General features: G+C 37.3%; 1 protein-coding gene and 1 pseudogene across 8 annotated transcripts; both read left to right on the plus strand.

The window, feature by feature from the left end:
* The first annotated feature begins 28618 nt into the window (after positions 1–28618).
* On the plus strand, positions 28619–202090 carry VPS13A (vacuolar protein sorting 13 homolog A). 7 transcript variants are annotated; one of them, XR_014782857.1, is made up of 72 exons: positions 28619–28858; positions 41982–42025; positions 46582–46624; positions 48706–48801; positions 49063–49164; positions 54960–55069; positions 57068–57127; positions 58999–59058; positions 59334–59414; positions 59724–59781; positions 61553–61680; positions 61848–61954; positions 62972–63143; positions 64230–64292; positions 64868–64997; positions 66165–66259; positions 66574–66716; positions 70334–70520; positions 70607–70721; positions 88412–88548; positions 90548–90680; positions 91891–92008; positions 94492–94630; positions 95772–95856; positions 98278–98432; positions 98799–98955; positions 102272–102351; positions 103400–103459; positions 103681–103834; positions 104583–104699; positions 104778–104881; positions 110789–110956; positions 116457–116761; positions 122273–122420; positions 127376–127526; positions 129769–129896; positions 131629–131798; positions 132453–132667; positions 133562–133794; positions 138800–138892; positions 139436–139792; positions 141622–141723; positions 143325–143483; positions 143610–143865; positions 144887–145047; positions 147195–147298; positions 149810–150092; positions 151882–152277; positions 152730–152834; positions 152949–153095; positions 155769–155897; positions 156298–156431; positions 160257–160386; positions 163064–163296; positions 163949–164102; positions 166721–166867; positions 167294–167375; positions 168460–168529; positions 169874–169979; positions 170997–171110; positions 172422–172567; positions 173763–173844; positions 175136–175249; positions 175946–176021; positions 176103–176266; positions 176537–176582; positions 176674–176797; positions 182066–182177; positions 189719–189864; positions 192397–192515; positions 197199–197284; positions 199112–199163. XR_014782857.1 is itself a non-coding variant. In XM_084800462.1 (72 exons), exons 1-72 carry the CDS (start codon positions 28759–28761, stop codon positions 200945–200947), a joined length of 9513 nt encoding a protein of 3170 aa, XP_084656588.1. In that variant the 5' UTR covers positions 28619–28758; the 3' UTR covers positions 200948–202090. The 7 variants fall into 7 exon arrangements, 5 of the variants coding, with proteins under 5 accessions (XP_084656588.1, XP_084656589.1, XP_084656590.1 ...); XR_014782858.1 differs by having other exon boundaries at positions 192472–192515; XM_084800462.1 differs by lacking the exons at positions 189719–189864; positions 192397–192515 and adding exons at positions 199449–199523; positions 200897–202090 and having other exon boundaries at positions 199112–199235.
* LOC311590513 (WW domain-binding protein 1-like) lies at positions 35152–41933 on the plus strand (annotated as a pseudogene). The gene is made up of 2 exons: positions 35152–35256; positions 40069–41933. The product of its transcript is annotated as a WW domain-binding protein 1-like (transcript).
* Positions 202091–202817: the final 727 nt, after the last annotated feature.

The following is a 202817-nucleotide window of genomic DNA, read 5'->3' on the forward strand; positions in this document are numbered from 1 at the left end:
AGTGAGGAGGGTGGGTGGGGAGTGAGGAGGGTGGGTGGGAGTGAGGAGGGTGGGTGTGAGGGAAGAGGGTGGGTGGGAGTGAGGAGGGTGGGTGGGAGGGAAGAGGGTGGGTGGGAGGGAAGCGGGGTGGGTGGGAGGGAAGAGGGTGGGTGGGAGTGAAGAGGGTGGGTGGGAGGGAAGAGGGTGGGTGGGAGGAAGAGGGTGGGTGGGAGTGAAGAGGGTGGGTGGGAGTGAAGAGGGTGGGTGGGAGTGAAGAGGGTGGGTGGGAGTGAAGAGGGTGGGTGGGAGTGAAGAGGGTGGGTGGGAGTGAAGAGGGTGGGTGGGAGGGAGGAGGGTGGGTGGGAGGGAGGAGGGTGGGTGAGAGGGAGGAGGGTGGGTGGGAGTGAGGAGGGTGGGTGGGAGTGAGGAGGGTGGGTGGGAGGGAAGAGGGTGGGGTGGGAGGGAGGAGGGTGGGTGGGAGGGAAGAGGGTGGGTGGGAGGGAAGAGGGTGGGTGGGAGGGAGGAGGGTGGGTGGGAGGGAGGAGGGTGGGTGGGAGGGAGGAGGGTGGGTGAGAGGGGAGGAGGGTGGGTGGGAGGGAGGAGGGTGGGTGGGAGGGAGGAGGGTGGGTGGGAGGGAGGAGGGTGGGTGGGAGGGAGGAGGGTGGGTGGGAGGGAAGAGGGTGGGTGGGAGGGAAGAGGGTGGGTGGGAGGGAAGAGGGTGGGGAGGGAAGAGGGTGGGTGGGAGGGAAGAGGGTGGGTGGGAGGGAAGAGGGTGGGTGGGAGGGACGAGGGTGGGTGGGAGTGAGGAGGGTGGGTGGGAGTGAAGAGGGTGGGTGGGAGGGAAGAGGGTGGGTGGGAGGGGAAGAGGGTGGGTGGGAGGGGAAGAGGGTGGGTGGGAGGGAGGAGGGAGGGTGGGAGGGAGGAGGGTGGGTGGGAGGGAGGAGGGTGGGTGGGAGGGAAGAGGGTGGGTGGGGAGGGAAGAGGGTGGGTGGGAGTGAAGAGGGTGGTGGGAGGGAGGAGGGTGGGTGGGAGGGAGGAGGTGGGTGGGAGGGAAGAGGGTGGGTGGGGGAGGAAGAGGGTGGGTGGGAGTGAGGAGGGTGGGTGGGAGGGAGGAGGGTGGGTGGGAGGGAGGAGGGTGGGTGGGAGGGGAAGAGGGTGGGTGAGAGTGAAGAGGGTGGGTGGGAGGGAAGAGGGTGGGTGGGAGGGAAGAGGGTGGGTGGGAGTGAAGAGGGTGGGTGGGAGAAGAGGGTGGGGGAGGGAGAGGGTGGGTGGGAGGGAAGAGGGTTGGTGGGAGTGAAGAGGGTGGGTGGGAGTGAAGAGGTGGGTGGGAGTGAAGAGGGTGGGTGGGAGTGAGGAGGGTGGGTGGGAGGGAAGAGGGTGGGTGGGAGGGAGGAGGGTGGGTGGGAGGGAGGAGGGTGGGTTGAGAGGGAGGAGGGTGGGTGGGAGGGAGGAGGGTGGGTGGGAGTGAGGAGGGTGGGTGGGAGTGAAGAGGGTGGGTGGGAGGGAAGAGGGTGGGTGGGAGTGAGGAGGGTGGGTGGGAGGGAGGAGGGTGGGTGGGAGGGAGGAGGGTGGGTGGGAGGGAGGAGGGTGGGTGGGAGGGAGGAGGGTGGGTGGGAGGGAGGAGGGTGGGTGGGAGTGAGGAGGGTGGGTGGGAGTGAGGAGGGTGGGTGGGAGGGAAGAGGGTGGGTGGGAGTGAGGAGGGTGGGTGGGAGGGAAGAGGGTGGGTGGGAGGGAGGAGGGTGGGTGGGAGGGAGGAGGGTGGGTGGGAGGGAAGAGGGTGGGGTGGGAGGGAAGAGGGTGGGTGGGGAGTGAAGAGGGTGGGTGGGAGGGAAGAGGGTGGGTGGGAGGGAAGAGGGTGGGTGAGAGTGAGGAGGGTGGGTGGGAGTGAGGAGGGTGGGTGGGAGTGAAGAGGGTGGGTGGGAGTGAAGAGGGTGGGTGGGAGGGAAGAGGGTGGGTGGGAGGGAAGAGGGTGGGTGAGAGTGAGGAGGGTGGGTGGGAGTGAGGGGGTGGGTGGGGAGTGAGAGGGTGGGTGGGAGTGAAGAGGGTGGGTGGGAGGGAAGAGGGTGGGTGGGAGTGAAGAGGGTGGGTGGGAGTGAAGAGGGTGGGTGGGAGGGAAGAGGGTGGGTGGGAGGGAAGAGGGTGGGTGAGAGTGAGGAGGGTGGGTGGGAGTGAGGAGGGTGGGTGGGAGGGAAGAGGGGTGGGTGGGAGGGAAGAGGGTGGGTGGGAGGGAGGAGGGTGGGTGGGAGTGAGGAGGGTGGGTGGGAGGGAAGAGGGTGGGTGGGAGTGAGGAGGGTGGGTGGGAGGGAGGAGGGTGGGTGGGAGGGAAGAGGGTGGGTGGGAGGGAAGAGGGTGGGTGGGAGGGAAGAGGGTGGGTGGGAGGGAGGAGGGTGGGTGGGAGTGAGGAGGGTGGGTGGGAGTGGGCAGCAGCTGTGAATGCAGCTGAGAAGTATAAAACATTTGTTCAGCAAGTGCAAGGCAGCTTTGGGTAAATTCCTGGTTACAAAGGAGGGAGAGGAGGAAGAAGAGGAAGAGGAGGGAGTGGAGAGAGAGGAAGGAGTGGAGGGAGAGGAGGAAGAGGAGGAAGAAGAGGGAGAGGAGGGAGTGGAGGGAGAGGAGGGAGAGGAGGAAGAGGAGAAAGAGGAGGGAGAGGAGGGAGTGGAGGGAGAGGAGGGAGAGGAGAAGCACCAGCACCAACACATCTTAAGGAGGTGGTTTAAATGAGTATGGGAGTTATCCACAATATAAAGATTTCGTGTCCATTTCTTCATCTCTCAATGTTGCTGTATCTTTACCCAAAGAGGCAACACACATCTGAAGTTTTATTAAGGAATAGCCTTCAGAGTTAGGAATAAAGTAAATAACCCTTGTTTGGCACACTGTATTATCATGCAATGAATTTAAAAATTCGCATTTTTTTCATATGGTCAGTCCCCCATGCTGATCCTTTCTGAAGGATAAGCCAGTGCAAGAAGTAATTGGGGAAGCCAGTGTAAATCTCTTTCAATTCTTAAGTCTTTTTTTCCCTTAGGAATATCTTACTGAGCTATATTTATACATATTTGTAGGGGCAGTGTGATAACAGATACATGTACGTAAAGGTCAAATATGGTAATTATCATTTGAGTTCCTTAAATATGTATCATTTTGTCAGGCTGAGATGTCTCCTCGCTCCTAGAATTTTAAATAAAACATACAGTAATGGCATTTGAGAAGCTGAGGCAGAAGAATCATAAGTTTGAGCTATCTGAGTTTTTTTTAAAAAATGAGACCTTAGGTGGGCACAGTGGTGCATGCCTGTAACCCCAGCACTCTGGAGGCAGAGGCAGACAGATCTCTGTGAGTTCAAGGCCAGCCTGGTCTACAAAGTGAGTCCAGGACAGCCAATGCTACACATAGAAACCCTGTCTCAAAAAACACAAAAATCAAAAACAAAAAACAAAAATGAGACCTTGCCTTTAAAAAAAAAAAAAGCACACCTTTAAAATTCCAGCACTTGGGAGGCAGAGGTGGGCAGATTGCTGTGAGTTTGAGGGTAGCCTGGTCTACAATATAAGAAAAGTAATTATTACTGCTCTGCAAAATATAAGAAAAGTAATTATTTCTATGCAGCTGCTGTTTGGCACTTGTTGCCTAAGCACCCTCAGAACACCTTTGTTCTCTTCCCTCCTTCAATTTTGTTGTTGTTGTTGTTGTTGTTGTTGTTGTTGTTGTTGTTGTTGTTTAAGCAAGCAGGTCAAAGAAAAATCATAACTCTGAAGGTGTAAATTGGCTAGCTCTTCTGGTCAATACTTGCTGCCACCTGCTGGCCAAATTAGAAAACTGCAAGAAATGGATAAATGGTCCAGAACGGAATGGTGAATTCTGTGACTACATTTATATGTAGCAGAGAGGAGTTGATTAAACAGAGTTGTGGCTTTAAAAAATAATATCTATCCTACATTAACAGAAAGGCTCTCCTGGCTATCACAGAGAAGAACAGAATAGATAGCTGATTGGCATCTGAGGATAACACTTTCCCTGCTCACATCCTCCTTTATTTCAAGTTCCTCCTCTCACCTACAAAATGTCAAAGTCATAGAGACCATTTCTTAATTATGATAATGTTTTCTAAGATGTTGTCTTAAGTAAAACAGGTGGCTCTTGATGGGAGATCGAAAATTGGAGGATTGGTGGGGATTACAGGTCCCAGATGTAGCATTTATTAAAATGCAAATGTTATTTTAAACTAAGGAGTTCACATAAAAATCCAGATTGTCATATTCTGACAGAAAACGGGAGCACAGGACCCTCATGGACTCTGTTTCCACATGGCAATGACGGGACATGGCTGAGCTGCTCAGAGGACATATGACTCTCCCTGGCTATCTCAGCTCCTACCGTGTACTGTTTCTTCCATACCAGAACCCCTGGTCAGCAGTTGCCATTCCTTCTTCTTTTCCTTTATGTTAATTTTTATAGGAGACTTTTCTTTTAGCCTGTGCAAAGCCTATTTGCTGCCGTCTCATGCATCCTTCTACTTTTTTTTCAGGAATTGCCATCAAATGCCATCAGAGATTATACAGATTTTATTTCTCCTTTTTTTTTTTTTCATACATTAGTAACCAAGGAAATACATGTGTAAATTTGCTGACAAACTTCTGAAATGGTCTTTAAAGATGACTGACTCAAGTCTGAGGAAATCACTCACACAAGCCCCAGACAAACAGATCCCCTTCCGTTCCATTTTTGCCCTTTGTCTTCCTGCTCAAAGAACAAACATGAATGATGACAGGGGTTCAGGAAGCTCTCGTGGATCCTGAGCTTAGTGAGGATGAAGGTCCAGGGCTCGATTTGATGAAGAAAGATGTAAAAAAAAAATCACTGAGAACCATGACTCTAACACACTCATTATAATTGACATAAATATAGAACTATCTCATCTGAGCCAGTTACTCATATTTTCTCTTAAAACACTAAATTCAGTCTTAATGGACATATGATAGTTTAACAACACTGGACTAATAAGGATCTCAGGTTATATGCAACAAAAAATATGGGACTAGAGCCAGCAGGATGGCTCAACAAGTAAAATCTCTTGCTCCCGAGCCTGACAATCTGAGTTTAATTACTAAGACCCACAAAGTAGAAAGAAACAACTGACTTCATAAAATAGTTCAATTCATTACTTTTTAATTCTGTTTCATGAAAATTCCCAGGACGTGTGTAATGGAAGCTTTGATTTCTTTGAAAACTCAGTTATGTTATGTAAACATGTTTTTGTTTTAATCCCAAGTGTGGGATTTTAGTTTGGGCTTTAGTTTGTTCATAGCTGATAATTGCCTCCTTGTAGGGTATGGTCTTTGCCATCTGGTAAACAGCCTCTCTTGTGCAGCACAGAGAAGGGCATGGTTTAGGACTCTGAGTGAGACAAATGGGGGAGCCCGGAGAGAGAAATGTGGCATGCGGTGGGACATGTGACATGTAGCAGTTTAGAGAGACCAGAGATGGATTGTGTGGTGGATGGAGAGAAATGTTTCAATGCGGCATCTCAGAGGAGACTGCTCTCTGCATTTGCTGTTGATGGAGATTGGCATTGCCCCCTAAAAAGCCAATTGACCCTAAACAAGCAAGAGAAGCAAAGGAGTCTGTGCCCCTCTCTCCACAAACCTTCTTTCTCTCTTACCCAGGCTTAAGGGGTTGATGGAAGGGAGATGGAGGATTCACTACCCCCAAATAAAACAGAGTTTAAGAACTAGTGTCAACAGACATGAGCAGAAATAATAAAGCCAAATTCTTTGTTAAAATATTACAAGAAGGTGGACAAATGGATGGGACTAGAGATTATCACAATCAGCGAATTAACCCAGAAGCAGAAAGACTCAGATGGTATATACTCACTTATAATTGGACACTAGCCCAAGAGACATGTCACATGAAAGTCTTCTCTTACTAGGAGATTGGGATAGATGTGAGGACATCCTACTGAGACTCTAGGTAAGAGAAATATAGGAGATGGGGAAATAGAAGGACCCAGAGGGTCCTAGAAACCTACAAGAAGAACATCATGATCGGTGGGTTGGGGCCCAGGGGAGTCTGCTCAAACTATTGCACTAACCAAGGACAATACAAGTAGTAAACTCGAACCCGTACTCGGATCTACCCAATGGACAGGACATTCTCCACAGTTATGGAGAGGGGGAACTGACTTTGACATGAACTCTGGTGCTCCATTTGACTACCTCCCCTTGCTGGGGAGGCCTGGTGGCACTCAAAGAAAGAATAAGCAGGCTACCAAGATGAGACTTGATAGCCTATGACTATATAGTAGGGGAGGAGGTCCCCCTCAGTCATAGACCTAGGGGAGGGGAATAGGGTGATATCGGGAGGGAGGGGAATGGGAGGATACAAGTGATGGGATAACAATTTAGTTGTAATCTGAATAAATTAATAAAAATTTTAAAAATATTACAAGAAGGTCTCCTGGCCCAGTTTCTGATGGAGTCCTTGTTATCCTCTGAAATCTCACAAGCCAAGCCTCTACTGTCTGCATTTCTTTCAGGAGTCATATCTTTCAGGATCACAGTAGACTACCTCATTAATCTCTGCCTCCAACATTCAATGGTTTCTCCATCCAAAATTTCAAACTCTCCCACAAAATGCATAAAAGCCTTATGGTCATGCGTATCACATCAACACCCTACTCCTGGTACCAATTTTTGTATTAGATGGTTTTCTGTTGTTATAATAAAATATCTCTGGGGCAACTAATGGATAAAGGATTTATTTTGACTTCTGGTTCCAGATATGTGGAGTCTACCAGAAGAGGAAGGCATAGCAGCAGTGAGGGAAAGCATACAAGCAAGAGTAGAGAGCTGACTGATCACATTTTCATCCACACACAGGAGGCAGAAAGACAGAAGAAAAAAAAAAGGAATTGAGGTGAAGTTATATGTAGTGAGAATTCTAGAATCTTGTTTTAAATAAAAGGCACAGAAATAGTATAAGAATATATATACTTTGTTTGTTTGTTTGTTTGTTTGTTTTTCAAGACAGTATTTCTCTATGCAGCCTTAACTGTCCTGGTCTTGCTTTGTAATCCAGGCTGGCCTTGAACTCACAGTGATCTGCCTACCTCTGCCTCCTGAGTGCTGGGATTAAAGGTGTGTACCACAGCGCCTAGCTATAAGAATATATTTTTGCTTTAACCTCAGGTGTAGTTTTGTCAGCTGCAGATAATTTCTGTGATTGTATGGTTTGGAATTCTGGGAATTTTCAGAGGGTGTATAAATGCTAGAGCCCCAGTAGGTAGTGGAGAGGGGCCTGTTGGTTGTGTAAGGAGGTTGTTTGTGGTTTGTTAGTAGTTGTGCTCAAAGAAACAAAAGGAATGGGCTGAATATAATCAGATACTGCATCACATGTGGATGTAAATCTTATAATAAAACCTGTGTATATTTAATGCATACTGATTTTTAAAAATTGAGATAAAGTCTTATCGTGTAACCCAGGCTGGCCTCAACCACATGAACTTCCTACCTCAGTTTCTCAAGTGCCAGAGTTACAGGCATGTGCTAGCACACTGAAAACAGAAGACCTAATTAATTAATTAAGGAAAAAAGAGAAGAAAATAAATGAAAAGCAAGCAATCTAAGACAAGATAGACCAGGCTGTGGGGGAGGGGGGGGATAAGATAGTTAGGAGATAACACAACACACAGGAAAAGTTTCTATTTGTATTATCCTAATGGTCTTCTTCTCTGGTAAATGAATAAGAAAAGGGTCTACAAAGTATCAAGGATTTACTTGGAAGAAAATTTAAGAGGTTATTTTTGTGCTGATAGATAGCTAACAACAAATGTTTATTTACCCCAGATGAAGCACTGATAACACACCAAAGAAACAAATTCACCCAAGTATAACTTAGTGAATTTATTGAAGTTAATTTCAGAAATGTGGGTGGGTGGGAGGCTATTTATAGGATCTTGAATGAATCAGCAATGGCATCACCAAAAAGCCCACACCAGTATGAAAAACAATTTACAAAAAGTGGGTTCCTGTAGCTCCTTACACAAGTTACAGGCAAGTGGGCCAACAGGATATTCTTCTTCCTTAGACTCTATTACTGCTTATATATATAACCTTGTGGAGGGCCTTTGTGGATCTCAGACATTTTAGGAACTTTCTGAGTCTCATAAGTTTCATTTACTTCCTGAGTCTTACAAACTTCCTCTTTCCCTAGAGAAAAGAATGTTTCAAGGAAGAGAAATTGCTACATAACATCCTACCCTAGCCTATGGCTCTTATAGTCATTCTATGCCTTTTTTTTTATTAGACATAAGACTCCCGTGTTCTTGAGAGTGGAAATTTCAAATGTCTGCTTATTTTCCTTCATTTATAACTAAGAATTGGACACGGTGCCTAAAGAGTCACTTATTCTCATGAGCTTGGCTAGTTATAAGCCTCTGCAGTAATTATTGCCTATTGAAAAACACAAAAGCCAAAACAACAAGTTTCCCTCCATGGCCAAGATTAGCAGCAACAGTAATCCAGAAGTTTAAACACAAATATTTTAGAAATCAGTTTGACAGGCATATCGCATCAAAATAATAGCAGTTGCCACCTTACTAGGATCTATGACCCACTTCTTTATAGAATTTTGCTGTTTACAGTTCCAGTTATGAGCTACCTTCTGTGATGTGGACCTTGAGTCCAGTCAGCAAACAGTTGGTTACAAGATTGATGCCATGATTGCCGCAGTGGGCCCATGTTAGGCTGGCACCATAGCATGCAAGATCCATAGCAGGATTTGTAGTGATAATTCTCCTCAGGGAGTCTGCATGGCAGCTCTTAGCATTATGAAAGCCAATCAGAAAGAATAGAGGTTCCACAGTCACAGCTTGATTTCTTCATGTTCTGTAACCAAAATATGGTAAGTCTTTGACAAAAGAGACCTGCCATGTAGTTCTGGCAACAAACAATGTTAGCAGTATCCTCAGGGGCCTCACCGACCAACAACTCATAGGGAGGTAGCACACCGTGTCACTGATATTTTCATTCAAAACCATATGTCTCTTAGGAGTGCATTTTTAATGCTTGTACAGTACAATCATTCATACTTTAGCTTCTGTTTTACTGCTGTTTTAAATATTTTCTAAATCTGTAAGACACTCAATGGGCTAGTATTATATTATATAACAAACCCTTTTTTTTAAAACAAAGGTTGGACAACATCTCTGAAGACCTAGCATCGGCGGCTCCAAGCAAGTCAGTTGATTTTTAGAAGGCTAAGGATATATAAACAAAAAAAAAAAAAACCAAACAAACAAATAAGAAAGGAAAGAAAATGAAATGTCAAAAAGATGAATACAACATGAAAAAAAAAGCCCACCACATGTATCAACTGTTTGATCATTTATCACTTCTGTGAATTGTTATTCAGACTTTAAAGCTTTCCAGAAGCTAACACAGCATTTGTATGTTTGTTAATTTTTCCCCAAGAAACTTCAACTCAACACAAATCTTGTCACAGTTGTCTTTGAGTGACACAGACAGACCCGTTTGTATGTATTACCTTCATCTCACCCAGCTCTTGACTGCCTCAACATTTCACAAACCTCACTTAACACTCCAATCTAATTTGTTCAGATCCACCAAAGTCGCTTCCACCTCATAAAAATCATCTTCTACCATGGAACTCAGCAAAGCCAACAAATCCCCCATTCTAGTCCTTAGGTTTCTACTGCGCCAACCTCTTCCTTAAGCCTCCTATCTGGCCCAGTGAACTAGGCATCACACACAGCCTCTCCCACGTCCAGTTTCACTGTAACTCCTGGCTTTCCTCTATTGTCTTCCAGTCTTTGCCATTCATAGAGGTATCAAGTGTGGCTCTAAAGTGTCTCACATAAACCAGTTCATCAGAGACTGATTTCCTGCATAGCATCTCAGGGTATGCAGTCCAATGAGGAACGCATAGTTTTTGCTCAGTTTTCCCCACATCTTTGGCACTTCATTGATCCCATCTACTTCCATTACTTATAGCTTCACAAGACAGGATAACCCTTTCACTGCTTAAAGTCTTTCCCAATGCAAGCAATGCAAAGGCAGAGCATTCCCTGGGTACCGCTGCTGTTACCGAGGCTCCGTTTGCACGCTGCATCATGAGTTTCCCCTTTTCTCTATGAAAGGTTGGGAATGAGGAGTTGTCTTCTATCACTTCTACTGGGTTTCCTTCTCCCTCACTATCTCTTCCCAGAGGTTCCGAGGTTTTTGGATGCCAGGTAATTATATAATTTGTACTCTCTGTCTTTGGATCTGGCCAAGGTAAGAAAAGGCAAACCAATACCCCCATCTCCTCCTCCCTTTTTCCTACTTTCACTGTGAAATCAGCTGCTAATGCAGTAGACGGCATCTTTGTGCCTTTTTTCCTACTGTAATTCCTCCCTTATGTGGGTAAGTTCTTTCAGGGATGATGGCTGAGCCTCAGTTGCAGTCTTATCAGCCACAATAAAGGCCACACATAAGTGATACCACCGGTTGGTAGCAATCCTATTTCATATTTTCAGGGACTTCCATACAGTCTCTAGCCCATTAAAGTTTTGGCTGTAGTCCATACTTGATGATAAGTCTCATTCATTAAAGAGGCATGCTAAGAGAAAGATGGCTGTCCTGTGATTCATTCCAAGGATACTCCACTCTCAAATGGCTTGGCCTTGGACACATATCTTATCACCCCTCACAAGGAGCATGCAGTCAAGAAAGCACACCAAACCACAGGGGGAAACATAGCCATATTGACATGCCCCCTTGGAACTTCTACCCTCACATGAATGAACCTCCATTGCATAATTCAGCATCCACTGCAGGACCCTTGGTTTTCTCAGTCCCTGCTCAGGTTCCAACTGCTTGACTTTTCCTTGGGTGCATGTTTGGGGTGGGAGTGAATGAATATCACCTCATATTGGACACCAAGAAGAGAACAAAAACGATTCTACCCAAGTCTACCTTAGTGAACCAGTGAGTTTTATTGGGACTACTCACAGAATCTTGAGAGAGATTAGCAACATGGACATGTACCATTCAAAGGCATACCACTGTTTTAGTTACTTTTCTATTGCTGTGCTAAGACATCATGACCAAGGCAACTCATAGAAGAAAAAGTTAATTGGGCTTATAATTTCAAAGTCCGTGAGTCCATGACCGTGGCAGGAATCATGGGAGCAGGCATGCAGGAATGACATTAGAGCAGTAGGTAGCTGACAGCTTACATGCTGAGGCAATAACCTTGAGGCAGAGACAGGGGGAAGAGGAGAGAGAGGGTGTGTGTGTGAGGGAAGCCTAGTTCAGAGTGGTATGGGATTTTGAAATCTCAAGGTCTACCCTCAGTGACACACCTCCTCCAAGAAGCCTACACCTCCTAATCCTTCCCAAACAGTTCCACCAACTGGGGACCAAGTTTCAAATATATGAGTCTCTGGGGGTCGTTCTCATTTAAACCATCATACAGAACCAAAAAGCCCACGCCAACAAGAGTGACAACTTACCTACATGGCATTTCCTTGCAGCCCACACTCTCATGGCCTGAGACTGAAAGAATCACAAAGAACAGACCGTTGATTCTTTTTTTAAAATTTTTGTAGCTGAACAAAACTGACATGCAGATGTCTCACGCATAGAAGCAGCAAGTGTAGCCAGCAAAGATCATAATGGCACCTGGGAACAAATGGAAACTTCCTTGCAAAGTTCCCCATCTCTGCACAGAGACCTGTAGATCTGATCCTGAGTTTGTGGCAACTTTTGGCAGGCTCACAATTTTTCTGCCCTCCACCCCAAACTACCACCCTACCCACTCACCCTGACAGCTTTTCTCCCATTGATCCTATTTCTTCTTCACCTTATTTATTACACTCCCTCAATCAGTACCCAACTGGCTGGCACCTTATAAATTGGGACACTTTGTGGTTTTAGAGGCAAAAGCATCAAGAACTTGAAGGAAGAAGACAAGGAAGCTTTGGGAGGCCAGATCCTGGGGGGCCTTGACCCCAGACGATTCTTCTCTTTTCACAGGAGGAAGCCAGAAGATTAAAGATTGCCTCAAGCATTCCTGAAGACAGACTCCTCAAAGGTTTTCCCATTTTTGATGCTTCTGCCCTGGGCAGGGAGTTCCCATGGGCTAGCCGCTGGGTCATCACCTATGGTTGCAGGAGAGGGAAATCCCCTCGGCTACATCCAGCCCTTCAGAACTGCAGCTTCAGGCTTGAGACTTAATGCTCTAAAGATGTACATGATCTCAAACACTTCCCAAGGCCGAAACACTTCCCAGCGCTGTACCACCTCTCAGAACTGTAACTGCTATCTGCCAGCATCCATCTGCTACCAAAAGTTCAAATCTATTTCATTTAAATCCTGCCTGACAATGTATTGATTTATTAGGTTTGTTTGTCTGAACTGACAATAGTCCACCCCACCATGTAGCCTTCACTATCCACTTCATTCATGGAGGAGGGTGGGATGAAAACCTAACTGGAGACAAGAGATGGTCTCTATTGATCACTTCAATAGGACATACTCCACTCCAGGAGGGAACGTGCCAATTTACTAGAAATAGTCACACAACAGGGAGCAAGATTTTACAATTTCCTGACACCTACCATAGATGCTGTTAGTTCATGTCTTAGTTATTTTTCGATTTCTATGATAAGATACTGTCTTAGTTGGTGTTTTATTTCTGTGAGGAGACACCATGACCACAGCAATTCTTATAAAGGAAGACATTTAATTGGGGCTGGCTTACAGTTTCAGGGGTTCAGTCCATTATCATTGTGGTAGGAGACATGGCATCATGCAGGCAGACATAATGCTGGAGAAGATGCTGAGCTCTCTACATCTTGATCTGCAGCAGCAGCAGGGCGAGAGGGAGATACACTGGCCAGACGTAAACTTATAAGTCCTCAAAGCTCGCCTCCACAGTGATGAAAGTCCTCCAACAAGGCCACACCTCCAAATAGGCCACTGTGTATGGGCCAAACATTCAAACACAAGAGCCTATGGGGGCCATTCCTATTTCAAACTACCACAGATATCACGATCAAGGAAATTTATAGAAAAAAAAGTGTTTATTGGGGCTTACAGTTTCAGAGGGAAAGTCCATGACCATCATGATGGGGAGCATGGCAGCAGGCAGGCAAACATGGCATGGGAGCAGTAGCTGACAGCTCACATCTGGTCCACAATCACAAGACAGAGAGAGCTAACTGAGAATGACATGGACTTTTAAAACTTCAAATCTACCCCCAATGACACACCTCCTTCAACAAGGCCACACCTCCTAATCCTTCCCAAACAGTTCCACCCACTGGGGACCAAGCATTCAAATATATGAGACTATGGGGTCCGTTCTCACTCAAACTACTACATTTCAGTATTTTAAATTAATCTACTAGATTATTACATGGCTAAGGCACAGAACTTCTAGAATTTCTAGTGTAGGGACATACAAGCCTTTGAAATGTACACAATATGAATCACTCATATGGCCTAAGGCCACACAACCCTGAACATGCTTGATCACAACTCAACCACTCGCATGATGGAAGCCCAAGATAGCTGAAAATTTTGTGAAATTGTCCAGGAGAGTGGTTTCTCCACTGAGCTCCAAGTAGATTCCAGATTAATTTCCATTGGGTGATATCAAATTCATTTTTAGAAAACACTTTGTTTTGAATTATATGTCTATGGCAGTGTGTCTGTGCATAGGTATTATATGAGCGCTGGTGCCCCCAGAGGCCAAAGGCATTGGATCCCATGCACCAGGAGTTACAGTTGTTAATTGCCCAGTGTGGGTATTGGGAATTGAACTTGAGAGCACAGGCAGAACAATATGTATTCTTCGTTTCTGAGCCATCTCTGCAGCCCAGTGATGACATCACATTTTTGAGAGAGTACTCCTGGGTATTACAAGTATTTAGACACCATGACTCCGTGAATCAAAAAATTTTAATGCTTTGTGTCTTCCTTTTTGTTCATCAGCAGGATTTAGCGCACATTTAACAAAAAGGATATAATTGTTGCTCAAATTCTCAAGGATTGTGTTTTTCTCTTTTTGTCCACATGCTGTCACCAGTTCCACTGGAAAAGAGTGTGAGGTGCAGCTTTGCACGCAGGAAGTTTATAGGGCATTATCTTGCTTATTAACTTGCTTAACAGCTCTTATAAGGAAGCTAGGGAAGGTCACAGGGCAGAGGAAAAAAGTGAATCGCTGAGGGCTGCAACCTAAATGTTTGCTGAGTCAATTAAAGCGTTGAAGCTGGGGCAGCCTTTCAGGAGATACTCTCCATCAAAATGTGCATGCTAAATCTTTGTGCCCTGTGTTTGTCAGTCAGCAGCTGTAGGCTCTTCCTGGAAATGGAAGCCATAGGCCTGGGAGAGGAAGCTTTCTTCTACCCAGGGTAATGTGCAAAGGGCAGTTCCTTTATAAAGTATTGGCAGCTCCCAGAAGCCGGGACTGTCTTCATCCTGAAGAGAAGATGGACAGCTCCCTACAGCATCCTTTTCCTATTATCTTTCTCCTTTCTTCCTTTCTATTTTCTACCTTTTTGCTTGTGATAGTTATTTCCATTTCCTTCATGAGTCACATCTAACTATTCTTAGCCCTTTGTTTCACATTCTTGCATCAAATACAGAGCCAAATTTAATTACTGGGATTAGCTACTGTGAGCAAGCCAAATTAAGCACTAAATTCAATATGTTCAATAATGGTTATGAGTGAATAAACAAGGATTAGTCTAAATATTGTATTTGGGGGGCCAGGTGTTCAAGGCAGACAGATATCAGTAATATGAGGCAACCAGGGACAAAAGAGCAGTCTTTTCTCAGGGAAAGTGCCTCCCGTGGTTCCCACAAGGCTTTCCTAATCCCTGACACATCCCTCACCTCCCATCATGATGACTGACATGCAGCCTCTGGCTCTGCTTAAAATGCTCTCACCTGCTCTTCCGCCTTGCCTTCCCCATGATTCTCATATCAAAGAGAAACATGATTGACTTTCATTTATTTTGAGTCCAGAGCTAACAGAAGTAGCTTGTATTTCTAGCCAAGGTGAGCTTTCCCACCATATGGATGTTAATTACAGGCTCATGTTAGTTGATTGATTTAAAGAGAGGGCAATTGAATATAGCCATAGTTTTCTGCCGGTCCTGTGCAGTGCCTTTTAATTACCTGCATAAATGTGTTTAATGGCCTCTTTAATGCTGAAAATAAGGCTTTAAAGTAGGTCATTTGGGAAATTAGAGATTTAAAGATTGAGGTGGAAATTATGATTTAGTTCAGCAGTGATTAAACACCTAGTTTCTTGAATAGTATTCAAACAGAACATTTGAAATAATCAGAATATTAAATTATATACCTATTGTGTGTATCATTTAATTAGAGGTCCAGTGAAACAGAAAGACGAATTCAACTAAACAGCATTTACTTATCACAGTGTTCAAATATTTTTACAGATTCTCAGGATGAAATCTTTGAATGAAATTCCCCAGGGAGAAAATATTGAGATAGGCAAGGGTGTACTAAAATAACTATAACAGCATATTCTCTGTATTGTTTCCTTTAAGAGTCACTAAGCACACCTAGAAATGTATGTACATTTAAAAAAAAAAAAAGAAGAAAAAGGAAAAGAAAAGACGGAGTCAGTGGCCCAGTGGGGAAAGGCACTTGATGGGCAAGGCTGAGTTTGATCCCAGAACCCATGTAAAGATGGAGAGAACTACCTCCCCAAAGTGGTCCTCTGACTTCCACACACACACAGTGACATGTCAGCTATACACGTAAGTCATGCACCCACACAGTAATTTAAAAACAAGAAGCATGTACTCATTAAGCGTTCAGGCATTGCCGACTTTATACATTAGTCATCTCTGACTGACATCAGGAGGGCAAAAGCGTCCACGGAGAGCGGGACTTTTATTGGTATCCCAGAACAACTTCTGGCGTATAGCGGCAGGTGGCAAAGAGTGTGCGTCGAATGGATAAATAGAAGGATGGAGAAATCAAACCACATAAGCACCAAAAGCCTTTGGAGTGTAACCAGCCTGCAGCCTGTAGATCACATGAGGCCAAAACCAGTCGTGCAAGTGGTCCAACACAAAGTCATCAACAGTGTTTTGGGGGAGGCTTTTGTTTGTTTGTGTAACTCAATTGTGCAATTCTCAAGCGTAAATTTCATAGATGACAATGTCATAACAAAATGGCAAACAGTTGGACATGCTTGGATCATGGGAATAGCTGCGAAAGCTTGACACGAAGATGGCTAACAGAACAACTAAATAATAAAGGCCAAAATACAAGGACTGAGATGAGCATTTGGCAGGTGTTCACTTGTGGTAGCCTTGCTATGTGGCTCGAGCTGAGCTGGAACCCACTCTGCTCCTACACTAGTATCGCAAGCACTGGGATGCTGGACGGTACCATCCAGCCCTGCTGGAGGTTGTCAGCATGGCCTTCCTCCTCCTAGTCCTCTTCTTCTGACTTTTTTTTTTCTTTAAGATTTATTTACCTTTTCTGGTGGTGGTGGTGGTGGTGGACACCATTAATTCCAGCACTCTGGAAGCAGAGGCAAGCAGGTCTCTGAGTTCAAGGCCAGCCTCATCTACAGAGGGATTTCCAGATAGCCAGGGCTTCACAGAGAAACCGTTTTGGAAAACAAAACCCTGAAAACAAACAAACAAGATGTGTGTGTGTGTGTGTGTGTGTGTGAGAGAGAGAGAGAGAGAGAGAGAGAGAGAGAGAGAGAGAGAGAGAGAGAGAGAGAGCGAGAGAGAGAGCCCGAGCGCACTCCCACATGTGCGGGCCTGCTTGTCTGTGTGTACGTGCTGAGGCTAGAGGCATTGGATCCCTCGATAGCTGCAGTTCCAGGCGCTAGGAATTGAACTTGGATCCTTTGAAAGAGCAGTATGTTCTCAAGAAGGAACTGAGTGATCTTTTCATCTCTACAATTTTCTTCTAAGGCTAAATCTAGAGATGCGTGAATTAACTCAGTTTAACCCACCTTTAATCTAGAACTTTATTTTACTTTTTAGGGCCACAATACTTAGAGCTAATGTGACTACTTTACACTGAAGGCAGGTTCCTACCTAGTCTACCAGATACCTCTTTACTGTGATTTCTAAGATGAGATCTCAGGCATGTGTACATGTGTACCGTGCACTTTGAAAGGGATCCAGCCCCTTCCTGACATCCTGCCCACTTCCACTTCAACATCATCAGCTGGGTGACCCCTGCAGTATTGTAGAATGCAGATTGTGGCCACATATCTTCTTCTTCTTCTTCTTCTTCTTCTTCTTCTTCTTCTTCTTCTTCTTCTTCTTCTTCTTCTTCTCCTCCTCCTCCTCCTCCTCCTCCTCTTCCTTCTCTTTTTGTAAACTAATTTGAATTTGATCAGTTTTATGAACTCTTCCCATTTCCCTCAAATAGCATTACGTGCTTGCTAACTTCCATTCACACTGAACATGTATCCATTTTGGCAGTGAAAATATTATATCATAATTGATTTTATGTCTTTTCCCCCTACAGATTCAATGTCCCTTGAAGGAAGAGTATGTCTCCATATCTATATACAACAAAATTCAATAGACGTTTGACAAATATTCCTTAAAGTACAGATTGATCTGGATTTATGAATTTTAATATATCTGTCAATATTTTGAGGAGAGGTTAGGTTTGACCATTTATCCTTAAGGGGATATATGTTACCAACACCTGAAGTAAGAAAAATCTTTTTCTATTGAAGCACTGCAGCTGTTCTCTTCCAGATCACCTTCCTCACTCTGCCATTAGAGTCTGTATTTTCCCATTAGATTGAGCCATATGAAACTGATGAGAAAAATATTTCTAACCTAGAGATAGTACTGAGTACTATCCTTTGACCCAATTTAATAGTGTCAAAGCATATCCTGCAGACAGTGTCAGGCAGAATAGAGGGCAGGAGACAAAGACTCAATGCCAAAGACTTAGGTTTTATTCTGGAAAAAAATATAATCCATCAGAAACGCTGATAGAGATTATGAGCCTTGTGAGGGTTATGTTCATCAAATAGGAGAGAGCTTTGGGGAAAGACTACGGTAAATGACCACTGTACCTGCGGTATGGTGGAACTTTTGGACCTGCCATCAGTATAAATAATGACACAGAGGCTTTGTAATATTTTAAAAGCTTAGGCCTTTAAGCTGTCTAGCTTGACCCGACTAAAGCTAACACTATGTGCCGCCATGTGGCTAGCTCTACCTCTCTACCTGTTCACATGCATCAGTTCACCTCTGCGTCAGCTAGCGAATCTGCCACCTTTGCTCTCTCTCTCCCAGATTCTCTCTCTCTCTCTCCTGGAAGTTCTGCCCTCCACTTCCTGCCCAGATATTGACTGTCAGTTCTTTATTACAACCAGTAGGAAAGTGAGGAGGGTAAAAAAAAAATAAAAATAAAAATAAAAAAATATATGTGTGTGTGTGTGTGTGTGTGTGTGTGTGTGTGTGTGTGTGTGTGTATGACTGGCAATGGGCCACAGAAATAGCAATACCAAGGTCCTGCTAGTACTTAGCTCTTCTGGTTTAGCAGTCAACAACTGAATATACAGAGGCACACCTGCACACATTGTATCCCAACACTGTGGTCTGTAGCCATGAACCAGAAAGGAAGAAAACGAGTAGCCCTGTGTTGCATGTAAATGGAAACTATACCTGTAGTATACATCCATGCCCTAGAAACAAGGAAGAGGTCTGAGTTGCATATGTAAATGCATTCGGGAACCAGACATGCCCCTCTTACTATTATTGCCTCTTTCTTTTCAAGTATTTTGCAATGTAAAGCATTTTGAAAACTAAATCATGACTATGAAGGTTTTACTATATAATCTATTTTATGGTTCATCCTCGAATTGTGGGACACTATTTGAAGAGAGTTTTAGGAAGGCAAGCATAGCACACTCTCCAGGCTTGTATGTGTATCAAAGCAGCATGCACAGCTCCACTTATGTGTTTCTGAATATGCAGTTTGCAAGACTCTCTCTCTGCTCCCACCTTTTTTCTTTCTATCATTTCTTCTTTTTAAAGTCTTTTCTCTGTTGGCAAAAAACTCAATGATCAAGGGATATGAAAAAGACTATGCCAAATTCCCTTAATCATGTCACCTGGAGACAGATTTCTACTTTCTAGCCTAATTTCCCTCTAATTTTCTATTCAGATACATCAAGATGACAAGTGCCTGAACCCCATGCATATTAAAAAAAAAGTCAGATATTGGCACCATTTTCCCACCAATCTTCTTAACTCAAATATACCTTATTTTACAATTGATATGATTATTTGAATGGGTATGCTTATGTAACAATTTCTTTATTAAGGATAATTAGTGCTGTTTATATTCCCTTATTATAAACTTATACACATGCTAATTTTTCTAAAAGTACAAAATATTTGCATATAAACTCCTATTCCAGTTGTTTCTGTATTCTTGTTTCAATTTCATTTTCATCAGTTTCTTTAATTACAATTCAATGATCACATCTGCCCAAAATTGTCATATTAAAACTTTCTGTGCTGGGCATAGTGGTGCATGCCTTTAATCCTAGCACTTGGGAGGCAGAGGCAGGTAAATCGCTGTGAGTTCAAGGCTAGCCTGGTCTACGAAGTGAGTCCAGGACAGCCAAGGCTACACAGAGAAACCCTGTCTCAAAAAACGAAAATAATAACAACAAAAAACTTTCTGTATCTGAATTGCCCACTATAATACCTGGCTCAGAGTATAATTTAATATGTGGCATATTCAAAATAATTTGATAAAGTAGACTCTTAGTTGGAGGTGAAATACAAATTGTTCATTTCATTGGAAAAACTGATTTATTTCTTAAAGTTTTCATAGGAGTATGTATCGTATCTTGAGCATACTGCTTCAGTATCCTCCACTCTTCCTCCTTACCCTCTCTCACTTTTGTTGTCCTCTTTCCTCGCTACACAGTCTCACTCTGTTTTATGTCATTTGTATATCTGTGATTAGGATTGTATTTAATCTACATAAAACATAGGAATGACAGTGAAGGAACACGTAAGATGTTTGCCTGAGCCTGGTTTAATTTGCTGAAAATGAGCATCTCCAAGTGTATTCATTTTCCTGAAAACAACTTTGTTCTTTCTGACTAAAAAAAGACTCCAGTGTGCATAGAAGGCATATTTGCTTTAATTAGTTCTTCTGTTGCCGAATCCCCAGGTTGTTCCAAAACTTAGCTACTCTGAGTAGCGCTGCAGTACACACTGAGATGGGCTACTCTCAGTGATGGGCTGACTGGAAGTCTTATGTGCAAGTACTCTGGAGTGCAAGACTTAGTTTTAGGTTTTGGGGAAACCTCCACTCTGACGTCCACAGTGGCTGAGCTTGTTCACACTCCTGCCACTGGGAATGTGGAGTTACTTCTGTCCATGTCCTAGCCAGCCTTTGTTATTTTTCTTTTTAATTTGTACTTAATGTGTATGTGCTTGTCTGCATGTTAGTGTGTCTTGTCTCTGTGGGTGCCCACAAAGGCAGAAGAAGAGGGCATGGGATCCCCTGGAGCTGGAACTGTGGGCAGTTGTGAGCTACCTGAGGCTGGGAATCAGACTCTTAACTGCTGAGTCATGGTTCTAGCTCCTGCTGTTTGTTTTCGTGACTATTGCCACTCTAACTGGGTAAAAGGGAACCTCAGTGTAGACAGTTTGTTTTGAGACAATGTCTCATGTACATCATGCTGGCCTTGATTTTCTAAGTGTAGCCAAAGATGACCTTGGAGTTCAGATCCCACCTCTCCAGTGCTGGGATTACACAGCAATTCATTGGAATTATACCCAATTAATAAGGTGCTAAGTGTTGGATCCTGGGTCTTGTGCATGCCAGGCAAGCATTGTATCAAATGAGCTGCATATCTCACCCTCTGTCTTAGGTTTTGTTTTTTTTGTTTTTGTTTTTTTCCGTGTGTTTATTGGCCATTTGTATTTCATCTTTTCAGATTCACTTGAGGTTTTCATTTCATTGGCTTATTTATTGTGTTCTTAGATTTCCTTTTTGGGTGTTTGAATTCTCTGTATATTTTAGATATCAGGTTTTTTTTTTTGTCAGATGTCATGGTTTAATTGGCAATGTGACACATTCTACAATCACATGACAAGAGTCTCAGTCAGGGATTCTCTACATCACTTGGCTTATATCCCTGCCTGTGAGGGATTGTCTTTATGCTAATTGATGTGACAATACTCAACTAAAGGGGATCTAATGGTGGATGGCACCATTCCCTGGATTTGAGTCTTGTCAATTAGAGGAGATAGTGAAGTGAGGAAAGGACACACCCACCCATTTCTCTTCGATATGTATTGTATTGTATGTATTGTATTGTAACCTGGGATTGACTTAGCACAAAACCTTTCTCCTGTAAGTCGCTTTTTTGCTGGGGTATTTTATCACAGCAACAGAAAAGAAATTGAGACAGATTTATAGCAGCCAAAATTGTCTTCCATTTTGTAGGCTGTTTCTCCAATTATTGTTTCCTTTATTATACAAAGATCTTTTTTATTTTTTAATTTATTCTTCTCTGATACATCCTGAGCCTCTTAAATTTCCCATGAGATTCCATTTTTCAATTGTTGTCCTAATTTTCAGAGTTTCTATTTTGTTTGTTTGTTTGGGTTTTGTTTTGTTTTGTTTTTTATTGTTTATTGTACTTATTCCTCTAGCAGTTCAGAGTCAAAGGTCACATTAAGGTCTTTGACCCATTTGAAGTAAATTTATGTGTAGAGTAAGAGACAGGTACTTTTCTTCCCCACATGCAGACATTCAGATTTCTAAGCATCTTTTGTTGAAGAGGACATATTTAGTTCAATGTGTATTTTTTGACATCTTTGTCAAAAATCAAATGGTTATTGCTATGTGGGTTTATATCTAGATCTTCTCTCCTATTATATCAATCCATACATCTGCTGCTGTGCTAGTGTAATTCTGGTTTATTACACTGCAATATAACCACAATGTAACTTCAAGCTAGGAATCATTCTTTTTTTCCTCAGGGCTCCTTTGGCTTCCTGGGCTCTTTTTAGCTTCCACATGAATTCTAAGATTGCTTTTCTAATCATATGAAAAATGGCATTGGGATTCTGATGAGAATTGCATTCTATCAGTGCGTTGCTTTTAGTAAGACGTCATTTTCACAATATCAGTTTTTCCAAATCCTGAGCATAGAAATGCCATCTTTTAGTATCTTCTCAATTTCTTTCTTCACTGTTTTCAATATAGGGGTCTTTTACTTCCTCGGTTAGTTTTATTGGAGAGAGAGAGAAAGAGAGAGAGAGAGAGAGAGAGAGAGAGAGAGAGAGAGAGAGAGAGAGAGAGAAACAGAGTAACATGTGAGTACAGGTGGGGTGCTTGAGTGTGCACGCACATGTGGAAGTCTCTATCACATTCCAACTTATTTTTTTGAGATGGAATCTTTCACTGAACATGGAGATTTTGGTAGACTGTTAGGCCAGTTAGCCTCAAGAATACACTAGTGGCTGCTGCAACACTGGGGTTTTTACCTGGGTGCCTGGGATCTGATCTTGAGTCCTCACTTGACTCACTGAACCATTTTCCATTTCCCCCTATTCATTTTTTTTTTTTTTTGACATTTTGGCATAGTGTCACATTGTTGCTTATCAGTTCTAAAAGTCTTTCTTTTTGTTTGTTTTTATTTTATTTTATTTTTTTAGACAGAATTTCTGTGTGTAGCCCTGGCTGTCCTGGACTCCTTTTGTCGTCCAGGCTAGCCTCAAACTCAGAGAGATCGGGCTGCCTCTGCGTCCCAGTTCTGGGATTATAGGTGTGTGCCACCACACCAGGCTTGGTTCTAAGAGTTTGTTTGTTTTTTTAAGATTTATTTATTTATTGTATATGAGTGCTCTATCTGTATGTTCACCTGCATGTCAGAAGAGGACATCAAATCACATTAGAGATGGTTGTGAGAAGCCAGGTGGTTGTTGGGAATTGAACTCAGGACTTCTGGAAGAGCAGACAATGCTCTTAACTTCTGAGCCATTTTCTTCCTCTTCTTTGTAACCCCTTTTACTGACTTCCTTTGTTTTGCTGCTGTAACTAAGACTTTAAGGACTCAGTTTGCCTTAGTCATTATTCTATTGCCCTGAAAAGACATCCTGACCAAGGCCCCTCTTACAAAAGAAAATATTTAACTGGGGGCTGGCTTACAGTTTCAGAGGAGTTAGCCCATGGTTATTATGGTGGGGACCTGTCCACAGGCAGGAAAGCATGGGGCGCTGGAGAAGTAGCTGAGAGCTTTGCATCCTAATGAACAGGCAGCAGGCAGAAAAAACAGAGGGGGGGGGTGTTGGGGGAGAGGGGAGGGAGAAGTTAGGGAAGAGGGAGAGAGAGGAGAGGGGGCCTGAAACCTTAAAGCCCACCCCTAGCTATTTATCTCCACACTTCCTAATTCTTCCAAAAGCTGATCAACTAGGGACTAAGTATGCAAATATACGACTCTATGGGAGCGCGGGGGGGGGGGGGGGGGGGGCATTCTCATTCAAACCTGTTGAATGCCCAGGGGTGGAGTAGACATATGTCTCTTACTCCTGGTTTTTTTTTTTGGAAATGATTTGAGGAAGATTTTGTTTCTACTCCATTTAGTTAAGCCTGGCTATGAAATGACCATATAATTTCTATTGAACCTCAAAGAAGAGGAGTGCAAATGTCTAACATAACCAATGAAGAATGAAAAATTCATTTGGAAATTAATCCACTAGCAATATGATACTGAAACAAAACATGAAGCCAAATTTTTGTTTATTATCACAAAGTTGCAATCAACTAAGACTTTTCTTAATTCTCCATGGGATATAATTTATATAAGAAACACAATGGTTCAAATGACCAAAAAAAAAAAAAAAGTAGTAAAAAATAGTTAAAATGTCATAAATTAGTACTATTAATGTGAGACTTCTAATATGAAAGTTAGTTTAAAAGATATTTCAATTTTATTTTATAAAAATAAAGATTTATTTATACCACTATTTTTATGATTAATAAAGAGGCAGTAAGATAATAAGATAAGGTAATAAAGGTACCAGATGCCAGATACTATGTTGTAAAGGAGTTTATTAAATGAGGATGGGGAGAGAAAAAAAGGGGGCAGGGGATACCCTAGAGAGAGGCAGAGACAGGAAGAGTGAGGTGGGGGAGGGGCGAGGTAGGAACTGTCCTTTTATATAGCCCTGGGCAGGGCTACGCCCCACGGCAGGGAGGCAATGACATCTCAGGTAGGCCAGCTGAAACAGAATGCTAACATTCCTACCTTTTCCTATAATTAAAAATATGAGGAACATTGGATTTTTAAAAAATAAGGTAAGTTAAAGTACATAAATGTAGATTCATTGGAAGCAGCTTTTGGCTGCCATGTAAAGGGAAAAGAGAGAGAGAAAATCAACAGCAACAAAATGTCCAGAATATGTAGTGAAAGGAAGCCAGGAATGGTGGTGGTACCAGCCAAGGGTACATCATTGGACCCTATTAAAACTTTTATTATTATTATTATTATTATTATTATTATTATTATTATTATTATTATTATTATTATTATTGATAAGGTGATTGCTTTAGTTGAAGGGTGGAAATTTAAAACATTCCACTAGGTGGTGCTCTTTTAATTTCCTGGAGGAAAGATCTGCAGCCGTTTGGATCAGTAGCTGATGTCTACTTTAACATTTAATGAAACTAAATTAGTGGATCTGACTCAGAATCTCCTTAGCTATAAAAAGGAGAACAGACAATGTGAAAATGTAAAGATATGGTAGTCAATTGAGATGGTTCTTCTGAGCAGCGACATGTTGCTCCCAGGCAGATTCCAGGAGCATGTATGTATTTCTTAGGAAATGCCTTTATAATTTATAACAGTGGGGATTTCTAGACATTAGTAGACTTAACTTAATAACTGGGTGTTGAACTAAGCCATTCCATCAACACACACACTAGGTTCAAATATATCAACAGCCTTTTTATAATTACGAACTTGTCTTTTATGTCTGACATTGCACATACAAAGGACAGAAGGTACCTCTACATGAGATAGACTTTTTTCCTTAAATTATCACAAAGGAAGGAACAAGAACAGAGAAAGGACATTGAGACTGCTGTCAGTATTCAAAAGTGCAAATGATCAGAGTTCATTTCTGGACGATCTCGCATCTGGATATTGCCACAAACATGGAGGCTGGTTGGGCCGAATGAGCAAGGCAGGCAGCATGATCACAGATTCAGTTCACAGTGGGCTACTGAATGCCCTGCTCTCTGCCCCTTTTTTCATTTGACAAAACAATGGAATATACCATTTAGATTGTGATCTAGAGAAAGAATGGCTTATATCGACATTCCAAATTTGACACTTCAAAAAAAATGATTTTGGTAGTCTATGAGCTTATTTTTCAAGGTCCAACAGACATCTGATTTAATGACACACCCTTTTCATATGACATTCACATATGTCTTTGCTTATAAGCTTCCCCAGATGGATTAAGCAAATAGTGTCTACATGCAAATGGTAAGTTCTAGTGACTAGGAACTATGTGTTCATCACTTGCTGCCTAACCTAGACAAAGGGTTCAGTTTCAATATGCATCATATTCCTTCCTGTCTTTGGTCAGTAGATTTTTCAATGCGATTAAGCAATTTAAGTACTCTTATATTTCATCATCATCATCACCATTGCAGCATCATCATCATCATCACCATCATCATTAAAGCAGTATCCTCTTCCTCCAGTTTCACAAACTTTTCCTTGATTGGAGAAAATGAATTTTAAGTTTTTCAAGATACTAAAGATGTTTTTTTTTTTTTTTGAGTTCTGGAAATTTTTGTAACTTTCAATTTATGGTGTTAGGAATCACAGTGGAATTTTTTAACCTACCATATACCTGTGTGTTAAAGGTACAATAACAAAATGTGTTATAATCTGGGGCTTTTATTCTCTTCCTGGCATTTTAGTCTGACAGAGTTTCTCTGTAGCAGTTCATACTCTGCAGTACTTTTCCAGCACTTGCTCGAGAAATAGGTGTGGTGAATCAGGAAGTGCCAGTTTGGTTGTGACTTTGGAACATTTCCTATTACCTCAGTGTCAAGACCATGAAGTTGACTTAGAAACTCCACAAAGGCCCTTCAAATAGAAAACTATGTGAAAATAACTAAGAGAATGTCAAATAAGGCAGGTGTGGTGACAAATTGCATTTATCCTCAGCGTTGGTGAGGCAGAGGCAGGCACACCTCCATGAGTGAGGTTGGACAGGAATGTACAGTGAGACTCTGCCTCAGAGCGAGCAAACAACATGCCCCAAATATCCTTGGAGCTTGTTGTGACTGTCCTAGCCAAGCAAACTCCATCTTGTGCAAGTTCAGCTGTGGCTCCTTGCAAAAAGGGTGTGGATCCAGCTGTCACCACCACCTGTTCTGGACGACAGAGACTGAATTGCGCATGGCCTTAGGGAGGGACTAGAGCAGCGGGTCTCAACATTCCTAAAGCCGTGACTCTTTAAGATAGTTCCTCATGTAGCGGTGACTCCCAACCATGAAGTTAGCTTCGTTGATATTTCATAACTGTAATCTTGCTACTGTTATGAATTGTAATGTGAATATTTGTCTCTTCTGATGGTTTTAGGTGACCCCTGTAAAAGAGTCAATTGGATCCGGTATAAGTCACGACCCATAGGTTAAGAACCGATGGACTAGCGCTACCAATCCAGAAGACTAGAGGACTGGAGCTCCACCTATGAAGCTACAATGGAGAAGCCTTCGTCCCTGTTGGATAAACACTTTTCAGGTGTGGCCTTTTGGGCAGAGGAGCACCCACATCCCTTTAAGTGACCCTTTGTCTATGCTCTTTAAGAAAGCCCAACAAGGGGCTGGAGAGATGGCTCAGAGGTTAAGAGCACTGTCTGGTTTTCCAAACGTCCTGAGTTAAATTCCCAGCAACCACATGGTGGCTCACACCCATCTACAATGAGATCTGGTGCTCTCTTCTGGGGGGCAGGATTACATGCAGGCAAAATACTGTATATGAAATAAATAAATCTTAAAAAAAAAAAAGCCCAACAAACTCATTGGTTCTCCAAAGTGAACTTTGGTGGAATCCTCCCTCCGTTGTTTCTGAGGACTCTAAGAGAAGCAGCTCCCTGGCCTATATCTCCCCTGGGATGAAATGTCAGCAACAGGCTCAAGGGACGACTCAGCGGTCACTACCAACTGCTATTCCTCAGAGGACTCCATAGCCAGCGCCCACGTGGAGGCTCACAAGCAGCTGTGACGTCACTACCAGGGAGTTATTCGTGAGGACATCAGGCACAGATGTAGTGCTCAGGGAGACATACATAAGGTAAAACACCTATTACACATAAATAAAACTTAAAATTGTATGAAATAAAAATCTGTACTTTTAGAATCTCGATAGGAAATTCATGAAAACAGAAGGGGCTTATTCAGGAAGAGGAAAGGAATCAGTAGAAGGGACAAGCGAGGGTAATAGGTGATGGATATAAACGAAATACATCATACACTTGTACCAAGACGTTATAGTGACCCCATTATTTTGTACAAAGTATACTATGTTCTTTAAAAGCTAAATTTTTTTTTTTTTTTTTTTTACAAAGGCCAATCTTAAGCCTTTGAAAAGCCTGGTACTACGTGGTAAGGCAGGCTTTGTCACGTGAAGAGAAAAAAGTTTAAAGTTTACTGTTGCCTCTGAAATCCCCAGAGGATTAATGTCAGCTCTCTGTCTTATGACCTTCAGGCCTTTGGGAGTAATTTCCAATGAGCCCAAGAGTGAAGCCGAGAACGCCCTACTTATTTTAGGTCTGCCACTCAGGAAAGGCTCAGGATTGCCTAGTCTCTGCTGTCTTGGCACTGGCTCTCAAACGTGCTACTCTTTGAAATGATCCGCAGCTTCCACAGACATGACTTGATCGGAAAAGGCGCCAAGTGCAGTTGCACGTTAGGGTCTTGGAAATTCTCTCCGAACTTGACTCTCCCTCACCCTCCACTTGGCACAGATTCGCAGCTGGGGAAGTAAGTGAAGGCTCTTGAGGGGCCAGCTAGCATCATTGCCAGGACCCCGGACAACCCCAGGAGCGGTCTGAGGCACCCTAGCACCAAGGCTGGCAGAACCTCACAACCGGTAATTAATAATCGGGGAAAGCACCCTTGGAAACTGCCTCAGGAAACTTCCTGCATCCACGCACCGAGCCGCACACAGCCTTCAGCGGGTGGATTCCGCGACCGTAGTTTTCTCCTGCGGAAGGGGCGTTCCTCTCGGCTAGCACCACGCCCCGCCACCCGGCCGAGGGCTAGCGGCCTCTACTCCGGAGGGTCATTCCGGGGCGGGGTCTCCAATATCTCTCAGCTCTTGGACAGGTGTCCTGTTGCTAAGCGACGGACAGGAGGAGGGGCCGGCGGGAGAGGAGCGGTGTTTGCCCCTTCACCTCCCCGGCTCAGGGCTCGCGCGGACTCGCGGTTGCGCAGGCGCTGTCCCTCCCTCCCTCCCTTCCTCTCCCGGCCGCGCCTCCAGTTCCGCGTCGGCCACGCCCCCACGCGCAGTCCGAGCTGCGCACGCGCAGTGCGAGCGGACACCTTCCCTCTGCCCCGCTCGCGGTGTGGCGGAGCGACCCGGCGGCACCGGCGTCGTGGCTGGAGCCGGCCCAGAGCCGGTAAGGCGGGCCGTCTCGAGTAGGGAGCAGCGCGGATACTGCCGCGGTGTTGTCCGCGGCCGAGGAAAATGGTATTCGAGTCGGTGGTCGTAGACGTGTTGAACCGGTTCCTGGGAGACTATGTGGTGAACCTGGACAAGTCGCAGCTCTCTCTGGGCATTTGGAAAGGTAACGGGGTCGCCGTCCCAGTGTCGCGGGAGACGGCGGCTCGGCTTCTCGTGACTTCGGTCCTTGGCCAGCCCGGCGCCGCCACCTGCAGCTGCCCGCCTCGCCCTTCTAGTTACGTAAAGCGGGGCGGCGGTTCCCTGGCGGGCGGCGCGAGCCGTGAGGTTGGGGAAGGCCGGGCCGAAGCCTCCAGTCCCGGTGGGGCCAGGCGCTGGTGATCTCTGGCCTCTCCTGGGCGAGCGAGCCATCTCCTATCAGTTTCCCCCAGAGCTGTAACGAAGGCTCCGGCGAGCCCACGGCGTGTGGCACCGCCGCCTCGCACGTGAAGGCCAGGCGCTGTCCGCGAAGATGCCCTTCGTCCCTTCCCTACCTTATAACACGGTGCTTTCTAGGCGGGTTCCCGGGCACTGAATCTGGACTTAGGGGTTGCTTAGCTGGGGTAGGCTAATAACGGGGGGTGGGGCGGTGGGGGGGGGCGGGAGGAGGCGGGGGAGGGATATAAAAGGGAAGGAAAGCCTCTTTTAGAGTAAGTAACTCAGTTGCTTCTGTTTTCAGGTCACAGCCAGACCAGGTGGTGATGTGGGTGTTTGTGGGCCTGAGTAAAAGACTGAGTTTTAAAAAAGAACAACAAGAAAATGTAGGGGGAAAGACGGTTAAAATCTAACAGGGCTTTCAGTGTCTCCGCCAACCTGAAGAAGGCATGGTGAACATAGCTTAGAAGAAAAGGGCTTCCTGCGCCTACCCCTTTACTGCAATGCTTTACCTTATTAGGTGTCTCATTTTTAGTGCTTCCATCTGTTTTGTATTATGCTCTTGTTTATTTAAGTAGCTATTAGCAATTAGAGACCTTTTTGAAATGGACGTTCCAGACCAAAGTTAGGTGTGTGTATTCCCTGATATGCACTTACTAACAGCTATCTAAAAATACTCGTTTATTTTGAGCCTTCTCATTTTTGAAATAACGAAAGCAAGTAATTTAGTTTTACTTAACAAACAAACCCTCATGTAGCTAGTTACCTTCTCCCATGATAAAGTGTGCAAACATTGATCGGTAAGTGCTAGCGCAGTCTCTTTGAGAGCAGATGCTTGCAGCTTACTTAATCTGTGCTGGTGCTCTGTTGAAAAGTGAGAGTTACAAAACTGGCCTCTCTCTACCTCTGAAAGAAGCCTTAAAAAATACCGGAGCTGGGTCATGGAGAGATGGCTCAGTGGTTAAGAGCACTGGCTGCTTTTCCAGATGACTTGGATTCAAGTCCTAGTGTCCACAGGACAGCTCACTGCCATCTGTAGCTCCAGTCCCACGGCGTCCTCTTCTGGCTCTGGGGGGACACTGCATACAAGCATGTGGTACACAGACATGCACACAGGTAAAAATACCATACACATAAAATAAAAATTTTTAAAGGAAAAAATTTAAATAAACAAGCAAAACTACTTGGACAGTGGTTGGATTTGTAGTGAAATATTGCTTCTACATTCAAGGTACATACATGTGTAGAATACAATTTATTGAATTTATATATTTGAAGTTTACCTAGAGTAAAATTCGCTCTTGTGTATAGTTCTGTTTTAATAAGTGTTAAGCATGCATCCACCATCCCGATAATGATACAAAAAACTTGTACAAGCCTACAAAATTCCCTCTTCTATTTCTTTGTAATTGAATTGGCAACTACTGTTCTGTTTCCATCTCTGCTATTTTGCTTTTTCTAGAGTGTCATAAATGGAGTCCTTTGGCTATGTAGCATTTTCTTTTTGAGATACAGCTTCACTATGTAGCCCTGCCTGGCCTGGAACTTAAAGAGAATCCTCTAGCTTTGTCTTCCTGAGTCCTTGGTTTAAGGGCCTGTGCCGTCACACTTGGCTTCTGAGCAAGGCTTCTTAACAGAATGCAGAGAAGCCATCCATATATCACCCATGTACTGCATATGTCACCTTGCCCTGCAATTCCTGTCCTTGTCCGTGGTGTTTCACTTTATGGCTGTGTTATAAACAGAGCTTTGCTGGCTCCCCCCACCCCCACCCCCCCCCCCCCCATCCCTCAGTATTTCCTTTTTGGCAGTTAAAAGGAAAGCTGCATTAGATTTAGTGTGAACATAAATTATTTCTTTGAGGTAAATACCTAATGTGGGGTTGTGAGTGGTTAAGTAAACATGTACCATTATGAGGAGTGGCATGATATGGTCTAGTTATGGTCTCACTGTGTTTCCTAGAAGTTCTGTGTTGGAAGCTTAGCCCTTAGCCTGGTGGTGATAGGAGGTGCTGGGTCTATTAGAAGTAGGGCAACGGGGAAGGTGTTATAGCGGCTGTCAGTTTCTTTTTGTGAGCGTAATCTCCACAGTATAGTGTGTGTGTTTCATTTTCACTAAAATTGCTATTATGCTGTTTGAATTTTCAGCTTCCCAAACTGAGTCAGATATATTGCTTTCTCTATAAGAACTAGTCTCAAGTATTTTATTATGGAAGCCTCCCCTCCAAGAACCTACCCTTTCTAATGAAGCTAATATGCCCTCACACTGGTTTCTGAAATGGTTATATTATTTCGCACTTTCACCCAATACCATTAGCAAGGGAACTGCAAATTAAAACCTTAGCTAAAGTGCTTAATCCTTCGTACCTACTAGAATATCTTTTAAAAATACTACTTTAGAGATGAAAAGATGATTTAGCAATTGAAGTGCTTGCTAAACAAACTTGAGAACCAGAGTTAAAAACCCTAGAACCTACATAAATGCTGGGTAGGCATGTAGGCTCATCTGGAATTCCAGCCTTCACAGGCATTATAAGTGTTCCTCAGAGCAAACTTATAAAAATAAATAAATACAATAAAAGCATTTCATTTGGCTTACAGTTTCAGAGTGTTAGAGTCTATGATGAGAGAGCAAAGTAACAGCTGAAAGCTTACATCTTGATCTACCTACCAGCGGTCTTCAAACCTCAAAGCCAGCCGCCACTGACACTCTTCCTCCAACAAGGACATACCTCCTTCCTTCCCAATCCTTCCCAAACAGTTCTCCCAACTGGGGACCAAGTATTCACACATGCAAACACCAATATATACACACATATCACATACACATACAAAAAAAAAAAAAGAGAAAGAAAGAAAAGAAACTTTTTAAAAATGAGAATATCAAATGCTCATGAGGATAGTGTGTAGATAAATCCTGATACAAAACTGGTGAAAGAGTTATTTGCAAGGAGGGAATGTCGACTAAGAAAATGTTTCCATAAAACCCAGCTGGAGGGCATTTTTAAAATTAGTTATCGATTGATGAGGGCCTAGCCAATTGTGGGTAGTGCTATCCCTGGGATATTGGTTCTAGGCTCTATTTAAAAAGGTTGAGCAAGCCATGGGAAGCATGGCAGTAAGCCGCACGCCTCCATGGCCTTCACATCAGCCCCTGCCTCCAGGTTCCTGCCTTCTTAAGTTCTTTTCCTGACTTCCTTTCCCTGATGTTTTACCACAACAAAAGAAACTCTAGGACAGATGGGGTTAATATTTTATGCTCTCATGTCAGAAGGGCCCATTAATGGTTATACATATAGTTTTTGATAGGTTTCTGTGTTATCCAGCTAATTTCACTATTAGCCTTATGCTATTAATTAGTCCTGAGGCAGCACCAAGCATTGTTCTGGTATTTGTTTCTGAAATAGTTCCTAGTTAGGAATTGTTTTATTTCCTAGACTTGTCTTGGAGTTTTTGGAAACCTAACATTTTACTTACATCTGTCAAGATCTAGGCTGTGTTAGAATCAGCCTATACATTTGATAGAGTACACAGTTTTGAATCCTCCCTCAGCAATTATAATTGATTTGGACTTGGGACAGATTTCCTTCCTTCCTTCTTAAAACAAGTGCCTAGCGTCTATGATAAGAGGTACATGCATTTTAACTTTGATTTAATTTATATTTTCTGTAGATTTACTAATTTATGTGTATGAGGTTTTGCCTGCATGTATGTATGTATGTATGTATGTATGTATGTATGTATGTATGTGTACCATGTGCATACCTGGTGCCCAGGGAAGTCAGAAGATGACAGATCCCCTGTGAGCCACTGTGTCGTTCTGGGAACTGGGCCTGGTTCCTCTGCAAGAGCAGCAAGTGGTTCTAACCTCTGAGCTAGGTCTCCATGCCCAACTACCTACATTTTTAAAGGACACTGTCCAGTAACGGTAGCTTTTGTTATGAAATTATCATTTGCAATACAGAGGTGCTTGTGTACCTGTAATATTGTTAGTCTTTCCTTTCTCATTTCTCAGTTGTTTTCCTCTAAATTATACATACCACTTAGACAAATGTAATTGTTGTTGTTGTTGCCTAACATCTTTATATGTAACACTGAAAGCTCAGAAGTTTTGCGATTTAACTAAGTCTCATTCTAAATTGTTAATCGTAATCGTTTGATATGTAACCAGACCTTTTGGCTATTTACCTCCCTACACCATCCCTATCTTTTCCAACCCCACAATACTCAGTAGGAGAGAAAGAAGGTTGGGAGGGGGTGTCTATATCATTCCACTACTTCTGCTGATTAGGAGCCTCCAGTTCCTTGGGGACAATTTGGATTTTTGTCTTCAGGATATCTCTAATCAGCAATACAGCAAACAGCAGGAGCATCAGCCCCCAGCAGCACCTCTCAGGGCTCAAGCATTTGTTATACACTTGTGGAAACTGTCTGCAGCTGGCAAAACCACGCCCCTCCCAGAGCACAAGACAAATCATAGCTGCTGTGATCAATCTGAAGCAGCATCACATCCCACACCTGGGATTAAAACAAAAACATATTCACATTTTTAAAGAAACCAAAATTCTTACTACACTGATAGAGATTTATACCCTGTGGCACTTACTGCATACCTACTATTCTGCCAGAGATTGTATAGGAAGATACGCAGTCAGGACACAGTTCCTGATTTTACGAACTCATTCCTAGAATCCTTAAATACATAAGGAACCAGCAAATAATTCTTAAGATCTTGGGGAAACTTCCAGTTCTCATTGCCTAAATTTTATCATTACATATATGTTCTAAGATGTTTCCCTAGAACCTTAAAGTATAACTTAATACATATTAATTATATAAAAGAATAGGTTTCACTGTGACATTTCTATACTCATTAACGCCTCCTGCAACCCCCAACAGCCCATAACCACTTTTCTGATGTCTCTTCCCTTCTCCTTTGCTAATAGTCCCCTTACTATTTTCAGGTCTTGTTTTCTGTTTTTCAGTTTCTGCCCATGAGAGAATATATGTCATACTTGGCTTTCTGAGTCTTATTCTGCCCTGTGATGCCCTCCAGTTCCATCCATTTTCCTGCAAGTATAATTGTTCAGTTTCATTCTTTATATCTGTCTCATGTTTTCCTTTCCACCTCATCTGCTGGTGAATATGTAGGCTGATTCTCTACTTGGACTTTTGTGAGGAGTGTTGCAGTAAACATTTAGATGCCTCTTGTGCTCTGACTCCTCTACTTTGAACATACTTGTATGGCTGGATCATATGATAATTCTGTTTGGTGTTTTTGAGAAGCTAGCATACTGCTTTCCCTAGAGTCTGTTCTAATATACATCCTCATCAGTAATGTGTAAGGGATTTTTGTTTTTTGTTCTTCTTAGCTGTAACTATGCCATCACCAGCATTTGCTTTTGTTTGTTTTGAGACAGTTTCATATCTAGCCAGGACAGTAGTTTTTATTTTTTGTTTGCATGTTTGCCATCTGGTTGGAATGAGGCAGCATCTCCATGTAATTTTTTGGTTTGCTTTCCGTGATAGCTGATCCTTGCATGTGAGTTTGATCCTAGCACAATATAAACTCAACATAATGCTGAACGTCTGTACATCACTTGGGAGGCGGAGGCAGGAGGATTAGGAATTCAGAGTCATCTTTGCCACATGAGATCTTGTCTCAGAAAAAGTTCTGCCAAAATGTTCAGTTATGCTGTCAAGACCTGATGGTCATAACTTACCCCAATCAGCAGTTTCATCATTGTCTTGGGGCGTGTGCCTCCCTTAGAAACTGAATGCCGAGGGCTCTGTCTTTCACTGTGGTGGCCCTCAAAGCCCCTGGTGGCAGTTGTGGCTGTAGCTGCCTGAAATACCCATGAGCTTCCCTGCACACCAGAATGACTTAGGGAGGAATATAGAACCGCCTGGGCCAGTTGACTGGTTGTTTGGGTTGCATATTCCAGAGCTGAGCCTATGCTGAGGTTGCATTGTGTCAACAAGTCAGTGCAGGCACATGCACGGCTCAGGTCCTCCCAATACCCCAAATACCCCAAAGGTAGACGTGATGCCTGCGGCAGGGTCAGTGACTCCATTTCTGTGCACATCCAGAGCAAGGAGCTATGGAGTCTTTGGTGCCTGTGTTAGGAGGCCTCCAGGCTGCTCAGTTCCCGTTAGTCTAGTATGCAGAACCTTAGCTGCTCTAAGAAAGCGCACTTGACTTTAGTTCCCCGAGAGCCATTTTTTTTTGTGACAAGTTTTTGTGACTTGCTGGGGAAGCATCTTCTTTGTTCCATTATGCATAGCCATCCATTTTTTTCTACCACAGAATTCTCTGTGAGTTTGTGTCAGAGGCTTGTTCCTAGATGCAATTGATTCTCAGAGAAGTTGCCCACCGAGTCACTGTATTGTGTGATGTGGACCTGGAGATGAGAAAATGCAGGTGGCTTTAGTTCCCATAGCTGTAAGCTCAGACAGGATTGATTTAGAGCATCTTACACAAGATGGCTCCCTGGTGAAGTGCTGTGAGAATATTCTGGGAAAGGCAGAGAATTTCTCCAGACAGTCCTTGCTGTGCAGATCTAAATTATTTTTTTCTGTTAGGTTATTTCTGTGGAGGGTCAGATCCTGTGTCAGTGGCTCATGCTGGGATCCTCCTGCCTCCCCCTTCCCCACATTCTGCCTCTTTCCCTTTCTCTCTTGAGGTTTTCCTTTCTCTTTTTGTTTACTGCTGAACTTCAGCATTCTCCCACATCTACCCACTATGATTAACCACTGTTTTCCAGTTGCTTTGATTGTATCTTGTGAAGTGATTATGGAGAAAGGAATAAGTGCTGGCTAGCTACCTCTAATCTTTAATCTCTATATTGATTCCACTTTAACTCAAACCTAATCAATAAATAGAATGTGATTGTTGTCAGAAAAACTTCTTTCCTGACTCTTTCCCCCAATTTCTACCCACTCCCTGAAGCAGTTACTATTTAGATTAAAAAAAAAAAAAAACAAGTCATGCATACTTCTATCTTATTTTATTGAGACAGGGTTTTACTATGCCGTGTAGGCCAGTCTCAAACTCACTCTATAGGTTGGTTGACCTTGAGTTCAGAACCATCCTCCTGAGGATAGGATTATAGGTGTGCACCGTCACATCTGGTCATCTGGACTTACATTGTAAGAGTGTTTTTGTCTCTTTCAGGAACGTGTGTTGGAAGCTGGGCGTGGTGGCTCATGCCTTTAATCCTAGCACTGGGAGACAAAGGCAGGTGGATCTCTGTGAGTTCAAAGCCAGCCTGGTGTGCAAAACTAGTACAAGATAGCCAGGGCTATTATGCAGAGAAACCCCGTCTCAAAAAAACAAAACAAAATAACAACAACAAAAAAGATTGTGTGTTGGAATTTTGTCAGATTGTTTTCTGCTTGTTGACATTATAGATTATATGGATTATTTCACACATATTGAATTAGGCTTGTATTTGTGGTATAAGTTTTGCTTCATTATGACATTTTATATTCAGTTTACTTATATTTTAATGAGGATCTTTGCATCTGTTCATGAGACAGAAGTATTAGCCTCCTGTTTCTCTTGTAATGTCCTTATCTGGTATTGGTCTTAGAGTACTGCTTAACTCAAAGAGTAAATTTGGATGCATTCCCTCTGTTTCTGTTCACTGGAACTTGCTAGACCAAGGTGGCCCCAAGCTCACAGATGTGCCTACCTCTGCCTCTCCAGTGATGGGATTAAAGGCATATAGCATCATGCATGGGCTGAAGTGAAACTAAGATTATTAAGTTTAGATTTTTCTTTTCTAATGTATGCATTTAGTGCTACTTTTTTTTCCTCTAAGGTTTGCTGTTACTGTACTTACTTTCTTTTTTGATAAGTTGTATTTTCCTATGATTGAAAATATTCAGCAATCCCCTTTATGACTTCGGTGACTTGTCAATATTCAGATCTAGAACTCGGAAATGTTTTGTGATTTTTATTTTTCTCCAGTTTTCTTCCTGTTAGACTGTTTATTAGTTCAGGCTTATTGTGATCTGAGTATAACACCTTTTCACACTTTGTTTAGACACAGACCTGTTTTATAGACTCGAGTAAATCTTATCTTGTGAGTGTTGCATATGTGCTCCAGGAGAATGTGTGCACTGCTCCTGGATGATTGTTCTGTAAATGTCAGTTACAGCCAGCGTTTGAATGGTGTTTACTTCAATTGTATCTGTGATTTTTCCTACTAAATATGTGTATAACTGATACTGGTTATCCAGGTCTCTGACAGTAATAGTGGATTTGCCATTTTCCAACTATATTTCTATCAGTTTTGACTTCTTTATTTTGACAGTGGTCAGACACATACACACTAAGGAATATGACTCTCCTAGGGAGTTGTTAAAAAATGCTTATTCACTTCAAATGTATCATCAGTGACACACTAAAGCAAGGAGTCCATCCAAATCTAATGTTCATGCAGACACAGCTCTTACTTCAAAGGGAAATCTGAGAATTTATTCTGAGCCAAATATGAGTGGACATAGCCTGAGAACATAGATTCTGGTTGCCTCAAATAATGTGTTCAATGTGGAATACTTTCTTCTCAGAAATATAGCCTTCCCTGGCTGGAGAGATTTGTGTTTGGGTCAGATTTATATGCCAGTGAAGGAGTTTTCTCTTACAGTGTGTATGGTTATTCTACACATATATGGAATGTACTTGGCTGAATATGGAAGGTTTCATCTAACCTGTGAGTGGTCTGTTGTCTTGGACTTTTATGAGGCAATTGTGCATTCTATGAAGTCCATCCCTGCCACTGTGCCCCCACCCCTGTTTCCCCCCTCCCTTGTCTCCTTTAATAATGGCCAGACCAAGAGTAGGCTCATAACTTTAAAATGTCTCTTGGTGCTGAAGCTCAGGAGTATATTATTTTTAGAGACAAAAATAACCACTATGGGCGGGAGACATGACTCAGAGGTTAAGAGCCCTGGCTGCTCTTCCAATGGTCCTGAGTTCAATTCCCAGTAACCACATGGTGGCTCACAACTGTCTGTAGTGAGATCTGGTGCCCTCTTCTGGCATGTAGGCAGAGCACTTTACATAAAAATAAAGAAAAATTTAAAAACCACAAATTATATACGGATCCCAGGCACGGGGGCTTTGATCAGTGAGGGGCTGGGGTAGCCTGTTAACATCTGTTTGAGGGGCTAGGGTAGCCTGGTAACATCTGTTTTCTTGCAGAGCTTAGTAGTATTTTCCAGATACTACACTACAATTATTTTTGATTTTATAATTCATCTTAGTTATTTTAGCTTACACAAACATTAGTTATTTTGTTTAAAACTTCTGTACCGTAGTCAGAATCATGGACATTCCCCAAAGTGTTGCCAGGGTGGATGTCTGTCACAGGGTAGAAGGCTGAGGGACATCTAGGAAGACACAAAATGGAGTTATGACAAGATGATGTTACCTGAGTTATTTTACCACCCTCTTCTTGGGCTGGGGGAAACAACGCCTTTTATGTTACTGTGTTCATAGAATTCAAATGTAAATGGCAAGACTGCAATAGCACACAGGAAGAAATCACAGACTTACATTTTGGAGGGAAGGCAGAGAATAAAGGTCTAATGGAAACAGTCAGATGCTGAGGATGGGGAGGTAAACAGATCTTCACCTAAATGCTCTGAAACAAAGAGGATATCCAAACACGGGCAGTAAAGCAGTAGACCACCAGCTAACCAGAGGGAGCCTTGGGTCTCTGAAAGAACTCACTAGCATACACTCTAGCAAGCAGGGTGAATGAATATTTGTCACCAAGCCAGGTGACTTGTCTGGTGAAGGTGGATCATCCTCCTTTGGACACTTATTTTCAGGCATCTAAATTAGGATGTAAAATGCAGTAACAGTTTATTCTTAGCCAAGTATGAATGTCCGTGTCCTAGGAACACAGATTTGAGTTGTCCTAAATAATATATTCCAACAGAGACATTGTTACATGGACTTTTACAAGGCATACAACAAAAGTCATAGATAGGACATTTTCCAAATAGGTTAGTGGGAACATCTGGTAGACAGATTATAGCAAATGACCTTTAAAAGAAATGCTGGAAATGTTAACTGTCAATTTTTATTCATCTTGGAGTTTTAAAAAATCTTTCAGTGTTCTACCCCATTTGAAAATGTATGTGTGTGTGTGTGTGTGTTTGTGTGTCTGTGCGCAAACATGCACATGCATGTACTTTGTTTTGTTTTGGAGGCAGGGTCCCACTATGTTTCTCCTGGTTGCCCTGAAACTTACTGGCTGCTCTGGAACTTATTGTGTAGGGCTGGCTTGAAGCTATACAGATCCCATGGCTCTGCCTCCCAAGTACTGGGATAAAAGGTGTATACCACCATGCTAGTCTCAGTGTTTATGTTCTTAACTGTCTTATGCATGTACACCTCCGTGTCACTAAATTCACAATATGTTACAGCATTCAAAACCATTTACTTGTATCCATTAAGCAGTAATTACTAATATTCTACTATCTCCAGACCTTGACAATGATTGTATTTACCCTGTTTTTACTGGCTTCTTTCATTAAACAGTGTGTCCTTACAAGTTTATCTATGTTGTAGCATGAACTCAAATCATTAAAAAAATAAAGAATGTCTTCTCCGTCTCCCTCTCCCCCCCATCTCTCTCTCTCTCTCTCTCTCTCTCTCTCTCTCTCTCTCTCTCTCTCTGTGTGTGTGTGTGTGTGTGTGTGTGTGTGTGTGTATGTATGAAAGAGGGGCAGATAGGGATGAGTTGCTTCTGTCTTTTGGAATAATGCTGCTATGAATGGGAATATTTCTCTTTTCATCCATGCTTTCAGATACTTTTAGTACATACCTAGAAGTAGAATTGCTGAATCATATCCCCCCTTTGTGGTATGGTTATCTACTTGGAATTTCTTTTCTCAGGGTTTTTGTTTTTAGCTTAATGTGTACCCTTCAGAGATAGAATGATGGGAGCTCTGGCTGTGGGGTGATGGTGGCAGTGGCAGAGATGGGCCAGGTAGGGACCATGGCAGTGGTGGCAGAGGTGGCAGTGGCAAGGCAGCTGGCAGTGGAGGAGGCTGTGGTCTTCAGGGATCTGTAGGTGGAGGAGTGGCTCCTGCCAGCAGCAGAAATAGCAGCAAAGCGGCCTGGAGGGCACTTCGGGTGCTGCAACAGCAGAGGGCTGCACCTGGGAGTGAACACCCTGCTCGGCCTCTGTGAGAGTGGTCGCTGCTGTGGGAAGACTGGCTGCTGCACCTACTGCTGTGAACTCTGGTGGTTCTGGCTACTCTGGTGGTCCTCATCCTCTTTAGCTATTGTGCCTTCTGCCACACAAGAGCTAAACTCGGGCTGCGATAGCAACAGTAGCAGCGTAAGATCTATGTGTTGGCTTACCATGGAGCATGCCATGGGGCTGGCCCTGTTCCTACTGGTTTTCTGCTTGACCTTTGCCTCCTCAATGCCTTCAAACTCCCACCCTGTGAGAATGTGGTTCACCACCCAGGCACACCACCACCTCCTTAACACCATGGCCCTGGGTTACCCCGTGACTGCTTCCAATGAATGCACCTGCTGCTCTTCTAAATCCAGCTGCTCTGCCCACTTGGAGGGGACAAATGTAGAAGGTGTTTTCTCTCATCGGAGTGCTCTCCCTCTTCAGGAGGGTGAACCTAGGGCAGGGCTGAGCCCAGTCCACATACCCCCTTCCTGCCACTATTGTCCCTTGACTGGTGACTCAGGTATTGAGCTCTGCCCTTGTCCTGACTCCAGTGAAGGTGAGCCAGTCAAGGAGATGAGGGCCAGTGCTACCCAACCAGATCTGAGGACCATTCCCCTTGTGCACTGCCCCTAGACTCTGCCCTAGGTCCCTCACTCGGGGGTAGCTTAAAGTTACAGGGACATCCCATAAGTAGTTTCAAGAATGAAATTGGGTGTTACTTAGCTACCAGGAACAGCCCAATTTTCAACTGTAGTCCTCCTCCATGTGTGCCACTCCCCACCCTTCTAGAATATGCCCGAAGGGTCTGGAGCCCTAAAGAGGGGAAGTACTAAAGACTGTGCTGTCTTTACTCACTCCCAAAGCATGCACAGGAGCCTTTAATCTCTTTAAAGAGACATGAACCATAAAAATTAAAAAAAGAAAAAAAAAAGAGGTAGAATGAGTCATTTACACAGCTTATTGTTGGATGCTGTTTGTTTACTTCAGTCCATTCTGCCAATTTGTGTCTGCTGTGGATGATTGAACCCAGGAAGTTATACATGTTGAGTGAGTGTTCTGCCACTAAGCTCTGTCGCAGCCTATGTAGCACACACTGGTCTTGTACTTGCTATGTGTTGGTCCTTCTGCCTCTGGCTTCCAAAGTGTAAGATTTACAGATAATTTGCTGCCTGCTAAACTGTTTGCGTTTAATTAAAGTGATGGGGGTAGTAACATTATGTTCTCATTTGGCTATTATGTTCTTCATGACACTTTGTGTTTAAGCTGTGCAGTGAACATGCCTCTCTCTCTGGGAGTAGTTGTGCGTGCGTGTGTGTGTGTGTGGTGTGTGTCTGTGTGTGTGTGTCTGTGTGTGTGTGTCTGTGTGTCTGTCTGAGCTCAGTGGACAGAGGAGGGTGTCAAGCATCTTTCTCTATTGCTTTCTGTCTTTTTCCCTTGAGACAGTTTTATGGAATCTGGAGTGCTTTATGTCTAGGCCGGCACTGGGCAAGATATTCTCCTGTGAGACCTTCTTAGACTGTGCAGAAGAGTGACCATGAGCTAGTAAAAACAAATACTGTTTTCTGTTTGTACATTATTATTTTCTGGTGTCATATTTAAAATGAAGCATACTTAACTTCAAAATGAAATACAACTGAGTATATCATTTTCTTTTTGTTTCTTTTTAAAGGAGCTGTGGTCCTCAAGAATCTTCAAATTAAAGAAAATGCATTGGTAGGTCTTACCTATGAAACTGTATGATATTAGTGCATTTACTTAATACACTTGTTTAGAATTTAACATGCCACTTTAAACTTCTTAACTATGAGAAACATTTTGAAAGTTGTTTTTATAAAATGTGAACTTTGCAAAGTAGAATCCTTAAGGAAGAAAACTGAGTATATTTTTCTCATTAAATTTTTTTGTATTTTATTTATTTCCATATGGTGTTTCTGTGAAGCATTTAGCTTGTCTTCTAGCTTATTTAACATTATTTTAGTATATTAATTTTGTGATGTGAATTATGTTCACAATCTTTTTCAACTCTCCCAGCATCTATTTTCACAACTCTTTCACATTGCCAAGCGAAACTCTCACCATATTGAACAATAACTTTCATTTTTGTTTTCCCCTGGCCTTGGGAACTTTTCTTCACTGCCCACTGACCTGTACTCACTAAATGATTTTCTAAACTTTGCTTTCCATCCCCATCAACTTAATTCATCCTAATTATACCATGTTATATTTGCACATTACTTTTAGATTGTGTGACTTGGTGTAGTGTTCTCTTGGGTCATCCACTCATAGCATGTACCACGTTGTCATTTCTTTTTATAACTGAATATCCTCTCTATCTGTCACAATTTTTGGTTTTTCATTTAGCTTCGCCGCGCTTTCCACCCCCCTCCGCCCCCTCAAGCTTTTGAGGAACATTTAGGTTATTTCTGCCCCTGGGCCCTTTCAAATAGAGCTGCAGCAGATATTTATGTTTCCATGTCTATTTAAGGGCCTGCTTTCACGTTTTTTTGAGTATATGTCTATGAGTGGATTTCTGGCTTTTCTAATACAATGTAGCCTTTTCCAGAATGAAGTAAGGTTTTTTTCCTGCAGCTGTGAAACCACTTTACATTTCTTCCCCAATAAGTTCTAATTTCCTGACTTTCTGTTTTACGTGTTAACCACTATCTTAGTAGATATGAAGTGAGTGGTATCTCAAGATCTTCCTCGATCAGCAGTTCCCAAATAACTATTTCTTGAATAGGTAGTGATGTTGAGCCTCTTCTCATGAACTTGCTACTGTATAATATGTTCTTTTAATGTCTGGTCAATGAAGAATGCCTATGCAAATCCTTTGCCTGTGTGCTTGTGTGAGAGAGACGGTGGGCGGGGGGGGGGGTGTTGGGGGAGGAAAGTCTTACTATTTGGTCTTTGCTGGCTTGGCAATTAGTATGTAGACCAGGCTTGCTTTGAACTTAGAGATTTTCCTGCCTGTCCCTTCTAAGTGCTGGCATGAGCCAACATACCCAGCTTGCCTTTGTTTTTCAAAATAGAAGTATAAAATTTATTTAAAACCACCCACAAAATTCTGCGTAATCAACAATGATAGAATTTTTAAGAACTTAAATTCATGACAAAGATTTAAAATGTATTTTCAGTTTCAATACTGATTTAGCCTTACTCATAACAGTTTTTAAAAAGAAATTTATTCTGTAACCAAATAAGACCACATAAAATATAGACAATGTCTACAACTACTTTTATATTTTTGTTTCAATTCTTACACATTTCAGTGCACTCTGCTTATTAACTGTCGGATCATTTACAACTGCTATCCACCAGAATGTAACTTAATTGGGTTTTTCAAATAACATGCAGTTGCAGCTCACAAGTATTCAAGTACTACTAGTGAGTTTTCTGCTGTTTTCAGAGGACTCTGTCAATCAGGTATTAAAAATAAACACACAAAGTATCATGATTATAAGATTATGTCTTCCCAGAACTTGAGGAGGCAGAGGCAGGCAGATCTCTGTGAGTTTGAGGCTAGCCTTTTCTACAGAGTGAATCCAGAACAGCCAAGGCTCTACAGAGAAACCTTTTCTCAAAAAATCAAAGGTTGTTTCTTTGCTTCTTATGTGATGAAGTGATTTCCTTAGATGTTTCTCTCATCTTTGAGTGTCTAGTTAGGGTTACTATTGCTGTGTTGAAACATCATGACCCAAAGCAACTTGGGGAGGAAATGAATTTGGCCTACGCTTCCATATCATTGAAAGAAGTCATGGTAAGAACTTAAGCAGGGCAGGAACTTGGAGGCAGGAGCTGCTGCAGAGGCCATGGAGGGGCATTGCTTACTGGATTGCTCCCATAGTTTCCTCAGCCTGCTTTCTTAAAGGACCCAGGACCACCAGCCCAGAGATGGTACCACCAATGGGCCCTCCCCCATCAATCACTAATTTAAAGAAAAAGCCCTACAAGTTTGCCTATATAGCCCAATCTCGTGGAGGCGTTTTCTCAGTTGGATTCCCTTCCCTCAGGTGACTCTAGCTTGTGTCAGGTTGACATAAAACTAGCCAGTATAACTGACCTCTTGTCATTTGATATACAAACACATCACTGTTAAGCCACAGCCTTTCTTGTTCATACCCACGATTACCCATTAGTACTGACATCACAAGATAAAATACTTTCAAACTTAAAAGTTGTATGTGGATTTACACGGCAAACAACCAAATGAGTGAAAATGAGCCATAGAAATTCATGCTTATCACTAATGGACTCATATAACTTTCTCCTTAGGGAACACTTTATGATGTCCTTGTAATTCAAATATACAATCTACCCACACATCACAATGCAAAATTGGCCAGTTTTTTGGGTTTTGGTTTTGTTTTGTTTTGCTATAAAACTATTTCTGGATAAATATTTCTCATAAAAGACTTATCACAATGTTAACTCTATAAAGGCTTAAAAATAACTATACAGCACAATAAAATATTTACTTTTTTATACTCTATTTTCAAAGTCAGATATAGTCAGTTATTTCATCATAACACAAATAGGTGTTGGTGAGGGCACCAACATCAAGAGGTCGTCTTACCTTAATATTCAGCATTATTAGGCTGGTTACCACTTTGTCTTGTGATACAGGATGTATTCATCAATAGTCAGAACACACTCTTTATGTAGAGACTTTGATAAAATAATATAAACAGCGAGAAGTTACTAGAAACTTTACAAATAGATCTCAGTATTCTTAACTCTCCAGGCAAAGATATGTTTGTTCCAGATACTATTATGTGGCTACAAACAAAACAAAAGAAAAAAAGACAGATCGAATAATCTAGAGATGGAACAACTTGTTAGAAGTAACAATAATTTTGTATATTTCTCATGGTGGGCTACAAACTAAAATGTTCTCCTAGCATCCATTTTTTTCAAGAAACCGTTTTTTTTTTAAAAGGTTTATTATTATGCATACAATGTTGTATTCTCATGTACACCTGTACACCAGAAGATGGCACCATGTGGTTGCTGGGAATTGAACTCAGGACCTTGGGAAGAACAGCCAATGCTCTTAACCTCTGAACCATCTCTCCAACCCCAAGAAACCTTTTAATATATTTAAATAAATAGATTATACTTTGATCGTGAGGGGCTGACTCCAGTCTTTTTCTCAGTCCTACCTTTAAATAGTTATTTGGAGGAAAGTTTATTTTGTCTTTCTACTTTAATAATGAAGAAGAGATACGCTTCTGCCACCACCACCCCTCCCTCTTTTCCTCCCCTTTCCCTCCCCCTCTTTCCTTCTTCCCCCTCCCCCTCTTCACTATCCCCTCCCCCCTCTTTCCCCTCCTTCCCACTACCCCCAACCACTCCCAACCCATCCACTCCCACATCTGTTTTTCACTGAGCAGAGTGGTTCCCACCTGAAATTTCAGCATTCTGGGGACTGAAGGTAGTCTGGATTACTGAGAATTTTCCAGGCCAGCTAGAGCTATATTGTGAGCTTGTCTTAAAAAAAAGGGGCGGGGGAGGATTAGGCTTGGTGGCTTATGCTTTCAGTCACTCACAGCAATCAAGAGGCAGGGGCCAAGGATCTTAGGAGTTCCAGGCCACAGCCTGGCATGTTAAAAATCATCAGGTTTTGTTGGTGTGATTGAAGTTTTTGAGATCTTTATTTATTCTGTATGCTGATCCCTGACTAGCTACGTGATTTACGGTATTTCCCTGATATTTGGCTAAACTGTTGATAGTGTCCTTTGATGTATAAATGTTTTTAACTTGATGAAGACCAATTCATCCAATTTTACAGTGCCTGTGTTTTTTATGTCATTTCTATGAAGATTTTTTCCTTGTGTTTTCCTTTGAACTATAAAGTTTTTATGCTTAGTTTTGATCCATGTTGAGTTTTATGTATGGTATAGTATAAAGACCCAACTTCCTGATTTTACTATTGGCTCTCCATGTTCTCCAGCACCATTTATTTTAAGAGCTATTCTTTCTCCCAATGAGAGAGAGAAACAGTTTTGAAATCATTATTTTGTAAAATGTCAGTTTTGTGCAGTAAAGTCTTAATCTCTGTAAAAGCTCTTCTGTTCAGTATTAAGTATATACTTAATCATTTACTTTGTAAAGAGAAGCTTTCTGTAATTAAACCATTACATTTAAATGAATATTGAAGATGAAAAGAGTATGCAAGGTAACTAAAATACCGTCATGTAATTTTAAGAAAATAATTATATTTTTGCACTTTATGTGGATGAATTTTTTAACAGACTTATTCTTCTTTTTAGCACGAACTGGATGTACCATTTAAAGTTAAAGTTGGTCATATAGGTAAGTGATATTTATTACTGGAATGTTCTTGCTGTTCGTGCAACCTAAATAATTCAATTGTTATTGCTGTTATATCATTTTTCCTAATGTTTATGAGCATTAATTGAAACTATAATATTTGTGTGTTTTGTTTACATAGAACTTGGAGTGTCACTTAAAAGTATTATGAGGTTAATGTACTATTTGAGCAATAATTTCTCTTAGTAGGTCTTCATGTTGACTTGAGAGTCAAAGCAGCCTTTAACAGACATTAAGGAACTGTGTCTGTTTCTATGTTTCTGACTAGTTATATTTGCTGGTATGTGATAGTTCAAGATGCATAAAAGTTAAGAGGGTTTGGATCACCCAGACATTGTATCTAGGGACCAAAATGAAAACTTGATTGTGCTGTAGAAGATGTTTCAAGTTTTTTATTCTAGAAAATAAAGTGGTTTTGTTTTTGTTTTTGTTTTTTTTTTTTGGATTATCTTACCCATGTTTGTAATTCATTAAAGAATGAACTTAAAGTAGGTCATGTATATATGTATTGGTAGAACAGAAATAAACTAAATTTAGAACTTAACATGTTTAATAAAATTGTCTGTTAGGATTCTTAGCTTATGCTGTTGTGCATTTATTTAAATGTCTTACAGGTTGATTGAGATCATAGTGTCTTAAGTGTGAACTTTCAATTTTTATTTTTATTTTTTAGTTCCTATAGTAGGATTTATATAGTGTTACTGAAGCTATGATAATATCTGAGGAGATTACATAAAAATACTGTGATGGCAGTCTTCACAACTTTGTATATTATGCTTATAGTTGATATTGAACCATACACCACAGAAAAATTTTAATTTGACATGGTTAGAGTTTAAATTCTGTCTTGTTCCTCTAAGGACAATTTAGCATTAAGAAAGAAGTGAAAAATAGCATTTTTTTCCTTCTGACATGTTAATTATTGCTTGTTTCTGATAGTTTGGATTGGTAATTTTTTAAAAGACTTGTAACCACAGTATAAGGATTTTTCACTTCTTTTACGTCTTTATTTTAACAGTAATCTGAGGGTGGAATAATCTTATTCTTATATTGTAAAACAGTCTTGTGCTTTTTTTGTGTGTTGCTTTTAGATGTTACCAGAAGTCACTTAAATTTATACTGGTGATTTTTGAATTTTAGAATATGTCAGTGTAACCCCAACTCAAGAAAAAATAAAAAATACACCAAGAGAGTGTAAACTATATAAATATACCAAGGCTGAGGATTTACTAGTCACTTTTCTCATTGCTGTGACAAGGTGTCTGCACAATCAGCTGAAGGAAGGAAGGGCTGATTTGCGCGCAGTTTACCATGACTGGGAAGGCATGGTAGCCTGAAAATGAGGTGACTTGTCACATTTATTTGTGGTCAGGAAGGAGAAAGGAATGCTCGTACCCTGCTCTCTTCTCCTTGTGATTCAGTGTAGGGCTCCGGTCTTTAGAATTGGTCCTTCTGCCTCTGTTTAAACCTCTCTGGAGATAAACTTTAGAGCTTGTTGCACAGGCAATTCTAAATCCTGTCTAGTTGAAAGTTCGTATTAATTGCCACAGGTTTGACTCCAGCCATCATATAAAACCATATATAAAAGCAAGTATATATTTATACATACACACACACACACACACACACACACACACACACGTACAGGAGGTAGACCCATTTTATTTAGATCTTACTTTTTGTTTTCCCTTGTAAAAAAAAAATGACATCGTTCATTTTCAGATACTAGAAAATTCAGTAGAAAAACAGAATTAATTAAGGTGTTGTTTTTATACTTTTCACATAGTACCTGCCATCCTTTACTATTATATTGTATTTGTGTATGTTACTTTTATTGTGTTCTTAGCACTTTATTTATTCATTTATTGTTTTATATACCACAGTATGTTTCCCGATGTATTTGTTGAATGAAAAACTTGTAATTTTATAGTACTGTATGGTTCCTCTGATACTGTTGTCTGTTCTACTGATCTTTCAAAGACTGATTTTAATGCTTTATAGAAAGTAGGTTGGTAGATGTATGTTGAATGAACAATATTCTTATCTTTATTATTTTAATATAGGTTGTCTTAAACTTAAAATTCCATGGAAAAACCTTTATACTCAACCAGTTGAAGCTGTTTTGGAAGAAATTTATTTACTCATAGTGCCTTCTTCTAGTAAGTTATTTAAATTTTATAATTTAAATTATTCTTATTTTTAGATAGAAAAATCTTTATATTTTATATTTTTGTTCCAAGTAATCTTGGTGAAGATAATTTAGGATTTTAATTTAGGATTTGTTGGTTCAAATTGAATTACTCTTTTTGGTTTTAAATCTCAGTAGTTTTGTTAGAGTTATTGATTATTTTCAAGGATAATTTTTGGAATGAATATATTTACATTTAAGGTAATTGAATTTTTTAACATGATTTCTATAGGAATAAAATATGATCCTATCAAAGAAGAAAAGCAACTCATGGAAGCAAAGCAACAGGAACTAAAAAGAATAGAAGAAACAAAACAGAAAGTAGTTGACCAAGGTAAGTTGATCAGTATAACAGACAACAGTACCAGAGGAACCATACAGTCCTATAAAATATCAAAAAACTGGTAGTAAAGGATGTAAATATTTACTGTAGTAGTATATTGCTTTCCACTAGATGTGATGAAATTATGTTACAAGTAGGAACTCATCTTATTACCTGGAAAGTTACGTGGTTTTTGTGTTTTGTTATATGTGCAGAAATTTTACCTTGAAGAAATTTTAAGGCAAATAATAGTTTGTTGTGAGGCTAAAGTCAGTTTTTTGGTTTTTTTTCTTTCAAGACGGGCTTTTGGACTTACTTTGTAAACCAGGCTGGCCTCAAACTTACAGCAGTTCACCTACCTCTGCCTCCCTGAATGCTGGAGTTAGAATTAGTTTTTAACATTAGCAAGTTTATCAAGTTCATCTTACCTTTCTAGCCTTTGCCTTTATATCGATTATTTACTCTTGAATATAGTTAATCCTTTATTGTGTTTATGTTTGCCTTAATCTATCCTTCCCCATCCCCCAGCCTCAGTTCATTGTAGGTCACATGACTCATCATTACAACTCATTGATCATTATCAATGGAAGAGCTATCCCATAGAAACCTAATTTTTCCAGGTCTCCTCTTGTTACTATCACTAGGGATTTTCTATATATTTAGTCTCACGTCTTCTCTTTGTGGGCCTTTCCTCTTAGCTTACAAATATACTCTGTCCAATTCTTATTTTAAACTTCAAAGTTTTTTTCCTACTCACCTAGTTTTGTTCTATTTTGTTCTTCATTGAGTAGCTAAATATTTTAAAATCTTACAAATGAAAATTTCATATCTCTACCATATACTGATTTTTATTATTTTTTTCTGAAAGGAGAGAAGGGTTGCCTTTAAAAATATTATTATTACTATTTATTTATTTATTTATTTTTAATGAGAAAAAGATCTTGCTCTATGGTTCAGCCTGCCTGGAATCTACCAAGTAGCCTAGGTTGGTCTTCTTGCCTTTGTCTCCTTAGTGCTGGGGTTGTTCGTGCTTGTCATCCTTTGCGATTTTTTCCTTGTAAAAAATAAGCTCCCAATAATACACATTTTATCTCTTGGAAAACATTAATGGAAACTTAATAGTCTGTGGGAATATCACATATAATTCTACTTTCTTTGGCATAGTTCTTTCATTCTGTGTAGTCATCCCTTTCCCTAATAAAGCCTGTACTTATTCCTTTAGCCATTCCCTAAAGAAATACAACATTGCTGAATAAGATGCTCATCAACAGTTACATTAGATTGTTTTAAGCTTATCTTACATGTGCATACTTCCTTTGATGTTGGACCTTGACAATTGACCAAGTCCAAGTGATGTAAATATTACTATTGAGGCAGATATTCAAATCTAGAAAACTTTATCTACCTACCTACCTACCTACTTACTCTATCTAAGGTAGATCTTCTCTCTCTCTCTCTCTCTCTCTCTCTCTCTCTCTCTCTCTCTTCCTCCCTCCATACCTACCTATCTACCTTTTGTAAGGGGATTTCTTCTATCTATCTATCTATCTATCTATCTATCTATCTATCTACCTACCTACCTACCTACCTACCTACCTATTGTAAGGCGGAGATTTGCATGCTCTGCCTCTTGAATGCTGGGGTTAAAGGCATTGCCACCTTGCCTGGCAAATAAATATTTAAAGACCATAACTGTTATTTACTTAGTATTAGTGAGTAAATGCAGACGTGATGTCATTGTGAAGATTTCTACGTTGTCTGTTTTTGGGTAGGCGCCTCTGTTCCTCACGCTTTGTTTGATTTTGGAGCTAGTTAGGTCTGTTTTGCCCGTGATGAGCTCTCATATGTTCAGTTGGCTGAACAATAGGATCATTTCCTAGCTACTGTGCTGGGCAAGAGGGAGTCCTAGACATTTGATTGCTTATTATACAATTCTTTAAAACATTTTTAATTTTAATTTTAGTTTACATGTTGGTGCTTTGTCTATATGTACGTCTATGCACCATTTGCATGCATGGTGCCTGAATATGTTAGCAGAGGGCATTAGATTTCCTACAACTGCAGTTACAGACAGTTGTGAGCCATATGGGTCTGGGAATTGAAGCTTGGGGCCTCTGGAAAAGCAGCCAGTATGTTTAAAGTTCACTGGTGATGCCTTATTCCCAGGGTAAAGCCTTAAGTGCTTTAGCAACATGTATTGAAAGCTCCCATTGGAGTGCTGTCTACCTCCCTCCTCATAACTGGCTCTGAACCCTCCAGCAGCCTTTCCCCTGGCCATGCTGACTGCACGGTACTTTGCTAATTGTCATATTCTGCCCACTCTGCATTCTTCTACTTCTTCCTTCATTCAGCATTGTTTTGAAAGTGTCAACATTAGGGTAACTGTTAAATATTTTAGGATGTGAATGAGGTTCTCTGCAGCAACAGATAGAACAAGAAGAAAAATAATTCTAGGATTGAGTTTTGAGGAAACCTGCCTATATAGAGGAAGAAGATACACAAAAGACTTATCAAAGGATGGACAGATAATAGAAGGAAAATTGATGTTTATCATTTCATGGGAAAGGAGCTATATTAAGAAGCAAATACTATACCACATCCTGTTGCGATATCAGCTTAGATAAGGATTATCATTTTATTTTTGACATGTTTTATTTGTTACCTTAAAATAGTTGGGATTAAGTGATGATAAGAGAGGACTTATCTCCCTATAGCTTTACTTCCAAATTTGAAGGTAAGGTCTGGCAAAAGTAGAGTTGTAGGAGTGTTTTTGAGGCTTTGAGAGAATGGATGGAAATGATATAACTACAACTTTCATGTATGATATTCTCAAATAAGTGCGTAAAACAAAGACTTTTAATAACATTATTTCTACTCCTTTCTCACCCTTCTTCAGCAAATCCTATATCATTTCTACTCTCAAATGTATCACTTTAAATTATTATTTATTATTATTATTATTATTATTACTATTACTAATGTTGTAGTTGTATGTGTGTATGTACATGTGTATTTATAAATGCAACCTGCTGAACCCATTTAGTGTTACTCGGATGTACATGTGTTCAGGACTGACCTCTTGGGATTGGATAACCTTTCATGAGGCTCGTACCTGGAAAGGCTGAGTCTCTCTTTCTTAGCAATCAATAGTTGTCTGTAGGTCTTGATCTGGGGGTGGGGGCTTTGAGTTTTCTCCTGTCCATGTTGTCAGCATGCCAACTGGTGCTGTCATTGTTAGGTTTTGTCTAGGCAATCATATTGTTGCGATTTTATGGTCGTAGTTTCTTGACATTTATAAAAGACACTGTCTTGTCAGAGACATGAGGCTTTGCTTGACAAAGTTTCAAAGATCTCCTACTGATCGCCATTGCCCCTAAATATTATGTATGGTCCAGGTGTAAGTTTGTCTAGAAATCTGCCTTTCTTCTCCCCAAACTATCTTTGTCTCTTTGTTTCTCAGCCCTAAAGAAATTCATACAGGGAAAACTTTTTCCCACAGAGAATGTTGAAAGAGGGCATCTGGCCAAAGGCTTGAGACAATGATAGAGTTTTTTGCTCTGTCTGTCAGTACCCAAGCAGAAACTGCATGAAAGAAAATTAAGACCTGAATATAACAGTACCTGACTAGATTCTGTTACCTGTAGAAATGTTTCTTTCAAATCTGCTTTGAGATCAATAGAAGGTGGGCTTGGAAAGCCTAGGCTTGGATAGCACACCTGTTGGTTTGGGACTAGGACTAAGTCAAGTTTTTTTTTTTTTTTTTTTTTTTTTTTTTTTAGTTCAAGCTATGTTGCTATGACAATCTTATAAACGTAATGGCTTTGGCCTGGGGAAATTTATGATTAAACTTTCCCTGAGTATTGTTTAAGAAGTAGTAATCAGGGAAAAAAAAAAGAAGAATAAGAATAATTAGTAATCAGGTTATGCTGACCATTGCTTGGAAATTGATTGATTTTTGCTGAGTGCTTTATTGTGAGTTATACATAACTGTTTGTATTTCCTTGTTAGACTGTTTTCTTGCTTTGTTGATTTTTGAATGCCCTGTTGATTGTAAAAAAAAAAAAGATGAGAAAAATCATGATGTAATCTGTAATGAGAAAATTGAACTTCATTTTAATAAAATACTGGGCTTGGCTCAAGGAGAATGGCAAACAAGTAACATACATGAGAGAGTGAGCTAGAGTGAGGCATAATGGCAAGAGAGCTAGAGAGATGGGGACAGTAAGAAGAGAGCTAGAGAGATGGGGACAGTAAGAAGAGAGCTAGAGATGGGGACAGTAAGAAGAGAGCTAGAGATGGGGACAGTAAGAAGAGAGCTAGAGAGATGGGGACAGTAAGAAGAGAGCTAGAGATGGGGACAGTAAGAAGAGAGCTAGAGATGGGGACAGTAAGAAGAGACCTAGAGATGGGGACAGTAAGAAGAGAGCTAGAGATGGGGACAGTAAGAAGAGAGCTAGAGATGGGGACAGTAAGAAGAGAGCTAGAGATGGGGACAGTAAGAAGAGAGCTAGAGATGGGGACAGTAAGAAGAGAGCTAGAGATGGGGACAGTAAGAAGAGAGCTAGAGATGGGGACAGTAAGAAGAGAGCTAGAGATGGGGACAGTAAGAAGAGAGCTAGAGATGGGGACAGTAAGAAGAGAGCTAGAGATGGGGACAGTAAGAAGAGAGCTAGAGATGGGGACAGTAAGAAGAGAGCTAGAGATGGGGACAGTAAGAAGAGAGCTAGAGATGGGGACAGTAAGAAGAGAGCTAGAGAGATGGGGACAGTAAGAAGAGAGCTAGAGATGGGGACAGTAAGAAGAGAGCTAGAGATGGGGACAGTAAGAAGAGAGCTAGAGATGGGGACAGTAAGAAGAGAGCTAGAGATGGGGACAGTAAGAAGAGAGCTAGAGATGGGGACAGTAAGAAGAGAGCTAGAGATGGGGACAGTAAGAAGAGAGCTAGAGATGGGGACAGTAAGAAGAGAGCTAGAGATGGGGACAGTAAGAAGAGAGCTAGAGATGGGGACAGTAAGAAGAGAGCTAGAGATGGGGACAGTAAGAAGAGAGCTAGAGATGGGGACAGTAAGAAGAGAGCTAGAGATGGGGACAGTAAGAAGAGAGCTAGAGATGGGGACAGTAAGAAGAGAGCTAGAGATGGGGACAGTAAGAAGAGAGCTAGAGATGGGGACAGTAAGAAGAGAGCTAGAGATGGGGACAGTAAGAAGAGAGCTAGAGAGATGGGGAACAATGAGCAAGGTGTCAGTCAGACAGCAAGACAGAGATGGAGACAGATAGAGAGCCAGAAAATGAAGTTCTCCTGGGCTTTAAGACCTTCAGATTGCACCACATATGCTTGAGTCTCCAGGTATTTCTTTTTCCTCAGTTCCTCAACCTCTCCTCAGCAACTAGTCCTCTAGCTAGTTGTGTAACCAAAGGTTGGTTTCCCTTAACCAGCTGTTCACCACCTGCTCAATTCTCCTTATCTCAGATCCAGCTCTCTCCTCTTCACTGTTCCCAGAGCGTGTCTGTGGGAGCAGCACTGTCATGGCAGATGTCCTTGTCCTCTGGCCCTTACATTCAGGCTATAAAATTTAATGCCAATGAACTTAATATAATTGGCTGTAGTCTAATTAGATAAGAAGCTAGCTTTTAAACATTGTCCATTTAGTTGCTTTTAAAAGGTCTTTAGTATGAAAGATTTTGTAAATCTCAATTCATCTATTTAAAATGTTATACATTTTCTTTAACAAGGCAAAATGTTACTTTAATATATGGATATTTATAGGGTATTTTATTCAATTTAAAAAGGAATATTTGCATTTTAGAAAATCCTCCTGAAGAGAAACAGGACACTTTTACAGAAAAATTAATTACTCAAATAATAAAAAACCTTCAAGTGAAAATTTCCAATATCCATGTTCGTTATGAAGATGATGTAAGTATTTTATCCCTATCTATGTATTTATTGTTTCTGGCTTTTGCACTGTAGTAAATACTATGAGGTGGAAGGGCCATAAAATCTTTTCATTTTATCATTATATTTTAAATGAATTCTTGATTGTACTTTGCTTAAGCTGTTCAAACTTTAGATGTGAAGGCAGTGTCTTGGGGGTTAATGAATTAAAAAAAATTTTTTTAACCTCCAGGAAAGATTACTGTTTTAGGAATAAGAAGAGCTAACTTAACTTCTGCTCTTCAATACTTTATTTTACTTTATTTTTTAATATGTATTTAGATGGGGTTCTAGTTTGTGGGTTTCCTGTTGCTATGATAAAATAATTCAACACAAGCATCTTTAAGAGAGAAATGGTTTACTGGCTACAGTTCAGGTCACAGTTCATCATTGCAGAAAGTCAGGACGGGAACATTAAACAGAGAGTTGCATTCACATTGGTAAAGCAGAGATAGAATGAATGTGCATGCCTGTACTCAGCTTGCTTTTGCCATTCTAACATAGCACAGGGCCCAGACTCAGGGAGTGGTGTCACCAGCGGAGGGCTGGGCCTCTGTGTGTCAGTTAGCATCGACACCCCCAGCCTCCCACCTCCACACCTTGTCTTGCCAGACATGCCCACAAATGAACCTGGTTGACAATTCTTCACTGAGGCCCTCTGCTCAGGTGGTTTCAGGTTGTATCAAGTTCACCATTAGAGATAACCATCCTATTTGCTTTAATATGGCTTTTTAAAAAAAGCATACTTCTGACAAATTTATTTAATCTTGTATGGTAGAAAAGGCACAACACCAGTACATGTGCCCTAGAAAATTACATCATTAACTTGGCTTTCTCTTGGTTCTTAGAAGAAACAACTCCTTTAAAGAGCTTTCTTGGCTTCAGATAATAAATATATATTATTTTTTTTTAACAATTAAAACTTAACAAAAGTTGGATTTTTTACAATGGACACATAAATCCTTGAGTGTATATGTCCCCTCTCTCATTTAAAATAAAGTTATGCCCATAACACAAGTATTACGAAATAATACCGCCATTCCTAAGAGAGGCACTCAACATCTGTGCATGTGAGGAAGCTTCCAGATGCTGCTGAAAAGATGACACAAGAGCCTGACATTCAAAACCCAGTATAAACATGAAAAGACGAAGTCTATAAACAAAATGCTCAAAGTAGGTCTTTGAGTCTAAAATATTTACTGCTATTTTACATTCTAAAGTGTGTAGAGATTGATATTTTTTCAATGCATTGCTGGAGAATTTATGTAAAAATAGTGTATGTATATACGTGTCCCCCATCAAGTGAAGGTACCATATATTAGGTATCATAGCTTTTTAATATAAAATTTAACAACAATATGGCTATGTGAAACAATTTTTTTTTCTTTGTGGCAAAGGTTGGGGCAGAAAGCAGGGCTATCTCAGTTAAGTTTCAGTTTATCTCAGGAAGGGTCAGGTGCTTTGGAACTGTGCCTGTGTAGGTGATGATGGTGTTGACAGGTTTGCTTAGCTGCAAGCTGTTGCTGAGACACGGCATTACATTTTCTCCAATTTGTCCTTAAGCAGAAAAGTAGTTATTGAAAGAGCCACATATTGGAAGAGTCAGATGTCTCCCTGGAGGAAAGAATTACCCAAAGGTTCAGATGATAAAGCAAAGCAGGAGCTGTCTTTGTCTTTGCCACCAGACTTTCTCTACTCAGAGACATGCTATTCAGTTCCGTTCCCAGTTTAAACAGATGATTGTATCAAAGTTCAATGGTTTTATAAATTGAAAAAACATTTTACAAATATAGTATTCTCCACAACATGAATTCATTAATATTTAGGATTTTTTTTAGAAAAAATAGAGCAAAATTGTTTTGAAAAATAATGTTTCTGAATATTTGAAATAAGATACTTCTCAGATATTTGACTGTGTCTGTGAAGTGAGTTTTATCCAACTGACAAGCCATCTAATTCATTTACGTTGTTTTTCTTTAGGTCACAAATCAAGACAAACCACTCTCAATTGGTATTTCCCTTCAAAATCTCAGCATGCAGGTACTTTGTTCAAAAAGAAAATGTGACTTTTTAGATTGTGTAGTATAATTAGATACCGTTATGTCAGCATCAGAAGTACACTGTGTTTGTGTTTGGTTGGCTGTGTAGAACTGGTCTAGGAAGTTCAAAGGCTGGATTAGAATGGATGGGTAAGTCTGTGTTTATCTCCAAGCTGTCCATTTTGCTTTTTGATAAGTTGATACAGATATTTTATATGGTTCTTCTGTAAGTTGCCTTTTTTATTTTACTGTGTTTTTCATCTTTATCTTTGTAGCTTCATATAACATAATGCAGCTTTACTCTAGGTCCATTCAGTATTACGTCTTCTATTTGATTTTGTGTATAGTGAGATTCTTTTTAAAACATGGCTCTCCATGTGAAAAAGAAAAGGGGGGCGGGTGGTACAGACCCAGAGATTACTCAGTAAAAGGGGATGGTGTCTGTTGTTAGTGCTGATGACAGATTGAAAAATACAGAAAATTATTATTTATATTTGGTAATGTGAAAATTAGCACTACAATAACAGTGGCTTTATTTATTGGAAATATTTTATGTGTATTTGTGTGCCTGGGTGTATTTATGTGCACCATGTGCACATGACAGGAGTCTACCAAAGTCAGAGGGAGTGTAGGAACCCCTGCAACTGGAGTAACAGGTGATTGTGAGTTGCCATGAGGGTACTGGGAACTGAACCCTAGTCCTGAAAGAGTCATACTCATTTCTAACCACTGAATCATCTCTGTGACTGCACTAACAGTGGCTTTAGTTACTACCTTTGGAAGTTCCTGGAAACTGGCCTGCCATACGAAACTCATATAGTTACATACTCTTGGGTTGGCATACTGGTGTATGTGTTTTTGTATTTTTATTACTAGTAGTTTTTGCAATGCTAGGGCTTGGTGTTTTAGGTAAGTGTCTACCACTGAGCCCCATCTCTAGTATGCTTTAAAAGTCACTCCTGGTTATCATTATTCATGCTAAAGTTTGGGAGCCATTCTTCTAGTCCCTTCTTCACATAGCAGGGAGAACCACCTTTCTCAAATCAAGGATCTGGCAAGGTGTGATGGTGCAGAGCTATTATCCCAACATTCTGGAAGCTGAGATAGTAGTATCATGAGCTCAAGGCTGTTTGGGCTATATAAAACCAGACCTTGTTTTGAAAGAAAAATTCATATGCAAATAATGATTTGATTGTTGTATTTCTATTTTTTATTTTTAAAAATTCTAAGTTTTGGTTTGAACCTGGGGCCTTCTGCAGCATTCCTTGATAAATATTCTTCAGTATACCCCTGGTCTTATCCTCAGTGACTTTGAGGACTTGTCTTTATACCGTACATAAAACTTTTGAAATATGACCCTAAATAACATATTTGGTTTTTCAGTTTTTCTTCCTGTGTTTTATTCTCTGACCACATATTGGGCCTTAAAACAAATAAACAGGAACAATAAATCAGAACAAAACAAACAAGCAAACCAACCCAACAATATCTTCCTGTGTGGAGTCATAAGTTTACAATAAGTAGTATCTATTCCTGGTGTCTGGACTGTAATGATCATAAGGCTGTTCTGTCAGGAGCCTTTTCGCAAGTGTACTGCTTTAGGTTAGTCATCAGATCTGACACACCTCTGAGTTTGATTTTTTTTGTCATGTCTGTCTGCTGTATATTAGGCCTCTAAAATTGCTTACTTTTGCTTGTTTATTTTACCAGTGAGTTTCCTAAAAGTAAAGGGTTAGGGTAAGTGGCCTGATAATGTTATTTTTGACTAAATAATGTTTCAAAGGCATTTTCACAGGGAATTGATTTTAAGGTATGATAGATAATGACCTGCTTGTTATATATAATGGTCCTTCTTTATTTCCCTCTCTTCAGACAACTGATCAAAACTGGGTTCCTTGTTTACATGATGAAACTGAGAAACTAGTTCGGAAGGTAAAATAAATTCTAATCCATGGACCTGAAAGAGAATTTTAAGAAGAGAAATGATGATTTGTGGTGTGTGTGTGTGTGTGCGTGTGTGTGTGTGTGTGTGTAAACATTTATGTGAATTATGTCTTTTTGTATCTCTTTTTAACATTTATGTGAATTATGTCTAATTGCTTTACTTAGGATTAGGCTCAATTACTTGAGACTTCTGAGCATAACAAAAGTTAGAAATCCTTTAAAAAAAAAGTAACAGACGTGTAATAAACTTGCTTTATTTTCAGCTAATTCAATTAGATAATCTCTTTGCTTACTGGAATGTGAAGTCTCGGATGTACTATTTGAATGATTATGATGCATCGTTGGTAAGTACATATTTAATATTTGTTGTATTATGTTTAGTATAATGTTTGACTCACAGTCCATCATCCAGCCTGAGAGTCAGTGTTGCTTCTTAACAAGACTCTTAATAGAGTCCTGTAGGGTTTTTAAAAATAAGGTAACTGGAAGATTCTTTCACAGTAATTAGTGCTGCATTGCTCAGCTATTTGAAAATTTTATCCTGGTGAAGTTTGAATTATTTTTTGATTGCTTTTAAATATTCTTATAGATAATATAAATTTGTAAGATAAAGGTATATTTATATAAATTAAAAACAATTTGTCTTTTAACAGGAAGCCTTGAAAAATGGTATTGTCAATAAAAATATTGTTCCAGAAGATTATGACTTTGGTAAGTTATTAGATTAAAATTAAAATAAAATTAGCATAATTAGTCAGACTATTAAGAAATGTTAAGGTTATATTTATCACTGATTCCATTTTAGGATCATTTTTCTGTAAATTTCTATTCTTCCTTTCATTTTGCACAAAGTAGTTATCTGACCTCATATTTCCTCTGAGTAAGAATAAAACCAACTTCAAAATAATGAAGATCAATGTTTGCACAAGGGACTAGGCATGTGACAGAATGACATCCTGGGATCAATCTTCAGCACTGAAAACAACAGAAACAAAGACAACCATAATGAAACTGCAAATGCTGGCAGAAGTGAGCTGAGGAAATTACAAAAAGGTTATCACAAACAGCAATAAATAAATTTACATTGATGTCAAGGAAACTCCGAAGGATATGTTTATATGTTTTATAATGTCAGGAAGCCAAATTCAAGAACTAAGTTAAGCATCAAAATTTGACATTTTTTGAGTATTCGCAAGGCTGAAAATTAAATATTTTATATATAATATGTAATACATATAATAAAATGTATTTATATAATAAATATATATAAATATTATATATAAATTATATGTGTATATACTCATTCCTTTCCTCTGTATTTTGGTAATTACCTTGTAACTATAAAGGTAATACACAGGCTGGACACAGAGGTGCACATCTTTAATCCCAGCAGTTGGGAGGCAGAGGCAGGAGTATCTATCATCTCTGTGCATTTGACATCAGTCTGAACTACACAGTGAGTTCCATGACAGCTAAAACAGTAAAACAGCTGAACAGTAAAAAAGAAATATTTTAAGTATGTTTTGGCGGTTCCCACCTTTAATCTCAGCATTTTGGTAAGGCAGGAAGACTGCCATAAGTTTGAGGCAAGCCTGGGCTATTGAATAAGACTTTGTCTTAAAATAAATTATATGGGTATTTTATAAACATAAAGATCATAATGCCACTACAACTATGTCAGCTAGCTGTTAACTGTACTTGTGATACTTGAAATATTTTAATAAACATCACTATAATTGATACTGAATAATCCTTAAGATTTAGTACAATTCATTAACACTCTTTTTTGTTAGAGACTTTCTTCTACAACTTTGAAATGTAACCAAAAAGTCCAATAAGATATGTTGAAAAGATAAGTATATTTTGATTTAAATTAAAAAGTTAAATGTGTGTGTATACACATACGTAAATACATACATATACATTATATATATTTAACTAGGAGAAAATTTAATATGCAATAAATAATCCAGTATATCAGCAATGTTAATGTAAGTTTGCTACATAAAAGATATGATAGAGGTGGGTAAAACAAGTGCTTTATGTTATCTTTATATACAACTTAGATTAATAGTTAGCAGTCGACCTTTGTTTAGACTGTACTGTCACTGTTCTCCCTCTGAACATTTACTACGTTTGGTGCTGTCATTTGTTCCAAGCAGATAATCCAGGATGAATTGTTATTCTCCCACCTCTTTGTGCAAACTGAAAGGAAGAATAGGAATTTACAGAGAAATGATCCTAAAATAGAATCAGTGATAAACATAACCTTAACATTTCTAATATTCTCTAAAATTAAGTTAAATCTAGAATTAAAGCTGATTCTTCTCCACTAATTTATGAAGTCTGTCTAACCACACTGAGCAGCATGGATGTTTGGGGCTGTGAGAGAGGTGCAAAGCTGATTTCTAGTTCTGCTCTTTAGTGCTTGGACATGTGTGAAGTAGAACTCTAATTTTTCTCAATTTGTATTATTTTTCAGTGTTTCGACCTATATCTGCTAATGCCAAGCTTCAGATGAATCAGCGATCAGATTGTGACTTTTCTGACCCCAAAATAAACCTGGATGTTGAGTTACATACCATAGCAATCGAGTTTAATAAGCCACAGGTGATTTTCTTTAGCGACATTTAGATTGAATTACTGTTTGATAAAAGCTAAGTTAAGATTCAAATGGTTCCTAAAATTGAGTTATATAATGTTTCATTAAGAACTCAGTAGTTTGTCTTCTACCTTCAGTAGTTGAACATTTAGGTGCTTTAACTTTGTCCCCCCAGTATTTCAGTCTCATGGAGCTTCTCCAGTCAGTTGAGATGATGACACAAAACCTGCCATACAGAAAATTCAAGCCCAGTGTGCCTCTTCACCACCATGCCAAAGAATGGTAATTAATCTCATTATCTTTAATATTAAAGAATATATCAGAAGATAATTTTACTATTTTTAAAGCTATCTTAAGATTTGGTGCAAACTGATTTGGGCCTAGCAGTATATGTGGCTCATTTTACGTGTTAATGAATTGTCTCAAGAAATTCTTCAAAGTGAAATTTACTAATAGAATCTTAAAATACAGTATTTTTTCATGTACTGAAGAAGGATCAGTATTTTGAAATAATTAAAATTTACCTTAGTTTGTTTTGTAGCAGTGTCACACCTCCCATGATTCCCTCTGCCCCTGCCCCCAGACTCCGCTGTTTCACTCATTAGACCTGTATTAACTCAGCTTGAAATTTAGTACTTGAGACAATTCTAGGAGTCTTATCTATGTTACCTCACTTTTAAATTTAAAATTTTTGTTATTTTTTTAAAGTTCAGCTTCTAAAATTTGTAGCCTCTCTCATAGCCCCTCCACAGCCCCAAGCATCCATGCTGCTCAGTGTGGTTAGACAGACTTCATAAATTAGTAGAGAAGAATCAGCTTTAATTCTAGATTTAACTTAATTTTAGAGAATATTAGAAATGTTAAGGTTATATTTATCACTGATTCTATTTTAGGATCATTTCTCTGTAAATTCCTATTCTTCCTTTCAGTTTGCACAAAGAGGTGGGAGAATAACAATTTGTTCAGGGTTATCCTGGAGAATATCAATTTGTTCAGGGTTATCCTGGACAATATTTCTATAATATTGACTAGTTTTCTAATTATGCCTTAAGTTGTGCAGAGCTAATTTTAACAATGTTGAATGTTTTGTTGATTTTTATGTTGCAAGATATAGTAATAATTAATGGACTGTTACTATAAATAGATTGTTTAGATAGCATACTGTTATCATAGTCTCCTTATTGTAGTTATTCATGTTAGAGAAAATAAATTCAGTTGTTTTGGTATTGTTGATTTGGGTGTAAGTATGGAGTTTTTTTTTTTGTTGTTGTTGTTGTTTGTTTTTTATTTTTAAACTAGGTGGGCTTATGCTATACAAGGTGTTCTTGAAGTAAATGTTTGTCCCAGTTTACGGATGTGGTCATGGAAACACATTAGAGAACACAGACTCAAAATGAAAAAATACAGAGAATTTTATAAGAAAAAGTTAACAAGTAAGAAGCCATCTCCTGAAATTCTCATGTCTCTGGAGGTTAGCATTTTAAAACAATCATTGAATATTTTTCTGTACATAATCCTTAGTGTTGTTTGTTTTAAAAACATTCGCTTGTGTTTGTGTGTGCATGCTCACCGTGGTGGTGCATGAACGGAGGTCAGAGGACAACTTGGAGTCTGTTTTCCCTTCCAACATGTGAGCTAAAGGGTTCAAACTCAGACAGACAGGCTTGGTGGCAAGTAGCCGTCTCTGCTGAGTCACCTCCATGGCCCTCTCCCCAGAGTCTAGATGACTTCTTAGTGGAAAATTATGCAGATTGAAGTTTTACATTTTTCTTTGTGTTTCAAGGTAGATGACTTCCTGAAGACAAGGAGCAATGAGGAATTCTTGGGTTGAGAGGTCTTTTGAGTGGTTTTATATTTCCTTAATTATGGTCTTAGCCAGAATCCTCTTAATATTCTACATAGCACAATTCCGAGTTATGCTTTGGGTAGAGTAATAGTAAGTTATAGCTGCTTCTTTTAGAGGAGAAAGCTTGAACCTGAAACTTGAAAGTTACCATGGGGAGGCACAGTTGTTACAGGAGCGTAGCTGGTCTCGGTTTGTGTCCATAGCTGTAACTACTTGGAAAAGCAGAAAAGTTACAGTAGATTTTAACAGATTTCAAGTATGTGTAAGCCTACTTGAAATATTTTAATAATGATAGACTATGCATATAAAATGAAGGGTTTATTATATTATTAGTTAAAATGATTCTGATGTTTATTTGAAATTAAAACCTTGATGAAAGACATATATACGTGCAGTGCGTGTATGTCTCCTTTTGAATGTATTTCTTACTATATTTGTAAACATTATAAGTGTATTCTTGTTGAGGATGACATCAATACAACAATCTCTGTTGACAAGTTACTCTGTTCTAGTGTGTGTGTGTGTGTGTGTGTGTGTGTGTGTGTGTGTGTGTGTGTAAGTAAACCTTGCATCCCAGAATGTAAGAGAAAACATATTGATGGTGTTCTATTTTCTGTTTCCCACTGCTTTTCATTAGTATAGTAGCTTATATTCTAAAGTTGAATATGTAAAATTACTATAGTTAACACATTTTTTTCCTTACATTTTCAGGAGTTGGAGAAAACCTTGGATATTTTTAATATAACCGTAGCTAGACAACAGGCAGAAGTTGAGGTAATTTCAGATTATCATTAAATTGATTAGAATAAATCAATGTATTATATGACAGGTAATGTAATATTATCAGTAGTGTGTAAAATACTGTTTTCTGAAGAGTTCAAATGTGCTTTTTATGTCTTAAGAAAATTTGAAAGCCTGATGTGCTGGTGCATGCCTTTAATCCCAGCACTTAGGAGTCAGAGACAGATGGATGGCTGTGAATTCGAGGCCAGCCTAGTCTGAGAGAGAGAAAGAAAATTTAATACAAGTTTTTCTAACACTTGTTCAAATAAAACAACATTAATTTTAAGTAACTGGGCTAATGAAAATTGTAGAATTCCTATATAGATGGAAAGCTAGTTCCCCTGCCTTGAATTTCTCCATCTTGTTAGACCACAGAGAGAACCATGTGTTATTCCCAAGTCTTGTTTGATAAATATTACAATTACTGTATTCTGTTGTTAGTATGTGCATTTATTTACACTTACCCAACTCAAAATAGAATCATTTTGGAAATATCCTGCTTCCATTTCTTTTGATTGTTAAAAAAAGGACGATATGCTATTTATTGGAAAACTTATTTATTTTAGGTGAAGAAAGCTGGGTTCAAGATTTACAAAGAAGGAGTAAAAGATTCAGAGGATAATGCAGGATGGTTTGGCTGGCTGTGGACCTGGTCAGAATCAAATGCTAGTCAACAACTAGATGTTAAACCTGGAAGTATGTTCATTTTTATTTTATATTAGTATAGTTAATCAAGTGTAGCAGTAAAGTTTTTCAAAACATTTTCTAATTAAAACATAGAATGTAAGTATGTATTTATGATAAATTGTTTATTATCAAAATTGTGAAATTACTGTTATTTTAAAATATATATTTAATAAGACAGTTCAAATAGTCCTTCTGATGCTGCAGAAGAGCTTTGTGTTGCACACTCAGTGCAGTGCATGTGTTGTCCTAATAGATATGTATAAATTTGCACAACGCTTTAAACCACTGCAAAGTTTTTTTTAAAGTTGCTTCTTAGGAAGGTTTTTTTCCCCTTTGCCTCTTTTTGGAACGTATATGTGTGTATGTGTGGTGGAGTAAACCCAGGGCCTTGCTTATATTTAGGCATGCACTGTGTCACTGAGTTACTGCCTCAGCTCCTTTACCATTTTAAGTAAAAAGGTCTTAGTTTTTTGCTGTGAGGTCTCTGTGTTGCCAATGCTGAGCTTAGACCCTACATAGCTGAGATGACAGACAATCTGATTTTTACCCATAGTTAGGGAATTAGATATATGATACATCTTGGATTTATTATTTGTCTGTGTGATTAAGTTTGGTGTGTTAAATCTGTTTTTCCATCTGTAAATGGAGAAACAATTAAAATAGTATATCTACTACTTTGTATTGATTAACAAGATGCTGGTAAGTTCTTGCTTAAAGCAGACATTGAAAGGATTATATTGCCAAATCTTTAGTTATTAACTTATTTTATATAAGAACAATTTCTAAATCGCTAACAGAAATCTGTAGTTATTACTCGTAAAAGATATTACAATAAAAATAAAATTTGTGGGCCGGCAAGCTGTTTGAGTAGTTATGATGTTTGTTTCTAAATTTGGTGATCTGAATTTGATCCGTAGGTCCGACATAATAGGAAAGTATCTACTTCTCAAAATTGTCCTCTGACCTTCATAGACACTCTGTTAAGTGCGTGTGCGTGCATGCGCACGTGCACACACGCATACACACAGACACACACACACACACCAACCAAAAAAACAAAAACAAAACAAAAATCTCCCAAATTCTATTTTTTTGTTTTACTTTAAAGCCAGGTAAATTGTGTTTGCTTTATATTGTTAGAAGTAAGACCATAAAGCACTTATTTATGATTTATAGTTCTTGAAGAAATGCTGACACCCGAAGAAAAAGCTGTACTTTATGAAGCAATTGGTTATAGTGAAACAGCAGTTGATCCAACCTTGCCAAAAACAGTAAGATATTTTCTTAATTTATATCTTTTAATGTTTGATGTGCTTGTTGTGATTCTTCCAGAAATTATATGTTTGTAACTTTTTCTGTGATTTTTTTGTGTGTGTGTTATAAATAGAGCATTTATCTTAATCCCAAAAATAGGAATAAAAGTGTTATTTTAGTGAGTCTTTGGTAGATGAAGGATTGTCTTCAAAGTATCTCTGGCTTTGGGAATAATGGAATTACACAAATAAATGTTTTAAAAAATATATCTCTTCTCCCCCATCGTAACCTCCCCCATCCTAACCTCTATTTTATTCTATATATTCTCTAGTTTGAAGCCTTGAAGTTTTTTGTTCACTTGAAAAGTATGTCTGTTGTTCTAAGAGAAAATCGCCACAATCCAGAGCTGGTAGAAGTTATAGTAGAAGGACTTAGTACTTTGATTGTGCAAAGACCAGGAGCACAAGCCATAAAGTAAGTATAAATTTATTTTCTTTACAGATTAAGTAGCACTAATCTGAATCTGAAATACAGAGTTTCAAATGCTTTGACTGTTGGCAGGAAAATTCAACATCTGACTTGGTGTGATGAATTGCAGTAAAAACAGCCACATTGAAAATATTGTATAAAATTACCTTTAGACTATATATGTGAGGAATGTAAAAAGTATAAATTCCATGCTTAGACCTGGGTCCAGTGTCTAAGAAATTATATTATCTATATGCAAAATTAAAATATCCCCTCAAAATCTGGAATCTGGTTCTAAGCATTTTCACATCCTCAGCTTATATCTTTTTATTTCCCCCAGCCTACATCATGGGGCCAGGGAAGGAGGCCGATTTTGTGAAACTCAGAACAGATTTTCTAGCTTGGGCAACAAGTGGTAACTTTGGATGACATACTTAGGTCCTGTGCTAGATGAAGACTCTCAGATGACAGTTATGCTAGGTTCCTGCCTGCAAGGATAGCAGAGTATCATTAATAGTGTCCGGTCTTGGCTCTCTCCCATGGGATGGTTCTCTAGTTGGGCTAGTCATTGGTTGGCCAGGCCCTCAATCTCTGTTCCATCTTTATCCTTGCATATCTTGTAGGCAGGACAAATTTTGGGTCAAAGGTTTTGTGGGTGAGTTGGTGTCCTCCTCCCTTCACTAGAAGTCCTGCCTGGCTTCAGAGTGTGGCTACTTCAGTCTCAGTATCTCCTTCTGCTAGGAGTCTCAGGGTCACCCCCATATCTTCCTAGGAGCCTCTCCCATCCTAGGTCTCCAGCTTGTCCCAGAGATGCCCCAACTTCCCATCTTTCTGCCAGCCTTCCCACCCCATCATTGCCCTTCCCACACCTGATTCTCCTTCTCTCCCTCCAGTGTCTACAATGTCTATTTTATTTCCCCTTCTTCGTGGGATTCAAGTATCTTCCCTTGAACTCTCCCTAGTTTCTTTGGATCTGTGGCATGATTATCCTGTACTATATGGCTAATATCCACTTATGAGTATATACCATGTGTGTTTTTCTGAGTTTCTGTTAGCTCACTCAGGATGATCTTCTCTAGTTCCATTCATTGGCTTGCAAAATTTCATGACGTCCTTGATTTTAATAGCTGAAGTAGTAGAGAATACACTTTCAACATCAGACCATGGAGCAGATTGCTACCCTTCTAAGCCTTAACTCTCCCCAACCCCCAGGGCGGGGGCCAGTGGGCTTTGCCATTTTTCTATGCAGCTGAGACTGTAGTCCTTGACATGGCTGGGTCATGGCAACAACACACATTCACTCAGGATTCGCATGCTCAAGGCTTTTGCTCTCCACAAAAAAAGTGGTTTTCAGTGTAGGTCTGTATCTGTCTCTGTCTCTCTCTGCCTCTCTCTCTCTGTCACTCTCCTTTCTTTTCTAACATACCCCTCATCTTGCCACTCTTGCTCCTCCTGTTGTCTTCCTTCCCTCTCTTGTTTTTGAGAAAGAGCATCTCTGTATATACCCCTAGGCTGGGCAGGGATTCACTGTGAGTCCCTGGGCGGCTTTGAATTTGGTATACTCCTGCCTCAAATCTCTCAGTTTGTAGATTACAAGTGTGTGTTGCCATGCTTGTTATACTTTAACCTTTGTTTTAAGAATCAGTTCACATATCTATAATTTATCTATTTAGTATATAATTTATTGCTTTTTACAACTATATTACATTTGCATTTTTACATTGATACAATATACAAGATTATATAGCCACCACCTTTATATAATTCCAGACATTACAACATAGCATGAAGAAACTGTACTTTAGTAGCAGTTCCTTCTCAGTGCTCTCTTTCCTTGCCTTTGTTAACAACTAACTTGTTTTGTATTTTTCTTGAGACTTTGTTTATTCTTGAGTTGGAGAGATAGCTCAGTGGGTATGTGGTTTTAAGGAACTAAGCTCCATTCCCCAGCACCTACAAAAAAAAAAAAAGTACAACAGAAAAACCGAAAAATAAACAAGTATGAATGCATGCCTTGTAACTCTAGTGGAGACAGGTGATCCTAGGAGCTCAGTGACCAGCCAGACTATCCTGAATGGTGAGCTTCTGTTTAGTAAATGACTCTTTCTCAAAGGAATATGGCAGAATGATGGAGGAAGATGTCTGATGTTCTCCTTTGGTGTTTGCATGCAGATACACTTGCCTGCACACCCATGCATGCAGCACTGACAAACAGATAGATATGGGTGGGGGAAGAGAGAGAAACGGGGGGTGGGGGGTGGGGAGAATGAATTAGTATTATTTTTTGACATTGTTCATGAACTCATCCTTATGTGGCCTTTACTGTTTTACCCCCTCCTTTTTACTTAACATGCTATCTTTAAGGTTCATTCACGTAGAATGAATTTGTAGTAACTTTGTATTGTCTCTATTCTACTTTATAGCTGCACCATATTTTGTGTGTGTATTCTTTAACTGATGGATAATTGAGTTGCTTCTATCATTTGACTACAATGAATACTGATATGAACATGGACAAAGTTTTGTCTGTATATAGGTTTTAAATTTGGGGGTGTATATCTAGAAATAGACTTACTGCCTTTATATTGTAATGGTTAATGTTCAACTTTGGGAGGAACTACCAGACAGTTTCCCAAAGCAGGCACATTTTGCATTCCTACTACCAGAATGAAATTTCCAATTTCTCCATATTCCCACCGGCACTTTTTATTATCTGTTCTTCTGATTATGCTGTCTTAGTAAAAACTAGTATCTCAGTGCGGGTTTAATTTTTATTTTATTGATGGTTAATGATTTTCAACATTTTTTTCTGTATTTGTTGACCATTTTATGTTTATGTCCATACCTTGTTTAGAGAAATGACTTGAAGACTTCTTCTGTGTCTTCTTTAGATTTCTTAACAATTTTTTATACATTCTTGATATATATCCTTTTCATATTCTCTCTCTGGTGGGGATCAAATTAAGGCTATGTTTATTCTAGGCAAATGCTTTACAACTAAATTACAGCCCCCACACCCAAGATTAAGTGTGTGTTAAATATTAAACCCTAGGGAAGTGCTGTAACTACCCAGCTATACACTTCCTTTACAGGTAAAATAACCTTTCTATTCAGTACATTTCCTTCCTTCCTTTCTTTCTCTCTCTCTCTCTCTTTCTTTCTTTCTTCCCTCTCTTTCTACCTTTTTTCTTTTTTTATCATTTCCGTTGTAGCAAAAATATTAAAAATTTTGACCTAATTTGATTTACTTAGACTTAGTTTATTGTACATGCATTTTGGCTTAAGCAAGAAGTTTTGGCTAACCAAGGACACAATGATTATTGCATATATCCCTATATGTATTTTATAATGTTACTTCTTTAAATTTAGGTTACGTGTGTCCCCCCCCAGTCAAGTGACAATACCGTATATTAGGTATCATAGCTTTTTAATATAAAATTTAACAAGAATATGGCTAAGTGAAATAATTATTAAAATTCATAGAATTTGCATATTTTCTCTTATATGAACTGAGTATAGGAAATGCAAAGAAAAATGTATTTACTATGTCTTATAATTTTGCAGTTGAACAAATTGTTTAAAATGATATTGACTCCTAATTAATGTTCCTTTCTTTTATACAGATTTGAAACCAAAATTGATTCATTTCATATTACTGGCTTACCAGATAATTCAAAAAAACCTCACCTACTGTCTTCATTGAATGATGCATCACTCTTTCAGATTACATTCGAGATAAATCCTTTAGATGAAACTGTTTCTCAGAGGTGTATCATAGAGGCTGAACCTTTAGAGATAATATATGATGCAGTAAGCATTTTCTGTATTACTAAGTTTCAATGTGTTTTCATTTGCTTTGAGTTAGTGCTTGATGTTAGCGCTGCTTATTTTAACAGCGGACAGTCAATAGTATAGTGGAGTTCTTCAGACCTCCAAAGGATGTCCAACTAGCCCAACTCACTTCAGCAACGTTGATAAAACTTGAAGAATTTCGAGATAAAACAGCTACAGGTGAAGTAATTTCTGAATTAAATAAAATATTAAAATTTTACTTTGAATTTCTAACTGGATATAGTTCAGTGAAACTAGTCTGATGCTTTTGCCATGTAGATATAATAAAGATTATTCTTTTATACTCAGCTTATATTTAATAATCACATTTAAGTTAATTGAATATTTAGGTATTTAGACCTCTATTTGTGATAGTAGGAGGTTTCTTGTTTTCATTCTTTTTATAATGAATTCCAGAATTTGGTGGATTAGGCTGAGAAATAAAAGTGTTATCTTCTTGTGTTATCAAGGAGAATAAAAGGTGCTCTTATAGACTTTCATAGTATCCTTAGGTTTGAATTTGTAAATATATTTTCATATTGTTTATTATTTATTTGTGCTTATTCTTCTACTCTTTGCTACAGATTCCTTTTGTAGTTCAAATTCTTAAGTTCCTTCCAGCTCAGGTGCATGTTTGCAGTGGAAACCAAAGCAGAAGTATTCACTAAAGCTGCTTTTTCAGTCATTTCTTACCACATAGACATAGATTTGTACAAGTAAATGTAAATTTGTTGTATTTAAATCTAGTAGCCAGTCAGATTTAAATTTTTTCTCCAAGACGTTTTTTCTAAGTTTTTATTTTACTATTCTAGATAGTACTAAAAAGTGTATGTCTACTATACAAACCCAAATGTTATATATGTGAGTATAAAAATAATATTTTTGTATTTTTTTTAAGAAAACTAAAATTAACTTACTTTGGAATAGACTGATAGGTATCTGTTTTGATTATTTTCTTTTTTCCCTTTCATTTTCTTCTTTATTAGTTTTGTTTCATTAGCCTTTAATTATTTCTTTGTTTTCATTTTTTGTTTTCTCTTGTGTCAGTGTCTTTATCCTTTGTAAATATTTCAGGTTAATTGGAGCATACCCATATTTATCCTTTAAAATAAATAAGGCTTTTTGCCTGCTTCTTTGAAGTGGAAGATTCTCTGGTAGTTTGTTACTTTTGGTAGTCATCTGCTGGGATAGAGAGGTGCCTAGGATGCAGAGCATCAGCCTTTGAGTATGTATGGGAGGGTGTTTCCAGAGAGGACTAACTGTGGGTGAAGACCTACTCTGAATGTGTCCAGGGTCATCCCACTGTTCTATGGTGGGGGTCATGGAATAAAGGGGAAAGAAAGAAAGCCAGTTAGCGCAGATTACCTCTGTTTCCTGGCTGCCGTGATGTGGACTTTTGTGATCCACAGGTCTCTGAAACCATGATCCTAACTAAGTAGATCTTCTCTTTCAGTTGTTTAGCTAAGGTGTTTTCTCACTCTGACAAGATGTCTACCACTGATAGAATCGCAGTAATAGAGATTTCTTGGTTACTCAATTATCTATCAAGCGTTGAGTGAAGTAGCTGATGCTGTGCTTGATTTTGGGACACTCTGCAGCAATCAAAGTAAATGTAATTCCTTTTTTCTTATTCTTAAAATTGAAAGTAGAGTTATTTTCTTTTTTTAAAATATATTTTATTAATTTATTCCTATTACATCTCAATTGTTATCCCATCCCTTGTATCCTCCCATTCCTTCCTCCCTCCCATTTTCCCTTTACTCCCCTCTCCTATGACTGTGACTGAGGGGGTCCTCATAGGGTATCAAGTCTTTTCTTGGTAGCCTGCTATCCTTCCTCTGAGTGCCACCAGGCCTCCCAGTCCAAGGGACATGGTCAGATATGGGGCACCAGAGTTTGTGTGAAAGTCAGACATCATAATGTTATTCTTTCTAGGTTTCTAGGACCCACTGGATCCTTCTATTTTCCCATTCTCCCTTGCTTCTCTTACCTAGAGTCCCAATAGGATGTCCTCCTCTCTGTCCCACTTTCCTGGTAAGTGAAGACTTTCATGGGACATGCCCCTTGGGCTAGTGTCCTGATACTATTTGACTCTTTCTGCTTCTGGGTTAACTCACTCATTATGATCATTTCTCGTTCCATCCATTTGTCCACAAAGTTTGGGAATTTCTTGTTTTTAATAGCTGAGTAGTATTCCATAGTGTAAAGGTACCACAGTTTCTTTATCCATTCTTCTATTGAGGGACACTTAGGCTGTTTCCATGTTCTGGCTATTATGAGTAAGGCTGCTATGAACATGGTTAAGCAAATTTTCTTGTTGTGTGCTGGAGCATCTTCTGGGTATATTCCAAGGAGTGGAATAGCTAGGTCTTGAGGAATCCCTATTCCCATTTTTCTGAGATAGCACCAGATAGATTTCCAAAGTGGTTTTACAAGTTTGCATTCCCACCAGCAATGAAGGAGTGTTCCTTTCTCCCCACATCCTCGCCAGCATGTGGATTCGCTTGAATTTTTTATCTTAGCCATTCTGATGGGTGTAAGATGGAATCTCAAGAGTTGTTTTGATTTGCATTTCCCTGATGACTAAGGAGGTTAAGCATTTCTTTAAGTGTTTCTCAGCCATTTGATATTCCTCTGTTGAGAATTCTCTGTTTAGTTCTGAGCCTCATTTCTCAATTGGGTTATTTGGTTTGGTGGTGTTTAATTTCTTGAGTTCTTTATATATTTTGGATATTAGGCCTTTGTCAGATGTAGGGTTGGTGAAGATCTTTTCCCAGTCTGTATATTTTGGATATTAGACCTTTGTCAGATGTAGGGTTGGTGAAGATCTTTTCCCAGTCTATAGGCTGTCGCTTTGTTCTCTTGACAGTGTCTCCTGCCTTACAGAAGCTTCTCAGCCTCATAAAGTCCCATTTATTAATTGTTGACCTTAAGGCCTGGGCTGTTGGTTTTCTGTTCAGGAAGTTGTCTCCTGTGCCAATGTGTTCCAGGCTCTTCCCCACTTTTTCTTCTAACTGATTTAGTGTCTGATCCACATAGACTTGAGATTTGTGCAAGGTGACAAATATGGGTCCAATTGCATTTTTTTACACGTAGACATCCAGTTAGACTAGCACCATTTGTAGAAGATGCTATCCTTTTTCCATTGAATAGATTTGGCTTCTTTGTCAGAAATCAAGTGACCATATGTGTGTGGGGGTTCATTTCGGGGTCTTCGATTCGATTCCACTGATCAACCAGCCTATGCTATGCCAGTACCATGCTGTTTTAATTACTATTGCTTTATAGTACAGCTTGAGATCAGGTATGAAGATTCCTTCGGAAGATCTCTTATTGTACAAGATTGTTTTAGCTCTTCTGGATTTTTTTTTTCTCATATGAAGTTGAGAATTGAGCTTTCAGTTTCTTTAAAAAATTGTTTAGGTATTTTGATAGGGGTTGCATTGAATCTGCAAATTGCTTTTGTTAAGATGGCCATTTTTACTATGTTAATTCTCCTGACCCATGAGCAAGGAAGATCATTCCATCTTCTCATGTCATCTTCAATCCCTTTCTTCAGAGTTTTGAAATTTTTTTCAAACAAGTCCATCACTTGCTTGGTTAGAGTAACTCCTAAATATTTTATATTGCTTGTGGCTAACGTGAAGGGTGTAGTTTTCCTAATTTCTTCCTCTGCATGATTGTCATTTGTGTATAGGAAGGCTACAGCCTTTTTCGAGTTAATTTTATATCCAGCCAATTTGCTGAAGGTGTTTATCAGCTGTAGCAGTTCTCTGGTGGAATTTTGGGGGTCACTTACGTACACTATCCTATCATCTGCAAATAGGCATAGTTTGACTTCCTCCTTTCCCATTTGGATCCCCTTGAGCTCCTTTTGTTGTCTTATTGCTCTGGCTAGAACTTCGAGTACTATATTGAAGAGATATGGAGAGAGTGGGCAGCCTTGTCTTGTTCCCGATTTTAGAGGAATTTCCTTAAGTATCTCACCATTTAATTTGATTTTGGCTATTGGCTTGCTGTATATAGCTTTTATTATGTTGAGGAAAGTGCCTTGTATCCCTGATCTCTCTAAAACTTTAAACATGAATGGGTGTTGGATTTTATTAAATGCTTTCTTTGCATCTAAGGAGATGATCATGTGGTTTTTGATTTTCAGCTTGTTTATATGGTGGATTGCATTGATGGATTTCCATATATTTGAAGCCTACCTGGTCATGGTGAATGATATCTTTGATATGTTCTTGTATTCGTTTTGCAAGTATTTTATTGAGTATTTTTGCATCAATGTTCATAAGAGAAATTGTCTGATATTCTCTTTCTTTGTTGGGTCTTTGTGAGGTTTAGGTATCAATGTGACTATGGCCTCATAGAATGAATTTGGTAATGTTCCATCTATTTCTATCTTTTGGAGTAGCTTGAAGAGTGTCGGTATTAGCACATCCTTGAAGGTCTAGTAGAATTCTGCACTGAAACCATCTGGCCCTGGGCTTTTTTTGTTTGGGAGACTTTCAATGATTGCTTCTATTTCTATAGGGGAAATGGGACTATTTAGCTTGTTTATCTGTTCCTCACTCAATTTTGGCAAACAAAATTGATCAAGAAAGTTATTCATTTCCCTTAGATTTTCAAATTTTGTAGCGTATATGCCTTCAAAGTAGGATCTTATGATTCTTTGTATTTCTTCAGTGTCTGTTGCTATTTCTCCCTTTTCATTTCTGATTTTGTTTATTTGGATATTGTCTGTCTGCCTTTTAGTTAGTTTGGCTAATTTTCTCAAAGAACCAGCTCTTGGTTTTGTTGATTCTTTGGACTGTTTTCTTTGTTTCTAATTTATTAATTTCAGCCCTGAGTTTGATTATTTCCAGATGTCTACTCCTCTTGAGTGTTTTTGCTTCTTTTTTTTCTAGGGCTTCCAGCTGTGTCTTTAAGTTGCTTATGTGGGATGTTTCCAATTTCTTTTTAAAGGCACTTAATGCTATGAATTTTCCTCTTAGCACTGCTTTCAATGTATCCCACAAGTCTGGGTATGTTGTTCCGTCATTTTCATTGAATTTCAGGAAGTCCTTAATTTCTTTCTTTATTTCTTCCCTGACCCAGGAGTCATTAAGTAGAGAGTTGTTTAGTTTCCATGTATGTGTAGGCTTTTTGTTATTTCTGTTGTTGTTGAACTGCAGCCTAAGACCATGGTGATCTGATAGTATACAAGATATTATTTCAATCCTCTTGTATCTGTTGAGGCTTGCTTTGTGACCTACTATGTGATCAATTTTGGAGAAGGTTCCATGGGGTGCAGAGAAGAACGTATATTCCTTTTTGTTTGGGTAATATAGATATCTGTTAGATCCATTTGATTCATGGCATTAATTAATGATGTTATTTCTCAGCTTAGTTTCTGTTTCAATGACCTTCAGTGAGAGTGGGGTGTTGAAGTCTCTCACTATCATTGTGTGAGGATCGATGTGTGGTTTAACCTTTGTTAATAGATCTTTTACAAATGTGAGTGCCTTTGTATTGGGAGCATAGATTTTCAGAATTGTGATGTCATCTTGGCTGACTTTACCTTTGATGAGTGTGAAGTGTCCTTCCTCATCCCTTTTGATTAATTTTTGTTGAAAGTCTATTTTGTTAGATATTAAAATGGCTGCGCCTGCTTGCTTCTTTTGACTATTTGCTTGGAATATTTTTTTCCAGCCTTTTACCCTGAGGTAATGCCTATCATTATAGGTGAGATGCGTTTCTTCAATGCAGAAGAATATTGGATCATGTTTATGCACCCATTCAGTTAGTCTGTATCTTTTTATTGGAGAATTGAGACCATTGATGTTGAGAGATATTAGTGACCAGTGACTGTTAAGAGTCTTAATTTTGATGTTGATTCCAGTAGAGCATTTGTGTGGTTGTAATTTTGCCATGGTGTAGTTATCTATTTCCTGTGTAGTTTTGGTTGTAACTTGTCCCTTTGGGGTGGAGTTTTCCTTCTAGTACCTTCTGTAAAGCTAGATTTGTGGATAGGTACTGTTTGAATTTGTTTTTGTCATGGAATATTTTGTTTTCTCTGTCAATGGTTATTGATAGTTTTGCTGGGTAAAGTAGTCTCACCTGGCATCTGTGGTCTCTTAGGGTTTGCAAGATCTCTGTTCTGGCCTTTCTGGCTTTTATGGTCTCTGCTGAGAAGTCAGGTGTAATTCTGAAAGGTTTGCATTAAATGTTGTTTGCCCTTTTCCCTTGCAGCTTTTAATATTTTTTCTTTGTTCTGCATATTTTGTGTTTTGATTATTATATGACTAGAAGTTTTTCTTTTCTGGTGTATTCTATTTGGTGTTCTGTAGGCCTCTTGTATGTTTATAGGCATCTCTTTCTTTAGATTGGGGAAATTTTCTTCTATGATTTTGTCGAGAGTATTTTCTAGGCCTTGGAGTCTGGCATCTTCTCTTTCCTCAATGCCTATTATCCTCAGATATCTTCTTTTCATGGTGTCCTTGATTTCTTGGATGTTTTGTGTCCAGATTTGACATTTTCTGTAATGGTTGCTTCAAGATCTACGACTCTATCTTTTAGACCTGAGTCTCGTCCCTCCATCTCTTGGATTCTGTTAGAAAAGCTCCCTTCTTGTGTCGCTCGCCTTCCTCTCTGAGCTCTCACATTCCCGTTTTTCTTCTGTCTGTTTATCATTGAATCCATTTTCATCTTCAGATCTTGAACTGTTTTATTGATTTCTTTCATCTGATTGTTTGCATATTCCTGAGTTTCTTCCATTGCCTCTTTATAGGCCTTCAGAGCTTGAAGAGTTTTATTGATTTCCTTCCTTTGGTTGTATTTTCCTGAATTTTTTCCAGTGCCTCTCTATAGGCTTCTTTTGTGTCTTCCACCTGTTTGGCTGCGTCTTTCTGCATTTAATTATGAATTTTATTTGTTTCTTCCATTATCATCCTCATTACTAAAGATTTGAGGTCTTTTTCTTGTATTTCCATTGCATTTGAGTTCTCTAGTTTGTTTTCTTTGGGATAACTGGGATCTGGAGATACCATATTGTTTTGGGGTTCTTTGTATGATTTTACACTGTCCTTTAGTCATGTTGCCGTCTCTTTTTTTGGCAGGTAGCTTCCGGAGTTGGGTGGAGGGAGTCTCAGGATAGATTCACCCGTTTTTCTCACGATTTCCCTAGGCTGGAAGCTCTCATGCTTCACTGGTCTGGATGGCAGGAGGCCAGCCCTGTCGTTTCCGTGTCTCATAGTCAGTGATCCCCAGCTCCCCTGTACTGTGTGTCCTGTAATCATCCTGGGTCTCTGAATGAGCTCCATGGACTGAAGCAGGTCAGGCAGAGGGAGGTCTGATGGTCACTCTACTCCCTGTCTCCCCGAGATTTCCTTAGTCCCAGAGCTTTGATGCTTTGCTGGTCTGTGGTTCCCAGTAGCGTCGGGACCCAGACTGCTCACAGAGTCTAGGTTAATGTCATAGGTCCCAAACAACACACACTGAGTCCAGTTCGCGTCTCAGGACCCAAACGGGTCCTGGGGCCTAATCATGCACTTAGTCCAATTAGCGCTGAGTCCAACCAGCGTCTCAGGGCTGGGACTGTGTGCCAAGCTCAGCTAAAATCTCTGGGCCCAAACTACCTGACACGTCCAGCTAGGGACTCTGGGCCTGAACCACGCGCTAAGCTCAGCTAGGGTCTCAGGGCCTGAATTGCCGGTTGAGCTCAGCTAGGGACTCTGGGCCCAAACTGTGTGCCAAGCTCAGCTAGATTCTCAGGGGCCAAACAGAGCACCAAGTCCAGTTTGGGTCTCAGGGCATGAGCTGTGCACCAAGTTGAACTTGGGTTATGGGGCCCAAACCGTGCACCGAGTTCAGCTAGGGTCATGGGGCCCAAAGTTTGCACTGAGCCCCTTCTCCCGCAGCAATTCCCACAGGTTACCACGCCAATCGCCTCGGCCAGAGGGTTCCCAGTTGCAAACCTCAGCTGCCGTCGCTGTCGCTCTAGTCCAAGAACATTTGTGCTCCTCCCGTGCGCAGAGGTATGCAGGTTTTCTGTATTTTGGTCCTTTCAAACTGTGGAGTACTTCTGCTGTAGTGGGGTGGGGAGCTTCGTATTCCTGGTTCAGAATCGTTTCCTAGAGCCTCTAAACACGGTCCACATTGCTCGCCACCATCTTGGATCTCCCCCTAAGTTATTATCATACAGTATATCCCTGTCTCTCATATCCCAGATCCTTTCCCCGCTTCCAAATTCACACCTTCTTTCTCTTTCTTAAAAACAAACAAACAAACCCCAAAACAGGCAAATAAGATAAGAATAAAATAAAATGAACAAACCAATAAGTAAAAAAAGGAACTCAGAACATGAAATGTATATACCTCCAGAGATATAAATTCATTCTCTCCCTCCCCCCCCCTCTCTCTCGCACACAGATACACAAACACAAAATCCATAAAAATACAAAATTGGAAATCCTAATATACGTCAAAAGGCCAGTAAGGTTAAAAAAAAATCCCCAATGAATCAATATGAGACCAGAAAATCTTCAAAAATATGTTTGAGTTTCTTTTGTCTTCAGCATGTACTTGCTGGTATGGGACCTACCTTTAAGTGTGGTTTGTTTACCCAGTGAGACTCCCTTAGAGAAACAAATTTTTCATTTGTTAGCATTTGTTAATTGGAAATAGCTTTTTAGAGATCGGAGTGTGTCCACTTCGCATTGCAGTGCTGGGACACTGTCTTTATTGTGTCTGTGCAGGCCCTGTACTTAGGTATTTTCTCACTGTGACAAGAAGTCTAACTAGCAGGATTGCAGTAATAGAGATTTTTTTGTTACTCACTCGTCTATTAAGAATTCAGTGGTGTAGCTGACATTGTGCTCCATTTTGGGAGATAGTCTCACAGCTGCCACAGTCTCAGTGAGTTCATATGTGTGTCAGTCTTGTTGTATCTGGAAGATACTGTTTCCTTAGTGTCATTTACCCCTCCTTCCTCTTAACAGTCTCTTCTTCAGCTTAGTTCCCTGAGCCCTGGGTGTGTGTGTGGGGGGGGGGGAGGATTTGATGATATCTTTTTAAATTTTGAGTGTTCCATGGTCTCTGGTTATCTGCTTATTGCCCGGTTGTGTTTCTCCATTAGTTGCCATCTACTGCAGTAGAAAGCTTCTCTGACGATGGCTGAGTAAGGTGTTGATCTATGGGCATAATAGAAGGTTGTTAATTATTTTACTGCTATATTACTTTTGCAGAACAGTAGTATTTGGTTTTCCTTTAGGTCCATGGCCTACCTAGTTTCAGATTCTTAGCCACCAGAGCAGTATCAGGCATGGGTTCTATCTTGTGGATCAGGCCCTAGATCTAATCAGATAATTGCTGATTATTCCCACAGTGTTTGTGCCATTAATGCACCAGTATATCTAACGTCGTGTCACCACTATACAGGATTGTTATGTTCACCTTTCTCCTCCGGTAGCAGGCATGGTACCTTCTGGTACCATGAATACTAGTCAGTGGGGGGGGGGGGGAAGGCTCTAACTGGGCACCAGCTCAACTACTCTGTCTTCAGTGAGATATGGAAGTAAGTGTAGTTTTCAACAATGGGTCCTTATCATTAGTTGTAGAGAGAAATAGCTTTGGCAATAGTTTGAGTTGTTGAGAGGTTTTTTTCGGCTGGGGGCCAACAATTCAACTAGATGTAATCCATTCTTAGCACTGGAGGATCACTTGATTGTAAGAGATATCTAATTGGGACTATTTAGTTTTCTTTCATATATGTATATGTTTAAAGAGCTTATATTATAATAGATTTTATATAATCCATAGTTAGCTGTTCATCCACCATATTCCATTTCTTTCCCGTGCTTTCTCCCCTACTCATTTAATCTTCCCATTCTAGTCCACACAGTTTCCCTCTCAACTATGCAAACTATTTCTCTTTCCTAGAGAGAGCCTTCCCTCTCCCTGGCTCCTTGTTCTTTATGTAACTGTAGTTATTCAGACAGTAGCATACCTTTTGGATGCTTAAAAGCTAGCATTCACATAAAAGAGAATACATGCCATATTTGTCTTTGGGGTTCTGACTTACTTCACTAGGGATGATTTCTTTTCTAGCTCCATTTACCTGCAAATTTTATGATTTGAGGTATTTGTTGTTTTGCTTTTGTAAAAGCTGAATTTTTTTTTCATCCATTGATAGACATACAGACTGTTTCCAATTTCTTGCTGTTATGAATAGAACAGCTATGACATGTTTGAGCAAGTGTCTCTGTAGTAGGATATAAAGTCCTTTGGGTAAAAGCTCCTAGTTATAGAGGTGGATCATGAGGTAGATCTATTCTGAGCTTCCTGAGGAGGTGACACACTGATTTCTGTAGTGGCTGTACAAGATTGCACTTCCACCAGCAATGGATGAGTGTTATCTTTCCTTACATCCCTGCCAGCTTGACCTCAGTTGTTATGTTGATCTTGGCCATTTTGACTGACATAAGATGAAATCTTAAAATAGTTTTGATTTGTATTTTTTAAAAAATGTCTAAGGATGTTGAACATTTAAGTATTCTCAGCCATCTGTACTGCATTTTGGAGAATTCTGTTCAGTTTATCAAGGCTTTTCTGTATGTAATGAGATGATCATATAGTCTTTGTTATTAATTCTATTTATGTGGTAGATTACATTTATTGATTTACATATGTTAACCCATTCCTGTGTATCTAGGATAAAGCCTTCTTGATCATGGTAGATTTTTTTTTTAATGTGTGTGTGTGTATTTGGTTGGCAAGTATTTTAGAGAGATTTTTTTGCACCTATGTTCATAAGTGAAATTTGTCTGTAATTTTCTTTCTTTGTTGGATTTTTAAGTTTTCCGATTTGGTGGAATACAGGCTCTTAAAGTATGTCCTGATGGTTCTTGAGTTTTCTTTGTTTAGATGCCCCCCTTTTCATTTCCAATTTTGTTAATCTGTATATTCTTTTCCAGCCTTTTAGTTAATTTGGCTAAGGGTTTATCAATAGTAATGTTCTATAAAAAATACCCAACTGTTCCATTTATTCTTCTATCTATTTTTGTTTCTGTTTTATTGCTTACAGCCCTGAGTTTGACTATTCCTTGCTATTTATTCATTTTGGTTGTTAGTTCTTTTTGTTCTAGAGCTTTCAAGTGTGCTGTTAATTTACTCGTATGAGGTCTCTCTAAAATTTTTATCTAGACACTTAGTGCTGTGAACTTGCTTCTTAGAGCTTGCTTCATCATGTTCCATAGTTTTAGGTATGTTGTTTTTTCATTTTTATTCAACTTAAAAATTTTTAAAATTTCTTTATTAAATTTTATATTGGCCCATTCTATTCTGTAATGAATTATTCAACTTCCATGGATTTATAAGTTTTCTGTTGTTGTTAATATCCAGCTTTAATCTGTGGCAGTCAGATAGGATGATGTTATTTCATTTTTCTTGTATCTGTTGAGGTTTGCTTCTTGTCCAAGTATCTGGTCAATTTTGAGAAAAGTCCATAATCCACCGAGAAAATAGGTGTATTCTTTTTGACTGTGTGTGTGAAATGCTCTGTAGGTGACTGCTGAATCCACTTGGCTTGTGTTGTTTAACTCCAGCATTTCTCTGCTTAGATGTTGTCTGGATGATTTGTCTTTGAAGTCATTATCAGTGTGTTAGGGTTACTTTTTGATTTTAGCTATAGTAGTGTTTCTTTTATGAACTTGAATGCCTTTGTGTTTGCTACATGGATGTTTAGAATTTCAATGTTCTCTTGGTGAATTCTTTCTTTGGTCCTTTTCTATCTCTATTGATAAATGTGAGCTTGAAGTCTATTTTTTCAAGTATTAAAATGGCTACATCTTTTTTCTTCTTTGGTCCCTTTGCTTGGACTATCCTCTTCATCCTGGTTATCCTGAGGTTACCTCTCTCCTTGATGTTAAAGTGTGTTTCTTGGATGTGGTAGAAAGATGGATTATATTTTCTCATCCAGTTTGTTAGTCTGTACCTTTTTATTGGGAAACTGAAACCATTGACGTTGAGTTATCAATGAGCCACTGCACTACTTGGTTTTAGTGGTGTAGATTTTCCCCCTTGCTTTTCATTTGCTAGTCTGAGATTATTAGTTTTTTGTTTGGGAGCGGTTTGGTAATGTTACCCTCTTTGGGTTGAAGTTTGCATTCTAGTGCTTTCTCTAGAGCTGGGTTGGAATAAAGGTACTGCTTATTTGTTTTTGTTGTTGTCTTTTTATCATGGAATTTTTTTTCTTGATCTATTGTGACTGAAATTTTTGCTGGATATACTAATTTGGACATATATCTGTGGTCTCTTTACAGTTGTGTTATTCCAATGGGACTGCCATTATATGTTACTTAGTCTTTCCCTGAAGTTTTTAATAGTGTTTTGTTGTTGTTGTACTTTAAGTGTTTTTATTGTTATGTATCCTGAGGAATTCTTTTGGTCCTGTCTATTTTGTGTTCTATATGCTTCTTGTACTTTGATTAGCATTCTCTCTATCTCTCTCTCCCTCCCTTCCTCTTTCTCTCTCCCCCCCCCTCCCTCCATGACAGGGTTTCTCTAGGTTTTTGTTTGACTTCTTAAATTTTTTATCTCAGTCTGAGTTTTCTTTAGTGATTCTAGTCATATGATCAGATCTTGTACTGTTTTCATTATTTCATTCTCTCTGTATTTTTACAGACTTTTGTTAAGGAATTTATCTGTGTCCTCATTAAGGGCTTTGAACATATTCATAATTGTTACTTTTAATTCCTTGTCTTATTTTTCAGCTATACTACAATTCTTACGGTCTAATGTAGTAGCGTTACTGGGTTCTGATGGAGACATGTCTTGCCTGTTACTGTGTGTTGTGCTAGTGTCTAGGTATCTGGAATTGTGATGACAGAGGTGATTGTAGGTGTTGATACCTGGTTTTGTTTTGATTGGGTAGATTTTGTTGTTGTTGATTTCTGTCGCCCTCTCTGGCTCTTAGCAAAGTGTGATCACTATGTGTTTCCTGGTAGAAAGTACTTCCTCAGGTTGGTGGGTGGCAGACAGGATTAGAGATCAGCTCGTAGAAAAGGCTGAGGGGTGTCAGGAAGGAGCTGAGGGGGACTTGTTCATACCTTGAGGTAGAGTTTCCTGAGAACTGGAGATGTGGGAAGAGGGGATTCTGTAAGTAGGTTGCATTAAGACAGGGATTGTCTGGGGAGACAGAGATGAAATCTGAACCTAGAGGTGGAGTCTCCAGTGAATGGAGTTCCAGGTGAGAGGAGGGGGTACCTGTAGAAGGTTGTTATTTGCTTGAGGGTGAGAATGAATGTGATGGAGAAGAGGAAGAATAGTGTGAGTCTCTTATGTGTGTCCCTGCCAGATGTGGCCACTGTGGATGTCCAGCACAGTGTTTCTGGGTATAGGTGGTTGATATAAAGGAGTAAAAAAGGGAAGGAGGAAAGCTGGGTGCATGGCAATGATTGGAGGAGTCCTCAGCGAGTGTAGGGAGGAAGGGGAGGTCTGTCAAAACAGTCTGCCACAGGGCTGAGGAGGAGACTGGAGAGATTGTAGTGGAGCAGAGGAAGGAGAGTGAAAATCACCTACTAGAGTCCATGTCAGCTGTGGCTGATGAAATTCTTAGTTTTGATCAATGTTAAAATTATAGTTAGAGTAGAAATAAAACTGAAATACATATACTCCATTCTAAAGACAGAAACTAAACAGTAATTGGAACAGATGCTGTTTGTATAATGAATTATTAGCTATAATGAGAAGATTGGCTTATTCATCTAAAAAGTAACTTAGAAGGTTGCAAGAAGAGCGCTTACAAAGAATATTACAACTGAGATATTGTTCACTAGGAAAGTCCATCCTCCCAAAGACTGAAGTCCAGTCCTTATTGGAGAAGGCAGCAGCTGTGACTTACTAAATGGTATTGTGGTTTCATGTTGGCAGAACTTTCTGGAAATCTATCCTCAGGTATGGGAAAGGTGTTCTTGGGACTATGTCTTATTATATATATTTTGTCCAGAAACTACCTGAGGAGGTGATGAAGAAATGTACTGGCTCTACACTCCTGTCCTACCTGGCTTAGTATTGGAAAAAGCCTCACTGTTGCTGAGAGAATACAGAGACCCAGCAACCCTTTCTTCCTATGGTGTGAAGTCTTTGTTCTCTCTTCAGTGCCATGCAAAAACATTTACAGTCCTCAGCTCTACTGTCAAGTGGGTGAATTTGCAGCAAGTTAGGAAACAAGTCATTAACAGACCTAAGTGCTGTCTGAGCATTGAGATTGCTGGTTAGCCTGAGTTAGCTCTAGAAGCAGGACTAGATAATGTCTCCCTCAAGTAACATGACAAACAGATAGATTTATGTTCATGGTTCACCTAGCTAAAGAGTTTTTGAGGCAGGGGTCAACCTGGGAATATTCTAACAGGAGATGATTTGAGGAAATGCAAATAATAATGAGTCAGTTCCTCTAGTATGTCCCAAGTTTCCTGGATGATTGTCAGAATTCTTTGATTTATCTTTCTGCATTTGTCCCTGGCCGTCAATTCAAGTTCTATCGCTATTTTATGAACTTGTTGCCTGAATCTGCTTTATATGCATCACTGGAAATGCTGAGACCCTTCTTCCGCTCTCTATTAAGCAGTCTTGCATCACTTGCCTTGGAAAGACCTTTGGAATTTCTTTAAAATGACAGTCTATACTTCTTTGTCTTTGTTATATTTTCCAGAAAGGCTATCCCAATACAGTGTATACATATATAAGCACATATTTTAAAGTGCTTGTCGTCGTCATCATTATATTGAGACAAAACATACTATGAAGCACAGGCTAGCCAAAAGTATCCTTTGTTCTCAGTCAGTCTCTCAAGTGCTGGGATTATAGGGGTATACCACCCCATCTAGAAAATTATTAACTTAATTCTCTCTCTCTTTTTTCCCCCAAGCATATTAAGCTAATCATTGTTGTATTTGATACATCTTTTTTTAAGCTTTATTTTCTCTGTCATTTTATAACATATTTATTTATTAAAAGTACTGACTTTAATTCAAACATATATTCTTAATAAATCCTTAGTGTTAAAAAATAAATATGATGATGTTCCTCTATATTTATGCATTTTCTACTTTAAACCTTCATAATGATAAATTAATATGCTGTTACAAACATTAAATGATTTCTTTGGAAGATTTGATTTTAAAGAAGAAAATGGGATAGAGGAGTTCCAAATAGAAGTGTAAGCTGGTCAAGTATTGAACTTTCTGAACCAGCTTTTTATAAAAATCATAAGACATCTCTGAAAAATGCTCTGTGATTTAATGGCTCCTCTCACACCATGGTAATACTTCCTATCCTAAGTATTCTCTGAAAAAGGAAATTACATACTCTTGAGTAGCAGGGCTTCCACACTAAATGAACTGTATCACATTATTCTTTTCAGTATAGTATATTTCATTATAATTGAGGTGAAAACTGTGGTTGTGCTGCCTAGTTCTATGTTAACTTGACACATGCTAGAGACATACTTAGGGAGAGAGAATCTTGATTGGGAAAGTGCCTCCATAAGTTTGGCCCATAGGCAAGTTAGTCAGTGGAGTATTTTCTTGATTGATGATTCATGTGGGAGGGCTGAGTTCATTATGAACGGTGCCAGCCCTGGGCAGGTGATCCTGGGTGTTATAAGAAAGAAAACTGATCTAGCCATGAGGAACAAGCCGGTAAGCAGCTTTCCTCCATAGCTTCTGCTTTGGTTCCTACCCTGACTTGCCTTCATGATGGACTTTGATATGAAATAAATTCTCTTCTCATTAAGTTGCCTTTGGTCATTGTGTTCTATTACAGCAACAGAAATCTTTTATTTATTTTATTTTATTTTTTTATTAATTCATTCATATTACATCTCAATTGTTATCCAATTCCGTGTATCCTCCCATTCCTCCCTCCTTCCTGCTTTCACCCCATTCCTCTTCCCTATGACTGTGACCGAGGGGGACCTTCTTCCCCTGAATATGATCCTAGGGTATCAAGTCTCTTCATGGTAGTCTGCTATCCTCCTTCTGAGTGCCACTGGGCCCATCAAGGGGACATGGTCAAATATGGAGCACCAGAGTTTGTGTGAAAGTCAGTCCCCACTCTTCACTCAACTGTGGAAAATGTCCTTTCCCTTGGCTAGATCTGGGTAGGGGTTTGATGCTCACTGCACGTATTGTCCTTGGTTGGGGCCATAGTTTGAGCAGAACCCATGGGCCCAGATTGCCCGTCATAGTGTTCTTCTTGTAGGTTTCTAGGACCCTCTGGATCCTTTTATTTCCCCATTCTCCCTTGCTTCTCTCACCTAGAGTCCTCATAGGAAATCTTCCCCTCTGTCCTACTTTCCTGGTAAGTGAAGACTTTCATGGGACATGCCCCTTGGGTTAGTGTCCAGTTATAATTGAGTATATACTGTTTGACTCTTTCTGCTTCTGGGTTAACTCACTCATTATGGTCATTTCTCATTTCATCCATTTGTCCACAAATTTTGGGAATTCCTTGTTTTTAATAGCTGAGTAGTATTCCATAGTGTAAATGCACCACAGTTTCTTTATCCATTCTTCTATTGAGGGACACTTAGGCTGTTTCCGTGTTCTGGCTATTGTGGCTATACTTAATGTGGAAAAATAAATTAGATTAATTTAGTGTGCTAATGACATGCATAGGAATGAACTAAACTTATAAGAAGATGATGACCTAGGTGAATGAAATATTTAATAAGAGAATTGGTTTTGTTGCCTTTTCTGGTTTACTTGTGATTTTGTTGAAGATGAATTAATGACTTAGGAATTTTCAGTGTCATGAAATCATTAAGCTATTATTGTTCAGTATAATAGTTGTAGATGTATTAGATTTGTGAATTGGGAAGAATCTGTACAAATTCTAATAGATACAAGGAAATGCTTTCTACCACTTAATATATATTTTTAAAGAGTCTACATTTTACTCTCTATTTCACCTAAATTAACTGTCTGGTATGAAAATATTTTCATGTTTTATTATTTGTGGCTGTATATGTGGGTCAATTGGTAAAACACTTGGCTTCACAAGCATGAGGACCTGTGTTTAGATCCCCAGATAGAAAGATATCTAGCTCACAAAGACATAGTTCAGTGTAAAAAGCCAGATGTGACGGTGCACCCCTGTAATCAGCCATGCTGAGAATGGATGTACTACAAAGATGAAACCCTGGAATTAGCCGCGCCTACTTGCTTATGTTTCAGGGCAGTGAGAGCCCCTGTCTCAAAAGCGAAAGTTGTCTTCTAATCTTTTCAACACACATTCTGTGCATGCCCCCATCCCAATGGCTCAGAGGTTAAGAGTACTTGATGCTCTTCTAGAGGACTCAAGTTCAGTTCCCAGCCTCGCTTGTAATTCTAGCTACAGTAAATCCAACAGCCTCTTCTTGCCTCCATGGGGACCTGGAGGCCTATATCCACACAAACATATAAACATGAGATTTGAAAAACTCTCCCCAAGGCCCCGATTTATTATTGGGGGGGGGGCTTCAGTTCTCTTCTTCAATTAGTTGTGTGTAAATTTATTTATAGATTTTTTTTGCTTTAGGGTATTTTTTTGTTTGTATTCTTTTGTTTTTTGAATAGTAAAAACCTTAGGTATAACGTTCTAATCTATAAATACATTTCTCACTATGTGGCCCTGAACAGGTGGGAATTTATTGTAGAGCAGGCTGGCCGTGAGCTCGCAGAGATCAGTAGATATGCACCACCACACCTGGCTTTTCTCTAGGGCATTTCAAAATCAGCACCGACTTTACATATTTTTAAATTACATTATCAGTTCATGATTGTTGAGTCTCTGCTGTATTTTTAAAGTAAGTTGTGAAAAGTACTCATTGCAAAGATTTCATCCTTTTACAGGTTTGTTGTACATTATTGAAACACAGAAAGTTCTTGATCTCAGAATTAATGTGAAGGCTTCATATGTTATTGTCCCACAATATGGAACTTTTAGCCCTACATCAAATCTACTTCTCTTGGATCTTGGTCACTTAAAGGTATACAATAATAAATGTTTGATTGATGATATGCCATTTGTAATACTCTTTTGTTTAAAATATACATTGATTTTATTTATTAAGATTATTTTTATGTGAGTGTTTTTCTGAATGTATGTAGGTATATTACATGTGTGCACTGCCCAAGGACGCCATAAGTGAGTCCCAGATTTCCTAGAGCTAGACTACAGACTGTTGTGAGCTGTCACGTGGGTTTTGGGAACTGAACCCAGGCCCTCTGCAAGAACATGAAGTGCTCTTAATTCCTGAGCCATCGCTATAGCCTCAGGTTATACACTGGCTTTAGATAGTTTGATTAAGGTTATTGATGTTTAAATATATAGCAGTAATAGGATTTAAGACATAATCTTTGTGATTGATGAATGAAGTTTTACTTCATTAGGTAGCTTTTGTCGTCCCTGTATTTCCAAAATCAAAAATTTTCATTTGAGCACTGCAAGCCAGTTAAAAATGTATTTATAGATTTGAAAGTCATGCCTAAGTTTTTTTCCCTTAATTTGAACTCTTACTTAATTAAGTATAAGAGTCAGACAGGTAATCATCTTTCTGAAAGTTTTACATTTTAATTTCATGTGTAACTAAAATATTAAAAATTTAATAACTATTAAATAATTATAAATTGACTGATTTTTAATTGTGTCATTTTCTATTTTGTCTATATAAACATATTCTTCCAAAAAGTTAAATAGAAACATTTCTTTATATTTCTACATCTGAATTTTTCAACATAGTACTCACTAGCATCATGTAATTATTAAAGTTAAAGAATAATTAATTAATTAAAAATAAGCACTTCAGCCTCTGTTAAGTGCTTACTAGTCCCAGCTGGTTATTGGCTGCTGTGATGGACAGTTCAGATGCCAAATATTTCCATTATCATTACTGCTCTGCTGGTCACAGCCACAACAATCTACAGAGAGCTTAGCTTAGTGTGGCTTCTGGCTGCCTAAGAAATTTGTTCTTTCCCTGTTCCTATAATATATATATATATATATATATATATGTATATCTTATATATATCATATATATACATATATATATAATATATAATAGTTTATTATTTACCTTTGATTTTGATTACAAAATAATTTCAAAGACAGTTTAGTAAGAATATAAGGTTTTGAGTATTTAATTTTGTGATATTAGTTAATTTGTCTTACCTGTTACCTAAAATTTATTATCTTTCAGAGATATTTAAAAAATTTTTAGATTTATTTTTATATTTTTATGTCTATGGGTATTTTGCCTACATTGTATATCTGTGCACTATTTAACTGCTTGGTGCCTGCTGAGGCCAGAAGAGGGTATTGGAACGGGTAGTGAGCTTCCAAATAGGTGCTGATAATCAAACCCATGGTCTCTAGAAGAGCAGCTAGTGCTGTTAACCACTTTGTCATCTGTCCAGCCCCAATCCTTTTATTTTTATTTGAAATATAAAATTTATTTATTTTTTTGAGTCAGGGTATCATTATGTAGCCTTGGTTTCCTGAAACTCACTGTGTAGACCAAGCTGTCCTTGAATCTGCTTGCTTCTGATCTCCTGAGTGCTGAGATTAAAGGCATATGCCACTATGCCTGGTGAGATAATAATTTTTGACAGTTTACTTCCCATGAGCTGTATGAAACTGAGTAAAAAATATAGGTGTTTATAATATACCTATTATTACAAATGATATTTTTAATTGCTGTGTATTTATCTTTAATATTAATTTATGTTATAGATCTAAACAGTAATGTGTTTGTTTTGTTTGGTTTTTTGTTTGTTTGTTTGTTTGTTTTTCAAGACAGAGTTTCTCTGTGTAGCCTTGACTGTCATGGACTCATTTTGTAGACTAGGCTGCCCTCAAACTCACAATAATTTGCCTATGTCTGCCTCCCTGAATGCTGGGATTGCAGGCATCCACCAATGTGCTTGACTCTAAACTAGTTTTATTTTGAAGTACTTTACATAATCTGAACTATTAAAATTAACTTTAAGGTGACAAGTAAAAGTCCGTCGGAATTATTGCATGTGAAACAGAGTGAGACCAGCCTTGAAGAGATAATGCATAGAGCTTATGATTCTTTTGACATTCATCTTACAAGCATACAGTTGCTTTACAGTAGAGCGGGTAAGTAGGAGAGACACTAATGATTGATTCTTATCAGTGATTAATTAGGCTTTGAGACACTATCAAGATATGCTTGATGACTTTCCCTGTGCTTGGAACTTTGCTGTATTTGAGTTAAAATTGACAGTTAATATTGCCTAATGAATGAAACTGTAGTTAATAGTGAAAGTGTAAAACCCTGAAGCACAGATTGTCTGCTTCAGAATAGCTATTTGATAAGACATGTATGACAGGGTACGTGTTTGATTGGCTGTGTTACTCTAGCTGAGTGCATTTTATTTGTAAGCCCATTACAATGGTTTTATTTAAATAATAATTTTAAAAAACCCATTGACTGCCAACTAAATAAAAAATGACTGCTAACATTTTCTTAGTTTGATACCAAGAAATTTTGTCATTTGGTACATTTAGATGATGTGTGTGTGTGTGTGTGTGTGTGTGTGAGAGAGAGAGAGAGGGGGGGGGGGGAGGGGGAGAGAGAGAGAGGGAGTGGGGAGAGAGAACTCAGGTGCTCATCCTTGCTAACAAGCACTTTACAAAGTGAGCTATCTTCCTAGTCTGGCTACGTTTACATCTAAGGATGTAGATGAACTAACGATTCTCTTACTCACCTGTGACTATTAATACTGCAGGGAATGTTTCAGGTCATATGTTTTTTGGTCTAGATATGAGTTTTAACTTTAGCCTTAGCATTTTGGCTATCAGTGGTGCATGCCTGTAGTCCCAGCACTTGGAGAGGCAGAGGTATCTCTGTGAGTTTGAGGCCAACCTCGTCTACAGAGTGAGTTCGAGGACAGCCAAGGCTACACATGAGAAGCCCTCGCTCAAAAACCATAAATAAGTAAATAAATAAATCCTTATGATAATTAAACTATAAACATTGCCCAGGAAAGTGGTAATTAACAGTGGTAGAATTTGTTAGTAATTATTAAATACAGTTATATTTTTCTGCCTTTTTGGTGGCATTAATTTGGTGGTAGAATATCTGGTTGGCATAGTGATTGTTAATGGATGTACAGTGGGATGTACATTATGCTGCCACTTAAAAAACAGGCCTTTTTCTTTTGTAACAGAACATAGTCTTGTGAAGAAGTATAGGAAAAATAATGGAAATGAAGAAACTTGCTGATTGTATGTCCTTTAGAATATTTTCAGTTTCCTATGTTCTAAAAGTGTGCTAATAACAAACATGAACTTTTTTTGTGATTAGGTGATAATTGGAAAGAAGCACGGAAGCTCAATGTATCTACACAGCATATTTTGATACCTATGCATGTCAGTGTAGAACTCTCTAAAGCCATGGTTTTCATGGATATCAAGATGCCCAAGTATGTATTATATATTAGCTGTTTGATGTACTTGTAGATTTCCTTAGCAAATTTGTAATGAAATATAATGACTTCACTAGATAGTATGTATATTATATTATTTGCCACTGATGCTACTTTTTTTTTTTTTTTTGAGACAGGGTTTCTCTGTGTAGCCTTAGCTATCCTAGACTTGCTTTGTAGACCAGGCTGGCCTTGAACTCACAGCAATCCACCTGCTTCTGCTTCCCAAGTGCTGGGATTAAAGGCGTGTGCCACCATACCTGGCAGATGCTACTTTTAATATGTGGTTTAGTGGCATCTTAGTATATTCACATTATTGTGCAGCTATCACCACCCTCCATATCTAGAACTTTATTAATAATCTTCTAAGATGAATGTTTGTACTCATAGACATTTGTTTTCTATATATTTTATAGCTTGTTTTCCTTTATTTTCTCAGATAGACTTTCTTTGTATTTGGTTAATATTTGTTGTAACATATTTTAATTACTTTCTCATCTCTGTTTTTGTATACTTTGTGAATGCTTTATTTGGTTACCATGGAGATTATATGTAATATCCTAAACCTTTTAAAGTCTGCTTAAAATGGTACCATGTTAGCTTGATTTACATACAAAACTACTTTTTCTGCATTGATTAACATAGACTTATTTTTGTGTCTTTCAATTTCTGTAGAAAATAAAAAGTTAGTTAAATTCCCAAGTCATAGCATATTGTAAATCTGTGTATGTAGTTACCTGTATGACAGATTTAAGACCAGAGAAAGGTAAAAAAGGAAAAACTAGGTAATATTTTGAGGTGTAGCCTCTTCACATTGCGCATCTTAACATATTTTGTGAAAGGAAACGGTTTTGATGCATTAAGCAGATGGATCTACAATTGTGTATTTAAGTTAAACCAAGTGTATGGGATTAATTACAAATATTTAGATGATTAGAAATGTTTATGATTTCTTGAGGAATTTCAGGAACATTTTTGGAGACCAATGCTTAACAACAAAAATGTATAATTTGATAGAAAAAACACTTTTAGGGTAGTAGTGTGAGTTAAAACATTCTGTGTGAGGGCCATACTTTTTAAAGAAATACAAGTTTGTACACGTGTGCATGCACGTTTTTGTGGAAATTAGAGGCTGACACAGTGTCTCCTCTTCACTTTTACCTTGTTTACGACACTGACCCCAAAGCACGTAGACTGCTAGAGAGTCTGGGAGTTGTAGAGGTGCGCCTGTCTCACTTTCCTCTCCCTACAGTGTTGGGGTTACTGGTATGTACCACTATGTCCATTTTTTAGTTGGTGCGTTGTATTTCATATCAGGTACCTTGTCCTTGGTGGCAGGCACTTTTCTAACAGCCTGTTTATAGTTTTATTTTATTTTATTTTTAGGCTTTTTGAGGCAATGTTTTTTTGTGTAGCCTTGGCTGTCTTAGACTCACTTTGTAGACAAGGCTAGCCTTGAACTCATAGAGGTCTGCCTGCCGCTGCCAGTGGGATGCTGAGATTAAAGTCGGCCTTTATTTTTAATTTTTAAAACATTAATGTATTTATTACGTCTCTGGAGTTGTGGGAGGGCTAGCAAATGCAGGTACACAGTGGGCATGTGAAAGTCAAAGGAGCGCTTGATGGAGTCAGTTCTCGTTCTCCACCGCGTGTGCTGGGGAATCAAACTCAGGCCACTGGGCAAGTGCCCCTTAAGGATAAGGGCCTTCATCTGCCTCTCCCCACCAGCCAGCGCTAGGGCCCTAGCCCCTCTTTAGTTCAGTAAGTTACCTGCAAGCCACGGAGATTGGCAAAGCCATTAAAAGAAAAACAGCTCAGGGTTAGTATGGCTGTGAATGTAAAACCTCTTGGTAAGTTTAAGAGTTAAGTAGGAGCCATGCACGTATGAGAACTTACATGTCGAAGGTGTTAGAGACAGGCTGTGGCTGGGCAATGCTGCCTCAGGCCTGCAATCCCAGGACTCGGGAGGCAGAGGCAGGCGGTCATGAGTTCCAGGACAGCCAAGGCCACATGGAGAAACCTTGCCTCAAAAAACAAACCAAACAACAAAATAAGAAATAGGCTGTGATCCTCATAGGTATAAATATACAATGGTGACATGTGAATACTGTAATGTAAGTCACATAAATAATTGGTAATTAATACTGTCATCTGTATTCGGCAAATAATAGAGAGACAATAAAAGAAATCATACTGGAAAATAAGCCTCTGACAAGTATGGAGATAGGTCCATCTAGGGCTTATAAGGTAAGATGTAAATTGTGGTGATCTGTATTTTTCAATATTTGTTGAATTTAAGGGTTTCTCTTTTTATTTTGTTTAAGAGATGGGGTAGGCGCTACGCATTGCACTCAGGACCTCCTGCTTGCGCAGCAAGCCTTTGGTCACCAAGTCACCTCTCTAATTTCATTCTTTTTAAATTTGTGTACTTAAACGAGAATGAAAATTACTCCATAATGATTCTTGTCTCTGAAAAATAGATTCAAGATTTCTGGGAAGTTACCTCTTGTTTCATTACGAATCTCGGATAAAAAACTGCAAGGGATTATGGAATTGTTTGAAAGCATTCCAAAACCTGAACCTGTAGTTGATGTGCCTGCCCCTGCCAGATCATTCCCGGTAATGTCTTATTCAAAATTAATGAATGATTACATTGAAAAATAGATATCATAGTAGTAGTTGAAGTAGCCACAGGTGGAAAATTTTATAGTCATTTTAATTTTCAGCATTATTGTATCTTTTACCTAACATCTCCTTGATAGCCTTTTATCATATGAGTATTTAAATTATGAAAAAACTACTACTTAGAACTTACTTGTTTATCTATTTTAGTATACATCTCTCCATTACTTAGGGAGATGGCAGCAGGCAGATCTCTGTGAGCTCAAGGCCAGCCTGATCTACAGAGTGAGTCCAGGAAGCCAAAGCTACACAGAGAAACCTTGTCTCGAAAAAAACAAACAAACAAAAAATTAAAGTAACAGTCCTTGTTTCTCAGTGTCCTGGAGCTAGTTTCTGGGCTTAGCAAATTGCCAAGTTAAAATAGATTTTAGGATCCTTATAGATTCCTAAGGAAGTTACTGTAGAAGCTCCAAATTATATTTACCATCAAACTTCTAAAAGTATTTGCTTTAAAAATAATTATAGGAGCCAGGCATGGTGGTCCATGCCTGTTATCTTAACACTTGTGGAGGCAGAGGCAGGCAGATCTCTGTGAGTTCACCCCCTAATTAATAATAATAATAATAATAATAATAATAATAATAATAATAATAATAATAACAACAGAGTTGTATACAGCCATTTTCATACAAGTATATAATATACTTTGAGCATATTATCTCTGTAAAAGCACTTCTTCCATTTTTTTAGACTGTGTCTCAGGTAGCCCATGCAGACCTATAATTCTGTATAGCCAAAGATGACATAGATTTGTTATTTTTCTGTCTTGTCTCCAAGTGTTAAGATGAATGGTATGATGTGCAGTGCCTAGCTTTGTGTAGTGTTGGGGTGGGGGGTGTGGTGGTGGTAGGGGTCAAACCCAGGACTTTTCAGCAGGCACTCTCTACCAACTGAACTACAACAGCAATCACTTAAAATCACTAAACTTTCATACGCTATATTTTATTTTCTTGCTTTAGACGGTTTTCTTGAGTGAGTAGCCTTTTGTAGCTTGAATTGAGTAGCTTTTTATGAAAAGTATCATATAAATTTGAATAAAAGTCTCAATCCAATTGACAGTAAGTTACTTTTGTTTCAGACTCGAGCATCTATTTCTTTGCCAGTATCACATATTTCTCAGAAGATAATTCCTCTATTGGAAGAATCTTCTGTTACTGAAGATGGTAAGTTGAAACTGCTTAATAGAATCTTCCTTATTACACATGCATAATTGAAGTACTTTATATTTTGAGGGATGTTTTTTTCTTCAAATGATTATGTGTAGCCGAATAAACAACTTTTTCTTTTAACCTTTATTTTTTTCTAAAGAATGATTAATAAGAGAAAAATCAACAGTTATTAAATTTAAATGTACACATGGGGAACAATCAGAAATGAGTCACTCAAAGAAGTGATTGCCCAGACTCCTTAAAATGATATAATTTAAGTATTTTTTTTTAAAGCTACATTTGTAGTGTAGTCATTTTGGCAAGAATAAATTGTAATTTTAAACCCTTGGATCATTAACAGAAGTCATTATTAAGCTTGAGTTCTTTGCTTAAAAATGAATGTTTGCAGATGCCTAATTTATAATATAGTATTTCAAGAAATTTAAGATAGTAAACTTTTTTTAAAGAATCTAATTTTTTTTGTTAAACAGGAAAGTCAAGTTTTGATATCTGAATTTACATATAACACTTATTTTTAAATATACCACTATCAAGTGCCTTTTTTTTTTATTGGCCATATTGGAAATATATACTTTTGTACATTTTTAAGATTTTAGAGAAAACTAAATATCTGAGAAATGGTGTCTTTCTCCTGTGTTCTGAGAGATGTGTCTGTTGTGAGTAGAAAGATGTGCGTGTGAGGTCATCTGATCTAACCAGTTTTAGTTAGGGATGTACTGCACTTTAGTGCATTTTGACCTTCCTTTAACTAGTTTCACTTTAGATAATAGATTTTTCTTCTTTGAACGTTTCATACATTTATATAGTGTTTTAATCTTATCTATCCACCACTACAACTTCAACTCCCCCTAGCGCTCAGCACTCTGTCTCTCTCTGACCTATATCCTTTCTCATTGTTACTAATGCCTCCAGAGTACAAGTAGTGAGTGCAACATGAGTGTATGGCTATCCTCTGAGGCATGGGCAGCCTGTCAGAGGGCTCATCCTTAAAGAATGACTTTCCCTTCTCAATAGCCATTTCTCCAGTAGTGTAACTACCTGATTTAATATTTTTATAGTTTTGGGTCATAAATTTTTAATATACGTTCTGTGGGAATATGTCATTCTGCTGATAACTTTTAAGTTAAAAGTCGGTATAGGACACGATGGAAAAGGCTTTAAGATACCACCTAACTTGCCAAAGAAAACAAATTATCAGCAGCTAACAGTAGTCTTCCTAAATTCTCATTAACCCATGGCTGCAGGGAAAGTTTAAGAATGCTCCCAGACCTGCACCAAATTTTCACACAGGCAGTTTGTTGTTAGTCAATTTAATACATTTAGTTCTCATATAAATTTCCTAGCCATGTTCTAAGATTTGAACCCATTCATTTACCTAAGTAATTTACTCTTTCTCTAAAATTGTTACATTCCTCATCTTTACCTCGTAAAAAAAGCTGTGAACATATGGACCTCATTGGATTACAGTTTTCTGGTTAATTCTCCCCAGTTCATACTAATTTATTTGTTTGTTTGTTTGTTTGTTTGTTTTGGTTTTGTTTTAATCTTCTCTGCTGTCTATGATCAGTTCATTCTAGCAAACCTGTGAGCTTACTTTGAATATCAAAGGGAGTTTCTTCTCTTTACCCTACAATAAATCTACTGATCAAGGGATAAGTCTTGTTTGAGGCAGGTAGTGTGAGAACTCGTCACACTACTCAATTGAAAACTGTTTTGATTGTCCAAAGTAGTCAATAAGTATAACTTTCCATGGTTGATCACAGATAACTAAAATTACATTAAGTGAAATTGTGATTAAAGGGGTACTTTATTAACATTCCTGGCCCTGCCCTCTGCTGCCAGTATTGTATTTCTATTACTTACGCTATCCAGCAACAGTGAGCGTGCTAGCACATTGCTTTCCTTGTTCAGAGTGGACACAATCACTGGTATTGTTTTCTTTTCCAACTTTGACATACTCTAGTGATGTTTTTTTTTAAAGCTGGTTTATTTGAATCAGGAGAGATAGCTCAGTGGTTCATTCAGTGCTTGCAGAGGATTTGTAGTTCAGTTCCCAGCACCCACACCGGGCAGCTCACTACTGCCTCTTACTGAAGCTCAAGGGAATCTGTTGCCCTTCTTCGACTCCATGGGCACCTGCATTTCATGTACCTGCACACAGATACATAATTAAAAATAAAAATGAATCTTAAAAATTGATTTTAAGCTAAAGATTATTTTATAGTTTTCATACTTTTGTCCTTTGCAATGTTATTTATTTAAAAGTAATTTGTTTTCTTTTTTCTAGCTTTTGTGCTCAATTTTAATATAGACTCATAGCATTTTAATACTCACATTTATTTCAGGAAATTATAAAAATGTTAAACATAGATTATTTCTGTTGTTGACTTAAACAAAGTATTTTATAAAATTTAGATTCAGAGGAAGAATTTTTTGATGCACCATGTAGTCCCTTGGAAGAGAATCCTCAAATTCTATGTAGAGTTAAAAGTACTCGACAGAAAAAATTACAAAAGAAAGATTGGTCAATGAATTTAATTCAACTTAGGATGCGATTTGAAGTAGCAGAGGTATGTACTATAGTTGTATAAATATTGGTTATGTAAATTGTCATTTATACTTTTTACCGTTTACTTATTGAGTCTCATTGCTAATAGATACTGGTCAAGGTATATGGAGACTTGGTGTGTGGTTCCCGTCATCTTTTTATTTTTTTTAAGATTATCTTTCTTAAGAATTAGTGTGTAAGTGGTATATTATGGGCAATTTTCCAGTATTTTTTTTTTGGTAATAATTATACAATGTAAGTATGTAATATATTGTGGGAGAATATAAAATCAATATTACATTTAAGTTCTTAACATTCCATGTATATCTTGTGTATTTATATATTGTTGTCTCATACTTGACCTATGTGCTTTGCCTTTCTTCTACAGGCTTTGATTCAGTTTTATCACCTTCTGGGAAACTGTGAACTACCCGTGCTGGAAGTGGGTATTTTAGGATTGGGAACAGAAGTTGAAATTAGAACATTTGATTTGAAAGCAAATGCCTTTTTGAAAGAATTCTGGTTAAAATGTCCAGAATACTTAGGTAAGACTAATATGTGTTACTTTCATAATTTGATTACCTGCTGTAGAATTTTCTGTTGCTCAGACTTTGAATCCATATACTTATTTATATTGTGAAACAATATAAAAAAGAAAAAACACACAAAAAAACCCTAAGACTATTGCATTTAAATTTATGTTAGTCTACTTTATTTCTTTAATTTTTGTTTTGTTTTGTTTTTTAAGACAGGTTTTTTTCTGTATAACAGCCCTGGCTGTCCTAGACTCACTTTGTAGACCAAGCTGGCTGGGAACTCACAAAGATTCACCTGCCTCTGCCTCCTGAGTGCTGGATTAATGCTGTGTGCCACCTCGCACCTGTCTTTCTTTAATACATTTTAAATTAAAATTTAATTACATCAGTTATACTTTTTCTTTCTCCTTCAGCCCCTCCCATGTCCTGTCCTGTCAACTCCACCCCCTCCACTCTGAAATACACACATACATAGATAAAATCTGCTAGGTCTGTTTTCATTGCATGTATATGGCTTGAGGGCTGACACTTTGTGTTGGATAAAACCAGTATGGGGGATTATTGCTGGGAGAGGCTAATTCTACCTCTTTCGTCTGTTATTAGTTGTCTGTGGGGTGGAACCTTGTGAATTTTTTCCTAGTGTACATTAGCATGCCTATTGATATGCAGCCATTTCTAGAGATGCACAGCCAACTTCTTGGCTCTTACAGTCTGGTGGCTCCCTCGTCCTTGTTGTTATCTGAGCCATAGATGCAGGAGCTGTCATGTCGATGTAGCCATTGATCTCTGTACTGTGATTTTCTATGATGCTCTTCATTTGCTATAAAGAGAAGCTTCTTTAATGAGGGATTGTATCTGCACCTAAATCTAGATATTTGGGGCTCGGAACCACAGATGCGAGAACATCGTTCTTCTTTCTGGGTCTGAATTACCCCATTGAATAGAGTATTTCTAGGTCTATCCATTTACCTTAAATTCCATGATTTACTTATTGGCTTCCACAACAGTGTGATATGTTTGTTAAAGTCAGTGAACTTATTCACATTATTATCACCTGAAATTCATTATTTACATTAGATTTAAACATTCGTGTTAACTTTTTATGTGTTTGGACAAATACAGAAAGGCGAGGTTCTCCAGTGATATCATCATACACGTGGTTTGATTGTGCTGAATGTCTCAGTCCTCCACTCCTTCTGCTGGCTGAAGGTCGGCTCCTGCCTGCCGTGCTTTACCTTTTGCTGCATATATATAACTAGAATAATACAGTGTACATTCTTTTAATGTCAGTTTCTTTTAGTAATCTGTATTTAAGTGTTTTCCTTATCCTTTCATGGCTCGACAGCTAGTTATTGTTAATCAGTAAATCATATCCCTTGTTTAGGAACATTATTGGCTACCTGTCCACTCACTTCATAAAGGACATCTTCATTTCTTCCAGGTTTTGGCAATTACAAATAAAGATGCTTTAAATATCTATATGCAAATTTTGATGTATCCCTAAGATGCCCCTTTCTTTGGGTTAAAGCTAAGGAGCATAATTGGTGAATTATATGTTAAAAATACAACTTTTGGAATGGACCTCCAAACTCTTCAGTAGTTATGTCATTTTTCATTTCTGCTCATTGTAAATAAGAGTGCTTATTGTTCTGTCCCTGTCAGCATTTTGTTAGTGTCTGGACTTGAGTCCTTCTAATAGGTACATAATGGCAGTTTGAATTTCTCTGAGGCATATGATATGGAGAGTCCCTTCATGTGCCAGTTGTCATAGCTTCTTTGGAGAGTGACATCTGCTAAATTAATTGCTTCTTTTAAAAGTCATATTTTAAATAAGAAGTTTAACCTGAAAGTAGGTCAGAGGACATGCATTTGTATGGTTCACATTCTGACTTGTCTTCCAGCCAATGGGAACTTGAGTGTGGTGGGCAGCGTCACAGTTATCTTGTGGTCTCCTAAACTTGAGTGTAGGTCACTGTGTAACAATTATCTCTTGGTCTCACAAACGTCAATGTGGTGTATTGTGTCACCGTTATCTCTTGGTCTCCCAAAGTTGAGTGTAGTGCGCTGTGTCAGTTACCCCTTGGCTGCACTAACTTGAGTGTGTGGACTGTGTCATGGCTATCTCTCAGTATCCAAAACTTGAGTGTGGTGGATTGTTATAGTTATCTCTTGACCACACAAATCTGAATGTGCTGTATTATATTACAGTTATCTCTTAGCCATACAAACTTGAGTATGGTGGACTACGCTAACAGTTATCACTTGATCATACAAAAATCATACATTAAATATGTTGAATTTTATTCTGTTATGTCAAAATTATATTCTGTTCTCTTGCCCCTGCTCCCAATTGTTTTTGATTATTGGAAAAAGAAGTAAACCATCTGGAGAGTAACCCCAAAGTATCATAGCCATTGTTAATTTTAATGTATATGCGTATGTTTATCTTCTAAAAGGCACAACATAAGTAAAGACTTGTAAACAAAATGCAGTATACCATTATTTATTCTATATATTTCTAAAACAGTTTGCTCTTATTTTCTGAGAAGGAGTGGGTAGCAGAGTTGTTTTGTGAAGAGGAAATGAACTGATAAACAACTGTTCATGAAGCTGGTAAACATGTAAATAAAGTGTGGATCTTGTTAAGGGTTGAAAACTGTAGTTAATAATGCCTGAAACAGGAAGCTGATTCATGTACTCAGAAGCTTTAAGGTTTAAAGGGCTGTATGCCCATTGTTCTGTTTTTCTTTTCAAGAGCAGGGTTATTAGTTTTTAGTCCTTTATTCCAGTCTCTAGATACTGATTTTTAGTAGCCATAAGTAATTTGATAATGATAATTTTAAAGGCACTGCAAATACCTCTTCCCTAGCAGTTCTCATAGAATGTCTTGTTCTGAACAGAATCAGTAATATAACTCGTAATTGCTCTGTACTTCTAAGACTGAGTTTTACATAGGCAATAGAAAAATTAACTTTCTTGATTCATCTCAACAACTGGTGTTTTCACAAATAATCACTCTTTTCTTCCAAGGGATTTTTTGTGACTCAATATTAGAATTCTCCAGGCTCTGTCATTGCTCCTAAAAATTACTTGGATTCCTCCTTTAGCAGCTTGCTTGTTGTTATCCCTTGTCTAGACTAGGAAGGTTTGAGACTTTAGTGTTGAAGTACAAACAAAGAGTACATTGTATGGAAAAATGATATTTTTAATTTTTTTTAGTTAAAAAAAAAAGTCCCTAGTGAGCAGAGTGCAGGGAAATCATTTTCAATCATAATTATCTTCAGTTATTCTTCCTATTAAGAAATAAGTTTTAAATTATTTTTAGATGAAAACAAGAAACCAGTTTATTTGATTACAACCCTGGATAACACAATGGAAGATTTATTAACGTTGGAATTCATGAGGGTAAGCAGTTCTCACTTCACCTGATGGGCAGATAGATGTGCTATTGAAAATCAAAGTTTAGTGTGTTTAATCTTCACTCTAGCACAACCTGGTCACTTTCCTAAGGGTGTTTTTTGTCATTATTGTCATGTATTCTTATTTGCAAATACTTCATACAGCAAAGTAAGTACTTCTAGGTTGACTATTCCCACCAGAGTACCAAGAAATAAATGATGAAATTTCTTATTGTACGTGTTGCAAGAGGATGAATTCCCTTCATTTCTATCATTGTCTAGTTTATTGCTTTTTAAGTATTAATGACTCCATTTCATTTATATTGATTTATAATATCTGCTTCAAATCTGTATGTGTTGTGCTCTACTTATGAATTAATCTTTTAAATTGGCACAATGTATGCTTTAATAATCACTTTGTAATAAGAATTAAGCCAAGAGAATTACTGTACTTAAGACCATTTTTGCTTCCATGATTGGTGGAGATTTTTAAAAAGTTTTTTGTTCTTGGGCAGGAGAGATGGCTCAGAGGTTAAGAGCACTAACTGCTCTTCCAGAGGTCCTGGGTTCAATTCCCAGCAACCACATGATGGCTCACAACCATCTATAATGTGATCTGATGCCCTCTTCTTGCGTGCAGGTGTACATGCATGCAGAGCACTGTATACATAACAATAAATAAATCTTAAAAAAAAATTTTTTTTGTTGTTAAATTTGTATCAGGTTTTAGGACATACAAAATCTAAAGAAAACTAGTAACACAATTGTGTTATTCATATTAAATGGATTACTGTTCAAAAAGGATAAATCATGTCGTTATCATTTACAACATTATCAGTCTACAAACCCTAATATACATCTATATATATATATACGCATGTACTTATATGTATATGCATATGTTTGTATATCACTAAGTATATAGCATTGTATGCATCTCATAGTTAATTTATTTATAGTATGCAAATCTTGAGAACTTTGCACCTGCCATGGTACTGTAGACATAATATATCTTCATAACATGTTCTAATACATACATTTTTCTCTTTGGATAGGCTGAAAAAAATGCACCAAATTTGAAGAGTACTTATAACAATGTTTTACAGCTTATTAAGGTATGAGCATGTAATTATTTAATTTAAAATTAGATACTGTATTTCTTTGTCCAGATGTCTTACCAATAACTATTTTATAATTTGAATTATCAGGTCTCTGAGTCTGAGAATAAAGCTGAGTATTTTAAATTATGTGCTTTATACCACAAAACAAGTATTTTTAAAACCATCAAGTCTTTTTTTTTAATTGACCTAGTACTAAAATATATTTTGTTCCATAGGTGAATTTTTCCTCTTTGGATATTCATTTACACACCGAAGCACTTCTCAATACAATGAGTTATCTTAATAACACTCTTCCGCAATTAGGGCAACAATATGCCTCAGTGTCTGTTGCAGAGACTGAAGACAAAGGAGATATCATTAAAAAACTTGGTATACTTCTTTAAATATTAAGTGTTCGTTTGTTTTTTGTCACTAACTGTAACAGTAATTTCATGCTCTAGTGTTGCTTTTAATTAGCAAAATATCTAAAACAATTCCTTATAGACTAGGTTAATTTTAGAAAACACAGGAAGAGAAACTTGATTATTGCTAAAGAAACAATATTTATTGTGTAACAAATATTGAGTTTCAAGTTAGGCAAGAGATATTTGATTTAGATTAACATTAGTATGTGACATTATTTTAGATTAGAAAAAATGTAACTGTGACAACATTTGAGTATTATGTTCTGTTTTTAATCAGAGTGGAGGTTAAGATTCTAGGATGTTCTAAAATCCAAAACTTCTTGAATATAATAGAATTGATGAAAAGCCTTCAGTTTTGGAGCATCTTGAAACTTTGAATTAGAGATGCTCTATCTGTTACCATTTAGAACAGTGAGTACTTTTGCTTTCCAAAATGATAGTTCTCTCAAAGATTCACAGTTACGGGTATGATTTCTTAGTTTCAGAGGATTAGTCACCTCTAAGACCAGTCTTTGGCCTGATTGCTTTTGTATTAATTAGATAACTCTTTTTTAGAGTTCTTAATTCAGTAGGAAATCTTTATCTTGCTTCTAATTGAATTGTAAGTCTGATGTTAGAATTATTTGTGGCGATATTTTAGCTGCCTTCTAAGTATAGTGTGGCAATTACTAAACCTTTCCTTGTGTTGTTACCATGTGATTTTTGTTTTGTAGCTTTAAAGCTACCCACGAATGAAGATATTATTACCTTGCAGCTTTTGGCAGAATTATCTTGTTTACGGATTTTTATTCAGGATCAGAAACACAACATTTCTGAAATTAAGATTGAAGGTAATAACATCCCATAAAATATTTATAATTATCGAATTAAAGAAGAAAGTGCAATTAATCATTGTTTTATTCTCTTAGGGCTTGATTCTGAGATGATTATGAAGCCTTTAGTCACTGAAATAAATGCAAAGCTAAGGAATATAATTGTGTTAGATTCTGATAAAATGGCTGTATACAAAAAGGTGAGATTTTGTTTTTATTAATTACTAGTATATCATTAAATATGTAATGTTCATATCAACATGATAGGGATTGTGTATTATCAATGTGTCTTATACATAATGGTATTATGTATAATGGCGCAATTTATTTATTAGCAGTGGTACTTAATTTTTTTGTTATAAAATAAAGATTATGATTTTTCCTAGGTAATTAATGTTCCTGGAACAAAGAGGCTTTTTGCATGGTTGGGGGAGGAGAGTTACTAATAATTCTCACTTAAAATTAAGTGCTCTGTTCTTTAAATATCCTGAACTGCCTATTTCAGATAATGATTTTAGAAGATGGGAAATATTTCACATGTATTTTCACTAATGCTCACCATTATACATAGCTGTTAAATTAAGAGGATCCTTTGAAATTGATGTAGATGGCTAGAAACTTTGTTAGTAGTTCTTGAATAATAAGGATTTTAAGTAGAATGGTGTATTGAAGGAAGTGATGACAAAATATAAAATGTAAGATCAGGAAGTAAGCATTTACAATTTGACAAGAAGAAAGAAATTTTTGTCCGTGAATGGACCTAGTCTGTTATTACATTTAATTTTTTCATGTATTTATTTTTTATATTATGTGTATGAGTATTTTTCTTGCATACATGCATTTCTAATGCATACACATATTAACAGTGGGTCCTAATATGCATAATAGTGTTTGTACTGCATGCATATCTTGTGACTGCAGAACCAAAAGAGGATGAATCCCTGGAAATGAAGTTACTGATAGTTACAAGCTGCCTGCCATGTGGGTGATGGGAACTGAACCCAGTTCCTCTGGAAGAGCAGTGAGAGTGCTCTTATTGCTGAATCAACTCTTTAGTTATGTGGTCATTATTGATACAGTCATTAGTTGATCTTTATATAAGAAAAATTTATGTGTTTATATATGTGTATACATGTCTACATATATATTAGTAAAGAGTGATTTACCACAAGATTCTCAGATCATGTAGGATTTGTAGAAATAAGAAACACGTGAATTTTAGGGTTACTATTTACTCCTCTGTCACCTTTAAGACATATGAAATATATAGGACAATGAAGAGTAGATCCTACATTTTTATTTTTCTGGAAAGTGATGCTCACAGAAATTTAATTATCTATTGAGTCGTACAGATAGTTACAGAAGTGAATTACAGCTCCAAACATTGAATTTTCATTTTGCATTTTATTCTTAAAATATGTTTAAGATTAAAATATAGTTTTAAAAGATATAGATTGAAAATTCATGTCCTCCTGTCTTCTTGCTCCAGTCTTATTTATTTATTTGTTTATTTTTTGTTAATTGCCGGAATTGTAGTGTAGGTGGTTGTAAATGAACTACTCCATTGAGTAACCAGAGAAGCATAAGGTTTTTTGCCCTGTATTAAAACTTTTGTGGTCATTATGCTGTGATACATATATGCTATTGTCCTCTGACTGGGTTTGGGTTTTATTGATAAGTTAAAACTTATTATTGTTACATATTTTATCTGTCAGACCAAGTCACTGTGTACTGGAGCAGTATTCTCCATTTACAAGTGTATTATTATATAATACCATAGTTATTGGTGAAGACAAAAATAGCTTCTAGCTTACTTGATATTTTACTGAAATAAAACAGCATGATGCTAGTTCCTCGTTTCCTTTTATATAAAGACATTTGAGAAATTAAAAGCTTTTTAAAAATCTAGATTTGAGTGTTAATTCTGGGTAGCAAATATAAATGAATTTTTAATTTTCTGCATTTCTAGATTTGTTATCAAGTTAATTGTGGCTTCATAAAATTAGTTGAAAAATGTTTTCTATTAGGTTACAGGCTTCCCTGGCCCACAATAGAACACTCCCCTGATAGTCTCTCCCTTAGTCTAGACAATTATGAAAGACTTGTGACTATAAGAAAATTTCAGCTTCAACTTTTTGATGTCTATACAGAAGGCAACTTTGAATTACAACTTTATCTGTGTCTAATTTCTTCCTAACTTCTGGTACTTTAACTAGGTCACAAAATGCCTCTCCTTATCCACACCTCAAGCCTCACTAAAAGTCGTTATTTTATTTATTTTTTTTTATTTTCATTTTTTTAATACTTGTTTTTTTTATTAATTTGTTCATATTACATCTTGATTGTTAGCCCTTCCCCTGTTTCCTCCCACTCTTCCCTCCCTCCCAATTCCCCCCTTCTCCCCTCCCCTATGTCTGTGATTGAGGGAGACCTCCTCCCCCTATATATGCTCTAAGAATATCGAGTCTCTTCTTGGTAACTTGCTATCCTTCCTCTGAGTGCCACCAGGCCTCCTCATCCAGGGGACGTAGACAGAAAAGGGGCACCAGAGTTCGTGTGAGAGTCAGATCTCACTCTCCACTCAATGGTGGAGAATATCATGTTCGTCGGCTAGGTCTTGGTAGGGGTTCGAAGTTTACTGCCTATTTCTCTTTGGCTGGTGCCTTAGTTTGAGGAGGACCCCAGGACCCAGATCTGCCTGTCATAAAGTTCTTCTTGTAGGTTTCCAGGACCCTGTGGGTCCTACTGTTTTTCTCATTCTTCCATGCTACTCTTGCCTAAAGTCTCAATAGGATGTCTTCTCCTCTGACCCACTTTCTTGGTAAGTCAAGTTTTTTATGGGACATATCCCTTGGACTAGTGTTTTGATATAAGTGACTATATACTATTTGTCTCTTTGCTTCTGGGTGAACTCACTCATTATGATAATTTCTAGGTCAATCCATTTGTCCACAAATTTCTGGAATTCCTTGTTTTTAATAGCTGAGTAGTACTCCATAGTGTAAATGTAAAACCAGAGACATTAATTCAGTTAGAGGAAAAAGTTGGGAAGAGCCTGGCACACATAGGCACAGACAGGAAACAACTTCCTGAACAGTACACCAACAGCCCAGGCCTTAATGTCAACAATTAATAAATGGGACCTCATGAGGCTGAGAAGCTTCTGTAAGGCAGGAGACACTGTCAAGAGAACAAAGTGACAGCCTACAGACTGGGAAAAGATCTTCACCAACCCTTCATCTGACGAAGGTTTAATATCCAAAATATATAAAGAACTCAAGAAATTAAACACTACAAAACCAAACAACCCAATTGCGAAATGGGGCTTGGAACTAAACAGAGAATTCTCAACAGAGGAATATCAAATGGCCAAGAAACACTTAAAGAAATGCTCATCCTCGTTAGTCATCAGAGAAATGCAAATCAAAACGACACTGAGATTCCACCTTACGCCCATCAGAATGGCTAAGATCAAAAACTCAAATGACACCACATGTTGGCGAGGATGTAGAGAGAGAAGAACACTCCTTCATTGCTGGTGGGAATGCAAACTAGTACAACCATTTTGGAAAGCTATCTGACATTTTCTCAGAAAAATGGGAATAGGGCTTCCTCAAGACCCAGCTATCCCACTCCTTGGAATATACCCAGAAAATGCCCTAACACACAACAGGGACATATGCTCAACCATGTTCATAGCTGCTTTATACACAATAGCCAGAACATGGAAACAGCCTAAGTGTTCCTCAGTAGAAGAATGGACAAAGTCGTTATTTTAATTTGTTCTTGGGAACTGATCCTTTTTTTCCCTTTAGGATCCTGCCATGCCATTCACAATAGCTATCTGTGTGATTGATTTCCTGTTTGGGCCTCACCAGCCTTGGCTACGTAGACGGCTTTCTCATTTTTACCTTTTAATTCAGTCCAGGACTCTAGCTTATAGGTGTGTTCGTTCCCCATTTGGTTAATTTTCAACCCCTGCAGACACACTCAAAATTAGGTTCACTAATGTTCAAGGAATCTCTTTCTCTCCCTTTTTCCCTTTCTTCCAATCGCTCTTCAGTTGTGGTAGTGACATACCATGATACCCATGCAGAAAGTCTAGGACAACTTGCAGGATTCCTTTCACTTCACAGTGTGGGTTCTGAGACTCAAACTCAGTTTTTCAGATTTAGTGACAAGTACCCTTTAACTGTTGAACCATCTTCCTGGTCTTGTCCTAGGCATTTTTCTAACCAATGAAATTGACACCTAAAAATAACTATCTTATCAGATTTGGAGGACAGTTGTTCTGTCCTATTGTCATTCACAGCCAGGCATTTTCTAGGTCTTAAAAATGGGCTTTTTGGAGGATCTGTTTTCCCTCACGGCTTCCTAATTGCTATGTTTGGTGGCTCCTAATATAAGACTGAACGAATGTCTTAGAAAATACAAGCTAAAGCTAAAGCGGACTTCTTATGGTGTGCTCCAAGGAAGGCTTGTCTTTTTCTTCGGTAGATTTTCTATTTGTCATTACTCTAAGATTTTGTATGTTTATGTAGGCCTTGGGTCAGCAAGGTTTATTATCTCTCTTTTTGGTCAGACAATAATTCTGTGATGCTTTGGGCCTTTAAAAATAATTCATTTATTTTTATGTGTATAGATACTTTGTCACTATTTGTGTGCAGTGTCCATGCCTGGTGCCAAGAGAGGCCAGAAAAGGTTGTTGGATCCTGTGGAACTGGAGCTAGAAGTGGTTTTGAGATAGCTGTCATGTGAGCACTATGAGTTGAATCCCAGTCATTTAGAAGAGTGGTCAGTACTGGTAACCACTGAGCCATCTCACCATCCACTGTTTTGGGGCCTTGAATGGGATGGAAGTGTTTTTACTTTTCCAGGACTTATACTAAGTAAAATCCTAATTTCACTTAGTTTTTTTCTTAAGAGAGGCCAACAACGTACCTGCAACTGAGGAGGTACTGTGTTTGTAATTCCCAGAGACTTTGTTTCTCACTTTGGTGTTCAATCAACTTCCTCCTCCTCCTCCTCTTCCTCTTCCTCCCTCCTCCTCCTTCTTCTATTTCTTTTTAGCTGAATTGTTCTTACTTACTTGGCATCCATGCCTCTTGTAATCTTCTTTTCTGATTTTTCTTAGATGATACAGTACTTTGTTATCTTGTTATTTCATATTCTAATAATATTAAGAATTATAACATTGATTGGCTGTTTTTCATTCTTAGGGTTTGAAATAGTCTTCCCTCTAGTCTTGTGCATCACATCCTGAAGCCTACCCTACTTTCTTCCATTTTGTACTTCAACCTTCAAAATTTCTCTTACTTTTGCTTTCTTGGGAACTGTTGTTTTCTGTGGTTGATTTTCTTGGCTTTTCAAACACCCCTGCTCTTGCTTTCAGAATTTAAGAGTCAATAAAGCCATAAAGTTTAAGTTAATACTCTGTTACAAATTTATATATATATATATATATATATATATATATATATATGTGTGTGTGTGTGTGTATATATATGTATATATATACACATACATATATACATGTATATATGTACATACATATATATTCTTTTCTCTTTCACTTTTAACTGGTAGATGGAGATAGAAATTTTAAGCTACCTCAGGCAATTCTTTGTAATTAAAATGATTCTTCACAAACTAAGCAAGAATGAGAATTTTAATTTGAGATATTCTATTGAAGACTATGAAAAAATTATTCAAAATTCTCAGACCTAGAGAAATGAGACACTGAGTAGAGGTAATGTGCAGGTGGTGTGTCTCACCTTCGAAAGTTACTAGAGGCATTTCTCTGATGACAGTGCAAGGTAGAATATCCAAGTGAAATGTATATCTGTTTTCCCCCTTAAAAACATAAAACCTGGGCCAGGTAGACCTACTTGCTTTCATGACCCTCAAGACAACAGCAAAAAACATGTTAGGCTAACAGGTCCTAAATAAAACACTTGGAATTATTGTCTCATTTATACAATTTAAATACCTTGAAGATTTTATGAATGGTAGAATATTTTATTATTACTTTGCTTCATTTTATTTTTGTCTCGGGGTACATTATTTCTAAAATTGGTTGTAACATTTGGGGCTCTACTCTCATTAAGGCTGTTTATATCACTGGAAAAGAGGTTTTCAGCTTCAAAATGATTTCTTACATGGATGCAACTGCTGGCTCTGCATACACGGATATGAGTGTGGTTGATGTTCGAGTTAATTTAACTGTTGGCTGCATTGAAGTCGTGTTTGTCACAAAATTCCTATATTCTATATTGGTAAGTAGTTGAATAAGTTGTTTTTATTCTAGATGCAAATTGCTATGTGTTAAGCATAGATAAAGACCTTATCTCGAAAAATTGCGCATGTATGAAGATTTTTACATTGTATACATACACACATGTATATGTATGTATGTTGGGTTTTGTTTGCTTGTTTGTTTTTTAAAGATAAGGTCTGACAACATGGCCCTAGCTTGCCTGGAAACCATTACCTAGACTAGGTTGACCTGTAACTTAGAGAGACCCAACTGCCTCTGCCTCCCAAGTGTTGAGATTAAATGCATGCCATCATGTCTAGCTTAATAAAAATATTTTACAAATTAACACTGAAGTAAACAAAGGATGCATATTCATCTTTGCTTTTTTGTTGTACAAAAGTACTTCATAGAAAAACTGCATAATATCTTTAGGTTAAAACTTCACATTGAATTAAAAGAAGTTCAAAATAGGATAAAGACCAAGCAGGAAGTTTTGTGTACACACACACACATACACACACACACACACACACACACACGTAAAATAATTTGTTGAGTACCACAACAACAGCAATGTTCAGTACTTCATTTATATAACATTTTAATAAATATTTGGTTAATTGAAAAGTATTCATTACATATTAACATGCCAAAATATAGTGTACTACATAAAATATTTGTATATATATACTATATATATTATATGGTGTACATTGATTGAACTTATTAACTCATAAATGTAAAAATTTGCGTTTTCCACCTTCCAACTCAAAAACTATTCCAACGTCACCATTAAGAAAATTATCCTTTCCAATGCAACATAATTCTATAATTTTCACAAACTTTAAGAAATGAGATTGAATCTTGAAATGACTTTGCCATAGAATGTCTGAGTTCTTCTTTTCATATATTTTTCCTTTCCTATTTTATTCTTCCTGTTGGCTATGTAATTTTCCTCATGTCACACCAATTTTAGTCTCTTTTTAGTTGTGTGTGTGTGTGTGTGTGCGCGCGCGCGCGCGTGTATATGTCTTAGTTGCTCTCTACCCTTATCTATTGGGGCAGAGTGTCGTTCAGTTTGCTGATTTGGCTAGCTCAGCCTGCTCCAGATATCCCTAGCCACTCCTCCTGACTGTTGAGATGACAGGGCACTTTGCCTTCCTGGCTTTCTGTGTGGGTACTGAGGATCCAACCTCCATCCTTACAGTTGTGCTACCTGTGCTATTTAACCTCTGAAGCATCCTCTAGCCGTTATCTCCATTTTCTGGCACCACTGATCTTTCACAGCACCGTCTCTAGTGATTGGTGTAGTAACTAGATGGTTAAGTTTAAGGCAGTAGTAGAATAAATAGGCCAAGCATGGCAGTTTGAAAAGAAGGAATTCATGTATTTATTTCGAGATGAAGAGGCATCTTCTGTTACTTAACAATTCTGGACTTAGTCTAACTTGATGTGACTTTTAAACTGGTTTCCATGAATTTCCCCCCAAAGTCTTTGTACAGCAAAAGCAAAGATGAACACTTAAATTTTTTTTTTTAGAATTTCATAATTGAGTGCCTATTTATATAATTTCTAGCCCTATTTTACCCTCCTTCAGCTCCTCACATGTTTCCCCCTCCACACTTCTCAATTTCATGGCTTCTTCTTTATTACTGTTACTTAAATGTATATATACATATACTTATATGGGGGGGTTGAGTGTGCATGTGTACACCCACGTTTGTGTGTTTCTGTATATATTTAAACCTGGAGAAAGCAGTCTTTCTCTCCCAGCAGCCATTGACTGTTTGTAGCTTCATCTAAATGTAGGGCCTCATTAGATTTCCCCATCCACATTGGCGTGTCTAACTGGAACTTTTCATTATGACTGTCTTGTTTAGGTAATCGTAGAGATTTCATGAATTAAGCTTCTGTCATGTCTAGAATACAACATCTACCAGCAGGTATCCTAGTCTTTTGCCTCTTAGAATATTTCCACCCCCTTCTCCACAGTGTCCCTGAGCCCTGGGTGTAGGTGTTGTTGCATTGTAGATGTACCAGTTGGGCTTGGGGCTTATACCATGACTTATTCTCTGCACTTTGACCAGTTGTCAATCTCTGTTATAGTCCCTATGAATTGCAAAAAGAAATCCCTTTGATCAGAAGTAAGAGATACACTGACTGCATATAAGATCAGGTACTTATACCATTTTCTGGCATATAAGATGACTTTTAAACCCCCGCCCCTGAAAAAGCCATGCCAAAGTCAGGCGGTCGTTTTATATGCCAGATACTTACCTGTACCTTGCTTTCCCTTGCTTCATATGTATGGCTCATAAGGGGGTGTTGCAGCTGATTCCCCACTCAGCTGTGAGTATGAAGCAGGAGGAGCAAGATGCACACATCTTCCTGTACCTGGAGGAGGAGAACGTGGGCATGGATTGGCTCTCTACCAGAACCTGCCCATTTGACTCTGAGGGCTGCATGAGTGTTAAGTGCGCCTTAAAGGGGCATATAGGCTGGCACTGGCTGTCTGCTTGCTGGCTTGTTTAATAAAGTGTCTGGCAGTCTGTGCCCTGCCTGCAAATAGACACATGCCCGAGTATGCTGTACAGGGTGTGGGTTGGAAGAGGAGTAGTCTTATATGGCAAATATATTCCAAACTCGATATTTTAATTGGAAAATTTGGCTTATATGCTGGAAAATGTGGGAGTTTGAAATTATATTGCTTGAGAAAATGAGGGGCTGAAATCATTACTCAGCAATCAACATAGACTGCTCCTCTTGTGGGACCAAGGGTCTATTCACAGCATCCACATGGTGGTTAACATCTCTAACCAATCCCAGCGGATCAAATGATCTCTTCTGGCCTTCACAGGCACTACTTGTTTGTGCATGCACATACATGTAGGCAGAACAGTCATACATATAACTTTTTAAAAAAGAAAATGGCAGCATTAATTTCTCTTTGTGGGTACATCTTTGGCCACTGGTAGTTGGCTAGACATACAATATTAGGCACAGATTGTCTATCAAGTGGACTTTAATCTTTGGTGCAACCAACAGCTGCCTAGTTGAATTAAGGGTCACTCAATAAGAGGCAATCTATGCCTAATATTATATTTTTGGTTTGTAGACTTTACCATTGGTTAAAATTATTGATGTTTTTCTCTTCTGTGATCTTGTATAGTACTTTCTAATACTATGAGAGCTAGTCCTCAGAGTGTGGAGCCTTCCAGATCAGTTCCAGTTTGATTTCTTCAAGTCTTATGTCTGAAGTGTGTGCTTTTTTTTTTCATCAAGTTCTGAGAGACAACCAAAGGCAATAGCAATAGCATATATTGTTCTGGGAATTTCTTAAACTCCTTCTGACCAACAACTCTAAGGGAAGTTTCTTGTGACTGGCACTGAGCTTTTTTTGTTGTTGTTGTTAAATAGGCTATAGTTCTTGGGGAGACATTATCACTTCATGTGGTATGATTCATTTAAAATACACAGACATGCATGCACACACTTAAATAAGCTTATCAAATAGTGTTTCCCTATAACGTTGAAAAGTATCATTAGTGTTACTTATCTCTTCTTCCTCTCTCACCTTCTGTATTGTCCTCCCATCCTTCCCTCCTCCATTGAGTTAAACACCCAACAACACTACTTTTTCTTCTCTCTCCCTTCATAGCTTCTGTATCCTCCACCCACTAGAGTTTCTCCCTCTTGGTCCAGTCTTGTTCTACTTTCCTGGCTTCTGCAGTTACTTCTTTTATATAGTGAAGTCTAAAGATTCAGTGATAGGATTTACAAAGAGGGAACATGGAATGTCCTTTCGGGTCTTGGTTATTTCAGTCAATATATTTTCTAGTGCCAACCATTTGGATTTAAATTTCACTTTTTGTTGTTTTTGTATTTTTATAATTGAATAGGATTCGTGTGTGTGTGTGTGTGTGTGTGTGTGTGTGTGTGTGTGTGTATGTTTGTGTGTGTGTGTGTGTGTACACGTGTGTCACATTTTCATTATCCATTCATCAAAGAAGGAGATCTAGGTTGTTTCCTTTTTCTTGTCCTGGTGAACAGGGTGACAGTGGACATGGCTGATGAAGCATATCTGTAGTAGGATGTGAGAACCCGTATTTTCCCTTTCCCCTTTAGATCACATGTGCTCTATTGCTCCCACTCTACCCATGTGGTGGAAATATTTTACTTTACTTATTTCTGCATTTACTCCAGTATGTGTACTTACACCTCAGGATTTGGAGCTAGAAGTCACAGAGGAGAGAGAATATGCAACACTTGTCTTTCAGAGTCTGGGTCACTTAATATGATCTTTTCTGGTTCTCATCAATTTACCGATGAATTTCATGATTACATTTTCTTTACAGCTGAATATTATTCCATAGTGTATATGTGCCATACTTTCATTATTCATTCTGCAATTTAAGACCATTTAGGTTGCTTCTATTTCCTAGCTATTGTGAATGAGCATGACAAGTAGTTGAGAAGTACGATTTCAAGTACTTTGGGCACGCATGCCCACACACACACACACACATATACTTTGGGCATGCATACACACACACACACACACACACACACACACACATATACTTTGGGCATGCATGCAAACAACCTACACATTATATGTATACACACATATATATGTATTCACACACATATACATACACCATATATAATATATTGTTATCTGGTAGATCTATTTTTGTCTTTTTGAGAATTTCCACACTGATTTCCAAAGTTGCTCCACCAGTGTGCAATCCCACCCACAGTGAGTAAGGATTCCCTTTCCTTCTCATTGTCACCAGCATTTGTTTTCATGATCATAGCCTTTCTAACTGGGTAAAGTAGATGTGATTTGCATTTCCTTGGGTGACAAGACCATTGTACACTTTCTAAGATATTTTTATGTCTTATTTTGAGAACTCTTTATTTAGAGCTATATCCCATGGGTCTTTTGAATTGTTGACTGTTGGTTGAGTTTTTGTTTTTACTCTGTATAATAATCCTCTATTGGATGTATATCTAGCTAAGATTGTCTCACACTCTGTGGACTTAATCTTCACTCAGTTGCTTATTTCCTTTGCTGTACAATTTTTAGTTTTGTGAGGTCCCAGTTGTCCGTTTTTAGCCTCCCTTCATAAGCTCTTCTTACCCAGGAGCAACCTGGAGACTGAACTTGGGCTTTCAGTTTGGTAGCAACACTTCTAGACAGTGAATCATTTCATCAATCCTGAGAATTCTTAAATACTTTATAGACTTTTAAGTCCATACTACAAACATGAGTGAACTGTAAGAAATGATTAGGTCTTAGAGGAAGCACACCATAAGGGAATAGTGCCATTGAAACATTCAAGTAACCCTATTTGGCTTTGTTCTTGTGACTAGATTTTTATTTTATAGCTATGTATTTGTTGCTCAACTTTTTTTTAACTTTATGGAGATAGAATTACAATTAATTAGTCTAATTTATAATTATTTAATGTTTTCTTAAGTATAATACTATGAATGTTATTCTATCATCTTTATAGGCTTTCATAGATAATTTTCAAGCAGTTAAAAATGCCTTGGCTGAAGCAACTGTCCAAGCAGCAGGATTGGCTGCTGATGGTGTAAAGGAACTGGCTAGAAGGAGTTCTAGGTTCGCATTGGATGTTAATATCAAAGCTCCGGTTGTGATCATTCCTCAGTCTGCAGTGTCTCAGAATGTTTTTGTTGCTGATTTTGGATTAATTACAATGAAAAATACATTTGTTACAGTAACAGAGACCCAGAGTAATCTCCCACCTGTAATTGATATGATAACAATAAAGTTGAGTGAAATGAGACTATACAGGTAAGCTTTTCACAATGTATTTGTGCAAACATTTTTTTTATTACACTTAGACTAAAGGACTTGATAACTTTAGAATTCTCATTACAGTGGGATTTTACTTTACTATAATTGTACTTTGTGATTTTTTGAAGGTGTCTTCTAGCTAGGTCAATTGTAAAGCAACCTAGAAATAGTTGAAAACTGTTCCTTAGATAATGAAGAAAACTGTAAACTTATCTGAAGTTGTATATTTTCACATTTTTATGATTCTTTATAAGGATGAAGTAGAAATGTAGAAAATTGACATGAAACTCATTCACTTTGCAGCACATAGTTTTGACCAGTCTATTCTGTCAGCCTTGAATATTTTTGAAGTACCTTTATTAAGAAATAGTAGACTTAACAAAAATTTTGTATTTAATGGCATAAAGTTGTTTGAGAATTCCCTTTTTAGTTATTAATGTTTAGTTATTAGTGTTTGTTATGTTATCTCATTTATTCTATTTTTGTTACATTCTTTTGCTGATCAAAATCAATACAAGCACATTAATTTATCACCTCAAGACTTGTTTTCTGTTGTATTATTTTTTTCTTTCATTATATTATCTTTACTGTTTCTCTTCATCTATGTTTCTTTAGATGATGGCTAAGTTTATTGAATTTGTTTTCAATGTAAGCCAACTTCCACAAATTCACTGCTTCCTCAGCTTCCTAGGTCCTCCTGGATTCTCATGGCATTCCTTGGCCTTGTCTTGGCTTAACTCCCTTTTTACTGTTTGTCTTTATGTCATCTGAAAACAATAGTAAACTGTTGAAACTCTTAGGGTTACTACCTCACTCCCACCCAACAATGATTTTTCTAGCCTTTTTGGAGAAAGGCCTTTCAGGAAGGAATGTGAGTCTGGCTCATCTCACTCATCTTGATAAGGGGAATACTCCCATCGATTGAATATTTAAGCATTAGTTAATTTTTTTTCTTTCTTTTTATTTTTTTTATTTTTGCTTTTTACTTTTTTGAAAACAGCTGTCCTGGACTCGCTTTATAGACCAGGCTGGCCTTGAACTCACGAAGATCCAAGTGCTGGGATTATAGGCCACAATTCTTAATATACCATGGAATAGGATGAAATACGGTGAAAGATATATTTATAAAGGATCACATTAAGTAGTGCCTACTTTACTGGATTGTTACAGTACATACTATTTTGTGTGCTGGAAGGATCATGGAAAAATTAGTCAAAAAGGAGACAAAACTAAAAGATAGGAAAAGAGTTTGACAACTATAACTAACACATAAGAATTACAGTTGACACACTCTATGTAGATAAATTCAGTCAGAGCTAACCAGTTTAGAAAAATTTAAAGGAGACTCAATAGTGAGTGACTCAGGGTTAAGTGTATGTGGGAGTTAGAGGAGGTATGACAATTTTCTTTAGATGTCAGTGCTTAAAATTTCTACTTGTTGAGAATACAGTTCACTAAGAGAAAACAAAACAAAAACAGTAGACTAGCAATGCTGATTTCTGTAAAGAACAGAATAACTTAGAAATAAATATGTGGAATGATCTCAAAATACCTAGATAATTCATTCCGGATATTAAAATGAAAGCCTTTTTAAAAAACTTTAGATATGAAAGTTTAGTAATACATGACTAATCCTTGAAGTTGTTGGAATGAGTATTAGTAAATAAAAAGATTTAAGACTGAAACATGTGGGCAAAAAAATGAGGAATACAGATACTTAAGAAATTTGCATAAGAAGAACCCTCAGAAGTGAGCCAGGACAAGGCAGTGAAGATGGCTTAGCAAGTAAAGACTCTTACTTCCAAGCCTAAGACTTGAGTTCAATACCGGGACCTGCATGGTAGAAGGAGAAAATCAATTCTACACCATCATCTGACCTTGATGAGGACCATGACAAACAAATAAATAAGAAAATCAAATTTCCCCCCTTGTCTCCCCCTCCCACTCCTCCCCGCCATCCCACCTGGCTTCTGCGCACTCTTCTTGTCTCTGTCTCTGTCTCTCTCTAGGGTACCTCGCCCCTCTTTCCTTCTCTCCCCATGCCCATTTAATAAATTCCTCTAAAAGAAAGAAAATGAAATTTAATTTTAAAAAACCAATTAGCCTATATTAGAAGAGAGAGGAGGGAATCTGGGAGAATGTATTGAGGTCTTGTTGTTAAACATGAATTCATAATTTTTGAGGTTGTTTTTCATCCAGTGCTTATTTTGTATTGGTAATTGAGCAGCTATGATTGAAGCAAAACTGATTTTTTAATAAGTGCGTACTACTGAAATTATAGAGACTCAATTTTTTTTTTTAACTATTGAAAGTCTTGTTGGGCTGGAGAGATGGCTTAGTGGCTAAGAATTCTGTTTACTCTTCCAGAGAGGTTATGAGTTCAATTTCCAGTAACCACATGGTTGCTCACAACCATCTATAATGGGATCGGATGCCCTCTTCTGACATGTCGGGGTACATGCAGATAGCGCACTCATATACAAAATAAATAAATTTTTAAAAATTAAAAAAAAAAACAATGTCATGTTGATGGGTAATGAGCTGGAAGAAATAAAACACAAAGGCTTAGTAATATTATAAAAGAAAATAGAAATATTTGTAAATTAAAGATTCAAATTCCATTAAAAGATGAGTGTAGACAAAACTTTGATGGATTGTATCATAAAGAAAAGGTAGTGAACTTGGATATTGTTATTTTTAAAGTTATAATAGAATGGAGAACTACCAATCATAATGTTTTGTTTTGTTTTTTGTTTTTACTCTATGATAGGTAGACAGATCTTTGGTTGGCGAACAGGAACAAACTTCTTTATACAGCCCATAAAAGCATGCTTCCTTTGAGGTGTGAAATGCATGATACATTTAGTGAAGAATTTAGGGTAGTTTATTCACCTAAGTCTAGAAACTTCACAAATTGCAGGGAAATCTAAGGTGAGAGATTTTTGCTCAGTGTTATCTGAGATAGCATCATATGATGTGATAGCCCATGCCAATCTTCCTGCCTTAGCCTCCCTTGAGTTAAGATTGCAAGTAGACACTATCATGTCCAGCAAAACTCCCACATTAATAGTAGGTCTAAGTACACAGCAATAAGTCTAAACTAAAGGTATTTCAATAACCTGAAGAGTCTAAACTGCACTAAGTCTGAGTTTTTTGTGTCTTCTTTGGTTTCAAGAAATAGCAGGTGTATAGTAGGTGATCTGCATTTAAAATAGCTCGATTGCTTGTATATCAGTATTTTTAGGTAATTAAATTATAGTCGTAGTTTGTTGTGTCTCCAAAATAATTAAATTTTATTATGGTATAAAAATTGTTAAGTCTTTTAACTGTCCAGAGTTAACAGTTAACTTACTGTTTTATTTGCATATATATTTAACATACTGTAATTATATTTTAAGGTTTGCATTATAAATTCCCTTTTCCTCAGTAATATGTCTCAGTGCTTTTTAAAATTTATACTTAAACTTTTTCTTTTGTTATATGGAAACTTTAATTTATTCAGTCATTTTAACAGGTTCAAATTAGTTATCTGAATATTTAGCTTACTGGACTCAGAATTATACTAATGGCATAGGGGACAGGAGTGCTGGGCTGTTGCATACCTGAGCTGAGTTGGGAATATTTTTCTATAGTGTTTTCAGTATATAATACTATTTTGTTGTTGTTGTTTTGTATTGCTTTGATAGTGTTGTTTCTCGAGATAGGGTTTCTCTGTATATACTTGGCTATCCTGGACTCCCTTTGTAGTCCAGGCTAGCCTCGAACTCACCAGCAGCGATCCACCTGCCTCTGAGTCTGGAGTGTGTGCCTACAGGCGTGTGCCATCATGCCCAGCTGAAAGGTATCTTGTGTTTTAGAAATCTGTTTGTCTTTGTTAAGATTTGTAAGATGATTCAATTTCTTTTTGCTATTATAAGTAATACTGATATCATGAGTGATATCTTTGTCTCTCATTGCTTATGTGATGGTTTCCCCAGCAATAGAGGATAAGTTATTTCTGTAGAATAAATTCTTAGAAATAGAATCATTCAGTTATAGAACAGAACCAATTTTTCCTGAAATAAAGTAACTCATATATGAAAGTTCAGTTTAGTTTCTGTTTTATCAAACAATAAAACAAATAGCTTCATATTTGTGAGTGCCTATTTAATTTCTTAAATCTGATTTAAATATTTGTTGATTATATAGCATATGCTAGCCATGTGAGCTAAGTATTATTAAATTAACTAAGAATAAGCTACACTTGGACCCTTCCTTTATAAAACTTTCTGAAACTAAAGAAAACTGTGTAATATACACATGCACATAGCATGCATATAATCATGTTTGCTTATAAACACATATAAATAGATTTTAAATTGTTAACTGTATGATATTAATATATATCAAACCTAACTATAGAAAAATTGCAGGCATTTGTGTGGGTTTATAGAAGTTATTGAGTAGTAACTAGAAAAAAATTTCTTCCTAAGGAAGTAACCTTTTAATACAGCAATTATATTTCTTCTACAGAGAAGAAATTTATCCAGAGATATTTATTTTTGTGAAAAACAAAAACATTTTAATATAAAGCTAAGTAACTTGTTGTATAGCCATGTATAATACATAACCATTAAGGTTTCATACCTGTTTGTATTATAGCATTTCCCTGTGGGGTTTTAGACGTCTTTACTTACTACCATTAAATGGAGATTTCAAGCATGCATACTTATTTACATGTAACTTTGCTCTATAGTCTGTTTATGAAATGGTTTCATATCAGGTATTCTGAGCTATCTCTAATTACACCCATGTTTTCCTATTGCTGAACTGATAGTAAAAATTGAAGTCATGTCTTCTTAACCTAGTTTAAAGATTTGAAGCTAATTAAATAATAAATAATTCATTAAAGTATAAGGAATATTATTGGGTACAATCATTATTATGACTTAAAAATTCAAAGGAAGCTACTGTGGTCAGTTGACAATGAACAAAGAACATTAAATGAATTCTAGTAAAATTCATTCAAAAAAATTCAGTGACTGATCCTTTTTGGTTTTGCTGTAACAACCATCTGGAATAGCAGATGTAGTGCATCTTTGTATGAAGCTGTGCGTATTCAGCTGTTTAGATCCACAGAGAGATTTTATGTGGTCCAAATTTGTTTCTTATAAAGCGATGTGGCCTTCTGCTACATGTGCGTCACTGTGAAGTGTTTTATAATGAGGTCGTTTGTGTTTACTGATTTTATAGAGGCAGTTCTACACCACTTAGTGGCTTTGATCTCTTACTGTTTGTGAAATCCTGTTTTTAAGTCTTAGTTCTCTGATAAACAACAGTTTACTTGAGGAAAATCACCTAGGTTTCTAGTGAGATAGAACATCTTATTTTGAAATGTAAATGTATTTTTCTCTTCACACAAAAAAAGTGGCCAATGTCTCTTATTAGTAAAGAATGATACATTAAAATTAGTCATACTCTGTTTTCCTGCCTGAATGTAACTTCAAAACAATATATATTTACCAATAGGTCTCAGTTTATGAATGATACATACCAGGAAGTTCTGGACCTGCTGTTGCCCTTGAACCTAGAAGTGATTGTTGAACGAAATTTATCCTGGGAGTGGTACAGAAAAGTTCCTTGTTTTAATATAAAAGCTCAGCTAAAACCCATGGAGGTAATGTTTTCGCTGCTTTTGATTTTGTCAAGTTTGAGTAGTATTTTCTTGGGAGCGTAAATATCTTTGGTAGAATTTAAGAATATCAGGTTAGTTAAAATTAAAATAGTACCTTATGTACTAGAATTCATTTAATGTTCTTTGTTCATTGTCAAGTCAGATGTTTGAGTGCATGCTGTATGCTGACCTTTATGCTATATGTAAAAGATACTGTGTCTCTGTCATCATGAGACTTACCACCATGAACCAGGTTGCTGGTGAAGGTGGTCTAAAATGTGGAATTTATAGCAAGGAAATAAAGAAGAAAGTAAAGAAGGTCTGGGGAAACAACTCCGCCAGGGAGGCACTTGTGGTGTAACTGTGAGAACTGAAGTTCTGTTGCCTAGATCTAGTTTAAAAAGAAGCTGAGCAGGTACTGTGGCCACCTGTAGTTTCAGTACTAAGTAGGTAGAGACTGGACTCTCAGGGCAATCTGTCTATCTGGTTGGCAAGTTCTGGGTTCAGTTGAGAGACCCTAAACTCATTAAATAAAGAGAAGAGCAATAGAGACAACACCTCACATCAGCTTTGTACCTCAATATATTCATGTGCGCATGTACTTACATACACATAAGTACTACATACATATAAAAATAGTCATTTAATTAAAATACACTGTAGTTGGAAATATATTCTAGTTGATAGGTATATTAATCAAGACTTTATGGAAAGGTCTAGGCTAGCATAAATAAATTGAGGAGTCATTAGTGATATTTAACACTGTTGTAATATATGAAATGACTTAGCAGAGCATATATATGTATGTGTGTATACATATACACATATATGGTGTATACATGTGTGTGTGTATATATATATGTATGTATATATGAGATTGAAGGTAGGTTACCTCCTGCATCACTTTACTTAGTAATTGTTTGACATTGCTTCACTTTAATAAGATAACCATAAATTCATATTTTCCCTATTTGATTTCCAACTGGAAATCAAAACTATTGTGTGTGAAGTGAAAGCAACATATACTCTGTATTGTTTCTTTTAAAAAGCTACTTAAGTTTACTCTGCTCCTTCAACCTACTTTACTTTCTGATTATCTGTATAAAAGTTTTTATTTAGAAAAACATTTTAGAAATTCTAGGCTTTTAAGTCAGAATTATATTCAGAATTTAAAACATGCCAACTAAGAGTCTTTATGATCTTTATGAGTGCTTTAACTTAAGTGGTTGAAGAGGGAACATTTCTTTTTAAGGTAAATCTTAAAGTCTCAAAATCTTAAGGTCTTAAAGTCTAAAAAGATGTTCCATCTCACTAGAAACCTAGGTGAGTTTTCTCAAGTAAACTGTTGCTTATCAGAGAACTAAGACTTTCAAAAGTCTCTATGTTGGTAGATAAAAGCTTATAAGTAAAATCTGTCGCCCTCCGCGGAGGAGAAGTCCTATGCTCTTGGATCAGTTGTAACTAGTGGAGCAGTACAATACTGATTTCCTTTACTGGTTCCCAGGAGGAATCATTGTAGAGTGTTTAGATGGTGCTCCAAATGGAGCTCCTCTCCTCTCCTCTCCTCCTCTCTTTCCCTTCCCTCCACTCCCCTCCCCTCCTCATCTCTCTTCTCTCCTACTCAGTCTTCTTTCTTCTTGTGCTATCTATCTTCTCTAACCATACTTTTCTCTGACCCTACTCCAATCTTAATCCAATCCATCTTGGTCTCTCTCAGCTCTGCTGGCATTTTTATATCCTCTCCTGTTGCAAGAAGTCCTAGAGCAAACTGACACTGAAAGGCGTAGGGGCAACTGGGGATCATTTAAATGACCAGGCACGCAAATTATATCGCACTACATCTTCCCTCTAGCCCTACTTTGCCAGATCAGTTAGCCACTGTTGTCATACACTCCAGAACAGACATATTTAGCTCACTACCCCCTTGGATCTTGAGTGCCAGACAGAGAATAGAATTGAGTCTTTTAATCTAATGCATGTATATCAGTTACTTCAGTTTGTGAGTTTTTAGCTTGTATTTTTTAGGGTTATACTCAGAGCTTACTCTCACATGTAGGAGCCACAGGTCAGCAGTCATAGGATCTTACAGTCTTTCAAACATCCCTACCTGGCTGTTCCACAGGAATATAGAATGATGGTTGAACTTAGTATTTCTTGGAGATTTAATAGTTTGTATGAATTAAGAATTATAGATTGTGATTATACTAGATGTAGTTCTTGTCTCATAGTAATCACAAATTAAGTGTTATAGTTGAGAAAGGAGTGCAAGCTTTAGACATAGGCAGTATGAATAGGTCCATGTGGATATCTTTAAAAAGTAGATTGTATCTTTGAAGTATAAAGATTGAGTGCAAATAACAGTTAAATTTTATTGGTAAAATTACTCCAACTAAAAAGTAAAAATTATATATTTAACAACTTAAGATGTGAGCAAAAGTAGTTAAGAAAGCTATCTTCATTTTTTTTAAATTTTTTAATTTTTTATTAATTTATTCAGATTACATCTCAATTGTTATCCCTTCACTTGTATCCTTCCGTTCGTCCCTCCTTCCCTCTTTCACCCTATTCCCCTGCCCTAGGTCTGTGACAGAAGGGAACATCCTCCCCCACCATATGGTCATAGGCTATCAAGTCTCATCTTGGTAGCCTGCTTATTCTTTCTCAGAGTGCCAACAGGCCTCCCCACCAAGGGGAAAGTGGTCAATATGAGGCACCAGAGTTCATGTCAGAGTCAGTCCCCACTCACCACTCAACTGTGGAGAATGTCCTGTCCATTGGCTAGATCTGAGTAGGGGTTCAATGTTTACTGTGTGTATTGTCCTTAGTTGATGTAGTAGTTAAGTAGACACCCTGAGTCCAGATCCGCCCGTCATGATTTTCTTCTTATAGGTTTCTAAGACCCTTGGTCTTTCGATTTCCCCATTCTCCCATACTTCTCTCACCTAGAGCCCCAATAGGATGTTCTTGCATCTATCCCAATCTCCTGGTAAGTGAAGACTTTCATTGGATATCCTTTATGGGCTAGTACCCAATTATAAGTGAATATATACCATTGAGTCTTTCCAGGTCTGGGTTAACTCACTCAGGATGATCATTTCTAGTTCCATCCGTTTCTCTGCAAATTTCAGGATTTCCTTGTTTTTAATAGAAAGCTATCTTAGTTAAACTCATCAAATTAAATAAGTACCATATTTTAAAAAAATGTTTGTAAACTTAGCTCTGAGAGAGGAGATAGGTAGATCCTGATGGACTCTGAGTTCAATGAGAGACCTTGTTTCAAAAACCAAACAACTAAAAAGGTATATTTATGCACATTTATCCCCTTCACACACAAACTTGCAAATTATTTTTACATTATGCTTTCATATTAATTGCAGGTCTCCGGAGAAACAGAAACACTATGAAAGTATGTGAGTCAGGAGATAAGTGTTTTAGTTAAGGTATTAATGCATAAGATAGGAAGTTCAAAATTTTCAAGATAACCATGTAAGATATTTAAACAAGGAAAGCAGATGTTTCAGCAGTCATTAGGCAGTATGTTAGCAGAATCCTTGTTTGGGGGAGGTCAGACTTTTTTTTTCTTTTTTCTTTTTTCTAAGTAAATGCCTTTACATGGTGGTTTGTACACGAATGGACCCTCTAGGCTCATATATTTGAATGCTTAGTCACCAGGGACTAGAACTCTGTGATGGGAGTAGGACCTGTGGACTTGCTGGCAGAGGTGTGTCCCTGGGGTAGGCCTCTTGTGGACCTGTTGGCACAGGTGTGTCCCTGGGGTAGGCCTCTTGTTCCATGCCAGATGCAGTGTCTGCTGGCCTTCTGATGAGCATGTGGTTCTCAGCTGCTGCTCCAGCACCATGCTTGCCTCCATTGTTCTTGTCATGAAGATAATAGACTACACTTGTGAAATTGTAAGCAAGACACCAATCTTTTTTTTTTTAGAGTTGCCTTGGTCATGGTGTCTCTTCACAGTAGTAGAACAGTGACCAAGACACTTGAGTTGATTCAGTGAGGCCCACTTACATTGTGGGACATAACTGAGTTTACTCATTGGTTTTTGAGCTAAACATTAACCTAACCTTTAACAAATAACTTTTATAGTAACATTTTGAGTAATGTTTGACAAAATACCTATTTATTTTGACAATTACCTGTCATACCACTTAAGATACTTCTTCACTGTTGGTTTGATGCTAGGTTCAAAACAAAAACTTTGAAGTTAACTTGTTAAATTAGTTCTTAATTGTTTGTAAAGGTAACTGTCTTACCAATTCAGCTGCAGCTTCGTATAAAATCAGAATGTCATTCTTTATATGTAGAACTTTCATCACAAACAAAATAATTCTATAAATCATTGTAAACTATTTTTTATTACACAAACATTTTTCTGTATTTTTATAGTGATGTGCCTCTTAATCAAAATGAAATTCTAAAATAGTTAGATGGCTACATGAAGATAAAAGCTCACTTTAAAATGACTGAATTATATAGTATATTCATAATAAATAGTCTTATTAGAATTGACAAAAATCTGTGTTTTATAAACTACTAATTATCACTTGGTCTGCAGAAGACTGAATGTTCAGTCAGTAAAACTCTTTAAAGCCTTGAAAGTTGGTTTGTGTAAAACCAATGTTCATTTTTCTTCCATGAATTCAGGAAATAGGACTGTTTAAAAAAAGCAAATCTTGCCAGGAAAGATGTCTCAGTTGTTAAGAGCACTGGCTGCTCTTCCAGAAGACCTAGAAACTCTCAACACCCACCTGGCAGGCTGTAAGTTATTGTAACGGCAGTTCCAGGAGACCCAGTGTCCTCTTCCGCTCTCTGCCAGGACCAGGCATGGATGTGTTGCACAGACAGAACACGCATACACATAAAACAATTTTTTAAAGCAAATCGTCTTTTTTGCTTTTATGTGTGTATTTTCTTTTTGTAAAGTCTTACTTTGTTTTTAACAGTTCATTCTTAGTCAAGAAGATTTAACAACCATCTTCCAAACATTGCATGGCAATATATGGTATGGACGAGATGTTTGTGCCCCAAGTTCAGTAAGTAAAGACCAGGAGATGGTGACTGGTGGAGCCGCCGGTGTTTCCTACCATTCAGCAGGTGTGTGCTTAGCCTGGCTTTCTCTCGGGCTTCTTTCTCTTCTCTTTTCTCTTCCCTCTCTGTTCTCCAACCTTTGTTTCTTTAGTTCTGGGTAAAAGAGGACTTAATAATTCTCTAATTAGCTAGTCTCACTTAGGCAATTTTAAATGATATGTTTTTAGTTAATCTGCTGATGTTATGTGTATGTATGTATGAAACAAAGTTCTTAGTCCTGTTGTGACAAAATTCCTAGAATTCCTGTTTTTCTTCCCAATAAGTCTTTCTTTTTGGTTTTGCAGCGTGTATGACTTCCTATATGTTGATATTTCAAGACTGTCAAAACTCTACAAGTGTGAGAATAGGATAATCACCGTAGATGGTGGACTTAACGAAAGTTGGCATCTTAGTTTGGGTTTTATGTCTGTGAAGACACAGCATGACCATGGCCACTCCTATAAAAACTTTATTTTTCTTTTTTTAAATACTATATTTCTTTTAAAAACATATACATTTATATTATTTCACACAAATAAAATAAACTACACACAACAGGCTAAAGATGATGCTGTAACTTTATAAAGAGTTTTGGGTGACTGTTCAGGCAGTAATTGTCAGCTTTCCATTTTGGAAGCTGCTAACCTGTGCTTCTGGTTCACTCGGGGAATTAAGTTTTATTCCTTCTCAAGTCTCTGATGGGGTGAGGACCAGATAATCTTACAGTTAAGCTTAGTTGACTAGGGGTTAAGATGTTTTTAGGTCTAGATAGATGGTTTATGTTAATGGAGATGAGATATGACAGATAAGGATTTTCATTCAGAATTTTAGACTTAACATGGTAGGAAAGATGTCTACTTCAAGTTTGCAGAATACAAGTAGCCAAATCACTCTGAATTTAACAGTTATGTAATTCCAGATTGTTTCATGGTTCTTCCTGCTGTGTGCAGTTTATTTTATTTATGTGTAATAATATAAATGTATATGTTAAGAAAAAAAAGAAGAGCTGTTAATTGGGGCTGGATTACAGTATACAGGTTTAGTCCGTTATTGTGAGAACCGTGGCAGAGTGCAGGCAGCCGTAGTGCTGGAGGAGCTGAGAGTTCTACATCTTAATTAGTAGGCAACAGCAGGAGACTGTGTCACACTGGGTATAGTTTGAGCATAGATCTCAAAGCCCTCCCCCACGGTAACACACTTCCTTTAAGTAGGTGACACCTACTCCAACAAGGCCACACCTCCTATTAGTGCCACTCCCTATGGGCCAAACAGTCAAACATATGAGTCTGTGGGGGCCATTCCTATTCAAACCACTACAGAAGGAGAGTTGGATGGAAGAAAAATAATAAAAGGAATCATAATTGGAAAGAAACTTGTTCCTGTGTTGGTTCCAAGGTGCTGTGTAAATATGGCTGGGTCTGACTGCAGCACCAGCACACCAAAAGTGGGCCTAGTTTGAGTACTAGGGTGATTCTGAGGCTCAAAAATAAAATTATATCCTCATTTTAATTTTTATAGGTGTTCCCAAATCTGTCTCCCCTAAAATGAAATCTGATAATCCACAATGCCTGCTTCTACAAAGCCCTGAAATATTTCACAGTTTGACTGCACACAAAAGTCAATGTACAATGAAACCCCATCCTCACTAGGTGGGGTAATCAACCTCATCCTTTATTGTAAATAATAAAATGAGGTAAGCCAATAGAGCACAGCCATGAAGGAAACAAAGATGCACAAAATAGTTATTTTGAGTGAAAGAGAAGTGACACACTGAATGCAAATGAAAGGAGGCCAACAAATAAAACATATTTTACAAGGACTTTGCTAAGAGACGAAAATAATAATATTTCTTTTGAACATTTCATCTGTTGTATAAACTTACTCATGTCTACTCATATTTACTCTTTATCTTGCTTATGGTTTGTATTCCTCTATTGAAATATTTTTAAAAGACTAATAAATTTGAGCCATCTCTTCAGCCTTGTATTTTACCTTTAAAATAAGCCCCATGTTCATGAGTCCAGATTCATGAAAGTAGGATTGTAATCTCCCAAAAGGAAATAGAAGCTCTGTGTCTTTAATTCTTTCTCTTTAGTTATTATGGAAGAATGTTAATCCAGAATTCCATATGTGAATTTTCTAACCTTTTTAATTTTCTTGAATATCATTTTATTGCACCCATGTAAATAAAACTTTGGTTGCCTCAAGGTTACTTTAGTTACCTGTTCTTATAATTGTTTTTTCTCATTCATTATCTGTAATTTTGTAGCAGCTACTGGGGTGACTTCTGCTGTGGTAGAGGTGCATTCACAGGCATCTCAAGTCAACACCACATTAAATGTGAGTTTCAGAACTGACTATCTCACTATGGCGCTTTACAGTCCAGGGCCTGAACAGGTAAGTTGAAGAATAGAAAGACTATATTTATATTGTAATGAAATTGTGTAAATAAAAAATATATTACTATTAAATAATAGTTGTTAATATTTTGCATGTATTTTGTAGGGTATGTTCCTCTGAAACAATGATTGGTATTTTCAATAATTATTTTAGATATTTTCGTTTCTAAGTGAGTTATTTAAAATATGAAAAACAAAATTTGAAAATACACATTTTTTTAACCCTTTCTTTAGATAGCCCTTTGAAAATAGAGAATTTGAGGCTTAAAGTACTGAGCAGTTCATTAACATGCGTACTCTTGGGTTTGGAGCTGAGCATCTAGAAAAGAATAAAAAGAGAAGGGCCAGGTATGGTAGCACACACTTAATCTCAGCACTTGGGAAGCAGAAGCAGAAGCAGGCGTGTTTGTGAGCATTCAAGGGTAGCATGGACTACAAAGGAAGTTCCAGGACAACAAGGACTATACAGAAGACCCATTCTCAGCAACCAATAATAATAATAGTACTAGTAAATGAAAATTAAAGAGATGTATATGCCAAAAAAGGATAAATAAAATATTTAGAATAAAAAATAAACATTAACCAACAAAATTCTAAAAACCTAGGATCCCATTTTTATATTTTAAATTGTATTCTAATAGTTAAAATGATCATATATTTTATAGTGGCAATCATCAACTAGAAAGTTATTTTCCTAGAAGGCAAAACTTAAATATCACACATAGCTCTGACCAATTAGATTATAGTCATGAATCACATATCATCACCCGAGCTTGAACACTATGAATGTTTACATTTAGTTTAACACACTTGCCTTATTTTGTAAAGACTTAGGTCAACCTCCCAGACAATAAAGTTAAATAAATCAAATAAATATAGCAAGATCAAAATATTATAATTAGAGTAATCGATGAATGTTCTGGAAAGGAATAGAACGTTCTAGGCTACTTGAAGTCATGGAGGACCATAGCAGGCATATTACTGGAGTAAATAAAGGCATGCGGTAGGAAGCCTCCTTTTAACAAGGGAGTGACTTCAGGCTTTGCTTCTCAGACCACCTGGAGAAATCTACCAAACTTCTGGATGCAGTTGCTCAGTTGTTTTTCATTGACACGGCTGGATACTACACTTAAAGCTTCACACTAGCCATATTGAGTTTGTTTTCCTGAGAGAGTTTTTATGAAATCAATTATGATGATATCATGCCTCTGATTTAATATGCTTTTCAGAATATAATTTTTCTACATTTTAGAGCATTTCCCACTGTTTGTTATTGTGGAAGAAATGATGAAGGGCATTTTATACAATATCGTCTCGTTTTTAAAACTTAATACATTTTGTGGTGCTTTGACCAAAAAACCCAACAAACAAAAACAAACAAACGAAAAAAAAACTCGTCTGTATTTTAAAATGAACATGCACATTTGACCACTAACCTTTAAAATGTATGTATTGTTGTCATTGCTATGTGTTTATATATTGACTCTGTAATACTTCTGCATATCAGGAAATCTTTGAATTTTCTTTATTATTTTTCTTTTTTACATAATCATTTGTATTATTAGACATTTATAAAATAAACTGCCTACAGCAAGAAGAAGAAAAAAGAAACTTAGAAACAAATTAGAGAATTTGATGTTTCAAAAAGCCAGTGTCATATGACGTGTAGTCATATCATAAAGTATACTTTAATGTTTCTGTGTAATTTTGAGTGAATTTCTTTTTCATAGGCCGCCTTTACAGATGTTCGTGATCCTTCTCTGAAACTTGCTGAATTTAAATTGGAGAATATTTTAAGTAGTTTAGAAGTATATACAGATGGTTCTGTATCCTCTTCTTTCTCTTTAAAAAACTGTATTTTAGATGATAAAAGGCCTCATGTCTTGAAAGCCACTCCTAGGTATGTATTATCATAGTTTTTTCTATTGTGGAAACATTGCATCATTCTTTTTGTTGTTGTTGTTGTTGTTTTGATTGCTTCATTCTTTTTTTTTTTTTTTTTTTGGTTTTTCGAGACAGGGTCTCTCTGTGTAGCCTTGGCCATCCTGGACTCACTTTGTAGACCAGGCTGGCCTCGAACTCACATCGATCCACCTACCTCTGCCTCCCGAGTGCTGGGATTAAAGGCGTGCGCCACCACGCCCAGCTGATTGCTTCATTCTTAATGAACTCATCCTCAGAAATTGTCTTCCACTCCATGTGTACACATGAGCAGTCTTGAGAGCTTTAGTTCAGTACCTCATGCTACCTGTGCACATTTGAATGCTGGTGGATTTATTAAATACTTAGAAATAAATAGTACAGTAATATGAGAAATGTATGAAATTGTGAAGAAAAGATAAACTGGCATTTAGACTTGATAATTTCTTAGACTTTTTTCCCATTGTGAAACATCTATATTCCAAAAGTTTTAGAAATTCAGTATTCCCTGAGACATCCTCTCAGAATATTTGTTGGCTGTCAGAAGAAGGATAGATGGGTCTTCAAGCCTTATGGCTATGTCTGGTTATTTTTTAAGTTACCCATATATACAAATTGTCATTTTGTTTTTCAGAATGATAGGACTGACTCTTGGCTTTGACAAAAAGGACATGGTGGATGTAAAGTATAGACGAATCCGAGATGCTTGTGTGACTAATGCAATTCTCCAAGAAATGTATGTCTGCGCAAGTGTGGAGTTTCTAAGGACGGTTGCGCATGTCTTTTTTGATGCCTACATGACTAGTATGGCCTTGGACACCAGTGTTCAGACATGGACCACTAAAGAAAGTTAGTGTCTGTGTTGCTGCAACTACAGCTACCTGGACTAGGCTTTTCAGTGATCTGAGTAGACACGTTATTAAATTAACAGATATTTTCGTAGTAAGAAGACAACTTTAATGTGATTTCTGAGAGGATATGCAGTTTGTTTTTTTTTTACATAATATATTTATTGATTATTTCAGAATTGACATTGTGAACCCCTGTCACACTCAGTTTGCATTTTTAAGATGCATTTTGATTTTGTATTTGGGAAACAAGGTCTCATGTAGTTTGTGGTGTCCTCAAACTCACTTTTGAAACTGAGGAACTTCTAATCCTCCTGCCTCTCTCTCCTCACTGTTGGGTGAGCAGCATATGCCACTCTGCTTGGCCGTCATTGTTTGAAGATGTCAGTGCGGGGTTTGAATTGTTGTTCTCCTTGGTCAGTAACAAGCAGCAGAGATCATGACTGAACTGTTACCTAAAGTGAAACATAGTATTTTAATTTAACGTACTCATTAACTTTTATATTCACTTCTAGTTTTTAGTATATAGTTTTTCTGTTACCTTTTACATATTCATTATGATATAGTTGAAAGAGTGTTGAGGTTGGAAATTTGATTTAGATCCAGTTCTGCCATTAAACAGTAAAGACTTTTCCCCGTGTTCTGATTCATCTCTCTCAAGAAATGAAGGTTTGATATTGGAGCATGTACATAGTGTTTATAAAGCTAGTTCTACTTGCATCTCTGTGAGGAGGCTGGGGGTAGGATAATCCCCAACTCAGAAAGAAATACATGATAAATGCCTTTGGGATGGATAATTTTTTTTTCCGCATTGAATGAAGTAACTAACTGTTCCTCATAAATTCTTCACAAGTAAAATATGTAATCAAAATTTATATCTTTATTCCTATTTTAGCACCTGTACAGGAATTAGGAAAGTGGGAAGTGAATATTCTTATTAAAAACCCTGAGATTGTGTTTGTGGCTGACATGACAAAAAATGACGCTCCTGCCTTAGTCATTACAACGCAGTGTGAAATTTGCTTTAGAGGTGAACCTGAAAACAGTACAATGACTGCTGCCATTAAAGATCTTCAAGTCAGAGCATGCCCATTTCTTCCAGTAAAGAGAAAGGGCAAAGTCACCACTGTGAGTTTATTATATAATAATCTACTTAATCGCAAGTTATTTGGGGGTTAGCCTTTACAGAAAATGATTACCACCTTTCTTTCCAGTCTTGTTCATGACAACGATAGTTTTCTTTCTGAATGGAGGGCAGAAGTTAAAGAATATTGTTTTATTTTTCCAGATGATCTTCATTTAGAGGAATATTAACTTCATCCTTACACTTTGAAATGTCATTTTACTTTGAGGTTCTAACTATGTTGATTTGTAATGCTGTTTGACCTTTAAGACTTTGTAATAGTGTTAGTTAATTGTGTTTCAGTTTTATAATTTTGATTTTTTTCCCCTCAAATTATGGATTTTTACTTAAAACTTACTCCATCTTTCAGCCATTTGCTTTTATATACTTGATACTTGAATTTTATTCTCAACAATATATTATTTGGTCTTCCAGTGTTAGAAACTAAATTCAAATACTAGGCAAATACTCTACCATAGGCCTATTTCTATTTTGTCTTCAAAACTCTTCAAAGACTCAGTAATCTTCAATATACACATGTAATGTTTTGGTTAGTTGTGGACCAATCCAGAGGGGAGGGCTGCTGCAAATACTGTGATGTCAACTACATCTGTATTCTAACATTGCATTCTTACTTCATGCCCATACAGTCAATAAATGAATCACAGATAAATTTGACTTTACACAAGTATGGATCTTAAGTTTTTAAAATTAGGATACATAATGGTCTGCTGCTAACAAGATGCCTGACCTCCTGCAGTTAGAGCACCTTCTTCCTAGTAACATGATAATGATGGTTACTGCTAAAGCAAAAACACTCTTGGTAGCAATAGCACCCAGAACATGGCCCCTGCTCACAGAACAGTATATTCAGAACATGGGGTAGGAAAGTTGAGGGAGGATGTACTTGATGACAGAAAACTTGTAATTTTTTTTCTTTTGTTACTTAGAAAAGTCACAAGTTCCAAACTTCTTGTATGTATAGTTAGTGAAATGGCCAAGTTTCCTAATTTCTTACTGTGAACAGCAAAACGCTAGGAGGGAGGAAGGGAAAATTTAAACAGAAAGACCCGTGACTTAATGCTTTTGATAATTTTCAGCCTTTCCAAATGGCAAAAACATCTGAAAATCATAAATGGATCCGCAACGTGTAAAGATACAGTGTAGAGAAATGACTGCATGACTGTGCAATCTTTTGCTAAAAATTCAAAAAGAAGTTTTGAGAATGTTAGAATGTGTTGTTGGAAGTGATGGGAAGAAAGTAAAAGAAGCTGACAGGCTTCTCCAAAATCAGAGTTGTCCTTTACTCAGAGTAGCTGAAGGGCTGCCATCCCTTTGCATTGTGGAGACTGCACATGTATCGGGGTGCGTGTGGTGGGGAGGGGAGCTTGGGTATTTTAGAGTGTGGAAGGGTACTTTTGGGCTGGAAGATGCCATCTGCTGCTCAGTTGCCCTATGTCTCAAAGTGGTAGATACCACTCAAGAGGATTCACTTACCAAAAATGTTCCAGAACCTAGCAACCTATAGGTGTTATCAATCAATTTTCCTGTTCTGAATTTCTCAGTCGTTAACCCTTGAGGGTGTGTTGCACATCTTAATCCGTTAATGTCTTCTAGAAGCATATAATGTTGCCCTTACTCAGCTTAGCATTATCTTGAAAAAATGAGTGGGTGTGACTGTTAAACTAATGGAGTGAGTCTTCATAGAATACACAGGCCTTTAAGATCCCTGACTATTTCATTAGAAGCAGTGGCAGTGGTACAAAGATGAAGGAAGATTCTTGTTGACCTTCAGAATGGGAAGTAGGTTTGCCTTACCTCTTAGTAAAGGGCGATGGAGGGTCATGTAGAGGGTAGAGCAGAGATGCCAAGAGTTATTCCTATGACTAGACATTGAATCAAGAAATTTGTTTGCTAGGCTTGATTTAAGATAAGCTTTGAGCGGAACTACCTGTAGCTATCCTCCTGTGTGTTGCTATAGCCAGGCAGATAGCCCGTGCTTAGTTCTACAGTTCCTTAGAGGAAAGTTCTTCCCCACAGTCACACACAGCTGATTATATCCAGGAATGTTATCAACACATATGCCTAGTTCTAGACTTTAAGTTGGTAAAAGATAATTGAGATTTTGCATTTAGAATAAATGGAAGGTGCAGCTGGAGATGTATAATGAGATATCAAATTAGATCCATGAAGAGACTTGGTCTTGGATTGTGTTAGACTGAGAAACTCCTAAGAGGGTGAAATATCACTTGGGAGAGACCTGACTATCAAGAGCCTGATGGTTACAATTCTTTTCTCATGATTAGAAAAAGGTTAGTTCATTTATAATTCCAGAATTGTTTAATGAGTCTAATAGTCCTATGATTTTTCTTAGTGCCCTGCAGTTTTAACTTTTACTGTAAGAATGGCCTTTTATACCCAGTTTCCTAGGGAACAAATAGTATGATAAACTTTTAGTAAAGTAAAATAAATGACATCGTATAGTAAAAGCTTCATATGTTTTTCAAATATTTAAGCATTTTTAAATTATTGGAGTGTATGTGTATACACTTCTTGACTGTTGACATGTGATAACATGTACTGCCTAGGGACCCTAACAGTAAAAACATGACAACATTATGTCTTTAAACCTCTAAAATTTCTTAGTCATGAGATGTTTCATGGGAATTGTTGATAAACACACACACACACACACACACACAGAGAGAGAGAGAGAGAGAGAGAGAGAGAGAGAGAGAGAGAGAGTGAGAGTGAGTGAGTGTAAATGTTGGGGGCCAAATACAAATGTTATTTTTATTTCCTCAGATGAGGGAATGATATGAGAGCCACACCTAAGCAATATAAATGCATGACTTGGGCTAAGCCCAGAGCATTTCTTTGTTCTAGCTATCCCTAGGCCTAGGGGTGCAGTCTAATCTTCAGTAACCCCGAACCTTGAAGGCTCAGCTTCCAGCCTCCATTTCAGCCTAGAATGTTTCAGCCTCTGAGACTTCCTGTTGAATAAACTCACCCTTTCTACCCTTCTCTGAACTGTCACTGGCTGGGTCAGCTCAGCTATTCTGGTCCAAACTCCCTTCCAGGCTGATTGATTCAATCTGGCTCCTCTTGACTGCTGACTAAATGTCTCTGCTTGGCCTCAAAATAACTCTAGCAATATGTCCTAATCTCTTGACCCCTCCTTGGTGAAGAGTCCAGGTAAACTGCCATCCATGCTACTCTTACTACACAGTACTCCTCTCTTTTACTCTACACTGCTCATAAGTAGCCTCTTTTTCTGTGCTGTTCTCCTGAGAGTTCAGCATATCCTATCTGACTCATTTTGTTAAATCTATCTCTGGTTCATCACTTTGTCAGCCTAGAAATCACTTTCAAACATGCCTGCTTCCTTTTATAAATTAAGATTACTTTTATTGTTTGGAATTAAAGGTCTGTTCTAAGGGTATGTCTACATTCAGCCAGATCACATCTTTGATTGTAATCCCTTGCCAGAGCAGCCCTGTTGCTGGATTAAAAATTCTCTACAAAACGCCAAAGCGCTAAAAGGGAATAAGAGACAATTTATTCTGGAGCCATTTTTGAGTGACCAGGACTTGAAAACACAGCTTTAGGGTATCATAAATACCATGTTCTGACATGGAAGCAGTTTTATAAACTTTAGTGTTTTGAAAAAAGAAAGTCATAAATCAAAGCCAGTTTAAAATATATTTAAAATACATCAGAGAGGTGGTTGCAAGATGAGGGGAAATTTTCTATAGGCCCAAGAAGTTTCTGGTGACATTCTTACCTTTTGGTTTCCTAGAAGCTAATGGTCTGCTATGTTAATAGGTTCCAAAAGGTTTTATTAGTTCCAAGATGTTAGTTCAAACACAAAGGTGGACAGAGAATGGCTGTTCTGTGGGGCTTGAACTAGCCTAAGTTATAGCCTCAGGACCTGCAGCATTCTGATCCCTCCACAGCACTGGAATTCTAATGAGTCCAGCAGTCTTCTGCAGACACAGCTCCTTTTGAAATTTTCATTCACAGAATTTATATATTGCTGATAATATCAGCCATATTGCTCCTTGGATTTTGAATAGTCTTAACTAGTGTTCCCCGTGCTTAATTAAACTTAGTACACATTAGGTAAAACCCTAAGATTACCTAGTTAATTTTCAGAAGGAAAGAAGTGGTATATGTTCTGGTGTATATTCACTTTCACAGGACAAGTGAAATAAAATGAGGATGCTGTGTTATTTAGCTGATGGGACTGAATCTTCAGAAAATAAATACACGGGAAATTGTGCAGTTGTCTTACAGGAATACAAACTTGAAGGTGCCTTGGGTCAGGAACCTAGGATATGAATAGCTGGGTAGTAAAAGCTTAGTATCTCTCCTGTGATTACACTAAAACTATCAACTAGGGTATTAGTGTTCTCAAGCATCACTTGGACCAAAGGATCTGCATCTGAACTCATTTGTTTAGCTATTGGTAGGAGGCTTCAGTTCCTTATCACATCAGGCTCTCTCTAGACCTGCTTTTAACATTGTTTCTTCTAGGCCAGAGTAAATGACAAATGTTCTTACCAATGTTGGGAATTACAGTAACTTTGAGAACTGAAATAACAGCAGTATTGATACAATGCTCAGATCACTGGAAGCTAGCAGATTGGTTGCAAAACCTCTCCGATATTAGTGTGTGCCAGTAGTCTAATGAGATAAAAGTGCTGTAGATCAGTTGATCTTCAGTGATAGTCATCTTATATGCCCATATCCAACATTGGTAAATACTTGGATTACCATTTCTGCAGGTCTCAGATATCACTATCAGATTCTTAGACTTCTTCAAATAAATGTGTAAGAGATGAACGCTTTTTTTGCATTGTTATATTAATATTATTGCTAATATTTTTATTTATAATTTATTCTTATAGCAAATAATTTATTAACTTTTTATATAGTTATAAAGAAAGAATTTAAGCTGAAATATTTTAACACTTAAGTATCTGTTTAATAATGAATTTTATTTTGTAGGTTTTACAGCCTTGTGACTTGTTTTATCAGGCTACTCAGACAGGTACAGATCCACAAGTGATTGATATATCAGTAAAATCTCTTACGCTAAAGGTAAGTTTACACATTTAAAGTTGATTTGTTGGTAGGTCTGTCTTAGCTAAGTTCTAGGCCTGTCTGAAATACAGACCACTGAACTCTAACCTAAACTGAGCAATTAAGTGAGAGACCCTTTCTAACCAGCTCCACTACCACCTTTAAAAGGACCGAGCTTATTGGTAAAGCACTTGTGTAGCATTTACTGGGCCTAGATTATACCCCTGGCTCACAAAATGAATAGTTTTGGAAATATATCTATTAAGTTTATAAAACATTATTAATGTGAACTGAATGCTGTATTTTATTGGTATATGGCTATTTTATAGTTGGTATCTAGTATATAATATATATATATATATTATATAATATATATAATTGCAATCATATTTAACTGGTTTAATAGTAACTACATATACAAGTATTTTACCAAACTTACCTAAGAATTTTTATAGTAGAAAATTGTATCTACTATCTACAATACACTATAGTTCAGCTCTAATTATTCATTTCATTCAGCAAATATATGTGATCCATTGTAAATTGTTTTTTTCCATTTAGGTTTCACCAGTTATCATAAATACCATAATAACTATTACTTCAGCACTTTACACAACTAAGGAAACCATCCCAGAAGAAAATACTTCTTCTATAGCACATTTATGGGACAAAAAGGATACAAAGAATCTAAAATTGTGGTTTCTTGAAGAATCAAATGAAACAGAAAAAGTAGTTCCCTCAAATGAACTGATGCCAAGAGGAGAGACATTGAACTTGAATATCCATTCTATTTTTATAGTTCTTGAGGCTGGAGTTGGTCATAGAACAGTGCCAATGCTATTGGCAAAGTCACGCTTCTTGGGGGAAAGCAAAAACTGGAGTACTTTAATAAATCTTCACTGTCAACTTGAGCTAGAAGTAAGCATGTATATATTTTTTCAGGTTTTATAATGCTTCGTATAGAAAAATCTAAGGTCTTGTATCACTATTTAAATTGAGTTTATTGTAAATAATGATACTGATTTTAAACCTTTAGAAGATTACAAATTTATGCCCTTCAGTGGTTGCTTATATGTATACTTTATGAGTGTGTGTGTGTGTGTGTGTCTGTGTATCCTTATATATGTATGTATACGTATTATATACATATCATACGTGTGATATAACATATATCACATATGTATCTTGTATATATCTTTTATTTTCAAAATGCATATCCGTACTATACATTTCAGCTGATTTTTTATAAGCTTCAGAGTTGATGCACTGGGGACTAGTGGCACAGCCCAGCAATTAGGAGCTTCTTGCTTTTCCAGACACCATAGTCTGGTTCCCAGCACCATTATCAGGCAGTTCACAACCTCCTGCGACTCTGCCCCTGGCAGCTCTGGGAAAAATCTAACACCCCCTTTGGACCTCTTTGGGCACAGGCACACACATGACATATAGTCACACAAAGACATATACATACATTTAAATAAAAAGAAAATCTTTTTAAGTGAAATATCAATAGACAGTTGCTTAGATTCAAAATTCTGATTTTTACAAACTAAAACTAAATTAATTTTGAAAGAGTAGATTAAGTTTATGAATACCTGGGCAATCTCTTTGAATTATTAGAGTCACTACTGGGGATATACTTGAGGTGAGTTGTTGCATAGCATGTGTGAGGCCTCATACTGTAATCACACACCCCACAAAAAATAGATTTTTAAGGAGAAAAAATCACAGTAAATATATTTTGCCTCACAATTTAAAAAATTATTTCTATAAATATTTCATATAAAACTAACTCAAGAGGTTGGAAATATAGGTCAGTAGTAGCATGTATGACAGATGTGTAAGTAGCACTAATCTTAATACCAGTGCTGCAGAAACAGAAAAATTGCAATTACCTCTAATGATACTTATTTCAAATTGTTTTACTTTATATTTATTGAAAAGCAATCTTGTAGTCTACCTTATAAAACGTAGGGTGAAAATGTAAAAGGTTCTAATTTTTCATGAAATGATACAGAATTATGTACTAACAGAATTGTAATTGATTATGACTACAGTGTAGATTTTGAAATTGTGCTTAGAATTACATGTATTTTGTAGAAGTTTTTTTTTTTTTAATCTGTGCTATCCAAGAGATACACTGATTCAAACACTGAAATCATGTGGAAGGCAGGAAAGCTCACTATGGTACCATCCACACACTGTATCTTGAGTCATATGGTACCTGCCATGGAGGGATTTTAGTCATGGGTCATAGATTGGCAAGCTTGCAAGTGTCAGTAATATGTGATGGACGAATGCATGACTCGCTACTTGGTCCAGAAGAGACACCAATGAAAGGTGCTTTAGAGAGGGTCCTCGGGCCCACAGGAAGGCTCAGTGGGTAAAGGTGCTTGCCACCATGCCTGACAACCAGAGTTCAATTTCCTGGGCCCATGCGATGGAAAACAAAAGAACTGACTCCTACAAGTTGTCCTCTGACTGAAATGCGTACCCATGTGTAAATAAATAAATGGAAAAAGGGGGTTCTTTTGTACTAAAATGTGAAGGTAAAATTTGGTCTCCAAAGATTAGCCAGGTAAAGAAAGCATGGAAGGAGTATGTATAGAAAATATTGATTGGCATTTAGAATAGTTTTTATATAAAAGAAATAGCACACTCAGGAGGCATGGTGGTGAGAGTTATAATAGAAGGTCATTTTAGATAGTAGAATATTTCATTTAAAAAACTAAAAATTATCTTTTTAGGTTCACTATTATAACGAAATGTTTGGCGTTTGGGAACCTTTACTGGAACCATTAGAAATTGATCAAACTGATGATTTTAAACCTTGGAATCTTGCAATTAAGGTATGTATGTGTATGTGTGGTTTTCTTAAAGATTGTAGCAAAATTGATAAATATAGTTTTCCCATATATCCTGTGTTTCGGCATATGTATCTTCATTATTTACAGCCTCAATCAAAAGTATATTTGAAATCTGAAAAACAGTTTAGAAGAAAAAGCTTTCCAAAGTTTTTGAGGCTATCCATACTACATTATACACTTTAACTTAACTTACTCGTTTGTTTGTTTGTGAGTAGCTGTTTTGCCTGCATGAATGTCTGTGCACCATATACCTCCCAGGTGTCCATAGAAATGGCCATCAGATCTCCTGGAACTGGAGTCAGACCATTGTGAGCCACCATGTGGGTGCCAGGAGTCAAACTCATGTCCTCTTCAAGAAAGCAAGTGCTTTTAACCACTGAGCAATGGCTCCAGCCTCATATGAAATAAAAAATCTAACAGACTTTCCTAAAGTGAAAGTAAAAACAGCAGCCTGCACACTGACAGAGGTCCCGTTCTTACTTTACCTTACACTGTGGCCAGTTTCTTTTAGATTGTGGTCAATCCCAAGTTTCCTTTGTTCTGTGAGTAGGCTGACTGACTGGCTTCCTCCTTTCTTTCTTTCTTTCTTTCTTTCTTTCTTTCTTTCTTTCTTTCTTCCCTCTTTCCCTTCATCTCTTCCTCTTTATTTCCTTCTCACTTCTTCCCTCATCCCCACCTTTCTCTTCCTTTCTTCCCTCTACTATTTCTTCCTCTCTGCAGTCTATTAAAGATTACATGCCATTTGCTTGAAATATATTACAGATTTATATAATCCTGAGAATCATTGCCTTTAAGTAGGTGAAATTGTCCTTGTGAAGCAAGGAATTTTCTAATTATAGCATATCTTCCAACTAATAATGGGTTCAACTTTTAGACAAATTTTTAGGGCTTTAAAGTGAGGTAAAATGTCTTTGAATTCGAGGCTAGCTTTGTCTAAAGATGGAGCTCTTGGACAATCAGGGCTACACATAGAAATCCTGTCTTGAAAAACTGAGGAAAATGAAAGTACGATAAAATAACAAATGTCTAGTGTGGCCTGTCTACCATATTATATTGAAATGATTTAATTTAATTCTTTTGGTAATATCAGATGAAGGATTTGAATAAACTAATTTCATTGGTAGATTTTAGATTAGACTACATCAGCAATGAGTCTCTAAATTCCAGAGATATACATACTCTTATAATTCTCACCGCACAGCATTGTTCTGCTGTGTTTGTGTGACTGTGTCAGTCCAAGTTCTGTTCCTGTTACCATGGCCAATGCACAGAACTCACCTTCTCAACTCTGTTGTGAAGTATATGCTTTGATTTATCTGTAGGTCCCATATATACTTAGTAACTTTCAAAGTTTTTCTTTCTTCTCTACTATCGAATGGGTAGAATTTATTTTCCTTTAGGATTTCCTTCTCTGTGGTTTGTGACATTACTTGGCATGTCCAAAAATTTCATCGGGCAGTATTAACTATGGAATTCGTCTTTCTCTCTTTCTAATGGTGTTTTTACGCTTTGTAGATAAGTTATGTTCTACTCGTAAAAACAAATTATGTTCTTTTCTATCTAATTTTAATTTATCATTTTAGATGAAAAAGAAAGCAAAACAGGCCATTGTGGAGTCAGAAAGTGAAGAAGAAAACTACAAAGTACCAGAATATAAAACTATCATAAGTTTTTTTTCTAAAGACCAACTAAACATTACATTATCCAAGTGTGGCCTTGTGATGTTAAATAATTTAGTCACGGTAAGAAAACACAAATATTTGAAACTTTACGTACTGAAATATTTTACACTGACCGTTAAATGAGTAAAGTTATTGTATATCTAGTTACGTTTCTTACGTACTGGTCCACATTTCATTTCTTCCAAGGCATTTACCGAAGCTGCCACTGGATCTTCAGCTGTCTTCCTGAGAGATCTCGCACCGTTCATGATTTTAAATTCTCTTGGGCTTACTGTCTCTGTTTCACCAAGTGATTCTTTCAATGTACTCAACGTTCCTATGGCCAAATCATATGAACTGAAAAATGAAGAGAGTTTAAGTATGGATTATGTACGGACTAAGGACAATGATCACTTCAGTGCAATGACCAGCCTAAGCAGCAAACTCTTCTTCATTCTCCTCAGTAAGTGATACATCTTCTTTCTGAGGCTTTGTAAAGTTATTTTTAAAACAGTTTTATTTATTTTTAGTGCCTTAGCAGGTTTTTTTTAAAACAATATGTTTTCCAATACATTGAAGACTATTTTAATTACTTTTCTATTACTGATAAAATGACGCGACCTCCTGCCTGCAGAAAGACGCTCGACACCAGGATCCTTCCCAAACATGCTTTATTGGGAGCGCCCTTGAAGCTGAAGCGAAAGACCCCAAACTCCCCCAGAGCTTGAGCTTAAATACCATCTAAAGTGGCGTGTTAACACCTCACAGGTTCAGGCAGAATGCCTAATTAACATATGAATACAGATAGGTCAACAGCTTACACAAGCGTAGTTACAATTAGCATAGTCCCCCTGACGGGAGGGGCAACTGGAGATAGCTCTAGCAAATGCATGCGTACTGGCAATTGTTTACAGGTAGCAGCACACAGACCAGCGCCATTATTGGGTGCGGCTGGCACGATCGTGGCTGGCTCCTTACAATAAAACACTATGACCAAGGCAACTTACAGAAGAAAGACTTTGTTTGGCCTTATGATTCCAGAGGGCTAGAGTCTACGATGTCAGAGTAGAGGTGGCAGGCAAGGTGGTTTGACTAGCAAGGGGAGCATTCACGTCTTGAACTGCAAGCAAGAAGCAGAGAAGAAACTGAGAATGGTGCGAGGCTTTGAAACTTCAGAGTCCACCCCAGTGGTGCACTTCCTCCAGAAGGCTGCACCTCCTGACCCTCCCCAACAGCTCCACTCAACAGAACCACGGAATCACATGCCAGAGCCTATGGAAGACAATCTTATTCAAACCACACAGGGACATTATTTTCCTCTCCAGTACACTATCCAAATAGGTGGCTTCTTAAAATAACTACTTAATATTGATTTTATTCAAGAACTTTTTCATTTAGCAGACAATCATTTAATAGTTAACATACATTTAAAATTATTACACAGTGAATTGTAATTAACTCTGGAGCATCTGTATTTAATTTAGCACCTGCTAACCACTCTGCTGCTGACAAGATCCCTTTAACAAAAGTGGGACGCCGTCTGTACACTGTAAGACACAGAGAATCTGGAGTCGAAAGATCTATCGTTTGTCAAATTGACACAGTTGAAGGAAGTAAGAAAGTAACAATCCGCTCACCAGTGCAGGTATGAAGTAAGGAAATTGTGTTTGCTTGCGGTGGGCTGGGCATGTTGCTCAGTTGGTAGAATGCCTGCCTTGCATGTAGGAAGCCCTGAGTGGATCCCCAGCACCACATCTACACACGTGGTGGCCCAGCACCCAAGCGTTAAAGGCAGGAGGGAGCATCCTTGTCTACTCAGTTTGATGACAGCCTGCTGTACGTGAACCCGTTTCAGAAAAAAGGAAAATTCAGCTAAATTATTGCTAAAAGAATACAAACTGTTGCAGAAACACAGCTGCTGTTAAGACTCTCATCAGCAACTACTCTTGTGACATGAGCAGTAGAATATAATTTTTTATAGAACTACTTTATACAATGATTTTACTATTTTATAAAAATACTCACTATATTTTGCTTAGTCTTTATAGCATGGTGATATTTTTATTAGCAAAACTATCAAATAAGTTACAGACTTATTGAGACCTATACAATAAATACCTATAAAGTTTAGTTTTGGCATATACAGTTAAGAAACCTTCATAGCCATCAAATAATAAACATATTTACTACTGAAAAACTTCATTGTCTCCCTACTTTCCATTCCTATATATCCATTTAGCTCATTGTACATTAGTTATACAGTTCTTACATAGACCTAATAATTTGGCTTTTTCACTCACCAAAGTATAAAGCTACATATGGTTACTGAGAAGTATGTTGTAGTATGTGAAGAATACCACAATTTCATTTATGGTGAGTCTTTGAATTTGTATAGGTGAGGTTTGAGGTTTAAAGTTTCCATTTGTTTATCCAATTGCTGTAACCCAGATGATCTTTTCCCCTTAAATTGTCTTCATTGGCCTTAAATATTGGTGGTTTATTTCTGAACTCTCTGTTTTTCATTAATCTGTTTATTTTTATGCCAGTTCCATACTCTCTTGATTACTCTCTGAGTCCAACTTTAAGTCATGGCATCTCACCTTATTTTTTTCCTAAATCTTTTTCACCAATGTATTTTCCTTTTTAAAAAATAAAATGAGCTTTTTATTATTAATTTTTATTTTCTATTATCCATTACTCCCATTTAGAATACAAGTTATTATAACATACATAGTTTTCCACTTTATTAGACTTGTGCTTGTTCTAGTAGATTTGAACAATTATACTTGCAAATAAAGACACATTTACTTTATATATGTTAGTTAATTTTTCCCTTACCATTTTTATCTTATTGAAAGGACATAAACCTATGAACTGGGAACTGTAGCTTTTTATGAACAAGGCATACAGTTCAACAGCAAACACAGCAAACTATGAACACACACAGTGAGAACAGACATGTTCAGAGACCGTGGATTGGGTAATACATAAAATAACTTTGACAAGAAACTAAACAAAAATGAAAATTCGCATATTCTAGGTTATAGCAATATTTTTAAAATTATATACCTAAACAGATAGTTACACACATACGTAAAAATGTCACGTTCACCATACCCATTAAGAAAAAAAAAAAAGAGAGGGCTGGAGAGATGGCTCAGTGGTTAAGGGCACTCCTGCTCTTCCAGAGGTCCTGAGTTCAATTTCCAGTAACTACATGGTGGCTCACAACTGTCTATAATGCGATCTCATGCCCTCTTTTGCAGATAAAGCACTCATATGCAGTAAATAAAATAAATATTATTTAAAAAGGGAAAAAAGAGAAATTTTCACAAATAATGGAATATAGTAACATCCCAATTAAAAACAAAACATGTATTTTTTGGGCATCTGAAATAGTAATTTTAAAGACATGAGGAATCAGGGATGGTGACTCAAGCATGGCATGTAAAGGCTGAGCAGTCAGTCACATTTAAAGCCAACTGGTGCTACAGAGGAAGAACCAGTCACCAGGACTGGAGAGACGGCTCAGTAGTAAAAAGCACTGGCTGCTCTTCTAGAGGACCCAGGTACAATTTCCAGCACCACTTGGGAGCTCACAACTCTCTCTCTATAACTCCAGCTCCAGGGGATCCTTTCAGTTCTTAAAGATAAATAATTGAATATATATTTCTAATTTATATGACAGAGCTAAATGTTGCCTGATAGTTTCTATGTTAAGATATAGAGATGGATATAATTTTAAAATATCTTTTCTTATATTAATATTAAGTATATTTTGTTATTTCCCAGATTAAGAATCATTTTTCAATCCCAATTTCTATTTTTGAAGAAGATATTTTATTGGGAACTGCTTCACCTGAAAATGAATTCAATATACCATTAGCATCTTACCGGTGAGTTCTTTTCTTTTTTTTAATTAATTTATTTATTTTTGGTTTTTCGAGACAGGGTCTCTCTGTATAGCCTTGGCCGTCCTGGACTCACTTTGTAGACCAGGCTGGCCTCGAACTCACAGCGATCCGCCTGCCTCTGCCTCCCGAGTGCTGGGATTAAAGGCGTGCGCCACCACGCCCGGCAAGTTCTTTTCTTTATCTTTGTACTTGCCCTAAGCTGTTTTAGAGAATTTTTAGTTTCAGATTCAATATAGGCATTGTTTTTAAATTATCAAACCTTCCTCTAGTATACACTGCTAAATATCTCATCTAGCCTAGATTTTAAGGTACCTAAGTATCTTGTCAAAAGTAAAAATTAATTATTGTATCTTAATTTCTGCATATTTATACTTTTACTAGTTAGTACAGCTATTACATGTTTGCAGTGTTCATATTGTAACCATACTCACAGGCTCATGTGCTTTAAAATGTCTAAAGGAGCATAATTTGGTTTCTATATTTGTAGACTATGAAATGATTTTTACTTTTCAAAGGTTTTATAAAAGAAGTTTTAAAAATTGCTGTAGAAAACGATTTTCTGTGTATCTATGTCTTTAATTGGGGATAGAATTGCAATGTAATCTTAAATACTTAAAGTAAAAAAACTTGATGTAAATATTTTAAGAAATGAAATAATGATAAATTAAGACTTATAATTGAGGGGCTGGAGAGATGGCTCAGAGGTTAAGAGCACTGTCTATTCTTCCAAAGGTCTTGAGTTCAATTCCCAGCAACCACATGGTAGCTCACAACCATCTATAATGAGATACGGTGCCTTTGCCTGGCCTGCAGGCGCACATGTGGGTGGAATACTGCACAAATAATAAATAAATCTTTTTTTTTAACTTATAATTGTATATTTTATATCATAATAAATAATGGCTAGGGTATTTAATATAAAGTAATCTTTTATGGAATTGAAATGTAACTGGATGATAAAACTTCCATACTGTTCCCCGCTATAGTTTACCATTTTGGAAAGCACACTAAGGGTTGACTGTTTGAGCATCTACTTTTTATATTTTCAGTTGTATCTTTTGTTGCCACATAATAGGTACTATAAATATTTGGCTATCCAAACATGTTGTCTCATGCCTATATTGCAAAACTTGGAACTTCAGGCAAGAAGCTGCTATAAGTATGAGGCAGCTCAGGGTACACAGGGAGTTTAAAGCCATCCAGGGCTACAGACTACCACCCTGGTCCACAGAATTTAATGCAAACAAATAAACTAATTAAATGAACATATGCTTTGACAAACTGGGTGTATCTGTTGGCCTTAATTTGATATAAATTATTTTTATCTAATATTAGAAATCAGAATGTACAGTACAATAAAAATTATAGGGATAATATAGAAGTAGAACAGGCAAACTGTTTTTACACTAGTTTAATGTGTGGGTCAGAAGACCAATTTAATACCAACGCTAACCACAGAGCACGTGTACCTGAAGTCCCAAGAAAGGACAACAGGTGTAGAAGGTTCAAGTTGGACAATTGAGTCAAGCTACAGCAGCATCACACATAATATAGAAATATATTGAAGATAAATAAATTTTTAAGGCTAGACAGTAAGAAAGTAATTAGGGGTAGAGATTCTTTTAACAGCTCATCTGTAAGAAACAGTTAGAATCATAACTAATTTTACAAATGGAAGATATGTGTAGAGGATTAGTTTAGAAGCAAAGTGCTTGCCTGGGAAGTGTGCAGTTTTATCTCCAACACTGGGAAAATGGTTAGTTAATTAAAAATTACATATACATACAAAACTATTTCCCAAGAATGATTCTTGGATGTAGTTTAGTTTTGAAAAAAATTACACTTAGGGCTAGGTAAAGTGCTAGCCAAGACTTGCATTCTTGAAAGTCATGTAAAAGCTGTGTGTGGCAGCATGCCTGTAATCACAGCATTGGGGAGGCAGGAGCTCCAACCTTACTGAGAGCACAGGTCTCCACATACAAATGCATGCACCCTCACATACATTGCCATACCACACAGAACAATATTTTCCAAAAATATTGAAATTTAAATGTATATTGAATGTATCTGTTGAAGTTTGTGGTAAAAATAATCATAATCAAAATAACTTGGTGAGTTTATGGAAATTTGGGGGACCTGTCTAGATTACATAGCTCTGAAACATGAGAAAAAACAGCATTCATGGCATCAGTAGCAAAGGGATTCAGTGTCCAAGCAGCAGTCTGCTAATTTAAGATTTTTGGTTTTGTTGTTGCGTGTGGTTGGTTGGTTGGTTGGGTTTGGGGTTTTTTTTGGGGGGGGGGGGGGAGACAGGGTTTCTCTGTGTGGCCCTGGCTGTCCCAGACTTGCTCTGTAGATCAAGCTGGACTGTAACTCAAAGATCCACCTGCCTCTGCCTCCTGAGTACTGACATTAAAGGCATGCACTACCACTGCCTGGCCTAATTTAAGGTTTTTAAAAACGCTTTTAAATTGTATTTACTTTTTTGTGCAGATCATCGCTTTTTCTGAAGCCAAGAGATGAAGACTACCAAATGTGTGAAGGAATTGACTTTGAAGAAATCATAAAATATGATGGACAGCTTCTAAAAAAGAAATGTAGATCTATAAACCCTTCTAAGAAACCATTTGTTATTAATATTGTCCCAGAAAAAGATAATTTGACTTCTCTGTCAGTTTATTCAGAAGATGGTTGGGACTTGCCATATGTGATGCATTTGTGGCCACCTGTCCTCATTCGGAATCTCCTTCCCTACAAAATGGCTTATTACCTAGAGGTACTTGACAGTTCTTAGTGTCATTCTGTCTTAGACTTTGTAGCTTGATTCATTTAAAGTTATAAACAAGGGCTTTTAAAGCTGTAACAGAGGTTATTGCATTACTTGAACATAAGCATTTATCAAGTGGAAATTTAAATATCATGTTTAAAAATATAATTTAGGGCCTCAAGCCTGATAACCTAAGTTCTTCTGACCTCCACAACAGAGCACAGCATGCACACACACATGGGTGAGCTTTCTCTCACACACACAGTAAATAAATTAAACTTGAAGTTTCAAAAAAAGGATACTTAAAAGAATATTTTCAGTGATTTATCTTAGAAATTACTAAGCTGTATATAATTATGTACAAATATAGTGTGCTGCCTGCTCAACAATATGTAGGCCTGTATCATAAATGATACCATCTGAAGATGCTGATTATTTTATAAGATTTGTTTTTCAGTCCTTTCTCTTCATATGTAGTTCATATAATATATGTTTAAATGTTGGACAGTGAATCACTAAACAAGAATGGGCACTGATAGTGAAGTAACATTTAAGTGCAATACTTACACAATTACAGTTGACAGCTTTACATACTTTCAGTGCCGATTTTCTGGGAGTTTTATTCTCTATAAAGATGCTTTTTATGTTAAGTACTCTCTAATTTAGATTAAGTAGGGGTTTTCTCTTAGAGTTTTCATAAATATTCTAAAATGCTTATTACATGTAAAAAGCAGTTCTTCACTGTACTCTATTCATTGTAGGCTTATTTGACTTAGTGAGTTGCAACATGTTTACAGTTTTGTTATATATTTTTAAGTAGGAAAAATTATCTGTGGTTTGTTTTTTGTGTAATAGATTACCATAATGATAAGTAGTTGGTACTTGGGCATCATGACTTGGAGTTGTATACTAGCTCTACCACTTACTAACTTAGGTTTTTAGGTAGATTATACTTTTTTGTATTTTGATAAATGGAAATAGTAATAAAACTTGTATGGTTAGGCCATGGGGAAAATTAAATTAGTTAAGTATATAAAGGACTTAACACCATGCCTCACATTTATTACAGGTAATAAGTGGTTGCCATTTATTTTTTTAATATTTTATTAATTTATTCATATTACATCTCAATTGTTAGCCCATCTCTTGTATCCTCCCGTTTCCCCCTACTCCCCTATTAGCCACTTTAGCACACCAATACTGCCATCATTGTTTTGTGAAATAGACTGTTTCTTGTAAAAGTTCATCAATTGATATTTTTAAAACTTAAGAAATTATGTAATAATGGTAGGAAAGCTGGGAAAAGGACATTAGAAAGGTCATATAAATAAGAATTAAAGTAATGAAGTTGTGAGTGGAGAAAAATTAATGACTTTTTGAGATATAGAAAACAGCATGAACTGATAGTAGATAGTGGGTTTTTGGGGTTTTTTTGTTTTGTTTTAATGGCAGGCAGTATGTTTTTTCTAGTACTTTTTGTTATTTTGTAGTTTTCAAAACTAATAGCTAGTAGATAAGTTAGGGCTTATTGTAGTTTTACTGAAAATAGCATTACAGTTACAACTAGCTGTGCAGTTCGACATGCCATTTAGTTTTAGCCTTTCGTAGTAGTTTATCTAGGGCATTTTATAAGTACAAATAACCAAATGACTGGGCAGAGTTATGGCTTGAAGAAGGCTGATGACTTGTTTTGACAGTTATTTCAAAGGAGTTTTGTGTAATATTTCAAAAGAATAAGTGCATTTGGGCGTGTGTTTTTCAGAAGTGTGTTTAGGTTTGTTTTTGTTTCTTATTCCAGGGCATTGAAAATACTGTTTTTACTCTAAATGAAGGACATTCATCACAGATTTATAATGTAGAAATGGACAAAGCCAAGCTACACTTAAAATTACTTGACTATCTTAATCATGATTGGAAAAGTGAATTTCAAATAAAACCTAATCAACAAGACATCAATTTCATCAACTTTACCTGTCTCACAGAAATGGAAAAGACTGATTTGGATATTGCTGTCCATATGACTTACAATACCGGTCAGACAGTTGTAGCATTTCATAGTCCATATTGGATGGTCAATAAAACTGATCGGATGTTACAGTACAAAGCAGATGGAATCCACCGAAAGCATCCACCTAATTATAAAAAGCCAGTTCTCTTTTCCTTTCAGCCAAACCACTTTTTTAACAACAATAAGGTATGTGTCTTTGTCTTTTCCTAACTTTTGCTCTTTAAATAAACATTCCGTTTCAGCTTTTAGAGCTTTGAACAATAAAATCTAAAATTTAAATAGAAATAACATTTGTTAAATATTTGAGGTTAAAAAAGTTAGCATTAAAAAAAAAAGTTAGCATAGCTGGGTATGGTAGCATGCACCTGTACCCAGTAACTTTCAGGAGGCAGGAGGATGTTGATTTTGAGGCCTGCTTATGTACATGGTAAGTTACATGCAAGCTGAGGTACACAAGAGATGCTGTCTCAGAAACATCTAACCATAAACAGTACAGTAAGCATTTAGTGTTATGAAAGATTTATTACATTATGAATATAATGTAGTTTGCCTAACATGCAGGCTTTGAGTTTGACTTTCCACACGACACACAGATAGATGGTATCAAAGTTGTAATTTATCTCAAATTCTTCCCTTAGGTTCAGCTCATGGTAACTGATAGTGAACTCTCTGATCAGTTTTCAATCGATACTGTTGGTAGTCATGGTGCCATTAAATGCAAAGGCATGAAAATGGAATACCAAGTAAGTTTCTTCTGTGCTAAAGAAACTTTGATTTAAAATGTATCTGCTGGGTACTTAAAACTTACAAGGATACAATGGTAATAGTTTTCAAACAGCTTTAATTTTTTTCCTTAGGTTGGTGTCACTATAAACCTCAGCAGTTTTAACATTACCAGAATTGTAACATTTACTCCTTTTCATATGATTAAAAACAAAAGTAAATACCGTATATCAGTGGCAGAAGAAGGAAGTGATAAATGGCTTTCTCTTGACTTAGAGCAGGTGCGTAAATGAATCTCATAATGTACTTTGTACTCTTATGTTCAGTGTACATGATAGACATGTATAAAAGTGCCGTAGTGAAACCAGGATTGTAAAGTGAATATATGCAAACTAAAACATACTTCTTTGAATTGTGTTTTATTTTTGTTGTTACATTCCTTAAATTATTATGGTTTTAATTCTCCCATACCCTAATTTTGTTTTAGTTGCGTAAAGTTTTATTGACTATTTCTCTTAGGACCTTTGCTCCCTAGGATTGCATAGCTTAATTGGGTTGGTAGGCACTGCCAATTCTAACAAGTTTGCTTAAGTAACCACACTAGACATTTGTAAATAACAGCAGTAGAAATATGGATGAGATATCATTAAAGATTAGGAAATTATTAATCTTCTTCATGAAGCTGTTGGGAATGCCTTTATATGCTAAATTAAGTCAAACTTGCTTCTTGGAAGAAGGTAAGAGTCAGACAGCTGGAGGTGTTTTCTACATGATGCACTGAGGTTGACACATTACCTAGTTTTGAAGAGCTATTATGCTAAAATTGTACATAAAGACAATCCTTGGGCATATTCTTAAAGTTTTAGAATTTCTAGTAGGGTTGATCTTGAGATAAATGACATCAGGTTTTTTTGTCCATAAGTTTTAATCATTATCTTTTATGCCAATCTTATTTAATTTTGTTTTTATTTTGTTTTTCTTTTTCCTAATGTCTTGTGTCTTTCCCACCATTCTCTTTGGTTTCCATTTTTTGGAAAATTATGCTATGATCCTGTCATTTCTTTCGAAGTAACCTGTCTTTCTTCTCTAATTGCATTATAGGTCTTTTCTCTCTTATAATATCATATCACTGTGTCTGTACATGAGTTACTCGTTATTTTTCTTGACTACTACTACTTCCTGTAAAACTTGAAACTAATCTCCCATTAACTATTAATTCTGCTTCATTTTAAGGTCTACTAAGTTAAGCTTTTATAATGTCTAAGGTCTTCCCTGAAAACAACCTAAGTTTAGAGACATGAGGTAGACCTCTCAGCAATCTGCTTGTCTAGGGAGTGAGCCTGAGAGAGATAAACAAGGATAGTAATCCAGTGGAGGAGAGGATTTTTAGTTGTTGGTGGTGGAGGTTTTTTTTTTTCTTCCCCTCTTTGTTTTGTAGTTTTTTCGAGACAGGGTTTCTCTGTGTAGCCTTGAATGTCCTGGACTCACTTTGTAGACCAGGCTGGCCTAAAACAACAGAGGTCTGCATGCCTGTGCCTCCCCAATGCTGGACTTAAAGGTGTGCCACAATGCCCAGCAGAGGCAAGTTATTGACGTGTTTGGAAGGTAGTAAAAAAGACCAATATTATCAGAGAGGAGACGATTAGAAGTCAAAGCCATAAATCGGGCGTGGTGGCGCATGCCTTTAATCCCAGCACTTGGGAGGCGGAGACAGGCGGATTGCTGTGAGTTCGAGGCCAGCCTGATCTACAAAGCGAGTCCAGGACAGCCAAGGCTAACACAGAAAACCCTGTCTCGAAACAAAAACAAAACAAAACAAGAGAAGTCAAAGCCATAGTGAGAATAAAGGGTAATTATGTAGATTTTTGTAACCATAAATATTTCACCTAAAAACTAAATGGGACCCTGTTAGAAAGGTTTGATCAATGATTAAGCACGGTAGACTTTTCCGGCAGTATACTATAAAATGTCTAGCCATGATTTAAAAAACAAAACAATTGATCTAAATAAATAAATAAATAAATAAATAAATAAATAAATAAGAAAGATTTCCAGGTAAATAAATAAATAAATAAATAAATAAATAAGAAAGATTTCCAGGACAGCCAGAGCTAAGTAGGGAGACACTGTCTTAACACAAGAACAAAACAAAAAAGATTTTGATCAGTGGTTAAACATAGTAGATTCTCTGTAAATGTTTGTTAACTTAACATGATTTGTTTTTGTAAGTGTTCAACAAGTTCTCACTCAGTAAGTCTGTTCTTAGCTTTTGGAAATAGAATTCTAGATCTGTCTGGGTGGTAGGGACTGTAGCTCTCTTTTACCTTTTTTACTCTGTTGTCATCCTCTCTATACTTTGATTTATAACATTTGTATCTTATGTATTGTATCACTTGCAGATACTGTTAGGTCCTGATTATCTTTTACAAACTGTATCTGTAGAGTTTTTCAATTTTTATGTTTTCTTTTTTTGTCTTCATTTAAGAAGCCTTAAAATCTTGCGTTCTTATTTGACTTATAATGATTACTTTAAGATCCATGCTCAATACCATTACCTCTTGTTCAGCTTAGTCTCTACCTTCCAACTACAAAAGTTAAAAAGAAACTTGGCATATTCTCCAGTCTCAAGAGGTCCCATACATAACCCTTAGAGAAGACACTGTATTGCTGTTTTATGTTATATTATTAAACATTAACATACAGGATGAAATCCAGGCTCTAAAGGAACCTAAGGCTTAAGGATGTCAAAATGCACATCATTTTTAGTATATTTAGTTCCTATTGGCAATAGACTTCTATGAGTATTGGTGCTATTTTGAGTCTTGCAGTTTCATGAGTGATGACAGCAAAGTGGGCAGAAATGTTTAAAGTTTACTTGCCACTCTGTAAGGCTATTAAATGACATAAAAGTATTTATAATGAAACCCATTTAAATATGTGTAATACATTTTTAGAGTATCCCCTTTTGGCCTGAGGATGCCTCCAGTCTTCTTCTTATTCAAGTTGAAGGGAGTGAAGGTCCTCCCAAAAGGATACATTTTAACAAACAAGATAGTTGTATTTTATTGCGGCTGAGTAATGAGGTGAGTGTTTTGTCTTTTTTTTTTTTTTAATATCCATGGTCATTATCTTGTGCGTATCATTAGAAAAACTAATGTATATGTATTAGTGCTCACTTTTCTTTTTGTAACAAATAATTTTCTGATGATTTTCCTCTTAAATTAAAAATTAACCCTCATTTCTTTTTATGAAAGAAAAGGTGAAACAAACAAAAAGAATTTGTTATATAGAAAGTTAGTAAACATGTCTAGAATAAATTTACATTGGAATATACTCAAATTTCACTTTCATACAGTCGAGTTTTATTGTTAACCGTAAAAAGTCTGGGTTGTCTAATTCTTCACCATAAGTGAACTTTTATTACTAAATGATATCAATTAATATTCTTAGCAAAATAATCACATTAAAACTTTTTCCTTTAAGCTTGGAGGTATTATTGCAGAAGTTAATATGGCTGAGCACTCTACAGTTATTACATTTTCAAACTACCATGATGGAGCAGCTACATTCCTATTAATAAATCATACCAAGAGTGACCCTGTTCAGTATAAGCAAAGGTAAGGAGAATGTCACAATATAGCAATTTATGATTAGCAGACTTAGGTGAAACCTAAATTCTTTCTCATAATTAAGAAATTACCATTAATGTTTTATATATATCACACAAGGCTGGCGTTGTATTATGTATATTGCATGGAGCCCAGTTGGTTATCCTCCTCTCTGTCTCTCCACCTTATGGATAGGCTCTGTTACTTAACCCAGAGTTCATTGATTCAACAACACTGTCTGGGCAGTGAGTTCCTGGAATCCTCTAGTCTCTGCTTCCTCTGTTGTTAGGATTACAGGTGCCTGCTTTTACTTGTTTGTCTTTTAATAGCAATCTTTAACCCAATTTATTAATTATAACTGAATTTTATCTCTTGCCTTTGTGGGGGGGGGAAGGGGAGGACATGAGTGTGAGTTCATGTGTATAGTGTGTGGGTGTGGGTGTGGTGTTCCCTTAAGTGTGGGTGCTCATGTACAGTGTGTGTGTGTATGTGTAGGCCCAAAGGGGTGGTTTGGTGTCAATTGTTCTTCATTTTATTTGTTGAGGTGTGTCTCTGGCTGAGCCAGGAGCTCATAGATTATTTTTAGTTTTGCTAGCCAGCTTGTTTAAGGATCCCTGTCTCTGCCTCCTGAGTCTGGAGTTGCAGGAAACTGTCTGTGAGGATCCAAACTCTGTTCCTCAATTCTTCAAGCGCTTAATCCACGGAGCCATAGCCTCTGTCCTCTACCATAATATTGTATCGTACACATTCCTTAACAATTTGCAAAATAACTTGTCCTATTTGTGCATATGTGGAACTAGCATCATTTCTAACTAATTTCCTTTGTTGGTCTTACTGTTGTTTGCTTAGTTTTGAATCTGGGTATTAGACCCAGGGTCTGTACTACTTTTGAGCTACAGTACTTTTGTCTTTGTGTGTGTGGGTGTGCATACCATATGCGTGCCATTGCCCTCAGAGGCCAAAAGAGGCTGTGTGGCCTCTGGAACTGGAGTTACAGGTTGTTGTGAGTCTCCTGAGGAGAGTGTGGGAGCTGAGCTGGGAACTGTAGAAGAGCTGTATGTGCTTTTAGTGTCTGGGCCACTCTCTAGCTCCTGTGTAGTTGGTTTTTGTTGTTGGTTTGGTTTGGTTTGGTTTTTTGTTTTTGGGGGTTTTTTGTTTGTTTGTTTCGTTTTGCTTTTTGTGGTGTTAGGGATAGAGTCCAGGCCTTTGCATACGGTAGGCAGTCACCACCATGCTAATTCCCATACCTCCTAAAATTAGAAGTTTGCAATATATGTACAATGCTTTGGAGTACATATAAGCAATGTTTTGTCTAGTGAAGCAGTTTTGTCTATAGCTTCCTAGTTACTTTTTGTATGTAGCACTAAGGAGTTGAAATCACATGGAAGACAAGTATCATACCACTGAGCTATATCCCTAGCCATGGCTACTTTATTTTTTTCTTTGATGAGAGTATCTCAGATCTACTTATTCAACAAAATCCCTAATATAATACCATCTTTAAAACATTAGTTGTCATCTCTGTCCTGTGCTGTAGCTTTTTTCACTCTGTCATTATGTGTTTGGGCTCTCTCACTTGTATGTAAAATTTAAAAACATTTACAGCCCCCGCCCCCCACCCCCACCCCCACCTCCACACATTCTGTTGCTGTAATAAAACACTGACCATAACTAACTTGGGGAAGAAAAAGGCTAATCTTGCTTACACATCCTTATCACAGTCCATCACTGAGAAAAGTCAGAACAGAAACTCTGGGCAGAAGCCTGGAAACAGGAACTGAAGCAGAAAACACTGAGGAATGCTGTTTACTGACTTGCTCTCCGTGGCTTGTATTGATTTCTTACACAGCCCAAGAGAAACTGCTTACAATGGCCTGGGCCCTCCACATCAGTCACAAGTCAAGGAACTAACCCACAGACCAGTCTAATAGAGGTGCTTCCTTACTTAAGTATCTGTCTTCCCAAGAGACTCTGGTTTGTGGCAAGTGTCAGAAACTAGCTAGCCAGGACTTATTAAATCATCTAAAATTTAATGTAGATAAGAATATCTTTCTACAGTTTAAAATAAAACAAAAAGTAATTTTAGATACGTGAAGTCTTTATTCCCTCAGAAAAAAATGTTTCCCTTAAAATATTTTTGTTTTCTTAAATATAAATTTTTCATTGGAAAATCTGTAACATTTTATTTTATTTTTTATCTTTAATTTTAATTTTATAAATTTATGCGGATTACAACTCAATTGTTATCCCATCACTTGTATCCTACCATTCCCCCCTCCCTTCTGCTTTCATCCTATTCCCCTCTCCTAGGTCTATGGCTGAGGGGGACCTCCTCCCCCACTATATGGTCATAGGCTATCAAGTCTCATCTTGGTAGCCTGCTTATTCTTTCTTTGAGTGCCACCAGGCCTCCCCACCAAGGGGAGGTGATCAAATACGGGGCACCAGAGCCCATGTCAAAGTCAGTCCCCACTCTCTACATAACTGTGGATAATGTCCTGTCCTTTGGTAGATCAGAGTAGGGGTTCAATGTTTACTATTGTATTGTCCTTGGTTAGTGCAATAGTTTGAGCAGAACCCCCTGGGCCCCACTCCACCTATCACAATGTTCTTCTTGTAGGTTTCTAGGACCCTCTGAGTCCTTCTATTTCCCCATCTCCTATATTTCTCTTACCTAGAGTCTCAGTAGGATGTCCTCACATCTATCCCAATCTCCTGGTAAGTGAAGACTTTTGTGGGGTGTGCCTTTTGGGCTAGTGCCCAATTATAAGTGAATATATACCATGTGAGTATTTATGCTTCTGGGTTAACTCACTCATTATGATCATTTCTAATTCAATCCATTTGTCCACAAATTTCAGGATTTCCTTGTTTTTAATAGCTGAGTAGTATTCCATAGTGTAAATGTACCACAGTTTCTTTATCCATTCTTTAACTAAGGGGCATTTAGGCTGTTTCCAGGTTCTGGCTATTATGAATAAGGCTGCTATGAACATGGTTGAGCATATGTCCTTGTTGTGTGGTGGAGCATTTTCTGGGTATATTCCAAGGAGTGGAATAACTGGGTCTTGAAGAAGCCCTATTCTCAATTTTCTGAGAAATCGCCAGATAGATTTCCAAAGCGGTTTTACAAGTTTGCATTTCCACCAGCAATGAAGGAGTGTTCTTTTTTCTCCACATCCTTGCCAGCATTGGTTTTACTTGAATTTTTGATCTTATCCATTCTGATGGGTGTAAGATGGAATCTTAGGATCATTTTGATTTGCATTTCTCTGATGACTAAAGATGTTGAGCATTTCTTTAAGTGTTTCTCAGCCATTTGATATTCCTCTGTTGAGAATTCTCTGTTTAGTTCTGAGCCCCATTTCTCAATTGGGTTATTTGGTTTGGTGGTGTTTAATTTCATGAGTTCTTTATATATGTTGGATATTAGACTTTTGTCAGATGTAGGGTTGGTGAAGATCTTTTCCCAGTCTGTAGGCTGTCACTTTGTTCTGTTGACAATGTCCCCTGCCTTACAGAAGCTTGTTGGCCTCATGAGATCCCATTTATTAATTGTTGACCTTAAGGCTTGGGCTGTTGGTGTTCTGTTCAGGAAGTTGTCTCCTGTGCCAATGTGTTCCAGGCTTTTCCCCACTTTTTCTTCTAAAGCTGTAACATTTTAAAAGAAAGCATACTTGCTCTTTTCACTGTATAAAGGAAAAAACCTTTTTCTGGTCTTAATTAGAACTTTTACAAATCTCAATTAGTGGATAAGAATGAAGTATTATTTAGGATTCTTATATATTTGTCAATTGCATTTAATTTAATATATATTTTTACTATTAATGACAGTTCTCTCAGTGAAATAGAAGATTCCCTTCCTCCTGGAAAAGCAGTATATTACACATGGGCTGATCCAGTAGGCTCCAGAAAGCTGACATGGAGCTGCGGGCAAAGCCATGGTGAAGTAACACACAAGGATGTAAGTGCTCACTTGGTCATTAAGTAGTTCTCAGCTGCTTTTCTGTTTTTCATGCTGAAGTTCCTTTACCACTAAGGCTGGTTTGCGGCTATTCTGTAAAAGCTAGCAAAAATTTTAAAAAGCAGTATTGGAAAAAAAGCCTGTTTGTTTTAATTTGCCTTTTTTCAAATTGGAAATGGGAACCAGTAAAGTGCCTGTTGTTTCTTAAATGGTGTATGTAAGGGCATCCACAAGCTGGGCGTGTAGAGTAAGCAGCAGACTGCAGTCTTTCCTAGGGCTCATTGTGCAGAATGAGTCCTGCCACACTTGATCCTTTCTGAAGGTACCAAGAACTGCACATCTGACTGCATCTATATCATCTGGTTTTACTATTAGGAAAGACCATGTATTTGAGGAAGTCTTTCAGTATTCATCCCTAGGTATCTGTGTCATATACTGACTGTCACCTTAGCTAGATTTCTGCTCTTGCAGGTACCTAAACTAAAAAGACTTCATTTCTCAATGGCAAGCTGTAAAAACAAATGATGATCATTTCAGGGCTTGAAATCATGAGTTTTACACCTCTTAACCACTCACTGTCTTCTAGCTCTCTATAAGTATTTTTTTTAAATTTTGCATACTTTTCTTCAATGAAAGGGTTTTTTTTTTTAAACATACTATTTACATTATTTTATGTGCCATATGCATACAGGTTCCCATAGACTTCAGAAGTGGGTATCAGATCCTCTCAATCTGCATGCATATGGTGGTTGTGAGCTGCCTGGTGTAGATCTAACTGGGACATGAACCTAAACCCTCTGCCAAAATATGTGTGTCTTTTGTTTCTTTTCTTTCTTTCTCTTTTCCTTTGTTTTGTCATTATAATTTCTTTCATTTCTTTTTTGTGTTTTAAAAAATATGATTTGTTGTTTTTAATATTTCTGACACTGTGTTTGCTCTTTGCTGTAGAGGCAGCAGCGTTATCTTTGGTCTCTCTGGTATCACTTGTTCCTTGATAGCTGCTGCTGTCTGTAGAGATACTTGTGATTTGCCCGGCTCCCTCCCCCCGCACCGCCCCCCCATGTGTGTGTGTGTGTGTGTTTGTGTGTGTGTGTGTGTAAGCACTAGCCAGTTCTCTAGAGCTTCTGTACTAGTTGGAGGTTTTTCATTGTCTTCAGTGTGAGCATTAATTGATTTGGTTTTGTTTTAAAGTAGATTTCATATAATCAGTCTAGCTTTATCCTTTTAAAAACTCTTGGTTAATAAGTTTTATTTTCTTTTACTTGATTTGGCTTAAGTAAACACTGGCTATCCTAGAATGTGCTATGTAGACCAGGCTGGCATCAAAGTAACAAGATCTGCCTGCCTCTGCCTCCCAAGTGCTGGGATAAATGGCCTTTATAATCTCTTGATTATTACATTGCACAGCTAAATAGTACTGATAGTTTGAAATTTATAAATCTAAGTCTGAAATTTGGTATATTAGAGATTCAGAATTATTTGGAAATACGTTTTCTTAACTCTCTGTACTTCTAGTACTGTATATTTTATCATAGAAGTTTTTATAGGTAATGTTATAATACCTAGGTAATAATTTTATGGTAACCTCAATTTTCAATTTCTGTGTATTATAAAATAAGTATGAACTAAATATTAAGATTTTATTAATCAGAATATTTATTAACTAGAATTTATGGGTAATTGTTATTTAATTTGTCAAATTTGTTTTATCATTTAATTTAAAGATACGATATCAATACAGTGTTTATTCACTTGTTTTTATTTTTATCTATATTACTATTATTATTATGTGTGTGGATTTGTATGTTTGGGCATAGACACATGAGTACGAGTATACCACTGGCCATCTTGTAGAGATCAGAGGACAATTTGTGTGAATCAGTTCTGTCCTCCTACCATATGGGTCTTGGAAATTGATTCAGGTCGTTAGGCTTGGCTACACATATTTTTACCTGTTGAGTCATCTCCAGTTTCCCAACCCAGTATTTATAAAGGAGTTTCCTAAGTAATTAGCCCTATTGAAAACATCAGTTCTTTATTTTTGTTGTTGTTGTTGTTGTTGTTGTTGTTGTTGTTGTTACATACGACTTTTATTTGTCTTATATTTTGAAACAAGCCCTCCCTCTATAGCCCAGATTAACTTGAGCCATGGTAGTCCTTGTCCCTCAGGCTCCCAAGTCCTGTGGTGGTAGATGTGAGTTATTGCACCCAGCTGCGCCAGTGCTTTATAAGGCTTGTGACTGAGTAGTGATACCTTTTTCTTATTCTGCTATGTAAGGAAATGTGAACTTGAGGCTGAAAGAACCTTTAATATACCGTAGAGTTAAAATGAAATAGAAAAAAAAATTTGTTATTGATTTAGCCTATAAGACTTTAAATTAGATTTTATTATGATCTAAAAGTATTTAAGCAACTGACTGGATTTTATGATTAACAGTATCATAATTTAGCAGCTGATATCAGGTTTCTTTAGTGAGGAAATAATTATTCTGTTAATTGTCTGAAATAGCACTCATGTAAGTGATAACTATCTCCAAGGCATGTGCTAGTGTTCACGTGGTTTGCTGCCTTAGCCTTAGAAACTAAGGTTGTTTGTATTCACATCATGTAATGTCAAGTGTAGACTTCATGTTTGTTGGGTACAAGCTGATTCCCGTTTTTGGTTGTTTTCTTTTAGGATATGATGACGCCTATACTTGTGGGGAAAAAAACCATTTATTTAGTGTCATTCTTTGAAGGCTTGCAGCGTATTATTTTATTCACTGAAGATCCAAGAGTGTTTAAAGCAACATATGAAAGTGAAAAGGCAGAGTTAGCAGAACAAGAGATTGTATTGGCATTACAAGATGTTGGAATTTCACTTGTCAATAATTATACAAGACAAGAAGTAGCCTATATAGGCTTTACAAGGTTAGATGCATCAATATTAGAAGTAATGTTTGGAATAATATTTGAAAAATAAAACTCAGAGTCTGCTCCTAAAAGACTTTACCTTGTTTGGCCTCTCAGGGGCTTCTGTTGTGTCTACCCCAGTGTGTTCTTACCCTGCTAGTCTCTTTGTTTTTCATGCACCACAGTTTTCTCCTGCTCTAGGGTCTTTGGTAAAGCAGGTCACATATCTGAAATGTTTTTACCCTCACTGCCTCCCTTAAGGTTGCAGGAATTTCACCTTCACAACGGGGCCCTCCCTAGTGACCATTCCTGGGGTTCCTACCATTTCTGGTAGCTGAGACTGCAGATCCATGTGAGACTGTTACATTTTCTTGTTTCAGAAGCATTTTCCCTCCCAAATACCCATTTGGTTTTCATGCTTACTATTTAGTATAACTCCCTAGCTAAAGGGAAGCATGACAGGGGTGCTCAGTGGCATCTTCCTTCTGCCTAGATGACTGACTGAATAAAAGTGAAATAAGTAGTTGAATAAATTCATGTTTTTAAAATAAGAATATTCTTGCTTATAACTGAAACTGTTGTAAAACTTGAGTGGAGGCTCTTTAGTTTATGTAAAACATTCATTTAATGATTATAAATTAATGTTATGATTTTTGGTTTCATATGTAAGTTCGGATGTGGTTTGGGAGACAAAACCAAAGAAAAAGGCCAGGTGGAAGCCAATGAGTGTAAAACACACTGAGAAGCTGGAGAAGGAATTTAAGGAATACATAGAGTCTTCACCTTCCGAAGACAAGGTGATTGAGTTGGACAATAACATTCCAGTAAGTTTTTAACGTACATTTGTCAACATTCAATTTTACATTGTAGTTTGAATTACTTTTGAATTCTAAAGAGAAATTGACTTCTTACGAAGCATACTGAATGACATTAACGCTAATGTATATACTTCATATGAGCTGCTTGAAAGAGTGGTTATATTAAGATACTGAACATTCTTAAGAAGCCACCTGCTAATTATTTGCTAAAGTAACAAGAAACAAGATTTTTCTTATTTTAAAATATTTTTCTTTTATTGCATTATTTTATTAAAATAAGTTTTAGTAATTAAATATAAAAAGTGTTATAGCCAAGCTATAATCCTTATATAAATATTTATACTAATATTACAAATATAAACATAAAGATTACAATTTTTTTTTTTTTTAAGATTTGAATCTTGCCGGGTGTGGTGGCACACGCCTTTAATCCTAGCATTCAGGAGGCAGAGGCAAGTGGATCGCTGTGAGTTCGAGGCTAGCCTGGTCTACAAAGCGAAACCCTGTCTAAAAAAAAAAAACTGATTTGAATCTTTTTAAATATATTTTATTAATTTATTCATATTACATCTCAATGGTTATCCCATCCCTTATATCCTCCCATTCCTCCCTCCCTCCCATTTTCCCTTTACTCCCCTCCCTTATGACTGTGACTGAGGGGGACCTCCTCCCTCTGTAGATGCTCATAGGGTATCAAGTCTCTTCTTGGTAGCCTGCTATTCTTCCTCTGAGTACCGCCAGGCCTCCCCATCCAGGGGACGTGGTCAAATATGGCGCAGTAGAGTTCATGTGAAAGTCAGTCCCCACTCTTCACTCAACTATGGAGAATGTCCTGTCCGTTGCCTAGATCTGGGTAGAGATTCGAAGTTTACTGCACATATTGTCCTTGGCTGGTGCCATAGTTTGAGCAGGACCCTTGGGCCCAGATCTGTCCATCATAATGTTATTCTTGTAGGTTTCTAGGACCCTCTGGATCCTTCTATTTCCCCATTCTCCCGTGCTTCTCTCACCTAGAGCCCTCATAGGAAGTCTTCCCCTCTGTCCCACTTTCCTGGTAAGTGAAGACTTTCATGGGACATGCCCCTTGAACTAGTGTCCAGATATAAGTGAGTATATACCATATAATGCTTTCTGCTTCTGGGTTAACTCACTCATTATGATCATTTCTAATTCAATCCATTTGTCCACAAATTTCAGGAATTCCTTGTTTTTAATAGCTGAGTAGTATTCCATAGTGTAAATGTACCACAGTTTCTTTATCCATTCTTCAACTGAGGGACACTTAGGCTGTTTCTGTGTTCTGGCTATTATGAATAAGGCTGCTATGGTGGTGGAGCATCTTCTGGGTATATTCCAAGGAGTGGAATAGCTGGGTCTTGAGGAAGCCCTATTCCCAGTTTTCTGAGATAGCGCCAGATAGATTTCCAAAGTGGCTGTACTAGTTTGCATTCCCACCAGCAATGAAGGAGTGTTCCTCTCTTTCCTCATCCTCGCCAGCATGTGGTGTCACTTGAATTTTTGATGTTAGCCATTCTGATGGGTGTAAGATGGAATCTCAAGAGTTGTTTTTATTTGCATTTCCCTGATAAAATCCAACACCCATTCATGTTTAAAGTTTTGGAGAGATCAGGCATACAAGGCACATACCTCAACATAATAAAGGCTATATACAGCAAGCCAATAGCCAAAATCAAATTAAATGGTGAGATACTTAAGGAAATTCCTCTAAAATCGGGAACAAGACAAGGCTGCCCACTCTCTCCATATCTCTTCAATATAGTACTCGAAGTTCTAGCCAGAGCAATAAGACAACAAAAGGAGCTCAAGGGGATCCAAATGGGAAAGGAGGAAGTCAAATTATCCCTATTTGCAGATGATAGGATAGTGTACATAAGTGACCCCCAAAATTCCACCAGAGAACTCCTACACCTGATAAACACCTTCAGCAAATTGGCTGGATACAAAATTAACTCGAAAAAGGCTGTAGCCTTCCTATACACAAATGACAATCATGCAGAGGAAGAAATTAGGAAAACCACACCCTTCACATTAGCCACAAGCAATATAAAATATTTAGGAGTTACTCTAACCAAGCAAGTGAAGGACTTGTTTGAAAAATTTTCAAAGCTCTGAAGAAAGATTTGAATCTTAATCATACACTTTTAAGAACTTTCTGTTTGGCGTTTGGTTTAGTTAGCTTTTCCCTAGGTGGCCTGGAACTCACTATATAGACCAAGCTGTCCTTGAAGATGACAATCCTCTGCCTCAGCTTCTATAGTGCTGAGGTTACAGACATGTTACTGACATGTTACTGTTTCTCCCCACCTGACTAACCTCTTCTGTAGACTTTACTTTTTAAATTAGTGTATCTCTTTGTTTTTTGTTTTGGTTTTTCAAGACAGGGTTTCTCTGTGTAGCCTTGGCTGTCTTAGACTCGCTTTGTAGAACAGGCTGGCCTCGAACTCACAGCAATCTACTTGCTTCTGCCTCCCGAGTGCTGGGATTAAAGGTGTGCACCACCACTGCCTGGCTAAATTAGTGTATCTTAAAGTTAATTTTCATATAGATGTATAACTTTAATAAATAGTAAAAAAAATTCATTGTGGAGGGTCAATATTTTTCAGGTACGCTTAACACCTAGTGGGAATGACATGAAAATTCTTCAGCCACATGTAATAGCTGTACGGAGAAATTACCTCCCAGCACTAAAAGTAGAATATAATACATCTGCACACCAATCATCACTCAGGATTCAGATTTATAGAATACAGGTGAGTCTGGAAATGAAGGCGAAACAGTAAAAAGCCGGATACATTCCCTTGGTCTGTTTTATCTAGTACAAAGCCAAAGAAGAGGGCAAGATGGAAGCCAATGGGTAGAAACAAATTGGAAAAGAAGCCAGGATTACATGTGCCTGTAATATCAGCACTTGAGAAGCTGAGGCAGGAGGATCACCATGAGTTCAAGGCCACCCTACTGTGGATTGAGACTCTATGTTTAAGAAGGAAAGAAGGCTTGGAGCGGGGAGAGATAGTTTGAGAGGAAGAAAGGAGGACTGGACTGAAGTTGGAGACTGAATGTTCATTTTGTACTCAGTTGCGTATTGACTAGTCTGATTCTCTGTAATTCTTAAATTATGTTCTAGTCAGGTCGTGTATGTGACATGCTATATACTGATTCCTGTTTCATTTTCTTAGATCCAAAACCAGATTCATGGTGCTATTTTTCCTTTCGTGTTTTATCCTATTAAACCTCCAAAGTCTGTCACCATGGACTCAGGTTTGTGTTTACTTTTAGATTGTGCTACAAACAATTGTGTGGCTAGTTGGTTTATTTGGCTACAAAAATGGCATTGTCAAGTTTAGTCTTGCTAGATCATTAGATAGTAAAGCTGCTTAATGAAGGACTAGGAGTTAGTTATTCAGGAAAACATGTGAAATGCTGAGGGTAAGGTTATTCAGAAATACATGTATTGAAGTTTTTAAAAATAGGAATTTTAAACTGTATTACTAATATGTAAACTACTTAATAATCTATAATATTTGAAAACATTAGGAACTGAATGAAAATGAGACAGTTTAGATTCAGCTTTTTAAAGCTTCCATCACTTGCTTTATGTGTATGTCTAAGAGTATGTAGTGCACCATGTGCATGCCTGGTGCCAGCAGAGGCCAGAGGAGCAGAGCAGATTCCATGCAGCAGGAGTTACAGGTGGTTGTGAGCTGCCAGTGTGTGTGGGGAAGAGCAGCAAGTGCACTCAAGCCCTTAGCCATCTCTCCAGCCCCCAGATGCAGTATTTTCTGAATGGTCCTGAGTTCTCCAAATGAGAATAACTGACTCTCTGTCTCCAACCTTTCTCTCCTCTTTTGTTTTTCTTCTCTCTTGTTTATTTCTCTCACTGTACTTTTTCTTTGCTCCCTACCCCCTTTGCACTTCACCTCTCTTTGCTTCCCTTTTCTATGTTCCCATCACAGACCTCATGTTAGGGACTTTACACTTTCTTGTGGCTTTTCTTCATAATTTCCTTGGAAATCTTTAAACCACCTTACATGCATTTACTGATCCTCTTAGAAACATGAACCATGTTAATATGTTTTCATAATTTGCTGATGATTCTAATCCATATTTCTAATATAAAGTAATTAATTTTGTAGTTATCCTTAAAGTGACTACAGATAACTAAAAAGGTAGTTCTGGAATCTGAAATTAAGACTATATTATGTTGGAGGTGTCATTAATTTTAGTTGATACTGCTGATTTAGTACATGATAATTTTCCATTGACATGTGTTTTAAATTGAAAGAAAATGTCCATTCTTTTGGCTTAAAGGGTGATGAGCATAATAATATTTTAAACTTTACAGCACCAAAGCCCTTTACAGATGTCAGTATTGTCATGAGATCTGCAGGACATTCCCAGATATCACGCATTAAGTAAGTGTCTTTATATATTTCTTGTATGTTTACTTTTTTGTATGAACATTTGAATATTCTTGTTCTTGTTAAAACTAAATTTCATGTGAGTCAGATATTTAAGTGTAAGATTCTTTATTATTTTCATTTTATGTACATTTACTTTACTGTTTTAAGTTATTTATAATGGCCATACATAGTTTTAGAAACAGTGGCAAAAGTAAGATCCCTGTCTTTACTCACAACTCACTCATTCTAAGAAGCAGATTATCTGCCCAATGGACAGGAAATTCTCCACAGTTTTGTGGAGAGTGGGGACTTATTCTGACATGAACTCTGGTGCCCCATATTTGACCACTTCCCCTTGGGATGGAGGCCTGATGGCACTCAAAAGAAAGAATTGATAGCCTATGACCATATAGTCAGGGAGGAGGCCCTCTAGATCATAGACCTAGGGGAGGGGAATGGGGTGAAAGCAGGAGGGAGGGAGGAACGGGAGTGTACATGTGATAGGATAAGAATTGAGTCATAATCTGAATAAATTAATAAAATTAAAATTAAAAAAAAGAAGCAGATTATGAACCACAGTATCTATCTAAGTGATAAGTCCCTCTTTATTTCTTCCTCCCTTCCTAATCTCCAAAGTGACTTGTATTTGTTTCCCCCCAAGTTTGATCCCTGGAGCCCACACAAAGGTGGCACATATGACCCACACACATACATGCACACTGATAAATAGATAAAATTTAAAAATAAATAATGTTTTTACTTTTATTTTTATTTTCTAATTTTCTTTAAAAAATTTGTTTCCATATATATATGAATGCGTGCCTTGCCTAAACACGATTCTACATGCCAGGTGCTTGCTGAGGCCAGAAGAGAGCATGGGATTCCCCGGGGCTAGAGATGCAGACAGTTATGAGTCCTGCTGTGAATGGTGGGATTCAAACCCAAGTCCTCTGTAAAAGCAGCCAGTGAATTCTGTTAACCACTGAGCCATCTCTCTAGCTAGCTGGATTAATAATCTAATTGTCTTAAAATACTTCAACCTACAAAATACTTTGAGGACTTGCTCTTGTAAATTAAAATTTGTATTTAAATGTAATGATTTACAACAAGTAGTTCTTGCTCATTCATTGTTATTGCTATGTAATGATCTGTTCCATGACCTTCCGACACAAGTCAGTTTTTTCTCTATGGCCACTTTCATATTTGAGTTCCTTGCTGTTACAATGTAGCGTGGGCCATTTCATTCATTCATTTAGTCCCAAGTTTCAAAGTTCTAATGTTGATCTAATTTATTTCGTCTAACTTTCTTTATATATTTACTTGAAATGTTTTAATGTTCCCTACATTTTAATATAGGTACTTCAAAGTGTTGATTCAAGAAATGGATCTCAGGTTGGATCTTGGATTTGTGTATGCTCTAGCAGACCTTGTCACAAAAGCTGAGGTGACTGAGAAAACAGAGGTGAGACTTAGAGTGACAACATTTGACAGGAAACGTTATCAAAAGAGAAAGTCTAAGAAAACATTACCAAATTTTGTGCATAAAGTTGTAGTCAATATCTAGTTAAATTCAAGAATCTCTCATCACATCTTAAATGCCTTAATTCTGTTTAAATGTTATGTGCTTTTCCTATAATATTTATATAAGCAAAATCATATACTTTGTATGTTTGTTGAGGACTTATTTCATAATTTTTTTCTTTATGAGAATTTCATACATGTATATCATGTAATGTCATATTCGTCCCCACTGTATCCCCATCACCTAGTATGTTTTTAAGGTTTCTTTGCGTTGTAATAATTGATTACATGAGTTTGTTTTACTGTACCTACCCATTTGTCACTTACTTGAAATCTGGATTGCTTTTACCTTCTGGCAAGTAAATTGATGTTCATTGTGTATATATTGATTACACATGATGAGGAATAGCTTGAGATTTTTTTTAATATCTGTGTAATTTCTGCAACTTCAAGTATTTGAGACTTTTTGTTCAACACATAGAAGTAACTTAGGTCTGTCCTTAGGAAGAGAAGTGTTAGTGATTATCAGACATAAGAACCACTGGCACCTCATGCAAAATTATTTAGTGCCTTTTCCTTTTTACATTATATTACTGCCCTCTAAATTGCAACAAGACAGGTACCAAAGTGCTACAGATCGCTTATAGAACTATGTTTAAAGAAGCAAATATCCACGAACTATGTTGCTGTAATGTTTGTAGTGCTCTTTTCACATATGATCTATAGTCACATGAAGTAAAGCTGGATATCATTTAGTTGAAAGATAAAAGATATGTTTATCATGTGGTTTGTGGCAGACTTTCCTAGCAGTAACAATACAAGTGACTTCTGAGGCAGTAATTTCTAATTAAGAATAATGCTGACCTAAGTTTTAGAGAGAATTTTTTTAATCTGTGAGGTATTGGCTTTAAATATTTTACATAAACAGGCCCTTTCAGTGTTTATATTCCTTGTATAGGTTGAATATTTTCATAAGGATGTAGAAACACTTGAACAAGAATATGAAATGGTTTCATCAGTAGATCAGTCACAAGTCAATCTCTTTGAATATTTTCATATATCTCCTATCAAGGTAAGAAAAATACATCATTTTATTTTATAAACTTGGTAATTACAAATTGGTTTGATCTCTGAAGGGAATTAGCACTTAAGTTATCTCCTATAACAACATAGTAGTTTATAGTTTTACAGTTACAGATATAAATAACATTTGTATTTTTAAGAAAAATATTTTTTATTATTTAGAAGTAATAGTGAAATCACATACAACATGTGTCTACATGTCTTGGCATTTTGTTATTTTTTCATAAATTGTGATAATTTTCTAAGTGTGCTGTATGTTGTAGCTATATTAATTTATAAAGTATGAGGCACAGGGGCAATACACATTACTGTATACACACACGCGTACATATGGGTATGAACACATGCATACTGCAACAAAAAAAAGTTGAATATAGAATATAAGTATGTTTTAATTTTATTACTATGGGTGCGTGCCTGTGATGTGTGTATGTGAGTACAGGCCTTTATTTGTCACGGTGGATAGCAAGAAAGAGGATAACCTCTCCTTCCACCATGGGTTCTGAGTTTGAACTCAGTTTGTCAGGCTTATGTACCAAGTAATTTTACCTACTGTGCCATCTCACCAGCCCAAGTCTAAGTTTTGATTTTGGTTTTAATGTCTGTGAATGCACTTGTCACTGCAAGCACAGAGACAGGTGGGAATCAGTCTTTCCATTGGTCATATGGTTCACAGGGATTGAATTCAGGCTTTAGACTTGGCTGCAAACTCCTTTATCTACTACTAAGCCATCTTGCCAGTGCTATCTAAATGTCTAAAACAATTTCTGCAAGTTATTTATAGCACATTAAAATTACTATTATAGCACAATCCTATACATATAGGAGATATATATATACATACAGTACAACACAAAAGTACTTTTAACCTGGCTTTATTGGGCTAACTTAATTGTACTAGTTATATTTGTATACTTTTAGAGATGTGTGGTTATTTTTAACAGCTTCAGAATATAGGTTGTTAGTGTTACTAAAAATATATTAAGTAAAGATTTTCCCACAAGTTGGAGCTTCATGTGATAGTGTTTGTAAGCTCTGCTTCATGATGCTGAGGCAAGGGGCTTCCAAGTCCAAACAGCATGAGCTGCGTAGTCAGGTCCATTATAACATCTTAAATTATAAATTTTAAAAAGAGCTATATTGGATTTTGACTTTTTAAAACTTTTTAGTTACTAAGTTGGCATAATTGAAGAAGCTTTGAGATCTCATTTATCGTTTTGTGAACTCAATATTAAACTTGTGTAAATGTTAATTTGCCACTATGGGGAAAATGCTTTACTGTGTTTCTTTATCTCTTCAGTTGCATTTGAGTGTTTCGCTGAGCTGTGGTAGAGAAGAAACTAGAGATTCAGAACAACGTGGAGGACTAATTCCTGTTCACTCTTTAAATCTTTTGCTGAAGAGTATTGGTGCCACCCTTACAGATGTACAAGATGTAGTTTTTAAGTATGTTCAATACTTACATCTATCAATTAATGAATGCTCCATTCATGTTTATTTAAAATTTTTGTAAATGTGAAAAGTATATTGAAGTTTATAGGCAAATATGTTTCTGACTTTAAGTGAGTCATAATCAATATAACACCCAAGTATTTTATCCACCCTTAATAACTAAGTTAAGAGTAATTTTTAAGTAATTTTCTTAAGAAAAAGATATTCCGTTTTATATACTTTAGAAACTCTGGCCCGAATAAAGATCCCTCAAAAGAAGTGATACTTAAGAGATACGGTGTTTGGAAGGTAGGACATTCAAACCCATAAGGCTGTTCAAAGATTATGTGACTAGACAGAGAATAATTAAGGGATTGATTTAAAAGAATACATTTAATTACAATAGTAGCCAAGCATTGATTTTTAGGCTAGGCACATGGGACACATATCTAGTCCCAGGCTAAAGTGGAAAGATGACTTGAGTTTAGGAATTCAAGATGAGTATATATGACACAGTGAGAGCTCATCTCACAAGCAGATAAAAACATATTTCTACTTGGCTGTGAATCATAATGGAAACTAATGGAGCATCTGACCATTGATTCAGAGTCTGAGTAGAGACGGCTTTAGAAAAGCATGGTCTTCCCAGAGAACATCTTTGCATGCCTACTTACTAATAAGGGCATGAGAATCAGATGCAGCTCTCAGTCTAACAAGGAAACAGTCAGAATTAAGAACACAGCATTGAAGTAAGGTGAGTATATCTTCTGTTCTCATGGTCAGAGAAAAGAGCGCTCCAGTTAGTGCGCCAGTTGCTGCCTCTGTTTTCATCCCAGAAGGAAGATCTGTAGCCATCTGAAGTCTGACCATTCCTAGGCAGACCTGAATGCACCTCAGCTTCTCAAGCATTTTCTTTTAGGGCCTTTATAGGGCAAAGTTGGGAAATAGTCCTATAGGTCCGTGACTGAGATCTTTGTCTTGGTCTTTGGTGATTCTCTTCATAGGATAAGAGTTATAGACTTTATCAGATTGTTAGAGAATTTCCTCAAGTAAAACATACCAAGAATTACATAGGATAAATATATTGGGAGAGATGTGGAAAAGAAAATTCTAAAGAAAATAAAACCAGTCATCAATAATGAAAAAAAATTTCCCACCCTCCATGCATACATGTCTATGTAAATATATATGTGTTAATTTGTTTTTTCAGGCTTGCCTTTTTTGAACTCAACTACCAGTTCCATACAACATCTGAATTGCAATCTGAAGTAATAAGACACTATTCCAAACAGGTTAGTGTGAGATTATCTTGCAGGGGGATAGAAAGATGTAAGCTCGTGAAGCCTTGTGTCTGTCCATTCATGGACAATATAGATTTGTCAGGAAAGCAAATTGCAAGTTTCAAAAATTTAAACTTTGGTTTCCCCTGCTCAGATTTATTCACATGAAGTTAAAACCCAGCCACCATTTCTGCTTTTGTCCTTGTTCTTAAAACATAACAAACCAACCAAACAAACAAACAAAAAACACTATTAGAATTTCTTTCTGAATCAGTGGAGATTAAAAATACATAAACTTTTTATAACATTTTAATTCATCATACTTCATATCTTGAATCTATAAGCGACTGATTAATGCAAATATTTTTACTGTAGACTTGTTGAGTCATCTATATACCTTGTCTCTGGATCTTTTCAAGTCTAGAAAGATTCCTATTCCTCAGGATTTAAATTTGAGTTCTAGGCAGGCATCCCACTTTTGCCGTGGACTTTGTGACACTGGGTAATCTATACGATGGTGATAGTAATAACTTACAAGAGTGGAACACTGAAAACCGTTTCTGTATTCTAGAATCTACAATCTAGAGTTTCAGTTTATCACTTCCAAGTTGCTCTTTAAAAACTAAGTATAGTAGGCCGTGGGAGAAAACTCAGTCTCTGAAGTGCTTACCTTGTTTTGAGCCCTAGAACCCATGTGAAAATGCCAGGTATGCTAGTGCATACTAGCAATCCCAGCACTGAGTGGTCAGAGGCAAGATCACTGGAATTTCATGTCATCGGTCTAGGTAATTAGACCCTGTCTCAAAGAAGAATGTTCCTCAAGATGACTCCTCAAGAGTTCAACCTCAAAGCAGGTTGAGCTCTGCTTTCAACAGTTACCCATACACAATATGCACCTCCACACACATTACACAAATATGCATTTTTAATAATTATATTTTTAAGTAGAGAATTGTAATAAAGGGGCTAGAGAGCACTTGCTGCTCTTCCTAAGGAGTCTAGTTTGATTCTCAGAACCCATGTGGTAGCCCACAGCCTTTTCTCCAGTCCCAGAGAATCTGACGCCCTCTTCTAGCCTCTGAGTATACTACATGCATATGGCACACCATGGCACACCAACATATATGCAGGCAGAACAACCATACACATAAAAGAAAATGAAGAACAGAAAGAAGAGTAGCAGAGTTTGGGTCTTGAAATTTGTAGTAAAGATGTTAGCGTGAACAAACTGGATGTGTATGCTAAGTAATCTGTAAGGATAATAGTCTCATGATGTTGACTGCTATTCAAATTTCATTTTTAGGCTATTAAGCAAATGTATGTACTCATTCTTGGACTTGATGTTTTGGGAAATCCCTTTGGCTTATTTAGAGAATTTTCAGAAGGAGTAGAAGCCTTTTTTTATGAACCTTACCAGGTAAAATATTTATTTGTATTATATAATGAATAATATAAAATAGTGTTTTCTTAACGTATATTTCAGTTGTTAACTTGAGCTTGAGTTATTAACATGTGAATAAATTCTGAGAGACTTCACAAAATTACTCTGACCTTAATAGGGGAGTTTCTACTTTTTCCTTCAAAATTTCAAAACTTAATATTTTATTAAAATCCCTATTTAAAGTGTTGATTTGGAGTAAAAAACAGTGAGTACTGCTTGGACTGTAGGAAAAAGAACCTCACCATTACCGTAGCTTTGTTTTGTACAGAAGTATGTGATTGTAAAAAACAACCACACGTCATGGCATCATGCAACGCAGTTTTAATGGGAATAGAAAAGAAGTGTTCTACATCCCTTCATAATTTCCCTACTTTACTTATGAAATGCATAACAAAAACAAAGTAGGACTAATTTTTGTTCTAAACATTGACATTTAAAAATTAGAAATGATAAGAATTTTAAGTTTTATTTTTCTAAAAGATGCTATCATTACAGTTCCAGTGAGAAGCAAACTTCTCTTCTCCTTTCTCCATCTGAAACAAGTTCTGCTTTACCTTTTACACTTTGAGTTTTATGAAATTACCCTGAGAACTGAGTGATTTTGCTGGCATTTTCTTTACTCCATGTATCAATGAGTTCATCCTTTTAATACCACTATTCTTGTCACCTTAGGGGGCCATCCAGGGTCCTGAAGAGTTTGTGGAGGGAATGGCACTAGGATTGAAAGCACTGGTTGGCGGAGCAGTTGGTAAGCAACTGAAAGCCCAGCAGTACTGCCAGAAACCAACAGCCGCTGAGCCTTTACTTGACATACTGCTCTCTCTGGTAGGTGGACTCGCTGGTGCCGCCTCCAAAATCACAAGCGCTATGGCTAAAGGGGTAGCAGCCATGACAATGGATGAAGACTACCAGCAGAAGAGACGAGAAGCAATGAATAAGCAACCAGCAGGCCTTCGAGAAGGCATCACTCGTGGAGGGAAAGGCCTCGTTTCTGTAAGAAATTTCATGAGGTTATAGACATGTGAGGGAATAAAGAAATAGATATATAAGTCCACTTAAATTACTATTGAACATTGTAATGTGGCATATAAAATATTTCAGTAAGCTCCAAAAGCATTCTATTCAAATAAAACACTCAGGAAATAAATATGCTAATTATTGTAATCTATTGGAAGAAATAACTCAGAAGTTTATTTATTGAAGCAAAATGGTCTTGTACATATCATATGGAAATATAACTTTTCAATTGTGCTTTCCTTCCAGGGTTTTGTAAGTGGCATTACAGGGATTGTTACAAAACCAATTAAAGGCAAGTGTTATAGTTGCTGTGGCTGTCACATAGCTCACATGTTGTTCCATTTTCATTTGATCTAATTGCTTGATCTGGTTGTGTTTTACAGGTGCTCAAAAGGAAGGAGCAGCTGGTTTCTTCAAAGGTGTTGGAAAAGGTTTAGTTGGAGCAGTGGCAAGGCCAACGGGTGGCATCATAGACATGGCCAGCAGTACCTTTCAGGGAATCAAGAGGTAAAACCTTTGTGAGTGACATAAATAATATCCTGAAGCCATGAACTGTCTCTGCTGTTGGTTTGCAGGCTCCTAGTTATAAACACTGCGGTACAGCAGATTGCATATGACTTCCTAATTTTAATTCTTTCTAAGTTGCTGTCATTATGCGACTTGAACGTTGTAGAGTTTGCTTTTGTCCACTGTTTCCAGCAGCTGATGTCAAGAATGATTTGGCCAGCTAAGCATTTACTCAGCTAAAGTACATCTGTGTATGCTGCTTGTGTCAGTTTTAAGTCAGCAAATCATCCCTGCTTTTGAGAAATAAAAAATGGCTCCATTCCTTACTTCACATTACATTTGCCTTTCCCCTAGGTTTATGATCTTATTATAAGACCCTTTACATTCATTTTTCTCTCTTCATTGTTTGTTTCTGGTTTTGTACAAGTTAGAATTAGAATTATAAGGAAAGAGGACCAGTTTCTTCTCCCTGTAGTTTTGGCTTCATAAAAATACCACTTTGAGTCACAGTTCTCCCAGAAGCTCAGAAGTCTGAAACACAAGGAATTCAAAACATGTAGCAAGCTATGCAGACTTCTCACAGAGCTGCCAGATTTGCCCTCCATTGGGAAAGCTTTGCCATTCTGGACCTACCTTCATCACCTTCAAGGGTCAAGGACAAAGTAAAAGATTTTAGAAGGCCAGGAACTACTAAGGGATGTACATATGAAGAAACACATCAATTAAAAGAATAGGCTATAAGAATCAAAGGTAAAATAATCAATTAGTAGATAGATATAATTGATCTATATAGAAACAATATTGGAACATAGTATAAGGTAATAATATGTGATTAGGAAAAGGAACAATTACTATGAAGCAGTTTAATGTCATTTGTAAAGTGCACATGCCTATTAATGAGATGAAACTAACTAAAAAATGATTAAAAATAATAAAAATTCCAAAAGATAAAAATTTTGAATTTGTGCTCAGTTCAGTTCCTCAATTTTTACAAAGCAAAAATTGATAAAGTTATAAGACCTTCCCGAATATTTATATAATGGAAAAATTTAACATTTCTTTTTAACTTTGATGCATCAAGAAGATAAAACTGAGTAAATGGATAATTGAGACATAATAATAAACCATTGTGTGTGTGTGTGCACACGCACGCGCGCACACACACACACACACACACACACACACACACACACGGGAAGGGAGGGAAAGACATTTACATATTTCTATAATATGATTTATATCAGCACTCAACATAACTGGCAGTTTTCTTCTGCTGACACATCTTACATTTTAGTATGAGAGTAAAGTAAATAAGTGATAAGTAATGTATGATATGTTAAGTGCTAAAAAGAAAATAATATTCCATGATGGCGAAAGCAGATAGAATTATGAATGTGGCTCAATGTAAAGTGATTGCTGAACATGAACAAATCCCAGGTTCAGCCTCCAGTTCTGAAAAGCTAAGAAAAAGGAAGAGCACATTGAGAGAGATAAGGCTAGCCAGAGTGGTGGTGGAAAAGTGCTGTCTTCCTTCTTCAAAGAGTAGGTGTGAGGGAGACTGGACCCCTCAGTCAGTGTAGGACACATCCAGACACCCAGCTCTTAGCACAAAAAGGCAAAGTGGGAGGAGGCTGCCTCTGAGTCAGGCAAAGGCAGATAACAAGCAGCAGCAGCAGCAGCAGCAGCAAATGTGTTTTGCAGGCATGGGTTTTTAAGGAGAAAAGGGGGACGTCTGTGCTAGAATAAGTTGGTAAGTTCTGATTGAACAGCTTAGCCAATATAACCAAATAATGAATTTTGATAGCTGGACCTTAGTGTTTAGTCTCAGGAATGAGTCAGTGTCCAAATAAGGGAATGGACTAAGGGGATTAGCTTTAGGATTGAGATCTAATGGTTTCTAGCAAAGGAGAAAGAAGGGTAAAATTAAAACCTTCTGTGCCATGTTTGCCATGTTTGCCATGTTTGTGCCTGTTGGAGAGCCCTTGGGTAAGAGATAGTTTACTCTGGTATGAGTAACGATGGTTTAGGACCACTGATTCAGTGACCCCAGATTCCATGTCCTAATGTGGTAACAGCTAGTAATAGGACAAAGCTAGCTAGAACTCAAGACACTTTTCAAATACATTGTTTTTGTTAGGTAGGCAGGTTACATACAGAAAAGTGGGGAAATCTGTTACAGGCCTCCTCATGCCATCTGGTGACATTCTTAGTTTTGGGCTTTATTTATTATTTATTTATTTATTTATTTATTTATTTATTTATTTGGTTGGTTGGCGAGTTGGTTTTTGTATTGATGGAAATTAGTAGCTTGCTATTTATAGGTTTTAAAATTTTGGAGTAGTTGTTGGACTGGGCAGTAACTTCCATTCCATGGGTCTAGTCTGCAGCATATTGATTTTCCATAATCATGAAGTTCAGTCATCTGGCCTTATAGAATCTGTTTTTATTTTTAAAGAGGAAAATACTATCTTTTGTAATGAAATAATTTTTAACTATAACCATTAGCAATATATTACTTAAAGATAAAAAATGATCACTTAACTAACAAGTGATTTTTTTTTTTACTGTGTTCAAAGCACTGTTCAAATACTCTTTTACAAATATCTCTAAGTGCTAGTTCTTTGATGATATTATTCAGGAATACAATACATTCTGATTACTCTCTTTCCCTTCCATGCCTATCAGCCTTCCCACCTCCTTCACCCTTGCCTTCTGTTGATACACTCATTCTTGTGCAGATCCATTGCTGTTGGGAGGACTTTGACTTTTTCTTAGGACTCTGGGAGGGTTTTAAGCCAGCAGAGGTTTATGAGCTGGTGCTGTACTAAGAGGCTACAGGCAGATCAAGGATGAAATAGACTATGTGACTGTAATCTAGACGAGAGATGGTGGCAACTTGACCATTACAGTGCCAGGAATCCTGGAAAGAGATCCATGCCCAAAAGCAACTTACAGAAGAATTTGTTTTGGCATACAGCCCCAGAGGTTGTACAGTTCCCATCTGAAATGGGGGGGAGGGCATGGCCACAGATGACAGGAGTAGGAAGTTGGCTGATCAGATTTCTACCGACAAGGAGAAAACAAAATATGCATTGGACATGTGGCAAGTCTGTAAGCTCAGAAAGACTACACCCAGTGGCGTGCTACCTGCAGAGCATTCCACATCCCTAAAGTTTTGTACCCCTCCCCTGCAACCAGAGTTCAAATGCATGAGCCTATGGGAGACATTTTTCATTTAAGCCATCTTTGATTACCTGTTCATCAGTAGATGAATATTTAAGTTTTGTTCATTTTTGTTGTCAGGCATGTTAGCACATATTTTTAATTCCAGTGCTTGGGAGGCAGAGGCAGGTGGTTCTCAGAGTTTTAAGCTGGCCTGGGTTACATAATGAGTTTCAGTAAGGCCCTATCTGGAGATGGGAAAAATAAATAAAAATTAAAACCCTGTTACTCATCGTCACTAAAACCTTTCCTATGTAACTTTCTCTGGACAAATGGTTTGTGTTTGGAATTTTTCTATGCTATTTTCTAAGAATCATTATTTTCCATTTTGCTCAGGATACCCCCCCCCCTTAAACACTACTACAGGGATTCTGATTCTTTGTATAAAGTAGATACACAACACTCCCTTCTCAGAAAGCCTTTGATCCAGTTGGCTACCCTCAGATGCGTAGGTGAAGACGGCTGTACATTTATGAACTTGATGGTGTAGGTAGTGGCTGAGTAGCCAGAAGTAAAAGATTAGGACTAGGTATGTATGGAAAGCAAGAGGGGACAAATGAGGGTACTCATTGGATTAGGCTTTCCTTCCCCAAACATGGCACCCCTATCCCAAATAAGTTATTATGTATAATAATGTATCCATTCTATTGGGGAATTAGCTAATATCAATTACAAAATATGACAGAAATATTTCAGGTTAGTATATGAGCGGGAAAGTAGGCACAGCTTAGCCGGTTTATACTTCAACATGAAAGGAATAGTTTTCCTTCAGGTACCATTGACTGAGGAAGGTTACAATCCACAAATAAGACAAATCCATCTCTTCACTTCGTGACTGCCTTCTAAGCTCTATGAAATAGTCCTGACAAAAGCAATGTAAGGATGGAAGGGTTTGTTGGGCTCATGTCAGTACACATTTAAAAAGCAGAGAGACATTTCATCATCTTCAAGGGGAAGGATTTCTTATATCTTTTGACCCTGACGTGCTTCATTACAGAATTTTTCGATTTTTGTCTTGTCTTGGTCTTCCTTACCTGTGCTTATTCTGCCTGTTTTTATTTTTTTATTTTTATTTTTTTTAGATCTGCCTGTTTTTAAATAGCTGTTGGGTATAAAGTAGTATCTCATTGAAGTTTGAAGTTACATTTGCTTAATGCCATATGATGTTGAACATCCATGTGGGATCTCCCATAAAAAACAAAACAAAATCTGCTTTCTTATTATCATTACAAAGGAAGCCCAAAGAAATTGATTAACAGATCTTTTTATAGTTTTATTTTTTTTTCTAGGAAATTTCATGATTTATGTCTTAAAACCATTTAAAAGTAGAGAAATTACATGGTATTCTTATTTATATGAAGTTAGGTAGTTTTATTATTTTAATTAGTACTTACATATTTTCATACTATTTTAAATTTTTTTGTTTTTAATTGAAATAGAACGGCATTACTTCTTTTCCTTCAGCCCCCAGCTACCTCCCACAAGCTCGTCCCGTGCCACCTACTCTCAAGTTGATAGCCTCTTTGTCTTTGATTATATTTATTAATGCATATATATGAAAGTACATATGCAAGTAAATATAAATACAACTTGCTCAGTTATCTGTGTTAAATGGTTTTAAGGCTGAGCACTCTGTGTGGACAACCCGTAGGAAAGCTCGTCCCTGGGCGAGACTTGTTTTCCTTCTCTCAGCACTCACCAGTTGTCTGTAGTTTTTTGTTTAGGAATAGGACCCTGAGACGATTTCCGTTTCCACTTTAACATGTCATTGTTACTGCCACTGTTCAAGTCTTGTTTTTACAGCTGTTTCTAGAAGAGACTGTCTCACAATCAACTAGCTGATGTTCAGGCTCCTAATATTCTTTCCATATCTTCTTTCATGATATTCCCTGAAACCATAAATACAGGTTTTGATAATTTTTAAATTAAGTTTTATATATACATACATGTATATATAATAAACTGTATGTTTATTATATATGTGTGTATATATACATATATATACATATATATCTGTATAATTTGTTTCTATTGTTTTGTTTTTAGAGCTACAGAGACTTCTGAAGTAGAAAGTCTGCGACCTCCCCGGTTTTTTAATGAAGATGGCGTTATCAGACCTTACAGGTTGCGGGATGGTACAGGAAATCAAATGTTACAGGTAAGTAGAGAAAAGTCTTACAAACTGAAATCAAATCTCATGACTTAGGGTACTTTAAAATAGCACACAATAGCTTAAAATAGGTTGGGCTCTTATTTGTCCCTTCAGCTTTATTTATACTTTTATTTACTTAGGCTTTAAAGTACATCTATTTACTATAAGATTTTTTTTTCTTTTTTACAGGCATCAAAAAGTTTGATATGAAAACTGTTGTTGCATGACTTTGCAAGTAAAAGCCAACAGTAGATTTTAGTTTTAAAGTTTTACAAACTCTGTGCAACTGTTTCAGAATTTTGACTCTAGAGAAAAGATTGTGTATAGGTAACTTATGTTAGGAATGTCAGGAATTTTCCATAGACTGTTCTTGGTTCTGCTTTGGCTGTCGTAGATCTCACTTAAAGCCAGCGTGCCTTTCTGCCTTCAGAGCTGATAGCACATACCTAGCTAGATGGTTTCTGTTTGGGGTACTGTCTTTCATACTGCTGCTAGTTTTTATATTAAATGTAACCTTCATTTTGAATTTATTCATGAATGAAGGGCATCCTGGTTCTTAAGCATCTTTGACAATGCCCATATTAGTATTGTGGGATTTGATGCACAGTTCACCTCATGTAGTACTTTCTAGTAAGAAAATACAAGTTGAGGGACAATAGGTCGTCTCAGTCTGGAATGGTTTGTCAGTTAAGACAACTTTGTTACTTGATAACTCAATTTTAAAACTTAGGTTGTGGTAAAAGTAACAATTAATATCCTAGGCTATCTCATTGTAAGGTTGTATATTTGTGGTTTTGGTGTGGAGTACTAAGCCATTTATTTGAAAATAAGGAGTCAGTATTTTTATAGGTTTGAAAATATTCATAACAATAATAAACTGTTGAAACATGGAACTTCTTAAGGTTAAAGTAACCACGATAAAAAATTAAAAATTTTACTATTTTACTACTACATGTAAAGTATATATTACTGCATTAAATGTACTTTACATCTGTATCTTCTGTTCAGTATATTAAAATGTAACCATAGGATTGAAATGCAGTAACATTTACTTTGACTTTTAAGTCTTAGTGAAGTGCCAGAATACTTGCAAATGGAGATAGAATTGTCCGTCCCCTGGGAGGTTGCACCTAAAGGACATGTTCTGCAATCTCTGCCAGGGGACTCTATTATTCCAAAAAGACAGAGAAGGTGTAGGCGTTACCTCTGGCTGATCCAGTTGAAGCTTTTCCACCCAATATCTGCCTGCCCATTTCAGAGAAAAATTGACATACTAACTTTTTGCTATACTGAAAGTTGAATGGTTTTCAAAACATAATTTAAAAATGATATTTCTCAAGAACTATATTAATACATTTGCTACAAAATAGGAATTTGTAGTGAGGAGAATTTAGAAATCTACTAGCCTCATTATCCAGGAACAGATTATACCAAATTTTTTTATGATTGATAATTGGCTTTCAGTGTCAAGAAAGTTCATTGCACACCTTAATTAATTGTTTTCTTTGGAATTTAAAACTGAATTTCTACATGTCATGTTTAAAGACATATTGTTTTTAGTACACCAGTCTCTGGTAAAGATTCTACCTCAGCAAATAAAATCTCATGATCTTTGTCATCTTTGTGTGTTTTTCAGCAAGTGTCAAACACACTAGTAACTTGAATACTTAACAGGTTTACAAGATGTCTTGGTATGTTTACAGTTAGCATTGTTTGTTTACAGATATAAAAAGTTGCTGTTCTGATAGTAATAGTGCTTTTCTTAAAAAAAATTGCTATATTTTAGTACATTTGTTAAAATATGATGTAATAAAATGCAAAATAAACATGGTAGAGTTCTTTTCTTCTATAGCAACCAAGAATCCCTTAGTTTTATCCTGAACACTACATAAGCCAGGCTTGGTGGTGCATGCCTGTAATCCAGCAGTTGGGAAATGGAGGCAGGAGGATCAGAATTTCAAGGCCATCTTAAACTACATAGCAAGCATGAGGTCAGCCTGGGAGAATAAGACCCTGCCTCAAAAAATAGGAATGTAATCTGCCTAGATTTCACCTAAATGATGTAATGAGAGTGTGTTATAGAATGTTTGTTACTTTCTACTTTCTAATGTTTCTACTTGTTTCTTTCTACAAAAAGGTTATCTGTGTTGACCAAATTACATATATTTATACATAATAGTTAAAAATATAAATACATTTATTTTATGCCATTCTATCTAAAAACCAGGATATTATTTAAGTGCTTCCTAGTAGCCAATTAGTGACTTATAAAGAAGTAGAATAATCACTATATTCCTAGAACACCTTATTGATACATGGAACCATGTGTGACGTGAGTGTGTATATGGAAGTTACCTTTAGGCTCTTTAAGTTAAAAGTATTATATCCACAGCTGAATCACAGATGAAAACTCTGCTTTAAAATTACTATAACACCGAACATTTCATAATTTTAACATGTTTTCCCTCCAGTTTTTCATACTTAACTAACCTTTATGCTTCTTTTTCCTTTGCCATGCTTACAGAAAATTCAGGCCTACAGGGAATGGATTATGACTCACAGTTACAGTAGTGAGGAGGAGGAGGAGGAGTCTTAGTCAGAGCTTAAGTGTTAAAGTTCATATGCTTCTTATCATTTTACTTGGAATCTTTGTATAACTGCTAACATTACACCCATATGTCCATTTTTAGGGAAGTTAAGCATTGTTTCCTTATAAAATGTTTTTCTGAACATCAGGGTAAAGCAAAAATAATTACTTTATTTACACACAGGAAAATGTACTTATCAGTCAAAGTATAGAGTGTATCATATATTGTAAATGTGCTTTTATTTATCCTAGCTTTGTAACCCACAGTTGTTGTTAGGACCTGACATTAGACTTAAATATAGTTCTAATGTTCATGACCTCTACTCTAAATCACCTGCATATTTGTTAGCCAAACACCTTTTTAAAAATAAAAATGTTATGTGAATTTCTGGGCTGTAATATAATACCATTGTTTAAAGGAAAAAGAGTGGGTAGGAGAAAGACTAGGAATACCATTCAATGTTTTATATGTATTTAGCACTTAAAGATATTTTTGTCAAATTTCTTTTCATAATAAACTTTCATTACTTGAAGCTGTGTGGATTTTTTTCTATTCCAGAATCATCTAAGTTAAACTATTATATAAAAATTCATGATTTGTCATAGATTAGTTATACATATATTCTAAAGTCTTTAATAGTTATTTTATTATTACTTACTTTCTTGTACACTTCTAAAACAGTTAACCAAGTTGATTAGTCATATTTATTAGCTAGCTTACATATCTATATCCTATTGGAATATTATAAATTAATTCAAAGTAATAGAATTTGTGTAATAAATTATAAATTTAGACTGTTTTTAGACATTTTTTAATATTATGAAGAAAGAGTATCTTTGTCTCTGAGTTTTACAAGCAAACCTTGAGCACTGGGTTTTGTTGTTGTTTTTTGTTTTTAATTTCAAACAGATAAGTGTATTTCTATTGTCCTACTTTGCTAGTATATTAGATGTGCTCAAAACAGCAAAACTCAAATGTCCTAAAAGGGTGACCTATTATTCACAGTTGTAATACATAATCACTTATGACTACTAAATTTTTTGGTCAGTAAAATAATAAAGGAATATTTAATGTACACTAAACACTTTTCTTATATTGAGCTTACTTTAGGTTTTAGGTGATAATTTGATTAATATTTTTGAGCTTTTCAACTCACGATTTGATTTCTGTATCTAACTCTTGCACTTAGCAAGTTTTCATCCCTATAAACAATTATCTCCTAGGTTCTTTGAGTACGACCACCCTACAACAGCAGAGGACAGATAGGCCCTTTGGAAATTCGTGACAACTGGGGGTGCATATAGCTAGACCTAAAAACAAGCAATTGGCAAAGAAATTTTTTAATACAATAATGCTCTTAAAATTAAAATAGTGACTGTAAAATACTAGCTATGATATCACACTGATTTTTGTCATACACGTACTACTTGTAACCCATGGCCAACATCACAGAGGTGCCTCTTCTGCTCAGAGCTAGCTGGAAGAACACAGTTGTCATGCTTTGTATGCATAAAGGAGGAAAAGTGCACAAATGTCTTGTTTCTGGGCTTGGAGGTTTACGAGCACAGTCCTTCCTCAGAGAGAAAGTACCAAACTCTTGGTTTGCAAGACATTGAGTTTTCCTGTGATCAATCTGTGATACTTATTTCTGTGGTCCAAATTTCATGAAGATTCTCTTTACTGATTAAGAATTTATCTAGAAAATATCATGGTTATTTGGCATTTTAATTAAAAGAAAATTAAAGCTAGACTCACATATATTTAAAATCTCTTCAACAGTAAGATTGAAAACAATATCACAATTGCCTGTAAGCTTTACTGATACGTTCCTAGGGTCCCTCATTATTTCACTTAGCCCTTAAGAGTATGGTATGCCCCTAGCAGTATAATTGCCCTTTCTGTTTTTCTGCCACAGTGAAAACTTTTCAAGTCTCTTAACTACTAATAATAGTTGGTTTTCCAGTGTTACTTTTTTAGAAAGCATTGTTTTTATCAGAGACAAGTTTAACCCTGAAAATTGCTCTGTTTTGTACTGTTGTCGTCTTGGTTGGAAGTGTAGAACTGGAGCGACAAGTATTTTACTGCTCTGCACCTACCTAAAGGATAGAAACAGTTCACATTTACCTCAGAGGTAAATAGTTTATTTATTTATGACTGCATAATAAGCAAGTTTTTAGTGGTTTTTGTCTAATAGGAAAGTCTATAGAAAAGCAGTACTTGAAAACTTACTTTGTAATACTGTACTTTTATATAGTTTAACTTTATATTCTAAATCTCTGCATGAACTTTGCTTATGTGAATAAAATAGGAATATTCTCTCTTCCCTGAGTGATTAACATTGGAAATACTTTATTCTCAGTTGTGTTTCCCTGGCACTTGAATAGTATACTGAAAACTCACAAAATGAAAAATTCTGAAATTATATACATCAGAACCGTGTGTGTGTGTGTGTGTGTGTGTGTGTGTGTGTGTGTGTGTATGTATGATTGATTAAGTTTCTAAGAGCCTTTAAATGGAATCAGTTAATACTCATGTTATAGTAAGATGAATAGAAATCCAGAATAACATTAATTTCAATATTCTTTTTGAACCAAAAAACCAAACTAAATCTCACTTTAATCAGATTCTCACAAATGTTAGCCTTGCACCTGCTAAGATGGCTTAGTGAGGGCCCTTGCTGCCAAGCCCGATGACCAGAGTGTGATATCCACAACCCACATGGTGTCCTTGGAACTTCACAAATGTACCCCTGCCTACACAGAAACACATAGGCAGGCACACATGAAAACAAGTAAGCAGACTTTAGCTTTTTAAAAATATTTTTCATTGATGCAATACTTAGTTTCAGTTTTAAAATCATGATATAAATTGTACAAACTGGTACTTTGTAGCTGTCTTTTGACTGTGACATTTCATACTCATTATGAAAAATGCTGTATTGTATTTATATCTCAAGGTCTATACACTGAAGAACATTCTTGTCATTGCTGTGTTGTCTGGCTTAGATCCTATGTTGAAATTCCACATTAAACTTGGCTATACTGATGGGAAGAAGGTCATAGCAGGCCACCTCTTACTGGGTGTTTTTTAAGCCTTAGTTTTTGTTATAGATTTCTGTACAAATTAATTCATCATAGCCTCCAAATATCAAAGGCCTAAGAGGTTTAAGTAAAATACTATCAAGTACAGACATTAATTTAGTAAAAGATGTCTGTTTTATTCATTTTTCTCACCTTGCTTCTTTGTAATAAACAATGATTAGCTGAAAACATGTACACATAATTTAAGTTCAATGAGTAGAAAGCATTATAGGAAATTGAATCCAAAGATATTGTAGTCCATATATATTACATACATAACAACAAAGGATCACTATAATTAGGTAATTTCTTGAGGATATAAGATCTTCCTATATATACGATAACACTCAACATTTTAGCCAGACAAAATAATATATATTGTGTTTTTTAAAATCAGAGATTAAGATAAGTAGATAGAATTTGTCTTCATTGAGAATATTTCATAAGTTGTCATTTATCAGTAATCTGTTATCTACTTTGTCTACAATTTTTTTAATGTATTCAATAAAACTTGGCAGTTCTATGAATTAATGGTCTTAGAGATGCTAGCCAGGTAAAATGTTGTAAAACTTCTAATCCCAACACTTGGGAGGCTGAGGCAGGAAGAGTGCTCTGAATTCAAGCCACGTCTGGACTACAGAATGAGCTCTTGTCTCAGAAAATACCAGGCAGGCAGGCAGGCAGGTAGATTCAATTAGATTAATAGGTTTTTCTGTGTCCTTTAATGTACTGAGTGACTTCAACAACATTGGTTCTGATATAAAATTGTGTTTTATAGCTGATATGAAAACTTTCAAAACTTATACTTTCAATATTGTTAAAATGTATTTGTTCATTAAAAAAAAGTAGGGGATAGGAAGATCGCTCAGTGGAAAGGGGCTGGTTGCACAGCCTGACAACCCGAGTACAGACCTCCAGAACCCACATAAAAGCTCGATACAGAGCCAGGCGTGGTGGCGCATGCCTTTAATCCCAGCACGTGGGAGGCAGAGGCCGGCAGATCACTGTGAGTTCGAGGCCAGCCTGGTCTACAAAAGTGAGTCCAGGACAGCCAGGACTGTTACACAGAGAAACCTTGCCTCAAAAAACAAAACTTGATACAATAGTGCAAGCATAGCCTGGCTCACAGGATGGAGAACGGACCCATCTTAACCAAGACAGAAAGATGAAAGCAATACTTGTACATTGTCTTCTGATCTTCACATACTCCATGGCACGTGCCCCTCCCCCAAACAATGTATAAACCCATCTCACACAAACAACTTTTAAAGTAATAATTGGCAAAATAATAATCATAATAGTAATTGTTTTTATTTTGTGTTTTCTTACCACTTATGGGTAATTTCCTTTTTAACATTTTTAATTTATACAGTTAGAAGTCAGATGCATGAATTCCTATTTTATGTTTATATTACAAATTTTTATAAGCAGTATTATTAATTTCTAAAGATTAAAAAATTCTACTCAAAATAATTTCCACATGTAAGATGTTTATACTTAAGTCTTAGGGACAGAAATGGCTGACGTAGAAGTTTCCCTTTTTCATTGAGTGTATTTTCACCTTTTGAGATTTCTTGTTCTAAAAAATATCTTCCCCTTAAAAATCAAATCTGTCCTGTAAATGTGAGCGTGCACGGGTGCATCCAGTCCATGTTTCCATGGGATGAGAACACTGAGAGCTGAGTTGTCCCTAGATGATGATACATCCTATGCCATTTCATGTGTTTTTTAATTTTACCCATGTTATTTTTTAATTCTTCACAGAGTTCTGATAGTTACTACTGTGTAAATTGTAGGAGAGGGGCTGTTCTTGTTTGTTGTATGTCTTGTCTTTCAGAAATTACAGGAGCTTAATTAGCTTCAAACCCTGCCTTAACAGCCATTGGAGGAAAACTACCTTCAGCACCGTGGCCTTTGCTTTTACTTCAGAAGTACAGATAATCTGGAAGAAAGGGCTTAAAAATAGCAGTCAGACCACCAGAGTAGTACTGGACACTCTTCTTCTGGCTTCACCTAAAGTTTTGAGTAAGTGGACAAGAAGTAGGAGACAAGGCTCACTCAGTGCCACTCTTAACTGTCCGTCTCCAGAAAGATAAGTCTGAATGGAAGGAGAAAAGTGAAGACTTGTTCTTTTATGTATAAGCAAACTAGAACGTACAGTGCCTCAGAGGAAGCAGAGCTGAGGGCAGGGGCTCTACTCTATAGACTCTCCACACCGAGTGATTGTGGGAAGCAGAGCTGGGGGCAGGGGCTCTACTCTATAGACTCTACACCGAGTGATTGTGGGAAGAAGAGCTGGGGGCAGGGGCTCTACTCTATAGACTCTCCACACCGAGTGATTGTGGGAAGCAGAGCTGGGGGCAGGGGCTCTACTCTATAGACTCTACACCGAGTGATTGTGGGAAGAAGAGCTGGGGGCAGGGGCTCTACTCTATAGACTCTCCACACCGAGTGATTGTGGGAGTTCCACTACGTTTGTTTCTGATAGGTGGGCCACCACCTACAACTGTCTGGTATTATGTAAAAAGTACTTTCTAAACAAGACTTTGAAGTTAATTTGTGTCTTCTGCAGTGATGGCTCTATGTTAGGGAAGGTTCCTTATTTTTTATTTTTTTGGTTCATTATAATTGATACTTTATTAACATTGATTACCCTTTTAAACTTAGGAAATAGAGTAAGACTATTTGACTTCTAAGTCTTTTTAAAATTTTGTTACCACTGTAGCTGTTACACTTATAAATATAATAAGAATGGGTAAATATATTACAATAAAAATTCAGTGCATATTAACATTTTTATAAGCCCTTTAATGTTAAGCTCAAATAAGGTTCAGTTTGAACTTTACCCTCCTTTTTTTTAAATCAAGGAGGTACTAGTTTAGAAACTATTCAGCCCTAATTAAGCTAATTGTGCAAAATTTCAGGCTTACAACCATGATCCACTGTTTTATTTGGTAGAACTCTGCTCTTTATTTCCCAATTTCTGTGGACAGGTTCTCACATTAGGAAAGCCCATTGAGAACAGAGAGACCACCACACTGGTTGTCAGAGAACTAACTAGTATTATGAAAGGTATTTTTTGTTTGCTAAATGAAATAATTTTCATACAAAATTGTAGGCCTCTTATTCATCTAAAAAATTGTCATGTTAAAAGAAATACCTTTTTTGTTTGTTTCTCAGTTGAGTCTGTAAGAGTCCAATGATACTGATATCTTAGTCACTTATGATAATTTTAGGTAGTAGATAACCACCTACCACCATACAGGACTCTTTGCAAAGCACTGTAGAGAAATATACACTTAGATATGTTTGTAGTACTCCAACTCTGAGACAGTAACAATCATCAGAGATCTCTAGGGTAGTTGCAGTGTTGGAATACAAGGATGAAAGGATAGATATATCTTGTGAAATTAAATTTTCTGGGATAAGTTGCCAGGCTACTCTGAATTTTAAAATTGTACAAACAAAATAAGATGTTACACATATATAATTGGAACTTCCTGGAGTTGTGGTTCATATGAAACTATAACCCAATACACAGTTTTTAAAACTGTATATTCATTTGTCTTCATTAAATCTCTAATATTTGTATCTTAGGGTTTTGGTTTTTTTGGGGGAGGGAGGTATGGGGGTCATATTGTTTAAGACAGTAATCACAGTCTCACTCTTCTCTCATGACTTAGTTATTAAAGTGGTAGGGCTTAAGCACATGGCATGGTAGAGGCCAGCTCTATAGCATAATGCTCTTCACAGTCTCATCCTGTTCACTAACTAACATGCAAGGCTCAACAGACTAGAGGTACAACACACCCATCTAAGGAGAGAATGACCCCACATACTTCATGGACTTTGAAGCTGTTTAGGAGACCTCTTAGAATTTGTAGGAAATATAAATCTATATCTCAGCAAATTGCCAAAAATGAGATTTCACAGCTTCTGCTATAATATTCTGTAAAATACATATAGTTGCCCCTCAGTATTTACAGAGGATTGGTTCCAGAATCCTCAGAGATAACTAACCACTGGATACATATGCAGTGGCATAGTATCTGCACAGAACATAAGTATGGTCTCCTGTATATTTTAAATCATCTGCAGATTGCTTATAATTCAAAATTCCATGTAAGTACAATGTAAATAGTTAGATTCCTCAGGGACCTCGATGAAGAACATTTTCGTGTCATTGATTTACAGTTAAATTTTTTAAAAAATACTTAGATTCCCAAGGATGATTGGGTCCTGGAACCACAAATAGAGAGGGTCAGCTGTAGTTCTGTAGTAACTCACAGATATTAAAAATTATCACTTGGATATAGCAAGACCTTGTGTGTCAGGACTTGGGTTCCTGAGCCAAATAAACCTTAATTTAGGTTTAACCTTTCATTTTGCTAATTTCCATCTCTTGTTATGCCTACTTGACCTCTGTTCCACACTGCGAAGTAGATCATTTTAGTGTCACTTTTCTTGGTATTGCTGTTAGGATTAAAACAAGTAAGGTGGTGGGTGTGGTTATTATCAGTGTGCCTAATAAGAACTGTTGTATTTTTATTATTCCAGATGAATACCAATTTTTGCTATCTCTTGACCACCATTAATAAACTATATATTCCTCATTTGTCTCCTATTTGCCAGGATAAAAGCATCATTAAATCTCATCTTTTTTCTTTCCTTTCAAGGTTAGTAGAATAGTTATAATACCATGATAAGTTCTACATACTAATTGCTTAAAATAAAAACAAACTCATTTGGACTGTTTCTAATTGTATAGTATTGTAAAAGAAATGCTATTGTTATTTCAAGTACATATAGGAGGAATAAGTAAATACTCCTTGAAAAGCTTTAATGAAACTTTTGTAACTGCACTTCATTATTTTTCATCCACACACTGTGCTTCTAGAATGTATTAGATGGGCTGGTAGTCCACAAGGAGTGGTGCATTTAGCTATTTCATGAGCATAATTCTTTGCTTTTTCTGGGCTACCAATTCATGTATCTTGAGATTTAGCTTCTTCACTTGATTTTATATAAAAGACTTATACTCAGCATTCTTACCTAAGATAGCCTATGCTTCGGCTCACAGGATAGCTCATAGCATATGAGGAAGACATGAGTATGAGGGATAAAATATTTCCCCTTCAAACATAGTAACAAAGAATTAAAATTGGACATTTTAACTGACTTGCCTTTCTGTTCATTGTATAAGAAAGCTCTGAACTTTGAGGTCCTTGTTCATACCATGGTTCATTACAAAGGTTGGCTGATACCCTCTTATTTAGTCATGGACTTAAGTTTCAAATTAAAGTGACTTAGTAAAACTTTAAATGTTTAATAATTGTAATACTCTAGTTTTCTCTAAAGATAAAATTCTTTCAGCACAATGTTCAGTTGCCTATCTCTTTCTCCCCGTTCTTTTCTCTCCCACATTTCCCTCTCTTTCCTCGGACAGTCTTGCTATAAAGAACTTGTGAGGAAACTGAGGCTAGCCTGCGTCATCCTGTTAAGTCCTGGTATTACAGATGTGTACCACCTGGCTCACTTTAATTTTACTTCCACATGTTACTATCTTATTTTTATTGTTGTTGTTGTGCTATCATACAAATAGTAGAGACTCTTATATTAACATTAAGCTTCACAGCACAAGAACTGTGCAGTTATTAATCTATTCTTAACCCTCTAAGCTAATTTGCTTTTCTCTCATTGTACATACCAGAAATACTTGCACTTTGTTGCTTTCCCTGCTGTGCTCTGGCTGGCAGTAAGTTCAGCCCTATTCTCTCCCCTACTCAGTGATTTATTGGCATATGAGGGGACAATTGGAGATCAGTGTTTACATAACATTGACATCTGAGAATCTATATGATTCTCAGAATAGGGATTGCATCCAGATATGATATGGGTGAGGGTAAAAAGATCAGCATTTGGATTACACAGTAACCTATGCTGACATTCAGGTTCCTTGAGACAGGGTCTCTCTAGGTAGCTCTTGCTATCCTGGAACTCAGTACTGTGTAGACCAGGCTGGACTCAAACTCACAGATCGGCTTGCCTCTGCCTCCCATGTTCCCAAGTTTGGAATTTAGAGGCATGTGCCCCTACTCTTGGCTCACATGTTGCTGTATTTAAAAAACAAAACACAAGCCTCGTACAGTTATGAAACACTGTTCTAGGGAAATCGTGTACTTTGTTCATATTTTAATCAGGTTTAGATTTATCCTATGTAAAGTAGCATAGGAACTTGTCTTTTTCCAAATTCAGAACTTTTTACCAATAGCCATGTAAATTGTTTACCTATAGATTCTGACATATATAGTGAGTGCAGTTTTAGTTGCATTTCTCTTTTTAAAAGTCCTCTAATGATATGTAATTGATAATTAAGGCAGAATTGTTTTTTATTTAGCACTACACTACATATGTCCTAAGGTATTGGTTGTTGTTAAGCCCTTGATACTTCAGCCAAATACTATTGATGCCTAACCTTTATTGTCCTCATTTTTCATTTTAGTCTGAAATTGTTGTAGTGGAAAATTTCAAAACTAGCATCTTTTTAGAATAAAAGGATGTAGGATTGTGACCTTTGGTCTAAAATATTACCTACCTTTAGTTGCTTCAGCCTGCCTCAGTAACTGTCATCCCCCAGGATTATCAAAGACATTCTTAGAGTAGACTAGGGAAAGTGTGACTGAAATGTAAGAAGGGCCAGGCATAGTGGGGAAAGTGCACTCAAAGTGCAGAAAGCCAGTGTTCTGAGCCATTTTTGCAGTTAATCCCAAGCTAGTCATTTGGCTGTAATCTTACTACAAAATCATGGAGGGGGAAACACCTGCTTCTCAGTTTCTTCATGTATAAAGGAAAGATTGTGTTGGATGAACAATAACATTTGTGTCAAAGTCTGTGGGGTTTTTGGTTGTGTTTAGAAAAGCATAAATCTTCATATAGAATATATTTACAGAGTCAAATATTGAGCCGGGAAAGCATGACCAAATGTGTATATTTAGACTATAACATCTTACAACATCTCTCCTAAGCTTCTGTCACAGTGTTTTCAGAGTTTTGGATTCCGCTTATGTTGCTCTTACTCAGTTTCACATGTTGATAGTGGAGACACCTGTAGAGCTATGCTGCACAGTGACTATCTTTGTGTATGAAAACATAGCAACTGTGATAGTAGGGGCACAGTTTAGTGTGTTTCAGAACATATGACCAGAATGCCCATTTGCTTTTCCAGTGTTGCATATAAAATTGAGGATGAATTACAGAGAATATTGTACCAATTACATTTGTAAAAGATTTGTAACTTACTCATACCAGACACTATTGTGACTATTGAAATTGGTTTAACTTAACCAGGCACAGCATAGAATGATTTGGTCTTAAGTGAAAAGCAATGAAAGGTTCAACTGCAATACCCTGTTTTGATACTGACATAGAAGCTGGGAACTGGGAGTTGAACAGTGGCTTTTGTGTGGTTTGATGGTTATTAGTAAGCTGTGTAGGCTTTCGACATTTATCATAGTGGTGTAAAGGAAATCAATATTTGCATTCTTGGTTTCAGAATTTGGCCATGAACACAAAAACATCAACTAAACTTACTTATTTTAAATAAAAGCAAATTGGAGACTGTAAAATTAAAGAGAGAACCACTGCTGCTGCTGTCAATACGTTCCCCAAGCCCAGAGAAAGGGGACAGGGGAAGAATGAGTAAAGGGAGGGCAGTCGGTGCATGGAGGGCCGCAAAATGAATAACATTCATCCAAGAATAAAGCAGGGGTTTTCATTTTCTAAAGTTTTCATCAATAAAGTATAATCTACTGCTTGGTAGTACACACCTGCATTTGCAAAACCAAGACGGGAGAATTGGGATTTTGAGGTCAGGCTTTGAGGCTTGATCTCAGAGTTTTATAGCTTTACCATATAGGTTGTACATAGTATTTATAAATCACCAATAAATTATCTTTTTCCCCCTTTTTTTGGTTTTTTGAGGCAAGGTTTCTCTGTAGCCTTGCCTGTCCTGGACTCACTTTGTAGACCAGGCTGGCCTTGAATTTACAGATACCTGTCTGCCTCTGCCTGAATGCTGGGATTAAAGGTGTGTGCCACCACCACCTAGATTATTTATCTTTTCTTTACCACTATGAAAGGGATTTTTTTCTTTCATTTTGAAATAGTTACTATGTTTTTTCCAAATACATTGCTATCTGAAAATAATTTTTACCCCTTCTCTGTAAAATTTGATGTTTTCTTTGAGTTTATATTTGTTTATCTATTTCACCTATGTTTTCAAATATACTTACGTAGTTTACAGATTATGTAACAATCCTTACCAATTTCTTCTCAGTCTGTGGCTATGTCTCTTTTTTCACTTTGTGTTTAACTGTTCTATAAATTAGAGAATAAATATATTTTCATAATATTTTATATCCCATAGCTAAAAACCTGCATGCCAGTTACTTGTAGATCTTGCCCTGCTGCTTGGCATCTTGTTTCCTATTACTGTCAGTTAACATGAAGATTCTTCCCTTAGTCTTTTGTACCAAGGTGTTTAGGAAGTTACACCTTTTTTTCTAAACCAAATAATCTTTTTTTTAAACGTAGCTTCATGGAACTCAATATTCTAACCTATTAATTTAAAACCTCTTGGAATTCATAGTGGCTCCTAACATGTCTAAATTCTTACACATCTTTTTTTTTTTTTGAGTGTTTTTAGTTACAAACACATTGCTTGCCTTTAAAACAGTCTGGCCTACTTTGTATATTAAATAGCCAAGGTACTTGAATCCTAAACAAATGATGTTGAAACAAATAATAACTATATGTATGGTTACATTTGTATTTTCTGGAGCAAAGGATTGTTGGCAGACAATATTATAGTGTTTTAACAGTGTTGAATGTGAACTTATGCATTGTTAGTAGGCTTTGAGTTTATCCAGAAACTCTGCTTCATATTTTTTTTAACCATTTCTGAGACTGGCATAGAAAATCATTTTTTGGAAAGCAGATAAACACCTGTCTCTTCCTAGTAATTCCTTTGTTTGAGTATTTATAGTTAAATGTTTTCATACAAATGTAATAGGATTCAAAGATAATGTATCTATGATATTGTAATACCTGTTAGACTGAATTTGAACCTATAAACTAACGCTTTCAAAGGCCTAGCACTTAAGATTTCCATTGCTGTATTTGTGTAACCTCAAATAAATCAGTGTGATAAACCTTTACAAAGGAAGCAAACAATAATTTATGTATATTTAATTACATTTTTGTGGTGTATACTTTCTATATTATGTTAAATAATTGCCTCTATTAAGAAATGTTTTTTATCATAAAACGGAATATATCAGTTGTCTTATTCTTTTTTATAGGTCATAGAAAATGGAAGATTTGCAAAATACAAGTATTTTACCCATGTCATGATCAATAAAACAGATATGTTCATGATAACAAGACGGTAACTTCTTCTCTTTCTGTAATGTAATTGATATGGGTGACAGGTTCTCATGTTCATCACTTCCATCTAGCCACACTCATTGCTATACACTCTGGTCATGTTCATGGTCAGCTGTGTGCATGCATGTAGATGAATATAATCATACATACACAATTGTTAGTTAGTTTAATACTTACTTCAGCCATTTCACTGGGTTCAGAAATTGTACAGAACTGACCTGTCAAGTAGAAATTACCCTCTGAATACCACCCAAGTTATTCTAGAAGTCAGCAGTCCTCCTAATGGTATGTATCACTTCATAAGAACACATAGATTTACCCTCATAACTGGGTATACCAGTGGAAATAGGACATTTTATGAAGATACTCCCAGCTATGACATCTTCAGATAGCTGACATGGAAGACTAAAGCAAGGGCCTGATTGGCTTAGGTCTCAGCCGCGGCTGCTGCTTAAATCAGTCTCTGAAAGTGTGTGCTATCAACTTAAAATTGATGCCTCAACTATAAAGAGCAACTGTGGGAGAATGTCCTTTGAAGGGAGGATTAAGTAGAATCATAGATGAAATGCAATTTTCTAATTTCTTCCCCCAAAGTGGAACAAAAATGATTAAAATATAAAGCCAAAGATGGTATATTATTTTGTCTCTGATTTTGACAGTGACCAAGCTTTATTGTTCCCTGGAAAACCCTAAGGATTTTTAGTATGTGGATTCTGTTCAATGTGATTAGGAAAGCCTCTTTCTAATGCAGGGTAGAAATTGTATTATGCTAACCTATTATGTCATTCTTGAATATTTTCTGGAATTGGTTCTGTAATTGCTTACCGTTCCTTGGAAAGGAGCCTAGTTACATGACTTCAGTGTTTCTAGGATAGGTCATGCTATCCACATCCCACTAAGCGCTGCTTGAGCTGCGTCCACAGATTTTTTTGTTCTCAGTCTATTCCAAGTATCCAAGTATTATTACCATTTGAGTAAGCTTTAACTCATGACTTATTTTAGAAATGTCTCTATTTAGAGAGGAGGGTGGGGGAAAGGAGAGAGAGGAGAGTCTTGATGTGGTCTGTAGAAGCCGGGCATGATAGTGCATGCCTGTAATCCCAGCACTTGGGAGGCTAAGACAAGTGAATCTCTGAGTTTGAGGCCAGAGAAACTAAAAAGTAAAGAAGAGGAAGAGGAAGAAGAAGAAGAGGAGGGGGAGGAGGAAGAAAGAAAGAAAGAAAGAAGAGATGTCTTTATTTCTATGCATTGAGCAGTGTTGTCATTTTTCATCTTTCTGTTAGCTGGTTTCTAATTTCAGTCCATTATAGTCAGAAAACAGATACTTTTATGGATTCCCTTGTTTTACATTTATTGGATTTTGTTTTGTTTTGTTTGTGGTACTGGAAAACAAACCCAGGGCCACACTTTTTGGTAGTGGCAGGCAGCTTACCATTAAGCGTACCTCAATCCCTAAATTCATTGTTTTTTTCTTTTGTGTGTGTGTGTGTGGAGTTATAGAAATGATTAAGGATGACACTTGCTGCCCTTGCACAAGATCCAGGTTTGGCTTCTAGCACCTACATCAGGTAGTACAAAGTCACCTGTAACTTCAGTTCCAGGTGAACCCAATGGCCTCTTTAGGACTCTGCACACACATGTCCATACATATACTCTGGCCCACACACATACAAATTATTTGAGAAATAAGGTTTTTAAGACATACAGTTTATCTAGGTGAGTAGTCCATGTGTGCTTATAAAAAGTAAAAATAAAAAAACATAAATCTTATATTATTGACTTAGATTCCTTATTTCTCAAAGTGAATCCTTTCTTCCCCTACCCCTAGTGGTGTGTTGTTTGTAACAAAGGGAACATTTGGACAACTTACATGTGAGTGGCAGTACAGTTTTGATGAATTTACCAAAGAGCCAGTCATTGTCCATGGGAGAAGATTACGCATTGAAGCAAAGGTATGTAGAATAGACATTTTCTATATTTATATTTATATTTTCTAAAATAGTGCATTGAAGTTGTCTCTTTGATCTGTCTTTTATGAATGCTGCTTTGTCTTGAGATTGTTTTCCTTTGCATTGTAAGCATCTGTAAGGGGGGGAAAGGCAAAACCCTGTTGTATTTCTACAACTGGGTTTTCTTTTTAATGAAGTTATGAATTCTGTTTCTAGGAACGGGTGAAATCTGTATTCCATGCCAAAGAATTTGGAAAAATAATTAACTTCAAGACTCCAGAAGATGCTAGGGTAAATATAACTATTCTTTTGTTTAAGCCACATAGAAGCGTCCCAGTGTATAATCCAGGATACTGTAGAGCCCACAGGTCTGCTTCACCCTCCAGGAGCTGAAGTTACAGTTTCAGCACACACTTCTTTTAAGTGCTCACTATAATACTCCAGTTTTAAACGTAAGCAAACACCAAGAATCATTCTGCAGAGAAAGGATAATTTCATGTTGCTAATTTCCTTACTACACAGTTGCAGTGATAAGCAGAACAAGTAAAAAACCAGTAATTATGCCAAGTCAGTTAAGCCAGTCTATAGTCAAAAAAGCTAGGTTTCAGTATTTCCTCTCTTACTTGATAGAACAACTTTGAGGGAAGTAAGTTAACCTCTGTTTCCTTAAAATGGGAATGGTCTGAACTCAAAAGGACTATATGATACTTTGAGGAGTATGACAATTACAGGAAAATGAAGCCTATGAATGATGTCACGTTAGTCATAGTGAAGACACTGTTCTTTTTTTATGTGTTTATTTATTGGTTTTTCTTTTTTTAATATTTTATTAATTTATTCATATTACATCTAAATTGTTAGCCCATCCCTTGTATCCTCCCATTCCTCCCTCCCTCCCGCTTTCCTGCTACTCCCTTCCACTCCCTTCCCCTATGTCTGTGACTAAGCCTCTTCTTGGTAGCCTGCTATCCTTCCTCTGAGTGCCACCAGGTCTCCCCATCCAGGGGACGTGGTCAAATATGGGGCACCAGAGTTCGTGTGGAAGTCAGACCCCGCTCTCCACTCAACGGTGGAGAATGTCCTGTCCCTTGGCTAGATCTGGGTAGGGGTTCGAAGTTTACTGCCCATATTGGAAGACACTGTTCTTGACACAGCATTGTACTATTTGGGATAACTCATTTTAAGAGTACTAGACCTTTCACTTAGCACTGCCCAGAATCAGAAATATTGGCCTCCTGGCTTCTTATTACATTCTCCATCCAATATGATTATCTTCCATTCACTTATTTATCTTTTGTGAGGACAGTTCCAAGGATCTTAGAGAAGTATTACTCCTGTCAACTCAGGCCTGTGTCCATGTTCTCTTCTACAGTATGTAAGTTAAGTCTGTGCCCCAGGACGTATCCTGTCCAATCTCAAAAGAGATCGTTTGTCACAATTACAGTATTCATTTTAATATAATCCAAATAAGTTGTTTTTAGAAGTAAGGAAAATACCAAAATATTTATTTCTAAAAAGAACTTCATGATTCTCAAGAAATTACCAAAGTTTTCTTGTCACTACTGAGGCAGCACTTAATGATGGATTTTAGATTTCCATTCATTTTGTTTTGTTTCATCACAAGTTCATTGAAATGTGTAAATGTTTTTATTTCTCCCCAACAGTGGATCCTTACAAAGCTGGAAGAAGCAAGAGAACCATCCCCAAGCCTATAAAGAGGGAACCCTGCTTGGCGGCAGAAATCCGTCACTACTGGTCCTGTGTTGTACCTCTCACTCCTGTGGAGCACAGGAGTCATTTCAGGATCCTGTGGTTTTAGATGCTTAAAACAACAGAATCAGCCGGGTAGACAGCTGTGTGATTAAAGTGCTAGAAGGTCCATTCAGTTTCCTAATCTGAACCACATCTGGTCATGATCCTTAATACTTTATAAAAAGAAGTGTTTACTCCAGGATATTCTCAGTAGTGGTAGAGATTGCTCACAGTCTTAATCAAACAAAACGTAATTTCCCCAGTTAACATTTTTAAACTTCTCTCACACTTGCTTTATCTCCTGAAGTGGTGGAGAATGATCAGTTTAAGTACTGCCTCAGTAATGACAAGAAAACTTTGGTAATTTCTTGAGAATCATGAAGTTCTTTTTAGAAATAAATATTTCGGTATTTTATACTAAAATGCATACTATAATTGTGAAAAACAATCTTTTTTGAGATTGGAAATAATACCCCCTGGGTCACAGACTTAAGAAAGGCTTTACAAATGAGTATTATACCCCAAAAGGTAAAACCCCCTTCAGAGCCTTAGAGCCTTAGAAATACCTCCTCAGCAGAGCTCCAGGGACTTTCCCAGTTTGCATTCTTAATAGACAGCTATTTTCAAACTAAAAATTTAAAGCCTTAACAATAGTTGCCTTCTGTTGACTGGTAACAGGAATTTAACAATACAAAAAAGAAAAGCTTTTCCCAGCACCTTAGCTATAATGAGTTAGGCTCTAGAATGAGGAGCTCCTCTCCTGAGTTAAAAACCAGGACCCTACCCTATGGCTTTGGGCTAAGAGATTCAGGTTTGCTTACTCTGTAGATATTCTGGTGAGAAACACTCATTCAAACATACAGGCTCATTGCTAAAAAAATTCTGAGCTCTGTCATAAGAGAAAAATAAGGCTACAGATTTTTTCCCCTTTTGGTTTTTGTCCAGTGTCTTTGCTCTTTACTCTTACTGGACTATTTAAAGTGAAAGAGAATGAATGTCCAATTATGAGCTATAAAGAGAATATCTTAATCAGTTACTGAATAACACAGTATTTAATGTATATTGTATGTGTTACCAACTTGGTATAAACTGGTGTTGAAACTGAAGACTCTGTTTGGTCACTGGGTGTTTAATCTGCAGGCTTGCCAAGCCACTGCTTTGCTGTAAAAGTTGGCATGAACAGCATGCCAGACTCTTATCTGCCACTGTTGCTGCCTACATGCTCCTGTTGTTACCGTCTGATGGCAGAGAACACATTGCTGTTGATAGCGTTCCCCAGAATGCTTTCTCTGCTAAACATAAACTGAATCAAAAGATGACACATCTCAAATTGTTGTAGTTGTGTATCTACCTTTCTTCAAGGTACAAGTTTGATCTGTTGCTAAGCCCCTCCAAGTTTGCAGATTAAGCCTGTGAAGAGAAGGTTGGTATTATCTTCTCATCTGGAATGTTGCTTTCCTTGCATACCAGGCACTGCCAATAGCTAAATACCTCATTGATTACTTATATCATGAATTCAGAAAAATTAGACTTGTAACTCCCCAGGTATGCCATGGTAAAGAGAAAAGGTAATGGTTTAACATAGGAATTCTGTATCTTCTGGTGACCAGCATGATGGGTTTTATTACTAGTGCACATAACACAGCTCATGTGCCTAACCTCCTCATTCCTGTATCGATAAAAACCAAGAAATAGCTCCTGTTCTCAATGAGTCATGTACCCATTACTCTCTCCAGCTGTGGAGTTGAAAGACACAGAATGTTTTAGGGGATACTTGTCTAAACAACAATAAAAACTAGGAATACTAACCACTAAGTGAGGCATTAGCATAAC

The sequence above is a fragment of the Acomys minous genome, assembly GCF_964271855.1.
Source record: "Acomys minous genome assembly, chromosome: 2".
In the NCBI taxonomy this organism is placed as follows: Eukaryota; Metazoa; Chordata; class Mammalia; order Rodentia; family Muridae; genus Acomys; species Acomys minous.

Excerpts from the sequence above, each read along its gene's own strand:
- VPS13A (XM_084800462.1), top strand. The coding sequence starts at position 28,759 with ATGGTATTCGAGTCGGTGGTCGTAGACGTGTTGAACCGGTTCCTGGGA. Across the intron at positions 59,059-59,333 it reads CTGAGAAACTAGTTCGGAAG|CTAATTCAATTAGATAATCT; the intron begins GTAAAATAAATT and ends CTTTATTTTCAG. Across the intron at positions 122,421-127,375 it reads CTCAGCTAAAACCCATGGAG|TTCATTCTTAGTCAAGAAGA; the intron begins GTAATGTTTTCG and ends TGTTTTTAACAG.